Below are 270,736 nucleotides of genomic sequence, written 5' to 3' on the forward strand. Positions count from 1 at the left end.
ACCGTGACAGCATTGAGCCCCCTGTAGTCCACGCAGAACCGAGTGGTTCGGTCCTTCTTAGGGACGAGGACTACAGGCGAGGCCCAAGCGCTGTTGGATGCCTGGATCACCCCCAGGTTCAGCATCTCGTCAATCTCCTGGCGCATGTGTTGCTGCACCTCCAGGGAGACCCGATATGCTGAACGCCGGATCGGGGGATGATCCCCAGTGTCCACGTGATGGACAGCCAAGTCAGTCCTTCCGGGCTGGTTGGTAAACAACCCCCGGAAGGGGTGTAGGGTGGCCCACAGCTGGGACCGTTGGTCCTCCAAGAGCTGGTGGCCAACCTCCACATCCTCAATGGATCCGCCTGCCCTAACCTGGGCTAGCATATCCAAGAGGGTTTCCGCTTCTCCCTCCTCGGGCAGGTTGCACACAGGGAGTGCACATGCCTCCCGCTCATGATGTGCCTTCATCATGTTCACATGGAAGGGCTTCCGCCTTCCACGGGCAGGGTCCAGGGTGACCAGGTACGTCACAGGGTTGAGCTGCTGGTACACGAGGTATGGGCCTTCCCAGGCTGCCTGAAGCTTGTCCTGTGGTACGGGGACCAGTACCCACACCTTTTGACCCACTTGGTAGGTCCTCTCACAAGCGTTCTGGTCGTACCAACGCTTCTGATCGGCCTGGGCTTGAGCCATATTGTCGTGTACCAGTTGCGTCAAGGCCTGCATTTTGTCCCGGAAGCGCATGACATACTCGATAACCGACACTCCAGGGGTGGCCAAATCCCCTTCCCAAGCCTCTTTCACCAGAGCCAGGGGGCCCCGCACACGTCGCCCGTACAGGAGCTCAAACGGTGAGAATCCTGTTGAGGCCTGTGGAACCTCCCGGTAAGCAAATAACAGGTGTGGGAGATACCGCTCCCAGTCACGCCCATGGGAGTCGACCAACATCTTCAGCATCTGCTTTAAGGTGCCATTGAACCGCTCGCACAGGCCATTAGTCTGTGGATGGTACGGGCTGGCCACCAGATGTCGCACCTGGACTTGCTTACAGAGGGCCTCCATCAGCTGGGACATGAATTGGGTCCCCCGGTCAGTGAGCATTTCCTGGGGAAAACCCACTCGGGAGAAAATCTCCAGCAATGCGGTGGCCACCTTGTCAGCCCGAATGGACGACAAGGCCACTGCTTCTGGGTACCGGGTGGCATAGTCCACTACCGTCAGTATGAAGCGTTTCCCGGAGCTGCTGGGGATGGCCAGCGGGCCGACCAGATCCACAGCCACCCTCCTGAAAGGCTCATCGATGATTGGCAGAGATACCAGTGGGGCTTTGGGGTGTGGCCCCGCCTTCCCCACTCTCTGACAGGTTTCACACGAACGGCAGTAGGCAGCCACATCGGCCCCCATTTTTGGCCAGTAGAAATGCTGGTTTAACCTGGCCTTGGTCTTAGCGATCCCTAGGTGTCCGGCCATCGGAATCTCATGTGCGATCCGCAACAACTCCGTCCGGAACGGATAGGGTACCACCAACTGTCGGTCCCTGGGCCACGCCTCCGGTGAACCCTGCTGGACCGTGGCCCGGTACAGCCGTCCTTGGTCCCAGACCACTCGCTCCGGGTCCGAGTCCGAGGGAGGCTGTGCCGCCTGCTCCTTTAGAGCTTTCAGGCTGTCGTCAGCTTCTAACGCTGCCTGAAACTCCTGACTAGATGTGGCCAGAATCGACGAGACTGTCACATCTTCAGTCAGTACCCCGGGACCTGTGTCCTGGCCTCCACCTGACTCGGCTGCCACTTGGTCAGAAGGGGAAGAGCTATCGGACCTCCGGGAGGCCCCTTGGCTTCCAGCACTCCCACTGCGGGTGACAGCGGCCACAGCCGCTGCGACCGTGGGTCGTGCCTGCTCCTCCTCCGTTCCTGACCAAGTCGCCGGTTCAGGCAGACCTACCTGGCTTCCTGACACCCCGGTTGTGGGGGAACCATGCACCGAGATCTTACCTGGGAGCACTTCCGCTCCTGGACCGGCCCCAATCTCACCTGCCTGTTCCCCTCCTGCAGCAACAGAACCCCGGTGTGAAATCTCTGGGGACCCCACATTTGCTGTGGTAGCCCCCACCCCACACACTGGTCCTCCCCCTGCAGCACCCTGCTCTCTGCTTATCCCTGCAGAGGGCAACAGATCCCAGCTCACAGGCTGGTTACTTGTAGAGGCATTGTCACACCTTTCTCTGACCCCCTCCCCTGTCACAGCTGCAGCTGTGTGTGTGTCTATGGTGTCTGTGCAAGCAGAAATATCAGAGTTCACTCCCTCCTCCCTTACATCATTCATAGATAACACATTAACATTGTCAGGAGTCATGTCAGCACTGGCTGAAGGTTCAGCCTTTGGGGCGGGGCCAAACTGGGAGGTTATTTGCCCCAAATCTGTCCCAAGTAGCACGTTTGCAGGGATCCGATCAGTTACCCCCACCTCCCTCACCCCTCGCCCTGCGCCCCAGTCCACATAAATGTCAGCAACAGGCAGCGCCGGGTCAATGCCTCCAATCCCGGAGACAGCGAGGGTTTTTCCAGGGATCAAGTCTTGGGGGGACACCATCTCAGGCCGCACCAGAGTCACCTCCGAGGCGCTGTCTCGCAGTCCTATGGTCACAGACTGGCCGACGGTGACAGGTTGGAAGCTGTCCAGGGACCTACCACCACCCCCACCCACACAATACACCTTGGGCGGCCCTTGGGACGGGGACGGAGCCGGGGCCTTGGGACGCTGAGGGCACATGGCCTTGAAGTGTCCAGGTAGGTTGCACTGGTGGCACCGTCTTGGCTCTGCCACGGGCCTGGAGAGGGGAGTTGAGGGGGACACCCCCTGCAGTCTAGGGGCAGGTGGGGCAGTCGCAGAGTTCATCTTACCCCCTCTCCAGGTGCTGCTGGTGGCTGCTCTCCTGGCCTCAGGAGCCCGATTGTTGGTGTAGTCATCTGCCAGGGCAGCTGTAGCCGTGGATCCCTTTGGCTTCTGGTCTCGGATGAACTGGCGGAGATCCTCAGGGCAGTTCCACAAGAGTTGCTCCGTGATGAACAAGTCCAGGATCTCCGGTCCGGTGGAAAGCTGCAGGCCTTGGGTCCAGTGGTCGGCAGCTCGGGCAAGTGCCCGCCGGTGGTCAGCCCAGGAGTCCTTTGGTCCCTTCTGCAGCGTCCGGAACTTCTTGCGGTAGGACTCCGGGGTGAGGTTGTACTGTTGGATCAGGGCCCGCTTGATGGTGTCGTAGCCCTGATCCGCCTCAGCAGGCAAGTCCCCAAGGATATCCAGGGCCTTACCCCTTAAACGGGGGGTCAGGTATTTGGCCCACTGGTCCTTGTTCAGATGATGCTGCAAGCAAGTCCGTTCAAAAGCAGTCAAGAAAGAGTCCAAGTCTCCATCCTTCTCCAGCACTGGGAAGTCCTCAACACGGACCTTTGGAAGCTTGGTGTCTGGAAGGTCACGGGTGGCTGATGAGGGCCGGAGCTGAGCTAGCTGCAGCTGGTAGTTACGCTCTGCCTGGCGCTCTTCACGCGCTGCTTGCCGCTCACGCTCGGCCATGAGTTCCTTGTAGCCCTCCCGGTCTCCAGCCTGGCGTAGGGCCATAGCCATTTGAAGAAGGCTATCCGAGCCTCCCAGGCTCGGTGGAATGGCACGTGGTGATCTGCGGCCCGCTGCGGAGCCTGGTGCTTCACTGTCCATTGCAGAGCGGAGGGCTGGCGTCTGGCTCGTTGAGGACCCTTGGGCGAGCTGCTCCTCATCTTGTCCAGCAGTGCCCGGTTGTGCAATGTCCTCTGCAGAGCTGTTTTCTGGCGTCGAGCTCCTGGAGGACTCGTGGACAACCTCCTCATCGTCTCTGGCCTGAGCATCGGCCATTCCTTTGGCTTTGCTCCTGGTGCTCTCAGCCATTCTTGCAGACTTTTGGTCACTGACACAGAACTGACACCTGATGCCTCCACACACCTTACAGTATCTGCACTCTGACACTCTAGTGTTGAGCTAGTCTGAAGACCCCAGCAGCCACAGCTGCTGCAGGCAGTCTTTAGTGTCTGGGAGTATGGGTCTCACACTCACACACACTATTATCTCGATCCCACTGCTGCCACCAATATGTCACAAACCACCGGGGGGGTCACTCAGAAATCCCCCGCGCTGGCTACCAGTACGTCACAATCGGGGGGTAACAAGTGGGGGTCACCCCTACTTTATACCTCCCGACCGACAGACAGAGCACGTGACGCGCTCTCTAGCGCCCCTCTTATAGTCAGGCCAATTATGGAATTGCCCGACAATAAGCAAGGAGGCCGCTATACTACTTATGCCGATTATTGAAGGGCCCCCGGCGAGAGAAGGGTATATATTCCCCCGACCTCCGCGGGCGGAATATATAAACTCTCCCCGAATCTCACTGGCCTCCCCACAATAATCCTTGGCACAACTCGCTGCCACCAACCGCTTCACGGTAACTATTAGCCGAACACACAGACGTGGGATTCAAGATCGAGATAACAGAACAGCTCAAGATTAATTATATAATTTAATCGCCTAAAGCACACTAGAAACTACAATATATACAATAGGGAATCTACAGAATATACAGTTATGTCAGAGTACAGTTACAGATAAAGCATGGGTTACAAACAGGTATGCAATTACATCAGTTACCTTGTGTGTCTGGCCACAGGGGGGCGCTGTAGACCAGGTTTCTAGGATTCTTCCTCACAGGTCTTTCCCAACCAGGCCCCCGAGCAGAAGAACACTGGAAAATGGCCGAAGTAGGGTTATCAACCTGGGCAGATCCAGGTCCCCTCCTACCTTAGTGACCTCACAGGGAAGCACTGCCACTCCCCCTGCATGGATCAGAATTATCCAGCAAAGGGGATATTGGCCATAACTTTGCCTGGGAGCGTCGTAGGCGGACGCCAATGCTCTCATTGTGACAGTTATGAATTTAGCTACAGAACGAGGGGACTCATGACCTGTCTGCCAGTTCCCCATTGGCTGATATCACGCCTGGGGCATTTCCCAAGCTCCCCCTTCCATAAAAAAGGTGTGCCAGCATCGTCCGCCTGCGCAAACACCATTTTTATGGTTGCCATATTTATCGGAGATATGGCTTGCGAGATATGAACCATTTTTTACTGGAGTCGTTCTGTCTGGCTACTTCCAAGCCTTGCTAATGAGATACAACTCTTGTTACAGGGTGACGGCAGGGAGCCATCCTGTGTCCATTGTCCGCACAACATCTCATCTCCATATCAGAGGAGATGGCTGTTGGAGGTGTAAGTGGGATGTGACACCTTCACAGATGCTGGACATTTGAGAACAAGAATGGAGGGGGGGCACTGCCAGGGAGTGATGAGAGCAATTATGACTTCTAGTCATAATTCCTCTTCATATCCCAGGATTTACCTCACAGGAGGGTCTTGTGGGGTGTTTCCGGTATATGAAGGGTCTTTTGGGGTGTTTCGGTATATGGAGGGTCTTGTGGGGTGTTCCCGGTATATAGAGAGTCTTTTGGGGTGTTCCCGGTATATGGAGGGTCTTGTGGGGTGTTCCCAGTATACGGAGGGTCATGTGGGGTGTTCCCAGTATACGGAGGGTCTTGTGGGGTGTTTCCGGTATATGAAGGGTCTTTTGGGGTGTTTCGGTATATGGAGGGTCTTGTGGGGTGTTCCCGGTATATAGAGAGTCTTTTGGGGTGTTCCCGGTATATGGAGGGTCTTGTGGGGTGTTCCCAGTATACGGAGGGTCATGTGGGGTGTTCCCAGTATACAGAGGGTCTTGTGGGGTGTTTCCGGTATATGAAGGGTCTTTTGGGGTGTTTCGGTATATGGAGGGTCTTGTGGGGTGTTCCCGGTATATAGAGAGTCTTTTGGGGTGTTCCCGGTATATGGAGGGTCTTGTGGGGTGTTCCCGGTATATAGAGAGTCTTTTGGGGTGTTCCCGGTATATGGAGGGTCATGTGGGATGTTCCCGGTATACAGAGGGTCTTGTGGGGTGTTCCCGGTATACGGAGGGTCTTGTGGGGTGTTCCCGGTATACGGCGAGTCTTGTGGAATGTTCCCAGGATATGGAGGTTTCTGTGGGGCGTTCTTGGTATATAGACGGTCTTGTGGGGTGTTCCCGGTATATGGAGGGTCTTGTGGGGTGTTCCCAGTATACAGCGAGTCTTGTGGAATGTTCCCGGTATATGGAGGTTTTTGTGGGGCGTTCTTGGTATATAGACGGTCTTGTGGGGTGTTCCCGGTATGCAGCAGATCTTATTGGGTGTTGCCAGTATGCGGCGGGGCTTGTAGGATGTTCTTGGTATACGGCGGGGCTTGTGGGGTTTTCCCGGTATATGAAGGGTCTTGTGGGGTGTTCTTGGTATACGGAGGATCTTGTGGGGTATTCTTGGTATACAGCGGGTCTTGTCAGGTGTTCCCGGTATATGGAGGGTCTTGTGGGGTGTTCCCGGTATACGGAGGGTCTTGTGGGGTGTTCCCGGTATACAGCGGGTCTTGTGGGGTGTTCCCGGTATACAGCGGGTCTTGTGGGGTGTTCCCGGTATACAGAGGGTCTTGTGGGATGTTCCCAGTATATGGAGGGTCTTGTGGGGCGTTCTTGGTATACGGAGGGTCTTGTTGGTGTTCCCGGTATATGGAGGGTCTTGTGGGGTGTTTCCCATATACAGAGGGTTTTATGGGGTGTTCCTGGTATACGAAGGGTCTTATTGGGTGTTACCGGCATACGGCAGCGCTTGTGGGGTGTTCTTGGTGTACAGCAGGTCTTGTGGGGTATATGGAGGTTTTTGTGGGGTGTTTCCAGTATGCGGAGGGTCTTATTGTGTGTTGCCGATATATGGCAGCACTTGTGGCGTGTTATCGGTATATGGGGGGTCTTGTGGGGCGTTCCCGGTATGCGGAGCGTCTTTGTCACAGCCGTCTCTCTACATTTAGAGACTTGTGACAGGATCTGGCCCAGAGTCTCTCTTTGCCATCTGAGACTCCTCACATTAAACGTATTTCCCTTTTCTTTGGTGCTGAAAGGGTTAATGTCAGTTTTCCTTTCCAGCAGCTTCTGACTCCTGGCCTCACATACTTCCGATTGATGACCACTCTCTTCCCTATATATAGTCACATCTTCCAGTAGAGGGTGCTGGTTATTCTGATTCATTCTATAGCTAGGCCTGGAGGTGGAAGGAGCTGCTGGGGCCCTTGTTGCTGTGAAGCGGTGTAGGCAGCAGTCCTGGTGTCTGACGGCAGCCATGAAGTTGGGCTTTATCTTTTGTTGTTTCCCCTGTCTGTCATACCTTCCCCTTCATGTTGTATTAGTGCAGCGGTGGGACTAGTGATCCTCACCTGCCAGCTCACTAGCCAGAGTTATTACAGGGTCTCTCACAGCTTCAGGTATCCTGTTCGGCTACAGGCGCGGAACCTATATAGGGACTAGTTAGGAGAGTAGGGTACAACCGCAGCTGACTGCAGGAGGTGTCCTATCATCCCCTTCCTTAGCACCAGGACTGACTGTTGTTAAAGTGCCCTCGGTGTACCCTTTTGTTTGTTTTGGTGAAACCCCTGTTTGTTGTGTTTCTTGCACCAAGCCGGACTTTCCCCACTTCCCCATGTCTGTGCGTGACATCTTGTGGGGTGTTCCCATTATACGGAGGGTCTTGTGGAGTGTCCCACGTATACGGAGGGTCTTGTGGGGTGTCCCAGGTATACGGAGGGTCTTGCGGGGTGTCCCAGGTATACGGAGGGTCTTGCGGGGTGTCCCAGCTATACGGAGCATCTTGCGGGGTGTCCCAGGTATACTGAGGGTCTTTCGGAGTGTCCCAGGTATACGGAGGGTCTTGCGGGGTGTCCCAGCTATATGGAGGGTCTTGCGGGGTGTCCCAGCTATACGGAGCATCTTGCGGGGTGTCCCAGGTATACTGAGGGTCTTGCAGGGTGTCCCAGCTATACGGAGCGTCTTGCGGGCTGACCCAGGTATACTGAGGGTCTTGCGGAGTGTCCCTCATATACAGAGGGTCTTGCGGGGTGTTCCAGGTATACAGGTCTTGTGGGGTGTCCCAGGTATATGGAGGATCTTGCGGGGTGTCCCAGGTATACGGAGGGTCTTGTGGGGTGTTCCTGGTATACGGAGGGTCTTGTGGGGTGTTCCAGGTATACAGAGGGTCTTGTGGGGTGTTCCTGGTATACGGAGGGTCTTGCGGGGTGTCCCAGGTATACGGAGGGTCTTGCGGGGTGTTCCTGGTATACGGAGGGTCTTGTGGGGTGTTCCAGGTATACAGAGGGTCTTGTGGGGTGTTCCTGGTATACGGAGGGTCTTGCGGGGTGTCCCAGGTATACGGAGGGTCTTGCGGAGTGTCCCAGGTATACGGAGGGTCTTGCGGGGTGTCCCAGGTATACGGAGGGTCTTGCGGGGTGTCCCAGGTATACGGAGGGTCTTGCGGGGTGTCCCAGGTATACGGAGGGTCTTGCGGGGTGTCCCAGCTATACGGAGGGTCTTGTGGGGTGTCCCAGCTATACTGAGCGTCTTGTGGGGTGTCCCAGCTATACGGAGGGTCTTGTGGGGTGTCCCAGCTATACGGAGCATCTTGCGGGGTGTCCCAGGTATGCGGAGCGTCTTGCGGGGTGTCCCAGGTATGCTGAGGGTCTTGCGGGGTGTCCCAGGTATACGGAGGGTCTTGCGGGGTGTCCCAGGTATACGGAGGGTCTTGCGGGGTGTCCCAGGTATACGGAGGGTCTTGTGGGGTGTCCCAGGTATACGGAGGGTCTTGCAGGATTTTCCCCAGAAGGACAGGCAGTGAGAGGCTCATGGGCACATAAGGCCCAATACTGTGTGAGTCCAATTCCACACATGAGCGCGGTCTGATGAATCACAGTGTTTATCTTATGGACGCCCGGGTGTAGGACTTTCCTGGTGAAGAGATGGCACCAAGATATGGGAAGATGACAGGCCGCGGGGGCAGTGTGGTGGAGGAACGTTTTATTGAGACCCCCAGATCCCGGCCTCACGTGCCACCATTGTACAGACATCCATGAGACACGGTGTATGGACCTCGATGCACAGACCGGCCCTGGGGCTTCTGGCCGGAGGGTGACATATGTGAGGCCACTGAGCCTATATTGGGATTTGGAGACCCACCATCAGTCTGTACACGGATCACGTTTCCCCCATGTCGGAACGAGGCCTCTGTAATATCTCAGCAGCCTCTTGTCACCTGACAGGGGCAATCTGTGAATATCATCCACCACTTTTACAGATCCGGGGTTGTGTCACTCCGGTCCTGGCTCCAGCGCTGGGCTTTGTGTCCTCCTTACGTCTGGCTTCATCCATCCATTGAGTTTTTATAGTATCTTGGTGCGCACTTGTGATGTCATCATTTAGGGCCTTATAAGGCCGACTCAGGTGGCTACACGATGCCTGAGTATTCAGGCAGTGGCCGACACGTGGCTCGTTGCAATCTAGTTACACCTGGGAACTATCCGCACATTCAGCTCTGCTACAACTAGACGTGTGATTGTCAGCCCAGGTCTGCTATTCACACATTCGGCTCTACTACAAGAGCCCGAACACCAACACAGCTCTGCAGCACAGCACCGGGCACCTGACTACCAACTCATCTCCACTAGTCCAAGGTGCTATGTGTATAATTACATTAAGGTAATTTAACTCTATCTGTAATCTGTCATTTTAGTGCAGACAAGAAGCCGGAGCAAGATTAGATCCAGCGAACACTGACAGTGGTGACCCCTGACCCCATGGATTCGCCCTCTGTGCCTGCCAGCTGTCAGTCTGCGCTGCTTCCGGGGCTATCGGATTATGTCTGGGGGTGTGAGAGCCGGCGGCACATTGTCTCCCTGCCCCGGCTGCAGTGGGTCAGGAGGGCAGGGATCGGTCAGTGATATCCTGCCTTGTTATTAGTGACATGGGCAGATCAGCTGGGAGTACCCACTGTCCACAGGCAGGGCAGAGTCTGCGCAGAGGACGCACCTGTCAGAAGGGTCTGTAGAGATCAGGATGAACCCTGTGCAGAGAATGTGATAAGAGCTACAAGGTCTGAGCAGAGATAAAGGGCCCTGAAATCACCAGAAATCAAAGGTCGGAGCCGACGTCGCAGTGCGACAGATACGAGGCCTCAGGAGAGGAGAAAAACACTGAATCACAGACCAATGGCCGTAACCAGAGCCCGATATCCACAGGGTCCTAAAGGGCAGAGACCACCGTCCAGCCTCAGGCTACCCACCTCCATCCTGTGACAGCTGCACCTCCCAACCTTCCTGTATAAATGCATGATCAGCTCAGGTGAGCATGCATGAAGAAAAGGAGGAGTTATGTTACAATTCAATATACACAATTCTTTTTCCCCTAAGTCTCATCTACTGTGACATAGAGTCAGGAAACCCATATACACATTGGGGGGTCAGGGGGGGTCCACCAAAATCATTGTGTTCAGTCAACATTCACTTGTATAAAATAAACCATTACTGTCTCATTGAGCTTATCTGTTTCCTAACAATCTTGTTGACTGATTGAAATAGAACAAGCAGAATAGTGAGTGCAGCTCTGGAGTAGAATACAGAAGGTAACCCAGGATCAGTAATATGTATGTACAGAGTGACTGCACCAGCAGAATAGTGAGCGCAGCTCTGGAGTATAATACAAGATCAGTAATGTAATGTCTGTACACAGTGACTGCACCAGCAGAATAGTGAATGCAGCTCTGGAGTATAATACAGGAGGTAACTCAGGATCAGTAATGTATGTACACAGTGACTGCACCAGCAAAATAGTGAGTGCAGCTCTGGAGTATAATACAGGAGGTAACTCATGATCAGTAATGTAATATATGTACACAGTGACTGCACCAGCAGAATAGTGAGTGCAGCTCTGGAGTATAATACAGAAGGTAACTCATGATCAGTAATGTAATATATGTACACAGTGATGTAATATATGTACACAGTGACTGCACCAGCAAAATAGTGAGTGCAGCTCTGGAGTATAATACAGGAGGGAACTCAGGATCAGTAATTTAATGTCTGTACACAGTGACTGCACCAACAGAATAGTGAGTGCAGCTCTGGAGTATAATACAGGAGGTAACTCAGGATCAGTAATGTATGTACACAGTGACTGCACCAGCAGAATAGTGAATGCAGCTCTGGAGTATAATACAGGAGGTAACTTAGGATCAGTAATGTATGTACACAGTGACTGCACCAGCAGAATAGTGAGTGCAGCTCTGGAGTATAATACAGGAGGTAAATTAAGATCAGTAATGTATGTACACAGTGACTGCACCAGCAGAATAGTGAATGTAGCTCTGGAGTATAATACAGGGGGTAACTCAGGATCAGTAATGTAATGTATGTACACAGTGACTGCACCAGCAGAATAGTGAGTGCAGCTCTGGAGTATAATACAGGAGGTAACTCAGGATCAGTAATGTAATGTATGTACACAGTGATTACACCAGCAGAATAGTGAGTGCAGCTCTGGAGTATAATACATTACTGATCCTCAGTTACCTCCTGTATTATACTCCAGAGCTGCACTCACTATTCTGCTGGTGTAATCACTGTGTACATACATTACATTACTGATCCTGAGTTACCTCCTGTATGTACACAGTGATTACACCAGCAGAATAGTGAGTGCAGCTCTGGAGTATAATACAGGAGGTAACTCAGGATCAGTAATGTATGTACACAGTGACTGCACCAGCAGAATAGTGAGTGCAGCTCTGGAGTATAATACAGGAGATAACTCAGGATCAGTAATGTATGTACACAGTGACTGCACCAGCAGAATAGTGAGTGCAGCTCTGGAGTATAATACAGGAGGTAACTCAGGATCAGTAATGTAATGTATGTACACAGTGACTGCATCAGCAGAATAGTGAGTGCAGCTCTGAAGTATAATCCAGGAGGTAACTCAGGATCAGTAATGTATGTACATAGTGACTGCACCAGCAGAATAGTGAGTGCAGCTCTGGAGTATAATACAGGAGGTCACTCAGGATCAGTAATGTAATGTATGTACACAGTGACTGCACCAGCAGAATAGTGAGTGCAGCTCTGAAGTATAATCCAGGAGGTAACTCGGGATCAGCACAGGATAAAGAATGTGACTCTTGGAGTAGATTAAATCTTGATGTAACCTGTAATATGGCGTTCACAATAAAACATTTGCTGTTGTAAAAAATTAAAATAAAAATGACAAATCTCCGGAGCTTCCATATCTACAGTGTGAATGATGAATAAACAAAAAATGCATATAAAAGTCTGGACTGTAAGAAAACAGTGACTGATGCCACAGACTGTACAGGACGAGGGCCGGAGTCTGGACCAGGCCTCATGTTATCTCCGCGTCGTTCCCCCATTCTCCACATCTCAGCCCCTCTTGGTCTTCCCCGAGGGTCTGCTCCTGTCGGCCGTGGATTGCGATTTGCTCAGGTTGATCCACGAGTCCACAATGAGGGCGGAGGGAATGATGATCCACAGCGCGTTCATGAAGACAAAGTAGAACCAGAAGTAGATGGGGTGCCACATCTCGCTGTGCGTGAAGCCGTCCCGATACTCCGTGTAGAAGTAGAGGACGTCCCCATAGAGCTGGCCTGTGGAGACGGAGAGAAGGGTCAGGCGATGGCTGCCGGGTGCGACCACAGAAGCTGCTGAGGATGGAGGCGGCTCGGACCCGCTCATTATATATCACATATGTCTCTGGGGTTAGATGTCGGCCGCTTCTTACCAAGTGACACAATCAGCTGCAGCACAAAGCGATAGGGCTTGTTCCTCAGGAAGGCGATCACCGTCCAGACGCTCAGGGGTCCCCAGGCCACCGCGGTGATAGTTTCCATGCAGACTGTGAAGTTATCACCTCTGGAAGAACAGACAATCTGACAATCTGCTCGGAGGGCCACACATGGACATCACTTTGGGGGTCTCCTGCTCACAACACCCCTCTATTAGCTCCTCCTTACACTCCCGGCCATATTTACTCATCAGCGAGATATCGGGTCGGTGGATACTCACATCATGTAGCGACTGTCACCTTTCCCGTATTCTTTCCCTGAGGAGAAAGAAAATGGAGACAAGAAATAGACAATGGTGACGGAGCCGCAGACCGTACCGACTGTAAGGGCAGACATGTCCTAGATTCTGGGGGATTTTGCCCCACACTTTGCCCCAGCTTTCCCAGGAACAGATAGACCTCCACCCCATTCTTACACAGTTGTGACAGGAACGCCTGGTCCTTGGGGATCACTGGGTAGAAGAAGGCGAACCATCCTTCAATGACGCCATGGATGAAACCACAGACCATGAACCAGCAGACAGCCAGGCGTCGCGGAGCGCTCATTCCCGTCACCCGGCCGGTGAGGAACCAAGTCACGGCCAGCAGGACCCCCGACACCGAGAACAAGAAGGTCAAGATCTCCGACATTGGCCGGTCATTAGGACGGTAACCATCGATGTGGAGATCCCGGGGCCAGAAAGGGTGAGGGACGGGAGATCCTGCGTCTGGAGCCATATTGTGGGGTTACACCTGCGGGGGAGGAAGGAGATCGTCAGATCCCGGGACACAGCACAAAGATTTTATCTAAAAGATACAGCAAAGAAATGCTTAAAATGTCAAATAAAATAAATAAAAATGGAGAAATGGAGAAAACGAAGTGCGAAACGCGTGGAGGAAGCGGTGATGAGATAATGCCCGGTCACTACAGAGCGCGGTGACTGCATCGCAGCATCCGGAGACATCGGCCTCACACTGATTAGCACACTGTGCACAGCTCGAGATGGATCAAAATGAGCAAACACATTATATACAGCACAAATATATATATATATATATATATATATATATATTATATTATATATATATATATATATACATACAAAGCGTTATATACTGCACAATATATACAGCACATCTATATATACAGAGTGTTATATACAGCACATTATATACAGAGCGTTATATACAGCACATTATATACAGCATATCTATATATACAGAGCATTATATACAGCACAATATATACAGCACAATATATACAGCACATTATATACAGCACATCTATATATACAAAGCGTTATATACTGCACAATATATACAGCACATCTATATATACAAAGCGTTATATACTGCACAATATATACAGCACATCTATATATACAAAGCGTTATATACTGCACAATATATACAGCACATCTATATATACAGAGTGTTATATACAGCACATTATATACAGAGCGTTATATACAGCACATTATATACAGCATATCTATATATACAGAGCGTTATATACAGCACAATATATACAGCACAATATATACAAAGCGTTATATACACCACATTATATACAGCAACATATATACAGAGCATTATATACTGCACAATATATACAGCACATCTATATATACAGAGTGTTATATACAGCACATTATATACAGAGCGTTATATACAGCACATTATATACAGCATATCTATATATACAGAGCATTATATACAGCACAATATATACAGCACAATATATACAGCACATTATATACAGCACATCTATATATACAAAGCGTTATATACTGCACAATATATACAGCACATCTATATATACAAAGCGTTATATACTGCACAATATATACAGCACATCTATATATACAAAGCGTTATATACTGCACAATATATACAGCACATCTATATATACAGAGTGTTATATACAGCACATTATATACAGAGCGTTATATACAGCACATTATATACAGCATATCTATATATACAGAGCGTTATATACAGCACAATATATACAGCACAATATATACAAAGCGTTATATACACCACATTATATACAGCAACATATATACAGAGCATTATATACTGCACAATATATACAGCACATCTATATATACAGAGTGTTATATACAGCACATTATATACAGAGCGTTATATACAGCACATTATATACAGCATATCTATATATACAGAGCATTATATACAGCACAATATATACAGCACAATATATACAGCACATTATATACAGCACATCTATATATACAAAGCGTTATATACTGCACAATATATACAGCACATCTATATATACAAAGCGTTATATACTGCACAATATATACAGCACATCTATATATACAAAGCGTTATATACTGCACAATATATACAGCACATCTATATATACAGAGTGTTATATACAGCACATTATATACAGAGCGTTATATACAGCACATTATATACAGCATATCTATATATACAGAGCGTTATATACAGCACAATATATACAGCACAATATATACAAAGCGTTATATACACCACATTATATACAGCAACATATATACAGAGCATTATATACAGCACAATATATACAGCGCATCTATATATACAAAGCGTTATATACAGCACAATATATACAGCACATCTATATATACAAAGCGTTATATACTGCACAATATATACAGCACATCTATATATACAAAGCGTTATATACTGCACAATATATACAGCGCATTATATACAGAGCGTTATATACTGCACAATATATACAGCACAACTATACACACATTATATACAACACACTATATACAGTGTTATACACTGCATAATATATACAGCATATCTATATATACGCATTATATATAGAGCATTATATACACAGCTTTATATACAGGGCATTATATACTGCACAATATGTAAAGCGTATTATATACACCACACTATATACAGAGCGTTATATAATGCACAATCTATATATACAAGTTATAAACAGCGCGTTATATACTGCACAATATATACAGCGCATTATATACAGCACACTATATACAGAGCGTTATACACTGCACAATATATACAGCGCATTATATACAGCGCATTACATACAGCACACTATATACAGAGCGTTATATACTGCACAATATATACAGCGCATTATATACAGAGCGTTATACACTGCACAATATATATAGCGCGTTATATACAGCACACTATATACAGTGTTATAGACTGCACAATATATACAGCACATCTATATATACATGTTATATATAGAGCATTATATACCCAGCTTTATATACAGAGCATTATACAGCACACTATACACAGCGCATTATATACAGATCGTTACATACAGCACACTATATACAGAACCTTATATAATGCACAATATATACAGCACATCTTTATATACAAGTTATAAACAGAGCGTTATATACTGCACATTATATATAGCGCGTTATATACAGATCGTTACATACAGCACACTATATACAGAGCGTTATATACTGCACAATACATACAGCGCATTATATACAGATCGTTACATACAGCACACTATATACAGAGCGTTATATACTGCACATTGTATACAGCGCATTATATACAGATCGTTACATACAGCACAATATATACAGAGCGTTATATACTGCACAATATATACAGCGCGTTATATACAGATCGTTACATACAGCACACTATATACAGAGCGTTATATACTGCACAATATATACAGCGCATTATATACAGATCGTTACATACAGCACACTATATACAGAGCGTTATATACTGTACATTGTATACAGCGCATTATATACAGATCGTTACATACAGCACAATATATACAGAGCGTTATATACTGCACAATATATACAGCGCGTTATATACAGATCGTTACATACAGCACACTATATACAGAGCGTTATATACTGCACAATATATACAGCGCATTATATACAGATCGTTACATACAGCACACTATATACAGAGCGTTATATACTGTACATTATATATAGCGCGTTATATACAGATCGTTACATACAGCACACTATATACAGAGCGTTATATACTGTACAATATATACAGCGCGTTATATACAGATCGTTACATACAGCACACTATATACAGAGCGTTATATACTGTACAATATATACAGCACATTATATACAGATCGTTACATACAGCACACTATATACAGAGCGTTATATACTGTACAATACATACAGCGCATTATATACAGATCGTTACATACAGCACACTATATACAGAGCGTTATATACTGTACATTGTATACAGCGCATTATATACAGATCGTTACATACAGCACAATATATACAGAGCGTTATATACTGCACAATATATACAGCGCGTTATATACAGATCGTTACATACAGCACACTATATACAGAGCGTTATATACTGCACATTATATATAGCGCGTTATATACAGATCGTTACATACAGCACACTATATACAGAGCGTTATATACTGCACAATATATACAGCGCATTATATACAGATCGTTACATACAGCACACTATATACAGAGCGTTATATACTGTACATTGTATACAGCGCATTATATACAGATCGTTACATACAGCACAATATATACAGAGCGTTATATACTGCACAATATATACAGCGCGTTATATACAGATCGTTACATACAGCACACTATATACAGAGCGTTATATACTGCACAATATATACAGCGCATTATATACAGATCGTTACATACAGCACACTATATACAGAGCGTTATATACTGTACATTGTATACAGCGCGTTATATACAGATCGTTACATACAGCACACTATATACAGAGCGTTATATACTGTACATTATATATAGCGCGTTATATACAGATCGTTACATACAGCACACTATATACAGAGCGTTATATACTGTACATTGTATACAGCGCGTTATATACAGATCGTTACATACAGCACACTATATACAGAGCGTTATATACTGTACATTATATATAGCGCGTTATATACAGATCGTTACATACAGCACACTATATACAGAGCGTTATATACTGTACATTGTATACAGCGCGTTATATACAGATCGTTACATACAGCACACTATATACAGAGCGTTATATACTGCACAATATATACAGCGCATTATATACAGATCGTTACATACAGCACACTATATACAGAGCGTTATATACTGTACATTGTATACAGCGCGTTATATACAGATCGTTACATACAGCACACTATATACAGAGCGTTATATACTGTACATTATATATAGCGCGTTATATACAGATCGTTACATACAGCACACTATATACAGAGCGTTATATACTGTACAATATATACACCGCATTATATACAGAGCGTTATATACTGTACATTATATATAGCGCGTTATATACAGTACATATATGCACCAGGTGTCTATACAGATATAGAGGAATGTGCCAGGTACCTGCAGATATACACATATGTAGAGATAGAGGCGCAGATAACACCTGCACTCCCGATCCTCACCTTCGCTCTGTCCCGCACCTTCAGGTCCCACTCATCTCATACATCCAGACAACGCCAGTATGGCCCCGCCCTCTGACGCTCCCCCCCAATCATTGCGCGACATTGTCACAATTCAGCCAATCAGGATCCTATATTACAAGCACACATTGTCGGCACCGCTTCCTTATTAGAAAAGGCGAACTGTGATTGGGTAAAAAATGGAGCGGGCGGTGCCTATGTGGTCTATGAACCTCGGCAGACCCTCGTTCTATCGAAGTCTATTGGCTGACACCTATAAAAAGGAACCGCCCCCTCGTACTTGATTGGCCCCAGACTCTTACAGTTATTGCATTGATTCAGCTCCGCTACATATTTCCCTGCGCTGCATCGTAACACACGTACACTATGTGTAGTAATGATAGTTTGCCAGCAGGTGGCAGTATAGGTCTGTGTGTGTTATATGTAAAAAGGTGTTTGAAAAGAAGAATGCAATAACCCACTTTTACCACTAGGTGGCAGTAAATGACTGCAGCACTTGTAGTAATTTAGTGCTGCCACTAGGTGGTAGTAGAGATTTATATTCTGTATTACCGAAGAATCGATGAATGTAAATACCTATTTATAACACAAGGTGGCAGCAAAGTGCTCTACATGCAACAATTTAATTCTGCCACATGGTGGTAGTAGAGAGCTATATATAAGCATGGATGCCTGTAATTACATAATTTTAACACAAGGTGGCAGCAAAAATATTTGCTCAGTATGTAGTAACTTAATTTTAGCACTAGATGGTAGTAGAGAGTTATGTTGTCGTATGTAGCAATTTATTTCTGCCAGTAGATGGCAGTAAGAACATATAAAAGCTGCGTTATTATTCGTCAGATCACCTCAGATTATAATACAAAAATCACAACTATAGAAAATGTCATTTTATAATTAAATGTAAATTTCGCCCTTAATCCCGCCCCTTTCTAACTCTTATTGGCCAATAGTTCTGCCAATCAAGTCAGTGCTTCAGCAGATTGGTGGCGTGGAAAGTTTCCCGTCTTCTTGGTTTCTGATTGGCCTAGCGTTCGGATGCTTTCCTATGATTGGTTAGCTGTTGCTGCTTTGGTCTGTGACACGCATTCGTCTCTCTGCATGTGATTGGGCTGGCTTCTCATATCCTGTTGTGTCATTGGTTGGTTGTCTCTGTTGTTTGATTGGGGTGCAGGCTGCAGCTCTGAGTTGTGATTGGTGGTGTTTCCTTATGCTTAGCTCCTATTGGTTCATTTTAAGCACTAGTGATAAGAGCATCCCCTCTGAGAGGAGAGAATGGCAGCAGAGATGGCATAGAGGCGGCTGCAGCTGGTGGTGAGGTGCCTGTCCTCCCTGTGCCATGGTGTCCTGTCCTTGTCTCCATGTTCTCCTGTCCCTTGTCTCTGTCCTGTCCCTTGTCTCTGTCCTGGCCCTTGTCTCTGTCCTGTCCCTTGTCTCTGTCCTGGCCCTTGTCTCTGTCCTGGCCCTTGTCTCTGTCCTGGCCCTTGTCTCTGTCCTGGCCCTTGTCTCTGTCCTGTCCCTTGTCTCTGTCCTGTCCCTTGTCTCTGTCCTGGCCCTTGTCTCTGTCCTGGCCCTTGTCTCTATGATGTGTTGTCCTGTCCCTTGTCTCTATCCTGTCTCTTGTGTCTGTTGTCCTGGCCCTTGTCTCTATGTAGTGTTGTCATGGCCCTTGTCTCTAGCTTTTCCCTTTTCTCTGTGTTTGTCCTGTCCCTTGTCTCTATTTTGTCCTGTCTATTGTCTCTTGAGTCCGTTGTCCTGGCCTTTGTATCTATCTTGTCCCTTTTCTCTGTGTTCTCCTGGCCCTTGCCTCTATCCTGGCCCTTGTCTCTGTGTTGCCCTGGCCCTTGTCTCTATCCTGGCCCTTGTCTCTATCCTGGCCCTTGTCTCTATCCTGGCCCTTGCCTCTATCCTGGCCCTTGCCTCTATCCTGGCCCTTGCCTCTATCCTGGCCCTTGCCTCTATCCTGGCCCTTGCCTCTATCCTGGCCCTTGCCTCTATCCTGGCCCTTGCCTCTATCCTGGCCCTTGCCTCTATCCTGGCCCTTGCCTCTATCCTGGCCCTTGTCTCTATGTTCTCCTGGCCCTTGCCTCTATCCTGGCCCTTGTCTCTATGTTCTCCTGGCCCTTGCCTCTATCCTGGCCCTTGTCTCTATACATTTATCTAGGAAGCTGATGGTATTTTCCCTTTGTCTCTAGAGGTTGGGACCACTGAACCCCCAGATTCCCTGGACCAATAATGGCCGCCTTCAGCCGCAGAGAATTCTATGAGCAGCTCCTTCATGGCTGCATCCTCCCCACCGCTCTGCAGGGCCTGGAGCAGATCTGGGTGCTGCTCCTGATGTGTCTCGGCTGCCGGGTGCTGTGGAGGTTCGGTAAGATCACGTTCTGGGGCACAAACAGGACGAGGTGACATTACAGACCTGGGGGACAAGTGCACGCAGCACCGAAAACTCCCACACTGAAATGTATGGCCATGATCTACACTGCAGCCATGTATGTGGACGATCACAGCTGATCACATAGTTAAAGAGGCTGAAAAATCCTCCGCGAGCTAAACTGCCGGGACTCCAGTACATAAAGCATGCACTAATACATTGTAACAGACTGCCGGGACTCCAGTACATAAAGCATGCACTAATACATTGTAACAGACTGCCCGCACTCCAGTGCACGCTACCTGCGCTGATACATTGTAACAGACTGCCCGCACTCCAGTGCACGCTACCTGCGCTGATACATTGTAACAGACTGCCCGCACTCCAGTGCACGCTACCTGCGCTGATACATTGTAACAGACTGCCCGCACTCCAGTGCACGTTACCTGCGCTGATACATTGCAAGAGACTGCCCGGACTCCTGTGCATGGTACCTGCGCTGATACATTGTAACAGACTGCCCGGACTCCTGTGCACGGTACCTGCGCTGATACATTGTAACAGACTGCCCGGACTCCTGTGCACGGTACCTGCGCTGATACATTGTAACAGACTGCCCGGACTCCTGTGCGTGGTTCCTGCGCTGATACATTGTAACAGACTGCCCGCACTCCAGTGCATGGTACCTGTGCTGATACATTGTAACAGACTGCCCGGCCTCCTGTGCGTGGTTCCTGCGCTGATACATTGTAGCAGACTGCCCGGACTCCTGTGCATGGTTCCTGCGCTGACACACTGTAGCAGACTGCCCGGACTCTTGTGCGTGGTTCCTGCGCTGATACATTGTAACAGACTGCCCGGACTCCTGTGCATGATACCTGCATTGATACATTGTAACAGACTGCTCAGCCTCCTGTGCGTGGTTCCTGCGCTGACACATTGTAGCAGACTGCCCAGACTCCTGTGCATGGTTCCTGCGCTGATACATTGTAGCAGACTGCCCGGACTCCTGTGCATGGTTCCTGCGCTGATACATTGTAACAGACTGCCCGGACTCCTGTGTGTGGTTCCTGTGCTGATACATTGTAACAGACTGCCCGGACTCCTGTGTGTGGTTCCTGCGCTGATACATTGTAACAGACTGCCCGGACTCCTGTGTGTGGTACCTGTGCTGATACATTGTAACAGACTGCCCGGACTCCTGTGCGTGGTTCCTGCGCTGACACATTATAACAGACTGCCCTGACTCCTGTGCGTGGTTCCTGCGCTGATACATTGTAGCAGACTGCCCGGCCTCCTGTGTATGGTTCCTGCGCTGATACATTGTAACAGACTGCCCGGACTCCTGTGCGTGGTTCCTGCGCTGATACATTGTAACAGACTGCCCGGACTCCTGTGCGTGGTTCCTGCGCTGATACATTGTAGCAGACTGCCCGGCCTCCTGTGTATGGTTCCTGCGCTGATGCATTGTAACAGACTGCCCGGACTCCTGTGCATGGTTCCTGCGCTGACACATTGTAGCAGACTGCCCGGACTCCTGTGCATGGTTCCTGCGCTGATACATTGTAACAGACTGCCCGGACTCCTGTGTGTGGTTCCTGCGCTGATACATTGTAACAGACTGCCCGGACTCCTGTGCGTGGTTCCTGCACTGACACATTGTAACAGACTGCCCGCACTCCTGTGCATGGTACCTTTGCTGATACATTGTAACAGACTGCCTGGACTCCTGTGCATGATACCTGCGTTGATACATTGTAACAGACTGGCCGGACTCCTGTGCGTGGTTCCTGCGCTGATACATTGTAACAGACTGCCCGGACTCCTGTGCATGATACCTGCGCTGACACGTTATAACAGACTGCCCGGACTCCTGTGCGTGGTTCCTGCGCTGATACATTGTAGCAGACTGCCCGGCCTCCTGTGTATGGTTCCTGCGCTGATACATTGTAACAGACTGCCCAGACTCCTGTGCATGGTACCTGCGCTGACACATTGTAGCAGACTGCCCGCACTCCTGTGTATGGTACCTTTGCTGATACATTGTAACAGACTGCCTGGACTCCTGTGCATGATACCTGCGTTGATACATTGTAACAGACTGGCCGGACTCCTGTGCGTGGTTCCTGCGCTGATACATTGTAACAGACTGCCCGGACTCCTGTGCATGATACCTGCGCTGACACGTTATAACAGACTGCCCGGACTCCTGTGCGTGGTTCCTGCGCTGATACATTGTAGCAGACTGCCCGGCCTCCTGTGTATGGTTCCTGCGCTGATACATTGTAACAGACTGCCCAGACTCCTGTGCATGGTACCTGCGCTGACACATTGTAGCAGACTGCCCGGACTCCTGTGTATGGTTCCTGCGCTGATACATTGTAACAGACTGCCCAGACTCCAGTGCATGGTTCCTGCGCTGATACATTGTAGCAGACTGCCCGGACTCCTGTGCGTGGTTCCTGCGCTGATACATTGTAACAGACTGCCCAGACTCCAGTGCATGGTTCCTGCGCTGATACATTGTAACAGACTGCCCGGCCTCCTGTGTATGGTTCCTGCGCTGATACATTGTAACAGACTGCCCAGACTCCTGTGCATGGTACCTGCGCTGACACATTGTAACAGACTTCCCGGACTCCTGTGCATGGTTCCTGCGCTGATACATTGCAACAGACTGCCCGGACTCCTGTGCATGGTTCCTGCGCTGATACATTGTAGCAGACTGCCCGGTCTCCTGTGCGTGGTTCCTGCGCTGATACATTGTAGCAGACTGCCCGGACTCCTGTGCATGATACCTGCGTTGATACATTGTAACAGACTGCCCGGACTACTGTGCATGGTTCCTGCGCTGATACATTGTAGCAGACTGCCCGGCCTCCTGTGCGTGGTTCCTGCGCTGATACATTGTAACAGACTGCCCGGACTCCTGTGCGTGGTTCCTGTGCTGACACATTGTAACAGACTGCCCGGACTCCTGTGCATGGTACCTGCGCTGACACATTGTAGCAGACTGCCCGCACTCCAGTGCATGGTTCCTGTGCTGACACATTGTAACAGACTGCCCGGACTCCTGTGCATGGTTCCTGCGCTGACACATTGTAGCAGACTGCCCGCACTCCAGTGCATGGTACCTGCGCTGACACACTGTAACAGACTGCCCGGACTCCTGTGCGTGGTTCCTGTGCTGACACATTGTAACAGACTGCCCGGACTCCTGTGCATGGTTCCTGCGCTGACACACTGTAGCAGACTGCCCGGACTCCTGTGTATGGTTCCTGCGCTGACACATTGTAACAGACTGCCCGGACTCCTGTGCATGGTTCCTGCGCTGACACACTGTAGCAGACTGCCCGGACTCCTGTGTATGGTTCCTGCGCTGACACATTGTAACAGACTGCCCGGACTCCTGTGCGTGGTTCCTGCGCTGATACACTGTAACAGACTGCCCGGACTCCTGTGCATGGTTCCTGCACTGACACATTGTAGCAGACTGCCCGGACTCCTGTGCATGGTACCTGCGCTGACACACTGTAGCAGACTGCCCGGACTCCTGTGCGTGGTACCTGCGCTGACACACTGTAGCAGACTGCCCGGACTCCTGTGCGTGGTACCTGCGCTGACACATTGATACGCCTCCCCCGTTGCTCTCCGCAGGTCTCCCCTCCCATATGAAGCACCTGTTGACCATTGCGGGGGGCTTCTTCTGCCTCCACCACTTCTTCCAGCTGCAGATGATCTGGGTGGTCCTCCTGAGCCTGCTGTGTTACCTGGTCCTCTTCTTGTGCCGCCATTCTCAGCACCGCGGGGTCCTGCTGTCCGTCACCATCCTCATATATCTGCTGATGGGGTGAGCACCGCCCTCTGCCCCCCGCCCGGTGCTGCGCGCGGCTCCCGCCACTTACTGACGCCTTTGTCTCCTCCTTCCAGGGAGATGCACATGGTGGACACCGTCAGCTGGCACAAGATGCGAGGTTGGTCCTCCGCCCCGGTGCTTACCCTTGGGGTTGACCGTTGCCCCTCTGACTCCTCTTCTCTCGCCGGTAGGTGCACAGATGATCGTGGCCATGAAAGCCGTGTCTCTGGGCTTCGATGTGGATCGCGGCATCGTCCGCTCCATTCCGTCCCCGGTGGAGTTCATGGGATACGTGTACTTCGTGGGCACCGTCATCTTCGGCCCTTGGATAAGTTTTACCAGTTACTTGGATGCGGTCAATGGACGGAAAATGGTGAGAATAAAGGCGGGAGCGGGGGTCTGTCCAGGGCGAGGGGTGGGACGACGGATGATTTGGTGTCATGTAAAGGCGGCCACCTATAATCAGGCGGGATCGAGCATGCTGGATGGCAACATGTCTGATCGGTTCTCCAGTGATAAATGTGGGTCTGGTGTCTCCTCTTCCGCAGACGTTCGGCTGGTTCCGGCGGGTGTGCCGCAGTCTGCTCCTCTGCGTCTTCTGCCTCCTGGTGTCCACCTGCATCTCCCCGTACCTCTTCCCTTACTTCATCCCCATCTACGGAGACCGGCTGCTGAGGAAGTGAGTAACGCCATCGCTGACCCAATATTCCGGGGTTTATTGTCCTGTTTACACCAAAGACTCAACCCGCGTCCTCATTACTCTGCTGACGCGGATACGCGGCTGGTTACAAGACGGCACACTGACACTGTGACCAGCCGCGCCACTAGATCAGGGGGAGAGCGCCGGATACATGGCTGGTTACATGAGAGCACACTGACACTGTGACCAGCCGCGCCACTAGGTCAGCCGGTCAGAGGGAGAGCGCTGGATACGCGGCTACTTACAAGACAGCACACAGACACTGTAACGAGCCGCGCTGCTAGGTCAGGAGGAGAGCGCCGAATATACAGCTGGTTACAAGAGAGCACACTGACACTGTAACCAGCCACTGTGTTAGCCGATCAGGAGGAGAGCGCCGGATACTTGGCTGGTAACATGAGAGCACACTGACACTGTAACAAGCCGCGCTGCTAAGTCAGCCGGTCAGAGGGAGAGCGCCGGATACACGGCTGGTTACATGAGAGCACACTGACACTGTAACCAGCCGCGCCGCTGTGTCAGTCAGGGGGAGAGCGCTGCTCTGGATGTAAAGAATTTGGATTTAGAAAATTGCAGATTCCTTTTTATCAGGTTCAGAGCCGGGGGCCACAGGTGACAATGCTCTGCAGGGAGCAGCCGGATGTGACAGGTGTGCTTATTTCCTGCAACCATATGGCGGCACTGCTGAGACCCCCGACTCATACACGTCTCCAGTGACCCCGCATCAGAATGTTCTTCCAGGCAGTGGTGGTGGGGACCGGATGCAGGAGGGGGAGCCCCAGAATCCGCCTCCCTCCTGAGGGTGTGACCCGGACCCCACTTATAATGATGGCTTTAGGGGTCTCACCCCTCCTGTAATGGGGGCTATTCGCTATTCCTCCTTGGTGTATTTCTTAGCACCTCTCTTTATTCTCCTTTTTCCTTTTATGTTTTCACGGATTCTCCAGTAAGAAACGTAAAGCCAGGTACTCCCCTCCTCCCGTCCACCCCTCCTCCCCTCCTCCCGTCCACCCCTCCTCCCCTCCTCCCCTCCTCCCCTCCTCCCCTCCTCCCGTCCTCCCCTCCTCCCCTCCTCCCGTCCTCCCGTCCACCCCTCCTCCCGTCCACCCCTCCTCCCGTCCACCCCTCCTCCCCTCCTCCCCTCCTCCCCTCCTCCCCTCCTCCCGTCCTCCCGTCCTCCCGTCCTCCCCTCCTCCCGTCCTCCCCTCCTCCCGTCCTCCCGTCCTCCCTCCATGCTTCACTCATGGCACAGACTTATAGGAACTGGTGCAAAGGGAAAGTGGTGACCTCATCAATGGGGTACATGCACCAGTACTGTCCTCATCAATGGGACATGTGCACCAGTACCGTCCTCATCTATGGGACATGTGCACCAGTCCCGTCCTCATCTATGGGACATGTGCACCAGTACCGTCCTCATCTATGGGACGCGTGCACCAGTCCCGTCCTCATCAATGGGACGCGTGCACCAGTCCCGTCCTCATCAATGGGACATGTGCACCAGTCCCGTCCTCATCTATGGGACGTGTGCACCAGTCCCGTCCTCATCAATGGGACATGTGCACCAGTCCCGTCCTCATCTATTTGACATGTGCACTAGTTTCATCCTCATCTATGGGACGCGCGCACCGGTCCCGTCCTCATCTATGGGACGCGCGCACCGGTTCCGCCCTCATCTATGGGACGCGCGCACCGGTTCCGCCCTTATCTATGGGACGCGCGCACCGGTCCCGCCCTCATCTATGGGACGCGTGCACCGGTCTCGTCCTCACCTATGGGACACGTGTACCATAGAGGTCGGATAGTAGAGGAACCAAGGCCCCGGGGACATTCTGTGAGATTCGCACATCCTCATTGTACTGGTTTTGTCTTACTGGGCCATCCCCTTCATGTAGAGTCTCGGGTGGTGATTACTGTAACGTGTTCTGAGCCGCCATCTTGTGCCCCAGAATTCCCCCCCCCGCCCCTGACATCTTCTTTCACCCCCAGTCATTCTCCTTGTCTTCTTCTCTCCTCTCTGCGGCAGGGGGCTTGTTGTGCGGTGAGTAACATTTTGGGCTTGTCTTTGTCTACGCCTCCCCCGGTGCCCCCATCCCTTTGCTGTGAGCTGATGTTTTCCTCACTACTCTACAGGTGGCTTCGGGCCTACGAGAACACATCGTCCTTCCATTTCAGCAATTACTTTGTGGGCTTCTTGTCTGAGGTGACGGCCGTCCTGTCCGGCGCTGGCTTCACGGAGGAGAAGGATCACATTCACTGGTGAGCGGCCGCCTGGCCACGATCCGTCCTCCTCCTCCCCCGGCCATCATGGTGTAACCGTCTGTTTCTCTTCAGGGATCTCTCGGTTTCTCGTCCACTGAATGTAGAAGTTCCTCGCTCCATGGTGGATGTGGTCACCAGCTGGAACCTGCCCATGTCCCGATGGCTGCACACATGTAAGGACGCTCCTTCTGCTCCGCGTCTCGTCTTCCAGACGTCTTATATATGACAGCGTCCCACACCCTGATATAATAAGACCCGCGCCCCTGCACTAACCTCCCCAACTCCTCTCCCCAGATGTGTTCAAGAACGCGCTGAAGCTCGGCACATTTCACGCCATCATCGTAACCTACGCCGCCAGCGCGTTACTGCATGTGAGTGTGGTTATACCAGATTTAAAGGGATTGTCCACTTTCAAGTATAGCGTGTGTGTGTGTGTGTGTGTGTGTGTGTGTGTGTATATTTTTGTTTTTGGTCTCATTTTTCATGAGCTGAACTAATAAGCCTTTTTTCTCTCAAATATTGGTCAAACATTTGTCTATCTCTGTGTTAGTGACACTTCTCCTTTATGGAGATAATCCCCCCCACCTCACAGGTGTGTTATATCAAGCTGCTGATTAGACAGCAGAATTATTACACAGGTGCGCCTTAGGCTGACATCTCAAATCAGTTATGAGGATGAACTGCCGTCAGGTGGAGACCCCGATGAGGACAACAAGCAGCAGGTGAGCTTCCCTGAGATAATTTCTGACAGTTTGTGCAGAAATTCTTTGGTTTTGCACCGATTGTTGCAGCAGGTGGCCGGTCTCAGACGATCTTGGAGGTGAGGATGCTGGATGTGGAGGTCTTGGGCTGCTGTGGTTACACGTGCAATAATCATGCTGGCCAGCCTAAGGTGCACCCGTGTGATAATCATGCTGGCCAGCCTAAGGTGCACCCGTGTGATACTCATGCTGGCCAGCCTAAGGCGCACCTGTGTGATACTCATGCTGGCCAGCCTAAGGCGCACCTGTGTGATACTCATGCTGGCCAGCCTAAGGCGCACCTGTGTGATACTCATGCTGGCCAGCCTAAGGCGCACCTGTGTGATACTCATGCTGGCCAGCCTAAGGTGCACCTGTGTGATACTCATGCTGGCCAGCCTAAGGTGCACCTGTGTGATACTCATGCTGGCCAGCCTAAGGCGCACCTGTGTGATACTCATGCTGGCCAGCCTAAGGCGCACCTGTGTGATACTCATGCTGGCCAGCCTAAGATGCACCTGTGCAAAAATCATGCTGGCTAGCCTAAGGCGCACCTGTGCAATAATAATGCTGGTCAGCCTAAGGTGCACCTGTGCAATAATAATGCTGGCCAGCCTAAGGCGCACCTGTGCAATAACCATGCTCACCAGCCTAAGGCGCACCTGTGCAAAAATCATGCTGTCTAATCAGCATCTTGATATGCCGCACCTGTGAAGTGGATGGATTATCTCCACAAAGGAGAAGCGATCACTAATACAGATTTAGAGACATTTGTGAAGAATATTTGAGAGAAAAAGGCCTTTTAGTTCAGCTCATGAAAAATAGGGGAAAAAACAAGTGTTGCTTTTATATTTTTGTTTAGTGTGTGTGTGTGTGTGTGTGTAATAGAATTTTTTTTTTCCCCTTAAGTGCATGGATTTGAGGCCTAATCATGTTTTGCAATTGGACGTCATTGAAAGTATTGCACCGTTCGGCTCATACGCAGTCTTTGTTTCCTTCTACATTCATACTTTAAGAGCAGTTAAGAAAACACAGATACAAATGACAAACTAAATTGCGCTCGCTGACAGACCCTCCGTTAACTCATTCTACAGACATTCTACAGCAAATGTTTATAGAAGGCAAACGGTGCAAAATGTTTAATGAAACCCAATTACCAAAATTATTTTTTTAGCCACAAAGTCTGGCATTTCAATAAAAAAAAAAGGTGGTTAACCCTTTTAATCCCGTGCTTCTTTGTGTCCTCCCAGGGTCTCAGCTTCCACCTGGCGGCCGTGCTTCTATCTCTGGGTTTCATCACTTACGTTGAACACGGTGGGTCTTCCGGCCATATATAAGACGCGGCATTGTCACCTTCTGTGGTTCTCAGTAATGTGGTGTCTACTTCTGGCTCGTCTTAAGACGTGGCCCAGCTCTTAGTATGGGAGGATATGCATTGATTGCTGCTCCGGAGGATGTCTCCTTGTCATCCGTCCAGTTATTTTGTTCCTTTTATACCCCCCCTAACTTGCCTCTGCCCCTCTCTTGTATATCAGTGCTCCGGAGGAGACTTGCAGACGTCTTCAGCGCCTGTATACTGTCCAAGAAATGCTCCTCATCCTGCAGCCACCGGAACAAAAAGGTAAGCGGCTCCGGATCCGAGCACCAATGGATCCCAACGCGCTTTTCACTGCGCTCCCTTCCTTTGTATGTGATCACATTGTCACCCCTTCTCGTGTCCCCCTTCCCACCAGGGCCTCCGTGTGTTCCTGATTAACGCGCTATTCGGGATCATGGCTATATTTCAGCTGACGTACCTGGGCTCCTTATTTGATACCGACTCCGAGGAGACCAGCGAAGAAGAGGTAACATAAACCATTAAAAATAAAAATCTTCCTGATAACTTGTCCTCTAAGTGTCACTGTTTCTTTTTAAATTCTGTGAAATTACGGACAATTCTCATTTGTTTCTTGGCCACGTCAGCCCTGGGCAAACGACGTGGCCAACACTATAACCCTGCTCTGTGTACATTGTATGCCGCCTTTTGTTTATTTGCATGTATTTGAGGATTTTATATAAATTTTTTTCCAATTTGGTTTAATTGAAGATTTTACATCTTTAATGTGGTCATGAATCAGTTGAGAGCGCAAAACGAGACAGAGTGTTACGAATTTGCGGTTAGATTATTGGCGAGCTCGCTGAGGGTTTCTCAGTTACCTCATTCTGCAGATGCCTAAAAAAAAAAGGCAAACGGTGCAAAATTTGTAATTAAATTAAATGTTCTTAGACTAATTAGACTGATGTAACTTGCTGACGATCCTCTTATTGTCTAGGGCTACGGGATGGCTCATACTGTGAACAAGTGGTCGGAGCTGAGCTGGGCCGGCCACTGGCTGACGTTTGGCTGCTGGGTTATGTATCGTTTGATTGGCTGACGTCAGACATCTGGAGGACTCGGTGCCATCTGCCGCCACCGGCCACGGTGACCAAACTGTGCCCGACGGTGTTTTCTGCGCAGACGAAACCAGAAGCGTTTACAGCTGGTACATGATGGATGTCTATGGGCATCCTGCCCGCAGTCGCGGTACGGCTGAGATGCTACCAGATGGAGGACATTGTTCGGAGTAGCCGCCTCTGCCACTTACCCTTTATATATCCTCTAGGGGGCGTCTTGGAAGGTCGAGGCCCGGACTCTAATAAAGTTGTTTTGTAAGGATTGTGTTTTATGTATGATCCATAAAGTTTAGTGACACGGACACCATTCCAGCACGTTTATTATTCCAGAAGCCACACACCATCACGAATGGACAAAAAACCTCCACTACATGTACGTGCCCTCCCCGCTGCCTCCGGGCTGGAGGGGTCATAGGCCCACGATCCTGCGCTCACTGCCAGGTACTCATTCACACACTGTAGGGTCCGGCAGGTGGACGTCACGGCCGCACATCCGTTACCGCTCTCACACTCGGACCCCGCGGTCGGCTCGCACCAGAAGAAAGGGTCTGACGGGAAGACTGTGGCGGTGCCAGGACATTAGCGTTTTGCTGGTCTGCGCGTGCTCGGTGGAGGTGTGGTGGATCCCGCGTTTTCTGCGACAGGAACCCAGCAGCGTCTCCAGTGCCATTCGCACAAAGGACTGGAAATTACCGCTTCGCTCTCGGCGGCTGTCCTTGGGGGGAGATAAGGGGGCAGGAAGAAGGTCAGATGTTACTAAAGGGGGCACAAGAAGATGGATAGCAAAATCCAGAACCGCGCAAGATCTGAGGAACAGCGCCACGAGCTATGCTGTCAGCAGTAGTGCAGCCTCGCGCATTAGATGGTCATAATGGTAATGACGTAATATCCATTACCAGCATCTCTGTCCTTTAAAGAGAATAACTACAAGTAAATTTTGGTCTAGAAATGTACATTCATCTGATGGGAGAGAGTTGTGAGCATGCTCAGTGACCTGTGCAGACATCATGGCGCAGGGAGGGGAGGAGGCATTGCTTATTGGGAATGGTGGAAATAATCATTGTTCTGAAGTTAAAATCATCCCCCTGTTTATAATACAGGCAGAAGTGAAACACTGCTGTGCGCTGGGTATTATATACAGAGAGAAAACATGGCAGAATCCACCTGTACGGCAGCAGCAGCAGAACCACTGGGATGTGGGGCCACCGTCTGCGCCTCCTATTGTTTCTGAACCGCTTTTTAAATCTGACTTTATAAGTACATTGACTACAGCTCCTCCACTTGTTACCCCTCCAGTATAATGATTACAACTCCTCCTCTTGTTATCCCTCCCGTATAATATCTATGACTTATCTCTCCAGTATATTGATTACAGCTCCTCCACTAGTTGCCCCTCCAGTATAATGATTACAGCTCCTCCACTTGTTACCCCTCCAGTAGAATAACTACAGCTCCTTCACTTGTTACCCCTCCAATATAATGATTATAGCTCCTCCACTTGTCGTCCCTCCAGTATAATTACTACAGCTCCTCCACTTGTCCACTTGTTACCCCTCCAGTATAATTACTACAGCTCCTCCACTTGTTACCCCTCCAGTATAATGATTAAAGCCCCTGCCACACTTGTGGCCCCTCCAGTATATTGATTATAGCTCCTCCACTTGTGGCCCCTCCAGTATAATTACTACAGCTCCTCCACTTGTTACCCCTCCAGTATGATTACACCTCCACCTAAACTTGTGGACACTCTAGTATATTGATTACAGGTCCTCCACTTGTTACTCCTCCAGTATAATCCAGTATAATGAGTACAGCTCCTCCCACACTTGTGGCCCCTCCAGTATAACTATAGCTCCTCCCACAATCCCTGCCCCTCCAGTATAACTACAGCTCCTCCCACACTTTTTGCCCCTCCAGTATTATTAAAGCTCCTCCCACACTTGTGGCTCCTCCTGTATAATGCTTACAGCTCCTCCTACAATTCTTGCCCCTCCAGTATAATGACTATAGCGCTTCCACTTGTTACCCCTGCACTATAACTATTACAGCTCCTCCCACACTTGTGGTCCCTCCGGTATAATGACTACAGCTCCTCCACTTGTTGTCCCTCCAGTATAATGATTACAGCTCCTCCACTTGTTACCCCTCCAGTATAATAACTACAGCTCCTCCACTTGTTGCCCCTCCAGTATAATGATTACAGCTCATCCACTAGTTGCTCCTCCAGTATAATGATTACAGCTCCTCCCAGACTTGTTGCCCCTCCAGTATAATGATTACAGCTCCTCCACTTGTTGCCCCTCCAGTATAATGACTACAGCGCCTTCACTTGTTGCCTCTCCAGTATAATGACTACAGCTCCTCCTCTTGTTACCCTTCCAGTATAATGACTACAGCTCCTCCAATTGTTGCCCCTCCAGTATGACTACAGCTCCTCCACTTGTTACCCCTCCAGTATAATGATTACAGCTCCTCCCACACTTGTGGCCCCTCCAGTATAATGATTACAGCTCTTCCTCTTGTTACCCTTCCAGTATAATGACTACAGCTCCTCCAGTTGTTGCCCTTCCAGTATAATGATTACAACTCATCTACTAGTTGCTCCTCCAGTATAATTACTACAGCTCCTCCACTTGTTGCCCCTCCAGTATAATGATTACAGCTCCTCCACTTGTTGCCCCTCCAGTATAATGATTACAGCTCCTCCCACACTTGTTGCCCCTCCAGTATAATGATTACAGCTCTTCTACTTGTTGCCCCTGCAGTATAATGATTACAGCTCCTTCACTTGTTGCCCCTCCAGTATAATGATCACAGCTCTTCCCACACTTGTGACTCCTCCAATATAATGATTACAGCTCCTCCCACACTTGTGGCCCCTCCAGTATAATGATTACAGCTCTTCCACTTTCTGCCCCTCCACTATAATGACTACAGCTCCTCCACTTGTTGCCCCTCCAGTATAATGATTACAGCTCTTCCACTTGTTGCCCCTCCAGTATAATGACTACAGCTCCTCCACTTGTTACCCCTCCACTATAATGACTACAGCTTCTCCACTTGTTACCCCTCCAGTATAATGACTACAGCTCCTCCACTTGTAGCCCCTCCAGTATAATGACTACAACTCCTCCACTTGTTGCCCTTCCAGTATAATGACTACAGCTCCTCCACTTGTTACCCCATCCAGTATAATGACTAAAGCTCCTCCACTTGTTACCCCATCCAGTATAATGACTACAGCTCCTCCACTTGTTACCCCATCCAGTATAATGACTACAGCTCCTCCACTTGTTACCCCATCCAGTATAATGTTTATGACTTGTTGCCCCTCCAGTATAATGATTACAGCTCCTCCACTTGTTACCCCTCCAGTATAATGATTACAGCTCTTCCACTTGTTACCCTTCCAGTATCCCCACCTCCTGTATATTGATGACAATTCACGTTTCTTCCACATTTTCACTATTTGTGAAATTTTTTTACTTTGTTACCTCTTTGCTTCTTAACATGTGTTTTTTTCTCCTGCACCCGGTGCCGATGTTCTGGGAGATTCTGAGGAGGGAATAAAGATCGAGACCGTCAGAAGAAAAGACTGGAGGACAAGATGCATGATAAGATCCTCACTGCTCACATCTTATTTTTTTTCCGCTCTCCTTGTGAAGCCGGGAATATAATCTATCATGAACCTTTTATATTAAATGAGTTCCAGCCGGATTCATAGAGAGCGCGTATTAATATCAGGATTATACTGTACGGCCATCCTGACGTGTATTATCACAGTAAGTACACCAGCCTCCTCAGGGCTACAGAATTTGCATCGTGAAATCTGGTTTCAGGCTCCATTATCAAGTCAATGGGTGAAGTTTATATAGAAAATATCGATATATGGGAAAGGCACAAGAGGGAGAAATCTGGATTCGGCGTTACAGGCAATATATTTTCCCATCTGCCCCGTTTTCAGATTTGTTTATAGCCCCCTCCCTTCAGAAGGACCCCCGGGAACATTGCTGTGAATAGAACTGACAAATTACCTTGTACAGAGTTCTATCGGTCTTGTCTCCTGCGGGTGAAAACAGAAGAATTAATCCGAATTACAGAAGTGGATGCAAACGTGTGACCCCCAATTCACCACCAGAAAGTCTACACACCCCTGAAATCCCCATGACTTATTCCTTAAGGAGGCGCCCACTACTGACGTTATCCACATAGGGACCAACACCCGGGGTGATAATACTGATTCGGCCTCATCCCACTCCACCCTTTCTCTATGCATTGCTGTAACAGTATAGGGGTCCTAACAGTGTAGGGGTCCTAACAGTGCAGGGGTCCTATCAGTAGACGGGTCATATAAGTCTAGGAATCCTAACAGTCCAGGAGTCCTATCAGTATAGGGGTCCTAACAGTAAAGGGGTCCTATCAACGCAGGGGTCCCAACAGTACAGGGATGCCAACAGCCCAGGGGTCCCAATAGCCCAGGGGTCCTAACAGTACAGGGGTCCTAACAGTGCAGGGGTCCTAACAATCCAGGGGACGTAACAGTACAGGGGTCTTATCAGTGGACGGGTCCTATCAGTCTAGGAATCCTAACAGTACAGGAGTCCAATCAGTGCAGGGGTCCTAACAGTACAGGGTCCTATCAGTGCAGGGGTCCGAACATCCCATGGGTCCTAACAATGATGGTGTCCTAACGGTGCAGGGGTCCTAACAGTGGATGGGTCCTATCAGTCCAGGAGTCCTAACAGTCCAGGAGTCCTAATAGTACATGGGGTCCTAACAGTACAGGGGTCCTATCACTGCAGGGATCCCAACAGCCCAGGGGTCCTAACAGTACACGGGTCCTATCAGTGGATGAGTCCTATCAATCTAGGAATCACAGGAGTCCTAATAGTACAGAGGTCCTAAAAGTTGAGGAGTCCTATCAGTGCAGGGGTCCTAACAGTACAGGGGTCCTAACAGCCCAGGGGTCCTAACAGTGCAGGGGTCCTAACAGTGCAGGGGTCCTAGCAATGCAGGTGTCCTAAAAATCCAGGGGTCCTATCAGTGGATGGGTCCTAATAGTACAGGGGTCCTATCAGTGCAAGGGACCTAATAGTCCAGGGGTCCTAACAGTACAGGGGTCCTAGCAGTACAGGGGACCTATCAGTGGATGGGTCCTATCAGTCCACAAGTCCTATAAGTGCAGGGGTCTTAGTAGTACAGGGGTCCTAGCAGTACAGATGTCCTAACAATCCAGGAGTCCTATCAGTGCAGGGGTCCTAATAGTACAAGGGTCCTATCAGTACAAGAGTCTTAACAGTACAAGGGACCTAATAGTCCAGGGGTCCTAAGAGTGAAGGGGTCCTATTAATGCAGGGGAGCTATCAGTGCAGGGGTCCCCTGTGTGGACGCGTCTCTCTATACCAGGGTCCCCTATATTGGGTGATCCGGATTCGCTCCCCTTAGGAGCCCGTGCTCAGCTATAGCGCACCACGTACCTTTTCCCTCTGGCATCTTGCCCCAGTGGCCGGGCTTGTACGATGGAGTGTGAGGGTCTCTGTGCACTGAACACGCAGGTCCTGGCACCACCCACATTTATTCCCTGAATACCCCACAGTGCCCGAGAGAAGGGGCAGATTCCAGAACTGGGCAGAGATTCTGCATATTCAGGGAGAGATGTGCTGACCCAGGCACAGGGGGACCGGCCCCCGCACCCACCGGCACCCTCTCCCTTAACCCCTGCGGTGCCAAATACAGCACTCACCGCTGGTAGGGATCATTTCTATAACAAATCATGGCACCGATCTGCTCCAATATTACAGATTTTTTGGCCATTTTTAATAACATCTTTTCAATGATTAATACAAAAAAAGAGGAATTAAATAAAAAAAAATTCAAACAAATCTTTTCAATGATTAAAACAAAAAGAGGCCGATATCCCCCCCCCCCAAGGGATTATTGCTGCAGCTTCCACCGAACCCTACAGACTCGGATCCTGTTTTGGGAAAAAATAAAAATAAAAAATGTCTGCACTTTAAAGCATCCAATATACAGCCATAGACACAGAGATCTCCCCGGCTTCTGCTTTTCACCAGTGTCTTTAGTTATTTCTGCTCATGTGTCCTTATGACAACACTTCCCATTCTGCGCTCCAATACTTTTGTGTTATCAGAGGGACGCGCTTGATAATTGATAATTCTATCACTGAACCACCAGAGTCCAGTAGTGGCGGCTTTACACCGCTCCAACCGATACTCGGTGACGTACGGCTCGACATTGTGATTGGTGATGTACGGCTCAGTATTGTGCTTGGTGATGTACGGCTCGGCATTGTGCTTGGTGATGTACGGCTCGGCATTGTGCTTGGTGATGTACGGCTCAGCATTGTGCTTGGTGATGTACGGCTCGGCATTGTGCTTGGTGATGTATGGCTCAGCATTGTGCTTGGTGATGTACGGCTCAGCATTGTGCTTGGTGATGTACGGCTCGGCATTGTGCTTGGTGATGTATGGCTCGGCATTGTGTTTGGTGATGTACGGCTCGGCATTGTGCTTGGTGATGTACGGCTCGGCATTGTGCTTGGTGATGTACGGCTCAGCATTGTGCTTGGTGATGTGCGGCTCGGCATTGTGCTTGGTGATGTACGGCTCGGCATTGTGCTTGGTGATGTACGGCTCAGCATTGTGCTTGGTGATGTACGGCTCAGCATTGTGCTTGGTGATGTACGGCTCGGCATTGTGCTTGGTGATGTACGGCTCAGCATTGTGCTTGGTGATGTACGGCTCGGCATTGTGCTTGGTGATGTATGGCTCAGCATTGTGCTTGGTAATGTATGGCTCGGCATTGTGCTTGGTGATATATGGTTCGGCATTGTGCTTGGTGATGTACGGCTCGGCATTGTGCTTGGTGATGTACGGCTCTGCATTGTGCTTGGTGATGTACGGCTCAGCATTGTGCTTGGTGATGTACGGCTCAGCATTGTGCTTGGTGATGTACGGCTCAGCATTGTGCTTGGTGATGTATGGCTCGGCATTGTGCTTGGTGATGTACGGCCCGGCATTGTGCTTGGTGATGTACGGCTCGGCATTGTGCTTTGTGATGTACGGCTCAGCATTGTGCTTGGTGATGTACGGCTCAGCATTGTGCTTGGTGATGTACGGCTCAGCATTGTGCTTGGCAATGTATGGCTGGGCATTGCGCTTGGTGATGTACGGCTCGGCATTGTGCTTGGTGATGTACGGCTCGGCATTGTGCTTTGTGATGTACGGCTCAGCATTGTGCTTGGTGATGTACGGCTCGGCATTGTGCTTGGTGATGTACGGCTCGGCATTGTGCTTGGTGATGTACGGCTCAGCATTGTGCTTGGTTATGTACGGCTCGGCATTGTGCTTGGTGATGTATGGCTCGGCATTGTGCTTGGTGATGTATGGCTCGGCATTGTGCTTGGTGATGTATGGCTCGGCATTGTGCTTGGTGATGTATGGCTCGGCATTGTGCTTGGTGATGTACGGCTCGGCATTGTGCTTGGTGATGTACGGCTCAGCATTGTGCTTGGTGATGTATGGCTCGGCATTGTGCTTGGTGATGTACGGCTCAGCATTGTGATTGGTGATGTATGGCTCAGCATTGTGCTTGGTGATGTATGGCTCGGCATTGTGCTTGGTGATGTACGGCTCGGCATTGTGCTTGGTGATGTACGGCTCAGCATTGTGCTTGGTGATGTATGGCTCGGCATTGTGCTTGGTGATGTATGGCTCGGCATTGTGCTTGGTGATGTACGGCTCAGCATTGTGCTTTGGTGATGTACGGCTCGGCATTGTGCTTGGTGATGTACGGCTCGGCATTGTGCTTGGTGATGTACGGCTCGGCATTGTGCTTGGTGATGTATGGCTCGGCATTGTGCTTGGTGATGTATGGCTCGGCATTGTGCTTGGTGATGTACGGCTCGGCATTGTGCTTGGTGGTGTATGGCTCAGCATTGTGCTTCGTGACGCATGGCTCGTCGTTGTGCTTGGTGGTGTACCGCTGCAGCTGCTCGGTCATGAAGCTCCCGGTGGGAGAAATGATTGTGCTGATGACACCAGAGGAGGTCTGGACTCTGCAGTTATGGGGTCAGCAGAGCGGTTGGTGATTTTCTGCCACCTGCTCTGTAATGTTACGGGGTCTCCACTTTGTGGCTGAGTTGCTGCGGTTCCTTCCACTCCTCTATAATATCACTCACAGGCGATGGGGAAGATTTAGGAGGACGAAACGTCATAAACGGACTTGTTACCCTGGTGTCTCCTATTACAGGACACGCTGGTATCACTGAGAGCTGCACCACCAGACGTTCTGTCACTTTAGTAAAGACAGATGGCATGGGGGGGGGGGGGGCGCTGAGGTTATACCTCGGGGAGCGATGGGCTGGAGATTATACACTGGAGGCATGGGGCCTAATGGTATAAACTGGGGCAATGGGGCTGGATGTTATGCACCAGGGGGCGATAGGGCTGACATAGAAGCCCAATTTCAGTGATTTGGACAAGGGTCTCAATACCTTCGTCCCACCAGTATGTATGTATATATATATATATATATATATATATATATATATATATTCAGTACAGACCAAAAGTTTGGACACACCTCATTCAATGAGTTTTCATGACTCTGAAAATTGTAGATTCACATTGAAGGGATCAAAACTATGAATTACCACATGTGGAATGAAATACTTAAAAAAGTGTGAAACAACTGAAAATCTGTCTTATATTCTAGGTTCTTCACAGTAGCCACCTTTTGCTTTGATTACTGCTTTGCACACTCTTGGCATTCTCTTGATGAGTTTCAAGAAGTAGTCACCGGAAATGGTTTTCCAACAGTCTTGAAGGAGTTCCCAGAGATGCTTAGCACTTGTTGGCCCTTTTGCCTTCACTCTGCGTCCAGCTCACCCCAAACCATCTCGATTGGGTTCAGGTCTGGTGACTGTGGAGGTCGGGTCATCTGGCGTAGCATCCCATCACTCTCCTTCTTAGTCACATAGCCCTTACACAGCCTGGAGGTGTTTGGGGTCATTGTCCTGTTGAAAAATAAATGATGGTCCAACTAAACGCAAACCGGATGGAATAGCACGCCGCTGCAGATGCTGTGGTAGCCATGCTGGTTCAGTATGCCTTCAATTTTGAATAAATCCCCAACAGTGTCACCAGCAAAGCACCCCCACACCATCACACCTCCTCCACCATGCTTCACGGTGGGAACCAGCCATGTAGATGCCATCCGTTCACCTTTTCTACAAAGACACGGTGGTTGGATCCAAAGATCTCAAATTTGGACTCATCACAGCAAAGCACAGATCTCCACTGGTCTAATGTCCATTCCTTGTGTTCTCTTCTGCTTGTTGCTTGTCCTTAGCAGTGGTTTCATAGCAGCTATTTTACCATGAAGGCTGCTGCACAAAGTCTCCTCTTAACAGTTGTTCTAGAGATGAGAAGGTGTGTCCAAACTTTTGGTCTGTACAGTATGTATATGTATATATATATATATATATATATATATATATATATATATATATATATATATATATATATATACACACTCATCTCAGTGTTGGTGCCAGGGCTCCAGATTTCCTCGAATGATCCAATCTACTTGTAGACACCAATAAACATAAAACACACCTTCCTTTACTCTACAGTAATAACCCGGCGGCCATAAATCCCAGCAGTGATGGCTGTGGTAAATGGGGTCAGGCAGATGTCAGGCCATTCCAGGAGCCGGCGATGACCGTGCATGTTTCGGGGTCACTTATTGACTCGTGATATATAAATCCCAATAATATACAGGTGGGAGGCTCTTGCCAATCGATAGTTGATATTTTCTATTGCCTTATATTTGGGGGGCTCTGTACCCAGGGGCCGGGGTGTGACTTAATAAGCTTTATTTACTCCAGAGCCCATGGACCATTGTAGGAATCGTGGGACCGGCCACATTCACGGTGACGTGCCCCGGTGTAGGACGTCTGGATTTCAGGGTCACCTCACAATCTCCGTCTCCAGGTAGTGCGGCACCATAGTGATGATCAATGGGGGCGGGTGTGAACGGCACCTTCTCCAGGTAGATGTCACCCGTGGACTTCAGTCAGTTACCTGGACGCCTGCTCAGCCCCTATTAATGATTAATCCCACAGGTTGGGAGCATCCTCAGGATCCAAGAAGGAGGCGGATGACCCGGGAAATGGGGAGAGGCCGCCCAGAAAAGATGGAGGGCCCAGAAGAATAACAGGAAGGACGGGAGCTCACCATGGGGAAGGGGACCAACTGCTCCATGGATGGGGGGAGCTTCCCCCTATCATCCGAGTTCTTCCAAGGTAGGACGGCTCTTATACATCAGCCTATAGGGTGCACAGCCCCGCAGATGGCGCTCTATGGAGCCACACCGCTCCTGTACTGGGGCCACACATCGGGGACACAATGGTCGTAGTCGGACACTTCTTTGGTAGCATGAGGTCATTCCTGAGCCGGTGGGCTTTCCGTATTGTACCACCACGTTCTCAGGAGGGCGCCCCCTGCTGATTGCCCCCAGGTCTGCGCTTCTGTCCTATTCGCCTCTTCTATCTGTGTCCTTAGTGATCAAGAAGGACCTGTGGATATTCCTCATTCCCGTCCTGGTCGGCTGCGTTCAGTTGGCTTTATTCTTGGAAGAGATGGGATTTTTCCTGCGGAATATTCGGAGCACGCGGAGAACCTGTCTGTACCTGTGGATCCTCGGAGTATATCCGGTGAGGATCAAGAACGGCGCAAAGAGTTAAAAGATGTATAGATAAGGGAGAAGAAGGGTTAATATAGTCTCATGATCCCGGGACATAATCAGTACAACATTCAATATGAAAAATGAGCGCCATTTGGCAGATTATGGGTTAACAGATCCTTTTTTTCTCATTGGCCAGGTAATCTGTATCACCTCCATTATCGGCATGTACATCCCCCGCTCCTCCTCCATCTGTAACTTTGTGGCTTCCATGTAAGTACGAATAGCGAATAGTCGAAGCGAAACCCCCTAATTCCAGTTACCCCTAGTGGAGCAGCGCCCCCCAGTGGTGGTTCTGCAGAATTCCTGATCTCATATTGTTAGGGGCACATCCGATGACATCGCACCCGGTACCGATCACCCCCGGCTCCGCCATCCTCCCGCGAGCTGCGGGTCTGAGCTCGCGGACGTGGCGTCTTCACCACCGTCTTGTCTCTTTGCAGATATCACTCCATTACTCTCTGGAAATTCTTGGACCTGATAACAGATTTCTTTGGTGGTAAAGCGAGAATGTTAGAAGAGCTGGGGGGTCAGACGGTGGCCCCCAACCCGCCCCCCTGCTGCTGCTGCTGCTGTTTCCCCAACATCGTAGTGAACAGGTGGGCACAGGATAAGGACGCCATGTTTGTAGTGTGGGCATTGGGAGATAACGGATGTTCGGTGTGCGGCGCGTTCGATGTGTGAATTCGGCCCAACCCTTCCCCTGAGCAGGATGAGACCTCGCTGCCGTGCTACCCCACCCTCCAGCCTGTCCTCTTCTGTCTCAGGAGTAACCTGCGCTGGATGAACATTGCCGTGTACCAGCTGTCAGTGGTGCGGACCCTCCTGTTCTTCATGGGCCTCATCCTCTGGACTGATGAGAAGTATGACTATGGGGATGTGAGTATGAAAACATGGAGGACATTCATTCTTATCACTAACGCAGCGCCTCTAGTGGCCACATGACTAACTGAAGGGCCGAGTCATGCTCCGTCCCCACGATGGACGTAATATTACCTACCTAGTTTACCTCTGCTCCCTATACAGACACATCTGCAGGTTTTTCCCTCCGCTCTATACAGACACATCTGCAGGTTTTCCCCTCCGCTCTCTATACAGACACATCTGCAGGTTTTTCCCTCCGCTCTCTATACAGACACATCTGCAGGTTTTTCCCTCTGCTCTCTATACAGACACATCTGCAGGTTTTTCCCTCCGCTCTATACAGACACATCTGCAGGTTTTTCCCTCCGCTCTCTATACAGACACATCTGCAGGTTTTCCCCTCCGCTCTCTATACAGACACATCTGCAGGTTTTTCCCTCTGCTCTCTATACAGACACATCTGCAGGTTTTCCCTTCCACTCTCTATACAGACACATCTGCAGGTTTTTCCCTCCGCTCTCTATATAGACACATCTGCAGGTTTTTCCCTCCGCTCTCTATACAGACACATCTGAAGGTTTTCCCCTCCGCTCTCTATACAGACACATCTGCAGCTTCTTCCTTCCGCTCTCTATACAGACACATCTGCAGGTTTTCCCTCCGTTCTCTATACAGACACATCTGCAGGTTTTTCCTTCCGCTCTCTATACAGACACATCTGAAGGTTTTCCCCTTCGCTCTCTATACAGACACATCTGCAGGTTTTTCCCTCCACTCTCTATACAGACACATCTGCAGGTTTTTCCCTCCGCTCTATACAGACACATCTGCAGGTTTTTCCCTCCGCTCTCTATATAGACACATCTGAAGGTTTTCCCCTCCGCTTTCTATACAGACACATCTGCAGGTTCTTTCCTCCACTCTCTATACAGACACATCTGTAGGTTTTTCCCTCCGCTCTATACAGACACATCTGCAGGTTTTTCCCTCCGCTCTCTATATAGACACATCTGCAGGTTTTTCCCTCCGCTCTCTATACAGACACATCTGCAGGTTTTTCCCTCTTCTCCCTATAAAGACACATCTTCAGGTTTTTCCCTCCACTCTCTATATAGACACATCTGCAGGTTTTCCCATCCGCTCTCTATACAGACACATTTGCAGGTTTTTCCCTCCACTCTCTATACAGACAAATCTGCAGGATTTTCCCTCCGTTCTTTATACAGACACATCTGCAGGTTTTTCCCTCCGCTCTTTACAGACACATCTGCAGGTTTTTCCCTCTGCTCCCTATAAAGACACATTTGCAGGTTTTCCCTCCGCTCTCTATACAGACACATCTGCAGCTTCTTCCTTCCGTTCTCTATACAGACACATCTGCAGGTTTTTCCCTCCGCTCTATACAGACACATCTGCAGGTTTTTCCCTCCGCTCTCTATACAGACACATCTGCAGGTTTTCCCCTCCGCTCTCTATACAGACACATCTGCAGGTTTTTCCCTCTGCTCTCTATACAGACACATCTGCAGGTTTTCCCCTCCGCTCTCTATACAGACACATCTGCAGGTTTTTCCCTCCGCTCTCTATACAGACACATCTGCAGGTTTTTCCCTCCGCTCTCTATACAGACACATCTGAAGGTTTTCCCCTCCGCTCTCTATACAGACACATCTGCAGCTTCTTCCTTCCGCTCTCTATACAGACACATCTGCAGGTTTTCCCTCCGTTCTCTATACAGACACATCTGCAGGTTTTTCCCTCCGCTCTCTATACAGACACATCTGAAGGTTTTCCCCTTCGCTCTCTATACAGACACATCTGCAGGTTTTTCCCTCCACTCTCTATACAGACACATCTGCAGGTTTTTCCCTCCGCTCTATACAGACACATCTGCAGGTTTTTCCCTCCGCTCTCTATATAGACACATCTGAAGGTTTTCCCCTCCGCTTTCTATACAGACACATCTGCAGGTTCTTTCCTCCACTCTCTATACAGACACATCTGTAGGTTTTTCCCTCCGCTCTATACAGACACATCTGCAGGTTTTTCCCTCCGCTCTCTATATAGACACATCTTCAGGTTTTTCCCTCCGCTCTCTATACAGACACATCTGCAGGTTTTTCCCTCTTCTCCCTATAAAGACACATCTTCAGCTTTTTCCCTCCATTCTCTATATAGACACATCTGCAGGTTTTCCCATCCGCTCTCTATACAGACACATTTGCAGGTTTTTCCCTCCACTCTCTATACAGACAAATCTGCAGGATTTTCCCTCCGTTCTTTATACAGACACATCTGCAGGTTTTTCCCTCAGCTCTTTACAGACACATCTGCAGGTTTTTCCCTCTGCTCCCTATAAAGACACATCTGCAGGTTTTCCCTCCGATCTCTATACAGACACATCTGCAGCTTCTTCCTTCCTTTCTCTATACAGACACATCTGCAGGTTTTTCCCTCCGCTCTCTATACAGACACATCTGCAGGTTTTCCCCTCCGCTCTCTATACAGACACATCTGCAGGTTTTTCCCTCTGCTCTCTATACAGACACATCTGCAGGTTTTCCCCTCCGCTCTCTATACAGACACATCTGCAGGTTTTCCCCTCCGCTCTCTATACAGACACATCTGCAGGTTTTTCCCTCCGCTCTCTATACAGACAAATCTGAAGGTTTTCCTCTCCGCTCTCTATACAGACACATCTGCAGCTTCTTCCTTCCGCTCTCTATACAGACACATCTGCAGGTTTTTCCCTCCGCTCTCTATACAGACACATCTGAAGGTTTTCCCCTTCGCTCTCTATACAGACACATCTGCAGGTTTTCCCCTCCACTCTCTATACAGACACATCTGCAGGTTTTTCCCTCCGCTCTATACAGACACATCTGCAGGTTTTTCCCTCCGCTCTCTATATAGACACATCTGAAGGGTTTTCCCTCCGCTTTCTATACAGACACATCTGCAGGTTCTTTCCTCCACTCTCTATACAGACACATCTGTAGGTTTTTCCCTCCGCTCTATACAGACACATCTGCAGATTTTTCCCTCCGCTCTCTATATAGACACATCTGCAGGTTTTTCCCTTCGCTCTCTATACAGACACATCTGCAGGTTTTTCCCTCTTCTCCCTATAAAGACACATCTTCAGGTTTTTCCCTCCACTCTCTATATAGATACATCTGCAGGTTTTCCCATCCGCTCTCTATACAGACACATTTGCAGGTTTTTCCCTCCACTCTCTATACAGACAAATCTGCAGGATTTTCCCTTCGTTCTTTATACAGACACATCTGCAGGTTTTTCTCTCCGCTCTTTACAGACACATCTGCAGGTTTTCCCCTCTGCTCCCTATAAAGACACATCTGCAGGTTTTCCCTCCGCTCTCTATACAGACACATCTGCAGCTTCTTCCTTCCGTTCTCTATACAGACACATCTGCAGGTTTTCCCTCCGTTCTCTATACAGACACATCTGCAGGTTTTCCCCTCCGTTCTCTATACAGACACATCTGCAGGTTTTTCCCTCCGCTCTCTATATAGACACATCTGCAGGTTTTTCCCTCCGCTCTCTATACAGACACATCTGCAGGTTTTTCACTTCGCTCTCTATACAGACACATCTGAAGGTTTTCCCCTCCGCTCTCTATACAGACACATCTGCAGGTTTTTCCCTCCACTCTCTATATAGACACATCTGCAGGTTTTTCCCTCCGCTTTCTATACAGACACATCTGCAGGTTTTTACCTCCGCTCTCTATACAGACACATCTGCAGGTTTTTCCCTCCGCTCTATACAGACACATCTGCAGGTTTTTCCCTCCGCTCTCTATACAGACACATCTGCAGGTTTTTCCCTCCGCTCTCTATATAGACACATCTGAAGGTTTTCCCTCCGCTCTCTATACAGACACATCTGCAGGTTTTTCCCTCTGCTCTCTATACAGACACATCTGCAGGTTATTCCCTCCGCTCTCTATACAGACACATCTGCAGGTTTTTCCCTCCGCTTTCTATACAGACACATCTGCAGGTTTTTCCCTCCGCTCTCTATACAGACACATCTGAAGGTTTTCCCCTCCGCTCTCTATACAGACACATCTGCAGCTTCTTACTTCCGCTCTCTATACAGACACATCTGCAGGTTTTTCCCTCCGCTCTCTATACAGACACATCTGAAGGTTTTCCCCTTCGCTCTCTATACAGACACATCTGCAGGTTTTCCCCTCCACTCTCTATACAGACACATCTGCAGGTTTTTCCCTCCGCTCTATACAGACACATCTGCAGGTTTTTCCCTCCGCTCTCTATATAGACACATCTGAAGGGTTTTCCCTCCGCTTTCTATACAGACACATCTGCAGGTTCTTTCCTCCACTCTCTATACAGACACATCTGTAGGTTTTTCCCTCCGCTCTATACAGACACATCTGCAGATTTTTCCCTCCGCTCTCTATATAGACACATCTGCAGGTTTTTCCCTTCGCTCTCTATACAGACACATCTGCAGGTTTTTCCCTCTTCTCCCTATAAAGACACATCTTCAGGTTTTTCCCTCCACTCTCTATATAGATACATCTGCAGGTTTTCCCATCCGCTCTCTATACAGACACATTTGCAGGTTTTTCCCTCCACTCTCTATACAGACAAATCTGCAGGATTTTCCCTTCGTTCTTTATACAGACACATCTGCAGGTTTTTCCCTCCGCTCTTTACAGACACATCTGCAGGTTTTTCCCTCTGCTCCCTATAAAGACACATCTGCAGGTTTTCCCTCCGCTCTCTATACAGACACATCTGCAGCTTCTTCCTTCCGTTCTCTATACAGACACATCTGCAGGTTTTCCCTCCGTTCTCTATACAGACACATCTGCAGGTTTTCCCCTCCGTTCTCTATACAGACACATCTGTAGGTTTTTCCCTCCGCTCTCTATATAGACACATCTGCAGGTTTTTCCCTCCGCTCTCTATACAGACACATCTGCAGGTTTTTCACTTCGCTCTCTATACAGACACATCTGAAGGTTTTCCCCTCTGCTCTCTATACAGACACATCTGCAGGTTTTTCCCTCCACTCTCTATATAGACACATCTGCAGGTTTTTCCCTCTGCTCTCTATACAGACACATCTGCAGGTTTTTCCCTCCGCTCTCTATACAGACACATCTGCAGGTTTTTACCTCCGCTCTCTATACAGACACATCTGCAGGTTTTTCCCTCCGCTCTATACAGACACATCTGCAGGTTTTTCCCTCTGCTCCCTATAAAGACACATCTGCAGGTTTTCCCTCCGCTCTCTATACAGACACATCTGCAGCTTCTTCCTTCCGTTCTCTATACAGACACATCTGCAGGTTTTCCCTCCGTTCTCTATACAGACACATCTGCAGGTTTTCCCCTCCGTTCTCTATACAGACACATCTGCAGGTTTTTACCTCCGCTCTCTATACAGACACATCTGCAGGTTTTTCCCTCCGCTCTATACAGACACATCTGCAGGTTTTTCCCTCCGCTCTCTATACAGACACATCTGCAGGTTTTTCCCTCCGCTCTCTATATAGACACATCTGAAGGTTTTCCCTCTGTTCTCTATACAGACACATCTGCAGGTTTTTCCCTCTGCTCTCTATACAGACACATCTGCAGGTTTTTCCCTCCGCTCTCTATACAGACACATCTGCAGGTTTTTACCTCCGCTCTCTATACAGACACATCTGCAGGTTTTTCCCTCCGCTCTATACAGACACATCTGCAGGTTTTTCCCTCCGCTCTCTATACAGACACATCTGCAGGTTTTTCCCTCCGCTCTCTATATAGACACATCTGAAGGTTTTCCCTCCGTTCTCTATACAGACACATCTGCAGGTTTTTCCCTCTGCTCTCTATACAGACACATCTGCAGGTTTTTCCCTCCGCTCTCTATACAGACACATCTGCAGGTTTTCCCCTCCACTCTATATAGACACATCTGCAGGTTTTTCCCTCCGCTCTCTATACAGACACATCTGCAGGTTTTTCATTTCGCTCTCTATACAGACACATCTGAAGGTTTTCCCCTCCGCTCTCTATACAGACACATCTGCAGGTTTTCCCCTCCACTCCCTATATAGACACATCTGCAGGTTTTCCCCTCCGCTTTCTATACAGACACATCTGCAGGTTTTTCCCTCCGCTCTCTATACAGACACATCTGCAGATTTTTCCCTCCGCTCTATACAGACACATATGTAGGTTTTTCCCTCCGTTCTCTATACAGACACATCTGCAGGTTTTTCCCTCCGCTATCTATACAGACACATCTGCAGGTTTTTCCCTCCGCTCTCTATATAGACACATCTGCAGGTTTTCCCTCCGCTCTCTATACAGACACATCTGCAGCTTCTTCCTTCCGTTCTCTATACAGACACATCTGCAGGTTTTCCCTCCGTTCTCTATACAGACACATCTGCAGGTTTTTCCCTCCGCTCTCTATATAGACACATCTGCAGGTTTTTCCCTCCGCTCTCTATACAGACACATCTGCAGGTTTTTCACTTCGCTCTCTATACAGACACATCTGAAGGTTTTCCCCTCCGCTCTCTATACAGACACATCTGCAGGTTTTTCCCTCCACTCTCTATATAGACACATCTGCAGGTTTTTCCCTCCGCTTTCTATACAGACACATCTGCAGGTTTTTACCTCCGCTCTCTATACAGACACATCTGCAGGTTTTTCCCTCCGCTCTATACAGACACATCTGCAGGTTTTTCCCTCCGCTCTCTATACAGACACATCTGCAGGTTTTTCCCTCCGCTCTCTATATAGACACATCTGAAGGTTTTCCCTCCGTTCTCTATACAGACACATCTGCAGGTTTTTCCCTCTGCTCTCTATACAGACACATCTGCAGGTTTTTCCCTCCGCTCTCTATACAGACACATCTGCAGGTTTTTACCTCCGCTCTCTATACAGACACATCTGCAGGTTTTTCCCTCCGCTCTATACAGACACATCTGCAGGTTTTTCCCTCCGCTCTCTATACAGACACATCTGCAGGTTTTTCCCTCCGCTCTCTATATAGACACATCTGAAGGTTTTCCCTCCGTTCTCTATACAGACACATCTGCAGGTTTTTCCCTCTGCTCTCTATACAGACACATCTGCAGGTTTTTCCCTCCGCTCTCTATACAGACACATCTGCAGGTTTTCCCCTCCACTCTATATAGACACATCTGCAGGTTTTTCCCTCCGCTCTCTATACAGACACATCTGCAGGTTTTTCATTTCGCTCTCTATACAGACACATCTGAAGGTTTTCCCCTCCGCTCTCTATACAGACACATCTGCAGGTTTTCCCCTCCACTCCCTATATAGACACATCTGCAGGTTTTCCCCTCCGCTTTCTATACAGACACATCTGCAGGTTTTTCCCTCCGCTCTCTATACAGACACATCTGCAGATTTTTCCCTCCGCTCTATACAGACACATATGTAGGTTTTTCCCTCCGTTCTCTATACAGACACATCTGCAGGTTTTTCCCTCCGCTATCTATACAGACACATCTGCAGGTTTTTCCCTCCGCTCTCTATATAGACACATCTGAAGGTTTTCCCTCCGGTCTCTATACAGACACATCTGCAGGTTTTTCCCTTCGCTCTCTATACAGACACATCTGCAGGTTTTTCCCTCCGCTCTCTATACAGACACATCTGCAGGTTTTCCCCTCCACTCTATACAGACACATCTGCAGGTTTTTCCCTCCGCTCTCTATACAGACACATCTGCAGGTTTTTCCCTCCGCTCTCTATACAGACACATCTGCAGGTTTTTCCCTCCGCTCTCTATACAGACACATCTGCAGATTTTCCCCTCCGCTCTCTATACAGACACATCTGCAGGTTTTTCCCGCCGCTCTATATAGACACATCTGCAGGTTTTTCCCTCTGCTCTCTATACAGACACATCTGCAGGTGTTTCCCTCTGCTCTCTATATAGACACATCTGCAGGTTTTTCCCTCCGCTCTCTATACAGACACATCTGCAGGTTTTTCCCTCCGCTTTCTATACAGACACATCTGCAGGTTTTTCCCTCCGCTCTCTATACAGACACATCTGCAGGTTTTTCCCTCCGCTCTATACAGACACATCTGCAGGTTTTTTCCTCCGCTATCTATACAGACACATCTGCAGGTTTTTCCCTCCGCTCTCTATACAGACACATCTGAAGGTTTTCCCTCCGGTCTCTATACAGACACATCTGCAGGTTTTTCCCTTCGCTCTCTATACAGACACATCTGCAGGTTTTTCCCTCCGCTCTCTATACAGACACATCTGCAGGTTTTTCCCTCTGCTCTCTATACAGACACATCTGCAGGTTATTCCCTCCACTCTCTATACAGATACATCTGCAGGTTTTTCCCTCCGCTCTCTATACAGACACATCTGCAGGTTTTCCCCTCCACTCTATATAGACACATCTGCAGGTTTTTCCCTCCGCTCTCTATACAGACACATCTGCAGTTTTTTCATTTCGCTCTCTATACAGACACATCTGAAGGTTTTCCTCTCCGCTCTCTATACAGACACATTTGCAGGTTTTTCCCTCCACTCTCTATATAGACACATCTGCAGGTTTTTCCCTCCGCTTTCTATACAGACACATCCTAAGGTTTTTCCCTCCGCTCTCTATACAGACACATCTGCAGGATTTTCCCTCCGCTCTCTATATAGACACATCTGAAGGTTTTCCCTCTGGTCTCTATACAGACACATCTGCAGGTTTTTCCCTTCGCTCTCTATACAGACACATCTGCAGGTTTTTCCCTCCGCTCTCTATACAGACACATCTGCAGGTTTTCCCCTCCACTTTAGACACATCTGCAGGTTTTTCCCTCCGCTCTCTATACAGACACATCTGCAGGTTTTTCCCTCCGCTCTCTATACAGACACATCTGCAGATTTTTCCCTCCGCTCTCTATACAGACACATCTGCAGGTTTTTCCCGCCGCTCTATACAGACACATCTGCAGGTGTTTCCCTCTGCTCTCTATATAGACACATCTGCAGGTTTTTCCCTCCGCTCTCTATACAGACACATCTGCAGGTTTTTCCCGCCGCTCTATATAGACACATCTGCAGGTGTTTCCCTCCGCTATCTATACAGATACATCTGCAGGTTTTTCCCTTCGCTCTCTATACAGACACATCTGCAGGTTTTTCCCTCCGCTCTATACAGACACATCTGCAGGTTTTTCCCTCCGCTCTCTATACAGACACATCTGCAGGTTTTTCCCGCCGCTCTATATAGACACATCTGCAGGTGTTTCCCTCCGCTATCTATACAGATACATCTGCAGGTTTTTCCCTCCGCTCTCTATACAGACACATCTGCAGGTTTTTCCCTCCGCTCTCTATACAGACACATCTGCAGGTTTTTCCCTCCGCTCTCTATACAGACACATCTGCAGGTTTTTCCCGCCGCTCTATATAGACACATCTGCAGGTGTTTCCCTCTGCTCTGTTGACTTCCAGGTGGACTACACCAACCCCAACTCCTACATCAACATCATCATCAGCCTGTCCACGTTCCTCTCTTTCTACGGGTATCTGCTGTTCTACAAAGCCACAAAGAAAGCCCTGGAGGGTTACAGCCCGCGGTCCAAGTTCATCTGCATCACGCTGGTGCTGGTCCTGTGCGGACTGCAGAACGGGATCCTGGAGACCATGTCGGCGCTGGGAGCCATCCCTTGTGTCCCCCCCTTCACGGTGGAGACGCGCTCGCAGAGTAAGTGGCTTGCCTGTGTAGAAGGAGATTAGGCGTTATCGCTGCACATTAGGCCATCATTAGAGGCTACACAGCGCCATGATGAGGACATACGGGGGCATCGTAGCTTTGGGAACCTTCCTGAATATACTGGCCAAAATCTGTCATCAGATTTCACAATACATAGAACACATGTAATATCTTAGACCTGATAAGGCTGGTGTACTTACTATGAAAATCTGCAATATAATCCCGATAGTAAAATGTATCCAGAGTGAAAACGTTATCCCAGTGAATACAGGTTTTGCCCACCCAGAATGATAGCTGCAGCTTGTACTGAGCAGTGTGAGATCTCAGCCACAGCCGGGAGGAGGGACACTGAGGAGCTGTCACTCAAACTAGGTGGAAGGAGATAAATCTGAAAATAAGGAGCGCTGATAGTGTAATACCAAACAGATCGGTGAGGTTTAACTAAGTGTACACTCACCTGAAAAGGGTTGAGATAGTCACAACTACTAGTGCGCATAAGATAATGGTGTCTGCTGCAGCCCCACGTGGATGAGCATACAAAATGGAGTAGAGAAGGGGTTAAAGCCGCACATCAGCCAAAAGGAAGAAGTAGAATGTTGATGAAGATAAATTTTCTTTTATTCCATAGGTCTACACGTTTCGAGGTGAAAACCTCTTCCTCAGGACCAGCAAAAACCTTTTATGTTGATGTACTGGTCCTGAGGAAGAGGTTTTTACATCGAAACGCGCAGACCTATGAAATAAAACAGTTTATCTTCATCAGCATTCTACTTCTTCCTTTTGGCTGATGCACGGCTTTAACCCCTTCTCTACTCCATTTTGTACGTGGAAGGAGATTGAGCTTAGCTTTAACTTTTCCTCTGATTATTCCACTCCTGGATTTGGCTACAAAAATGACCAAATACTGAATGAGTGAACGTGGCCTAAAGGGGAGTTCCATGTTCATCCTTTATCTAACGCCCTCTGGTGGTGAGGGGGCCTCCCCAATTTGACAAATGTCTACTTGTAAGTGTAAATTAAAGATGATGTTGAAAACACCATTCATAGCATCGGTATCATGTTATAGAGAAGGATCTGAGCGCATTGATATATACATTTGTGGAAAAAATTACCTTTCATTTTTTTCATTGAACTATCTGCTGTGTCTGTGCTCAGGAGTCCAGTGGGCGGTTAGGAGTCCAGTGGGCGGTCAGGGGTCCGGTGGGCGGTCAGGAGTCCGGTGGGCGGTTAGGAGTCCAGTGGGCGGTCAGGGGTCTGGTGGGCTTTCAGGAGTCCGGTGGGTGGTCAGGAGTCCGGTGAGCGGTCAGGGGTCCGGTGGGTGGTTAGGAATCCGGTGGGTGGTCAGGAGTCCAGTGGGCGGTCAGGAGTCCGGTGGGCGGTCAGGAGTCTGGTGGGCGGTCAGGGGTCCGGTGGGCGGTTAGGAGTCCTGTGGGCGGTCAGGAGTCCGGTGGGCGGTCAGGAGTCCAGTGGGCGGTTAGGAGTCCAGTGGGCGGTTAGGAGTCCAGTGGGCGGTCAGGAGTCCAGTGGGCGGTCAGGGGTCCGGTGGGTGGTCAGGAGTCCAGTGGGCGGTCAGGGATCTGGTGGGCTTTCAGGAGTCCGGTGAGCGGTCAGGGGTCCGGTGGGTGGTTAGGAATCTGGTGGGTGGTCAGGAGTCCGGTGGGCGGTCAGGAGTCCGGTGAGCAGTCAGGAGTCCGGTGAGCGGTCAGGAGTCCGGTGGGCGGTCAGGAGTCCGGTGGGCGGTCAGGAGTCCGGTGGGCGGTCAGGGGTCCGGTGGGCGGTCAGGAGTCCGGTGGGTGGTCAGGAGTCCGGTGGGAATTCAGGAGTCCAGTGGGCGGTCAGTGGTCCGGTGGGCGGTCAGGAGTCCGGTGGGCGGTCAGGAGTCCGGTGGGGGGTCAGGAGTCCTGTGGGCTGTCAGGGGGGCATTCAGGGGTCCGGTGGGCGGTCAGGAGTCCGGTGGGCAGTGAGGAGTCCGGTGGGCGGTCAGGAGTCCGGTGGGAATTCAGGAGTCCAGTGGGCGGTCAGTGGTCCGGTGGGCGGTCAGGAGTCCGGTGGGCGGTCAGGGGTCCGGTGGGCGGTCAGGAGTCCGGTGGGCTGTCAGGAGTCCGGTGAGCAGTCAGGAGTCCGGTGAGCAGTCAGGAGTCCGGTGAGCAGTCAGGAGTCCGGTGAGCAGTCAGGAGTCCGGTGAGCAGTCAGGAGTCTGGTGAGCAGTCAGGAGTCCGGTGGGCGGTCAGGAGTCCGATGAGCGGTCAGGAGTCCGATGAGCGGTCAGGAGTCCGGGTATAAACCCTTTATAGTGAACATCGTCCCTCCATATCTTTGCCCCCTCCATGAATGTGGTGCAGGACATGTAACATTGTGTTCTCACAATTGACATCAGAATTTCTCAGTAAATCTCCATTTTTCTCCTCCGCAGCCATCTACAATTACTCCGTGACGATGGAGATGTTCTTCATCAGTCTCTTCGCCCGTTATTGTTTCCGGAGGGTTGAGCCGTGTTCAGACAATGTCTCTATCAGCCGGGAGGAGATGCATAACAAGTCCTCTCAGACCACCCTGCCGGACCTGTACAGCCTCTCCGATGAGGACATGGTGGGCACCAACGCTGATTACATGAGTGAGGGAGACGAGACCCTCTGCCACATCGAGCACGCGCCACTTGACAAGTACGACTTCCTGCAGAACAACGTGGACCTGCCCAGACCAAGTATGGCCAAACCTCAGACCCGAGGCATAGAAATGAGAACCATGACAACCCCTGCAGACACCTACGAAGGAGCAAAACCACCAGCATCGGCCAAGGGGGGACTACAAGTACAAGCACAGATAAACTATATTGGCATCAATGATGCAACAGTAGTCTGAAAGCTGAGGCCACCGAAACAGACGTAACCCTGAGACACAAGATGGCTGGTGGCCAAAGCTTTAAATCCATGTGAGATGATCTCTGACCGTCATGTGCTGCACTCCCTTCTCCGCCATTTATACCCACGCTCCATACAATCATACAATGGATAGAACCTTGTTTATTTTTTGCAATAATATTGTAATAAATAAAGTTTTTATTTAAAAAAAATAGAACAAATCGTCATTTTAAAACATAAAATGTTTGTTTTATCCAGTATGGTTTCACAGTGTTAACCCAGAGGCCAGATCTAAAGGAGTATCGATAGCACTTCATAAACACTTAGTGCACACCATAGTCGACTCCTCTATAGACGAGCAGGGTCGCTATATATTTCTTAAACTGAAGGTCGCAAATTCGATGTTTACAATCGCAAACTGGTACCTACCTAACACTAATCAGATTTCTACCTGTAGGGCCCTTCTGACGCAGCTATCTGATTTTGCAGAGGGGACATTGGTGGTTGGCGGTGACTTCAATTTTACTCTAGACCCAGCCATGGACTCCTCCTCTGGACGCAGCAGTGTCCGCACCAGGGCTGTGGAGTCGGAGTCGGAGTCGTGGAGTCGGAGTCGGAGCTCATTTTGGTGGAGTCGGAGTCGGAGTCGGAGTCGGTATAAAATGCACCGACTCCGACTCCTAAAATATATAATAAATTGGGGACAGGAGTGCAATGCAGAATGTGCTGAATATTTTACTAAATAATAACATTTAGTATAATGCTTATATTTAAGTGAAAAATTTATTGTAGTACAATGTGAACATCAGACATTTAATTGTTTTTATGATACAATAATCAAGATATTTGGATAGAACATAAAATATTTATTGGATACAACTTTAGAACACAAAAAACTAATAAATTGTAAATATGTAATATATATATATATATATATATATATATATATATATATATATTATATACACACAGTGTATATACACACACAAGATATATATGTAATCTACTGTATATTACATAGTGTATTACATATTTACAATTTATTACAGTTTTTTGTGTTCTAAAGTTGTATTCCAATAAATATATTTTATGTTCTATCCAAATATCTTGATTATCGTATCATAAAAATTATTAAATGTCTGATGTTCACATACACATATTCATGTACTACAATAAATTTTTCACCTAACTAAGCAATATATGTAGGAGTCGGAGTCGGAGCCGGAGTCGGAGTCGGAGCCGGAGTCGGTGCAAGAGAATTTGAGGAGTCGGAGTCGGAGTCGGAGTCGAAGGTTTGGCTTACCGACTCCACAGCCCTGGTCCGCACTAAGGAACTTAGTGCCCTAAAGCGGACTTTTCACGCCCTCCGACTGATTGATGTATGGAGAATCCTTAACCCCCAAGGTAAGGACTACACATATTATTCCCCACCACACAACTCATACAGCAGGATAGACCTTTTTCTGGTAAGCCACGGAGCGTTGGCTTGGCATCCCATTACAGAGATAGGGGAAATCTTTTGGTCCGACCATGCCCCAGTCTACCTTTCCCTTCAGGTACCCTCCCTCCCCCAGCGCTCATGGACCTGGAGGTTAAACAACAATTTACTCAAAGACAATCTCTGCCTAACGGAGTTGAGAGATTCAATTGACTCCTTCACGCAAGTCCATAGTTCTGACCCAACTTCTCAGCCTACCCAATGGGAGACCTTGAAGTGTGTCTTACGTGGAATACTGATTAAGCACGGCTCTAGGATCAAGAGGGAAAGAGCTGAAGAGATTGATAACTTGTTAACACAGATACATGAGCTGGAAAATACACATAAACTGACACGTACCCCCACAGTTCTGGCTGACCTTGTCCTTAAACGAACTAACCTAAAAACCCTATTGGACCAGAAATTTCTCTACCATAGAGAGAGAGTCAAAAGAAGGGAATTTTGTACTTACCGTAAATTCCTTTTCTTCTAGCTCTTATTGGGAGACCCAGACAATTGGGTGTATAGCTACTGCCTCCGGAGGTCACACAAAGTATTACACTAAAAAGTGTAAGGCCCCTCCCCTTCTGGCTATACACCCCCCGTGGGATCACGGGCTTACTCAGTTTTAGTGCCAAAGCAAGAAGGAGGAAAGCCAATAACTGGTTTAAACAAATTCACTCCGAATAACATCGGAGAACTGCAAACCGTTCAACATGAATAACATGTGTACCCGCAACAAACCAAGAATCCCGAAGGACAACAGGGCGGGTGCTGGGTCTCCCAATAAGAGCTAGAAGAAAAGGAATTTACGGTAAGTACAAAATTCCCTTCTTCTTCAGCGCTCTATTGGGAGACCCAGACAATTGGGACGTTCAAAAGCTGTCCCTGGGTGGGTAAATAAATACCTCTTGATAGGGCTGCAAGACAGCGCTCCCCTACGGGGAGGCCCCTGCCGCCTGCAGTACTCTTCTACCTAGGCCGGCATCCGCCGAAGCATAGGTATGCACCTGATAATGTTTGGTGAAAATGTGCAGACTCGACCAGGTAGCTGCCTGGCACACCTGTTGAGCCGTAGCCTGGTGGCGTAATGCCCAGGACACACCCACGGCTCTGGTTGAATGGGCCTTCAGCCCTGATGGAACCGGAAGCTCAGCAGAACGGTAGGCTTCAAGAATTGGTTCTTTGAGCCATCGAGCCATGTTGGCTTTAGAAGCCTGCAATCCCTTGCGCGTACCAGCGACAAGGACAAACAGTGCATCAGATCGGCGCATAGGCGCCGTGCGGGAAAAGTAGATTCTGAGTCCTCTGACCAGATCTAACAAATGTAAACCCGTTTCAAACCGGTGAGTCGGATGAGGACAAAATGAAGGTAATGATATATCCTGATTAAGCTGAAACGCGGATACTACCTTAGGGAGAAACTCCTGAATGGAGCGCAACACTACCTAGTCCTGGTGAAACACCAGGAAGGGAGCCTGATATGACAGAGCTGCCAGCTCATACACTCGCCGAAGAAACGTGATCGCCCTAGAAAAGCCACTTTCTGTGACAGGCGAGAAAGGGGAAACTCCCATCAGAGGCTCGAAAGGCGGCTTCTGGAGAGCAACGAGTACCTCGTTCAGATCCCATGGATCTAACGGCCGCTCGTACGGGGGCACAATATGACACTCCCTGTAGCAACGTGCGCACCTTAGGAAGACGTGCTAGACGCTTCTGAAACAACACGGATAGTGCCGAGACTTGCCCTTAAAGGGAGCCGAGCGACCAACCGTTTTCCCGACCAGAGTGCAGGAGGGCAGGCAAAGTAGGCAAAGCCGATGGCCAGGGATACACTCCCTGAGCAAAACACCAAGATAAGAATATCTTCCACGAGTTGTGGAATATCTTGGCAAACCGCGGCTGGCGAGCCCGTCTCATTGTGACCCTGACGTAATGCTCACAGTCGACTGACGGTGAGATGCCACAGATCTCGGTACCACAACCTCCTCGGCCAGTCTGGGGCGACGAGAATAGTGCGGCAGCAATCGGAAGCTGGAACTGCGACCAATCTTGAGCCAAGGCGCCTGTCGCCAGAGCTCCCGCCATGAAAATCGAGACCTTGTAGTTGCCGAGACGCCATGATGTCGACGTCCGTCCTCATCCCGCGGCTACCGATTTCTTGAAGCCAAACGGGAGCAGGTCCCATTCCCCTGCGTCCACGTCCTCGCGACTGAGGAAGACTTGCTTCCTAGTGTTGTACGTCCGGAATGTGTACGCCCCCGCTGTGGATAGTCCGACTGAATTCGGTTCTGATTGCATTCCAGCCACTGCAGGAAAGCTTGCAGTGCAAGATACACTGCCCAGAGCTCTAGACCACTGAGTTGAAGAGTGGACTCCTCTGAAGACGGTCTTTGACCGTCTGTGAAAGGGGAACGTTACTGTGTAGGAACATCGACTTCCTTCCCCTTAGCGAAGAATCTTCTAATGATGCGGACGCAGATGAAACTGCGTGAAAAGGCTCGCCTCTGGATGAGGCGCCTCCTTGAAAGAGAGACTGCACCCTCGTCTGTAGTGAACGCTGTTTGTCCAGCGGAATTCACTATCACTGAGAGAGTGTGAAAACTCTATGCCAAGATATGCCAGCGATTGGGTTCAACTTAGAAGAAGTCAAAGACCTCCCCGAAACTCTGGGAAGGGTCCAGCGCCATGTTCAGGTTGTGTTGGCATGCTTCTAAAAGAGAGTGCCTTGACAAGTAGATTGTCCAAGAAAGGGATCACAGAGTGACCGTAAGAGCGCGGGACTGCTCCCACTGCTGCCATGAACTTGGTGAAAAACCCGTGGGGCTGTCGCCAGCCGAAGGGTAGGGCTACAAAACGAAATATGCCCGTAGCCAACGCCGGTGCCTTGGAGCAATCGGCACGTGGAGATAAGCATCCTAATGTCTATGGATGTTAGGAAAAACTCTTTGAGACAGTGAGGCAATGACGGAGCGGAGTGATTCCCTCCGGAACCGCCTGGTTGTCACGTGCTTGTTAAGCAGTTTAAATTCCAGAACGGGACGGAAGGAGCCGTCCTATCTTGGCACCACGACCAGGTCGAAGCAAAAGGCGTAACTGGTTCCTGAAGAGGAACAGGGATTACCACTCGTCCTGCCTGCAGAAGAGCCTCGGCTCGGTCGGAGAGGTAGTTTGAGACAAACTGACTCTCTCTCACCGGCCTTTGACCTGTGGTAGGTAAATGTCGCTAAAGCGGGGGAGTCTGCTCCCCGCGGTAGCGGAGTGAGAAGGCTGAAAATTATGAGAAAAAAACGCTTTGGTAGCGATTCCTCCGGCTGCCTTCCCCGGGCGTACTTGAGCCTGCTAGGAATCTATGCCCTTCTGGGCCTTTTGAGTCGTTTTGGACAGTTGAATGAATTCATTCAACCCTTACCAACAGACTATCACTAGATAAAGGCAACCTGGTTAAGCACTTTGTTGGAAGAAGCATCTGATCCAATCTGTTAACCACTAGGCTCTGCGTAAAAAATACGGAGATGGCCGATGCCACCGACGTCCGGCTCGTAGAGTCTCGGACAGCCTTAACAGCATGGTTCGCCATGCGGCGATTGCGAGATTACAGACGCTGCTGAGACCGAGATGTACCGGTGACAGCGTCCCTCTGCGCAACACTATCTGAAATAGCTTGGAGTGCCTTCACGGCTGCGACTGCCGGAGCAACCGACCTGCCGATAGCTTCATAGACAGATTGCGGCCAGAACCTATCTATCTGTCAATGGCATTTTGACGTGAAGCCCCATCCACCACTACAACTATAGATCCAGCTGCAAGCCTGGAGATCGGGAGATCCACATTTGGACCTGGGCTAGCGCTTGTCCAATCAGGGAGGAGAGTGTCTCATTAATACGGTCGGAGAACGCTTATCGTGAAAAGCGTTGCGTTTCTGGACTGCATCTCTAGGATCAGAGGGCCAGACGAGTACGCAATTGCTTGCGATATTAGAAAAGAGATCTCCCCTGCTGTGAAGCTGACTCTTTCACTGATGGAGTCGAGGGCTATTCCCAGCGAGCCTGCTTAGGCCCTCTTGAACTGACGTCCGTGTCGGAGCCTGCCCCCTGGGACGCGTGAAAACCACCCTGGAGCCTTGAGCTGCTCCTCAAATCATGGTGGCCAGGGGCATTGCAACTATATTGCCCAAGGACTGCGTGGGCTGCCAGACTGTAAGATGTCAGCCATAGTCACAGCCAATATAACAGCGGAAAGAAACTGCAATTTCGTCCCTGTCTCTGGACAGGAAGCACAGGTGGTTCTTTTAACCACATATAGCCGAAAACCCCGGTCAAGCAATTGCCCGCACTGGGGTCCTAGACTCGTATTACATGCAGTACAAGCAACAGATAAAGTCCTCATTGGCCTTTTCTTTTTCTGCTGTTGTTGTCTAGCTATCTAAGTGCATAGCCTAGGATAGCGACCGTACAGTAAATAATCATACAAGCATGAAGTACAAATAAACACTTCAGCTCATGTAGTACACGCAGCATTGAAAACTTGTGGCTTGGCACATTAGCTCTTCTGCTGCTGTTGTCTATTTATCCAGGAGCTTGAGACAAGGATAGCGACCTACAGTGAATGTATAGCATTCAAGCACGAAGTACAAGTAAACACTTCAGCACCTGTAGTACCCGCAGCATTGAAAACTTGTGGCTTGGCACATTAGCTCTTCTGCTGCTATTGTCTATATATCTAGGAGTATGAGACAAGGATAGCGACATACAGTGAATGTATCGCATACAAACATGACAGTAAACACTGCCAGCACATGCAAATGCAGCAGCCTTGCAAGCTGGTGCCTTGGCACCACTGCTCTACTGCTGCTGTTGTCTAGTTAACTAGGAGCATGAGGCAAGGATAGCGACATACAGGAAATGTATAGCAGACAAGCATGACAGAAAAACACTGCAGTACAAGCAAATCAAGCAGCATTGAGAGCCTGTGCCTTGGCAGCCTTGCCTTACTGCTGCTATTGTCTGTTTAACTAGGTGCATTAGCCAAGAAAAACGACATATAGTGCATGTATAGCATGACAATAAACCCAATTGCAGCACCTGCAAACGAAGCGGCAATGAAAGCTTGTGCCTTGGCACTTTGCTGTTGCCAAATCTGCCAACAAACACTGCAGACTAATCATTGAACACTTGTCTAGCCATCTAGGAGAGTATGCCCAGAATAGCGACAGTACAGTGCTGCATCGCATATCCGCACACAGTTCAAAAGCCCACTTCAGTATTAGTGGGACCAGTACTGCCTATCGCCCGCCCAGCGCGAGTATGAGGTCGCTCAAAAACCTGTGCCTGGTTCCGTTCTCCCAGAGTGGAAACCATAATGGCTGCCGGCTTCTCTTCCACGTCCTGTGCAGAGGGGCGGGCCGTGGGCGAGCCCCAGCCAAGAGCGGGAACCCGGCATCTCCTGTGTTCAGTGAGAGGGGGCTGGAGAATGCAAAGCAGACTCCAGCTCCCTGCGCTGAGATCTGTACAGCGTCCCGCCCCTCCTCTGACTGGCAGGGCTGGGGGCGGGAACGAAGCGGTGCCAGGCCTCAGAAGCCGGGGACTAAAGTTACAGGCGCCCCCGCCGTAAAAGCGCGGTCGGCGCCAAGTCCCCGGCGCACTACAAGTCACATCAGCGCCGCCGCCGTATGAGCGGTCGGCGCAAGTTCCTAAACATGACCCGTCGCTCAGCCATGGCTGCAGCAACATAAGCCCATCACTAATGTCCCCGGCGCACTATAACGCCCAGCAAGCCCGGAGCGTGCTGTGCTTGCCGGAGACACCGAGTACCTGACCGATGCAGGGCCTTGTCCCTGATAGTACTCGTGCTCCACATCCATCAGGTTCTTCTGGGTCTGTGGATGGAGCCCGGCCTCAGGGCTTGGAGGCCGACAGATCCCACTTCCACAGGGCCCTCCAAGGGGATGTGGAAGGAAAACAGCATGTGGGGCTCCGGCCTCTGTACCAGCAATAGGTACCTCAACCTTGCAACACCATCTGGTGAGAAGGGAGCATGCTGGGGACACTATATGTGTCCTCTTTTCTTCCATCCGAGATAGTCAGCAGCTACTGCTGACTATACAATGTGGAGCTATGCGTGGATGTATGACCTCCTTCGCACACAAAGCTAAAACTGAGTAAGCCCGTGATCCCACGGGGGGTGTATAGCCAGAAGGGGAGGGGCCTTACACTTTTTAGTGTAATACTTTGTGTGACCTCCGGAGGCAGTAGCTATACACCCAATTGTCTGGGTCTCCCAATAGAGCGCTGAAGAAATTTTTATTATAATTCATCTGACAAATGTGGTCGTCCTTTGGCACGACTGCTGCACCCCCGGGCCAACACCTCATACATTCCATGTATCAACACCAAAGGAGACAAAACATATGATCCAACAGAGATCCTGGAGGTCTTTCGGTCCTACTACGAAGACCTATATAATATTAAAGGGCAATATGCGGAGCTCCCACCCACTGACCTGGCAGATAGAATCGGGAGATATATACAGGAGACAGCCTTGCCTTCCCTAGATAGCAATGTTATAGAGATCCTAGAGGAGGATATATCAGAATCCGAAATCTGTAACGCAATTCAAATTACTCCATCAGGTAAATCCCCTGGCCCCGATGGGTTCACCCCGGCTTTTTACAAATTGCTTAAGGATCAATTAGCCCCGATAATGGCCAAAACATTTAATTCTATTGATGAAGACACAAGGCTAACCCCTCAGTCTCTGGAAGCACACATTAGCGTGATCCCCAAACCGGGGAAAGACCCATTATTAGCTGCAAGCTATCGCCCTATCTCATTATTAAACGTGGACCTAAAACTCTACTCTAAGATTTTGGCTGATAGATTGTCCCCTTTCCTGCCCTCCGTTATTAACACAGACCAGGTGGGGTTTGTCAAAGGCCGTGAAGCAAGAGACAATACAATTAAAACCTTGTCTCTTATTGCTAAAGCTAAAAACAATTCGGTCCCGCTGGGTCTCCTAGCCATCGATGCTGAGAAAGCCTTTGACAGAGTCCATTGGGGATTTCTGAGGGCAGCATTGGGTCAGTTGGGACTGGGACCCCGATTTATACAGAAAATTGGCGCTTTATACGACAACCCAACCGCTAAGGTCAGGGTTAATGGGGCTTTATCCTCCTCCTTCGCTGTACGAAACGGGACCAGACAAGGCTGCCCCTTATCCCCGCTTTTGTATGTAGTCATCATGGAACACTTAGCTAACGCTCTCAGGGGGAATAGTAATATCAAAGGACTCAAGATCGGGGATACCAATCATAAAATTGCATTATATGCAGATGATCTCCTGTTATACATCTCTCAACCTCATATATCGATCCCGTCTATAATGATGGAATTCGAACGATTCGGCCTCCTTAGTAACTTTAAAGTTAATCTATCAAAATCAGAAGCCTTAAATATCTCTTTGACCCAAACTGAAGTTTCCCGGGCAATGTCTAACTTCCCATTCAAATGGAGACCTTCGGCCATTAAATATTTGGGTATTTCAATCCCAGCGGACCTCTCCAAACTATATACACTTAATCACTTACCACTACTAGAAGGTACAATCAAGAACTTAAAGTCTTACGGGGGACTGAAATTATCTTGGATGGGCAGGATGAATGTCATTAAAATGGATATCCTGCCACGCTTTTTGTACTACTTTCAAACCATCCCCATTTCTCCTCCCAGTAGTTTTTTTTCGTACCCTTCAATCTGCTATTACCAGATTCATATGGGGTAAAATTAAACCAAGAATCAACTTACGCACTCTTACCCTTCCAAGGGAGTGTGGAGGAGCAGGCCTTCCTAATTTCAGAGTCTACATGCAGGCTGCAGCCTTGACCCGTATATTAGACTGGCATTTCAACAGTGACTCTAAGCAATGGATACGGGTAGAGCAAGAAGGAATGGAGATTCCTCTCAAACACCTCCCTTGGATACCTCCTTCAGATCTTCCTAGCGTGGGGATGCTTTCAAATTTTATCAAAGAAACGCTCAAAGTTAGTCACATAGTATCCAAAAAAATGTCGCCTCCACAGTCAGTTAGTCCCCTCGCTTCCTTATTCTATACTCCATCATTTCACCCTGGATATAAACAGAGAAGCTACTTCGGCTGGAGGGCGGAGGAAGACATCCGCTTGGGGCACATACTGATTGATGGTAAATTACCCTCATTCCAAACCTTTCGGACACAGCTTCCGTCTAGAGGTTCACAATGGTTGGAGTTTCTCCAACTACGGGCATTTGTCTCTCCAGAGAGAACAGTTGATCGAGTCCGAGGCACTTGTAGTGCCTTTGAGGAACTGTTTACTAAAAATATCCCGCCTGAACACACAATCTCCCTTCTGTACGGTATTCTTATCAGAGTTGGGGTCTCAGGCAAACGAGGCTACCAATTAGCTTGGGAAAAGGAGCTGAAGCAACACTTCTCCCCCGATGAGTGGAAGAAATGTTTCTTATTTACTCATAAATTGTCAGTCACGTGCTCTGCAGAGGAGAAAAATTTTAAGATTTTGACACGTTGGTACCAGTTTCCGTCTAAACTACATATTATATTCCCTTCAGTGTCTGCGATGTGCTGGAGATGTGGGCAAGATGTCGGTACCATGACGCATATCTGGTGGGAGTGTGATGGAATAAAACAGTTTTGGGGAAAGGTTCTTGCTAATTATCAGCTTATAACTGGGAAAGCAGTGGATAACTGCCCCAAGATAGCCCTCCTCTCTATATTACCACACTCAATCGCTTATCATAAGAGAGACATACTCCGCTTCTGCCTGGCGGCGGCGCGCTCCGTCATACCTAGGTACTGGAAGTCCTCCACGATACCTCCCATCTCGGAGTGGTACTCTGAAATGGCAAACATATGTAGGATGGAGGAGCTCTCTGCCGACATTGCGGGCACTAGAGACAAATTTTGCAGGACCTGGGGAGAATGGATCCTATTTAAAGATTCTCCAGATTTTGTTAAACTGTTTTGACGGAGCCATAACATCTTATTAGATTGGTGGAGTAAAGCATGGTCAGGGTGAACCGGACAAGAATGTAGGATCACCTGATTCTCATACGATAGAGAGTGCCCCTCCCCCACCCTAATAAAATCAAACTACCCACCATTTCCCTTGTGTGTCTGCCTTCGTCTTCCCAGCTTACTCACGCTGCTACCTACCTCCCCCACACTTCCCCTTCTAATTCCCTCCCTTCTCCCCCCTTTCTTTCCTTTTTTCTTCTCTCTCTCTTCTCTTCTCCTTCCCTTTTCCTGGGTTCTCGTTGGAATCCAAGTTGAAGAGGTCTATTGAGGACTATAGTTGTAAAGTGTTCACTATTCAGTCAAATTGAGATAGAGACAGATGGAGAAAACATGATTTCTTTACTATGCAATTTATAAAAGTTTGACATGTCAGTCATTCAGTTTTACATGCTGTATATGTATAATATGATATGTTTACAATAAAAATAGATTGAACATAAAACATAAAATGTTTAAATCTTAAAGGGCTCAATTCCGCGTCGAAAGTGGAGTGACGCTGACAAACGGCGACTGCATGACGTGTGCGCCAGTCTCGTCCATTCAATACGGCACTGCAGACCCCGTCAGTAGGGCGTCCTGCCAGGAACCGGTGGATGGGGCGGGGGGGGGGGGGGTCATCAGAGCACCCACCCCCCGATACAAAAGGCAGCAACTGCTAAGTACCGCTTCTGTCAAGACGAAATGGACAGTGTCTGGACAGCAGCACTCGCCGCTTCATCTTCACCGACGGTGGTGGTTGAAGGGGTGGTCACCGGGGAAGGGGGTCTTTCTTTGGCAAGGAGATTGTTCTTCTTTAAGAAGCAGGCCTCCTGATAGGGCGGACGGATCGGGGGCTGATTCGGGGGCATGTAGCTGTACTCCTTTCCACTTTCCAACTGCAGGGAAAGAGACCAGAAGCCTTCTAGTGCTGATGTCTTTATATACAGCGAGGCCTGGGGTGGGGTCCTCTTACCTGTAGAGGGTATGTTTTGTCCGAGTCGTAGGCACTCAAGTCTCCGCAGGCCAGAAAGGGAACGATCACGCGGTTCGGACCCTCGAGCTGGTTAAAATCCACATCTAAGAAGATGAAGCAACATGAATTATTTGATCTCATATCTCTGCATCAAGGATCCAAAATCCAGAAACCCGGGAATCCAGCACTCACTGTAGCAGTGGTCCAGCAGGGGGTTAGACATGTTGGGTGCGTACCCCTCCGGGGGGCTGTATCCCTGGCAGACGACGAACGCCTCTGTACAGGAGAAATAATGAATTACTAACAGGCAGGGATGGAGAAATAACCGCACTGTCTACTGGGCTATAGGAGAATAATGGGGGGCACGAGACCCCCCGATACTAGCGGCAGATTGCATCTTCTCTACGATGGGATCATCTGTATTTACCGCTGCAATCTGCATTGTACCAGACATAAGTGATATAGGGCAGCCGCTCTGAAGCTATGGGCTCCCGTCTGCCGGTCTGTCAGGAAATGCTGGGATTTGTAGTTTTCAGATTTAGGGAATGATAATTTATTGTATTTTTCAGATTATAAGACGTACTTTTCCTCCCAAAAGTTTGGGAGGAAAGTGAGGGGTGTGTCTTAAATTCCGAATGTAGCTTACCGGGAAGGGGGGGGTGTGGGGTGGTAGAGAGGGGTAAGAGAGGGCAGGGGCAATGCTGCAGCGGCTGTGCAGGGTCTGCGGCAGTGACTGCGGGCGGTGAGGGCTTTAAATAATGGCAATAATGGCGTCTGGAGCCGGCGCGTGCGCAGATGGAGCTCTCTGCTCAAGATCTCCCAGCAGCGGACTTAAGGAAAATGGTGCCCGGAGGTGGCGCGTGCGCAGATGAGATCTCAGCTTATCATTGAGCCGAGAGCTAAATCTGCGCATGAGCCGGATTTGGGCGCCATTATTTGAAGCTCTCACCACCCACAGCCCAACTTCCCCAGCACACCAGCACAGTCGCCGCAGCCTCAGCCCAGCTTCCCCAGCCCCAGAACAGACGCCCCAGCACCAGCACAGCCGCTGCAGCCCCAGCGCACAAGCACAGCCGCCGCAGCTCAGCCCAGCTTCCCCAGCCCCAGAACAGACGCCCCAGCACAGCCGCTGCAGCCCCAGCACACAAGCACAGCCGCCGCAGCCCCAGCCCAGCTTCCCCAGCCCCAGAACAGGCGCCCCAGCACCAGCACAGCCGCCGCAGCCTCAGCCCAGCTTCCCCAGCCCCAGAACAGACGCCCCAGCACCAGCACAGCCGCTGCAGCCCCAGCGCACAAGCACAGCCGCCGCAGCCCCAGCCCAGCTTCCCCAGCCCCAGAACAGGCGCACCAGCACAGCCGCTGCAGCCCCAGCGCACAAGCACAGCCGCCGCAGCCCCAGCCCAGCTTCCCCAGCCCCAGAACAGGCGCACCAGCACAGCCGCTGCAGCCCCAGCGCACCAGCACAGCCGCTGCAGCCCCAGCGCACCAGCACAGCCGCCGCAGCCTCAGCCCAGCTTCCCCAGCCCCAGAACAGACGCCCCAGCACCAGCACACCTGCCCCAGCACACCTGCCCCAGCACACCAGCCCCAGCACACCAGCCCCAGCACACCCACCAACAGTTTCTGAGACAGCATCTGCGACACCCGCCGGCTGCACTGCCCGCAGTATTGCCCTGCTCCACCACCACCCCTGCCTCCTGTGACCTCCCACTCCACCACCGCTTCCGCCCCACCTCCCTCCAGTAAGACATCACCGGATTATAAGACGGACCCCATTTTATTTTTTTCACCCTTTTTTGTCTAAATTTGGGGTGCGTCTTATAAACTGAAAAATACGGTATATCAGCGCTGAGCTTCCCTGTACCGATATACTCAGAAGGAGGAATTATTACATTTGGGGGTGATCTCCGTGAAGCCCAATCTGAGACCCCATGATTTCTGCCCAGTACGTGTGCGGTTACCTATACTGGAATTGCGGCTGCTCCGAGGTTTGGCGCATGTGACTTCCCGGAAAAAGATCTTGAGCTGCGAATACAGGAGGGTGACGTCTTTTCCACGAAAAATCTAAAAATGGAGGATTTAAAAATGAGAAGTGTCCCCGTCTTCAGGACACGTGGCCAGGAAAGGAGGGGCGCAGCAGTCCGTGGATCACCCACCTTGGCCACAAACGTGCCCCCCGCTCTCAGCACGTGAGTCGTGATGTTTAACGCCTGCAAGGAAATCAGATATAGCGGTGAACAGACATCACAGCCACCCGTATTCTGTATACTAGGCAGACACGGCATGCAGGGTTCTGGAAAAGCTGGGTGACAATACTTGTGGAAATAGTAATGGACAGATTTACAATAGATGAAGGTTTGGTCTAATTTTCTTAAATCCTACGGTACAGGAGTGGAAATGTGACCGCACGGACCCCCCTTCTCTGGCGATGTTTGGGGTCCGGCGTCTGGTGATATACTCACCGCCAGTAGGAGCTGAGCCTGAATATACTCATCAATGTCGTGCAGTCCGGTCACTACAGGAAAAAGGACATTACATAAAATAACAACATCCTAACAAAAGCAGGGAACGTAGGGAGCAAATCTGAGATCGGAGAGACGCCCGCCATTACCGTCAGGGGCCCCGTCACACACCACAAGGTCCGCCGGCCGCCCCTCAAAGTGTCGGATGATCTCATGAGCTGTGGAGACCTGAAAATAAGAAACCAGAACAATAAACAATTCCCGCCCAAACTGACAGAGGATTGGGACGGATCATTCCCAGCAGACACCACCTTTGTAATGTCTCCCTGAATCTGGATGACTCCGGGTAAAGGAGCCATGGCCTGAAGGTCCACTGCCACAATCTTCACCTCTGTGGCCTCACTGCCGGACCTGAGGAGACAGGAGAGAAGACGCTGATTACTGGCGGCAGGATGGACACCCCTAGATTTGCCACAGAGACCCCCATTCACCTGAGCTTCCTGCTGAGAACCTGGCTCCAGCTCCCGGGGGCCGCGCACAGGTCCACCGCTCGCTGCACTCCTGGGGGGGGAACACAGGACCCCGCTCAGCTAAACTCAACACAGGTTATTTATTATATGTTGTTGTCCCTTTAATTCTGTGAATATCCGTGAGGGGCCGGGTCCTTAGAGGGGGACACCTATTGCCTACAATGGGTTTAGCAGACTGTGGCTTCCTATTCAGTCCAGTCTCCGCTCCTGCACTTCTAAAAGGTCTTTTGATTAGAAAGGAGAGAGAATTTGCAGGGCCTGATTGGTTTTCATGGGTGATGAATGGGAGCCCTGAGAACGGCCGACAACCCCGACTCGGGGCGGTCCGACCACAGGACGGAGGGGACGGAGCGGCCCGACCAGAGGACGGAGGGGGCGGGGCGGCCCGACCACAGGACGGAGGGGTCGGGGCGGCCCGACCACAGGAGGGAGGGGACGGAGCGGCCCGACCACAGGACGGAGGGGACGGAGCGGCCCGACCAGAGGACGGAGGGGGCGGGGCGGCCCGACCACAGGACGGAGGGGTCGGGGCGGCCCGACCACAGGAGGGAGGGGGCGGGGCGGTCCGACCACAGGACGGAGGGGGCGGGGCGGCCCGACCACAGGACGGAGGGGGCGGGGCGGCCCGACCACAGGACGGAGGGGTCGGGGCGGCCCGACCACAGGACGGAGGGGGCGGGGCGGTCCGACCACAGGACGGAGGGGGCGGGGCGGCCCGACCACAGGACGGAGGAGGCGGGGCGGCCCGACCACAGGGCGGAGGGGGCGGGGCGGCCCGACCACAGGGCGGAGGGGGCGGATGATACCTGAGAGCAGCCCGTACTCCTCGTCCAGCTGCAGCAGCTTGAAGGCACTGCGCGCTCTCCAGCCCTCCTCCTTGGCCAGGCGGTAGTAGATGTCCCTCTTGTCCTTGGAGGAGCGCCCCATGATGATCCTTCCAGAAGAGAAAAATAAAGAATAACCTCCAGCACCCAGAGCCTCCAGTGTACAGTGTATGAGGGGCCTCTGCAGGACTCGGGGCTACAAAGCTGAGGGCTCGGCTCATCCCACTGATAGAATAGGTCTGCAGATCGGGGGCTCTGGTCTATGGAGGAGCATGGTCAGATCATGGACGTTCTGCCGCCTCCTAACAGTCTGCAGCACTCCATGTCCCGGGCAGGGCCCGTGCACACTGCTGGGGAGGCTCCGGTCCGGTTCTGCGGTACCGCGCACTCACTCACCGTGTGCAGCGCCGCTCAGAACAGTCAGTGGGCGGAGCTTATCAGACTCCATAAAAATGGCCGCTCAATAGTACGGTGACGTCAGAGGGGAAAAAAAAACCACAAAACCCTTCTACAAAGCTTTATTGAATTGACACTGATCAGAGAGTAAAGCTTTATTTACACTGAGACGGAAATTCCACAGAGCGGAGCTGTCTCTAGTACACCGAGTTGACGAAGGCGGAAGTGCAGTTGCCATGGAGACGTTCGCGCAGCTTTATTGACACTGACACAGGCGGACGGCGGTACCATGGCGGACCTGGGCCGGCAGTTACAGGAGTACGTGGCGCAGAATAAGGCCGGGAGCAGCGGCGTGTCTGCGGCCTCCTCCCCCGCGGAGCGGCAGAGCTCGGAGCCGGGGTGGCGGGCCTGGTTCTCTCCTCCCAGCGGCGGCCTGTCCTGGTCATGGAGCGCCCTGGATCCGGATCCTTTCCTGCCGGGGATGTCCGGGACGCAGAGGCTGATGGCGGCCGCGGTGTGTGCGGGCATGGCCGCTCTGTGCTTCGGCCTGGCCGGACTGTATGTGCCGCTGCTGCTGCTCCGGGCTCGGAAGTTCGCCATGCTCTGGTCTATGGGCTCCGTGCTGGGCCTGTGCTCCGCCGGCCTCCTGCGCGGGCCCAGCCGCCTGCTCCGGGAGCCCGACCCCTGGGCCTTCTTCTACCTGGCCGCGCTGGGGGCCACGCTGTACGCGGCGCTGGGCTTCCGGAGCACCCCGCTCACCCTGCTGGGGGCCGCCGCACAGGTCATCACCGGAGCCGCGCTGCTGCTGGGCCTGCTACCGGGCGGCGCCGCGGGGAGGCGCTACATCAGCGGCCTGTGCGGGGGTCTGCTGAAGAGGGGGGTCTCCAAAGCGCTGCCCGTGTAGAGGCCCTGACAAGAGGAGGGGCGGCCCCGGGACTGCGACCAGCAAGACGACTGACATCCGGGGCATGCTGGGAGTTGTAGTTATGGAACAACTGTGCAGCCACTGGATGGAAGCGCTGCTCTCAGGACACAGCCTTTACTGATAGGAATCTGGACTGTGGCCCCGGTGAAGATGAGGCCTGTATGGGCGCCCCTGGACTGAATCCTGTGAAGATGGGACCTCTATATGGGCCCCTGTGACTCTGAGGGCCCCTGGACTGTGGCCGCTGTTACTTTGAGGACTCTTCTCTAGGCCCCTGTGACTCTGAGGGCTCCTGAACTGTGGCCCCTGTGAAGATGGGGCCTCTATCTGGGCCGCTGGACTTTGGCTGCCAGCTTCTCTCATTATTGGACCCTTCGTGCCTGTATTTTGCTGGTGCGGTGACTCTCCTGCTTATATTAAGCACACTGTACACTATAGGGGGCTCCTCTCCCAGAGACAAAGGATCACACCTGATGAAATTCAACATGTCTGACCTTTCTTTCTCCATCAGCTGCTGGTGGGACCCCCACACACCATAGAGCAGGACTCCAACCCCCGCCAAACACCATAGAGCAGGACCCCTACACACACACACCATAGAGCAGGACCCCTACACACGCCATAGAGCAGGACCCCTACACACGCCATAGAGCAGGACCCCCACACGCACGCCATAGAGCAGGACCCCCACACGCACGCCATAGAGCAGGACCCCCACACGCACGCCATAGAGCAGGACCCCCACACGCACGCCATAGAGCAGGACCCCCACACGCACGCCATAGAGCAGGACCCCCCCCACACAGCAGATGCTATGCAGATTCTGTTGTTTACCTAACGTCTGTTTACAGTGTTAAGCTGGTGTCACACACAGCGACAACGACGTCGCTGCTACGTCACCATTTTCTGTGACGTTGCAGCGACGTCCCGTTGCTGTGTGTGACATCCAGCAACGACCTGGCCCCTCCTGTGAGGTCGCCGGTCGTTGCTGAATGTCCAGCTTCATTTTTTGGTCGTCACTCTCCCGCTGTGAAGCACACATCGCTGTGTGTGACAGCGAGAGAGCGACGAAATGAAGAGAGCAGGGAGCAGGAGCCGGCATCTGGCAGCTGCGGTAAACTGTAACCAGCGTAAACATCGGGTAACCAAGGGAAGACCTTTCCCTGGTTACCCGATATTTACCTTCGTTACCAGCCTCAGCTCTTGCTGCCAGCGCCGGCTCCTGCTCTGTGCACATGTGGCTGCAGTACACATCGGGTAATTAACCCGATGTATACTGTAGCAAGGAGAGCAAGGAGCCAGCGCTAAGCAGTGTGCGCGGCTCCCTGCTCTCTGCACTGTGACATGTAGCTGCAGTACACATCGGGTTAATTAACCCGATGTGTACTGTACCTAGGAGAGCAAGGAGCCAGCGCTAAGCGCGGCTCCCTGCTCTCTGCACATGTAGCACAGCGACGTTATGATCGCTGCTGCGTCGCTGTGTTTGACAGCTAAGCAGCGATCATAACAGCGACTTACAAGGTCGCTGTTACGTCACAGAAAATGGTGACGTAACAGCGACGTCGCTGTCGCTTAGTGTGAACCCAGCTTTAGTCCCTGTTGACCAATCACAGCTCTGTAATGTGGCCATTATGCATGGAGAGGGGCAGGTGACCTCCTGTCTCCTGGTTCCTGCTGGGACGTGTGATGGTCGCCATGTCCCATACAGGTGTACAGAAGATGTGATGTCACCGGGGACCTCAGGATGCAGAAGTGACTGAACCGCACTAACCCTTTATTGGCCGTACTGGGGGCTTTAAGTATTCTGCCTGTATGTCAGGTGCCTATCTTGTCAATGGACATGAACAAGACCCTCACCTGAAAACCCAGACACATTCCCTTTAGTGCAGCTGCATTAACCTAGTCTAGCCCCATGTTCAGCAACTCCTGAATACACTGTTTTTGGACATTCACGTCCCCCTTAACTGGGATCTAAATATTGCACAGCTGCGACCTCTGAATGTGAAGGGAACCTGCAGAGATGTGTAGACGTGTGCGCTCCCTGAAGAAAGGGGACGGGCACCAGAAAATGTGCTGGGCATCCGCCCCAACGTCTCTCCTTTGTATCTATAGGGAGAAGCTCGAGGAGCGCTGCTCAGGAGGACCGCTCTCTAGGCCCAGATACAGCACACTCTGTAATAAGGAGTATACATGATCTCAGGTTGAGTAGAATGAAGCTAATGGGGTCACATTATTCCTGGGGGATCGGCAGCTGTTGATGATTGTCTGCAGCAGTGTTAATGAATACAAAAAGCCGTGCTGCTCCGCGATTGGTAAAACATGGCGGAGAGATCTGGGTGGATTACCATGTGTCACTACCGATGTGACTCCGAGCCGTACTAATATCGAATGCTGATGGCGGAGCTCGTTGTTCACACACGACCGGCAGCGCTAATGCTTCTTATGAGGCATCTCTGTCCAGCTCGGCGCCATGTTGACCCCCCCCCCCAATCTTTATCCCATGTACCCCAGATTCCTCTCTATTGCTCTCACCATTATCGGGGGGGAATGATCTAATACCGAGGGGATCGGTTTTCTCACAGGGCACGCTGCAGCGTCTGCTCAGGAAGGAGGCTCTTACACATTGCCGTTTTTATATAGATTCTGAATCTATTTTTTGGGTCTTTACCAGATTTACTGATTTATTATTTTTTCTAATGACCTGTTGTTTTATAATTCCAGAATGTTGAGATTTTCTTTTCTACAAAATGTAATAAATGTTGCACCCGGTATTGGCTGCTGCTTTATCTTATAATGACATCGCCCCCCCAAAAATTTATTTAGGAAAGAAATCCTGAAGAAATCGAGGAGATGTTATTGGGTCTGCGGCTGAAAAATGGAGTCAGGTGCCGCAGAGGAGGATTTCCACAAGACGATGTGCTGTGGTGGCACGGTGGTCTACATGGACGGATGCATTGTGCCCCCTTACTTAACTAAATCAGTCGGGGGGCCGCGTATGGAGCAGGCTCGTACTGCCGGCAACTGCCTGCACCAATGTCAGCCAGGGCTCGCTCCGATCCCTACTGTTAAACCATTAACATGCCACTGTCAATCTATTAAACAGCTAGATTGCTGTGGTGCGCGTACACTGACTAAACTATGGAGTTCTGACAGAGAACCATGGGAGCCGGGGGTGCTGGATTGCATTGGGCGTGCTGGAGAGGTCCTGGGGGTGCTGGAGAGACCCCAGGGATGCTGCAGAGGCACTGGGTTGCTGCTGGGCCACAGAGGTGCTGGAGAGGCTCTGGGGGTGCTGGAGAGGCTCTGGGGGTGCTGGAGAGACCCCAGGGGTGCTGCAGAGGCACTGGGTTGCTGCTGGGCCACAGAGGTGCTGGAGAGGTCATGGGGGAGCTGGAGGGCCCCGAGAGTGCTGGAGAGCTCACAGGGGTGCTGGAGAGGTTCCGAGGGTGTTGGAGGCCACGAGGGTGTTGGAGGCCACGAGGGTGTTGGAGAGGTCCTGGGGGTGTTGGAGAGGTTCAGGGGGTGGTGGAGGGCCATGGGGGTGCTGGAGAGGCCCTGGGGGTGTTGGAGGCCCACGGGGGTGTTGGAGAGGTCCTGGGGGTGTTGGAGGCCCACGGGGGTGCTGGAGAGGTCCTGGGGGTGCTGGAGGCCCACGGGGGTGTTGGAGAGGTTCAGGGGGTGTTGGAGAGGTCCGGGGGGTGTTGGAGGGCCACAGGGGTGCTGAAGAGGTTCCGAGGGTATTGGAGGCGACAGGGGTGCTGGAGAGGCCCCGGGGGTGCTGGAGAGCCCCGTCTCTGCCGTTTTGGTCCTGATAAAAGTCCTTCCTCAGAAGAACATGCATTACTAAGATAACTAAAAAAAAATGCTTTAATCGAAAAAAACCAGGTTAAAATCACCCCCTTCCCAGTTCAGAAATGAAAGCCCACCTATACTCTCTGGTACAAGAAAGTCCGGGTTGTCAAAGTCTAAGAAACCGCCCATTACACAGCCCTAAATTTGCCTTTTAGGTCATTGCACCCCCCCCCCGCCCCCCCAACCAAGAAAAAAAGTTATTAAAATGGCGTCCCTTCCCCACAATAAAATGTCCTCGCCCAGCTCCATCCACCTGTAAATAAAACTGACGGATCCGGTCATGCAGGGAGGAGGGGGATTTATCAAAACTGGGGGGCAGTTACCATAGCAACCCAATTATATTTGAGCTCCCAATTTTTAACCTAAAGCAATGACCGGATGGGTTGCTATAGTAACAGCTCCGCTTTTCCACCATTTTAGATATGACTCTTATGCCGTCTGTGGCCTGACATGGCGGTTTCCTGCCCGCAGCAGCGCCACCTCTGACTATAGGCTGTCTCCAGTATTACAGCTCAGTAATGAGGGAGCAGCAGTACCGGACACAGCCCATAATCAGGGCCAGCGCTGTGGCTGTAAGCAAGCCGCCATGTTTTTCTTATCCTGAGCCTTATAACATATCCCGCTGACTTGTGCTGGGGTCTGTCAGGTTTAGTTTGGGTGCAGATGGAACTATGGGGGCGATGGACCATGCTGTGGGGGGCAGCGACAGTCTCTGGGGTCTCTGAGCTGACATGAGACTGCGGATAAATACCTCATGAGGTGATTGCTGAGGTAAATCTGTGACAGCCAATCACGTGCCTGCTTTCATTTCTGCCCTGTGCTGTATGGATAAGAGGCAGTTGCTGATTGGTTGGAGTGTCCTGGTCTCTGTGTGTCAGCAGCAGTTACTGGAGATCACAGTGCAGGTAACGTCACCGGATACTGAGGCCTAAAGCACAGCGGTAAGCAGGGGCCGAGCAGACAGTACCACAGGATTAGATACACTGCTCAGCACACGGTACCACAGGATTAGATACACTGCTCAGCACACGGTACCACACAGGATAGGATTAGATACACAGCTCAGCAGACAGTATCACACAGGAGAGGATTAGATACACTGCTCAGCAGACAGTATCACACAGGAGAGGATTAGATACACAGCTCAGCAGACAGTATCACACAGGAGAGGATTAGATACACTGCTCAGCAGACAGTATCACACAGGATAGGATTAGATACACAGCTCAGCAGACAGTATCACACAGGAGAGGATTAGATACACTGCTCAGCACACGGTACCACACAGGATAGGATTAGATATACAGCTCAGCAGACAGTATCACACAGGAGAGGATTAGATACACAGCTCAGCAGACAGTATCACACAGGAGAGGATTAGATACACAGCTCAGCACACAGTATCACACAGGATAGGATTAGATACACAGCTCAGCAGACAGTATCACACAGGAGAGGATTAGATACACGGCTCAGCAGACAGTATCACACAGGAGAGGATTAGATACACTGCTCAGCAGACAGTATCACACAGGATAGGATTAGATACACAGCTCAGCAGACAGTATCACACAGGAGAGGATTAGATACACAGCTCAGCAGACAGTATCACACAGGATAGGATTAGATACACAGCTCAGACAGTATCACACAGGAGAGGATTAGATACACAGCTCAGCAGACAGTATCACACAGGAGAGGATTAGATACACAGCTCAGCAGACAGTATATCACACAGGAGAGGATTAGATACACAGCTCAGCAGACAGCATCACACAGGATAGGATTAGATACACGGCTCAGCAGTGGTTGTATTTCTAAGCTGTTCTGTGTTTCTCAGGAGGTGACATGGATACATTGTTGGCCCAGGCTGCAGACATGTCAGGGGGAGGTATGTACAGTATACAATGGATATATAGGAGGAGGCGGGAGGTATGTACACTATACAGTCAAATGAAAAAGTTTGTGCACCCCTATTAATGTTAACCTTTTTTCTTTATAACAATTTGGGTTTTTGCTATTTCAGTGTCATATATCTAATAACTGATGGACTGAGTAATATTTCTGGATTGAAATTAGGTTTATTGTACTAACAGAAAATGTGCAATCCACATTTAAACAAAATTTGACCGGTGCAAAAGTATGGGCACCTCAACATAAAAGTGACATTAATATTTTGTAGATCCTCCTTTTGCAGAAATCACAGCCTCTAGTCGCTTCCTGTAGCTGTTAATGAGTTCCTGGATCCTGGATGAAGGTTTATTTGACCATTCCTGTTTACAAAACAATTCCTGTTCAGTTAAGTTTGATGGTCGCCGAGCATGGACAGCCGCTTCACATCATCCCACAGATGTTCAATGATATTCAGGTCTGGGGACTGGGATGGCCATTCCAGAACATTGTAATTGTTCCTCTGCATGAATGCCTGAGTAGATTTGGAGCGGTGTTTTGGATCATTGTCTTGCTGAAATATCCATCCCCTGCGTAACTTCAACTTCGTCACTGATTGTTGCACATTATTGTCAAGAATCTGCTGATGCTGAGTTGAATCCATGCGACCCTCAACTTTAACAAGATTCCCGGTGCCGGCATTGGCCACACAGCCCCAAAGCATGATGGAACCTCCACCACATTTTACTGTGGGTAGTAAGTGCTTTTCTTGGAATGCCGTGTTTTTTGCCTCCATGCATAACGCCTTTTTGTATGACCAAACAACTCAATCTTTGTTTCATCAGTCCACAGGACCTTCTTCCAAAATGTAACTGGCTTGTCCAAATGTGCTTTTGCATCCCTCAGGCGACTCTGTTTGTGGTGTGCTTGCAGAAACGGCTTCTTTCGCATCACTCTCCCATACAGCTTCTCCTTGTGCAACGTGCGCTGTATTGTTGACCGATGCACAGTGACATCATCTGCAGCAAGATGATGCTGCAGGTCTTTGGAGGGGGTCTGTGGATTGTCCTTGACTGTTCTCACCATTCTTCTTCTCTGCCTTTCTGATATTTTTCTTGGCCTGCCACTTCTGGGCTTAACAAGAACTGTACCTGTGTTCTTCCATTTCCTTACTATGTTCCTCACAGTGGAAACTGACAGTATAAATCTCTGAGACAACTTTTTGTACCTTCCCCTGAACAACTATGTTGAATAATCTTTGTTTTCAGATCATTTGAGAGTTGTTTTGAGGAGCCCATGATGCCCCTCTTCATAGGAGATTCAAATAGAACAACTTGCAAGTGGCCACCTTAAATACCTTTTCTCATGATTGGATACACCGGCCTATGAAGTGCAAAGCTCAATGAGGTTACAAAACCAATTCAGTGCTTCAGTAAGTCAGTAAAAAGTAGTTAGGAGTGTTCAAATCAAGAAATTGATAAGGGTGCCCATACTTTTGCATCGGTCAAATTTTGTTTAAATGCGGATTGCACATTTTCTGTTAGTACAATAAACCTCATTTCAATCCAGAAATATTACTCAGTCCATCAGTTATTAGATATATGAAACTGAAATAGCAAAAACCCAAATTGTTATAAAGAAAAAAGGTTAACATTAATAGGGGTGCCCAAACTTTTTCATATGACTGTATACTGGATATATAGGAGGTGGCAGGGGGTATGTACAGTATATACTGGGTATATAGGAGGTGGAGGGGGAGGTATGTACAGTATATACTGGGTATATAGGAGGTGGAGGGGGAGGTATGTACAGTATATACTGGGTATATAGGAGGTGGCGGAGGGTATGTACAGTATATACTGGGTATATAGGAGGTGGCGGGGGGAGGTATGTACAGTATATACTGGGTATATAGGAGGTGGCGGGGGTATGTACAGTATATACTGGGTATATAGGAGGTGGCGGGGGGAGGTATGTACAGTATATACTGGGTATATAGGAGGTGGCGGGGGAGGTATGTACAGTATATACTGGATATATAGGAGGTGGCGGGGGGAGGTATATACAGTATATACTGGGTATAGAGGAGGTGGCGGGGGGAGGTATGTACAGTATATACTGGATATATAGGAGGTGGCGGGGGAGGTATGTACAGTATATACTGGATATATAGGAGGTGGCGGGGGGAGGTATGTACAGTATATACTGGGTATATAGGAGGTGGCGGGGGGTATGTACAGTATATACTGGATATATAGGAGGTGGCAGGAGGAGGTATGTACAGTATATACTGGATATATAGGAGGTGGCGGGGGGAGGTATGTACAGTATATACTGGATATATAGGAGGTGGCGGGGGGAGGTATGTACAGTATGTACTGGATATATAGGAGGTGGCAGGGGGAGGTATGTACAGTATATACTGGATATATAGGAGGTGGCGGGGGAGGTATGTACAGTATATACTGGATATATAGGAGGTGGCGGGGAGGTATTTACAGTATATACTGGATATATAGGAGGTGGCAGGAGGAGGTATGTACAGTATATACTGGATATATAGGAGGTGGCGGGGGGAGGTATGTACAGTATATACTGGATATATAGGAGGTGGCGGGGGGAGGTATGTACAGTATATACTGGATATATAGGAGGTGGTGGGGGGGTATGTACAGTATATACTGGATATATAGGAGGTGGCGGGGAGGTATTTACAGTATATACTGGATATATAGGAGGTGGCGGGGGGGTATGTACAGTATATACTGGATATATAGGAGGTGGCGGGGGGGATATGTACAGTATATACTGGGTATATAGGAGGTGGCGGATGGCAGTGCAGCCCCTGAGTATCACATTCTCATTACAGCAGGATGTATGGACCCAAAGATGGATGAAGTCCTGAAGAAGATCAGCTCTGTCCAGAAAGGTGACAGTGATGTGCGCCCTCTGCAGGGGAAACCTGGTATTGCAGGACCTCACTCCATAGTCACTGATATCAGCATGTCCATCTAATGTATGTGACTCTCATATCTGTATAGCGCCACTATAGCATTAATTACATTACTCCAGCACCCGCTGATTATGAGGCGGGGGCTTCTATTCCTTCCTTGATTCCCTTTCTTATTATTCGGCTTGGTCTTGTGAGAACATTTCCCCTCACCTGAATAATTCATTATGTGTCACCTCCTGAAGTGTAACCTCGGCTAATGTCGTCTCTCCACCGTCTCCCTGTGCAGATCGGGAGCAGAACGAGGCCGAGAAGCAGAAACTAGACAAGGAGATAGAGGCAGAAGAGCGGGAGCTGCAGAAACGTGAGCCCAAATACCGCACCCATACCGCACAGTGTGTATGGCGACGTGTAACATAGTGTGTTGCGTTTATATTTCAGTGTATGCAGAAAAAACAGCGCTGAAAGAAATACTCGTGAAAAAGGAAGGTGAGCCGGAGGCGACCGGACGGGAGAAACAGCTGGGAAACCAAAAATATATGCCTATCATTAGAAATGCAGTATAGTTCTCCTGATTAGCTATGTCTCTGACCTCATGTGCAGGGCATTGTAGCTTAGGTATCCATGGTTACGACCATGGGACATTAACTAACTCTCACTATAAGTGGACATACCTAAGCTGCAATGCCCTGCACATGAGGTAAGAGACACAGCTAATCAGGAGAACTATACTGCATTTCTAATTGGAGGTATTTGCTAATATTATTATTATTATTACACCTACTACATATTGGGATAGGATCTTAGAGATGGGAATACCCCTTTAAAAAATTGTCTGCCCTGTTAGATGTATTTTATTTTGGCACAGTATGGTGGTATAATTGACCATTCTATAGGATGATATTTTTGGGCTACATTGTGGTAGTATAATTACGGACGCTGTAGGTTGGTTTTATTTAGACACTTTTTGGTAGTATCATTGGGCACACTATCAGCTGATATTATTGGGCACTGTATGGGAGTATAATTCGGCACTCACTTACTTGGGCACACTATAGTTAAAATTGTTTGGGCACTGTATGTGGGTATAGTTGGGTTCACTATAAGTTGATATAATTCGGACACACCATATGTCGGTATTATTTGGGCACTGTATGGTGATAGGAAGGGCACCAAGTCATATGTCAGTATTATTTAGGCACTCTATGGTGATAGGGAGGGCACTACGCCATATGTCGGTATTATTTGGACACTGTATGGTGATAAGGAGGGCACCATGCCATATGTCGGCATTATTTGGGCACTTTATGGTGATAGGGAGGGCACCTCGCCATATGTCGGTATTATTTGGGCACTGTATAGTGATAGAGAGGGCACCACGTCGTATGACAGTATTATTTGGGCACTTTATGGTGATAGGGAGGGCACTACGCCATATGTCGGTATTATTTGGACACTGTATGGTGATAAGGAAGGCACCTCGCCATATGTCGGTATTATTTGGGCACTGTATGGTGATAGGGAAGGCACCACACCATATGTCGGTATTACTTGGGCACTGTATGGTGATAGAAAGGGCACCATGCCATATGTCAGTATTATATAGGCACTCTGTGGTGATAGGGAGGGCACCACGCCATATGTCGGTATTATTTGGGCACTGTATGGTGATATGGAGGGTACCACACCATATGTCGGTATTCTATAGGCACTCTATGGTGATAGGGAGGGCACCATGCCATATGTCAGTATTATTTGGGCACTGTATGGTGATAGGGAGGGCACCACTCCATATATTGGTATTATTTGGGCACTGTATGGTGATAGGGAGGATATCACACCATATGTCAGTATTATTTGGGCACTCATGGTGGTTTACTTGGGGCTTCCACAAATAGGAATCAGTCCTATGCTAAATTATTATCCTTTACATCATTTCATAGGATATAACAAACCAAACCCTCTGTATTTTTCTTTTAGAAACCGTCCATCTCCTGAAGCTGAAACGTGACAATCAGCTCAAGAAAGAGAAGAAGTGAGTGGCCGGGGCGGCGAGAGCGCTGATTATGGGATGTGGTCGCATACGTCTTTATTATACACAGATCCTGTGATACTTACATAGGAATGGACAGGTTCTTTTATCCTTATGGAGTTTTCTAACTCTTTTTCTGCAAAGTTGCACCTAAATTCTAAAAATGTAAATCGCAATCCCCCCCTTCTTTCATGCGCACTCACAGGGGCCCAGGAAGCTGAAATGTGAGGGGCTGATTGTCAGGACCCCCATATTTGTGACACGGAGGTAGCCTTGTGATCACCGGGGACGTCCCTGACACAAAATATCAGACCTACAGGATAATCCATGCTCAAACCACAGCAGCAAAGCTGACATACATCACATTACCAACATGGGAGGCTCATAATACTGTACCGGTCCATGTGTGCCGCCCCGTGCTCAGCGGCAGCTCGGGTCCGGACCTTCAGTGGGTGGCTTGAGGGTCTCCGGACCCGGGGGTCCTGCGGTCACTCCGACCAAAAAGGGGGTTGGTGTTTTGGGGACGTAGGTGTACAGCCGGAGACGTGTTTAAGATCGTGACGCCACCCACAGGATGTGGCGAAGGTGGACACCACCGCTGCGGTTACGGGGCACCCGGGGGAGATGTTGCGCAGCAAGTTGTTAACCCATCCGTGGGTAGGGATGGTGGCCCCGGGACCCGTTGGGGAGAGCTGGGCGGTGTAGGGAGATGGGCGGTGCAGGGAGATGGGCGGCCGGAGGGCACTGATGTACTCACGATTAGTAACACACAAGTCTCTGGTAAACCAAGGTGATGGTGGTCGGTGCCCGCAGCCGGCTGCAGTCTGGTCCCCCACCCGGTTGGTGGTCTCTGCCTTTCTCCTGCACCGTTTGTGTAATGGTGGACTACCTGTGCTTGCAACGTCAGGAGTCCGCTCCCCGGCTTGTGGTTGCCTAAGGAGCCCTTTGCCCACCAACGCTGGCCCGTGGTATCTCTCTGCCTGTGCAGTCGCGTTCTATCCCCCTCGTCGGGCTGTTGTCTTCAGTTGGGACAGGACCTCTAGTCCTGGCCGCAATCAGTGAATTAGCTAGCCCCCTGTAGCTTCTGGACCTAGCTTCAGGGTCTGAGTACCACTCTTTGTGCTTCGGTTTCTGAGTCAGTTCCCCGGGTCGGTACCGGCGGGCCACTACCCTGTCCCGGTCCACCACGGTTCCACCGAGCCGTCTTCCCGGCTCCTGCAGACAGAGGCCTCCGTATGCCTCCTAGCCAAAGGTGCCCGGGCTCCAAGTTAGTTGCAGACCTGACACACATCCCTGCCTCTAGACTTGAACTTCAGGACTAGACTGACTACTTTTCTCGCCCCAGGCCATCCGAACTCCTCGGTGGGCGTGTCCAACTGCCTGGCTCCGCCCCCTGGTGTGTCCATCAAGCACTGAGGGGGGTGACTAAGGTTTTAAATGTTTGGCTGTCACCTTGTTAGGGGACTAGTGTAATGCGGGGCCCTATCTGTGACTACCTGGCCCGGCCAGAGCGTCACACATGGACATGGAGAGAAGACGTGGGGGGGGGGGTCACAGAAACGATACACCATAGTCTAAACCTGGGCTAACATATAGCGTCAGTAGTGACACATAATTACACTAAATGATCCACTGCTCAGTAGAGAATACGGCTGATTTTCCGGCCACCGTCATCTCCTCATCTCACTTCATGCTTTATATTGGTGCAGAATACAAGAGCAAGTGGAGGAGAGCAAAAAGAGGATTGATGACCTGACCGCAAAAATTAAAGAGGAGAAGCTAAAGCAGAGGAAGCAGAGGTGAGGGAAGAAAACGCTGGATTTAGCCAATGCTTACCCCATAGTGCCCAAATTCATACAAGTGTATTTTCGGTCTGTGTGAATGGACCGCACACAGACCAAAGATTATACTATTTTCCATATGGACCTCAGGTCCGTATATAAAAAAAATCCCAGCATGCACTAGTGTGACCCAATTTATAGACCAGACTAGTGCACGTAAATAGTAGGCAGCTCCTGCACCCATCCACTACGGGAGCTGCACCCATCCGCAAAGTTCGGAACGCAGCGTTATAATGATTTTTTTCTTCTATACTAATATAGGATTGAATTTCTGGAACAGATGGAAGATCTGATGAAACAGCACAAGGCCCTGGCAAAGTTTTATGTAAGTAGATGAAGAGCAAAGGAATCATCCGCGTACTAATGTTATATAACAGACCCGATCATTTCCACAATCATCTGAACCAAGCCCAATATAATAATAATAATAATAATAATAATAATAATAATAATTGTATTCATTTATATAGCGCTTTTAATTCCACAGCGCTTTACATACATCAGCATCACTGTCCCCATTGGGGCTCACAATCTAGAGTTCCTATTTGTATATCTTTGTAGTGTGGGAGGAAACTGGAGAACCCGGAGGAAACCCAAGCAAACACAGGGAGGACATACAAACTCCTTGCAGATAGTGTCCTTGGTGGGATTTGAACCCAGGACCCCAGAGCTGCAAGACTGCAGCGCTAACCACTGAGCCACCACAAGACTGTAGTGCTAACCACTGAGCCACCGTGCCGCCCAATATATATACATTTGTGAAGTGAAATTCCGCAGCGCTATACAGTAGGAAATGCCATGAAAAGTCGTTATGTCTCCACACATTGGTATTGTGGACTCAGAAGCCTCATCCAAGAGGGAATCCCTCCTAACCGTTGCCCCCCTACACATCACCCATGATATAAACCACTTTGTCCATTTACTGAATTATATACGTCGTTTGCAGAATGCAAAAAGACTGGGCGCAGAAACCAATGAAATGAAAGTGCGGATAAAGGAGCTTTTACTAGAAGGTAAGAGATGGCTGACGTACCAGGGAAGAATAAAGCCCTTATATCATCAGGTCTCAGTTATGTATTGCTGGATATACATGAACTTTCATTTCTTATCATAGAAAAGGAGAAGTCGGCCAAACTCAGGGAACTTGAAGAAACTGAGGCCAAACTGAGAGAGGAAGGAGTCCTGACTTCAGAAAATCTCTTCCTGCGCAGCAAGCAAGCGACATGTGCAATGTGAGACATGCTTTAAATGACAGTATACAATTTACAGTGTGTCCACCCATCTCCTATCCACCGCCATTAACTTGAGAACGGCGGCAGCTATAGGCATAGAAGTGGTGTCTAGGTATAGTAAAGTAGCCATGTGCTACGCAATGAAACCACCTATAGCGCCACCTGGTGGAAAACAATGGAGTTAGCATTTTTATCTCGAAAACGGAACGAAATAGAGAAAAAAAGTGAATGACAAAGTTGTAGGCATCATCAATTCAATAGGAATCCACACCTTCCATACAGAAATGCTATGATTAGAAGGTGTAAACCTCACAAGGCTGCGGACGTGAAGCGATACCTCATGGAGACCGTCCTACAAGTCATTGGGTATGGAGGCTGTGTGGAGTGGCCTCCGCTCACCTGACCTGACCCCATTGGACTTCTTTCTGTGAGGTCACATCACACAGCAGGTGTATGCGACCCCTCCCCCAACATTGCAGGACCTACCACCACGTATCACAGATGCTTGTGCAAACGTGTCACCTGCCATATTGCACAGCGTACAGCAAGATACAGTATGCTGTGCAGAGCCCAGATGTGCATTGCAGCAAGATACAGTATGCTGTGCAGAGTCCAGATGTGCATTGCAGCCAGATACAGTATGCTGTGCAGAGGCCAGATGTGCATTGCAGCAAGATACAGTATGCTGTGCAGAGGCCAGATGTGCATTGCAGCCAGATACAGTATGCTGTGCAGAGGCCAGATGTGCATTGCAGCAAGATACAGTATGCTGTGCAGAGGCCAGATGTGCATTGCAGCAAGATACAGTATGCTGTGCAGAGGCCAGATGTGCATTGCAGCTGACGGGGGACACTGTGACCATCAGTTACATGAGCGTAATATGCGTGACCAGCATTCAATGTTTTGGGGGGGTCATGGGTTTCATATCATAGCATTTCTGTATGCAAGGTGTGGATTCGTATTGAATGCCCTACAACTTTGTAATTCACTTTTTTCTCCATCTCGTTCCGTTTTCGAGATAAAGATGCTAACTCCGTTGTTTTCCAGCAGGTGGCGCTATAGGTGGTTTCATTGTGTAGCGCATTGCTACTTTACTATACCTAGACACCACTTCTATGCCTATAGCTGCCGCCGTTCTCAAGATAATGACGGTGGACAGGATATGGGTGGACACACTGTATATAGGTGCGGTGTATACAGGATATGGGTGGACACACTGTATATAGGTGCGGTGTATACAGGATATGGGTGGACACACTGTATATAGGTGCGGTGTATACAGGATATGGGTGGACACACTGTATATAGGTGCGGTGTATACAGGATATGGGTGGACACACTGTATATAGGTGAGGTGTATACAGGATATGGGTGGACACACTGTATATAGGTGCGGTGTATACAGGATATGGGTGGGCACACTGTATATAGGTGCGGTGTATACAGGATATGGGTGGACACACTGTATATAGGTGAGGTGTATACAGGATATGGGTGGACACACTGTATATAGGTGCGGTGTATACAGGATATGGGTGGACACACTGTATATAGGTGAGGTGTATACAGGATATGGGTGGACACACTGTATATAGGTGCGGTGTATACAGGATATGGGTGGACACACTGTATATAGGTGCGGTGTATACAGGATATGGGTGGACACACTGTATATAGGTGCAGTGTATACAGGATATGGGTGGACACACTGTATATAGGTGCGGTGTATACAGGATATGGGTGGACACACTGTATATAGGTGCGGTGTATACAGGATATGGGTGGACACACTGTATATAGGTGCGGTGTATACAGGATATGGGTGGACACACTGTATATAGGTGCGGTGTATACAGGATATGGGTGGACACACTGTATATAGGTGTGCACTAGAGTTAGAGATGACTCGGGGGAATCAAAATCACCATTTAATTGTCTAAGAATGCAGTGTTTTGCTAGGATCTGATGGCGGAGGTGGAGACCACAGTGACATTGCCCGTCTCAATGGGGGATGTTTCACTTCAGCTGCACATTTTTGTTTGCTACAACTCTAAGAGCTTAAAAGAAAAATGTCGTACTATAATATCCAGCTCTGCCTCGTCATACACGCCTCTCTGCTGGCTTTACAGAAAACTATTTGAGGAGGAAAACAGCCGTGCCAAGGTCATGATGGAAGAGGAAACTGTGCGACAGACAGAAGTCCTGAACAAATATAACAGGTCGGTATGAAACCCACAGAACGAGGAGGTAACACATTATGACGTGAAAACAAATCTGTCAATGTCTCTTTTTATGTCATACGGTATTCACATATAGCCCACATGATGCAAACTTGGGGAATACAGTCATGGCCAAAAGTTTTGAGAATGCTACAAATATTAATTTTTACTAAGTCTACTGCTTAAGTTTTTCTAATGGCAATTTGCATATACTCCATAATGTCATAAAGAGTGATCAGCTTAACAGCAATTACTTGCAAAGTCAATATTGGCTAAGAAAAGGAACTTTAACCCCCAAAACACATTTCAACAGCATTGCATTCCTGCCTTAAAAAGAGCAGCTAACATTGTTTTAGTGATTGTTCCAGTAACACAGGTGTGGGTGTTGATGAGGACAGGGCTGGCAATCAATCAGTCATGATTAAGTAAGAGTGACACCACTGGACACTTTAAAAGGAGGCTGGTGCTTGGTATCATTGTTTCTCTTCAGTTAACCATGGTTATCTCTAAAGAAACACGTGCAGCCATCATTGCCCTGCACAAAAATGGCCTAACAGGGAAGAGTATCGCAGCTACAAAGATTGCACCTCAGTCATCAATCTATCGCATCATCAAGAACTTCAAGGAGAGAGCTTCCATTGTTGCCAAAAAGGCTCCAGGGCGCCAAGAAGGACCAGCAAACGCCAGGACCGTATCTTAAAACTGTTTCAGCTGCGGGATGGGACTACCAGCAGTGCCGGGCTAGCTCAGCAATGGCAGCAGGCGGGTGTGAGTACTTCTGCACGCACTGTGAGGCGGAGACTGCTTGAGCAAGGCCTGGTTTCAAGGAGGGCAGCAAAGAAGCCACTTTTCTCCAGAAAAAACATCAGGGACCGACTGATATTCTGCAAAAGGTGCAGGGAGTGGACTGCTGAGGACTGGGGTAAAGCCATTTTCTCAGATGAATCCCCTTTTCGATTGTTTGGGACATCTGGAAAACAGCTTATTAGGAGAAGAAGAGGTGACGCTAGCACCAGTCTTGTCTCATGCCAACTGTTAAGCATCCGGAAACCATTCATGTGTGGGGTTGCTTCTCAGCCAAGGGAATCGCACCACTCACAGTCTGGCCTAAAAACACAGCCATGAATAAAGAATGGCACCAGAATGTCGTCCAAGAGCAACTTCTCCAACCGTCCAAGAGCAGTTTGGCGCCCAACAATGCCTTTTCCAGCATGATGGAGCACCTTGCCATAAAGCAAAGGGGATCACTAAATGGCTCATGGAACAAAACAGAGATTTTGGGTCCATGGCCTGGAAACTCCCCAGATCTTAATCCCATTGAGAACTTGTGGGCAATCATCAAGAGAGGGGTGGACAAACAAAAACCAACAAATTCTGGCAAAATGCAAGCATTGCTTATGCAAGAATGGACAGCGATCAGTCAGGATTTGCTCCAGAAGATGATTGAGAGCTGCCAGGGAGAATTGCAGAGGTCCTGAAGAAGAAGGGGCAACACTGCAAATATTCACTTGCTGCATTAACTCATTCTAATGTCAATGGAACCTTCTGGTCTCATAATATGATTGCAATTATATTTCTGTATGTGACGTAATCATCAGACAAACACAATTAACAACCAGAGGGAACAGATCATGTGAAAATAGCATTGTGGTGTCATTCTCAAAACTTTTGGCCATGACTGTACATCTGTATTGCTGCTTGACAGTCTTATTGTGTAAAATGTAAATGGAGCAACAAAAAGTAGGATAAGAGACCTTGATTCTAGCGATGTGTCACTTAAGCTGGTGTCACACTAAACGACAGCGACAACGACGTCGCTGTTACGTCACCATTTTCGGTGACGTAACAGCGACCTTGTAAGTCGCTGTTATGATCGCTGCTTAGCTGTCAAACACAGCAGAAGCAGCGATCATAAGGTCGCTGTGCTACATGTTCAGAGAGCAGGGAGCCGCGCTTAGCGCTGGCTCCTTGCTCTCCTGCAGCACACATCGGGTTAATTAACCCGATGTGTGCTGCAGCTACATGTCACAGTTCAGAGAGCAGGGAGCCGCGCTTAGCGCTGGCTCCTTGCTCTCCTGCAGCACACATCGGGTTAATTAACCCGATGTGTGCTGCAGCTACATGTCACAGTGCAGAGAGCAGGGAGCCGCGCGCACTGCTTAGCGCTGGCTCCTTGCTCTCCTTGCTACAGTATACATCGGGTTAATTACCCGATGCGTACTGCAGCCACATGTCACAGTGCAGGAGCCGGCGCTGGCAGCAAGAGCGGAGGCTGGTAACCAGCGTAAACATCGGGTAACCAGGGAAAGGTCTTCCCTTGGTTACCCGATGTTTACGCTGGTTACAGCTTACCGCAGCTGCCAGTGCCGGCTCCTGATCGCTTCATTTCGTCGCTCTCTCGCTGTCACACACAGCGATGTGTGTGTCACAGCGGGAGAGTGACGACCAAAAAATGAAGCTGGACATTCAGCAACGACCGGCGACCTCACAGCAGGGGCCGGGTCGTTGCTGGATGTCACACACAGCGACAGCGACGGGACGTCGCTGCAACGTCACAGAAAATGGTGACGTAGCAGCGACGTCGTTGTCGTCGTCGTTATGTGTGACACCAGCTGGGCTGTTTGTTTGTTTTATCAGGAGATTATCACTAGATGACTATTAGACCTTCTGCCATGTAGTCCAGTCACGCCCTCAGCTTTCTGCCTATGCACAGTGTACCAGCAAGCTGCCAATCATTAATGTGGGGGCGGAGTTATACAGGGATCAGCATTCATAGAAGTGCTAGATCTGCAGTAAACAGCTATTAAGGAAGACTGAAGCAGCCAATAAGTCACTGGAATCAGGGTCTCTGCCCCTACATTTTGCTGCTCTCAGATTACATAGCAAAAAAAACTGTTGACAGATTCCTTTTAACACCAAATACATCGTTTGTTACTCCTGTCACATCCACAGCTGCAGTCACAAATTACTGGAAGCTGCTGCAGTCACTCCACCTGATGTGCTCATGTGCACACTGCATATTTTGTCGCGTTTTTGCTGCTTTTTGGGTGCAGTTTTGGTACCATAACCGCATGCATTTCCTTCCCCAGCAAAGTTTATGAGATTTCAGATTTTTTTGGCTGCATCTTTGTGGTGACCGCTGCAGCATGTCAATTCTTTCTGCATTTTTGCCAGTGTTTTTAAGCCCTTCCAGTCAACAGATTTGACTTAGGCCTGAAACACACGTCCGCAAAAAACACATGCGTGTCTTGCGGTCCGTTTTTCGGGTCTGTGTTCCGTTTTGGATGTCCGTTTCTCAGGTACGTGTGACATCAGTGTGATGGCGTATGCTTGCCGTGCGTGCGTGTTGAATGTCCGTGTATGTGTGAGATACGTACGTGTCATGTCCGTATGTCTTGAGCCGTTTCACCATTTTTACTAAAAAAAAAAAATACACGGACCATACGGAAAACACACGTCCGTGTCACGTATGTGCAGACACGGACCCATTGACTTTAGCGGGTCCGTGTCTGCGTGATGCCGGCGAAACGCGGACATGTCATCCGTGTTAAAAAAAAGCACACACGTACAAACCACACATTCCGTGTGGCTATACGTGTGTGTGCCTGTTACCATAGGGTAACATTGGTGCACGTGTGTTCGTGCCGCTGGTACATATCAAAAAGTCCTAAACAGGTACCAGCGGCACGGATGTGTGTTGCAGGCCTTAAAAACGCATTGGGCGAAAACGCATCAAAAACACGTAAAAAATGCTTGAGTTTTTTGGATGCGTTTTTGCCGCAGATGTGTTTTTTGGGGCCAAAAACGTACATCATTACGGTCATCATAAAGATGTAGCCAAAAAAAAGGTGCAACGTGCAGACAGAAAAACTGGAATGTCATAGACTATGCTGGGGAAGGAAATGCACGAAGTTTTGGTACCAAAACTGCAACCAAAAAAACGCAACAAAAAATGCAGCGTGGTAAATGATAAAAAAAAAATGACGTTTCTCTGTGCTTTTCTGTTTTGGGGTATACAGGTTGAAATCGACGCTGGAAGACGCTGAAAAGAAGCTGTCACAGGCCTTGGCAAATAAGCCCCCACCGCAGCCCAGCAAGGGGGCCGCCCCGCCCAGCACCATCCTATTCTCATTCACCAGATAGGAGCCACGGTGCAGCCTGCAGGTCACCCCTTCATCCCACGGGCTATTTTTGTGCATAGTAACACCTTTGTAATATGTCCAAAGTATTAGTAAATAAAGTTTCCTCTGTCATAATATTTAATTGCCTGTGATTATTACCGTGTTTTATCAAAAATAAGACACTGTCTTATATTTTTTTTGCCCCCCCCCCAAAAAAAGCACTATGGCTTATTTTTGGAGGAGGTCTTATTCTTGGAGAAACACAATTGGGGGGTAAGTTTACCCCCCAAAAAAGCAGACCCCCCCACTTCTCAGGAGACTCATACTTACCAGACCCGGACGTCTGCGTGGCTCCCAGGTCCTCCTGTGATCTCCGGTGGGTGCTGCATGCCGTCCTCCCCTGCTGCTGGCTGACTGACACACACACACACACACACACACACACCAGATTGCAGACACACACAGCAGGTTTCACACACACGCAGCAGATCGCACACGCGCACACATCATATCCAGCGCAACCGGCCGCAGGGAATGATGGGAGGAAGTCACGTGTCTGGCCGCAGGTCCTGTTCTGCAGGTCCTTGCACTCCACTGCACTGCCTCTCAGGATTCTGACAGTAAGAAGAGATTGGTGACGCTGGATGTGGTGAGTATGTATGCGATCCGATGTGTGTGCGATCCGATGTGTGTGATCTGATTGTGTGTGCGATCTGATTGTGTGTGCGATCCGATGTGTGTGCGATCCGATGTGTGTGCGATCTGATTATGTGTGCAATCCAAGGTTTGTGTGTGAGATCTGATTGTGTGTGCGATCTGATTTTGTGTGCAATCTGATTGTGTGTGCAATCCAAGGTTTGTGTGTGAGATCTGATTGTGTGTGCGATCTGATTGTGTGTGCGATCTGATTGTGTGTGCGATCCGATGTGTGTGCGATCCGATGTGTGCGATCTGATTATGTGTGCAATCTGATTGTGTGTGCGATCTGATTTTGTGTGCAATCTGATTGTGTGTGCAATCCAATGTTTGTGTGTGAGATCTGATTGTGTGTGCGATCTGATTGTGTGTGCGATCTGATTGTGTGTGAGATCTGATTGTGTGTGCGATCTGATTGTGTGTGCGATCTGATTGTGTGTGCAATCCAAGGTTTGTGTGTGAGATCTGATTGTGTGTGCGATCTGATTGTGTGTGCGATCTGATTGTGTGTGCGATCTGATTGTGTGTGCGATCCAAGGTTTGTGTGTGAGATCTGATTGTGTGTGTGAGATCTGATTGTGTGTGTGTGATCTAAGAGATTGGTGACGCTGGATGTGGTGAGTATGTATGCGATCCGATGTGTGTGCGATCCGATGTGTGTGATCTGATGTGTGCGGGTGTGCGATCACTGCAGGTCTTCTGCTCGGCGTCTGGGTGTCCGCAGTCTATAATGAAGTGTCCTGCAGTATCTGTATCTTTTTTAGCTGCACGGACACTTCATTATTGATCCGGGACTAGGGCTTATTTTTGGGGGAGGTCTTATTTTTGGAAAAACACGGTACCGTCAGAGCAGCGAAACGCGTCCGTTTCCGGCAGAGATACTCGGATGTCCCCGGTTGGATCTGAGTTTTTCACACAATATTGGGGCTTAGCCAAAGTCTCCATCTGATGTTGAGAGAAGAGCGGGCGTGAAGGGGTTAAGCGGACACAATGGCGGTGATCTCACATCTATGGAAATTTTGCTTAGTTGTTAGGTTTACAGGAAGGTGTGTCAAGTGACCCCATGAATAGCCGAAAATGAAAAAAATAGGAAAAATCGGACTGTACGGGGGACGGGATTTCCTGCCTCAGATTGGGATTTTGGGATCATCAGGAGACAAGTGACCCAATAGAGTGTGATCGTCCATAGGGGGTGGACTCAGTGACAGGGTCCCTTTAAATTCCTGCTGAAGGCGAAGCGAAAGAGCGAGTGCGAGGGATCTATGAGGACACACGCCCACCATCAGCTCGGAAGAGGAACACGGACAAAGCATTTCCTTTCAGTTTTGCTGCCAAGTTGGTTTCACTTTTATACAAAGAAGAAAAGATTTCCAGGAGACGAGACGGACATGGATTACCGCAATCCAGGTAACACGGATTACCGCAATCCAGGTAACACGGATTACCGCAATCCAGGTAACACGGATTACCGCAATCCAGGTAACACGGATTACCGCAATCCAGGTAACACGGATTACCGCAATCCAGGTAACACGGATTACCGCAATCCAGGTAACACGGATTACCGCAATCCAGGTAACACGGATTACTGGGTAGAGCAGGCATAGGCAAAGTCCACACCATAACTCCAGGTATATATGTGTAAACAGATAAAAGACTGACCGTGCCAGGCAGTGTTGTCATAGGGAAGCAATTATACATGTGGGCTCCATGGACCATGTTATTATTTTTTTTCATTATATCCTCCCTCTCACAGCGAGATGCGGCCCGGTGGAGGATGACGAGATGGAGGATCACGGAGCAGCCAGGAATGTCGCCGAGGAACACGACGACCCCTCCATCGGTCCATTGCTTTCTTGTGAACCGTTTTCCAGTACAAGTTTGCAGATCTCTGGAGCTACAAGTCTGCAGATTTCTTGCTCCGTCCCTCCCACGGCGGCAGCAGGTAAGAATAACCCTGTCCAAAAAGGGGAAATTTAAAGGGAGGGTCCACCCTGATATAAAAATGGAGGGTGAGGTGTTAAAGTTTTTTGATTGTCTTTTTTTTTAATACCTGATACCTTTGCTTTAAGCTGGGGTCACACATAGCGACACAGCAGCGATCACGCAGGTCAGGATCGCTGCTGCGTCGTTACATGGTCGCTGGTGAGCTGTCAAACAGACAGATCTCACCAGCGACCAGCCCCCAGCCAGCAGCGATGCGTGGAAGCGATGCTGAGCTTAGTAACTAAGGTAAATATCGGGTAACCAAGCAAAATGCTTCGCTGGTTACCCGATATTTACCTTGGTTACCAACGCACACCGCTTAGCGCTGGCTCCCTGCACTTGTAGCCAGAGTACACATCGGGTGGGTTAATAAGCAAACCTTTGCTTATTTACCCGATGTGTACTCTGGCTACACGTGCAGGGAGCCGGCACTGGCAGCCTGAGAGCGGCAGACGCTAGTAACCAAGGTAAATATCGGGTAACCAAGCAAAGCACTTTGCTTGGTTACCTGATGTTTACCTTGGTTACAGCTTACCGCAGGCTGCCAGAAGCCATATCCCTGCTCCCTGCACATTCAGATCGTTGCTCTCTCGCTGTCACACACAGCGATGTGCGCTTCACAGCAGGAGAGCGACGACCAAAAAATGGTCCAGGACATTCAGCAACGAGCGGCGACCTCACGGCAGGGGCCAGGTCGTTGCTGGATGTCACACACAGCGACAGCGACGGGACGACGCGGCTACGTCACAGAAAATGGTGACTTAGAAGCGACGTCGTTGTCGTTGCTGTCGTTGTGTGTGACATGACCATTAGGTTTGAATGCAATCTGTCGCTCCCTGTTATCAGCCATTTCAGATTGGGACCCTTTTGGCTTGGTCGGAACCCTATAGATACATTCACAGGTTTATTTTCTTCTCAGATTGCCGCTGGTCTCCGGACGTAATTTCTGCCTTTCACAAACTTCCCTCCTTTAATGAAGAAGAAGTTGACGCTCTTAACTCTTTCCTCGGCTTATCCATGGTAAGAGCCGCTTTGTATCCTCTCGTCAGTAGCTTTGGTGCAATGCATTTCTAGATGTGGCATTTCACACCATGGCCCCCATCCTTTAATAATGGCCCCATCCTGGTGCTCTCATATATTACGTGTCTGCGCTCCTGTGGCGCGCAGTGTCCTCCTCCTCCTCCGTAGCTGGCAGCTCGTGGCAATGACATTATGCCACCCTATGACGGGTACATGACGTCATCTGTTGGCCACTATTGAGACCCTTGGAGCTGGTGGATCTCTGCGCCGTAATATATTTCAGCTGAGTCTGTGTCTGGGGACGCACATTCAGCTGAAGATGGGGCTGACGTCGGCGCCCCCCTCCGGCACAGACACGGTCACACGCTCTATGACCGATCGCAGACTTTACGCCCCCAGTGGTAAGCATTGCTTTCCTTTTTTTCATCCCTGACCAGGTGAACATCTGCATATTGCAAGTCATTTATGTATTCTTCCTTTGCTTGCACGGCCTCCTTCACACGTCCATGTTTCCGGTATTTCTTTTTCGCTCCTAATTGGGAGACCCAGACAGTGGGTGTATAGCTACTGCCTCTGGAGGCCGCACAAAGAACTACACTTAAAAGTGTAAGGCCCCTCCCCTTCTGGCTATACACCCTCCCGTAGGAGTACGGATTCCTCAGTTTTAGCTTTGTGCGAAGGAGGTCACACACGCACGCATAGCTCCATTGTTTTTAGTCAGCAGCAGCTGCTGACTATGTCGGATGGAAGAAAAGAGGGCCCATACAGGGCTCCCAGCATGCTCCCTTCTCACCCCACTGTATGTCGGAGGTGTTTGTAAGGTTGAGGTACCCATTGCGGGTACGGCGGCAGGAGCCCACATGCTGATTCCTTCCCCATCCCTTTTTACAGGGCTCTGGGTGAAGTGGGATTTACTGGTCTCCAGGCACTGAGACCGTGCTCCATCTACAGCCCCTGGAGAAGATGCTGGATGGAGCGGAGTACATCAGGGACATGGCCCTGCTTCCTCAAGGTACTCTGTGTCCCCGTGCATTTGGCGCTCACACCGCAGCATGCTGGGTGTTGTAGTGCGCCGGGGACATCAGCGCTGCGGCGCTTGTGCCATGGCCTCATTCAGCTTCGCTGAAGCAGGCACACTTTTGGGAATCGGTCGCGCCGGCCGCTGGGACTGCGGCGCGGCTGGCACTTATGGTGCGCCGGGGACTTCAGCGCGGGCCGCGCTTTTACGGCGGCCGCGCTGATAACTCGAGTCCCCGGCTTTTGCGGCCTGCTTCCGTTCGTTCCCGCCCCCAGACCTGCCAGTCAGGAGAGGGGCGGGACGCTGGTCAGTGCATCAGCGCCGAGGGCTGGAGTCGTTTTTACATACTCCAGCCCTCACAATAGGCACAGAGGGGACACTGTTTCCCGCACTTTTGTTTAGGAACTCCCACGGACCGCCCCTCTCCACAGACGCCGGCAGCCATTCCTGCTGACACGCTGAGCTGCAGAGGGGAGCCGGGGAGACCCAGACAAGGAATTCTGCGCCTCTTACCCGCTATTCAGCGGGCGGTAAGCAGCCCTCAGGGCTCACCCCCTCTTGTGCCAGTAGTATTCTTAGTATTTTGTTTCTACAAATACTTTGTATTGCATAGCGCTGGTCGCCCTTTGGCTATAGACTCTCTCACATTGCAGAGAGCCAGCAGCATGTCGTCCGTAAAACGCAAGGGTGCCAAGGCACAGACATTATATGCTTCCTGCACCGCATGTGGGACTTTTCTACCGGCAGGCTCCACGGACCCCCATTGTGTGCAGTGCTCGGCCCCTGCGGCGCTTGCACAGTCGGGACCTCTGCTGGACGTGACCCAGGGTGTACCACCTGTGAATGCTGTCCAGGTGACAGGAACTGAGTTTGCAGCTTTTGCTGACAGAATGTCTCTCACTATGTCACAAATTCTTGACACATTGCGAGCTAGGCCTGTACTTCAGGCCACGGACACTGTGCAATCATTGCCCCCTGGTCCCCCTCAGCTCCAAGCTCCGGGACGGGCATATACACCTCAGGGTGAAGACTCTGACTCGGACGATGGCCCCGGGCAGCCTAAGCGGGCTCGCTATGACGGGCCTTCACATTCATCTCAATGGTCAGGATCCCAGCGAGATGAATCTATGGGTGATGAGGCGGACGTAACTGATCAGGATTCTGATCCTGGGACCGCTCTCAATCTAGATACACCAGATGGTGACGCCATAGTTAATGATCTTATATTTAACATCAATAAGATGTTAAATATTTCCCCACCAGCTCCTCCTGTAGAGGAGTCAGCTTCGCAGCACGAGAGAATCCATTTCAGATACCCTAAGCGTACATTAAGCACTTTTCTGGACCACGCTGACTTTAGAGACGCAATCCAGAAACCCCACGCTTATCCGGAAAGGCGTTTTTCTAAACGGCTTAAAGATACACGCTATCCTTTTCCCCCTGAGGTGGTCAAGGGTTGGACCCAGTGTCCAAAAGTGGATCCTCCAATTTCCAGGCTTGCAGCTAGATCCTTGGTTGCAGTTGAAGATGGAGCGGCACTTAAAGATGCCACTGACAGGCAGATGGAGCTCTGGCTGAAATCCATCTATGAAGCGATTGGAGCGTCGTTAGCGCCATCTTTTGCGGCCGTATGGGCACTCCAAGCTATCTCAGCCGGGCTTGCGCAAGTCGACTCAGTCACACGTGCATTTGCCCCGCAGGTAGCACCATTGACCTCGCAAATGGCGGCATTCGCGTCGTACGCGATTAATGCTGTTCTTGACGCTACAAGCCGCACGGCAGTGGCGTCAGCCAACTCCGTTGTTTTGCGGAGGGCCCTGTGGTTGAGACATTGGAAAGCAGATTCTCATTCCAAGAAGTGCTTAACCAATTTGCCTTTTTCTCGTGACCGATTGTTTGGAGAGCGTTTGGATGAAATCATCAAACACTCCAAGGGTAAGGACTCATCCTTACCGCAACACAGACAAAACAAACCCCAACAGAGAAGGGGTCAGTCTGGTTATCGGTCCTTTCGAGGACCGGGCAGGTCCCAATTCGCCTCGTCAAAAAAGACTCAAAAAGACCAGAGACGCTCAGATTCTTGGAGGTCTCAGTCACGCCCAAAAGGGACAGCCGGAGGAACCGTTGCCAAGACGGCGTCCTCCTGACTTGCAGTCTCCAATTCCCACACCCGCGGTCGGTGGGAGGCTTTCCCACTTTGGCGACATTTGGCTGTCACGCGTCAAAGACCGTTGGGTGAGGGATATTCTGTCTCACGGGTACAGGATAGAGTTCAGTTCTCGTCCGCCAACTCGTTTCTTCAGAACTTCTCCACCACCAGACCGAGCCGATGCTCTGTTGCAGGCGGTGGCCGCTCTAAAGGCGGAAGGAGTGGTGACCTCCGTCCCTCTTCAGGAACAAGGTCACGGTTTTTACTCCAATCTGTTTGTGGTCCCAAAAAAGGACGGATCGTATCGACCCGTCCTGGATCTAAAGTTGCTCAACAGACACGTAAAAGTCAGGAGGTTCCGGATGGAATCCCTACGCTCCGTCATAGCCTCAATGTCTCAAGGAGATTTTCTAGCATCAATAGATATCAAAGATGCGTATCTCCACGTGCCGATTGCACCAGAGCATCAGCGTTTCCTACGCTTCGTCATACACGACGAACACCTGCAGTTCGTAGCGTTACCTTTCGGTCTGGCAACAGCCCCCCGGGTCTTCACCAAAGTCATGGCAGCAGTAGTAGCTGTTCTGCACTCGCAGGGTCACTCGGTCATCCCGTATCTAGACGACCTGCTTATAAAGGCACCCTCTCAAGAGGCATGCCAGCACAGTCTGAAGGTGGCACTAGACACTCTCCAGAGTTTCGGGTGGATTATCAACTTTCCAAAGTCTCATCTAACCCCGACCCAATCTCTGACTTATCTTGGCATGGAGTTTCATACTCTCTCAGCGATAGTGAAGCTTCCACTGGACAAGCAGTGTTCGCTACGGACTGGAGTGCAATCTCTCCTTCAGAGCCAGTCGCACTCACTGAGGCGCCTCATGCATTTCCTAGGAAAGATGGTAGCAGCAATGGAGGCAGTCCCGTTCGCGCAGTTTCATCTGCGCCCTCTACAATGGGACATTCTACGCCAATGGGATGGGAAATCGACGTCCCTCGACAGGACTGTCTCCCTCTCTCAGACTGCCAAGGACTCTCTGCGTTGGTGGCTTCTCCCCACCTCATTGTCACAGGGAAAGTCGTTCCTTCCCCCGTCCTGGGCAGTGGTCACGACGGATGCGAGCCTATCAGGGTGGGGAGCGGTGTTTCTCCACCACAGGGCTCAGGGGACGTGGACTCAGGAAGAGTCCACCCTGCAGATCAATGTTCTGGAAATCAGAGCAATCTATCTTGCCCTGCGAGCCTTCCAACAATGGCTGGAAGGCAAGCAGATTCGGATTCAGTCGGACAATTCCACGGCGGTGGCGTACATCAACCACCAAGGGGGAACACGCAGTCGCCAAGCTTTTCAAGAAGTCCAGCGGATTTTGACGTGGGTGGAAAGCAGAGCGTCCACCATATCCGCAGTTCACATCCCAGGCGTGGAAAACTGGGAAGCAGACTTTCTCAGTCGCCAGGGCATGGACGCAGGAGAATGGTCCCTTCACCCGGACGTGTTTCAGCAGATCTGTTGCCGCTGGGGGACGCCGGACGTCGATCTGATGGCGTCACGGCACAACAACAAGGTCCCAGTTTTCATGGCACGGTCTCACGATCACCGAGCACTGGCGGCAGACGCCTTGGTTCAGGATTGGTCGCAATTCCGACTCCCCTATGTGTTCCCACCTCTAGCATTGTTACCCAGAGTTCTCCGGAAAATCAGGTCCGACTGCCATCGAGCCATACTCGTCGCTCCAGACTGGCCAAGAAGGTCGTGGTACCCGGATCTGTGGCATCTCACGGTAGGCCAACCGTGGACACTACCAGACCGTCCAGATTTGCTGTCTCAAGGGCCGTTTTTCCATCTGAATTCTGCGGCCCTGAATCTGACTGTGTGGCCATTGAGTCCTGGATCCTAGCGGCCTCAGGTTTATCTCATGAAGTTGTTGCCACAATGAGACAGGCTAGAAAACCATCCTCAGCTAAGATCTATCACAGGACGTGGAAGATATTCTTAGCGTGGTGCTTGGCTCAAGGGTTTTCTCCCTGGCCATTTGCATTGCCAATTTTTCTTTCCTTCCTGCAGTCTGGATTGGAAAAAGGTTTGTCGCTTAGCTCTCTTAAGGGTCAAGTCTCCGCGCTATCCGTATTCTTTCAGAAGCGCTTGGCACGGCTTTCTAAAGTACGCACGTTTCTCCAAGGAGTTTGTCATATCGTTCCTCCTTACAGACGGCCATTGGAACCCTGGGATCTGAACAAGGTTCTCATTGCTCTCCAGAAGCCGCCTTTCGAGCCTTTGAAAGAGGTTTCCCTTTCTCGGCTTTCACAAAAAGTAGTTTTTCTTGTGGCGGTCACGTCTCTTCGAAGAGTGTCCGAGCTAGCGGCGTTATCTTGCAAATCTCCCTTCCTGGTGTTTCACCAAGACAAGGTAGTACTGCGTCCAATTCCAGAGTTTTCTCCCAAGGTGGTTTCTTCCTTTCATCTCAATCAGGATATCACTTTGCCATCTTTGTGTCCGCATCCAGTTCACCAATTTGAAAAGGGTTTACATCTGTTGGACCTGGTGAGAGCACTCAGGATTTACATTTCTCGCACGGCGTCTCTACGCCGTTCTGATGCGCTCTTTGTCCTAGTCGCTGGTCAGCATAAGGGATCGCAAGCTTCCAAATCCACCCTTGCGCGGTGGATCAAGGAACCAATTCTTCACACATACCGTTCTGCTGGGCTTCCGATTCCATCTGGACTGAAGGCCCATTCTACCAGAGCCGTGGGTGCGTCCTGGGCATTGCGGCATCAGGCTACGGCTCAGCAAGTGTGCCAGGCGGCTACCTGGTCGAGTCTGCACACGTTTACCAAACACTATCAAGTGCATACCTACGCTTCGGCAGATGCCAGCCTAGGTAGACAGGTCCTTCAGGCGGCGGTGGCCCACCTGTAGGAAGAGGCTGTCTGACAGCCCGTTCATGTGGTATCTTTTTACCCACCCAGGGACTGCTTTTGGACGTCCCACTGTCTGGGTCTCCCAATTAGGAGCGAAAAAGAAGAAGGGAATTTTGTTTACTTACCGTAAATTCCTTTTCTTCTAGCTCCAATTGGGAGACCCAGCACCCGCCCTATTTGTTCTTAGGGTTTCGTTTTTTCGGGTGCACATGTTGTTCATGTTGTTTCTTAAGTTCTCCGATCTTGTTATCGGATTGAATTTGTTTTTGAAACTGTTATTGGCTTTCCTCCTTCTTGCTTTGGTACTAAAACTGAGGAATCCGTACTCCTACGGGAGGGTGTATAGCCAGAAGGGGAGGGGCCTTACACTTTTAAGTGTAGTTCTTTGTGCGGCCTCCAGAGGCAGTAGCTATACACCCCACTGTCTGGGTCTCCCAATTGGAGCTAGAAGAAAAGGAATTTACGGTAAGTAAACAAAATTCCCTTCTTGTGGTGTCCATTTGTACTTGTACCAGAGACACGGACACCCATTAAAATCAATGGGTTTCCGCCACAAGGCGGCATGTCACACGGACCGCACACTGATGTGATCTATGTGACACAAACCGGAGGACACCCATTCACTGAAATTAAATGGATTTTTATACTTTATAGTGCTGCTGTTGCTTCCGCGTCCCGCTCATTACGACTCATGAATATTCACTGCACTGACTGCGGACCCGGAAGCAAGTCTGATAGCAGCGCTGGAGACAGGAAATTAAATGGATTTTTATACTTTATAGTGCTGCTGTCGCTTCCTGCTCATTATGACTCATGAATATTCACTGCCTGACTGCGGACCCGGAAGCAAGTCTGATAGCAGCGCTGGAGACGGAAATTAAATGGATTTTTATACTTTATACTGCTGCTGTCGCTTCCGGGTCCTGCTCATTACGACTCATGAATATTCACTGCACTGACTGCAGACCCGGAAGCAAGTCTGATAGCAGCGCTGGAGACAGGAAATTAAATGGATTTTTATACTTTATACTGCTGCTGTTGCTTCCGGGTCCTGCTCATTATAACTCATGAATATTCACTGCACTGACTGCAGACCCGGAAGCAAGTCTGATAGCAGCGCTGGAGACAGGAAATTAAATAGATTTTTATACTTTATACTGCTGCTGTTGCTTCCGGGTCCTGCTCATTATGACTCATGAATATTCACTGCACTGACTGCGAACCCGGAAGCAAGTCTGATAGCAGCGCTGGAGACAGGAAATTAAATGGATTTTTATACTTAATAGTGCTGCTGTCGCTTCCGGGTCCCGCTCATTATGACTCATGAATATTCACTGCACTGACTGCGGACCTGGAAGCAAGTCTGATAGCAAAAGAAGAGACATACAAAAGAAGTTTGTGAGCCACCATACAGGCCCTGTGCAGAGGCGTATAACAGTGACTCGGAGGACGCAGTTCACATTACAGAACATATCGCTGCGGTATTCATGGTACATATGGTTAATATCTGAGTGTTTCACATTCGTCTCCGCAGACCAGACAACCTCTAGGCGTGAAGGATTTCTTACTGGACTTTCAGGATCATCCAGACCATTACAAACAACTGCGGCGACTGGCACAAAAGCTGAAGTCCCTGGGACGGGAGGACGTGGTCAGCGCCATGCACAGAGAGGGAGCCGTTCTGCGCTGGCTGGGTGAGACCTGCCGCAAACATCCCACTAACTCTTTATTAGGGCCCATATAGCAAGGCCCCATCCACCGACATCTAGCAATATGGCCGGCAGTTCTAATGGCTGCATAATTAGGATATCCAGCCTCCTTATTGTAAAGGCTGCATTACACGCTGCGACATCGCTAGAAATCTCGTATGTGACACGCCAGATCGCAGATAAGAGTTGCCGAGATTGCTCATAAGTAATTTTTGTAGCGCCGGTCACAAGTGCGATCTGGCGTGTTACATCGCTAACGAGAGGTCGCAACGTGTAAAGCAGCCTTTAGTCCAAGATACAAGAGGCAGGAAGCCGAGATCTGAGGAGGGGTTTGCAGGGTTCTCACATTGTAGCTGTCCTTTACACAAGAGACCATTGTGCAATAAAACCAGTCCTGCCTGAAAGGTGAGATCGGAGCAGACATTAGCAACAAATCATCTGGATAATTGGCAGGTTTGTACATACAGTGTGTCCACCCATATATACAGTGTATACAGTATATATATATACAGTGTGTCCACCCATATCCTGTATACACCGCACCTATATACAGTGTGTCCACCCATATCCTGTATACACCGCACCTATATACAGTGTGTCCACCCATATCCTGTATACACCGCACCTATATACAGTGTGTCCACCCATCTCCTGTATACACCGCACCTATATACAGTGTGTCCACCCATCTCCTGTATACACCGCACCTATATACAGTGTGTCCACCCATCTCCTGTATACACCGCACCTATATACAGTGTGTCCACCCATATCTACAGTGTATACACCGCACCTATATACAGTGTGTCCACCCATATATACAGTGTATACAGTATATATATATATATATATATATATATATATATATATATATATATATATATATATATATATATATATATATACACAGTGTGTCCACCCATATCTACAGTGTATACACCGCACCTATATACAGTGTGTCCACCCATCTCCTGTATACACCGCACCTATATACAGTGTGTCCACCCATGTCCTGTATACACCGCACCTATATACAGTGTCTCCACCCATGTCCTGTATACACCGCACCTGTATACAGTGTGTCCACCCATCTCCTGTATACACCGCACCTATATACAGTGTGTCCACCCATATCCTGTATACACCGCACCTATATACAGTGTGTCCACCCATATCCTGTATACACCGCACCTATATACAGTGTGTCCACCCATATCCTGTATACACCGCACCTATATACAGTGTGTCCACCCATATCCTGTATACACCGCACCTATATACAGTGCGTCCACCCATATCCTGTATACACCGCACCTATATACAGTGCGTCCACCCATATCCTGTATACACTGCACCTATATACAGTGTGTCCACCCATATCCTGAATACACCGCACCTATATACAGTGTGTCCACCCATATCCTGTATACACCGCACCTATATACAGTGTGTCCACCCATATCCTGTATACACCGCACCTATATACAGTGTGTCCACCCATATCCTGTCCACCGTCATTAACGAGAATGGAGAGGCAGCTATAGGCATAGAAGTGGTGTCTAGGTATAGTAAAGTAGCCATGCGCTACGCAATGAAACCACCTATAGCGCCACCTGGTGGAAAACAACGGAGTTAGCATTTTTATCTCGAAAACGGAACAAGATAGAGAAAAAAAGTGAATTACAAAGTTGTAGGCATCATCAATTCAATACGAATCCACACCTTGCATACAGAAATGCTATGATTAGAAGGTGTAAACCTCACAAGGCTGCGGACGTGAAGCGATACCTCATGGAGACCTTCCTACAAGTCATTGGGTATGGTGGCTGTGTGGAGTGGCCTCCGCTCACCTGACCTGACCCCATTGGACTTCTTTCTGTGAGGTCACATCAAACAGCCGGTGTATGCGACCCCTCCCCCAACATTGCAGGACCTACCACCACGTATCACAGATGCTTGTGCAAACGTGTCACCTACCATATTGCACAGCGTGCAGCCATATACAGTATGCTGTGCAGAGGCCAGATGTGCATTGCAGCAAGATACAGTATGCTGTGCAGAGTGCAGATGTGCATTGCAGCAAGATACAGTATGCTGTGCAGAGGCCAGATGTGCATTGCAGCAAGATACAGTATGCTGTGCAGAGGCCAGATGTGCATTGCAGCTGACGGGGGCCACTAATGAGCGTAATATGCGTGACCAGCATTCAATGTTTGGGGGGGGGTCATGGGTTTTATATCATAGCATTTCTGTATGCAAGGTGTGGATTCGTATTGAATTGATGATGTCCTTCAACTTTGTAAAACTTTTTTTCTCTATCTCGTTCCGTTTTCGAGATAAAAATGCTAACTCCGTTGTTTTCCACCAGGTGGCGCTATAGGTGGTTTCATTGCGTAGCGCATGGCTACTTTACTATACCTAGACACCACTTCTATTCCTATAGCTGCCGCCGTTCTCAAGAATAATGGCGGTGTATACAGGAGATGGGTGGACACACTGTATATAGGTGCGGTGTATACAGGAGATGGGTGGACACACTGTATATAGGTGCGGTGTATACAGGATATGGGTGTACACACTGTATATAGGTGCGGTGTATACAGGATCTGGGTGGACACTGTATATAGGTGCGGTGTATACAGGATCTGGGTGGACACACTGTATATAGGTGCGGTGTATACAGGATCTGGGTGGACACACTGTATATAGGTGCGGTGTATACAGGATATGGGTGCACACACTGTATATAGGTGCGGTGTATACAGGATATGGGTGGACACACTGTATATAGGTGCGGTGTATACAGGATATGGGTGGACACACTGTATATAGGTGCGGTGTATACAGGAGATGGGTGGACACACTGTATATAGGTGCGGTGTATACAGGATATGGGTGCACACACTGTATATAGGTGCGGTGTATACAGGATCTGGGTGGACACACTGTATATAGGTGCGGTGTATACAGGATCTGGGTGGACACACTGTATATAGGTGCGGTGTATACAGGAGATGGGTGGACACACTGTATATAGGTGCGGTGTATACAGGAGATGGGTGGACACACTGTATATAGGTGCGGTGTATACAGGAGATGGGTGGACACACTGTATATAGGTGCGGTGTATACAGGAGATGGGTGGACACACTGTATATAGGTGCGGTGTATACAGGATATGGGTGGACGCACTGTATATAGGTGCGGTGTATACAGGATATGGGTGGACACACTGTATATAGGTGCGGTGTATACAGGATATGGATGGACACACTGTATATAGGTGCGGTGTATACAGGACATGGGTGCACACACTGTATATATACTGTATATACTGTATATATGGGTGGACACACTGTACACTGCCGGCCGGTCAGAGGCCATACGTCCGGACGGTACTTGTGCGTCGGTGAATAGCTCATGTGTTGTCAGTCTGCAGGTCCAGTGTTACCAGAAGAGCATCTTATAAGAGACTTTGTCCCTTCCTTGTGGATGTCACTTACAGTAAAGCTCAGCCTTTCTCATCATAAAGGTAAGTCACATCGTGGATCAGACCCTAGCATCTATTAAGCTATCCTCACACTTCACATATCTGGAGGAAACCAACGCTGAGATCCTATAACCTGTAAAGCAGGTTTTTCGTAGATAAGCAGCACTAGGGGGCAGCACCGAGACATCTACTTCCTTATAGTTGGAGACGTGTTTTCATGCCCGTTGTAACCTGGAAATATAACACTTAGGTCAGTGGTGTGCCGGTCTTTCTAGAATATAAGAGATGTAGATGGCTGGTAGAGGTGACAAAAACAACTGTATATACTGCAATACGTCACTGAAGCCCCAGCCACAAACTCCGGCCCCTTCCGGTCTCCAACCTTCAGAATCTGCACATTAAAGGAGTTGTCCGACATAAACTCAAAAATTTTTGTTAAGCTAATCTGTGCTGTATTGTCATATAAATCACACCTACATTGTTATTTTTTGTTTTCTAACTTTTGTTCCTCTTGAATTATCCCTTTATTCTCTGCAGCTTCTTGTTTACATTCAGATCCAGCAAACATGACCACTTCCTGTGCAAAACCTCAGTCAGAGCTGTCACCACCCACCCCAGTGTCCAGCCCCACCCCAGTGTCCAGCCCCGCCCCCTGCCCGCCCCCCGCACACACATTCCCTGTCAGTATATTCTGCCCCAGCACCTGACCTGGTATCACTACAGCATTGCAAATAACAGCCCCACATCAGGCTCTGCACCGCACACGCACACATATGGCTCTGCACCGCACACACACACATATGGCTCTGCACCGCACACACACACATATGGCTCTGCACCGCACACGCACACACATGGCTCTGCACCGCACACGCACACACATGGCTCTGCACCACACACGCACACATATGGCTCTGTACCGCACACGCACACATATGGCTCTGCACCGCACACATATGGCTCTGCACCGCACACATATGGCTCTGCACCGCACACATATGGCTCTGCACCGCACACATATGGCTCTGCACCGCACACATATGGCTCTGCACACGCACACATATGGCTCTGCACCGCACACGCACACATATGGCTCTGTACCGCACACGCACACATATGGCTCTGCACCGCACACGCACACATATGGCTCTGCACCGCACACATATGGCTCTGTACTGCACACGCACACATATGGCTCTGCACTGCACACGCACACATATGGCTCTGTACCGCACACGCACACATATGGCTCTGCACCGCACACGCACACATATGGCTCTGTACCGCACACGCACACATATGGCTCTGCACCGCACACGCACACATATGGCTCTGTACTGCACACGCACACATATGGCTCTGCACTGCACACGCACACATATGGCTCTGTACCGCACATGCACACATATGGCTCTGCACACGCACACATATGGCTCTGCACACGCACACATAGGGAACACATGTAGGGAATACATACTCACCCGTCCTCGGTCCCCGCCGCTCCTGCACGTTCGCCAGCTGAAGAGAGCACAGACAGCGGGAGGGACAGTGATGAGAAGCAGCGCTGCGCTGCTTCTCATCAGCACTTTCAAATGTACCGGCATCGGTGATCTGTGATGCCGGTACATTTGAATGTGTGATCCTGAGCAGAGAACCCGGTGCTGGAGCTGACACCACGGCAGCCGCCGCCAGGCCCCTCCCCCAGGTCACGGACCCCACAGCAGTGCAGGGGGAGGTTACTGGAGAGTAAAAGAGGTGCGGGGGAATGTGTGGGAGGGTGCAGGGAAGGGGGCGGGGACTCACACACTGTACAGCCCAGCAGGGAGGCGACATGCTGTTTCCACATTTGCATGTCAACATGGCCCTGCCCATGTTGACATGAAATGACCGGAAGCAGCAAAATCGCAGCAGGAGCGGTCACATGACCGCTCTGAGCCGGGGGAGAGGGGCTGACAGCAGGGCTGGTAAGTGGTCTCTATCTACTTGCCTGCCCCAATGGAGCCCAATAGGGAAAAAAAAAAAAAAAAAAGTCAAAGAAGCCGGATAACCCCTTTAAGGGCTAACACCAAGCAATCGTGTGTTTCCACCACAGGCTATGATTGGAAATGGCTCGCACATCGACTGGCCATCCCTTCTCATTTTATAGACCTATGGGAGGAACAAGGCGGGGTGCCAGCCGAAAACGTCCTGAAGACCTGGCAGGTACATGATGTAAATACGGTGAATATTTCTTACTGCCCCTCCTCGAGCTGAATACTGACACTTGCTGTCCGATCACCACATCCGAGGGGTGACAAGACGTGACCACAATCAATGACAGGCCGGTATTCAGATGGTTTCACATGCACAGGTTTTTCATTAGTTTTTTTTGCAATTTTTTTTTTTTTTAAAGTGCACCAATCACCAGGATTTTGCTATACAACTTAGCACCAGTATAGCACTGGCTTTATCAGGCTGATCTTATACATTCCTTTAGTTGTCAGCTAGAATGTATAGGTTTTGAAACACAAGCAAGTAAAGTTTGCAAAATGAGCAGCTTTTTGAATGGCTGGGGTGGGTAATCATAGTGATCGCCGCCCCTATGCCTGTCCCTCCTCCCTGTTAGTAAAATGATTCTATAATAGAACTAGCATAAATAAGTGACTAGAAGGACCTGTGATGATGTCATACCCATGTGACCAGAAGGGGCGGGGCCTCAGCCAACAGAAAAATAATGTTACTTCTTGATAACACTATGTTGGTTGAGGCCCCGCCCCTTCTGGTCACATGGGTATGACATCAGCACAGGTCCTTCTAGCCACTTAGTAAAACAATTCTATAATAGAATTAGCATAAATAACAGATAGTGATTCTTGCCTGTCCGTGCTCCCCCTATGAATCCCCCCCAGCTATCAGCTGCTGCCAAACAGCTGCTCATTTTACAAACTTTACTTGCTTATGTTTCAAAACCTATACATCCTAGCTGACAACTAAAGGTATATATAGAATCAGCCTGATTGTGCCAGTATAGCACTGTATGTACAGAATCAGCCTGAAAATGCCAGTATAGCACTGTATGTATAGAATCAGCCTGATAGTGCCAGTATAGCACTGTATGTATAGAATCAGCCTGATAGTGCCAAAATAGCACTGTATGTATAGAATCAGCCTGATAGTGCCAGTATAGCACTGTATGTATAGAATCAGCCTGATAGTGCCAGTATAGCACTGTATGTATAGAATCAGCCTGATAGTGCCAGTATAGCACTGTATGTATAGAATCAGCCTGATAGCGCCAGTATAGCACTGTATGTATAGAATCAGCCTGATAGTGCCAGTATAGCACTGCATATATAGAATCAGCCTGATAGCGCCAGTATAGCACTGTATGTATAGACTCAGCCTGATAGTGCCAGTATAGCACTGTATGTATAGACTCAGCCTGATAGTGCCAGTATAGCACTGTATGTATAGAATCAGCCTGATAGTGTCAGTATAGCACTGTATGTATAGAATCAGCCTGATAGTGTCAGAAAAGCACTGTATGTATAGAATCAGCCTGATAGTGCCAGTATAGCACTGTATGTATAGAATCAGCCTGATAGTGCCAGTATAGCACTGCATGTATAGAATCAGCCTGATAGTTCCAGTATAGCACTGTATGTATAGAATCAGCCTGATAGCGCCAGTATAGCACTGTATGTATAGAATCAGCCTGATAGTGCCAGTATAGCACTGTATGTATAGAATCAGCCTGATAGTGCCAGTATAGCACTGTATGTATAGAATCAGCCTGATAGTGCCAGTATAGCACTGCATGTATAGAATCAGCCTGATAGTGCCAGTATAGCACTGTATGTATAGAATCAGCCTGATAGCGCCAGTATAGCACTGTATGTATAGAATCAGCCTGATAGCGCCAGTATAGCACTGTATGTATAGAATCAGCCTGATAGTGCCAGTATAGCACTGCATGTATAGAATCAGCCTGATAGTTCCAGTATAGCACTGTATGTATAGAATCAGCCTGATAGTGCCAGTATAGCACTGTATGTATAGAATCAGCCTGATAGTGCCAGTATAGCACTGTATGTATAGAATCAGCCTGATAGTGCCAGTATAGCACTGTATGTATAGAATCAGCCTGATAGTGCCAGTATAGCACTGTATGTATAGAATCAGCCTGATAGTACCAGTATAGCACTGTATGTATAGAATCAGCCTGATAGCGCCAGTATAGCACTGTATGTATAGAATCAGCCTGATAGTACCAGTATAGCACTGTATGTATAGAATCAGCCTGATAGTGCCAGTATAGCACTGCTATAGGTTATATGGGAAAATCCTGGTGATTGGTGCGCTTTAACCAAAAGTGGATTCAGCAGGAATAAGGTTTCCGTCCTTCCTTTATATTTTACATTACATTTCTATTGAATCCATTTATATCTTTGCCACAAAAACGGCACTATTCCCTCCACCCACTTAAAAAAAAAAGTAACCCTGGCTACTTGCAGTGCTGCAATATAGGATAGGAGACCTGACATATGCATGTAATAGCAGCCGATGATCCCCCGCTGCCCCCTGGACCTCCATCATGTCCTGCGGGATTCATCTCCTTTATAGCCCTCATATTGGGAGCTGTAGTTTTGCAGATGGCTGTGAGTAATGGCAGCCTTTCTTCCGCAGGTGAAGGTGAGTGAAGCCACGGTGGGACGACTCTTCGATCTACTGATTGAGCACCGGGAGGACCTGGCAGCGATGCTGTGATGTGAAGGGCGTTGCCCATTGTGCAGCACAATGTCCACTAATTATAATAAAAGAAATAATGTGAAAGATATGGAGGAGCAGCTTTATTGGGGATCACACTGATGAGAGAAGTAACAGGACGCGGCAGGCCCAGGGGTCCCCCGACGCGGCAGGCCCAGGGGTCCCCCGACGCGGCAGGCCCAGGGGTCCCCCGACGCGGCAGGCCCAGGGGTCCCCCGACGCGGGCAGACCCAGGGGTCCCCCGACGCGGGCAGACCCAGGGGTCCCCCGACGCGGGCAGACCCAGGGGTCCCCCGACGCGGCAGGCCCAGGGGTCCCCCGACGCGTTTCTGTGCTTTGTTAGATTGTATAGTCCATAGTGGAGTGGGGTCTTCTGAATGCGGTGGATAGACGGCAGGTCCAGTGTGTACAGATTACACACAGATCCTCATCTGCTCTACAGTCCAGTGAAGAAGCCGTTCTGAGAAGGGTCAGTCCTATCTGTCCGACTTGATTTAACCCCCTTCCCAGGGACAGGGGTTGTGGAATATTTTGGAGGGTAACGTATAAATAGACGATCTTCCTCCCTCTTGATCCAGCGGAGCAGCTTGGTTATGACATTTATTGCACCCACCTTAGTCACTAAAGAGCTGAAGGCCGTGTACAGCTCAAACTTACTGGTGACCTGCGGAGGGAAAGGAAAGAACCCAATTATGTCCAGCATTACACCGAGAAAACACACATCACTCCTCAGTACAGATACCTAGTAAGACACCAGCAAAGTCAATGGCTAAAACATTTTTTTTTAAAAAAAGACCACAGGGCACTGCAATACTGCACGACACTGTGATGCTACCTAACAAGAGAGCCACCGCCAGATGTCTCTGCCAGGTAGCGCCACGGCCGGACTGCTCTGCCATATTGGATCCTTCTCTCCCATAACATCATCTTTTGGGAGAAGAGTCAGGAGGCTCCCCATACACGTTATACTGTTGCCTGATCCAGCTGATATTAATGGGATACTGTGATGCTATGTAACAAGAGAGCCACAGCCAGAAGTCTCTGACAGGTCACGACATGGCCAGAACTGCCCTGCCATGTCGCACCACGGCCAGAACTGCCTTGCCAGGCCGCGACACAGCCAGAACTGCTCTGCCAGGTCATGACACGGCCAGAACTGCTCTGCCAGGTCGCGCCACGGCCAGAACTGCTCTGCCAGGTCATGACACGGCCAGAACTGCTCTGCCAGGTCATGACACGGCCAGAACTGCTCTGCCAGGTCATGACACGGCCAGAACTGCTCTGCCAGGTCATGACACGGCCAGAACTGCTCTGCCAGGTCATGACACGGCCAGAACTGCTCTGTCAGGTCATGACACGGCCAGAACTGCTCTGCTAGGTCATGACACGGCCAGAACTGCTCTGCTAGGTCATGACACGGCCAGAACTGCTCTGCTAGGTCATGACACGGCCAGAACTGCTCTGCTAGGTCATGACACGGCCAGAACTGCTCTGCCAGGTCATGACACGGCCAGAACTGCTCTGCTAGGTCATGACATGGCCAGAACTGCTCTGCTAGGTCATGACACGGCCAGAACTGCCCTGCCAGGTCGCGACACGGCCAGAACTGCTCTGTCAGGTCATGACACGGCCAGAACTGCTCTGTCAGGTCATGACACGGCCAAAACTGCTCTGTCAGGTCATGACACGGCCAAAACTGCTCTGTCAGGTCGCGCCACGGCCAGAACTGCTCTGCCAGGTCATGACACGGCCAAAACTGCTCTGTCAGGTCGCGCCACGGCCAGAACTGCTCTGCCAGGTCATGACACGGCCAGAACTGCTCTGCCAGGTCGCGACACGGCCAGAACTGCCCTGCCAGGTCGCGACACGGCCAGAACTGCTCTGCCAGGTCATGACACGGCCAGAACTGCTCTGCCAGGTCATGACACGGCCAGAACTGCCCTGCCAGGTCGCGACACGGCCAGAACTGCTCTGCCAGGTCATGACACGGCCAGAACTGCTCTGCCAGGTCATGACACGGCCAGAACTGCCCTGCCAGGTCGCGACACGGCCAGAACTGCTCTGTCAGGTCATGACACGGCCAGAACTGCTCTGCCAGGTTGCGCCACGGCCAGGCCAGAATTTTTTGCCAAATTGAATCCTTCTGTCCCACAACATCATTTTTCAGGGGAAGAGTCAGGAGGCTCCCCATACACATGAGACTGTCAGGTTCAGATGTGCATGGTGCACCATCCAACAGTCCAGTCTGTATTGGGGTGTCCTGACTCTCCCCTAGAAGATAATCTCAGAGGACAGAAGGGCGGATTGAATTTCAATGTCCAATCCATTTGTTCCCAGGAAAAATAATCCGCTCCCAAATCTTTGGCCCTGAGCTACGGCCGGCGATAGTGAGCTGTTCTCCTACATCAGTATGATTTACAGGAGATAAGTGGAGAAATAACAAAACGCCACTTTACACATCCTGAGGCTCGGGACATGTTATACTGCGACATCTCCCGGACGTCTCGGTATACGGCATCTCCAGTACAAGATTCTAATCCTATAAATATAGGATTACCCAGGCCAGCAGCGTCTCCTTCTCCGCCACGTGGTATATGAGCCGCAGGGGTCTGGCTGAGCTGTGGATGCGGCAGTGCAGATACCGGTACAGGTCAAACAGCCGCTGCCTTTCCTCCTCGCTGGAGTAGGGGCCGTCAGGTTCAGGGCTGCAGAGCAACAGGGGAGAAGACAAGGCAGTGATAAGGACTGAAAATTAATGCAAAACCTCAACTAAACATGGGCACACGGCTGTATATGTGGAATTTCATGGCCTGCAGCGCAATATTACGCATCTTAGTGCCACTCTCTCCGATTGTCAAAAAGCTGCAGACCAGTGAAAGTTCCACATTTTGGGTGGTCACCTTTGGAAAATCTGGATGTTGCACCTCATGTTACAAATTTACAGTGCTTTGCGGAAGTATTCGCCCCCTTGAATTTTTCAACCTTTTCCCACATTTCAGGCTTCAAAGATGAAAAATTTAAATTAAAGGGTGAAGAATCAACAAGTGACACAATTGTGAAGCTGAACGATATTTATTGTTTATTTTAAACTTTTATAAAAAAAATAATAAACTGAAAATTGTGTTGTGCAATATTATTCATCCCCTTTACTTTCAGTGCAGCAAACTCACTCCAGAAGTTGATTGAGGATCTCTGAATGATCCAATGTTGTCCTAAATGACTGATGATGATAAATATAAGCCCCTGTGTGTGATCAAGTCTCCGTATAATGCCCCTGCTCTGTGATAGTCTCAGTGTTCTGTGTAAAGCGCAGAGAGCATCATGAAGACCAAGGAACACAACAGGCAGGTCCGTGATACTGTTGTGGAGAAGTTTCAAGCCGGAATTGGTTACAAAAAGATTTCCAAAACTTTAAACATCCCAAGAAGCACTGTGCAAGTGATCATATTGAAATGGAAGGAGGATCATACCACTGCAAATCTACCAAGACCCGGCCGTCCATCCAAACTATCATCTCACACAAGGAGAAGACTGATCAGAGATGCAGCCAAGAGGCCCATGATCCCTCTGGATGATCTGCAGAGATCTACAGCTGAGGAGGGAGAGTCTGTCCATAGGACAACAATCAGTCGTACACTGCACAAATCTGGCTTTTATGGAAGAGTGGCAAGAAGAAAGCCATTTCTCAAAGATATCCATAAAAAGTGTTGTTTAAAGTTTGCCACAAGCCGCCTGGAGACACCAAACATGTGGAAGAAGGTGCTCTGGTCAGATGAAACCAAAATCTAACTATTTGGGCACAATGCCAAACAATATGTGCCCAACACAGCTCATCACCCTGAACACACCATCCCCACTGGCAAACATGGTGGTGGCAGCATCATGGTTTGGGCCTGCTTTTCTTCAGCAGGGACAGGGAAGATGGGTAAAATTGATGGGAAGATGGATGGAGCCAAATACAGGACCATTCTTGAAGAAAACCTGTTGAAAGTCTGGGACGGAGATTTGTCTTCCAATACGACAATGACCCAAACATAAAGCAAAATCTACAATGGAATGGTTCATAAATAACCGTATCCAGGTGTTAGAATGGCCAAGTCACAGTCCAGACCTGAACCCAATCGAGAATCTGTGGAAAGAGCTGAAAACTGCTGTTCACAAACGCCTCCATCCAACCTCACTCAGCTCCAGCTGTTTACAAAGGAAGAACGGGCGAGAATTTCACCTCTCCATGTGCAAAACTGATAGACACATACCCCAAGAGACTGCCGCTGTAATCGCAGCAAAAGGGGGCGCTACAAAGTATCAACTTACAGGGGATGAATAATATTGCACGCCACAATTTTCAGGTATCTATTTTTTAAAGAAGTTTATAATAAGCAATAAATTTGCTTCCACTTCACAATTGTGTCACTTGTTGTTGATTCTTCACCAGAACATTCACATTTTACCTTTATGTTTGAAGCCTGAAATGTGGGAAAAGGTTGAAAAATTCAAGGGGGATGAATATTTTCGCAAGTCACTATATATATATATATATATATATATATATATATATATATATATATATATCCTTACAATAAAGTACCTGGTAAATTGTGGAAGCTGTTGGTAGGTTTCAGGGATGTCGAGGGGCTTGTACACAAAATGTAAGAGTTCAGGGACCCCCACAAGAGAGGCACTGTACGAGCAGCAGCGGAGGGCCCCGGCCAACGCCTGCATAGAGTTCTGTGCCTCCATGGCCTCCTGGATCCTTCCCTTACAGCCAGACACGGCGTAGAAAGACTCTTTATCGGTGGATAGCAGCACCAAGCACACCGTGCAGTTGGGGTCCAAGTACGAGATATAAGCATAAAAGTAGCCATCGGGGTTAAATCGTGGAAGGCAGATAGGAGTCCAGATCTCACCCGCCTGAAAGGCAGAGGAGGCTCCAATGAGGTTCAGCAGAAGATGGAGGTCTGCAGGGTCCAGGCGGCAATCCTCAATCACTGCCCGCTCCTGCACCACGGTCACAAGCTGCTGCTCTGCCACCAAGATGGAGAACACTAAATTGGGGGTGATGGCTTTGGTCAGGATGGAGCTGAGCGAGTCCCGCAGTGGGCTGGGCAGGGCCACGCATCGCACCGCCCCAAGGAGGAAGCCAGGGTCCGTATCCAGCAGGTCCAGTAGGCTGTCCAGGATCTTTTCAGAGCCGGTGAGAAGACGCCGCAAATCGTAATTCTTCTTGCGCTCAAATATCCGGGCCACGCTGGCCTGGGTGAGCATGCTGATGATCTGGTAGTACACGTACTGCAGCTCCTTCCTCAGCTGCTCCTCCGACTGAGGGGCCCGGGACACGGACACTAAAACCAGGGGGCCCTGCTGCAGGAAGACCACCTTCTGCTGGTCTGTGAAAGAAAACAGCATCAATCAGCATCGCAGCTTCACAAATGACCCCCGTCATATAAAACCAGACGGGACTTTACGTCACCTACCAGAATGGATGGAGCGGATGGAGTTATTCCCACTCTGGACAAAGCTGACCAGCGCCATCATCACTCCCATGGTGGAGGACAGGGCCTCTTCATTACCATAGCGGGAGTAAATAGGCTTTCCCGCCTCGCTCAGGACAAACACGTGCTTCCGTTTTGTGCGCCAGCTTTCTGCCGTCACGTCCTCCTCTCGCTGGACAGGGGTGGTCAGTGGGGACGCATCCGACGTCACTCCTCCCACCACTGACGAGACCCCAGGAAAATCCCCAGAGTCCTCTGATGTATTATCGGTCAGTTCCTTGTGCTCTTCATCATGGTCGCCAGCAACTACAGATTGGCCAGGGTCGGTGGTCTCATCCGCAGGAGTCGCTGTGTTCCCATCCTCGGGGGTCTTCTCATGTATCTGCCCAGTGTCAGTGCTGTCTGTTAAGTCCTTGCATGATAGCGTTTCGCCACTAGTTTGCTGGGCCTCTGGTGGCTGGCTGCCATCATACACCAGGCCACCAGTCCCACTATCTACATCTTCTGTAGCCGACATACAGCCTTGCTGTACACATTCACGTATGTCTGATCCCCCCTCCTCAGTTACAGAATCATGCTCCACCACACCCGAGGTTTCTGGTACTTCCGATATTCCTCCAGAAACCTGTTCTGTCTCTTCTGCCATCCCCCCGGTACTGTCCTCCAGAGATCCATCTGACCCTTGTGCATCGGTGACATCCGTGCCCTCCTGTAAGGGACCGCGGTGGGGATCGTCTCCGGGATCATATGACAGACGAGCTGCACCGTGATGGCATCCCCCATCGGAGCTCTCTGGCCCTAAGTCTAAGGGCTGGATATCAAGCGGTGACGGTAACGTCTGAAGGTCATCGGTTTCTGTGTGTTCCTCAAGATCTGGGGGAGAAAAACAAAAATGGTCAAGATTACTACAAGTACCCCACCCAGATTAAATGACATGAAACCAGAAATGTGTGTGTAGTGCCCCTGACTACATCAGGGTGCTACAGGGAACTGCATCCTGTCCCCCAGGGTGCAGGGCCAACCCACCATGGTTCCAGGTTCCCATCAACAGTGTCACTAACACCCGCACTACAAATCCCAACCACACCTCATACCAGACCTGTACAGAGTACACCGGTGGCTTCGTCAGGTTGGAACAGGGCCGCCCACCAAGGGGTCAGGCAGATTGATGGGAGCGGAGACAGGGTTGTTGAGAGTTAGCCCTCAGAGTGAGGAGCTGGGGAGTTGGAGCTCCCAGAGAGGTGACAAGTTGGGTCGCAGACAGTGGTCCGGGACCACAGGAGTCGGAAACCCTGTTGCAGGGTATTTTAGAGGGTGTAATAGACTTAGTTCTGGAGAACAGTTGGCACCAGAAGTCCAGTAACAGGACCGGTACCGAGCATGGCGGGGTACTGGACCCTAGATCAGGGAGTAGCTTCACACAACCTGATAATTCACCTGTGGAGGATAGTTTCTTTATGAACTTTCCCCAAGAGCTCAGAGATTGGAGGTATCAGCACAACACGGGGGGATAGGGTTCTCCAAACTACACAACCCACTGAAATCCCAAGTGCCAGCCATCAAGAGCACAGCTGCCATACACACGGGTAGCGGGGCCCCGAAAGTTTCAAGCCAAGGGGCCACAACGGTCAATTTGTGCACGGAGGCAGGGCTCCGGACTTACCAAGTGACACTGGTGGGAGCGGGACCTGGACGGGCTCCCCCCGTAGAGACTGCGGTGCCTAGAGACTTTGGTTTAAAATCTGTGTGAGTGTCTGCTTATTCAGTTTAATCCAGGACCAAGACCACCGCAGTGAGTAACCTGACCCCTGCACCCGGCTTCCCAAGGCCGAGCCACCTGATCACCAAATCCCCACTATCCGGGGCCTTCCCTACCTGCGGAGGGACTGACACCTGGCTGCCCCACACCATCTGCCCCGGTACTCCCATCGGCAGCGGCGGTACTCCCCTTTACCGCAACCCGCAGGTGGCGTCACGAACATTCATCCCCTGTAAATACCCCCTTTACATTTGAGTGGCCGCAAGCCCTTGGGTCCGAAGACCCTCGAGTCACAGCAACCCCGGATCCGAGCAGTTCGACTGCTGCAGGGGCGGCACATGTGGCCCCTTTGTATTAGAGAGCAACCATCTATGGAGAAGACACAGGACATACACATCTGCGTGTCCCATCCAGAGAGGTACAGATCAGCATATGGTCACCAACGTGGGTTTGGAATGGGTCTGCTCCATAGAATCTTTCTATTCATTTCTACCTATGATTTCTGACGCGGCTTCTGCTTGCAGTCATTGGTTTCGCCCACCTGAAAAAATGTCATGTGAACACAGCCCTAGAAAGCTCAGCTGTGGACTCTAATGCGCTCTATGGAGAAGAAAGGTATCACTGCATGCAGCAGTATATTCATGACTAACAATGGACACCTCGTGGAAACCCAATAAATATAATGAGTCAATAAAGTCCTCCGTACACCACCGGGCCATGATTGATCGGTCAGAGGATTTTGGCTTCAGGAAAAGACGATGCAGAAATGAACAGCGCATAAGAGAAAGTGATAGAAAAGGACAGCCGGTCCCTGCCTATGGTCAGCACCAACGTCTAAACCCTCTGAAACGTCTTTCTTCTACTGAGGAAATATTGGGAAATATTCAGTTTTAGAGAAGTTCCTCCACATCAGCACAAATCAGCTTGGACCTGGGATCCTGCCTCTGCACCGAGGGGAGCGCGAGGTCTGAAGAGCCCCGGGCACCGAGGGGAGCGCGAGGTCTGAAGAGCCCCGGGCACCGAGGGGAGCGCGAGATCTGAAGAGCCCCGGGCACCGAGGGGAGCGCGAGGTCTGAAGAGCCCCGGGCACCGAGGGGAGCGCGAGGTCTGAAGAGCCCCGGGCACCGAGGGGAGCGCGAGGTCTGAAGAGCCCCGGGCACCGAGGGGAGCGCGAGGTCTGATGAGCCCCGGGCACCGAGGGGAGCGCGAGGTCTGAAGAGCCCCGGGCACCGAGGGGAGCTCGAGGTCTGAAGAGCTCCGGGCACCGAGGGGAGCGCGAGGTCTGAAGAGCCCCGGGCACCGAGGGGAGCGCGAGGTCTGAAGAGTCCCGGGCACCGAGGGGAGCGCGAGGTCTGAAGAGCCCCGGGCACCGAGGGGAGCGCGAGGTCTGAAGAGCCCCGGGCACCGAGGAGAGCGCGAGGTCTGAAGAGCCCCGGGCACCGAGGGGAGCGCGAGGTCTGAAGAGCCCCGGGCACCGAGGGGAGCGCGAGGTCTGAAGAGCCCCGGGCACCGAGGGGAGCGCGAGGTCTGAAGAGCCCCGGGCACCGAGGGGAGCGCGAGGTCTGAAGAGCCCCGGGCACCGAGGAGAGCGCGAGGTCTGATGAGCCCCGGGCACCGAGGGGAGCGCGAGGTCTGAAGAGCCCCGGGCACCGAGGGGAGCGCGAGGTCTGAAGAGCCCCGGGCACCGAGGGGAGCGCGAGGTCTGAAGAGCCCCGGGCACCGAGGGGAGCGCGAGGTCTGAAGAGCCCCGGGCACCGAGGAGAGCGCGAGGTCTGATGAGCCCCGGGCACCGAGGGGAGCGCGAGGTCTGAAGAGCCCCGGGCACCGAGGGGAGCTCGAGGTCTGAAGAGCTCCGGGCACCGAGGGGAGCGCGAGGTCTGAAGAGCCCCGAGCACCGAGGGGAGCGCGAGGTCTGAAGAGTCCCGGGCACCGAGGGGAGCGCGAGGTCTGAAGAGCCCCGGGCACCGAGGGGAGCGCGAGGTCTGAAGAGCCCCGGGCACCGAGGGGAGCGCGAGGTCTGAAGAGCCCCGGGCACCGAGGGGAGTGCGAGGTCTGAAGAGCCCCGGGCACCGAGGAGAGCGCGAGAGGTCTGATGAGCCCTTGTCATATGGACGCAGCGAATGAATGGAAGCTGAGACCCCATTATATGTAGGAGATGACCCCAATTCCAAGTCTCCAAAGCACCAAGGTAATGAAAAAGGCCGATATCAGAGAGAAGACCATGTGCTGGGGGTGATGAGACCTGCTGCAGGAAGGCAATGGTGTGTCCTGCAGGGTTTACCGTATGTTATGTTAATACTGTACAGAATGCACCACATTGAGATGGAGATCTCCTCTCCGGCCTCTTGTGAGGTGCAGGACACAACCCCCATCATTATTAGGATGGACCTCTTTATACAGCTCAAATGGAGTGTGAACCTGTCCTCAGAAACAAAGACTTCTCCTAAATGCAAGGACTCCATCCGTAGAAAGATGAAGACCACTGGAAACCCCTGACCCTCTACCCATACTGGACCTAAGACCTGTCATTGTCAATAATCCCCCCTTAATGCTCCAGTAGCTCTTGTTAATTGGGAATGGCCAAAACTCAGCAGATTCTTCAATATGGTAGCTGCCGAAAAAAAAAAACAAAGTGTAGAAACGCAAGAACGGATTTTATTTGGTCCCTGCACTCCCCACAAAAAGTGCTTTAAAAAGAGATCAAAACGGCACAAATACTGCAAAATGGTGTCAATAAAAATGTAGACATAGCTTGTAAAAACCCTCACACAGCTCTACCGGCAGAAAAATAAGACATGGCGGGTCTCTGATCCCTGTTCTGGTTGGAGATTCTCTGTAAAGTCGCTCCACTAATGTTCTACCATCCTCCCCATAATATGGACACATCTGATGGAAATCTTCAGAAGACGACTTGCTGGAGAGTGCTATGGCTGGAACCTTGCTGGCAGCTCTGCTGAGAACATGGATCATTTTTGCTGAATTTTACCCCGTTCCTCACTGTGAGCCCAATGATGTGATTCTCCCATTACTCACCAGCTTCCAGCTCCCCCTTTTCTCCGTTGGCTGGATTGGGTGCTTCTTCGGCCATTATCCCCACATCTCCGCCAGCACCTAACAATAGAGACAAACAGACACAGGCTCAGTCACTGGAGAGGCGCAATGCACGAGATTTACCACTGTCTATTGTATTCCCGTCTGCACGATTGTTTGTAACACAAGCAGCCGTCTCCATGTTCTGTGCAAACTGGATGGACTTCTATTCTTTATACAGTGTGTCCACCCATATATACAATATATATACAGTGTGTCCACCCATCTCCTGTATACACCGCACCTATATACAGTGTGTCCACCCATATCCTGTATACACCGCACCTATATACAGTGTGTCCACCCATCTCCTGTATACACCGCACCTATATACAGTGTGTCCACCCATCTCCTGTATACACCGCACCTATATACAGTGCGTCCACCCATCTCCTGTATACACCGCACCTATATACAGTGCGTCCACCCATCTCCTGTATACACCGCACCTATATACAGTGCGTCCACCCATCTCCTGTATACACCGCACCTATATACAGTGCGTCCACCCATCTCCTGTATACACCGCACCTATATACAGTGCGTCCACCCATCTCCTGTATACACCGCACCTATATACAGTGCGTCCACCCATATCCTGTATACACCGCACCTATATACAGTGTGTCCACCCATCTCCTGTATACACCGCACCTATATACAGTGTGTCCACCCATCTCCTGTATACACCGCACCTATATACAGTGTGTCCACCCATCTCCTGTATACACCGCACCTATATACAGTGTGTCCACCCATCTCCTGTATACACCGCACCAATATACAGTGTGTCCACCCATCTCCTGTATACACCGCACCAATATACAGTGTGTCCACCCATATCCTGTATACACTGCACCTATATACAGCGTGTCCACCCATATCCTGTATACACCGCACCTATATACAGTGTGTCCACCCATATACTGTATACACCGCACCTATATACAGTGTGTCCACCCATCTCCTGTATACACCACACCTATATACAGTGTGTCCACCCATATCCTGTATACACCGCACCTATATACAGTGTGTCCACCCATATCCTGTATACACCGCACCTATATACAGTGTGTACACCCATATCCTGTATACACCGCACCTACAGTGCCTACAAGTAGTCTTCAACCCCCTGCAGATTTAGCAGGTTTACACATTCGGAATAACTTGGCATTGTGACATTTGGACTGTAGATCAGCCTGGAAGTGTGAAATGCAGCAAAAAAGAATGTTCTTTCTTTGTTTTTTGTTTTTTTTAAATTGTGAAAAGTTTATTCAGAGGTCATTTATTATTCAACCCCTCAAACCACCAGAATTCTGTTTGGTTCCCCTAAAGTATTAAGAAGTATTTCAGGCACAAAGAACAATGAGCTTCACATGTTTGGATTAATTGTCTCTTTTTCCAGCCTTTTCTGACTAATTAAGACCCTCCCCAAACTTGTGAACAGCACTCATACTTGGTCAACATGGGAAAGACAAAGGAGCATTCCAAGGCCATCAGAGACAAGATCGTGGAGGGTCACAAGGCTGGCAAGGGGTACAAAACCCTTTCCAAGGAGTTGGGCCTACCTGTCTCCACTGTTGGGAGCATCATCCGGAAGTGGAAGGCTTATGGAACTACTGTTAGCCTTCCACGGCCTGGACAGCCTTTGAAAGTTTCCTCCCGTGCCGAGGCCAGGCTTGTCCGAAGAGTCAAGGCTAACCCAAGGACAACAAGGAAGGAGCTCCGAGAAGATCTCATGGCAGTGGGGACATTGGTTTCAGTCAATACCATAAGTAACGTACTCCACCGCAATGGTCTCCGTTCCAGACGAGCCCGTAAGGTACCTTTACTTTCAAAGCGTCATGTCAAGGCTCGTCTACAGTTTGCTCATGATCACTTGGAGGACTCTGAGACAGACTGGTTCAAGGTTCTCTGGTCTGATGAGACCAAGATCGAGATCTTTGGTGCCAACCACACACGTGACATTTGGAGACTGGATGGCACTGCATACGACCCCAAGAATACCATCCCTACAGTCAAGCATGGTGGTGGCCGCATCATGCTGTGGGGCTGTTTCTCAGCCAAGGGGCCTGGCCATCTGGTCCGCATCCATGGGAAGATGGATAGCACGGCCTACCTGGAGATTTTGGCCAAGAACCTCCGCTCCTCCATCAAGGATCTTAAGATGGGTCGTCATTTCATCTTCCAACAAGACAACGACCCAAAGCACACAGCCAAGAAAACCAAGGCCTGGTTCAAGAGGGAAAAAATCAAGGTGTTGCAGTGGCCTAGTCAGTCTCCTGACCTTAACCCAATTGAAAACTTGTGGAAGGAGCTCAAGATTAAAGTCCACATGAGACACCCAAAGAACCTAGATAACTTGGAGAAGATCTGCATGGAGGAGTGGGCCAAGATACCTCCAGAGACCTGTGCCGGCCTGATCAGGTCTTATAAAAGACGATTATTAGCTGTAATTGCAAACAAGGGTTATTCCACAAAATATTAAACCTAGGGGTTGAATAATAATTGACCCACACTTTTATGTTGAAAATGTATTAAAATTTAACTGAGCAACATAACTTGTTGGTTTGTAAGATTTATGCATCTGTTAATAAATCCTGCTCTTGTTTGAAGTTTGCAGCCTCTAACTTATTTGCATCTTATCAAACCTGCTAAATCTGCAGGGGGTTGAAGACTACTTGTAGGCACTGTATATACAGCGTGTCCACCCATATCCTGTATACACCGCACCTATATACAGTGTGTGCACCCATATCCTGTATACATCACACCTATATACAGTGTGTCCACCCATATCCTGTATACACCGCACCTATATACAGTGTGTCCACCCATATCCTGTATACACCGCACCTATAAACAGTGTGTCCACCCATATCCTGTATACATCACACCTATATATAGTGTGTGCACCCATATCCTGTATACACCGCACCTATATACAGTGTGTGCACCCATATCCAGTATACACTGCACCTATATACAGTGTGTCCACCCATATCCTGTATACACCGCACCTATATACAGTGTGTCCACCCATATCCTGTATACATCGCACCTATATACAGTGTGTCCACCCATATCCTGTATACACCGCACCTATATACAGTGTGTCCACCCATATCCTGTATACACCGCACCTATATACAGTGTGTCCACCCATATCCTGTATACATCGCACCTATATACAGTGTGTCCACCCATATCCTGTATACATCACACCTATATATAGTGTGTGCACCCATATCCTGTATACACCGCACCTATATACAGTGTGTGCACCCATATCCAGTATACACTGCACCTATATACAGTGTGTCCACCCATATCCTGTATACACCGCACCTATATACAGTGTGTGCACCCATATCCAGTATACACTGCACCTATATACAGTGTGTCCACCCATATCCTGTATACACCGCACCTATATACAGTGTGTCCACCCATATCCTGTATACATCGCACCTATATACAGTGTGTCCACCCATATCCTGTATACACCGCACCTATATACAGTGTGTCCACCCATATCCTGTATACACCGCACCTATATACAGTGTGTCCACCCATATCCTGTATACATCGCACCTATATACAGTGTGTCCACCCATATCCTGTATACACCGCACCTATATACAGTGTGTCCACCCATATCCTGTATACACCGCACCTATATACAGTGTGTCCACCCATATCCTGTATACATCGCACCTATATACAGTGTGTCCACCCATATCCTGTATACATCACACCTATATATAGTGTGTGCACCCATATCCTGTATACACCGCACCTATATACAGTGTGTGCACCCATATCCAGTATACACTGCACCTATATACAGTGTATCCACCCATATCCTGTATACACTGCACCTATATACAGTGTGCACCCATATCCTGTCCACCGCCATTAACTTGAGAACGGCGGCAGCTATAGGAATAGAAGTGGTGTCTAGGTATAGTAAAGTAGCCATGCGCTACGCAATGACACCACCTATAGCGCCACCTGGTGGAAAACAACGGAGTTAGCATTTTTATCTCAAAAACGGAACGAGATAGAGAAAAAAAGTGAATTACAAAGTTGTAGGGCATCATCAATTCAATAGGAATCCACACCTTGCATACAGAAATGCTATGATATGAAACCCATGACCCCCCCCAATACATTGAATGCTGGTCCCGCATATGGCGCTCATTAGTGGCCCCCGTCAGCTGCAATGCACATCTGGACTCTGCACAGCATACTGTATCTTGCTGCAATGCACATCTGGCCTCTGCACAGCATACTGTATCTTGCTGCAATGCACATCTGGCCTCTGCACAGCATACTGTATCCTGCTGCAATGCACATCTGGCCTCTGCACAGCATACTGTATCCTGCTGCAATGCACATCTGGACTCTGCACAGCATACTGTATCTTGCTGCAATGCACATCTGGCCTCTGCACAGCATACTGTATCTTGCTGCAATGCACATCTGGCCTCTGCACAGCATACTGTATCTTCCTCCAATGCACATCTGGCCTCTGCACAGCATACTGTATCTTGCTGCAATGCACATCTGGCCTCTGCACAGCATACTGTATCTTGCTGCAATGCACATCTGGCCTCTGCACAGCATACTGTATCCTGCTGCAATGCACATCTGGCCTCTGCACAGCATACTGTATCTTGCTGCAATGCACATCTGGCCTCTGCACAGCATACTGTATCTGGCTGCAATGCACATCTGGCCTCTGCACAGCATACTGTATCTGGCTGCAATGCACATCTGGCCTCTGCACAGCATACTGTATCTTGCTGCAATGCACATCTGGCCTCTGCACAGCATACTGTATCCTGCTGCAATGCACATCTGGCCTCTGCACAGCATACTGTATCCTGCTGCAATGCACATCTGGCCTCTGCACAGCATACTGTATCTTGCTGCAATGCACATCTGGCCTCTGCACAGCATACTGTATCTTGCTGCAATGCACATCTGGCCTCTGCACAGCATACTGTATCTGGCTGCAATGCACATCTGGCCTCTGCACAGCATACTGTATCTGGCTGCAATGCACATCTGGCCTCTGCACAGCATACTGTATCTTGCTGCAATGCACATCTGGCCTCTGCACAGCATACTGTATCTTGCTGCAATGCACATCTGGCCTCTGCACAGCATACTGTATCCTGCTGCAATGCACATCTGGCCTCTGCACAGCATACTGTATCCTGCTGCAATGCACATCTGGCCTCTGCACAGCATACTGTATCCTGCTGCAATGCACATCTGGCCTCTGCACAGCATACTGTATCTTGCTGCAATGCACATCTGGCCTCTGCACAGCATACTGTATCTTGCTGCAATGCACATCTGGCCTCTGCACAGCATACTGTATCTTGCTGCAATGCACATCTGGTCTGTGCACAGCATACTGTATCTTGCTGCAATGCACATCTGGCCTCTGCACAGCATACTGTATCTTGCTGCAATGCACATCTGGCCTCTGCACAGCATACTGTATCTTGCTGCAATGCACATCTGGCCTCTGCACAGCATACTGTATCTTGCTGCAATGCACATCTGGCCTCTGCACAGCATACTGTATCTGGCTGCAATGCACATCTGGCCTCTGCACAGCATACTGTATCTGGCTGCAATGCACATCTGGACTCTGCACAGCATACTGTATCTTGCTGCAATGCACATCTGGACTCTGCACAGCATACTGTATCTGGCTGCAATGCACATCTGGCCTCTGCACAGCATACTGTATCTGGCTGCAATGCACATCTGGACTCTGCACAGCATACTGTATCTGGCTGCAATGCACATCTGGCCTCTGCACAGCATACTGTATCTTGCTGCAATGCACAGCATACTGTATCTTGCTGCACGCTGTGCAATATGGCAGGTGACACGTCTGCACAATCATCTGTGATACGTGGTGGTAGGTCCTGCAATGTTGGGGGAGGGGTCGCATACACCGGCTGTGTGATGTGACCTCACAGAAAGAAGTCCAATGGGGACAGGTCAGGTGAGCGGAGGCCACTCCACACAGCCACCATACCCAATGACTTGTAGGAAGGTCTCCATGAGGTGTCGCTTCACGTCCGCAGCCTTGTGAGGTTTACACCTTCTAATCATAGCATTTCTGTATGCAAGGTGTGGATTCCTATTGAATTGATGATGCCCAAAACTTTGTAACTCACTTTTTTTCTCTATTTCGTTCCGTTTTCGAGATAAAAATGCTAACTCCGTTGTTTTCCACCAGGTGGCGCTATAGGTGGTTTCATTGCGTAGCGCATGGCTACTTTACTATACCTAGACACCACTTCTATTCCTATAGCTGCCTCCGTTCTCAAGTTAATGGCAGTGGACAGGATATGGGTGGACACACTGTATATAGGTGCGGTGTATACAGGATATGGGTGGACACACTGTATATAGGTGCGGTGTATACAGGAGATGGGTGGACACACTGTATATAGGTGCGGTGTATACAGGATATGGGTGGACACACTGTATATAGGTGCGGTGTATACAGGAGATGGGTGGACACACTGTATATAGGTGCGGTGTATACAGGAGATGGGTGGACACACTGTATATAGGTGCGGTGTATACAGGATATGGGTGGACACACTGTATATAGGTGCGGTGTATACAGGAGATGGGTGGACACACTGTATATAGGTGCGGTGTATACAGGAGATGGGTGGACACACTGTATATAGGTGCAGTGTATACAGGAGATGGGTGGACACACTGTATATAGGTGCGGTGTATACAGGATATGGGTGGACACACTGTATATAGGTGCGGTGTATAGAGGATATGGGTGGACACACTGTATATAGGTGCGGTGTATAGAGGATATGGGTGGACACGCTGTATATAGGTGCGGTGTATACAGGATATGGGTGGACACACTGTATATAGGTGCGGTGTATACAGGAGATGGGTGGACACACTGTATATAGGTGCGGTGTATACAGGATATGGGTGGACACTGTATATAGGTGCGGTGTATACAGGAGATGGGTGGACACACTGTATATAGGTGCGGTGTATACAGGATATGGGTGGACACACTGTATATAGGTGCGGTGTATACAGGATATGGGTGGACACACTGTATATAGGTGCGGTGTATAGAGGATATGGGTGGACACGCTGTATATAGGTGCGGTGTATACAGGATATGGGTGGACACACTGTATATAGGTGCGGTGTATACAGGATATGGGTGGACACGCTGTATATAGGTGCGGTGTATACAGGAGATGGGTGGACACACTGTATATAGGTGCGGTGTATACAGGAGATGGGTGGACACACTGTATATAGGTGCGGTGTATACAGGAGATGGGTGGACACACTGTATATAGGTGCGGTGTATACAGGAGATGGGTGGACACACTGTATATAGGTGCGGTGTATACAGGATATGGGTGGACACTGTATATAGGTGCGGTGTATACAGGAGATGGGTGGACACACTGTATATAGGTGCGGTGTATACAGGATATGGGTGGACACACTGTATATAGGTGCGGTGTATAGAGGATATGGGTGGACACACTGTATATAGGTGCGGTGTATAGAGGATATGGGTGGACACGCTGTATATAGGTGCGGTGTATACAGGATATGGGTGGACACACTGTATATAGGTGTGGTGTATACAGGAGATGGGTGGACACACTGTATATAGATGCGGTGTATACAGGATATGGGTGGACACTGTATATAGGTGCGGTGTATACAGGAGATGGGTGGACACACTGTATATAGGTGCGGTGTATACAGGATATGGGTGGACACACTGTATATAGGTGCGGTGTATACAGGATATGGGTGGACACACTGTATATAGGTGCGGTGTATAGAGGATATGGGTGGACACGCTGTATATAGGTGCGGTGTATACAGGATATGGGTGGACACGCTGTATATAGGTGCGGTGTATACAGGAGATGGGTGGAAACACTGTATATAGGTGCGGTGTATACAGGATATGGGTGGACACACTGTATATAGGTGCGGTGTATACAGGAGATGGGTGGACACACTGTATATAGGTGCGGTGTATACAGGAGATGGGTGGACACACTGTATATAGGTGCGGTGTATACAGGAGATGGGTGGAAACACTGTATATAGGTGCGGTGTATACAGGATATGGGTGGACACTGTATATAGGTGCGGTGTATACAGGATATGGGTGGACACACTGTATATAGGTGCGGTGTATACAGGAGATGGGTGGACACACTGTATATAGGTGCGGTGTATACAGGATATGGGTGGACACACTGTATATAGGTGCAGTATATACAGGATATGGGTGGACACACTGTATATAGGTGCGGTGTATACAGGAGATGGGTGGACACAGTGTATATAGGTGCGGTGTATACAGGAGATGGGTGGACACACTGTATATAGGTGCGGTGTATACAGGAGATGGGTGGACACACTGTATATAGGTGCGGTGTATACAGGAGATGGGTGGACACACTGTATATAGGTGCGGTGTATACAGGAGATGGGTGCACACACTGTATATAGGTGCGGTGTATACAGGATATGGGTGCACACACTGTATATAGGTGCGGTGTATACAGGAGATGGGTGGACACACTGTATATAGGTGCGGTGTATACAGGAGATGGGTGGACACACTGTATATAGGTGCGGTGCATACAGGATATGGGTGGCCACACTGTATATAGGTGCGGTGTATACAGGATATGGGTGGCCACACTGTATATATAGGTGCGGTGTATACAGGATATGGGTGGACACACTGTATATAGGTGCGGTGTATACAGGATATGGGTGGACACACTGTATATAGGTGCGGTGTATACAGGATATGGGTGGACGCACTGTATATAGGTGTGGTGTATACAGGATATGGGTGGACACACTGTATATAGGTGCGGTGTATACAGGATATGGGTGGACACACTGTATATAGGTGCGGTGTATACAGGATATGGGTGGACACACTGTATATAGGTGCGGTGTATACAGGATATGGGTGGACACACTGTATATAGGTGCAGTGTATACAGGATATGGGTGGACACACTGTATATAGGTGCGGTGTATACAGGATATGGGTGGACACACTGTATATAGGTGCGGTGTATACAGGATATGGGTGGACACACTGTATATAGGTGCGGTGTATACAGGATATGGGTGGACACAGTGTATATAGGTGCGGTGTATACAGGAGATGGGTGGACACACTGTATATAGGTGCGGTGTATACAGGATATGGGTGGACACACTGTATATAGGTGCGGTGTATACAGGAGATGGGTGGACACACTGTATATAGGTGCGGTGTATACAGGATATGGGTGGACACACTGTATATAGGTGCAGTATATACAGGATATGGGTGGACACACTGTATATAGGTGCGGTGTATACAGGATATGGGTGGACACACTGTATATAGGTGCGGTGTATACAGGAGATGGGTGGACACTGTATAATAGGTGCGGTGTATACAGGATATGGGTGGACACACTGTATATAGGTGCAGTGTATACAGGATATGGGTGGACACACTGTATATAGGTGCGGTGTATACAGGATATGGGTGGACACAGTGTATATAGGTGCGGTGTATACAGGATATTGGTGGACGCACTGTATATAGGTGTGGTGTATACAGGATATGGGTGGACGCACTGTATATAGGTGCGGTGTATACAGGATATGGGTGCATACACTGTATATAGGTGCGGTGTATACAGGATATTGGTGGACGCACTGTATATAGGTGCGGTGTATACAGGAGATGGGTGGACACACTGTATATAGGTGCGGTGTATACAGGAGATGGGTGGACACAGTGTATATAGGTGCGGTGTATACAGGATATGGGTGGACACACTGTATATAGGTGCGGTGTATACAGGACATGGGTGGACACACTGTATATAGGTGCGGTGTATACAGGAGATGGGTGCACACACTGTATATAGGTGCGGTGTATACAGGATATGGGTGCACACACTGTATATAGGTGCGGTGTATACAGGAGATGGGTGGACACACTGTATATAGGTGCGGTGTATACAGGAGATGGGTGGACACACTGTATATAGGTGCGGTGCATACAGGATATGGGTGGCCACACTGTATATAGGTGTGGTGTATACAGGATATGGGTGGACGCACTGTATATAGGTGTGGTGTATACAGGATATGGGTGGACACACTGTATATAGGTGCGGTGTATACAGGATATGGGTGGACGCACTGTATATAGGTGTGGTGTATACAGGATATGGGTGGACGCACTGTATATAGGTGTGGTGTATACAGGATATGGGTGGACGCACTGTATATAGGTGCGGTGTATACAGGATATGGGTGGACACACTGTATATAGGTGCGGTGTATACAGGATATGGGTGGACACACTGTATATAGGTGCGGTGTATACAGGAGATGGGTGGACACACTGTATATAGGTGCAGTGTATACAGGATATGGGTGGACACACTGTATATAGGTGCGGTGTATACAGGAGATGGGTGGACACTATAATAGGTTCGGTGTATACAGGAGATGGGTGGACACACTGTATATAGGTGCGGTGTATACAGGATATGGGTGGACACAGTGTATATAGGTGCGGTGTATACAGGATATTGGTGGACGCACTGTATATAGGTGTGGTGTATACAGGATATGGGTGGACGCACTGTATATATGTGCGGTGTATACAGGATATGGGTGGACGCACTGTATATAGGTGCGGTGTATACAGGATATGGGTGGACACACTGTATATAGGTGTGGTGTATACAGGATATGGGTGGACGCACTGTATATAGGTGCGGTGTATACAGGATAACGGTGGACACACTGTATATAGGTGCGGTGTATACAGGATATGGGTGGACGCACTGTATATAGGTGTGGTGTATACAGGATATGGGTGGACGCACTGTATATAGGTGCGGTGTATACAGGATATGGGTGGACACACTGTATATAGGTGCGGTGTATACAGGATATGGGTGGACGCATTGTATATAGGTGCGGTGTATACAGGATATGGGTGGACGCACTGTATATAGGTGTGGTGTATACAGGAGATAGGTGGACGCACTGTATATAGGTGCGGTGTATACAGGATCTGGGTGGACACACTGTATATAGGTGCGGTGTATACAGGATAACGGTGGACACACTGTATATAGGTGCGGTGTATACAGGAGATGGGTGGACGCACTGTATATAGGTGCGGTGTATACAGGAGATAGGTGGACACACTGTATATAGGTGTGGTGTATACAGGATATGGGTGGACACACTGTATATAGGTGCGGTGTATACAGGATATGGGTGGACGCACTGTATATAGGTACGGTGTATACAGGATATGGTTGGACACACTGTATATAGGTGCGGTGTATACAGGATATGGGTGGACGCACTGTATATAGGTGCGGTGTATACAGGATATGGGTGGACGCACTGTATATAGGTGCGGTGTATACAGGATATGGGTGGACGCACTGTATATAGGTGCGGTGTATACAGGATATGGGTGGACGCACTGTATATAGGTGCGGTGTATACAGGATCTGGGTGGACACACTGTATATAGGTGCGGTGTATACAGGATAACGGTGGACACACTGTATATAGGTGCGGTGTATACAGGAGATGGGTGGACGCACTGTATATAGGTGCGGTGTATACAGGAGATAGGTGGACACACTGTATATAGGTGCGGTGTATACAGGATATGGGTGGACACACTGTATACAGGTGCGGTGTATACAGGATATGGGTGGACGCACTGTATATAGGTACGGTGTATACAGGAGATGGGTGGACACACTGTATATAGGTGCGGTGTATACAGGAGATAGGTGGACGCACTGTATATAGGTGTGATGTATACAGGATATGGGGGAACGCACTGTATACACTGCATACACAACACCTCTATAGTGCCAAACATGGAGCCCATTATGGGGGATCGGACCCCCATTATTAGATGGGACAATCCTTTTAATACAAACTGTAGCTGCTATAGTGCCAATATGTTGCGCACAGATACAGCCATAAACGCCCATCAGACGTGTTTTCGTCCTGTGACTGGGACGTGTAACACCAAACACATGACAGCAATCCTTGTTATGGCCGCAGCGCACCGGATCACATGAACCTTGGCACTGGCTCCAAGACACAAAATCCCCCCGTGTGAGTGACCGCAGACAGTTCACACAGTAAACAGATCTCTCGCTGCTAATCCCCGGGTTGTATCAGCTCATGGCGGACACTAATAATATCAGCAGCCTATGAATGTCGGCTCCACAGTCCGCGGCCACGTTCTCCGTGACAGTCTGGAGTTCCTGAGCAGCTTTCTGTCCTCAGCCGTCCCCGGATCTTGGGGCAGGAGGTCGCCATTTTCTGCCCTATTCTTCAGGGGGATTCCCACCTCTTCAATCCTAAGCTCCGGTCTCATCGTAGACTCGGCACTGTTCACACACGGCAGAATGCGTCTCATATAACTGATTTCTACAAGCCCTAATAAAAATGACTAGAAATATCACAAAAACGTGTAAGCGAAATCTGCTGCATGTGAACTTGAGGCTGCGGCTTTCTTGCATCCCCCATGATTTACACTGCAGCTCTGCTAGACTGCCCACAACCTAGGAAGCCAGTGCAGAGAGCTAATGGTCACTACATATGTATGTGCACTGACACCACTCTGTATCCATAGTGAAATGGCTGATAACAGAGAACACTCGTCTCAGGCTTGTGATATACAATCACTATAATACATTTACAGAAAGAGGACACATTAGGCTAAGGCTAGTTTCACACTTGGGTTGAACGGCATCCGCTGCATTGCATTGCGTTGTATATAGTGGCACAACGGATCGTACAAAACAACGGAATCTGCTTTTTTTTTTTCTTTACAGTTTTACCGGCGGCAGACTATTGTGAACGATCAGCTGATCACTCTCAAAAGCCGGCCGCCGGGTGATCAGCTGATCGCTTTCAAAAGCCGGCCGCCGGGCGATCAGCTGATCGCTTTCAAAAGCCGGCTGCCGGGCGATCAGCTGATCGCTTTCAAAAGCCAGCCGCCGGGTGATCAGCTGATCGCTTTCAAAAGCCAGCCGCCGGGTGATCAGCTGATCGCTTTCAAAAGCCAGCCGCCGGGTGATCAGCTGATCGCTTTCAAAAGCCAGCCGCCGGGTGATCAGCTGATCGCTTTCAAAAGCCAGCTGCCGAGTGATCAGCTGATTGATCACAATAATCTGCCGCCGGGTGATCAGCTGATCGCTCTCTCCAGCAGCCGGCCGCCGGGTGATCAGCTGATCGCTCTCTCCAGCAGCCGGCCGCCGGGTGATCAGCTGATCGCTCTCTCCAGCAGCCGGCCGCCGGGTTTTCAGCTGATCGCTCTCTCCAGCAGCCGGCCGCCGGGTGATCAGCTGATCGCTCTCTCCAGCAGCCGGCCGCCGGGTGATCAGCTGATCGCTCTCTCCAGCAGCCGGCCGCCGGGTGATCAGCTGATCGCTCTCTCCAGCAGCCGGCCGCCGGGTGATCAGCTGATCGCTCTCTCCAGCAGCCGGCCGCCGGGTGATCAGCTGATCGCTCTCTCCAGCAGCCGGCCGCCGGGTGATCAGCTGATCGCTCTCTCCAGCAGCCGGCCGCCGGGTGATCAGCTGATCGCTCTCTCCAGCAGCCGGCCGCCGGGTGATCAGCTGATCGCTCTCAGCAGCCGGCCGCCGGGTGATCAGCTGATCGCTCTCTCCAGCAGCCGGCCGCCGGGTGATCAGCTGATCGCTCTCAGCAGCCGGCCGCCGGGTGATCAGCTGATCGCTCTCATTAACCGGCCGCCGGGTGATCAGCTGATCGCTCTCAGCAGCCGGCCGCCGGGTGATCAGCTGATCGCTCTCAGCAGCCGGCCGCCGGGTGATCAGCTGATCGCTCTCATTAACCGGCCGCCGGGTGATCAGCTGATTGCTCACAGCAGCCGGTTGCTGGGTGATCAGCTGATCGTTCGGCCGCTGAGAGAGCATGCGCAGCGAAATCAAAAGGATTCCGCTGCTTAAAAAACGCTACATGCTGCGTTCCTGCCGCCCGATGGTCAGTCGTTCCATGACTGATCAGTCGGGTGGAGGATGCAACGCAGCATCATCAGTCACAATCCGCCGCTCATACAAGTCTATGGGAAACAACGGAATCTGCCAAACGGATTGCGCTGTTCATCAGAGCGGCGGATTGTGACTGATGCAAAACAACGGAAATGTGGACCTAGCCTAACACATACGTTGCGTCAGTTGACATCTAAAAAAAAAAGACGGATCCGTCGTTGCGTCACAATGATGGACCTGACGGAAGCAAAACAACGGAAGTGTGAACATAGCCTTAGGGATTTGCAGTTATGGGCCTTTTTTAGGGTCCTTAAACATTCAGCACATGGGTGGGGGTCCTGAGACTAACAACCAATGGAGAAGTGGTGTAAAGTCTGGGGGCCCGGACCCCTCTGATCTGCCGGGCGCTTATACTTTCTAACATGGTTAGTGTCCATCTGTAGCCATACTGGCTTGCTGTCAGTGAATGGAAACATTGCTGCTCACAGCGATACTTCGTTACAATGCATCAGGACAGGCTGAAAAAGATATTACTGTTCACTCAAACAGAAACAGAAAAGCAATGAGGAAGTGAATGAGGAAGGTCTGAGGCTTCACCTCCACAACACTGCGCCCCTTCACCTCCATAACATGCACCCCCTGCACATACACAGCATGCACAGACCCCATCTCTCAGCTGCGCACTCCCCTGTAGCCCCGTCCCCAGTATACACCCCCGCACTCCCCCATAGACCCCCCATATACCAGACATGGGGGCTCCGTGCTCTGCAGCTCCGGGTGTAGATCCCAGCACAGCTACAGGACCTTCGATGACGTCATCACCATGTGACCAGTGACGTGTGTGGGCGGGGTCAGCTCTGGGCTGTGCTTGGTGCAGAGCGCTCTGTACATACAGCCGTATTCACACGGTGCAGATTTGCTCAGTATTTTGCATCAGTATATCTGGATCCACAATACATTGGATCCCTTAAACAGATCACTTATCTTCCATTTGAAATAGATCCACTGAGCAAAAAGCGGATCCGTTAGAAATGCAAGAAAAACAGAAGATAAAATAGCGATCAGGTAACGGATCCGTTTTCCATAGATTCCAATGGTAAACAAACGGATCCTGCAAATATGACTTTTTTCAAAGAAGACAAAAAAAATTGTGTTTATGCAGAACTTTTTGCCAACGGATCCGTTCTAACAGATCAGTATACGGAAGAGCTGTGTGTACAGGAGGATACAGCAGAGCTGTGTGTACAGGAGGATACAGCAGAGCAGTGTGTACAGGAGGATACAGCAGAGCTGTGTGTACAGGAGGATACAGCAGAGCAGTGTGTACAGGAGGATACAGCAGAGCTGTGTGTACAGGAGGATACAGCAGAGCTGTGTGTACAGGAGGATACAGCAGAGCTGTGTGTACAGGAGGATACAGCAGAGCAGTGTGTACAGGAGGATACAGCAGAGCAGTGTGTACAGGAGGATACAGCAGAGCAGTGTGTACAGGAGGATACAGCAGAGCAGTGTGTACAGGAAGATACAGCAGAGCTGTGTGTACAGGAGGATACAGCAGAGCTGTGTGTACAGGAGGATACAGCAGAGCTGTGTGTACAGGAGGATACAGCAGAGCTGTGTGTACAGGAGGATACAGCAGAGCTGTGTGTACAGGAGGATACAGCAGAGCTGTGTGTACAGGAGGATACAGAAGAGCAGTGTGTACAGGAGGATACAGCAGAGCTGTGTGTACAGGAGGATACAGCAGAGCTGTGTGTACAGGAGGATACAGCAGAGCTGTGTGTACAGGAGGATACAGCAGAGCTGTGTGTACAGGAGGATACAGCAGAGCTGTGTGTACAGGAGGATACAGCAGAGCTGTGTGTACAGGAGGATACAGCAGAGCTGTGTGTACAGGAGGATACAGAAGAGCAGTGTGTACAGGAGGATACAGCAGAGCTGTGTGTACAGGAGGATACAGCAGAGCTGTGTGTACAGGAGGATACAGCAGAGCTGTGTGTACAGGAGGATACAGCAGAGCTGTGTGTACAGGAGGATACAGCAGAGCTGTGTGTACAGGAGGATACAGCAGAGCTGTGTGTACAGGAGGATACAGAAGAGCTGTGTGTACAGGAGGATACAGCAGAGCAGTGTGTACAGGAGGATACAGCAGAGCTGTGTGTACAGGAGGATACAGAAGAGCTGTGTGTACAGGAGGATACAGCAGAGCTGTGTGTACAGGAGGATACAGAAGAGCTGTGTGTACAGGAGGATACAGAAGAGCTGTGTGTACAGGAGGATACAGCAGAGCAGTGTGTACAGGAGGATACATCAGAGCTGTGTGTACAGGAGGATACAGCAGAGCTGTGTGTACAGGAGGATACAGCAGAGCTGTGTGTACAGGAGGATACAGAAGAGCAGTGTGTACAGGAGGATACAGCAGAGCAGTGTGTACAGGAGGATACAGCAGAGCTGTGTGTACAGGAGGATACAGAAGAGCTGTGTGTACAGGAGGATACAGCAGAGCTGTGTGTACAGGAGGATACAGCAGAGCTGTGTGTACAGGAGGATACAGCAGAGCTGTGTGTACAGGAGGATACAGCAGAGCTGTGTGTACAGGAGGATACAGCAGAGCTGTGTGTACAGGAGGATACAGCAGAGCTGTGTGTACAGGAGGATACAGCAGAGCTGTGTGTACAGGAGGATACAGAAGAGCTGTGTGTACAGGAGGATACAGCAGAGCAGTGTGTACAGGAGGATACAGCAGAGCTGTGTGTACAGGAGGATACAGAAGAGCTGTGTGTACAGGAGGATACAGCAGAGCTGTGTGTACAGGAGGATACAGAAGAGCTGTGTGTACAGGAGGATACAGAAGAGCTGTGTGTACAGGAGGATACAGCAGAGCTGTGTGTACAGGAGGATACAGCAGAGCTGTGTGTACAGGAGGATACAGCAGAGCGGTGTGTACAGGAGGATACAGCAGAGCGGTGTGTACAGGAGGATACAGCAGAGCTGTGTGTACAGGAGGATACAGCAGAGCAGTGTGTACAGGAGGATACAGAAGAGCTGTGTGTACAGGAGGATACAGCAGAGCTGTGTGTACAGGAGGATACAGCAGAGCTGTGTGTACAGGAGGATACAGCAGAGCTGTGTGTACAGGAGGATACAGCAGAGCTGTGTGTACAGGAGGATACAGCAGAGCAGTGTGTACAGGAGGATACAGCAGAGCAGTGTGTACTAGAGAGGATACAGCAGAGCAGTGTGTACAGGAGGATACAGCAGAGCAGTGTGTACTAGAGAGGATACAGCAGAGCTGTGTGTACAGGAGGATACAGCAGAGCTGTGTGTACAGGAGGATACAGCAGAGCAGTGTGTACAGGAGGATACAGCAGAGCTGTGTGTACAGGAGGATACAGCAGAGCAGTGTGTACAGGAGGATACAGCAGAGCTGTGTGTACAGGAGGATACAGCAGAGCAGTGTGTACAGGAGGATACAGCAGAGCAGTGTGTACAGGAGGATACAGCAGAGCAGTGTGTACAGGAGGATACAGCAGAGCAGTGTGTACAGGAGGATACAGCAGAGCTGTGTGTACAGGAGGATACAGCAGAGCAGTGTGTACAGGAGGATACAGCAGAGCAGTGTGTACAGGAGGATACAGCAGAGCTGTGTGTACAGGAGGATACAGCAGAGCTGTGTGTACAGGAGGATACAGCAGAGCTGTGTGTACAGGAGGATACAGCAGAGCAGTGTGTACAGGAGGATACAGCAGAGCTGTGTGTACAGGAGGATACAGCAGAGCTGTGTGTACAGGAGGATACAGCAGAGCAGTGTGTACAGGAGGATACAGCAGAGCTGTGTGTACAGGAGGATACAGCAGAGCTGTGTGTACAGGAGGATACAGCAGAGCAGTGTGTACAGGAGGATACAGAAGAGCTGTGTGTACAGGAGGATACAGCAGAGCAGTGTGTACAGGAGGATACAGCAGAGCAGTGTGTACAGGAGGATACAGCAGAGCTGTGTGTACAGGAGGATACAGCAGAGCAGTGTGTACAGGAGGATACAGCAGATCAGTGTGTACAGGAGGATACAGCAGAGCTGTGTGTACAGGAGGATACAGCAGAGATGTGTGTACAGGAGGATACAGCAGAGCAGTATGTACAGGAGGATACAGCAGAGCTGTGTGTACAGGAGGATACAGCAGAGCTGTGTGTACAGGAGGATACAGCAGAGCTGTGTGTACAGGAGGATACAGCAGAGCAGTGTGTACAGGAGGATACAGCAGAGCAGTGTGTACAGGAGGATACAGCAGAGCTGTGTGTACAGGAGGATACAGCAGAGCAGTGTGTACAGTAGGATACAGCAGAGCAGTGTGTACAGGAGGATACAGCAGAGCTGTGTGTACAGGAGGATACAGCAGAGCAGTGTGTACAGGAGGATACAGCAGAGCTGTGTGTACAGGAGGATACAGCAGAGCAGTGTGTACAGGAGGATACAGCGGAGCTGTGTGTACAGGAGGATACAGCAGAGCAGTGTGTACAGGAGGATACAGCAGAGCTGTGTGTACAGGAGGATACAGCAGAGCTGTGTGTACAGGAGGATACAGCAGAACTGTGTGTACAGGAGGATACAGCAGAGCAGTGTGTACAGGAGGATACAGCAGAGCTGTGTGTACAGGAGGACACAGCAGAGCTGTGTGTACAGGAGGATACAGCAGAGCAGTGTGTACAGGAGGATACAGCAGAGATGTGTGTACAGGAGGATACAGCAGAGATGTGTGTACAGGAGGATACAGCAGAACTGTGTGTACAGGAGGATACAGCAGAGCAGTGTGAACAGGAGGATACAGCAGAGCTGTGTGTACAGGAGGATACAGCAGAGCTGTGTGTACAGGAAGATACATCAGAGCTGTGTGTACAGGAGGATACAGCAGAGCAGTGTGTACAGGAGGATACAGCAGAGCTGTGTGTACAGGAGGATACAGCAGAGCTGTGTGTACAGGAGGATACAGCAGAGATGTGTGTACAGCAGGATACAGAAGAGCTGTGTGTACAGGAGGATACAGCAGAGCAGTGTGTACAGGAGGATACAGCAGAGCTGTGTGTACAGGAGGATACAGCAGAGCAGTGTGTACAGGAAGATACAGCAGAGCAGTGTGTACAGGAGGATACAGCAGAGCTGTGTGTACAGGAAGATACAGCAGAGCAGTGTGTACAGGAGGATACAGCAGAGCAGTGTGTACAGGAGGATACAGCAGAGCTGTGTGTACAGGAGGACACAGCAGAGCTGTGTGTACAGGAGGATACAGCAGAGCAGTGTGTACAGGAGGATACAGCAGAGATGTGTGTACAGGAGGATACAGCAGAGATGTGTGTACAGGAGGATACAGCAGAACTGTGTGTACAGGAGGATACAGCAGAGCAGTGTGAACAGGAGGATACAGCAGAGCTGTGTGTACAGGAGGATACAGCAGAGCTGTGTGTACAGGAAGATACATCAGAGCTGTGTGTACAGGAGGATACAGCAGAGCAGTGTGTACAGGAGGATACAGCAGAGCTGTGTGTACAGGAGGATACAGCAGAGCTGTGTGTACAGGAGGATACAGCAGAGATGTGTGTACAGCAGGATACAGAAGAGCTGTGTGTACAGGAGGATACAGCAGAGCAGTGTGTACAGGAGGATACAGCAGAGCTGTGTGTACAGGAGGATACAGCAGAGCAGTGTGTACAGGAAGATACAGCAGAGCAGTGTGTACAGGAGGATACAGCAGAGCTGTGTGTACAGGAAGATACAGCAGAGCAGTGTGTACAGGAGGATACAGCAGAGCTGTGTGTACAGGAGGATACAGCAGAGCTGAGTGTACAGGAGGATACAGAGCTGAGTGTACAGGAGGATACAGCAGAGCTGTGTGTACAGGAGGATACAGCAGAGATGTGTGTACAGGAAGATACAGCAGAGCTGTGTGTACAGGAGGATACAGCAGAGCTGTGTGTACAGGAGGATACAGCAGAGCTGTGTGTACAGGAGGATACAGCAGAGCTGTGTGTACAGGAGGATACAGCAGAGCTGTGTGTACAGGAGGATACAGCAGAGCAGTGTGTACAGGAGGATACAGCAGAGCGGTGTGTACAGGAGGATACAGCAGAGCGGTGTGTACAGGAGGATACAGCAGAGCAGTGTGTACAGGAGGATACAGCAGAGCTGTGTGTACAGGAGGATACAGCAGAGCTGTGTGTACAGGAGGAGACAGCAGAGCGGTGTGTACAGGAGGATACAGCAGAGCTGTGTGTACAGGAGGATACAGCAGAGCTGTGTGTACAGGAGGATACAGAAGAGCTGTGTGTACAGGAGGAGACAGCAGAGCTGTGTGTACAGGAGGAGACAGCAGAGCAGTGTGTACAGGAGGATACAGCAGAGCTGTGTGTACAGGAGGATACAGAAGAGCTGTGTGTACAGGAGGATACAGCAGAGCAGTGTGTACAGGAGGATACAGCAGACCAGTGTGTACAGGAGGATACAGCAGACCAGTGTGTACAGGAGGATACAGCAGACCAGTGTGTACAGGAGGATACAGCAGAGCTGTGTGTACAGGAGGATACAGCAGAGCTGTGTGTACAGGAGGATACAGCAGAGCAGAGTGTACAGGAGGATACAGCAGAGCTGTGTGTACAGGAGGATACAGCAGAGCTGTGTGTACAGGAGGATACAGCAGAGCTGTGTGTACAGGAGGATACAGCAGAGCTGTGTGTACAGGAGGATACAGCAGAGCAGTGTGTACAGGAGGATACAGCAGAGCTGTGTGTACAGGAGGATACAGCAGAGCTGTGTGTACAGGAGGATACAGCAGAGCAGTGTGTACAGGAGGATACAGCAGAGCTGTGTGTACAGGAGGATACAGCAGAGCTGTGTGTACAGGAGGATACAGCAGAGCTGTGTGTACAGGAGGATACAGCAGAGCTGTGTGTACAGGAGGATACAGCAGAGCAGTGTGTACAGGAGGATACAGCAGAGCAGTGTGTACAGGAGGATACAGCAGAGCTGTGTGTACAGGAGGATACAGCAGAGCTGTGTGTACAGGAGGATATAGCAGAGCTGTGTGTACAGGAGGATACAGCAGAGATGTGTGTACAGGAGAATACAGCAGAGCTGTGTGTACAGGAGGATACGGCAGAGATGTGTGTACAGGAGGATACGGCAGAGCAGTGTGTACAGGAGGATACGGCAGAGCTGTGTGTACAGGAGGATACGGCAGAGCTGTGTGTACAGGAGGATACGGCAGAGCAGTGTGTACAGGAGGATACAGGAGGATACAGCAGAGCTGTGTGTACAGGAGGATACAGCAGAGCAGTGTGTACAGGAGGATACAGCAGAGCTGTGTGTACAGGAGGATACAGCAGAGCTGTGTGTACAGGAGGATACAGCAGAGCTGTTTGTACAGGAGGATACAGCAGAACTGTGTGTACAGGAGGATACAGCAGAGCAGTGTGTACAGGAGGATACAGCAGAGCAGTGTGTACAGGAGGATACAGCAGAGCTGTGTGAACATGAGGATACAGCAGAGCAGTGTGTACAGGAGGATACAGCAGAGCATTGTGTACAGGAAGATACAGCAGAGCAGTGTGTACAGGAGGATACAGCAGAGCAGTGTGTACAGGAGGATACAGCAGAGCTGTGTGTACAGGAGGATACAGGAGAGCTGTGTGTACAGGAGGATACAGCAGAGCAGTGTGTACAGGAGGATACAGCAGAGATGTGTGTACAGGAAGATACAGCAGAGCTGTGTGTACAGGAGGATACAGCAGAGCTGTGTGTACAGGAAGATACAGCAGAGATGTGTGTACAGGAGGATACAGAAGAGCTGTGTGTACAGGAAGATGCAGCAGAGCAGTGTGTACAGGAGGATACAGCAGAGCAGTGTGTACAGGAGGATACAGCAGAGCTGTGTGTACAGGAGGATACAGCAGAGCAGTGTGTACAGGAGGATACAGCAGAGCAGTGTGTACAGGAGGATACAGCAGAGCAGTGTGTACAGGAGGATACAGCAGAGCTGTGTGTACAGGAGGATACAGCAGAGCTGTGTGTACAGGAGGATACAGCAGAGCTGTGTGTACAGGAGGATACAGCAGAGCTGTGTGTACAGGAGGATACAGCAGAGCAGTGTGTACAGGAGGATACAGCAGAGCAGTGTGTACAGGAGGATACAGCAGAGCTGTGTGTACAGGAGGATACAGCAGAGCAGTGTGTACAGGAGGATACATCAGAGCTGTGTGTACAGGAGGATACAGCAGAGCTGTGTGTACAGGAGGATACAGCAGAGCAGTGTGTACAGGAGGATACAGCAGAGCAGTATGTACAGGAGGATACAGCAGAGCTGTGTGTATAGGAGGATACAGCAGAGCTGTGTGTACAGGAGGATACAGCAGAGCTGTGTGTACAGGAGGATACAGCAGAGCAGTGTGTACAGGAGGATACAGCAGAGCTGTGTGTACAGGAGGATACAGCAGAGCAGTGTGTACAGTAGGATACAGCAGAGCAGTGTGTACAGGAGGATACAGCAGAGCTGTGTGTACAGGAGGATACAGCAGAGCAGTGTGTACAGGAGGATACAGCAGAGCTGTGTGTACAGGAGGATACAGCAGAGCAGTGTGTACAGGAGGATACAGCAGAGCTGTGTGTACAGGAGGATACAGCAGAGCAGTGTGTACAGGAGGATACAGCAGAGCTGTGTGTACAGGAGGATACAGCAGAGATGTGTGTACAGGAGGATACAGCAGAACTGTGTGTACAGGAGGATACAGCAGAGCAGTGTGTACAGGAGGATACAGCAGAGCTGTGTGTACAGGAGGATACAGCAGAGCTGTGTGTACAGGAAGATACATCAGAGCTGTGTGTACAGGAGGATACAGCAGAGCAGTGTGTACAGGAGGATACAGCAGAGCTGTGTGTACAGGAGGATACAGCAGAGCTGTGTGTGCAGGAGGATACAGCAGAGATGTGTGTACAGCAGGATACAGAAGAGCTGTGTGTACAGGAGGATACAGCAGAGCAGTGTGTACAGGAGGATACAGCAGAGCTGTGTGTACAGGAGGATACAGCAGAGCAGTGTGTACAGGAAGATACAGCAGAGCAGTGTGTACAGGAGGATACAGCAGAGCTGTGTGTACAGGAAGATACAGCAGAACAGTGTGTACAGGAGGATACAGCAGAGCTGTGTGTACAGGAGGATACAGCAGAGCTGAGTGTACAGGAGGATACAGAGCTGAGTGTACAGGAGGATACAGCAGAGCTGTGTGTACAGGAGGATACAGCAGAGATGTGTGTACAGGAAGATACAGCAGAGCTGTGTGTACAGGAGGATACAGCAGAGCTGTGTGTACAGGGGGATACAGCAGAGCTGTGTGTACAGGAGGATACAGCAGAGCTGTGTGTACAGGAGGATACAGCAGAGCAGTGTGTACAGGAGGATACAGCAGAGCTGTGTGTACAGGAGGATACAGCAGAGCTGTGTGTACAGGAGGATACAGCAGAGCTGTGTGTACAGGAGGATACAGCAGAGCAGTGTGTACAGGAGGATACAGCAAAGCAGTGTGTACAGGAGGATACAGCAGAGCTGTGTGTACAGGAGGATACAGCAGAGCAGTGTGTACAGGAGGATACAGCAGAGCTGTGTGTACAGGAGGATACAGCAGAGCAGTGTGTACAGGAGGATACAGCAGAGCTGTGTGTACAGGAGGATACAGCAGAGCAGTGTGTACAGGAGGATACAGCAGAGCTGTGTGTACAGGAGGATACAGCAGAGCTGTGTGTACAGGAGAGGATACAGCAGAGCAGTGTGTACAGGAGGATACAGCAGAGCTGTGTGTACAGGAGGATACAGCAGAGATGTGTGTACAGGAGGATACAGCAGAGCTGTGTGTACAGGAGGATACAGCAGAGCAGTGTGTACAGGAGGATACAGCAGAGCTGTGTGTACAGGAGGATACAGCAGAGCAGTGTGTACAGGAGGATACAGCAGAGCTGTGTGTACAGGAGGATACAGCAGAGATGTGTGTACAGGAGGATACAGCAGAACTGTGTGTACAGGAGGATACAGCAGAGCAGTGTGTACAGGAGGATACAGCAGAGCTGTGTGTACAGGAGGATACAGCAGAGATGTGTGTACAGGAGGATACAGCAGAGATGTGTGTACAGGAGGATACAGCAGAGATGTGTGTACAGGAGGATACAGCAGAGCAGTGTGTACAGGAGGATACAGCAGAGCTGTGTGTACAGGAGGATACAGCAGAGCTGTGTGTACAGGAGGATACAGCAGAGCAGTGTGTACAGGAGGATACAGCAGAGCTGTGTGTACAGGAGGATACAGCAGAGCAGTGTGTACAGGAGGATACAGCAGAGCTGTGTGTACAGGAGGATACAGCAGAGCAGTGTGTACAGGAGGATACAGCAGAGCAGTGTGTACAGGAGGATACAGAAGAGCTGTGTGTACAGGAGAAGATACAGCAGAGCAGTGTGTACAGGAGGATACAGCAGAGCAGTGTGTACAGGAGGATACAGCAGATCAGTGTGTACAGGAGGATACAGCAGAGCTGTGTGTACAGGAGAAGATACAGCAGAGCAGTGTGTACAGGAGGATACAGCAGAGCAGTGTGTACAGGAGGATACAGCAGAGCTGTGTGTACAGGAGGATACAGCAGAGCAGTGTGTACAGGAGGATACAGCAGAGCAGTGTGTACAGGAGGATACAGCAGAGCTGTGTGTACAGGAGGATACAGCAGAGCAGTGTGTACAGGAGGATACAGCAGAGCAGTGTGTACAGGAGGATACAGCAGAGCAGTGTGTACAGGAGGATACAGCAGAGCAGTGTGTACAGGAGGATACAGCAGAGCAGTGTGTACAGGAAGATACAGCAGAGCAGTGTGTACAGGAGGATACAGCAGAGCAGTGTGTACAGGAGGATACAGCAGAGCTGTGTGTACAGGAGGATACAGCAGAGCTGTGTGTACAGGAGGCTACAGCAGAGCTGTGTGTACAGGAGCATACAGCAGAGCTGTGTGTACAGGAGGATACAGCAGAGCAGTGTGTACAGGAGGATACAGCAGAGCAGTGTGTACAGGAGGATACAGCAGAGCAGTGTGTACAGGAAGATACAGCAGAGCAGTGTGTACAGGAGGATACAGCAGAGCAGTGTGTACAGGAGGATACAGCAGAGCTGTGTGTACAGGAGGATACAGCAGAGCAGTGTGTACAGGAGGATACAGCAGAGCAGTGTGTACAGGAGGATACAGAAGAGCTGTGTGTACAGGAGGATACAGCAGAGCAGTGTGTACAGGAGGATACAGCAGAGATGTGTGTACAGGAGAGGATACAGCAGAGCAGTGTGTACAGGAGGATACAGCAGAGCTGTGTGTACAGGAGGATACAGCAGAGCAGTGTGTACAGGAGAGGATACAGCAGAGCAGTGTGTACAGGAGGATACAGCAGAGCTGTGTGTACAGGAGGATACAGCAGAGCTGTGTGTACAGGAGGATACAGCAGAGCAGTGTGTACAGGAGGATACAGCAGAGCAGTGTGTACAGGAGGATACAGCAGAGCTGTGTGTACAGGAGGATACAGCAGAGCTATGTGTACAGGAGGATACAGCAGAGCTGTGTGTACAGGAGGATACAGCAGAGCTGTGTGTACAGGAGGATACAGCAGAGCAGTGTGTACAGGAGGATACAGCAGAGCAGTGTGTACAGGAGGATACAGGAGAGCTGTGTGTACAGGAGGATACAGCAGAGCAGTGTGTACAGGAGGATACAGCAGAGCTGTGTGTACAGGAGGATACAGCAGAGCAGTGTGTACAGGAGGATACAGCAGAGCTGTGTGTACAGGAGGATACAGCAGAGCAGTGTGTACAGGAGGATACAGCAGAGCAGTGTGTACAGGAGGATACAGCAGAGCTGTGTGTACAGGAGGATACAGCAGAGCAGTGTTTACAGGAGGATACAGCAGAGCAGTGTGTACAGGAGGATACAGCAGAGCTGTGTGTACAGGAGGATACAGCAGAGCTGTGTGTACAGAGATTTTGCCTCCAGAAAAAACCCTGAAAAAATCAATATGTGAACATAGCCCTAACAACGGTGATATGTGCAGTATACATTTTCAGGCTGGTGATTTCAAATCCGCAGCACCAGACCGGCAGGGTGTGAATGAGTTTTTGGAATAAAAGCCCTGTATGTTTTTGCTGAATTTAGCTCGATCTATGAGAACATCCATCATGGTGGGGGGAGTTTGGGTAGAAAAGTCTTTCTCGTTGGCGTCAAGTGGTTTCTATACCTATAAATACACCAGCGGTGGCCACTATAGAACCGGAGCAGGGCTGACCACGACCTGACCAGTTGGCTTTTTTTAGCAAAACTTCTATGTATCAGAAATCTATTTTTGCAATATCGAGTGACCGAAATGCGTGTGATACAGAGGTCAGAAACACACAAAACATTCGGCTTTTACCTATATAATATTTGCTCCCGCCCATCGACATTCGGATTCAGCCGGGCTGTAGTTAAAAGTTCAGTTCAGGAACTGGACTTGACCCGAACCTCTGTGTTGTAAAATGGTCGAAGTAAGGGCTAGGAGGCTGGAAACGGGAGCAAAAATGGGGCAATTGCCCTGCTAACATGTGGATATGGAATAAATTAACAAAAAGAACAGTGTGGGCTCCCGTCTATTTATGATAACCAGTGCAGGTAAAGTAGAGAACTGTGGGCTGCAATCCTCAACTGTCTGCTTTACCTTGGCTTGTTATCAAAAATAGAGGGGATACCACACCATTTTTCATAACCAGCCAAGTTAAAGCAGACAGCTGGCGGCTGGTATTATCAGGCTGGGAAGGCCCATGCTTATTTGGCCCTTCCCAGACTAAAAATAGCAGCCCGCAACCGCCCCAGAAGCAGCGAATCCATTAGATGCTCCAATTCTGATGATTTGCCCAGCTCCTCGTAATTGCCATAGTGCAGTGGAAATTGGGGTATTACTTGTGGGGTTGATATCATCTGTGAGTTGACAGCTGACATCAACTCACAGCTGATAGCAACACGACAAATATTACCCTGATTGCCACCGCACTAGGGCAATCTAATGAATGCACCACTTCTGGGGTGGCTGCGGGCTGCTATTTTTAGTCTGGAAAGGGACAAATAAGCAAATGTTTTTTTTCCAGAGTCTGTTTGTTTTTTAACTATACATGCTAGGTTAGTAATGAGGGGGGGGGGTGTGTCTGATAGATGCCTCTCCCAGGGGTTAGTAATAGAGAGGTATCTATCAGACCTCCCCCCATTACTAACCTAGTATGTATAGTTAAAAAACACACAGACTCTAGAAAAAACTGCAGGTCAGACCCGTAACTTCTCACGCTCGTGACCGGGAGTGAAATCTGGAGCCTCGTTCTGAGAACGTTCTCAGAATGAAGCTCCATAGGAATCAATGGGCATCGTGGGTCATCATGTTCGATGTCCAGTGCAAACCCCAAATTTTCCGTTCTGGTTCGCTCATGCTTAATCAGCGGCACAAATCTGCTTCCTCTTCTGCTTTTGTCACAATCTATTAGTACATAACTTGTGGCTGGTTTTGCAGCAGCGGATCCCCTGCATTATATAGCACTCTGGATAATGAGCGTGTGAGGATCTGGACTTGTGACCGCTGGTTGCTGCTTGCACATAGTGAGGCCGCAAAATTATTTATTATCCTGAATGACTTCCTAATAAATATTACTAAGCCTGACACCTTTTCCTAGATTGTGTCTAGTTTGCATAGATGGCTCTTTTCTAATTGTTGTCCCAGGAAACCCTTTTCCTTATGCCCTATTGGAGCATATGAAAGAAATGCAGGACCACCCTTAAAGGGAATCTGGTCAGCAGGTTTTTGCCAACTAATCTGAGAGCAGCATAACATAGGGGCCGAGATCCTGATTCCAGCGATGTGTCACTTACTGGGCTGCTTAGTGTAGTTTTGATAAAATCACTGTTTAATCAGCAGTAGATTATCATTACAGGACTACTTGGCTGCTGCAGGTAGTCCAGCATATTCATGAGCTCTGTATAACTGATAAATCTGCAGCAGAGAAAACATTGACAGCAAACTGATCAGTAAGTGACACATCACTGGAATCAGGGTCTCTGTCTCTACATTATGCTGCTCTCAGATGGGGGAGCAAAAACCTGCTGACAGATTCCCTTTAATATGCTATGATTCATCCTGATCGGGTACACTTGGCCCATTCTTGTATTATATGGACAACCATTCGCTTTAATGGCCACCACTAAGGACTTTCTACAATGGCGCTGCCCCATATCCTTATAGTTGGATGTTTCAACAGTCGGATCTGCATCAATCGCCTGGAGGACACTGTCCCTTTAAATCCTGTATATTTATACAATAAATATGTTTTTTCATTCTTCCAAGTATGTAAGTATGATCTTGTTATTATCCAAGTAGGTGTGGTCAACAACTCATATACGAAAGTCTTCTTTGGGGCCACGCCCACATGGCTAACAAGGACCATTTCTCAGAAATGCAGAAATGAAAGAAAAACAAAGCTATTTTCACAAAGCTAAAAAAAAGGTGACATATTTATAGTACCTGCTGTAAAGTATTGTCTCAATATACTTCTCTATCTAGTTTTTTAACCGCTTGTTGTCTTATGAAACCCGAGGAAGGTAAAAGCCGATCACAAGACTGAACATAGCAGCAGCAAATCATCTTCTTGACATAGAAATTAGCATGTTTAGGCCATGTGCGCACGTTGCGTTTTTTTCTGCGTTTTGGCTGCGTTTACAACTGCACCACAGTGCAGTCGTAAACGCAGCCAAAACGCAGACCAAAAACGCAACGTGCGCACATGGCAAAATGCATGCGTTCGGCTTCCCCAGCAAAGTCTATGAGAATCATGCAAAATCCGTGCGCATGATGCTTTTTGAAACGCAGCGTTTTGATTGTCAAAAATTTGACAAAATCTCTGCATTTAGAAAAGCAGCGTGTCACTTCTTTTGAGCGTTTTGCTGCGTTCTACACCCATTGAAATCAATGAGTTGTAGAAAATCGCTGCCAAAATGTTAAGCAGTGCGTTTGCCTTGCTTTTTTGTTACGATCCGCATGTTTTTTTTTACTTAATAAACGCAGTTCTTTCGGTCTCTCTCTCTGTCCATGTCGGTCTCTCCCTCTCCCCCCCTCTCTCATACTCACCGATCCACGATCACCGGCACGGCGCTGCACGGCATTCTCACTGCTCCGGCGCCTTCTCCTCTTTTGAAAATGCCGGCCGCTCATTAATCCATTACGTATTCCCTGCTTCCCCCGCCCACCGGCGCCTATGATTGGTTGCAGTCAGACACGCCCCCACACTGAGTGACAGCTGACTCACTGCAACCAATCACAGCTGCCAGTGGGCGTGTTTATATAAAGCAGTAAAAAACAATAATTAAATAATTTTAAAAAAACGGCGTGCGGTCCTCCCCAATTTTGATACCAGCCAGGGTAAAGCCACACGGCTGAAGGCAGGTATTGTCAGGATGGGGAGCTCCACGTTATGGGGAGCCCCCCAGCCTAACAATATCAGCCAGCAGCTGCCCAGAATTGCCGCATACATTAGATGCGACAGTCACGGGACTCTACCCGACTCATCACGAATTGCCCTGGTGCTGTGGCAAACGGGGTAATAAGGAGTTAATGGCAGCAGCCCATAGCTGCCACTAAGTCCTAGGTTAATTATGGTAGGCGTCTCCCCAAGATACCTTCCATGATTAACCTGTAAGTTAAAGTAAATAAACACACACATCCAAAAAATCATTTATTTGTAATGAAAGACAAAAAGAACACCCTCTTTCACCACTTTACTAACCACTCGAAAACACCTCCAGGTCGACGTAATCCACGCAAGGTCCCACGACGCTTCCAGCTCTGCTACATCAGAAGCTGACATGAGTGGCAGTAGAACACCGCTGCTTTTGTGAGCTCCATGCAGCAACTGAAGTGAGCCGCACGATCAGCTGTGCTGTCACTGAGGTTACTTGCGACCACCGCGCTCAGGTGGAGGACTGCAGCTGTGACCGCGAGTAACCTGAGTGACAGCAACGCTGATCGCGCCGCTCACTGCAGTCACTCAGGGGATTTGCGATCACAGGTGATTCCTTCACGTGTGACTGCAAATCAAGCCGCGGCACGCCCACAGAGCCGCGCGATCACAATGAAGTCGGGTGAAGTTCATCCGAGTTCATTCTGATCGCGCGGCTCTGTCTCGCAGCCAGCCATGCTCTTTTTGACAGTGCGGTCCCACTCGGCTCTGCTGCAAGTCTATGGGAAAGCTGCAGAGCCGAGTGGGACCTCACTGTGAAAAATGTGCGTTCTGGATGCTTTTCCCACTCTGTCTATGGCAGAGCAAGCACCAATAACGCAGGAATTCTCCAGGAATGTGCGCACTTTGCGTTCTGCCGAATGCATCTCAGTTATTTCTCGCTGTGATGCGCAGCGCCGTGCAGCACAAGGAGAAAAGTCTCCCGCTCACTTTCTTCTTATAATATACTCTTGATTTTGTATTTTCTTTGTGATTTTTTTTTTCAATGTGAATTGTGCTCAGAAAGCCGTAGGTCACGTTGCTGGTGTCTCCACCCCAGTAATACAATGGTGTCACACATGGTTCGTTGCTACATCCTGTGTAGCAACCTAATGGCTTGTGTGATAGCCGGGTGTGTAATGGCATAACCTGCCTTCTGTAATCGCTCAGATCTTGATCCTGTAGAAACATTGTAGCGCGAGTCATTTCTCTCTATAACGCTGAACTCGATGCTGAACTGCACAACAATTACAAGACTCTACCGACATCAAGGTACAGTGACCGCCGTGTATTGTGACACCTTTTTTTTTTAATTTAGAACAAGCTCCAGCGCTGGAAGGACCGGACCCACGAGACGTATTTCATAAAACTTCACATTTATTTCTCCATTAAAATCGTCAAGATGTTGGACAAAAAACGACATCAGTCCATAAGGAAAGGAAACCAACGTGTTTCGGCTTCTGCCTTAATCATGGTATAGTAGCCATCATAGACCATTGGACCATACAATTGGATGCAGCCATACAGAGTCCAACGAGGGCAAGTGATAGCCATCATAGACCATTGGCCCATAATTAATTTGTCTTTGTTGGTCTAGAGGTAGCCTTCTTGCTTGGGATGCGACCTTTGTTGGTCTAGTGGTAGGCTTCTTGCTTGGGATGCGTCCTTTGTTGGTCTAGTGGTAGGCTTCTTGCATGGGATGCGACCTTTGTTGGTCTAGTGGTAGGCTTCTTGCTTGGGATGCGAGCTTTGTTGGTCTAGTGGTAGGCTTCTTGCTTGGGATGCAAGCTTTGTTGGTCTAGCGGTAGGCTTCTTGCTTGGGATGCAACCTTTGTTGGTCTAGTGGTAGGCTTCTCCTTTGGGATGCGAGCTTTGTTGGTCTAGTGGTAGGCTTCTTGCTTGGGATGAGAGCTTTGTTGGTCTAGTGGTAGGTTTTTCGCTTGGGATGCAAGCTTTGTTGGTCTAGTGGTAGGCTTCTTGCTTGGGATGCGACCTTTGTTGATCTAGTGGTAGGCTTCTTACTTGGGATGCGACCTTTGTTGGTCTAGTGGTAGGCTTCTTGCTTGGGATGCGAGCTTTGTTGGTCTAGTGGTAGGCTTCTTGCATGGGATGCGACCTTTGTTGGTCTAGTGGTAGGCTTCTTGCATGGGATGCGACCTTTGTTGGTCTAGTAGTAGGCTTCTTGCTTGGGATGCAAGCTTTGTTGGTCTAGTGGTAGGCTTCTTGCTTGGGATGCAAGCTTTGTTGGTCTAGTGGTAGGCTTCTTGCTTGGGATGCGACCTTTGTTGGTCTAGTGGTAGGCTTCTTGCTTGGGATTCGAGCTTTGTTGGTCTAGTGGTAGGCTTCTTGATTGGGATGCGACCTTTGTTGGTCTAGTGGTAGGCTTCTTGCTTGCGATGCGACCTTTGTTGGTCTAGTGGTTGGCTTCTTGCTTGGGATGCGACCTTTGTTGGTCTAGTGGTAGGCTTCTTGCTTGGGATGCGAGCTTTGTTGGTCTAGTGGTAGGCTTCTTGCTTGAGATGCGAGCTTTGTTGGTCTAGTGGTAGGCTTCTTGCTTGGGATACGACCTTTGTTGGTTTAGTGGTAGGGTGCTTGCTTGGGATGCGAGCTTTGTTGGTCTAGTGGTAGGCTTCTTGCTTGGGATACGAGCTTTGTTGGTCTAGTGGTAGGCTTCTTACTTGGGATGAGAGCTTTGTTAGTCTAGTGGTAGGCTTCTTGCTTGGGATGCGACTTTGTTGGTCTAGTGGTAGGCTTCTTGCTTGGGATGCAACCTTTGTTGCTCTAGTGGTAGGCTTCTTGCTTGGGATGCGACCTTTGTTGGTCTAGTGGTAGGCTTCTTGCTTGGGATGCGAGCTTTGTTGGTCTAGTGGTAGGCTTCTTACTTGGGATGCGAGCTTTGTTGGTCTAGTGGTAGGCTTCTTGCTTGGGATGCGACTTTGTTGGTCTAGTGGTAGGTTTTTCACTTGGGATGCAAGCTTTGTTGGTCTAGTGGTAGGCTTCTTCCTTGGGATGCGACCTTTGTTGCTCTAGTGGTAGGCTTCTTCCTTGGGATGCGACCTTTGTTGCTCTAGTGGTAGGCTTCTTGCTTGGGATGCGACCTTTGTTGGTCTAGTGGTAGGCTTCTTGCTTGGGATGCGACCTTTGATGGTCTAGTGGTAGGCTTCTTCCTTGGGATGCGAGCTTTGTTGGTCTAGTGGTAGGCTTTTCGCTTGGGATGCGAGAAGTCATGGGTTTGAATCCCGGTGAAAGCCCATGTACTCTGTATGGCTGTGTCCAATTGTATGGTCTGCAATGTTAATCATGGTTAAGGCAGAAGCTGAAATGCGTTGGTTTCCTTTTCTTATGGACTGATGTTGTTTTTTGTCCAACGTCTTGACAATTTTAATGAAGAAATAAATGAGAAGTTTTATGAAATACGTCTAGGGGGTCCGGTCCTTCCAGCTCTGAGGTTTGTTTTTTTTCTATGTATTAGCTGCCTTGTCAAGGTGTCCATGCTGTGGTTGAGGGGAGCTGACAACTATTGTGTGTTTTGTTCTTTTATTTATTTGGGACATCTCTTTGGCGGTTCGCTAGCCTTAGGCCGCTTTCACACTTCGTTCCTGTCCCATTGGGGCTCCCGTCTGAATCCCCCGCAAAATTTGGTTCAGTCGTATGAGCCAACTGGGCCATTGACTATAATGGTGCAGACGAAGTCACCGTGTGCTCTGTTGGGCATCATTTTTGGGAGTATACACTTACTGGAGGTGGACATCCACACGCAGTATACTACATCAGGGTGTCCACCTCCAATTAGCGTATACTCCCAAAAATGGTGCACGACAGAGCCCACGGTGACTCCGTCTGCACCATTATAGTCAATGGCCCCGTTGGCGCATACGTCCGAAGCCCATTTTGCGGGGGGAGTCGGACGGGAGCCTCAATGGGACAGGAATGCAGTGTGAAAACGGGCTCACAGGTAAGTTTTATATACTGTACTGTCACGAGCTTTTAATAGTAGAGGATATCTACTCTAGTGATATCATCTCCCTGTATTTGAGTGTGTATTGCAGTGCCTGCCTATAGAATCTATACCATCCCTATGAATTGTATATAACATCTCTCCGCATAGAGTATTGGGGCCGAATTTCAAGAGGCATTTTTATGTATCAGTTTGTTATAGTCCATTTACACGGCACGGTGGCTCAGTGGTTAGCACTGGTCTTGTGGTGGCTCAGTGGTTAGCACTGGAGTCTTATGGTGGCTCAGTGGTTAGCACTGCAGTCTTATGGTGGGTCAGTGGTTAGAACTGCAGTCTTATGGTGGCTCAGTGGTTAGCTCTGCAGTCTTATAGTGGCTCAGTGGTTAGCACTTCAGTCTTGTGGTAGTGCAGTTTTTGGCACCACAGTCTTGTGGTGGCTCAGTGGTTAGCACTGCAGTCTTATGGTGGCTCAGTGGTTATCACTGCAGTCTTGTGGTGGCTTAGTGGTTATCACTGCAGTCTTATGATAGCTTAGTGGTTAGCACTGCAGTTATGGTGGTTCAGTGGTTAGCACTGCAGTCTTATGGTGGCTCAGTGGTTATCACTGCAGTCTTATGATGGCTCAGTGGTTATCACTGCAGACTTATGATGGCTCAGTAGTTAACACTGAAGTGTTATGGTGGCTCAGTGGTTAGCACTGCAGTCTTATGATGGCTCAGTGGTTAGCTCTGCAGTCTTCAGCGCTGGGGCCCTGGGTTCAAATCAAGGACAACGTCTGCAAGGAGTTTGTATGTTCTCCCTCGTTGCGTGGGTTTCCTCCCACGCTCCAAAGACTGATAGGGAATTTAGATTGTGAGCCCCAATGGGGACAGAGTTGTTGATGTATGTAAAGCGCTATATATAAATATTCTATATTATTATTACCCTTATGTCATACAGCCTAGATGATGTAATAGGGGTGGGCTGAATATTCTGGCACATGAACAGTACCTAAGGGTCCATGGTCACAGCCCGTAAAAGCCCATTTAGCTGGCCGATAATCGGGGAATGAGGCACTCAGTAAAGTTTTGGGTGCAAGGTCTATGGACACAAGGACTACTGTTGGGTAACTGTGGATTATGGTAAATTATTCACAATGATGATAGCCCGGGGCCCAATCCATGTTCGGCCCAAGCCCTTGTGTAAACAGCGCCCGGCTGTACCTGTACTGTATTGATCTAGTGGGAGTCGTGTATAAAGATCGCCATTGATTCCCAAATTTAGAACACGACAGGCCGTGCCCCTTGGGTGTGCCTTAACGACATTAAAATAGACACAAATAATTCTCTAAGCAGGGCGCACCCCCTGCTGAAGCTACTGTACATGCCTGTGGCTGCAGCCTCCTTCCTGCTTGCTGACTGTCTCCTCTGTCTGGCTGCAGCGCTGCAGCCTAGGTGCTCCTCCGGTTGTGCAGGACTGACAGGTAGGAGTGGCCGCCTCTGCTCTCAGGACACTTCCTCATTCTGCAGCAGCTTTTCCCCTGACTCTGGAGACACAGGTTGGCTGTGTGCAGTGGACGGGAAGACATCATGAGTCAGATGGCCGAAAACCTGAGGGGCTTCTTGGCAAGAGTGGAGTCTGCAAAGCACAAAGCGAGTGAGGACCCCCTGGGCAAGGAGTTTCAGGTGAGGCGGCGCTCTCCGATATCACTTCTTCATACGTGGCTCGTTCAGATCTGAAAATGATACAATAATTATTTCGATATTAAAACTGATCGGATCTTAACAATTTGCTCTTCCTTCTTCTGATTGGATAGTAACACACATAGGTAACATTACAACCAATCAGACGACGGCATCCCAAAACTCCAGGTCATATATAACACGACACCTGATTGGTCAGTGCCACTCCAAACCTCCCGGTCTAATCTAACACCGAAAAGTGGAAAGTCCCACGCCCAAGCTTGTATGTAATACTATATATATATACTGGAGATCAAAATTAGAGAACAATGGATGATAAATCGCTTTTTACAGAAATAATGTAATCTCTATTGATGAACATGTGAAGGATTTTCGTACGGGGTGCACCCGATCCAGAGTTTATCAACATAAAACCTTTATTTTGCCCAAAACGTGATGATAGTTAGAGGCCAGCAGTGACTGTAGCACAGAGAAAGATTATCAGTAAATCACCAATCAGTAGGACGTGTACCGGCCGTCGCTGTGACTGACTGCAGCACATCTGCGGCCACAGGACATCACTAGTCCCTCACACTGCTCTGGGGGGATTTTGGTCCACTCTTCTTCCAGTCTCTTCCACAGGACATCACTAGTCCCTCACACTGCTCTGGGGGGATTTTGGTCCACTCTTCTTCCAGTCTCTTCCACAGGACATCACTAGTCCCTCACACTGCTCTGGGGGGATTTTGGTCCACTCTTCTTCCAGTCTCTTCCACAGGACATCACTAGTCTCTCACACTGCTCTGGGGGGATTTTGGTCCACTCTTCTTCCAGTCTCTTCCACAGGACATCACTAGTCTCTCACACTGCTCTGGGGGGATTTCTGCCCACTCTTCTTCCAGTGTCTTCCACAGGACATCACTAGTCTCTCACACTGCTCTGGGGGGATTTTGGCCCACTCTTCTTCCAGTCTCTTCCACAGGACATCACTAGTCTCTCACACTGCTCTGGGGGGATTTTGGCCCACTCTTCTTCCAGTCTCTTCCACAGGACATCACTAGTCTCTCACACTGCTCTGGGGGGATTTTGGCCCACTCTTCTTCCAGTCTCTTCCACAGGACATCACTAGCCTCTCACACTGCTCTGGGGGGATTTTGGTCCACTCTTCTTCCAGTCTCTTCCACAGGACATCACTAGTCCCTCACACTGCTCTGGGGGGATTTTGGTCCACTCTTCTTCCAGTCTCTTCCACAGGACATCACTAGTCTCTCACACTGCTCTGGGGGGATTTTGGTCCACTCTTCTTCCAGTCTCTTCCACAGGACATCACTAGTCCCTCACACTGCTCTGGTGGGATTTTGGCCCACTCTTCTTCCAGTCTCTTCCACAGGACATCACTAGTCTCTCACACTGCTCTGGGGTGATTTTGGTCCACTCTTCTTCCAGTCTCTTCCACAGGACATCACTAGTCCCTCACACTGCTCTGGGGGGATTTTGGTCCACTCTTCTTCCAGTCTCTTCCACAGGACATCACTAGTCTCTCACACTGCTCTGGGGGGATTTTGGTCCACTCTTCTTCCAGTCTCTTCCACAGGACATCACTAGTCCCTCACACTGCTCTGGTGGGATTTTGGCCCACTCTTCTTCCAGTCTCTTCCACAGGACATCACTAGTCTCTCACACTGCTCTGGGGGGATTTTGGTCCACTCTTCTTCCAGTCTCTTCCACAGGACATCACTAGTCTCTCACACTGCTCTGGGGGGATTTTGGTCCACTCTTCTTCCAGTCTCTTCCACAGGACATCACTAGTCTCTCACGCTGCTCTGGGGGGATTTTGCTCCACTCTTCTTCCAGTCTCTTCCACAGGACATCACTAGTCTCTCACGCTGCTCTGGGGGGATTTTGGTCCACTCTTCTTCCAGTCTCTTCCACAGGACATCACTAGTCTCTCACACTGCTCTGGGGGGATTTCTGCCCACTCTTCTTCCAGTGTCTTCCACAGGACATCACTAGTCTCTCACACTGCTCTGGGGGGATTTTGGCCCACTCTTCTTCCAGTCTCTTCCACAGGACATCACTAGTCTCTCACACTGCTCTGGGGGGAGTTTGGCCCACTCTTCTTCCAGTCTCTTCCACAGGACATCACTAGTCTCTCACACTGCTCTGGGGTGATTTTGGTCCACTCTTCTTCCAGTCTCTTCCACAGGACATCACTAGTCCCTCACACTGCTCTGGGGGGATTTTGGTCCACTCTTCTTCCAGTCTCTTCCACAGGACATCACTAGTCTCTCACACTGCTCTGGGGGGATTTTGGTCCACTCTTCTTCCAGTCTCTTCCACAGGACATCACTAGTCCCTCACACTGCTCTGGTGGGATTTTGGCCCACTCTTCTTCCAGTCTCTTCCACAGGACATCACTAGTCTCTCACACTGCTCTGGGGGGATTTTGGTCCACTCTTCTTCCAGTCTCTTCCACAGGACATCACTAGTCTCTCACACTGCTCTGGGGGGATTTTGGTCCACTCTTCTTCCAGTCTCTTCCACAGGACATCACTAGTCTCTCACGCTGCTCTGGGGGGATTTTGCTCCACTCTTCTTCCAGTCTCTTCCACAGGACATCACTAGTCTCTCACGCTGCTCTGGGGGGATTTTGGTCCACTCTTCTTCCAGTCTCTTCCACAGGACATCACTAGTCTCTCACACTGCTCTGGGGGGATTTTGGTCCACTCTTCTTCCAGTCTCTTCCACAGGACAGCACTAGTCCCTCACACTGCTCTGGGGGGATTTTGCTCCACTCTTCTTCCAGTCTCTTCCACAGGACATCACTAGTCTCTCACACTGCTCTGGGGGGATTTTGGCCCACTCTTGCAGTCTCTTCCACAGGACAGCACTAGTCCCTCACACTGCTCTGGGGGGATTTTGGCCCACTCTTCTTCCAGTCTCTTCCACAGGACATCACTAGTCCCTCACACTGCTCTGGGGGGATTTTGCTCCACTCTTCTTCCAGTCTCTTCCACAGGACATCACTAGTCCCTCACACTGCTCTGGGGGGATTTTGGCCCACTCTTCCTCCAGTCTCTTCCACAGGACATCACTAGTCCCTCACACTGCTCTGGGGGGATTTTGGCCCACTCTTCCTCCAGTCTCTTCCACAGGACATCACTAGTCTCTCACACTGCTCTGGGGGGATTTTGCTCCACTCTTCTTCCAGTCTCTTCAACAGGACATCACTAGTCTCTCACACTGCTCTGGGGGGATTTTGGCCCACTCTTCTTCCAGTCTCTTCCACAGGACATCTCTAGTCTCTCACACTGCTCTGGGGGGATTTTGGCCCACTCTTCTTCCAGTCTCTTCCACAGGACATCACTAGTCTCTCACACTGCTCTGGGGGGATTTTGGCCCACTCTTCTTCCAGTCTCTTCCACAGGACAGCACTAGTCTCTCACACTGCTCTGGGGGGATTTTGGCCCACTCTTCTTCCAGTCTCTTCACAGGACATCACTAGTCTCTCACACTGCTCTGGGGGGATTTTGGCCCACTCTTCTTCCAGTCTCTTCCACAGGACATCACTAGTCTCTCACACTGCTCTGGGGGGATTTTGGCCCACTCTTCTTCCAGTCTCTTCCACAGGACATCACTAGTCTCTCACACTGCTCTGGGGGGATTTTGGCCCACTCTTGCAGTCTCTTCCACAGGACAGCACTAGTCCCTCACACTGCTCTGGGGGGATTTTGGCCCACTCTTCTTCCAGTCTCTTCCACAGGACATCACTAGTCCCTCACACTGCTCTGGGGGAATTTTGCTCCACTCTTCTTCCAGTTTCTTCCACAGGACATCACTAGTCCCTCACACTGCTCTGGGGGGATTTTGGCCCACTCTTCCTCCAGTCTCTTCCACAGGACATCACTAGTCTCTCACACTGCTCTGGTGAGATTTTGGCCCACTCTTCTTCCAGTCTCTTCCACAGGACATCACTAGTCCCTCACACTGCTCTGGGGGGATTTTGGCCCACTCTTCCTCCAGTCTCTTCCACAGGACATCACTAGTCTCTCACACTGCTCTGGGGGGATTTTGCTCCACTCTTCTTCCAGTCTCTTCAACAGGACATCACTAGTCTCTCACACTGCTCTGGGGGGATTTTGGCCCACTCTTCTTCCAGTCTCTTCCACAGGACATCTCTAGTCTCTCACACTGCTCTGGGGGGATTTTGGCCCACTCTTCTTCCAGTCTCTTCCACAGGACATCACTAGTCTCTCACACTGCTCTGGGGGGATTTTGGCCCACTCTTCTTCCAGTCTCTTCCACAGGACAGCACTAGTCTCTCACACTGCTCTGGGGGGATTTTGGCCCACTCTTCTTCCAGTCTCTTCACAGGACATCACTAGTCTCTCACACTGCTCTGGGGGGATTTTGGCCCACTCTTCTTCCAGTCTCTTCCACAAGACATCACTAGTCTCTCACACTGCTCTGGGGGGATTTTGTCCCACTCTTCTTCCAGTCTCTTCCACAGGACATCACTAGTCTCTCACACTGCTCTGGGGGGATTTTGGCCCACTCTTCTTCCAGTCTCTTCCACAGGACATCACTAGTCTCTCACACTGCTCTGGTGGGATTTTGCTCCACTCTTCTTCCAGTCTCTTCCACAGGACATCACTAGTCTCTCACACTGCTCTGGGGGGATTTTGCTCCACTCTTCTTCCAGTCTCTTCCACAGGACATCACTAGTCTCTCACACTGCTCTGGGGGGATTTTGGCCCACTCTTCTTCCAGTCTCTTCCACAGGACATCACTAGTCTCTCACACTGCTCTGGGGGGATTTTGGCCCACTCTTCTTCCAGTCTCTTCCACAGGACATCACTAGTCTCTCACACTGCTCTGGGGAGATTTTGGCCCACTCTTCTTCCAGTCTCTTCCACAGGACATCACTAGTCTTTCACACTGCTCTGGGGGGATTTTGGCCCACTCTTCTTCCAGTCTCTTCCACAGGACATCACTAGTCTCTCACACTGCTCTGGGGGGATTTTGTCCCACTCTTCTTCCAGTCTCTTCCACAGGACATCACTAGTCTCTCACACTGCTCTGGGGGGATTTTGGTCCACTCTTCTTCCAGTCTCTTCCACAGGACATCACTAGTCTCTCACACTGCTCTGAGGGGATTTTGCTCCACTCTTGCAGTCTCTTCCACAGGACATCACTAGTCCCTCACACTGCTCTGGGGGGATTTTGCTCCACTCTTCTTCCAGTCTCTTCCACAGGACATCACTAGTCTCTCATACTGCTCTGGGGGGATTTTGGTCCACTCTTCTTCCAGTCTCTTCCACAGGACAGCACTAGTCCCTCACACTGCTCTGGGGGGATTTTGCTCCACTCTTCTTCCAGTCTCTTCCACAGGACATCACTAGTCTCTCACACTGCTCTGGGGGGATTTTGGCCCACTCTTGCAGTCTCTTCCACAGGACATCACTAGTCCCTCACACTGCTCTGGGGGGATTTTGCTCCACTCTTCTTCCAGTCTCTTCCACAGGACATCACTAGTCTCTCATACTGCTCTGGGGGGATTTTGGTCCACTCTTCTTCCAGTCTCTTCCACAGGACAGCACTAGTCCCTCACACTGCTCTGGGGGGATTTTGCTCCACTCTTCTTCCAGTCTCTTCCACAGGACATCACTAGTCTCTCACACTGCTCTGGGGGGATTTTGGCCCACTCTTGCAGTCTCTTCCACAGGACATCACTAGTCCCTCACACTGCTCTGGGGGGATTTTGCTCCACTCTTCTTCCAGTCTCTTCCACAGGACATCACTAGTCTCTCACACTGCTCTGGGGGGATTTTGGTCCACTCTTCTTCCAGTCTCTTCCACAGGACAGCACTAGTCCCTCACACTGCTCTGGGGGGATTTTGCTCCACTCTTCTTCCAGTCTCTTCCACAGGACATCACTAGTCTCTCACACTGCTCTGGGGGGATTTTGGCCCACTCTTGCAGTCTCTTCCACAGGACAGCACTAGTCCCTCACACTGCTCTGGGGGGATTTTGGCCCACTCTTCTTCCAGTCTCTTCCACAGGACATCACTAGTCCCTCACACTGCTCTGGGGGGATTTTGCTCCACTCTTCTTCCAGTTTCTTCCACAGGACATCACTAGTCCCTCACACTGCTCTGGGGGGATTTTGGCCCACTCTTCCTCCAGTCTCTTCCACAGGACATCACTAGTCCCTCACACTGCTCTGGGGGGATTTTGGCCCACTCTTCCTCCAGTCTCTTCCACAGGACATCACTAGTCTCTCACACTGCTCTGGGGGGATTTTGCTCCACTCTTCTTCCAGTCTCTTCCACAGGACATCACTAGTCTCTCACACTGCTCTGGGGGGATTTTGGCCCACTCTTCTTCCAGTCTCTTCCACAGGACATCACTAGTCTCTCACACTGCTCTGGGGGGATTTTGCTCCACTCTTCTTCCAGTCTCTTCCACAGGACATCTCTAGTCTCTCACACTGCTCTGGGGGGATTTTGGCCCACTCTTCTTCCAGTCTCTTCCACAGGACATCACTAGTCTCTCACACTGCTCTGGGGGGATTTTGGCCCACTCTTCTTCCAGTCTCTTCCACAGGACAGCACTAGTCTCTCACACTGCTCTGGGGGGATTTTGGCCCACTCTTCTTCCAGTCTCTTCACAGGACATCACTAGTCTCTCACACTGCTCTGGGGGGATTTTGGCCCACTCTTCTTCCAGTCTCTTCCACAAGACATCACTAGTCTCTCACACTGCTCTGGGGGGATTTTGTCCCACTCTTCTTCCAGTCTCTTCCACAGGACATCACTAGTCTCTCACACTGCTCTGGGGGGATTTTGGCCCACTCTTCTTCCAGTCTCTTCCACAGGACATCACTAGTCTCTCACACTGCTCTGGTGGGATTTTGCTCCACTCTTCTTCCAGTCTCTTCCACAGGACATCACTAGTCTCTCACACTGCTCTGGGGGGATTTTGCTCCACTCTTCTTCCAGTCTCTTCCACAGGACATCACTAGTCTCTCACACTGCTCTGGGGGGATTTTGGCCCACTCTTCTTCCAGTCTCTTCCACAGGACATCACTAGTCTCTCACACTGCTCTGGGGGGATTTTGGCCCACTCTTCTTCCAGTCTCTTCCACAGGACATCACTAGTCTCTCACACTGCTCTGGGGGGATTTTGGCCCACTCTTCTTCCAGTCTCTTCCACAGGACATCACTAGTCTTTCACACTGCTCTGGGGGGATTTTGGCCCACTCTTCTTCCAGTCTCTTCCACAGGACATCACTAGTCTCTCACACTGCTCTGGGGGGATTTTGTCCCACTCTTCTTCCAGTCTCTTCCACAGGACATCACTAGTCTCTCACACTGCTCTGGGGGGATTTTGGTCCACTCTTCTTCCAGTCTCTTCCACAGGACATCACTAGTCTCTCACACTGCTCTGGGGGGATTTTGCTCCACTCTTCTTCCAGTCTCTTCCACAGGACATCACTAGTCTCTCACACTGCTCTGGGGGGATTTTGGCCCACTCTTGCAGTCTCTTTCACAGGACATCACTAGTCCCTCACACTGCTCTGGGGGGATTTTGCTCCACTCTTCTTCCAGTCTCTTCCACAGGACATCACTAGTCTCTCATACTGCTCTGGGGGGATTTTGGTCCACTCTTCTTCCAGTCTCTTCCACAGGACAGCACTAGTTCCTCACACTGCTCTGGGGGGATTTTGCTCCACTCTTCTTCCAGTCTCTTCCACAGGACATCACTAGTCTCTCACACTGCTCTGGGGGGATTTTGGCCCACTCTTGCAGTCTCTTCCACAGGACATCACTAGTCCCTCACACTGCTCTGGGGGGATTTTGCTCCACTCTTCTTCCAGTCTCTTCCACAGGACATCACTAGTCCCTCACACTGCTCTGGGGGGATTTTGGCCCACTCTTCCTCCAGTCTCTTCCACAGGACATCACTAGTCTCTCACACTGCTCTGGGGGGATTTTGGCCCACTCTTCTTCCAGTCTCTTCCACAGGACAGCACTAGTCTCTCACACTGCTCTGGGGGGATTTTGGCCCACTCTTCTTCCAGTCTCTTCACAGGACATCACTAGTCTCTCACACTGCTCTGGGGGGATTTTGGCCCACTCTTCTTCCAGTCTCTTCCACAGGACATCACTAGTCTCTCACACTGCTCTGGGGGGATTTTGGCCCACTCTTCTTCCAGTCTCTTCCACAGGACATCACTAGTCTCTCACACTGCTCTGGGGGGATTTTGGCCCACTCTTCTTCCAGTCTCTTCCACAGGACATCACTAGTCTCTCACACTGCTCTGGTGGGATTTTGCTCCACTCTTCTTCCAGTCTCTTCCACAGGACATCACTAGTCTCTCACACTGCTCTGGGGGGATTTTGCTCCACTCTTCTTCCAGTCTCTTCCACAGGACATCACTAGTCTCTCACACTGCTCTGGGGGGATTTTGGCCCACTCTTCTTCCAGTCTCTTCCACAGGACATCACTAGTCTCTCACACTGCTCTGGGGGGATTTTGGCCCACTCTTCTTCCAGTCTCTTCCACAGGACATCACTAGTCTCTCACACTGCTCTGGGGGGATTTTGGCCCACTCTTCTTCCAGTCTCTTCCACAGGACATCACTAGTCTTTCACACTGCTCTGGGGGGATTTTGGCCCACTCTTCTTCCAGTCTCTTCCACAGGACATCACTAGTCTCTCACACTGCTCTGGGGGGATTTTGTCCCACTCTTCTTCCAGTCTCTTCCACAGGACATCACTAGTCTCTCACACTGCTCTGGGGGGATTTTGGCCCACTCTTCTTCCAGTCTCTTCCACAGGACATCACTAGTCTCTCACACTGCTCTGGGGGGATTTTGGCCCACTCTTCTTCCAGTCTCTTCCACAGGACAGCACTAGTCTCTCACACTGCTCTGGGGGGATTTTGGCCCACTCTTCTTCCAGTCTCTTCACAGGACATCACTAGTCTCTCACACTGCTCTGGGGGGATTTTGGCCCACTCTTCTTCCAGTCTCTTCCACAGGACATCACTAGTCTCTCACACTGCTCTGGGGGGATTTTGGCCCACTCTTCTTCCAGTCTCTTCCACAGGACATCACTAGTCTCTCACACTGCTCTGGGGGGATTTTGGCCCACTCTTCTTCCAGTCTCTTCCACAGGACATCACTAGTCTCTCACACTGCTCTGGTGGGATTTTGCTCCACTCTTCTTCCAGTCTCTTCCACAGGACATCACTAGTCTCTCACACTGCTCTGGGGGGATTTTGCTCCACTCTTCTTCCAGTCTCTTCCACAGGACATCACTAGTCTCTCACACTGCTCTGGGGGGATTTTGGCCCACTCTTCTTCCAGTCTCTTCCACAGGACATCACTAGTCTCTCACACTGCTCTGGGGGGATTTTGGCCACTCTTCTTCCAGTCTCTTCCACAGGACATCACTAGTCTCTCACACTGCTCTGGGGGGATTTTGGCCCACTCTTCTTCCAGTCTCTTCCACAGGACATCACTAGTCTCTCACACTGCTCTGGGGGGATTTTGGCCCACTCTCCTTCTAGTCTCTTCCACAGGACATCACTAGTCTCTCACACTGCTCTGGGGGGATTTTGGCCCACTCTTCTTCCAGTCTCTTCCACAGGACATCACTAGTCTCTCACACTGCTCTGGGGGGATTTTGGCCCACTCTTCTTCCAGTCTCTTCCACAGGACATCACTAGTCTTTCACACTGCTCTGGGGGGATTTTGGCCCACTCTTCTTCCAGTCTCTTCCACAGGACATCACTAGTCTCTCACACTGCTCTGGGGGAATTTTGTCCCACTCTTCTTCCAGTCTCTTCCACAGGACATCACTAGTCTCTCACACTGCTCTGGGGGGATTTTGGTCCACTCTTCTTCCAGTCTCTTCCACAGGACATCACTAGTCTCTCACACTGCTCTGGGGGAATTTTGTCCCACTCTTCTTCCAGTCTCTTCCACAGGACATCACTAGTCTCTCACACTGCTCTGGGGGGATTTTGGTCCACTCTTCTTCCAGTCTCTTCCACAGTTCTTTGACTGTTGGCGGTTTCTTGGCTATAACTTTGTCACCAAGGATTTTCCAGAGGTTTTCTATTGAGTTTAGACTCTGGGCTGTGGCCACTTTATTGCTTCAGTGTTTTCTGTTTCAAGGAACTGTTTTACCCGTTTTGCTGCATGAAAATTGCTGGCTGATTGAGTGATGAACACAAGTAAGGAGCCACGTGTTGTTGAAGAAGGTTCTGATCCACATATGCATTCTCTCTGCCATGTAGCTATATGAGAGGTCCAACTCCTGCTACAGAAAACACTCCCCAAACCATGACCCTTCCTCCATCACTTCTCACTGACTTCTTAACACACTTTGGGTTCAGTCTTTCCCCAGTTTGTGGATGAACATAATGTTTCCCATCAGACCCAAATAAATTAAATTTGCTTTCATCACTAAAATAAACTTTGGACACTTCCCCTCTATCCACACAACATGCTCCTCACCAAAGGTGAGTCTAGCCTTGTGACTCTTTCTGCTAATGAGAGGTTTGATCACTGCAGAGTGGGCTTTCAGTCCAAATGCTCTTACACGTCGTGACACCGTATGACGAGACAGATCCTTACACTGTTCAGTGCTGAACTGCCGAGCAATTCTAGCTGCAGTGATAAAACGATTACCCATGGAAATTCTCCGCATTATCCTGTAGTCTCTTTCGAGGATGACCAGCCTTCTTGGGGGACTTGAAAGAGTTTGTGATTTTGTAAAGATACAATATTCTTAAAATCACAACTTGGAACGACGAACTTCTCTTGCTATTACTGATGGGGTCACTGCTTTGGCCTTCATCTGGACAACCTGCTGCTAGAGGGTTTCAGTCACTTTGGAGCAGCACACCATTTTTGCAAAGTCAGTGGAAACTGGAAAGTTAGGCTGCCAGTTACATAGTGTTTGTCAGATAATTAAGGAAATTAGCACCAGGGGCAGATCAACACCAATACCTTGCAGGGATTTGAAAGTGTTCTCTAATTTTGATCCGTGTTCTTTTTCATTTATCTCATTTACATTTTTATTATATGCTTTACAATAAATTCAGTTTATGAAATAAGCGCAAAATTCTGAGAGTTTCCTCATGTTAGGATATAATCACATAGGACGACACAATGACCGCAACATTTAGGAAATTGTGTGTTGTTCTCTAATTTTGATCTCCAGTGTATACACATCATTATTAAACCAGTCTAGTGTGTACGCTTGTTGGCAAAAGTTTGGAGACTGAAATTTGTTTTGTTTTTTTGTTTCTTTCACAAAATGTGCTGCTTTAGTTTTAATACTGGCAATTTGCATCAAGTTTAGATTGTTATGATGAAAGATCAGATGAAATGCAAAAAATTGCAAAGTCGTGAATATTAACTAAATCACAAACACTCAATTTGCAAAGAATTTCAGCCCTGCAGCAACAAGACCTCCTTATATCATTTTAGTGATTATCTTGATAACTCAGGAGAAAGTGTTAACAAGGACAAGGCAGCTGATATGATTCTGTCTTGCTAATTGGCAGCTTTAAAAGGGGCCTGGTGCTGGAAATCATTGTCTTCTTCCGTTAACCCTGGTTACCCGCAAGGAAACACATGCAGTCACCATTGCTTTGCATCTAAAGGGCTTTACAGGCAAGGACATTGCTGTTTGTACAATTGCTCCTAAATCAACTATTTTTTTTAAATCATCAAAAACATCAAAGAGAGATGTTTAATTGCTGTGAATAAGGATTAATGATGCCTAATAAAGTCAAGCAAGCACTGTTTGCTAAATCAGACTTAGCTATGCAATGGGTTCAACACCAGTGCAGAGCTTGCTCAGGAATTGCAGCAGGCAGGTATTAAAATCTGCCTGAATGTCAAGAAGGTCAGCAAAAAAAAAGACACTTTTCTTGTAGAAAAATATTAAGGATAGACTGACATTCTGTAGTAAGTACAGGGAATGGACTGCAGAGGACGGGGGAAAGTCACCTTAAGACTGATTGGGACATCTGGAAGAATGATTCTCCCAAAATAAAAAAGGTGAGCACCACCATGAGTTCTGTGTCTGCCCACAGTAAAGCCTCCTGAGACAGTAACTTTGTGGAGTCTCTCATCCATCGAGAGGACTCACTCTCACTTTTACCTAAAAAACCCCTTCACAACCTGTGACGTAAGTGTACATCATGGCCAGATGGGGTCCATGACCTATGATGTAGACTTACGTCATGGCAATCGGCTTGGCACAGGGGCTGGGCCTGTACGATCACTGCCGGAAGCTCAGCGTAACTTATAGCCAAGCACTGGCTGTCACAGCCAGGGAATGCTCAACAAACCACGTATTGCTGTTTAACCCCCTAAATGTTGTGATCAATAGCGATTGCAGCATTTAGGAGGCTGGAAGAAGGAATACGCTCCTCCTCCCATCCAATCTGGACCCCCTGCAATGTGATCATGGGGGCCCAATCATTGCCATTGTAACCCAAGGTCAAATGATGACCTGAGGGTTAGCTGGCTACGGTGGCCTGTTAGGTTATGCCGGGAGCATGGTCTAACAGGCATTCTGTCAGTGTAGCACTGACAGGAATAATGTATTGCTATGCTTGTCTATGGCAATGCATTATACCAGCGATCATCGTAATAAAAGCTAATATCCTATATAGGGACTAAGTAAAAAGGTGTAAAAAAAAAAAAAGTGTAAAAAAAATCATAAAATAAAGAACAAACAAAAAAATATATTATACCAATAAATATGTATATTTATGTAAAAACAAACATAAGCAAAAAACCCCCACATATTTGGTATTGCCACACCCGGAACAACCCAGTCTATAAAACTGTCACACTAGTTAACCTCTTCAATGAACATCATAAAAAAAAATAATAAATAAATTAAATAAATAAAATGTAGCAAAAACTGTCTTTTCATCAGACAGCTACAGCGCTAAACCTTTTTTTCTATAAAATTGTTTTTGTGTAAAAGTGGCAAAATGTATGTATATATATATATATATATATACACATGTACAAAATACATATATGCTGTATGTATATATATATATATGTATATATATATATATATATGTGTATATATATATATATATATATATATATATATATATATATATATATATATTATAGATATATATATGTATACATATACATATATATATATATATATCTATATATAGATATATATATATATATATATATATATATATATATATATATATATAGATATATATATATATATATTTTACGGCAGATATGTATTTTGTACATTATATATATATATGGTATTGTTGTATCCGCACTGACCTGAAGAATAAAGCTGTCTTATAATTTTTATAGCAAAGTGAACGGCGTTAGAAAAACAACACCAAAAAATCCTTCTTGTTTGTGCCTCACAAAAAGCAGAATAGAAAGCAATCAAAAATATTATGTGGACCTAAATGGTACCAATAAAAACTCCAATTCATCCCATACAAATAAGACCTCACATGACTGTCTGCAGAAAAATTAAACAACTATTGTCTTCACAATTTGGACATGGAAAAAAAGCTTTATTTTGTAAAGGATTTTTTAGTATGATAGTCGCCAAACCTAAAGAAAACTATATAAATCTGGTATTGCTGTAATTGTAGTGACCTGAGGAGTAACGCCGCCTTATTCCTTATACCACAAGGTGAAGGGCATAACAATTAAAGACAATTCTTCAACTGCTGTTGATGTGTTTATTCTGTCTTCCAACGATCGCAGTATCATGCGGCTCACATTTATCCTGCGCTCTACACTGAGCGCTTACACCCGGGATTACATGTAAATCTCTGAAAAACGTGATTCAGACAAAATTCCCAAAGGAAAATTCACTGTAGTGAGGCAGGGGGAGTCACTTTCCACTCCTGTCTTTCCTGTGGTCAGGTGGTGTACATCTTTCTACGGGTCTTTTTAGATGTGTGGTCAGCAACAGTTTTGTGCACCTTTAAAAAGATGGACACTGTTGAACAGAGGCCAAAAGAAGTCTGGAGTAACTCTGCTGCCTCATTATGGTGAACGGATTCATCTATGGTTTCACCTAAATCACGTATTTCGGAGATGTAGAAGGAAACTGTAATCTAAGTGCTCAACATAGAGCACAGGATAAATGTGAACAGATCCAAAATGCTCTGCATCCAAATTGCCACCAATAGCATTCAACTCAACCAACAAAAACACAAGTCTCCACTCAATTCCATCATCTGTTAAAGGAACTATAGGGAGTTTCCATGCTATTGGCAGCACAAAGGCTCTTGAAAAGTGCTATGGCTCCCACCAAAAACAAATCCAACAAAATATGCACTCCCAAATCAATGGCCCTCTCCCTTCTGAATCCCACAATGTGTCTAAACCACTGTTAGGATCCATATGTTTTCCATTGTTGTAGTGAGGAGAGCCCACTTAATTTTACGGGGTGTAGGTCTCCAGAAACACAAGCTGGGCACAATGAATGGACACTACAATGTACTGGACACTACAGGGGCTTTTTGCTTTTTAATTCTACAATATTCACTACGTTTGACTCCATGGGTGTTTTCCAGAGACAAAATTGTCACTACCCCTGTAGATAAATTCCCAGAGGGGAGTAATTTCCAAAATGTGGTCACTCGAGAAGTTTTCTGCCTCTTTCCTCCTGAGCCCTGTAGTGTGGCCAAACAGTCCTGTACAGTCACATGTGGGGTATTGCCACATTCAGGAGAAATTGTGTAACACATTACGGGGCCTTTTTAACCTATTTTCCTTGTAAAAATTGGAGGTATTGGGCAAAAACAACATTTTAGTGGTAAAAATGTAATTATTTTTTCTTCACTGCCCAATAGTATGAAATTCTGTGGCACATCTGAAGTGGCAATATGCTCACTGCACTCCTAGATGAATTGATTGAAGGCTCCCTTCTGAGCCCTGCCATGCGCTCAAACAGTAGTTTTCCACCACATATGTGGTAAAAGCAGTTCTAAAATTCTCTGAAGCACCTGTGGGATTAAGGTGCTCACCACTCCTCTAGGTAAATTCCTTGAGGGCTGTAGCTTCCAAAATGGGGTCACTTGTGGGGGATTTGCACTGTTGAGGTACAGTAGGGGTTCTGCAAACGCAACATTATATCAGCTATCTATTCCAGCCAATTTTGCGCTCCAAAATCCAAATGGTGCTCCTTCCCTTCTGAGTCCAACCGTGCACCCAAACAGTAGTAGACGTTATTTATTAACTATTGTGTGGTGTGACTATCTGGATTAACCCCTTTAAAACCCAGACTGACCTTCTTGACCAGGCAAAATTTTACAATTCTGCTCCGTGTCCCTTTTATAAAGTAATAACTCAATATTTCCCAGTGATTCTGAGACTGTTTTTTCAAGACACATTGTACTTCATGTTAGTGGTCAATTTTGGTCGACATGGTTTGCATTTATTTATGAAAATATCAAAAATTTGACAACAAAAGTGAAAAATTTGCAATTTTTGCCACCTAATTGTCGCTGACATTTAAACAGGTCACTATAGCCGGCAGAGTCTAAAGGCCCCGTTACACGCAACGACATCGCTAACGAGTCATCGCTGGGGTCACAGAATTCGTGACGCACATCCGGCGTCGTTAGCTACGTCGTTGCGTGTGACACCTACGAGCGACCGCAAACGATCCAAAAAGCGGCAAAAATCTTTGATTGTTGACACGTCGTTCCTTTCCCAAATATCGTTGCTCGTTCTGGACGCAGGTTGTTCATCGTTCCTGAGGCAGCACACATCGCTACGTGTGACACCCCGGGAACGACGAACAACAGCGTACCTGCGTCCTTCGGCAACGAGGTGGGAGTGACGTTAATGCGGCTGCTCTCCGCACCTCCGCTTCTATTGGTGGCCCGCTGTGTAACGTCGCTGTGACGCCGCACGAACCTCCCCCTTAAATAAGAGTTTGTTCGCTGGCCACAGCGACGTCGTTAGGAAGGTATGTGCGTGTGACGCGTACCAGCGATATTGTTCGCCACAGGCAGCGATTTGCCCGTGACCCTTGCACGACGGGGGCGGGGGCGGTCGCTAACAACATTGCTAGCGTGTAAAGCGGCCTTTAGGCCATTATTTGGTCGTGAATTGACATTGCAACTGTGACAACAGTCCAGGAGGGGACAACAGGGCCGTACACCGGACTCCTCCGGCGGAGCTAACCATGAGCTAACCCCGATACAGGGACTGTCGGGCGCAACCCCAGAGGGGCTAAATGCACGGCAGCCGGGACCAGCGTAGTAGACTCAGGCGGACTGGATAGCGTCCCGTTCAGGTCTCCAGGTGAGGTGGTAGTAGGTCCAGGACAGGAACAGGCTGGCAGCATCAGGTGGTAGCTGGTTGGCAGAGGAGACTCGCAGGAGGGACGGGAAGATGGACGCTCTCAGACTGGCACACGGGATATGCAGACAGAGACAGAGTTGACACAGTAGGGGGCACAGGGGGACCTCAACAACTAGCACGAGAGACAAGCTGCAGGAACACATTGAACAAGCACCACACAATGGGGAAAGATTTCTTAAGTACCTAGTACCTGTCAGAGGTCACCAGAGGAAGATCTGGGTCAAGAGATGCTAGGCGTTTAAGAAGAGGAAAAAGCGGCCTAGTGTGCATGCGCGAGCCCCAAGACCTGGACACTAGAGAAGGATGCATGGGACAGGAGGCTGAAGCCGGGACCCACTAGAATGCCGGCAGAAGTGTGGAGGGGAACCGAGTGGAAATCGACGCTGGAACCCATGGGCAAGGAGTGCTGGCGGCACCGGTGGGGAGACCTGAGGGCAGGGGTCTGGAGCAGGGGGCATGGAGGCCGGGGCAGTGAGTGATGAGCGCCTCTGATGTACCTGGGCTGGTGGCGTGACAGCAACCATCAGGACCACACAATTATGATCTCAGAATACCGATGGGGTTAAAGAGGGACACTCCACACTCTAGATGCCATAACCATTATTGACAGCAGCATCTAAGGGGTTTAATGTCCATGGTCCGTTCCAACATTGATGCAGCAGGGTGTGCAGCTGACAGCCGCTGCATTTACACCCACGGGAGGACGCTATTCTCTTATATCTGAGGTCACTATGGGGGCGCTATTCTCACCATGCCGGGATGATATTGTACACCAAATCCAATCATTTTTGCACATTTTCCTGCTACACCTCGTACGGCAGGTTTTGTTCGTTCTTATTTATTCTTGTATTTTAAGTTCCTGTAAAGACTATTTCCATATTTTTGTGTGGCTATAAAAAACCCCAGAGATTTAGAGTGCCGGCAAATTGGATACGATTTATGTAAACGTCGTAGTCACCGTGCTGTTTTTTAACGCTGCAGAAATTGACCCGCGGTGCATATTTTAATTCTGCAGCATGGCAGTGTGTTTTGTGCTGAACATAGGAGTAATCAGACGATCAGAAATACACTAAAAAGTTAAAAAAAAAGTTCTAAAAAATAAAAGAGATAAAAATTTTACTAACCCCTTTTTCTTCCATTAAAAACAAAGATTTTCAAAATTAAAAAATACACATACAGTACAGACCAAAAGTTTGGACACACCTTCTCATCTCTAGAACAACTGTTAAGAGGAGACTTTGTGCAGCAGACTTCATGGTAAAATAGCTGCTAGGAAACCACTGCTAAGGACAGGCAACAAGCAGAAGAGAACACAAGGAATGGACATTAGACCAGTGGAAATCTGTGCTTTGCTCTGATGAGTCCAAATTTGAGATCTTTGGATCCAACCACCGTGTCTTTGTAGAAAAGGTGAACGGATGAACTCTACATGGCTGGTTCCTACCGTGAAGCATGGTGGAGGAGGTGTGATGGGGTGGGGGGTGCTTTGCTGGTGACACTGTTGGGGATTTATTCAAAATTGAAGGCATACAGAACCAGCATGGCCACCACAGCATCTTGCAGCGGCGTGCTATTCCATCCGGTTTGAGTTTAGTTGGGCCATCATTTATTTTTCAACAGGACAATGACCCCAAACACTCCTCCAGGCTGTGTAAGGGCTATGTGACTAAGAAGCAGAGTGATGGGGGGCTACGCCAGATGACCTGGCCTCCACAGTCACCAGACCTTCACCCAATCGAGATGGTTTGGGGTGAGCTGGACCGCAGAGTGAAGGCAAAAGGGCCAACAAGTGCTAAGCATCTCTGGGAACTCCTTCAAGACTGTTGGAAAACCATTTCCGGTGACTACCTCTTGAAGCTCATCAAGAGAATGCCAATAGTGTGCAAAGCAGTAATCAAAGCAAAAGGCGGCGACTGTGAAGAACCTAGAATATAAGACAGATTTTCAGTTGTTTCACACTTTAAGTATTTCATTCCACATGTGATAATTCATAGTTTTGATGTCTTCAATGTGAATCTACAATTTTTAGAGTCATGAAAATAAAGAAAACTCTTTGAATGAGGAGGTGTGTCCAAACATTTGGTCTGTACTGTATGTGTTATCATTACGTCCACAAAAATGTAATCAATTAAACTATAAAATTAATCAATCTGATCGCTAAACCCTGTAAAAAGAAAAAACTTAAAAACACACAAATTGCGTTGTTTTGGTCATTGCAAATCTGCCAAAAGATGCAATAAGAAGCAATCAAAATGGCATGTGATAAAATTGTCACGGGTGACAGACAGTCATGTGGTTTCTGGCCATAGTAGGTCATAGCATTGGCTATGCAAAATGCTCCCTGACTTTTTATTGTTCCTGCTGTTAGCATTCATTTGTATAGGTAGCTTTGCTGATGGATTTTCATTTCTTCCCCTTTAGGACCCAGTTGAGCTCTCCTTCCACCCAGCTGCTGATTATCAGCATTCTCTTGGTGCTTATATACTCTTTTCTTCCCTGGACTGGTGCTGATATTATTCAGTGCATTCTAGCTCTGGTTCCAAGCACGTGGCTTGCTCTCCTCTGTGGTAATTTGGCTGAACTTCTGCCTGTGTTATCTGTGGATAAGACGTTCGTGCACTTTCCCCCTGTGTATCCTCCTTGTGTTTTCCTTTAGTGTTATTGGGGTTGACAAAGAGCTCATCCCACCCATTCCCTATTGAGGGCCCAGAACTATTGATATCTAGGGTCAGGTATCAGGGTTGGCGCATAGGTGTGGAGCCTATCTAAGGTGGTGAGGGAACCCAGGGCCCAGCAGTAGGGATACCTAGGGTCAGGTATCTTGCTCGTAGCATAGGTATGGAGCCTATCTAGGGCGGTGAGGTACCCCAGAGACCAGCACAAGGGATACCTAGGGTCAGGTATCCGGCTCGTGGCATAGGTATGGAGCCTATCTAGGGCGGTGAGGGAAGCCAGGGACCAGCACTAGGGATACCAAGGGTCAGGTATCCGGCTCGGTGCATAGGTGCAGAACCTATCTAGGGTGGTGAGGAACCCCAGGGCCCAGCACTAGGGATATCTAGGGTCAGGTATCCGGCTCGGTGCATAGGTGTGGAGCCTATCTAGGGTGGTGAGGAACCCCAGGGCCCAGCACTAGGGATATCTAGGGTCAGGTATCCGGCTCGGTGCATAGGTGTGGAGCCTATCTAGGGTGGTGAGGAACCCCAGGGCCCAGCACTAGGGAGACCTAGGGTCAGGTATCCGGCTCGGTGCATAGGTATAAAGCCTATCTAGGGCGGTGAGGAACCCCAGGGCCCAGCAGTAGGGATACCTAGGGTCAGGTATCCAGCTCGGCGCATAGGTATAGAGCCTATCTAGGGCGGTGAGGGACCTCAGAGACCAGCAGTAGGTTTGGTTAGGGGTCACCATTTCCCCTTTCCCCAGACGCAGGGGTCCCCTTCCTTTACCTTTCGCCGCTCGTTTGGTACTTCCTCGTACCTGGCATGACAAAAATCAATTGTTCCATTCAAAAGTACAGCTCGATCTGCAAAAAAATAAGACCTCATACTGATACGTGGATGGAAAATTATAAAAGCTATGACTCATGGAAAAAGAAAAAACGAAAAAAAAATGGAAAGTGGCTGCAATGGAAAGGGTTAAATCTGCTGCAAAAATGCATTAATGATGCAATGATCAGGGCAGATTACTATTGTGTATTTTGGGCAGACCCCGCGGCAGGAATTTGGTGAAATAATAGCAGCATTTTTTGTACGTGGACACTCATACAGCTGTAGGGTCTCCATCTGCAGAATGCAGACTACTGTCCCAATGCGGAGGGGAAACGTCGGCCTGGCCTTATCTCCCACAATGTACACGTAATACAAGAAATGACCGATAAGAGAAGCAAAATGTTTCACATAGAGAAGTCGTCTGCAAAACTTCCCCCAGCTCTGTATAATAGGCAAAAAACCCCATAGGAATCAACGGAAAAAGGGGAACAAGTGTCACACGGTGAGAAGAGGGGGTGCAGAAAAGGCATTAATATGTGGAGACGTCACATTCATCAGTTACTTACACATACAGGGGCTTTTTTTCTCTAACAACATTTTTTAACAATTTATGATATTTTTTCTGCTGCAGTTTTATCTGTTTTGTGAAGTTAAAGGTTAGTGTCATTATTACCTGTGACGAAACTAGAGATCGATGGGCCCTGGTGCAAAATGTGGACCTGGGCCTCCCCGCATGTTGGTTAGATGTATGTTTATGTATGTATACATATAGCCAGGGGCGTAACGATCGCGGTCGCAGAGGTCGCCACTGCGACCGGGCCCGCAGGGTTATAGGGGCCCGGCAGCCGCTCTGCAGAGCCGGCTGCCGGGCCCCTATGTGTAGTGCCACTATGTAGTGGCCGACTGCGCGACCGTTAGGGGGCCGGCCTGTGAGTCAGGGGGGCCCCCCCAGTGTCTGCAGGGGGGCAGAGGGGCCCCTGACCTGGAGAGGCCACCAGGCGTTCCTGACCTGCTGCAGAGGAGATGTGCTCCTGCACGGCAGACGGAAACCATCCCTACCAGGACCTGCGATGACGTCACGCCCATGTGACTGTGTGGGCGGAGACACAGGATGCCGGGGAGAAAGCAGGAGAAGATACTTCGAACACATGAGTGGTAATGAGAAAAGAGGGGACATGAGGGGAGGGGCTGCAGGGTGAGTGGGATATGAGGGCTGCAGACTGTGACAGAAGCATGTGAAGGGTGCAGAGTGTTTGAGAGGGGTAAGTTGGGGTACGGGCAGGGTGAGATATGTGGGTCAGGGTGTGTGTGTGATATGGGGGTGCAGGCTGTATAGGGAGCAGGGTGTGTGACATATGGGGGCAGGGGCATAACTACCGCAGTCGCAGGGGTCAGAAGGAGCTGAGAGGTACTTGTTTTTTTATTTTGCTGGCTGCATGACACATATAGGCCCGGGGAAGCTGCCTGCATGATACATGGAGGCCCTGGTGGGGCTGGCTGGCAGGCTGCATTACACATAGAAGCCCTGGGGGCTGGCTGCATGACACATGGAGGCCCTGGGGGGGCTGGCTGCATAACACATGGAGGCCCTGGGGGGGCTGGCTGCATGACACATGGAGGCCCTGGGGGGGCTGGCTGCATGACACATGGAGGCCCTGGGGGTGCTGGCTGCATGACACATGGAGACCCTGGGGGGGCTGGCTGCATGACACATGGAGGCCCTGGGGGGGCTGGCTGCATGACACATGGAGGCCCTGGGGGGGCTGGCTGCATGACACCTGGGGGGGGCTGGCTGCATGACACATGGAGGCCCTGGGGGGGCTGGCTGCATGACACATGGAGGCCCTGGGGGGGCTGGCTGCATGACACATGGAGGCCCTGGGGGGGCTGGCTGCATGACACATGGAGGCCCTGGGGGGGCTGGCTGCATGACACATGGAGGCCCTGGGGGGGCTGGCTGCATGACACATGGAGGCCCTGGGGGGGCTGGCTGCATGACACATGGAGGCCCTGGGGGGGCTGGCTGCATGACACCTGGGGGGGCTGGCTGCATGACACATGGAGGCCCTGGGGGGGCTGGCTGCATGACACATGGAGGCCCTGGGGGGGCTGGCTGCATGACACCTGGGGGGGCTGACTGCATGACACATGGAGGCCCTGGGGGGGCTGGCTGCATGACACATGGAGGCCCTGGGGGCTGGCTGCATGACACAGAGAGGCCCTGGGGGCTGGCTGCATGACACATGGAGGCCCTGGGGGGGGCTGGCTGCATGACACATGGAGGCCCTGGGGGGGATGGCTGCATGACACCTGGAGGCCCTGGGGGGGCTGGCTGCATGACACCTGGGGGGGCTGACTGCATGACACATGGAGGCCCTGGGGGGGCTGGCTGCATGACACATGGAGGCCCTGGGGGGGCCGGCTGCATGACACATGGAGGTCCTGGGGAAGCTGGCTGCATGACACATGGAGGCCCTGGGGGGGCTGGCTGCATGACACATGGAGACCCTGGGGGGGCTGGCTGCATGACACATAGAGGCCCTGGGGGGGGCTGGCTGCATGACGCATAGAGGCCCTGGGGGGGCTGGCTGCATGACGCATAGAGGCCCTGGGGGGGCTGGCTGCATGACACATATAGGCCCGGGGGAAGCTGGCTGCATTACACATGGAGGCCCTGGTGGGGCTGGCTGCATGACACCTGGTGGGGATGGCTGCATGACACATGGAGGCCCTGGTGGGACTGGCTGCATAATACATGGAGGCCTGGGGGTGCTGGCTGCATGATACATGGAGGTCTATGGGACTGCATAATAAACGTGAAGGACACCTTATACATAGACTATAGCAGCGCATTATACATAGAGGTCTATGGGGCTGCATTATAATACATATAGGACTATGGGGGCTACATTATAATATATGGAGGACTATGGAGGCTACCTTACACATGGTCTGTGGGGGTGCATTATAAAGCATGGGGGACTGTGGTGCAGTATAAAATATGGAGAACTATGGGAAATGCATTATAATACATGGAGGACTATGGGGGTGCATTCTAATATATAAAGGGTTATGTGGGACCCTTTATACTATATGGAAGGCTATGTGGGGGCCATTATAGTATTTGGAGAACTATATATGAGGGAGGAAAAAGATACAAGTATGGGATGGGAATGTTTTGTGCTGAGGGAAAAGGGCTCTTTCCCATGCTCTGCTATACATCTCTCAGCACCCAGCTTTCCCATGCTCTGCTATACATCTCTCAGCACCCAGCTTTCCCATGCTCTGCTATACATCTCTCAGCACCCAGCTTTCCCATGCTCTGCTATACATCTCTCAGCACCCAGCTTTCCCATGCTCTGCTATACATCTCTCAGCACCCAGCTTTCCCATGCTCTGCTATACATCTCTCAGCACCCAGCTTTCCCATGCTCTGCTATACATCTCTCAGCACCCAGCTTTCCCATGCTCTGCTATACATCTCTCAGCACCCAGCTTTCCCATGCTCTGCTATACATCTCTCAGCACCCAGCTTTCCCATGCTCTGCTATACATCTCTCAGCACCCAGCTTTCCCATGCTCTGCTATACATCTCTCAGCACCCAGCTTTCCCATGCTCTGCTATACATCTCTCAGCACCCAGCTTTCCCATGCTCTGCTATACATCTCTCAGCACCCAGCTTTCCCATGCTCTGCTATACATCTCTCAGCACCCAGCTTTCCCATGATCTGCTATACATCTCTCAGCACCCAGCTTTCCCATGCTCTGATATGGGAAAGCTGGGTGCTGAGGGAAAGATGTATGACAGAGCATGGGAAAGCAGGGTGCAGATAGAGGGATTTTAGATCATGGGAAACCTGGGTGCTGTGGGTAAAAGCCAAGTGTCAGCATCATTATCCCGTACCCTAAGTGTTGTGTACATGGAGGGGGGCCCCGGTCCAAAGTTTGCACCAGGGCCCATCAAACTCTAGTTACGCCACTGCATATAGCATTCTAAATCCTATAATGACGTACGTGTTGCCCCCCATTATGTAGTAATGTCCCCCACCCTGAGCTCCTTCCTCGTAAATATGTCCCCTATCCTGGTATATATACCCCCCATCCTGATAAGTATGCCCCCCATTCTGTCATATATGTCCCCAATCCTAGTATATATGTTCCCCATTCTAGCCCACATCCTGATGTATATGTAACTCATCCTGGTAAAAATGTCCCCATCCTGGTCCTCTCCTGGTATATACTGTCCCCCCTAATGTATACTGTCCCCCTCCTAGTGTATACTGTCACCCTTCTGGTATATACTCTCCCCCTCCTGGTATCTACCGTCCCCCTCTTCGGGCCCTCCTGGTAAATACTGTCCCCCTCCTGGTATATACTGCCCCTCTCCTGGTATATACTGTCCCCCATTCTGGCATATATGTCCCGAATCCTAGTATACACAGTATGTTCCCCATTCTAGCCCACATCCTGGTGTATATATAACCTCATCCTGGTAAAAATGTCCCCATCCTGGTCCTCTCCTGGTATATACTGTCCCCCCTAATGTATACTGTCTCCCTCCTAGTGTATACTGTCACCCTTCTGGTATATACTCTCCCCCTCCTGGTATCTACCGTCCCCCTCTTTGGGCCCTCCTGGTATATACTGCCCCTCTCCTGGTATATACTGTCCCCCATTCGGGCATATATGTCCCGAATCCTAGTATACACAGTATGTTCCCCATTCTAGCCCACATCCTGGTGTATATATAACCTCATCCTGGTAAAAATGTGCCCATCCTGTAATATATGTTACCATCCTGGTATATATGTCCCCATCCTGGTCCCCTCCTGGTATATACTGTCCCCCCTAATGTATACTGTCCCCCTCCTAGTGTATACTGTCACCCTTCTGGTATATACTCTTCCCCTCCTGGTATCTACCGTCGCCCTCTTGGGGCCCTCCTGGTATATACTGCCCCTCTCCTGGTATATGTTGTCCCCCTCCTGGTATATACTGTCCCCCTTTCTGGCAAAAATGTCCCGAATCCTAGTATACACAGTATGTTCCCTGATCTAGCCCACATCCTGATGTATATATAACCTCATCCTGGTAAAAATGTCCCCATCCTGGTATATATGTCACCATCCTGGTATATATGTCTCCATCCTCCATCCTTGTCCTCTCCTGGTATATACTGTCCCCCCTAATGTATACTGTCCCCCTCCTAGTGTATACTGTCACCCTTCTGGTATATACTCTCCCCCTCCTGGTATCTACCGTCGCCCTCTTGTGGCCCTCCTGGTATATACTGCCCCTCTCCTGGTATATACTGTCCCCTTCCTGGTATCTATTGTCCCCCTTCTGGTATATACTCTCCCCCTCCTGGTATTTACTGTCCCATTCCTGAGGCCCTCCTGGTATATACTGTCCCCCTCCTGGTATACTGTCCCCCTTCTGGTATATATGTCCCCATTCTGTCTAATGCAAAAAACAACAACTTGTCTTCACCCTCCCTGGCTCCCACGTCACGCAGCATCCGGTAGCTTTCATAGGTGTCACTGCTATTGCAATGCATGACATCTTTGCCACACGCCGCCCTCAGTCACTGGGACACAGATGAAGGCTGCCGGCTTCTTTTTGTCCGGCAGCGTGTATTGCAGTGCAGGGACCCAACGGGTCTATGTACCGCCATGCATTTCAGCTGGATGTCTAGCCTCGGACGCACATGCAGCTGAAGCAGGGGCTGGGGCCGGCGAGCCCCCTACAGTCCCCAGCCCGGTCTCGGCTGCCATCCCTGCGACCGCGATCATTCCCTTTTTTGCTCTAGCTCTGCCTATTTTTCATTTCCATCAAATTTTTTCAAGTCTATTTTATGTGTTCGCTTGTGTATTTTTTTATGTTCACCATTGTTAATATGGACTTATTTTCAAGATTTTTGGGTTGATTCATCAAATGGGACTTAAAAAAATAAATAAAAATACATTTTTGTACGACTTAAATGATTGCACAAAAATATGAGACATTGACCCTTTTGTTTAAGCAAAAAGTGGCTCCGCTAAAAAAAAAAAAAGACGTGTGGCATTTTGAAGACTTTGGAGCAACAGGAGATCCTTTGATGCTCTCCATATACCTGAGCCTCTACTATATATTGCTTGTTTGTATATTATGCATAGATGAAAAATTGCTAAAAATATAGAGACGTATTACACAGACCGTACATGAATTAACTATGTGACCGATGTCAATAAAGGAACTTCAGAGTCTGAGAACAGCATTCTGCTTCCTATTCACTGTTTTGTTCGCACTCCCACTACCCTTTCTGCACCTTTTCAGTTTATTCTGAGCCTTCTTCAGGGAAGTCTTCCCTTTGGGGTCAGAAGAACAACAACTCTGTTTCTGCTTCCTTTCTCGTACATTAAGCTCCAGCCTGGTTGAGCCATCTGTTCAAAATGTGCGTTCTCTGATTGCATGGCGTTGGAGGAGCTAAGGTGGCTGTGTTTACAAGCTCTATTGGAAAGAGCTTGTAAGCGCTACACTTCTTGCCTAAGAGACCAGTCTCTGATGAGGTGGCCAGTAACCTAGACAATAAACTAGAAAAATAAAACTTTTGATAAGGCCCCCTTTACACGTCAGTGTTTAACGTCTGTGTTTTTCACTGACGTGATAAAGGTGCGTATGTCCATCCGTGTGCCGTGATTATGGCACATGTGTGATCTTCATGTGCTATCCGTGATAATACACAGAGATCAGGCACTTAAGGGTACTTTACATGCTGCGACATCGCTAGCGATCTCGTTAGCGATGTGATATTCTAGATCGCAAGTGCGATCTTTCGAGATCGCACATGCGTAGAATGACCTATGTGTGATCTCAAAAGATCGCACTTGCGATCTAGAATTTCACATCGCTAACGAGATCGCTAGCGATGTCGCAGCATGTAAAGTACCCTTTATACTCACCTGTGAACTCTCCCGGATGCTGTTTCCGGACGCCTTCCTCATCCGCTGTGCAGTGCATATGCATGAGCATAATTAGCCGGCTTGGAAGTAGCAAACAGCAGCAGCCGGAGACAGCGTCGCTAGAGACGGGTGAGTTTAAAAAGCTTTTTATTTTAAATATACATGATTTTTCTGGTACGTGTTTCACGGATCACATCATAGTGATGCCAGAAAGAAACGGACACATGTGTACGCTGCACGGAAACACGTCGGTGAAAAATCACTGATGGGTGCGCAGACCCATTGATTATAATGGGTCAGCGTAAGTCTGTGATTTTGGTACGTATAAAACCTGTCACTTACCACAATCACTGACGTGTGAAGGGGGCCTAGCAGAGAGAATTTTTAATAAAAGGTAAATTAAAAAGTTGCTTGTTTTTACAAGTACTTTGGAAATTTACTTATGTAAGAGGCTACTCCTTTAAGCGCCTTTAAGAGCCTAAAGGCCGCTTTACACGCTGCGATATCGTGACCGATATCGCTAGCGAGCGTACCCGCCCCCATCAGTTGTGCGACAAGGGCAAATCGCTGCCAGTGGCGCAAAACATCGCGCGGATCACACGTACTTACCTGCCTAGCGACGTCGCTGTGACCGGCGAACCGCCTCCTTTCTAAGGGGGCGGTTCATTCAGCGTCAAAGCGACGTCACAGCAGCGGCACCGAACCGTCGCACAATAGAAGCGGAGGGGCGGAGATGAGCAGGACGTAACATCCCGCCCACCTCCTTCCTTCCGCATTGCGGGCGGCCGCAGGTAAGGAGAGGTTCCTCGTTCCTGCAGTGTCACATATAGCGATGTGTGCTGCCGCAGGAGCGACGAACAACTTCGTACACCGAGCAGCAGCAGTGATATTCGAGAATTGGGGGGATGTCACCGATGATCGTTTTTAAACGTTTTTGCGACGATTCAAAATCGCTCATAGGTGTCACACGCAACGACCGCGCTAAAGCGACCGGATGTGCGTCACAAATTCTATGACCCCAACAACATCTCTTGAGCGATGTCGTAGCGTGTAAAGCGGCCTTAAGAAGTTGTCTTTTCTCATGTCAGTATTTGAGAAAGCTGGGAACTAACCTCAAAGTCTCTTATTAGATTTTTTTTGTAATAATGTCATTATGTTTTTGGCTAACTTACTTGTTTTTTGGGCGTTTTTGCAGGAAATCAAGAATCGTGCTGCCGCCTTTCGACAAGATAGCAACTACTCCAGCGAAGCGGGGGGATGTCCGGAAAACCTGAAAAAGAACAGATACAAGGACATTCTGCCCTGTGAGTATTATACAGCCGTATCTAGAAGGAGAGGAACGCGGGCAATGTGTCTGATAATCGTGAGAACTGATTCATATTCATGAGAACTTGTAGAATAATTAGTTCTAATTGCATTTAGATCTATCAGCATCTAATAGGTGGAAGTTTATATATATATATATATATATATATATATATACACAGTGTGTCCACCCATCTCCTGTCCACCGCCATTATCTTGAGAACGGCGGCAGCTATAGGCATAGAAGTGGTGTCTAGGTATAGTAAAGTAGCCATGCGCTACACAATGAAACCACCTATAGCGCCACCTGGTGGAAAACAACGGAGTTAGCATTTTTATCTCGAAAACGGAACGAGAAAGAGAAAAAAAAGTGAATGACAAAGTTGTAGGCATCATCAATTCAATACGAATCCACACCTTGCATACAGAAATGCTATGATATGAAACCCATGACCCCCCCCAAAACATTGAATGCTGGTCACGCATATGGCGCTCATGTGACTTTGATGGTCACAGTGTCCCCCGTCGGCTGCAATGCACATCTGGCCTCTGCACAGCATACTGTATCTTGCTGCAATGCACATCTGGCCTCTGCACAGTATACTGTATCTGGCTGCAATGCACATCTGGCCTCTGCACAGCATACTGTATCTTGCTGCAATGCACATCTGGCCTCTGCACAGCATACTGTATCTTGCTGCAATGCACATCTGACCTCTGCACAGCATACTGTATCTTGCTGCAATGCACATCTGGCCTCTGCACAGCATACTGTATCTTGCTACAATGCACATCTGGCCTCTGCACAGCATACTGTATCTTGCTGCAATGCACATCTGCACTCTGCACAGCATACTGTATCTTGCTGCAATGCACATCTGGCCTCTGCACAGCATACTGTATCTTGCTGCAATGCACATCTGGCCTCTGCACAGTATACTGTATCTTGCTGCAATGCACATCTGGCCTCTGCACAGCATACTGTATCTTGCTGCAATGCACATCTGGCCTCTGCACAGCATACTGTATCTTGCTGCAATGCACATCTGGCCTCTGCACAGTATACTGTATCTTGCTGCAATGCACATCTGGCCTCTGCACAGCATACTGTATCTTGCTGCAATGCACATCTGGCCTCTGCACAGTATACTGTATCTTGCTGCAATGCACATCTGGCCTCTGCACAGCATACTGTATCTTGCTGCAATGCACATCTGGCCTCTGCACAGTATACTGTATCTTGCTGCAATGTACATCTGGCCTCTGCACAGCATACTGTATCTGGCTGCAATGCACATCTGGCCTCTGCACAGCATACTGTATCTGACTGCAATGCACATCTGGCCTCTGCACAGTATACTGTATCTTGCTGCAATGTACATCTGGCCTCTGCACAGCATACTGTATCCTGCTGCAATGCACATCTGGCCTCTGCACAGCATACTGTATCTGGCTGCAATGCACATCTGGCCTCTGCACAGCATACTGTATCTGACTGCAATGCACATCTGGCCTCTGCACAGTATACTGTATCTTGCTGCAATGTACATCTGGCCTCTGCACAGCATACTGTATCTTGCTGCAATGCACATCTGGCCTCTGCACAGCATACTGTATCTGGCTGCAATGCACATCTGGCCTCTGCACAGCATACTGTATCTGACTGCAATGCACATCTGGCCTCTGCACAGTATACTGTATCTGGCTGCAATGCACATCTGGCCTCTGCACAGCATACTGTATCTGGCTGCAATGCACATCTGGCCTCTGCACAGTATACTGTATCTGGCTGCAATGCACATCTGGCCTCTGCACAGCATACTGTATCTGGCTGCAATGCACATCTGGCCTCTGCACAGCATACTGTATCTGGCTGCAATGCACATCTGGCCTCTGCACAGCATACTGTATCTGGCTGCAATGCACATCTGGCCTCTGCACAGCATACTGTATCTGGCTGCAATGCACATCTGGCCTCTGCACAGTATACTGTATCTTGCTGCAATGCACATCTGGCCTCTGCACAGCATACTGTATCTGGCTGCAATGCACATCTGGCCTCTGCACAGCATACTGTATCTTGCTGCACGCTGTGCAATATGGTAGGTGACACGTTTGCACAAGCATCTGTGATACGTGGTGGTAGGTCCTGCAATGTTGGTGGAGGGGTCGCATACACCGGCTGTGTGATGTGACCTCACAGAAAGAAGTCCAATGGGGTCAGGTCAGGTGAGCGGAGGCCACTCCACACAGGCACCATACCCAATGACTTGTAGGAAGGTCTCCATGAGGTATCGCTTCACGTCCGCAGCCTTGTGAGGTTTACACCTTCTAATCACAGCATTTCTGTATGCAAGGTGTGGATTCGTATTGAATTGATGATGCCCAACAACTTTGTAATTCACTTTTTTTCTCTATCATGTTCCGTTTTCGAGATAAAAATGCTAACTCCGTTGTTTTCCACCAGGTGGCGCTATAGGTGGTTTCATTGTGTAGCGCATGGATACTTTACTATACCTAGACACCACTTCTATGCCTATAGCTGCTGCCGTTCTCAAGTTAATGGCAGTGGACAGGATATGGGTGGACACACTGTATATAGGTGCGGTGTATACATGAGATGGGTGGACGCACTGTATATAGGTGCTGTGTATACAGGATATGGGTGGACACACTGTATATAGGTGCGGTGTATACAGGATATGGGTGGCCACACTGTATATAGGTGCGGTGTATACAGGAGATGGGTGGACACACTGTATATAGGTGCGGTGTATACAGGAGATGGGTGGACGCACTGTATATAGGTGCGGTGTATACAGGATATGGGTGGACACACTGTATATAGGTGAGGTGTATACAGGAGATGGGTGGACACACTGTATATAGGTGCGGTGTATACAGGATATGGGTGGACACACTGTATATAGGTGCGGTGTATACAGGATATGGGTGGACACACTGTATATAGGTGCGGTGTATACAGGATATGGGTGGACACACTGTATATAGGTGCGGTGTATACAGGATATGGGTGGACACACTGTATATAGGTGCGGTGTATACAGGATATGGGTGGACACACTGTATATAGGTGCGGTGTATACAGGACATGGGTGGACACACTGTATATAGGTGCGGTGTATACAGGATATGGGTGGACACACTGTATATAGGTGCGGTGTATACAGGATATGGGTGGACACACTGTATATAGGTGCGGTGCATACAGGATATGGGTGGACACACTGTATATAGGTGCGGTGTATACAGGATATGGGTGGACACACTGTATATAGGTGCGGTGTATACAGGATATGGGTGGACACACTGTATATAGGTGCGGTGTATACAGGATATGGGAGTGGACACACTGTATATAGGTGCGGTGCATACAGGATATGGGTGGACACACTGTATATAGGTGCGGTGTATACAGGAGATGGGTGGACACACTGTATATAGGTGCGGTGTATACAGGGTATGGGTGGACACACTGTATATAGGTGCGGTGAATACAGGATATGGGTGGACACACTATATATAGGTGCGGTGAATACAGGATATGGGTGGACACACTATATATAGGTGCGGTGTATACAGGAGATGGGTGGACACACTGTATATAGGTGCGGTGTATACAGCATATGGGTGGACACACTGTTTATAGGTGCGGTGTATACAGGACATGGGTGAACACACTGTATATAGGTGCGGTGTATACAGGAGATGGGCGGAGACACTGTATATAGGTGCGGTGTATACAGGATATGGGTGGACACACTGTATATAGGTGCGGTGTATACAGGAGATGGGTGGACACACTGTATATAGGTGCGGTGTATACAGGATATGGGTGGACACACTGTATATAGCTGCGGTGTATACAGGATATGGGTGGACACACTGTATATAGGTGCGGTGTATACAGGATATGGGTGGACACACTGTATATAGGTGCGGTGTATACAGGACATGGGTGGACACACTGTATATAGGTGCGGTGTATACAGGATATGGGTGGACACACTGTATATAGGTGCGGTGCATACAGGATATGGGTGGACACACTGTATATAGGTGCGGTGTATACAGGACATGGGTGGACACACTGTATATAGGTGTGGTGTATACAGGAGATGGGTGGACACACTGTATATAGGTGTGGTGTATACAGGATATGGGTGGACACACTGTATATAGGTGCGGTGTATACAGGAGATGGGTGGACACACTGTATATAGGTGCGGTGTATACAGGACATGGGTGGACACACTGTATATAGGTGCGGTGTATACAGGAGATGGGTGGACACACTGTATATAGGTGTGGTGTATACAGGAGATGGAGGGACACACTGTATATAGGTGCGGTGTATACAGGAGATGGGTGGACACACTGTATATAGGTGCGGTGTATACAGGAGATGGGTGGACACACTGTATATAGGTGCGGTGTATACAGGAGATGGGTGGACACTCTGTATATAGGTGCGGTGGACAGGAGATGGGTGGCCACACTGTATAGAGGTGCGGTGTATACAGGATATGGGTGGACACACTGTGTAGAGGTGCAGTGTATACAGGATATGGGTGGACACACTGTATATAGGTGAGGTGTATACAGCATATGGGTGGACACACTGTATATAGGTGCGGTGTATACAGGACATGGGTGAACACACTGTATATAGGTGCGGTGTATACAGGAGATGGGTGGAGACACTGTATATAGGTGCGGTGTATACAGGATATGGGTGGACACACTGTATATAGGTGCGGCGTATACAGGATATTGGTGGACACACTGTATATAGGTGCGGTGTATACAGGAGATGGGTGGACACACTGTATATAGGTGCGGTGTATACAGGATATGGGTGGACACACTGTATATAGGTGCGGTGTATACAGGATATGGGTGGACACACTGTATATAGGTGCGGTGTATACAGGAGATGGGTGGACACACTGTATATAGGTGCGGTGTATACAGGAGATGGGTGGACACACTGTATATAGGTGCGGTGTATACAGGAGATAGGTGGACACACTGTATATAGGTGCGGTGTATACAGGAGATGGGTGGACACGCTGTATATAGGTGCGGTGTATACAGGAGATGGGTGGACACACTGTATATAGGTGCGGTGTATACAGGATATGGGTGGACACACTGTATATAGGTGCGGTGTATACAGGAGATGGGTGGACACGCTGTATATAGGTGCGGTGTATACAGGATATGGGTGGACACACTGTATATAGGTGCGGTGTATACAGGAGATGGGTAGACACACTGTATATAGGTGCGGTGTATACAGGAGATGGGTGGACACACTGTATATAGGTGCGGTGTATACAGGAGATGGGTGGACACACTGTATATAGGTGCGGTGTATACAGGAGATGGGTGGACACACTGTATATAGGTGCGGTGTATACAGGACATGGGTGGACACACTGTATATAGGTGCGGTGTATACAGGATATGGGTGGACACACTGTATATAGGTGCGGTGTATACAGGATATGGGTGGACGCACTGTATATAGGTGCGGTGTATACAGGAGATGGGTGGACACGCTGTATATAGGTGCGGTGTATACAGGATATGGGTGGACGCACTGTATATAGGTGTGGTGTATACAGGAGATGGAGGGACACACTGTATATAGGTGCGGTGTATACAGGAGATGGGTGGACACACTGTATATAGGTGCAGTGTATACAGGATATGGGTGGACACACTGTATATAGGTGCGGTGTATACAGGACATGGGTGGACACACTGTATATAGGTGCGGTGTATACAGGAGATGGAGGGACACACTGTATACAGGTGCGGTGTATACAGGAGATGGGTGGACACACTGTATATAGGTGCGGTGTATACAGGACATGGGTGGACACACTGTATATAGGTGCGGTGTATACAGGAGATGGAGGGACACACTGTATATAGGTGCGGTGTATACAGGAGATGGGTGGACACACTGTATATAGGTGCGGTGTATACAGGATATGGGTGGACACACTGTATATAGGTGCGGTGTATACAGGACATGGGTGGACACACTGTATATAGGTGCGGTGTATACAGGAGATGGAGGGACACACTGTATAAAGGTGCGGTGTATACAGGAGATGGGTGGACACACTGTATATAGGTGCGGTGTATACAGGACATGGGTGGACACACTGTATATAGGTGTGGTGTATACAGGAGATGGGTGGACACACTGTATATAGGTGTGGTGTATACAGGATATGGGTGGACACACTGTATATAGGTGCGGTGTATACAGGACATGGGTGGACACACTGTATATAGGTGTGGTGTATACAGGAGATGGAGGGACACACTGTATATAGGTGCGGTGTATACAGGAGATGGGTGGACACGCTGTATATAGGTACGGTGTATACAGGAGATGGGGGGACACACTGTATATAGGTGCGGTGTATACAGGATATGGGTGGACACACTGTATATAGGTGTGGTGTATACAGGAGATGGAGGGACACACTGTATATAGGTGCGGTGTATACAGGAGATGGGTGGACACACTGTATATAGGTGCGGTGTATACAGGAGATGGGTGGACACACTGTATATAGGTGTGGTGTATACAGGAGATGGAGGGACACACTGTATATAGATGCGGTGTATACAGGAGATGGGTGGACACGCTGTATATAGGTACGGTGTATGCAGGAGATGGGGGGACACACTGTACATAGGTGCGGTGTATACAGGAGATGGGTGGACACACTGTATATAGGTGCGGTGTATACAGGAGATGGGTGGACACACTGTATATAGGTGCGGTGTATACAGGATATGGGTGGACACACTGTATATAGGTGCGGTGTATGCAGGAGATGGGGGGACACACTGTATATAGGTGCGGTGTATACAGGACATGGGTGGACACACTGTATATAGGTGTGGTGTATACAGGAGATGGAGGGACACACTGTATATAGGTGCGGTGTATACAGGAGATGGGTGGACACACTGTATATAGGTGCGGTGTATACAAGACATGGGTGGACACACTGTATATAGGTGCGGTGTATACAGGAGATGGAGGGACACACTGTATGTAGGTGCGGTGTATACAGGATATGGGTGGACACACTGTATATAGGTGCGGTGTATACAGGACATGGGTGGACACACTGTATATAGGTGCGGTGTATACAGGAGATGGGTGGACACACTGTATATAGGTGTGGTGTATACAGGATATGGGTGGACACACTGTATATAGGTGCGGTGTATACAGGATATGGGTGGACACACTGTATATAGGTGCAGTGTATACAGGAGATGGGTGGACACGCTGTATATAGGTGCGGTGTATACAGGACATGGGTGGACACGCTGTATATAGGTGCGGTGTATACAGGAGATGGGTGGACACACTGTGTATAGGTGCGGTGTATACAGGAGATGGGTGGACACACTGTATATAGGTGCGGTGTATACAGGAGATGGGTGGACACGCTGTATATAGGTGCGGTGTATACAGGATATGGGTGGACACGCTGTATATAGGTGCGGTGTATACAGGAGATGGGTGGACACACTGTATATAGGTGCGGTGTATACAGGATATGGGTGGACACGCTGTATATAGGTGCGGTGTATACAGGAGATGGGTGGACACACTGTATATAGGTGCGGTGTATACAGGAGATGGGTGGACACGCTGTATATAGGTGCGGTGTATACAGGAGATGGGTGGACACACTGTATATAGGTGCAGTGTATACAGGATATGGGTGGACACACTGTATATAGGTGCAGTGTATACAGGATATGGGTGGACACACTGTATATAGGTGCGGTGTATACAGGATATGGGTGGACACGCTGTATATAGGTGCGGTGTATACAGGATACGGGTGGACACACTGTATATAGGTGCGGTGTATACAGGAGATGGGTGGACACACTGTATATAGGTGCGGTGTATACAGGATATGGGTGGACACACTGTATATAGGTGCGGTGTATACAGGAGATGGGTGGACACACTGTATATAGGTGCGGTGTATACAGGAGATGGGTGGACACACTGTATATAGGTGCGGTGTATACAGGAGATGGGGGGACACGCTGTATATAGGTACGGTGTATACAGGAGATGGGGGGACACACTGTATATATAGGACAGCGTAGTGCCAGCACTTTCCTGAGCACAATACTCAGAAGTAGGGATGAGTGAACCCGAATGATAAAGTTCTACAGAAAACATTTTAGGAACAAAGTAAAGTTTTTTTTAAAGGGTTTCCAAATGCAAAACAACATTGAGGGTAAACTGTAGACAGAGAATGCGATGCGTCTCCTGATGACATTTGCATACAGATATCATTATGCAAAGCCAAATATTGCAGTTACTCGTCATAGACTCTGGTGCTGTGTTCTGGAGCCCGGGGATTTCAAGCTGTTGGAACACTACAACTCCCAGCATTTCTATCCTCTGTGATGTCTGCTTTGTAGTGTGCCCGCCCTGCTCTGCGTAACAGCACAGTAGATGAGATGACATATACATTGGCTACTGCGCTCTGCATAGGCAGTGACCGAGATGACAAAGCTCTCAGTAGTATAGTCAACAAAATAGGAAAGAAAACAATGCGCTGCAGGAGCCACATCCACGAGGATAATGCTGGGTGTCACATTAGAGAACCCGTGCACAGTGCATCCGCCGCACTGAGAGGTCAAGGTTTTATGGATTGGGACTGGTGACGGGGTGCACGCTCCCTGCCAGGAGTGAAACAAGGGGCAAAAATAGGAAAGAAAAAAAATGTGTGATAACTGCAGGAACCACATCCATGTTCCTTTGTTTCTATTTTTGCAGTTGTATAATGTAGTTACCCTTGTAATTTCTAGTTTCTGCCTATGCAGAGCGCAGAAACTGATAACAATCAATAGCTGCCATCTGCATAGGCATAGACTGAACAGCCAATGAATACAGTACCGATTCATGTGCACTGCACAATACTAAGATGATTTTATGTTTTTACACTTTCTTTTAACCCTTACTTGAGTTAGGACGAGGGTGAAGGGCATATTCCCATCTCCAAGATCCTATATGTTGTAGGTGTAATAATAATATTAGCAAATACCTCCAATTAGAAATGTAGTATATATATTAATAATAATAATAATAATAATAATAATAAAAAAGTTTTATTAGTATAGTTCTCCTGATTAGCTATGTCTCTTACCTCATGTGCAGGGCATTGCAGCTCAGGTATCCATGGTTACATCCACTCAAATAGTGACAGTTAGGCCAGAGTCACACATGTAACTCGCGCGAGTCTCGCATCACATCACCCGGCACGGCCTGACACTCTCCGGACAGGAGTGTCTCAGCTGCATAGAGATATATGCAACCAACCCGCTCCTGTCAGTAGAATGTGCGGCCATGCCGGGTGATACTGATGCGAGACTCGCACCAGATATGTACGAGGCACTCGCAAGTGTGACTCCGGCCTTAGTCAGTCCCTAGTGGTCGTAACCATGGATACCTAAGTTGCTGCAATGCCCTGCACATGAGGTAAGTAATGTCATTAATCAGGAGAACTATACTACATTTCTAATTGGAGGTATTTGCTAATATTATTATTATTACACTTACTACATATTGAGATAGGATCTTTGAGATCCAGGTCAATTAAGAGTCAGAATCAGGATCAAGCACAAAGGAGAGCCAGGAAAGAAATCTTAAAGGGGTATTCCAGCTCCAAGATCCTAGCCCGATATATAGTAGGTAAATAATAATAACATTAGCCAATACCTCCAATTATGTACCATAGTATGGATCTCCTGATTAGCTATGTCTCTTACCTCATGTGCAGGGTATTGCAGCTTAGGTATCTATGGTTACAACCACTCATATAGTGACAGTTAGTCAGTTCCTAGTGGCCGTAATCATGGATACCAAAGCTGCTGCAATGCCCTGCACATGAGGTAAGTGATGTCGCTAATCAGGAGAACTATACTACATTTCTAATTGGAGGTATTTGCTAATATTATTACTATTACACCTACTACATATTGGGATAGGATCTTGGAGATGGGAATACCCCTTTATGCTTAGGGCTGGGGTAATAAAACTTTAACATAAAAAAAAATTGAAAAAAATAAGTTTTTAGAAAAAAAAAATCAGAGGCAAAGTGAAAACTATAATGAAATACAATAAATGTACTCGGAGTTTAATACCGTACTGGTGGACGTTACTCAGGGAGTGCTAATGGGTCACAGATCGGGGGGCACAATATATTACCTAGACGGTGCCACTGCCTGACCCCCAATCTCCGCAGCTGTTTGGAGGCCATAGTCTGGGGACCTCGGGTTGAGTGCACCATTTCTGTTTTTTTTTCCAGATGATCAGACGCGTGTCCCCGTCACATTACTGGCAGACGAAGCTGGATCTGACTACATTAATGCGAGCTTCATCCAGGTATATTTCTGTGATCCTCATGTGACGCCCCCTGGACTATCAGGTGGTCACAGGGTATTGTGCAATCTGCCCTTCTGTGCAGTATCCACCTCCTTCTTGGTTACGGGTCCCTCACCATATGGTGTTGCCTACATCAGTCAATGAAATCTTGGGACCACTCTGCACCACACCCACCAGACACACCAGTGGACGGCCTGAGTGGAATAGGGTCGCCCACTTAGGGGGTTGGTAAGGGGAGGTCAGGAGTGTCAGGAGTAGACCATGTAGTGTTGGAGGTGAAGGAGAGAGGAGGTCAGGAGCTGGGCTCCTTGGAAGCAACTAGGTGGCAGACGGTGGTCTGGGCCTAGTAGGAGCTGGACCCCCGGTCGCAGGGGATCGTGACATGGGGCATGGTATCGTCGTGAAGGACAGCCGGCGGCCTTGTACCATCACCGGGCTGGGACCAAAGCACGACGGGGTACGTGGACCCTAGGTCAGGGAGTAGCTTTAGGCAACCTGATAATTTACCCGACGAGAACGGAGCCTTCAAGATACGCTCTCCACCCGCTCCAAAATCAGGGTACTAGCGCAACGAGGGGGATAGGACTTTCCACTAAAACAGTCCAGGAAATCTCAAGCATGAACCTTGAGAGCAAGCTCACCCAGTTAGCCACACTGGGGAGCGGGACCCGACTAGTTTTATGCTACCGGGGCCAACTAAGAAGAGAACAAAGTGCCAGGAGGAAGGTCACGGATCACCAGGCAGCACCATCGGGGACGGGACCCAAACTAGCTCCCCTCAGTGGCAGCGGTGTCCAGAACTTTGGTTTATCCAGTTGTCAGTGTCATCGTTATTGGACTGAGTGAGTACGAAAGTGTCCCTCTTCGCTCCCCACGGCACTTCCCCCAATCACCATCACCGAGCCCCGGGGCATCCCCCTACCCGTGGAGGGTTCCAACATCCTGGAATCTGTTTGTACCAAGGACTATGACAAGAACAAGGGGGCATTCTCTTCGATTGGAGGAAAGAAAATTCCTACATCAGCATAGAAGAGGGTTCTTCACGGTAAGAGCAGTGAGGCTCTGGAACTCTCTTCCTGAGGAAGTGGTGATGGCCACTCACTGAATGAATGTAAGAGAGGAATGGAGGCATTTCTTGTTAGCAAAAGTATAGAAGGTTATAAATCGCATAATCTTACAGGTAGATAGAAGAGCGACCTAGATTATTAGAGGAATGGGGGGGCTGCAATACCAAGACAGGTTATTACACTTGGGGTTATTTAGTTTGGAAAAACAAAGGCTTAGGGGGATCTAATCACAATGTATAAATATATGAGGGGACAGAACAGAGACCTTTCCAAAGATCTTTTTACACCTAGGCCTGCGACTGGAACACGGGGGCATCCGCTACGTCTTGAGGAAAGAAGGTTTAATCATAATCACAGACGAGGATTCTTTACTGTACGAGCAGTGAGACTATGGAACTCTCTGCCGCATGGTGTTGTAATGAGTGATTCACTACTAACATTTAAGCAGAGCCTGGACGCCTTTCTTGAAAAATATAATATTACCAGTTATGTATATTAGATTTTATGACAGGGTATTGATCCAGGGAACTAGTCTGATTGCCGGATGTGGACGAAGGAAGGAATTTTTTCCCCATTGGAACTTGTTTGCCACATTGGGGTTTTTTTTGCTTTCCTCTGGATCAACATGTTAGGCTACGGGTTGAACTAGATGGACTTAGAGTCTCCCTTCAACCTTAAAAACTATGATACTATGAAACTATGAAACATCTGGCTGCCCCACTCCATTGCCCAACTGCAGCGGTGGTATTCCACATTACTACACACCACGGGTGGCGTCACGAACTCTAAATATACAACCCCCTGTAAATACCCCCATCATTTAACTGGCTGCACGACCCCCGGGTCTGGACGCCCCTCGAGCCACCACGGATCCGGATCCAAGCAGCCCGGCGGCTGACACGGGGTAGCGGCACACTTATATGTAGTCCTGCATGGTGGCATCCTTACATGTAGTCCTGCATGGTGGCATAGTTACATGTAGTCCTGCATGGTGGCGTTCCTGCATGGTGGCATCCTTACATGTAGTCCTGCATGGTGGTGTCCTGTATGGTGGCGTCCTGCATGGTGACTTCCTGAATGGTGGCATACTGCATGGTGGCATCCTTACATGTAGTCCTGCATGGTGGCGTCATGTATGGTGGCGTCCTGCATGGTGACGTCCTGAATGGTGGCATACTGCATGGTGGCGTCCTGTATGGTGGCGTCCTGCATGGTGGCGTCCTGCATGGTGACATCCTGAATGGTGGCGTCCTGCATGGTGGCATCCTTACATGTAGTCCTGCATGGTGGCGTCCTGTATGGTGGCATCCTTACATGTAGTCCTGCATGGTGGCATCCTTACATATAGTCCTGCATGGTGGCATCCTTACATGTAGTCCTGCATGGTGGCATCCTTACATGTAGTCCTGCATGGTGGCATCCTTACATGTAGTCCTGTATGGTGGAGTCCTGCATGGTGGCGTCCTGCATGAAAGCGTCCTGCATGGTGACGTCCTGAATGGTGGCGTCCTGCATGGTGGCATCCTTACATATAGTCCTGCATGGTGGCATCCTTACATATAGTCCTGCATGGTGGCATCCTTACATATAGTCCTGCATGGTGGCATCCTTACATATAGTCCTGCATGGTGGCATCCTTACATGTAGTCCTGCATGGTGGCATCCTTACATGTAGTCCTGCATGGTGGCATCCTTACATGTAGTCCTGTATGGTGGAGTCCTGCATGGTGGCGTCCTGCATGAAAGCGTCCTGCATGGTGACATCCTGAATGGTGGCGTCCTGCATGGTGGCATCCTTACATATAGTCCTGCATGGTGGCATCCTTACATATAGTCCTGCATGGTGGCATCCTTGCATATAGTCCTGCATGGTGGCATCCTTACATATAGTCCTGCATGGTGGCATCCTTACATATAGTCCTGCATGGTGGCATCCATACATGTAGTCCTGCATGGTGACGTCCTAAATGGTGGCGTCCTGCATGGTGGCATCCTTACATATAGTCCTGCATGGTGGCATCCTTACATGTAGTCCTGCATGGTGGCATCCTTACATGTAGTCCTGCATGGTGGCATCCTGAATGGTGGAGTCCTGCATGGTGGCGTCCTGCATGAAAGCGTCCTGCATGGTGACGTCCTGAATGGTGGCGTCCTGCATGGTGGCATCCTTACATATAGTCCTGCATGGTGGCATCCTTACATGTAGTCCTGCATGGTGGCATCCTGAATGGTGGCATACTGCATGGTGGCATCCTTACATATAGTTCTGCATGGTGGCATCCTTACGTGTAGTCCTGCATGGTGGCATCCTTACATATAGTCCTGCATGGTGGCATCCTGAATGGTTGCATACTGCATGGTGGCGTCCTGCTGTGAGTGTGAATGGGCTCATACATGGTTAGTTAATGAAGAAATTCCCTTTTTATAGATATCATCCATATACATTCCCATCCCTTATATATTCTGTATTATGCCACACCTCACCATGCATGCTTTAGCCTTTTTCCGAATTCTACCAGGTTTCCACCATACTGTTCCATATATTGATGCTGTCCATGCCGGATAGGTAGCATTGTAGTAACTGACATGATTGGATTCTGCAGGGTGTAGATAAGCAGCCGCGGTACATCGCCACGCAGGGACCCCTGAGCCACACCGTGGTGGACTTCTGGAGGATGATATGGCAGTATAATGTGAAGGTAAGCATGGCCGCCGGCATCTCTCCGCTCCATAACCATTCACTATAATAGTAGCCGATTTGTATTGGCCCTTGTCAGCCGTGCGTCCGTAAAAAAAAACCGGACAGGTGACGATCGCCATAGGCTATAAAGGGTATGTGTGAAAAAAAATGGATGCACATGTACCGGAAACAAAATGGACAAATTGAAAAAAATATTCCAGGGATGGAGACCTTCTGAGGCACCTTCATGGGTGTAGTTTTGGGCTAAAAATCATTATTGCAATTGAGCCTCATTAAACATTTTGCACCATTTGGTTTTTACCGGCCGTTTATTTCCTTGTGGATTAGTGTCTGCAGAATGAGTTTACTGAGAATCCATCAGTGAGCTTGATCTGAACAGGAGTTAGTAACTCTTTGAGGTTGACTTCACATGTCCTGTAACCATCCGTTAGAACGGATCCTGTGCAGAGATCTGTTGGGAAAAAGTTCTGAAAACACACCTTTTTGTCCATTTTTAAAGAACTGATCCAAAAATGTGCATCTCTGAACTCCTCTGTGCTGATTTATGACCTGTCACCGGGTCCTTCTCCGATATCACACAATCAACAGAGCGAGAGAGGAGTGAGCAATCCAGAGATCCTTTATTCCATGCAAATCAGAAGGTCCATAAAATAATCCACCACACAGAGGGTAAAGTAGTCCAGGAACACGGATACATTTTTAAAGAACTGATCCATTTTTTTAACATTGGAGTCTATGGAGAACTGATCCGTTACCAGATTGCTATTTAGTCATCCGGTACTCTTACATTTGTAACAGATCCGGGGTTTTTTTTTTTTCAAATGGGAGAAAAATAGCAATCCATTAACGGATCCCTTCTCCATAGTCTGCAGTGTTAAGAAAACGGATCCGGCAGACATCATTTGGCCAATGGATCTCTGCAGGATCCGTTTTAGCGGATGGTTACGGGACATGTGAACTCAGCCTAAAATGTGCATCTCTGAACTCCTCTGTGCTGATTTATGACCTGTCATTGGTCCTTCTCCGATATCACACAATCAACAGAGCGAGAGAGGAGTGAGCAATCCAGAGATCCTTTATTCCATGCAAATCAGAAGGTCCATAAAATAATCCACCACACAGAGGGTAAAGTAGTCCAGGAACACGGATACAGTCCAGTCAGATAAGTGATAAATGTCCAGGTCTCTCTGGGGAGCCTCAGCTTCTCCCACAGAGGATTTTTTTTATGCTTTTCTAAGGTTAAATATTGATTTTATGTAAAATGTTCTATTTGTTTAAAACTTTGTATTTTTGCATTTATACGTTGTGAGCCGCTCCGAATCTTTGGAGTGGTGCCGCATACAATTTTGACAAATAAATAAATAAATAAATAAATCAGTCACAATCCTCCAGCAGTCCTTTTCCAGGAAAATCGGGGTTTCTCACAGTCTCTCTGGGGTGTCAGCTTCTCCCTCAGAGGATCAATCTTACTCCTTCTCTCATGTCTTTCTCAGCCAGAATGAATAATCCCCCAGGGAAGCAGAGAGCTTGGTGGATTACAGGCCCCCCTCCCCCAGACTTAAGGGGGCTTTACACGCAGCGATATCACTAGCGAGCGTACCCGCCCCCGTCGTTTGTGCGTCACGGGCAAATCGCTGCCCGTGGCGCACAATATCATTAGGACCCGTCACACGGACTTACCTGCCTAGCGATGTCGCTGCGGCCAGCGATCCGCCTCCTTTCTAAGGTGGCGGTTCGTGCGGCGTCACTAAGCGGCCGCCCAATAGAAGCGGAGGGGTGGAGATGAGCGGCAGTAACATCCCGCCCACCTCCTTCCTTCCGCATTGCGGGCGGCCGCAGGTAAGCTGTAGTTCGTCGTTCCCGTGGTGTCACACATAGCGATATGTGCTGCCTCGGGAACGACGAACAACCTGCGTCTTCAACGATTTTTTGAAAAGGAACGACGTGTCAACGATGGATGATTTGGTGAGTATTTTCCATCGTTAACGGTCGCTCGTTGGTGTCACACGCAACGACGTCGCTAAAGATGCCGGATGTGCGTCACGCAATCTGTGACCCCGGCGATGTATCGTTGCGTGTAACGGGGCCTTTAGGGACAAAAGCCCGGCAGGGGGTGATTAACCTGCAAACAGGACAATGTACACAGAATGGACAGAGCACCACTCCTAAAATACGAACCTACACAAAAATATACAAAACCCCCCCATATTCCACCATCACATGACCACATCAAAGTTGAGCTGAACTTTGATGTGGTCATAAATCGGAAGAGAGGAGCTCAGAAAAAGACAAACTCTCCTGAATGAGCTCACTAATGGATTCCCAGTTGGATCCCGCAATGTGCAGGGAAACAAAGAGCCGGTAAAAGCCAAATGGCGCAAAGTGTTTAATGTAATGGACCCATTATATCATATCATATATCCGAATTCTACTGTAATGTGCATATAAGAGAATGACCTGGTAAATGTTGGAATACGATGTAGGGAATGATCTTTATTATGTCTATAGTCCCTTGTTCTTTACTATGGCTGTTGTCACCAAAGCAAAAACAGAATATGCATATGGAGGTGGATCTCCAAACTCTCAACCCATTCATGACTATTGGAGTAGTGAAGAAAAAATCATCAGGCACTCACCAGAGCTTGCTTGGCAGGAATCCGATTTATTCAATCGTATAGGTTACATGTGCATAAGGGTTGGTGGGGAGGGAGAAGACGCTAGACACGTCCAAAGACGACGGCCGTTTCGCACCTGTCTGGTGCTTCAGCTGGTCTCAGACAGCTGAAGCACCAGACAGGTGCGAAACGGCCGTCGTCTTTGGACGTGTCTAGCGTCTTCTACCTCCCCACCAACCCTTATGCACATGTAACCTATACGACTGAATAAATCGGAAACCTGCACAAGCAAGCTCTGGTGAGTGCCTGATGATTTTTTCTTCACTACTCCAATGTTACAATCCCTGTTACATCAGTTGCACCGCAGAGCATGATTTTTTCAGCCTGATCTTCATAGGACTGCTACTTAAATATATGGTGTGGAGCAGTGCCCTGGTTATCCTCTTTATACACAAGTTTACCATTCATGACTATGGTCACATCTCTTACAGGTGATAGTGATGGCGTGCCGAGAGGTGGAACAAGGAAAGGTGAGTCCGCTTTACAAATCCGAACGTAAACCTATGAAAAATCATAATCGGGATTATGATTAGATATCCGCACTCCCTATACAGCTGATGGGGAACAGGCCATCAATTTGTAAGAACCTGACAACCCCTTTAATCAAATGCTGAACTGACCGTAAATTATCACAAACACAAAACTTACAAAAAGGGAAGTTCACCGTTGAAAATCATCATTCTCGAGTTCCTCTTACCGAAAGTCGAGAGCAGACATTAATGATGTGAAATTAGCCGGCGACATTATCACGAGTAATAGAGAGGTTATACTAAAACCCCTCAAATGTCAACTTTCTGGCTTTAAGAAACACTAAAAAAAAACATGAAAACATAATGTGCAGCCAGTAACGGTTACTTTTCAAGACCAAATAGGGGGAAAAAATATGAAATCACTCAATTATCAGGAAAATATTATGGAACCACCCTGTAAATTTTCATTCCCAAAACTAACACCTGCATCAAATAAGATCTGCTCGTTCGTCTGCATCTAAAAAGGAGTGATCACACCTCGGAGATCTGCTGCACCAAGTGGACTGACATGAATTATGGCTCCAACACGAGAGATGTCAATTGAAACAAAGGAGAGGATAATCAAACTCTTAAAAGAGGGTAGAGCATCACGCAATGTTGCATAAGATGTTGGTTGTTCACAGTCAGCTGTGTGTAAAATTTGGACCAAATACAAACAACATGGGAAGGTTGTTAAAGGCAAACATACTGGTAGACCAAGGAAGACATCAAAGCGTCAAGACAGGAAACTTAAAGCAATATGTCTCCAAAACAAATGAGGAACGGATACTTTTCAAGACCAAAGAGGGGAAAAAATTATGGAATCACACTGTAAATTTTCATTCCCAAAACTAACACCTGCATTAAATAAGATCTGCTCGTTAGTCTGCATCTAAAAAGGAGTGATCACACCTTGGAGAGCTGAGGACTGACATGAATCATGGCTCCAACACGAGAGATGTCAATTGAAACAAAGGAGAGGATTATCAAACTCTTAAAAGAGGCAGACCCCCCCCCCAAAAAAAAAATAAACAGTCAGCTGTGTCTAAAATTTAGACCAAATACAAACAACATGGGAAGGTTGTTAAGGGCAAACATACTGGTAGACCAAGGAAGACATCACAGCGTCAAGGCAGGAAACTTAAAGCAATATGTCTCCAAAAAGGGAAATGCACAACAAAACAAATGAGGAACAAATGGGAGGAAACTGGAGTCAATGTCTGTAAACGAACTGTAAGAAACCACCTAAAGGAAATGGGATTTACATACAGAAAAGCTAAACAATAAAAAGATGACTGCCTGAAGAGAACATGTAAATTTCTACAGTCATTGATGATATGGGGCTGCATGTCAGGTAAAGGCACTGGGGAGATGGCTGTCATTACATCTTCAGTAAATGCCCAAGTTTACATTACAAGTAAAATATATCTTTGTACCGTGTTAGCCAGTAGAGATAAAAAAATTGTTTAAAAGAACAGAGAGTCCTCAGTGGTTGATACCTTTTAATGGCTAACTGAAAAGATGGTAATAATTGCAAGCTTTCGAGACTACTCAGGTCTCTTCATCAGGCATGGTATAACACAAAATCTGAAGAGTCACGTATTTATACACAACAGGACTTAGAATAGTACCGCATCTTTATGGAACCTGCACTATTCTAAGTCCTGTTGTGTATAAATACGTGACTCTTCAGATTTTGTGTTATACCATGCCTGATGAAGAGACCTGAGTAGTCTCGAAAGCTTGCAATTATTACCATCTTTTCAGTTAGCCATTAAAAGGTATCAACCACTGAGGACTCTCTGTTCTTTTAAACAATTTTTTTATCTCTACTGGCTAACACGGTACAAAGATATATTTTACTTGTATCAAAATGGAGGATACCAGAATGTACCGCATCTTTATGGAACTAAAGACACTTCTGAACATCATGGACATGAAATTGCTGGTATTGAAAGGAAACTTCAAGTCCCAGAGAGACAGGAGACTATGGGAGTACAAACTTATGATGACCTTTGACACATTCAGCGAAGGAATGAATGTGTCTCATGGATTCATGTCTTTTTACATCAGTTAAAAGATGTGCTCCTCTGACCATCCGAGCGTGTCACAGCCCGGACCAGACCCTTATCAAAGGACAATAAAACTTTCACACTGAACTGCAGCAGTATTTATGGCTAGAACAGCTTGTCCCCTGCCATAGAGATAGTTCTGTTTCATATAACTTGTTCTTTTTTTTTTTTTTTTTTTTTTTTACTGCACTATTCTAAGTCCTGTTGTGTATAAATACGTGACTCTTCAGATTTTGTGTTATACCATGCCTGATGAAGAGACCTGAGTAGTCTCGAAAGCTTGCAATTATTACCATCTTTTCAGTTAGCCATTAAAAGGTATCAACCACTGAGGACTCTCTGTTCTTTTAAACAATTTTTTTATCAAGTTTACATTGAAATTTTTGACACTTTTCTTATCCCATCAATTAAAAGGATGTTTAGGGATGATGAAATCATTTATCAAGATGATAATGCATCCTGCCATAGAGCAAAAACTGTGAAAACATTCCTTGAAAGAAGACACATAAGGTCAATGGCATGGCCTGCAAATAGTCCGGATCTCAATACTACAGAAAATCTTTGGTGGAAGTTGAAGAAAATGGTCCATGACAAGGCTCCAACCTGCAAAGCTGATCTGCAACAGCAATCAGAGAAAGTTGGAGCCAGATTGATGAAGATACTATGTGCCACTCATTAAGTCCATGCCTCAGAGACTGCGAGCTGTTATAAAAGCCAGAGGTGGTGCAACAACATACTAGTGATGTATTGGAGGGTTCTTCTGTTTGTTTTTCATGATTCCATAATTTTTTCCTCATAATTGAGTGATTCCATAATTTTTCCCCTGTTTGGTCTTGAAAAGTAACAGTTACTGACTGCACATTGTTTTCATGATTTTTTTTAGTGTTTCTTAAAGCCAGAAAGTTGCCATTTGCAATGACTTTAGTTCTGTGCCATGTCTGTGATGAACATCCTCAGAGACCGGTGAGGCCATCATTTTTGCCAGGGGTTGTAAATCAGGCTGGTAATATAAGGGCTGGACTAGTGCTCGACCCTGACGGCCACCAGGTAACATGCAGAGGTTCAGCTCTCGCTATGATGTTTTATAGAAAAAATGTGAGCGGTACTGGCCTCTGGACCAAGAGACGTTGCAGTACGGAGCGTTCACCGTCAGTACGGTCAGTATGGCCCCCGCCCGCCGTCAGCTTTACTTCACTGCTCCTGCTCATGGCTGATCTATCGTCTGCTTTTCAGGTGTCTAAAGACATAGTGAATGCAGAGGTCGTGTTTCGTAATCTGAGAGTGATGTATCAGGAGGTGAGTGACCTGTAGGACTGCGACAAGTCATGGCCGCCATGGCTGGTACTCCACCCACCATGGTAATATGCTCAGAGTACAAACTGAATGATGTGTGTTGAGGAGGCCGCATATATCTCCTATAGCTTCATATAGGACAAAGCACGTCCTGGTATAAAGCTCTTTGTATCGCCCGCAGGAGGTGCGCGATCTGGTCCACTTCCAGTACATCGCATGGCCTGACCGAGGAATCCCGGACTCCTACTCCTGCTTCCTAGAAATGATCCAGATGGTCCGTCAGCAACAAGATGAACTCAAGGCCCCGATGTGCGTCCACTGCAGGTAAAGGAACATCATAACACCTCGAGTACTCATCATATCTGCAGGTAAAGGAACATCATAACACATCATGTTCTCATCATATCTGCAGGTAAAGGAACATCATAACACATCATGTGCTCATCATATGTGCAGATTTGCCCGTGACATCCCATAGAGACACCAGTGATAGTTCGAGCTTGTGTTATTATGTCATTACTTATTGTTGTGCCTCTCGTGCAGCGCAGGTTGTGGCCGCACCGGTGTTATCTGTACCGTGGAATATATCCAGTGTCTTCTACACAAGCAGGTAATGTACAGACACAGTGTGCCAGCAGGGGGCAGCACTGCACCACTATCCGTAACAGAAAGGGATATAATGACCATAAGCTTTATAAATGCAGCATTGGGACAAGTGAAATTGTCTTTACACTCAATCCTGCATAAAGGTCTACAGCATGTGATATATTTTCTTTCATTTTTCACTATTTTAAAGACAACGGTTTGCTGTCAGTGAATGGGAACACTCAATCATGGGACCCCGTAGCAAAACTTCTAATTGAGCACATACCCCCCACAAATAAAAATAATATTCAGCAGGGTCACAAAAGAGCATACCCCAAAACTTTGCAGCCCTTAAAAAATGTTCCTCCTCTTGAAGCCCCTAGATTCCCCCTTCATTGCACCCATACAGTGGGATGCCAATAAGAGTGGCCCACAAGTACTCTACGATGCCCCCACAGCCCCCTGCACAGTATGATACCCTCACAGTGAATTCCTCCATATGCAGAGTATGATCACCTTACTGTACCCTCCTCAACTCCCTCAGCAAAGTATGGTGACCCCCAACACATTGTGACCCCCGCCAACTGTGACCCCAGAAAGCCCTCTTTGCATGATAATATTGGGCCTACATACAGTAAAATGGTTCCCATACCTGTTCATGCCCATCGCAAGCCCCCCAAACAATTTAATGGCCCCACACAGCCCCCTAAACAGTATAATGGACCCAACACACACCTTCACACTGTATAATTGCTTGCATACAGTATAATGGCCCCATTTATCCCTCCATAAAGTATGATGTTCCCCCATAGTCCTCCATATAATATAATGTACCCCATAGTCCTTCATATATTATAATGTACCCCCCATAATCCTCCATATAATAAAATGCACCCCATAGTCCTCCATATAGTATAATGTGCCCCCGCAGTCCTCCATATAGTAGAATGTGCCCCCCATGGTCCTCCATATAGTATAATGGGCCCCAATAGTCTTTTATACAATATAATATACTCCTCATAGTCCTCCATATAGTATAATGTACCCCCACAGTCCTCAATATAGTATAATAATAATAATAATAATGTACCCCCCCATGGTCTTCCATATAGTATAATGGGCCCCAATAGTCTTTTATACAATATAATATACTCCTCAGAGTCCTCCATATAGTATAATGTACCCCCCATGGTCCACCATATAGTACAATGGGCCACGATAGTCCTTCATACACTTCATATAGGATAATGTACTGCCCATGGTTTTTCATATAGTATAATGCACGCCCCCATAGTCCTCTATATAGTATAATGCACCCCCCCATAGTCCTCTATATAGTATAATGCACGCCCCTATAGTCCTCTATATAGTATAATGCACCCCCCATAGTCCTCTATACAGTATAATGCACCCCACATAGTCCTCTATATAGTATAATGTACCCTCCATAGTCCTCCATATAGTATAATGCACGCCCCCATAGGCCTACATGTAGTAGAATGTGCCCCCCATGGTCCTCCATATGGTATCATGGGCCCCAATAGTCTTTCATACAATATAATATACTTCTCATAGTCCTCCATATAGTACAATGTACCCCACAGTCCTCAATACAGTATAATAATACTATAATAATAAAAAATAATAATAATAATAATGTACCCCCCATGGTCCTCCATATAGTATAATGGGCACTGATAGTCCTCCATACTGTAAAATGTCCTCCTCAGAGTCCTTGATATAGTATAATGTACCCCCGCAGTCCTCCATATAGTATAATGTTCCCCCCATGGTCCTCCATATAGTATAATGCACCCCATAATCCTCCATATAATAAAATGCACCCATAGTCCTCCATATAGTAGAATGTGCCCCCCATGGTTCTCCATATTGTGTAATGGGCCCCAATAGTCTTTCATACATTATAATATACTCCTCATAGTCCTCCATATAGTATAATGTACCCCCACAGTCCTCAATATAGTATAATAATACTATAATAATAATAAATAATAATAATAATAATGTACCCCCCATAGTCCTCCATATAGTATAATGTACCCCCACAGTCCTCAATATAGTATAATAATACTATAATAATAATAAATAATAATAATAATAATGTACACCCCATAGTCCTCCATATAGTATAATGAGCACTGATAGTCCTCCATACTGTAAAATGTACTCCTCAGAGTCCTCCATATAGTATAATGTACCCCCACAGTCCTCAATATAGTATAATAATACTATAATAATAATAATAATGTACCCCCCATAGTCCTCCATATAGTATAATGAGCACTGATAGTCCTCCATACTGTAAAATGTACTCCTCAGAGTCCTCCATATAGTATAATGTACCCCCACAGTCCTCCATATAGTATACTGTACCCCCCATGGTCCTCCATATAGTACAATGGGCCCCGATAGTCCTTCATACACTTCATATAGGATAATGTACTGCCCATGGTTCTTCATATAGCATAATGCACCCCCCATAGTCCTCTATATAATATAATGCACTCCCCATAGTCCTCTATATAGTATAATGCACCCCCCATAGTCCTCCATATAGTATAATGCACCCCCCATAGTCCTCTATATAGTATAATGCACCCCCCATAGTCCTTTATATAGTATAATGCACCCCACATAGTCCTCCATATAGTATAATGCACCCCCCATAGTCATCTATATAGTATAATGCACCCCCCATAGTCCTCAATATAGTATAATGTACCCCCCATGGTCTTCCATATAGTATAATGGGCCCCGATAATCCTTCATACAGTATAATGCACCCCCCATAGTCCTCCATATAGTATAATGCACGCCACCATAGTCCTCTATATAGTATAATGCACCCTCCATAGTCCTCCATATAGTATAATGCACCCCCCATAGTCCTCCATATAGTATAATGCACCCCCCATAGTCCTCTATATAGTATAATGCACCCCCCATAGTCCTCTATATAGTATAATGCACCCCCCATAGTCCTCTATATAGTATAATGCACCCCCCATAGTCCTCCATATAGTATAATGTACCCTCCATAGTCCTCTATATAGTATAATGCACCCCCCATAGTCCTCTATATAGTATAATGCACCCCCCCATAGTCCTCTATATAGTATAATGCACGCCCCTATAGTCCTCTATATAGTATAATGCACGCCACCATAGTCCTCTATATAGTATAATGCACCCTCCATAGTCCTCCATATAGTATAATGCACCCCCCATAGTCCTCCATATAGTATAATGCACCCCCCATAGTCCTCTATATAGTATAATGCACCCCCCATAGTCCTCTATATAGTATAATGCACCCCCCATAGTCCTCTATATAGTATAATGCACCCCCCATAGTCCTCCATATAGTATAATGTACCCTCCATAGTCCTCTATATAGTATAATGCACCCCCCATAGTCCTCTATATAGTATAATGCACCCCCCCATAGTCCTCCATATAGTATAATGTACACTCCATAGTCCTCCATATAGTATAATGTACCCTCCATAGTCCTCTATATAGTATAATGCACCCCCCATAGTCCTCTATATAGTATAATGCACCCCCCCATAGTCCTCCATATAGTATAATGTACCCTCCATAGTCCTCCATATAGTATAATGTACCCTCCATAGTCCTCTATATAGTATAATGCACCCTCCATAGTCCTCCATATAGTATAATGCACCCCACATAGTCCTCTCTATAGTATAATGCACCCTCCATAGTCCTCCATATAGTATAATGTACCCCCCATAGTCCTCCATATAGTATAATGTACCCTCCATAGTCCTCCATATAGTATAATGTACCCTCCATAGTCCTCTATATAGTATAATGCACCCCCCATAGTCCTCTATATAGTATAATGCACCCCCCATAGTCCTCTATATAGTATAATGCACCCCCCATAGTCCTCCATATAGTATAATGTACCCTCCATAGTCCTCTATATAGTATAATGCACCCCCCATAGTCCTCTATACAGTATAATGCACCCTCCATAGTCCTCTATATAGTATAATGCACCCTCCATAGTCCTCTATATAGTATTTATGTTTTATATATATATTTTTATATATATATATATATATATATATATATATATATATATATATATATATATTAGTATTTATAGTATATAGCTCTATCTTCACGGTTCAACCTAGTGGACGCAATGAACTGACGTCATCGCACCCGTGGCACTGAGACGTGTGAAGGTTTTTTGCCGTTGAATGGAAACAGCAGTCACCTCATTCACTGACAGCAAACAAGTATCTTCAAATTGAGGAATTGAAACAGATAAGATATTGGAAACGACTCATTTACTGAACACCGGTTATGCAGATAATAGCATTTTTAGGCTATGTGCGCACTGAGCGTTTTTGCGCATTTTTCGGGTGCGTTTTTGGCCTCAAAACTGCATGACTTTGCTTCCCCAGCAAAGTCTATGAGTTTTCATTTTTGCTGTCCGCACACAACTTTTTTTTTTACGCTGCGTTTTTGGAGCTTAAAAAAAAATGGACATGTCAATTCTTTCCTGCGTTTTTCTGCGTTTTCCCCCCATGCAATGCATTGGAAAAACGCAGAAAAACGCGGAGATAAAAAACGCAGCAAAACGCGGTAAAAATGCATGCGTTTTTTGCCGCGGGTGCGTTTTTAGCGGCCAAAAACGCACAAAAATGCAGCGTCATAAAAACGCAGCGTGTGCACATAGCCTTAAAAGGATGAGACCTGTAATTCTTTACTGACTGTTACTGCTCCTTATTCCTGAGTGTTACCTTTTTGGCTTTTCTTATATTTTAGAGGGTTCCCAGTAATTTCAGTATCTTTGAAGTGGTGATGGAGATGAGACGCCAGAGACCGTCCGCTGTGCAGACCAGGGTACGTGAGAGGAGGACGGCGTCTGTGCGACAGAGACTAATCAGTGCAGTATATTATCGGTATAACATAATAGTGTACGGTAAAATTACTGAGGGGCGGTAATAGAGGATAGACTAGAGGTTCTGCTCCTACGTGACCTCTCCCCGGGGCGACTCCTAATCTCTATGGATGTAGAATGGTTGTGTTAAATCCCCTTGTAGGTGTAATGTGTAGGGGGGGGGGGCGCACACTTTTCTCCCCCCTCTGTATATATCTGCAGTTAGTAATTGGCGCGTGCTCCCTGTCTCCCCGCAGGAGCAGTACGACTTCCTCTATCACGCCATTACTGAAATGTTCGAGAAACAATTGAAGGAACATTACTATGAAAACCTAAAAGAGGTGAGGAGTGAAACTGAGACAGCAGAGTGCGGCACAATGCTGGATAACGGTGGCGGTATTTATCATGTGCAACATTTTTACACTTATTTTGCTTTAGGTAGTGATGAGCGAGTAGTGAAATACTCGCTATACTCGTTACGAGTCCAATGCAAGTCAATGGGAGATGCGAGTAATTGTCTGCTGGACCCTACAAAGTGGTCCGAGGGCTGAGTAAAAGGCTGAAATGGATGCATGATTGTTTAAAAACAGAGTGGTAAAAAGCCGCCAGCTTTTTTAAGCAATCAGCTGATGCACGCTCCCCGCCCGGGTCCTTCGCTCTCTGGTGCTGCGCTCCCCGCTGCCCTGTGCTTCACTCCCCGCTCCCTGGTGCTGCGCTCCCCGCTGCCCTGTGCTTCACTCCCCGCTCCCTGGTGCTGCGCTCCCCGCTCCCTGTGCTTCACTCCCCGCTCCCTGATGCTGCGTTCCCCGCTGCCCTGTGCTTCACTCCCCGCTCCCTGGTGCTACGCTCCCCGCTGCCCTGTGCTTCACTCCCCGCTCCCTGGTGCTGCGCTCCCCGCCCGGGTCCTTCGCTCCCTGGTGCTGCGCTCCCCGCTGCCCTGTGCTTCACTCCCCGCTCCCTGATGCTGCGTTCCCCGCTGCCCTGTGCTTCACTCCCCGCTCCCTGGTGCTGCGCTCCCCACTGCCCTGTGCTTCACTCCCCGCTACCTGGTGCTGCGCTCCCCACTGCCCTGTGCTTCACTCCCCGCTCCCTGGTGCTGCGCTCCCCGCTGCCCTGTGCTTCACTCCCCGCTCCCTGGTGCTGCGCTCCCCGCTGCCCTGTGCTTCACTCCCCGCTCCCTGGTGCTGCGCTCCCCGCTGCCCCGTGCTTCACTCCCCGCTCCCTGGTGCTGCGCTCCCCGCTGCCCTGTGCTTCACTCCCCGCTCCCTGGTGCTGCGCTCCCCGCTGCCCTGTGCTTCACTCCCCGCTACCTGGTGCTGCGCTCCCCACTGCCCTGTACTTCACTCCCCGCTCCCTGGTGCTGCGCTCCCCGCTGCCCTGTGCTTCTCTCCCCGCTCCCTGGTGCTTCGCTCCCCACTGCCCTGTGCTTCACTCCCCGCTCCCTGGTGCTGCGCTCCCCACTGCCCTGTGCTTCACTTCCCGCTCCCTAGTGCTGCGCTCCCCGCTTCCCTGTGCTTCACTCCCCGCTCCCTGGTGCTGCGCTCCCCGCTGCCCTGTGCTTCACTCCCCGCTCCCTGGTGCTGCGCTCCCCGCTGCCCTGTGCTTCACTCCCCGCTCCCTGGTGCTGCGCTCCCCGCTGCCCTGTGCTTCACTCCCCGCTCCCTGGTGCTGCGCTCCCCACTGCCCTGTGCTTCACTCCCGGCTCCCTGGTGCTGCGCTCCCCGCTGCCCTGTGCTTCACCCCCGCTCCCTGGTGCTGCGCTCCCCGCTGCCCTGTGCTTCACCCCCGCTCCCTGGTGCTGCGCTCCCCGCTGCCCTGTGCTTCACTCCCCGCTCCCTGGTGCTGCGCTCCCCGCTGCCCTGTGCTTCACTCCCCGCTCCCTGGTGCTGCGCTCCCCGCTGCCCTGTGCTTCACTCCCCACTCCCTGGTGCTGCGCTCCCCGCTGCCCTGGGCTTCACCCCCGCTCCCTGGTGCTGCGCTCCCCGCTGCCCTGTGCTTCACTCCCCGCTCCCTGGTGCTGCGCTCCCCGCTGCCCCGTGCTTCACTCCCCGCTCCCTGGTGCTGCGCTCCCCGCTGCCCTGTGCTTCACTCCCCGCTCCCTGGTGCTGCGCTCCCCGCTGCCCTGTGCTTCACTCCCCGCTACCTGGTGCTGCGCTCCCCACTGCCCTGTACTTCACTCCCCGCTCCCTGGTGCTGCGCTCCCCGCTGCCCTGTGCTTCTCTCCCCGCTCCCTGGTGCTTCGCTCCCCACTGCCCTGTGCTTCACTCCCCGCTCCCTGGTGCTGCGCTCCCCACTGCCCTGTGCTTCACTTCCCGCTCCCTAGTGCTGCGCTCCCCGCTTCCCTGTGCTTCACTCCCCGCTCCCTGGTGCTGCGCTCCCCGCTGCCCTGTGCTTCACTCCCCGCTCCCTGGTGCTGCGCTCCCCGCTGCCCTGTGCTTCACTCCCCGCTCCCTGGTGCTGCGCTCCCCGCTGCCCTGTGCTTCACTCCCCGCTCCCTGGTGCTGCGCTCCCCACTGCCCTGTGCTTCACTCCCGGCTCCCTGGTGCTGCGCTCCCCGCTGCCCTGTGCTTCACCCCCGCTCCCTGGTGCTGCGCTCCCCGCTGCCCTGTGCTTCACTCCCCGCTCCCTGGTGCTGCGCTCCCCGCTGCCCTGTGCTTCACTCCCCGCTCCCTGGTGCTGCGCTCCCCGCTGCCCTGTGCTTCACTCCCCACTCCCTGGTGCTGCGCTCCCCGCTGCCCTGTGCTTCACTCACCACTCCCTGGTACTGCGCTCCCTGCTGCCCTGGGCTTCACCCCCGCTCCCTGGTGCTGCGCTCCCCGCTGCCCTGTGCTTCACTCCCCGCTCCCTGGTGCTGCGCTCCCCGCTGCCCTGTGCTTCACTCCCCGCTCCCTGGTGCTGCACTCCCCGCTGCCCTGTGCTTTGCTCCCCGCTCCCTGGTGCTGCGCTCCCCGCTGCCCTGTGCTTCACTCCCCGCTCCCTGATGCTGCGTTCCCCGCTGCCCTGTGCTTCACTCCCCGCTCCCTGGTTCTGCGCTCCCCGCTGCCCTGTGCTTCACTCCCCGCTCCCTGGTGCTGCGCTCCCCGCTGCCCGGTGCTTCGCTCCCCCGCCACCTCCCCGCCCGATCCTAAGTTAGGACCGAGCAGGGAGCGAAGCACCAGGGAGTGGGAGCAAAGCATCGGGCAGCGGGGAGTGCAGCACCAGGGAGTGAAGGACCTGGGCGGGGAGCGTGCATCAGCTGATTGCTTAAAAAACCCGGCAGCTTTTTACCGCCTGGCTTTTAAACAATCATGCATTCATTTCAGCCCTCTACTCAGCCCCCAGACCGCTTTGTAGGGTCCAGCAGACAATTACTCGCATCTCCCATTGACTTACATTGGACTCAGTACTCTTAATGAGTAATTGCAAAGATTCTCGCGGAGTAACGAGTAGCCCGAATACCGTACTACTCGGCGAGTACCGAGTAGTAACGAGTGTCCTCGCTCATCCCTAGTAATGACGTTATATACAAAAAAATAATCAAAAAACCATTGCAAGGGTTTTGATAAATTTGGTGCACTGTTAGTGTTCAGTTGTGGCCTAAAGTGTTGGCACCCTTGAAATTGCTCCCTAAAATGAAGTTTTTCTCCCAGAAAATTATTGCAATTACATGTTTTGTTATACACATTCATTTCCTCTGTGTGTATTGGAACAACCCAAAAAAACAACAGAAAAAAAGGCAAAATGGACATAATTTCACGCAAAACCTGCAAAATGGGTTGGAAAAAATTTCACCTTTCCAAAACTGTGGGTAAACAACTTTGTTTCCAGCATGTGATGCTCATTCTAACTCATTTTTGGTAAGTAACAGATGTGGGCAATATGAATATCACACCTGAAACCAGCTAAAAAGGGGAGAAGTTGACTCAATCTTTGCATTGTGTGTGTGTGTGTGTGTGCTACATTAAGCATGGAGAACAGAAAGAGGAGAAGAGAACGGTCTGAGGGAGAACCAAAATTGTTGAAAAATATGAACAATTTCAAGGTTACAAGTCCATCTCCAGAGATCTTGATGTTCCTTTGTCCACGGTGCGCAGCATAATCAAGAAGTTTACAACCCATGATGCTGTAGCTAATCTCCCTGATTGTGGATGGCAGAGAAAAACTGATGAAAGGTTATAGCGCGGGATAGTCTGGAAGGTGGATAAGCCGCACCAATCAAGGTCCAAAGAAATAATAATAACATTCATTGATTTATATAGCGCTATTAATGCCATAGTGCTGTAACTTTACATACATTGGCAACACTGTCCCCATTGTGGCTCACAATCTAAATTCCCTATCTGTATGTTTTTGAGGTGTGGGAGGAAACTGGAGAACCCGGAGGAAATCCACGCAAACACGGGGAGAACATACAAACTCCTTGCAGATGGCAGATGTTGTCCTTGGTTAGATTTGAACCCAGGACCCAAGAGCTGCAAGACTCCAGTGCTAATCACTGAGCCACCACAAGACTGCAGTGCTAATCACTGAGCCACTGTGCCATGGAAATGAAGGATAACAAACTGATACATCAAAATGTCTCTTAAATTAAATTTAAGCCATCCTGCAGCTCGCCCCTGTCAACGCGAACTATCCGGCCGCATCTGAAAGAAAAGAAACGCTATGGAGGAGACCCAGGAGGTCCCCACTGCTGACACAAAGATAGAAAAAACTAGACCACAGTTTGACAATATGTGCGTGAGTAACCAAAATCCTTCTGGGAAAGCGTCATGTGGACAGATGAGATCAAGATGGAGCTTTTTGGTAAAGCACATCATTCTACTGTTTACCGAAAATGAAATGAGGCCTACAAAGAAAAGAGCACAGTACCTACAGTCACACATGGCGGAAGCCAGAGATGTTTTGGGGTTGTTTTGCGGCCTCTGTCACTAGGGGCATTGACTGTGTGCAAGATACCAAATATAACAAATCATGTATAATTACAATAATGTTCTGGGAGAAATGCTTAATTTTCTGGAACAATTTCAAGGGTACCAACACTTTTGGCCATGACTGTATAGGTCTTCCATTTTTCTACCACCACTGAACTTTAGGAATAATTATAAAGTATCTATCACATCCTGACTACTGTGCAGAGTCCTCCGAGCGTCTCAGGACCCGACAGAGAAAAAAGGAGAGAATATGAAGTTTATAAAATAAGAGAAAACAGGAAGGGGAACTTCCTGATTCTGACTGAGCCGACCACAGTCGTCTTGTTTGCCACATTCTGAGTTTGTCCTTCTATCCGCGCAGAATAAAGCTCCGTTCTACGATGATGCGCTGGCCCTGACGCACCCGAACCGGAGCCATACCCCCACCAGGCGGAAGGACATACGCTTACGGTAAGTGACCTGCGGTAATGTAGATTTAGCGCTGGCTGACCGAATGAGGAGCAGTCGATGTAAAGACCCCCATAGATATTAAACCAATCACTAATATACATGGGGGGCTCCCGACTGTCCCCCGTGAGATGGTATGGGGGTGAGACTGATCTGGATTTCCATTGGCCGATCTCTCCCACCAGAGCAGTTGGTCAGTGGCTCTCATAGAGAACGCAGGAGCGTTAAGACAAACGTTCCTGTGTGTGGAGGAGTCGGGGGAACGAGATGTCAGACGCACGGTAGCTACGTGTATGGAGGGCTGGAGTTCCTGGTTACTTGTGACATACCATTGTGATAAAAAGTACAGGTTCCACCCTACTATCAAATGGCTGATAACTGAGAACAATAGTCTACTTGTAAACAGAAATGCTTCTCTCTCCCTTTAATGTTGCAAACATGAAACCCACCGTAGATAAATGCCATCTGTCAGGGCTTTAATAGTTAAACTCAGACCTCCCATATTTCTAGGGAAGTAGTTATAGCATTAGATAACTGCTGATGCAAATAAATGTGTCACCATGGTCCAGCGGGCAGGAGGCGGGCAGGCAGACTCGTGATGTGCGCTGCCTGCCTGCCCACTGCAGCCATCGTCACAAAGGAGACTTTGTTACACTAATGCAATATTCTGGGGGCGACTGAAGGATAATTAGCCAGAAATATACAAATATCTTCTCCTTGAGGATAGTTTCAATACACGGTTGGCACAGGACAGCAGTATGGCTCCCAGGCCATGGTTGGCACAGGACAGCAGTATGGCTCCCAGGCCATGGTTGGCACAGGACAGCAGTATGGCTCCCAGGCCATGGTTGGCACAGGACAGCAGTATGGCTCCCAGGCCATGGTTGGCACAGGACGGCAGTATGGCTCCCAGGCCATGGTTGGCACAGGACGGCAGTATGGCTCCCAGGCCATGGTTGGCACAGGACGGCAGTATGGCTCCCAGGCCATGGTTGGCACAGGACAGCAGTATGCCTCCCAGATCATGGTTGGCACAGGACAGCAGTATGGCTCCCAGGCCATGGTTGGCACAGGACAGCAGTATGGCTCCCAGGCCATGGTTGGCACAGGACGGCAGTATGGCTCCCAGGCCATGGTTGGCACAGGACAGCAGTATGGCTCCCAGGCCATGGTTGGCACAGGACGGCAGTATAGCTCCCAGGCCATGGTTGGCACAGGACAGCAGTATGGCTCCCAGACCATGGTTGGCACAGGACAGCAGTATGGCTCCCAGGTCATGGTTAGCACAGGACAGCAGTATAGCTTCCAGGCCATGGTTGGCACAGGACAGCAGTATGGTTCCCAGGCCATGGTTGGCACAGGACAGTAGTATGGCTTCCAGGCCATGGTTGGCACAGGACAGCAGTATGGCTCCCAGGCCATGGTTGGCACAGGACAGTAGTATGGCTCCTAGGCCATGGTTGGCACAGGACAGCAGTATGGTTCCCAGGCCATGGTTGGCACAGGACAGTAGTATGGCTCCCAGGCCATGGTTGGCACAGGACAGCAGTATGGCTCCCAGGCCATGGTTGGCACAGGACAGTAGTATGGCTCCTAGGCCATGGTTGGCACAGGACAGCAGTATGGCTCCCAGACCATGGTTGGCACAGGACAGCAGTATGGCTCCCAGGTCATGGTTAGCACAGGACAGCAGTATAGCTTCCAGGCCATGGTTGGCACAGGACAGCAGTATGGTTCCCAGGCCATGGTTGGCACAGGACAGTAGTATGGCTTCCAGGCCATGGTTGGCACAGGACAGCAGTATGGCTCCCAGGCCATGGTTGGCACAGGACAGTAGTATGGCTCCTAGGCCATGGTTGGCACAGGACAGCAGTATGGTTCCCAGGCCATGGTTGGCACAGGACAGTAGTATGGCTCCCAGGCCATGGTTGGCACAGGACAGCAGTATGGCTCCCAGGCCATGGTTGGCACAGGACAGTAGTATGGCTCCTAGGCCATGGTTGGCACAGGACAGCAGTATGGCTCCCAGACCATGGTTGGCACAGGACAGCAGTATGGCTCCCAGGTCATGGTTAGCACAGGACAGCAGTATAGCTTCCAGGCCATGGTTGGCACAGGACAGCAGTATGGCTCCCAGGCCATGGTTGGCACAGGACAACAGTATGCCTCCCAGGTCATGGTTGGCACAGGACAGCAGTATGCCTCCCAGGTCATGGTTGGTACAAGACAGCAGTATGGCTCCCAGGCCATGGTTGGCACAGGACAGCAGTATGGCTCCCAGGCCATGGTTGGCACAGGACAGCAGTATGGCTCCCAGTCCATGGTTGGCACAGGACAGCAGTATGGCTCCCAGGCCATGGTTGGCACAGGACAGCAGTATGGCTCCCAGGCCATGGTTGGCACAGGACAGCAGTATGGCTCCCAGGCCATGGTTGGCACAGGACAGCAGTATGGCTCTCAGGCCATGGTTGGCACAGGACAGCAGTATGGCTCCCAGGCCATGGTTGGCACAGAACAGCAGTATGGCTCCCAGGCCATGGTTGGCACAGGACAGCAGTATGGCTCCCAGGCCATGGTTGGCACAGGACAGCAGTATGGCACCCAGACCATGGTTGGCACAGGAAAGCAGTATGGCTCCCAGGCCATGGTTGGCACAGGACAGCAGTATAGCTCTCAGGTCATGGTTGGCACAGGACAGTAGTATGGCTTCCAGGCCATGGTTGGCACAGGACAGCAGTATGGCTCCCAGGCCATGGTTGGCACAGGACGGCAGTATGGCTCCCAGGCCATGGTTGGCACAGGACAGCAGTATGGCTCCCAGGCCATGGTTGGCACAGGACAGCAGTTTGGCTCCCAGGCCATGGTTGGCACAGGACAGCAGTATGGCTCCCAGGCCATGGTTGGCACAGGACAGCAGTATAGCTCTCAGGTCATGGTTGGCACAGGACAGTAGTATGGCTTCCAGGCCATGGTTGGCACAGGACAGCAGTATGGCTCCCAGGCCATGGTTGGCACAGGACGGCAGTATAGCTCCCAGGCCATGGTTGGCACAGGACAGCAGTATGGCTCCCAGGCCATGGTTGGCACAGGACAGCAGTATGGCTCTCAGGCCATGGTTGGCACAGGACAGCAGTATGGCTCCCAGGCCATGGTTGGCACAGAACAGCAGTATGGATCCCAGGCCATGGTTGGCACAGGACAGCAGTATGGCTCCCAGGCCATGGTTGGCACAGAACAGCAGTATGGCTCCCAGACCATGGTTGGCACAGGACAGCAGTATAGCTCCCAGGTCATGGTTGGCACAGGACAGCAGTATAGCTTCCAGGCCATGGTTGGCACAGGACAGCAGTATAGCTCCCAGGTCATGGTTGGCACAGGACAGCAGTATAGCTCCCAGGTCATGGTTGGCACAGGACAGCAGTATAGCTCCCAGGTCATGGTTGGCACAGGACAGCAGTGTGGCTCCCAGGCCATGGTTGGCACAGGACAGCAGTATAGCTTCCAGGCCATGGTTGGCACAGGACAGCAGTATGGCTCCCAGGCCATGGTTGGCACAGGACAGCAGTATGGTTCCCAGGCCATGGTTGGCACAGGACAGTAGTATGGCTCCCAGGTCATGGTTGGCACAGGACAGTAGTATGGCTCCCAGGTCATGGTTGGCACAGGACAGCAGTATGGTTCCCAGGCCATGGTTGGCACAGGACAGCAGTATGGTTCCCAGGCCATGGTTGGCACAGGACAGCAGTATGGTTCCCAGGCCATGGTCGGCACAGGACAGCAGTATGGCTCCCAGGCCATGGTTGCACAGGACAGCAGTATGGCTCCCAGGCCATGGTTGGCACAGGACAGCAGTATGGCTCCCAGGCCATGGTTGGCACAGGACAGCAGTATAGCTCCCAGGCCATGGTTGGCACAGGACAGCAGTATGGCTCCCAGGCCATGGTTGGCACAGGACGGCAGTATGGCTCCCAGGCCATGTTTGGCACAGGACAGCAGTATGGCACCCAGGCCATGGTTGGCACAGGACAGCAGTATGGTTCCCAGGCCATGGTTGGCACAGGACAGTAGTATGGCTCCCAGGTCATGGTTGGCACAGGACAGCAGTATGGCACCCAGGCCATGGTTGGCACAGGACGGCAGTATGGCTCCCAGGCCATGGTTGGCACAGGAAAGCAGTATGGTTCCCAGGCCATGGTTGGCACAGGACGGCAGTATGGCTCCCAGGCCATGGTTGGCACAGGACAGCAGTATGGCTCCCAGGCTATGGTTGGCACAGGACAGCAGTATGGCTCCCAGGCTATGGTTGGCACAGGACAGCAGTATGGCTCCCAGGCCATGGTTGGCACAGGACAGCAGTATAGCTCTCAGGTCATGGTTGGCACAGGACAGCAGTATAGCTCTCAGGTCATGGTTGGCACAGGACAGTAGTATGGCTTCCAGGCCATGGTTGGCACAGGACAGCAGTATGGCTCCCAGGCCATGGTTGGCACAGGACAGCAGTATAGCTCCCAGGTCATGGTTGGCACAGGACAGTAGTATGGCTCCCAGGCCATGGTTGGCACAGGACAGCAGTATGGTTCCCAGGCCATGGTTGGCACAGGACAGCAGTATGGCTTCCAGGCCATGGTTGGTACAAGACAGCAGTATAGCTCCCAGGCCATGGTTGACACAGGACAGCAGTATGGTTCCCAGGCCATGGTTGGCAAAGGACAGCAGTATGGTTCCCAGGCCATGGTTGGCACAGGACAGCAGTATGGTTCCCAGGCCATGGTTGGCACAGGACAGCAGTATGGTTCCCAGGCCATGGTCGGCACAGGACAGCAGTATGGCTCCCAGGCCATGGTTGCACAGGACAGCAGTATGGCTCCCAGGCCATGGTTGGCACAGGACAGCAGTATAGCTCCCAGGCCATGGTTGGCACAGGACAGCAGTATGGCTCCCAGGCCATGGTTGGCACAGGACGGCAGTATGGCTCCCAGGCCATGTTTGGCACAGGACAGCAGTATGGCACCCAGGCCATGGTTGGCACAGGACAGCAGTATGGTTCCCAGGCCATGTTTGGCACAGGACAGCAGTATGGTTCCCAGGCCATGGTTGGCACAGGACAGCAGTATGGCACCCAGGCCATAGTTGGCACAGGACGGCAGTATGGCTCCCAGGCCATGGTTGGCACAGGAAAGCAGTATGGTTCCCAGGCCATGGTTGGCACAGGACGGCAGTATGGCTCCCAGGACATGGTTGGCACAGGACAGCAGTATGGCTCCCAGGCCATGGTTGGCACAGGACAGCAGTATGGCTCCCAGGCCATGATTGGCACAGGACAGCAGTATGGTTCCCAGGCCATGGTTGGCACAGGACAGCAGTATGGTTCCCAGGCCATGGTCGGCACAGGACAGCAGTATGGCTCCCAGGCCATGTTTGGCACAGGACAGCAGTATGGCTCCCAGGCCATGGTTGGCACAGGACAGCAGTATGGCACCCAGGCCATGGTTGGCACAGGACGGCAGTATGGCTCCCAGGCCATGGTTGGCACAGGAAAGCAGTATGGTTCCCAGGCCATGGTTGGCACAGGACGGCAGTATGGCTCCCAGGACATGGTTGGCACAGGACAGCAGTATGGCTCCCAGGCCATGGTTGGCACAGGACAGCAGTATGGCTCCCAGGCCATGATTGGCACAGGACAGCAGTATGGCTCCCAGGCCATGATTGGCACAGTACAGAGGTATGGCTCCCAGGACCTGGACTTAATTAATTATAAGTAATGCAGCTTTCTGAATACTGCATGTAGTATATTTCATATAATGGATCGTTCTCCCGCCATATTGTGCACAGTATAGACATATGTCCCTTCTTCTCTCCGTACAGGGTATCTCTGCCTCCACCACAGTCAGACATGAGCAACACCTATGCTGTGGTGAATAAAAAGTCCGCTACTCAGGGGCTGCCTCCCGGGAGCAAGACACTGGAAACCCGGGGACCAGCCTCTTCTCATGTCCAGTATGACAATGTCAGGCCCCGCTCGTCACCTGCCACACCAGTGGATCAGCTGTACAGCACTGTGGTGCCCAAATCCACCAGGACGTCCACCTGTCTAACAACGCCTTCCAACCCTGCTCCTATTTCTTCTTCCTATTCTTTGGCTGGAAACCCAACTCCTCCCGAAACCGCTTCCGTTGCGTACAGTCAGGTCAACGCACCCAGCGCAGGTAAACTCACAGGTCAGCTCAGGTTCCCCACCTTCTGGTCTATACCAGGTATCGGCTCCATGTGCTGCTTTCTCCCTGGAGAATTAGAGTAAGACCCCCTGGCACATACAGTGTGTCCACCCAAATCCTGTCCACCGCCATTAACTTGAGAACGGCGGCAGCTATAGGCATAGAAGTGGTGTCTAGGTATAGTAAAGTAGCCATGCGTTACGCAATGAAAGCACCTATAGCGCCACCTGGTGGAAAACAACGGAGTTATCATTTTTATCTCGAAAACGGAACGAGATAGAGAAAAAAAGTGAATTACAAAGTTGTAGGACATCATCAATTCAATAGGAATCCACACCTTGCATACAGAAATGCTATGATATGAAACCCATGACCCCCCAAAACATTGAATGCTGGTCACGCATATGGCGCTCATGTACCTTTGATGGTCACAGTGTCCCCCGTAAGCTGCAATGCACATCTGGCCTCTGCACAGCATACTGTATCTTGCTGCACGTTGTGCAATATGGTAGGTGACACGTCTGCACAAGCATCTGTGATACGTCATCGTAGGTCCTGCAATGTTGGTGTTTGATGTGACCTCACAGAAAGAAGTCCAATGGGGTCAGGTCAGGTGAGCGGAGGCCACTCCACACAGCTCCATACCCAATGACTTGTAGGAAGGTCTCCATGAGGTGTCGCTTCACGTCCGCAGCCTTGTGAGGTTTACACCTTCTAATCATAGCATTTCTGTATGCAAGGTGTGGATTCCTATTGAATTGATGATGCCTACAACTTTGTAATTCACTTTTTTTCTCTCTCGTTCCGTTTTCGAGATAAAAATGCTAACTCCGTTGTTTTCCACCAGGTGGCGCTATAGGTGGTTTCATTGCATAGCACATGGCTACTTTACTATACCTAGACACCACTTCTATGCCTATAGCTGCCGCCGTTCTCAAGTTAATGGCGGTGGACAGGATATGGGTGCACACACTGTATATAGGTGCAGTGTATACAGGATATGGGTGCACACACTGTATATAGGTGCGGTGTATACAGGATATGGGTGGACACACTGTGTATAAGAGTAAGACCCCCAGATACATATATTTAAGAATGTAATAATGTCTCCAAAAACCGAGCGCCTGACAAAAGGAGCCGGCAGGGGGGACACATGTAATGGTTCTGTATGAATACAGGATCTGAGCCCCCACCTGTAACCAGGAGTGTTAACCTAAGGATTCTCTATTACGTGCCCTATAGTGTATAAGTATGTGGTACACGGAGCGAGATCCCACCGGCCAGTCATCGGCTTCAATACTTGCAAGATACTAAAGAAGCATCTTCCTTACTGTACTGCACGCTGGGTATATGAGCACTTTATTACACAGCGGATAGTCACGTTACTGCCCGCTGGGTAAATGGACGCTTAATTGCATACAGAAATGGGCACTGCAAGGTATACTGGGTACATGGGCATTGCAATGCATCTTGCTAGGTACGGGCTGCAAAGCTTTCTGGCTAAATGAGCAGTGACTTGTATACTGGGGCACGGCACGGTGTACTGGCACATGTGAGGCGGTAGCGTACGCTGGGTGCGGTGTTACATGGCACTGACTGCGTGAATGCTGCTTTGCACGCTGGCAAAACTTTCCTGTTGCTTGGGATGGCGTGGCTGGGAGTGCATTGGTGGCTGTTGCATTTCGTGTCCACGTGGCATCTGTATAACTATATTAAGCAAGGTGTGTGGACAGAGCAGACACTAACGCTTTATACCCCCGACCTTTCAGCCACCATTTCACGTATAGTCATCCTACGGACAGACGCAACGTGCGGAGATCGGTGCACGTGGCAGGGACGCCGCATCGTTATCATGTCATGTCTTGTGTCTTTTGTGCAGGTGTAATGTCCGTCTGTATTTTGTGTAATGTCCGTCCGTATTTTTGTATTTATTTGTTAATAAAATCCTGTTTTCTCAGTATGTGTCTGTGTCGTAGGTTAGGTCACGGTACCAAAACCTTTTCACTTGTAGGTTAGGTCAGCACGGAGGCTCGGGATATAAGGTTATGTATATAGACAATATAGGACTGGACATCCCAGTGTTTCGTCCATAAACATCCGTATGTAACGCACCTCCGGTATGAGCACCTATGTCTCGGCCCTGTATATCACACCTAGCACATTTTCGTATAGGCCCTAATGACGGACTGTCAGCCATTACCTATAGAGTGACTTCAATCCATACGTAGCACTGGGACAAAATGAACCGCCTAATGTTGTGACACTCTGTGCCGCCCTCGTTTAGTTTTAAAGGGTTAATTTTCCTTCATCTGACCATAGAGGATGGTGTACTATCACCGTGCCTTGAGATGAGATGTGTGCCTCACCGTGCCACCGCTGTGAGCCCAGCCCGATATAGGTGTATAGGTGGCGCAACCAGATCAAATAACCCACAAAATGAATAAATTATATCAAAATATTTATTGGGATACATTAAAAGATACATAACAAACATTACATATAACAGAGGTCACAAGGAGTACACAGGTATACCCCAAAAGCGGGGGAACGACCAGGTGACAATGGTGATTTCAATTATATATAGTGCAGGCCAGAGAAAAAAATGGACGAGTAACTAATTGCATATAATGCACGGCTCACCCATATGGAGGTCCCCACACGCAGCCCGACGCACGTTTCGCGATATGCTTTTTCAAAGAAGGAGCACTCTGTATTAACTGATAAATGTATGGACACTGAATATTTGTACTGATATATGTAATTAGTTACTTGTCCATTTTTTCTCTGGCCTGCACTATACATAATAATAATAATAATGATAATAATAATAAAAAAAAATAATAATAATAAAAATAATAATATAATAATAATAATGGATCCCAATAAATATTTTGATATATTTTATTCATTTCTTGGGTTGATTGATCTGGTCGCTTCGGCCATATAATTGTGCTTCAAGCATTCTTTCGAGTGTTATACCAGATAGTATGGGGGGGGGGGGGTCCATCCAATTTTGAGCTGGTCTCTGACACCATTGATGTGATATGTGTCTTATGCATCTTGAATTGATTGATATAGGTGTACACCTGAGACCGGGCTATGGAGGCTCCAGCTTTGGGCTCAGGTATCACAAGTGCCTGCATGAGTGTGTGGCTGTTGTGACTGTTCATGTGGCCTGTGACGTGCCAGTTGCCCGTTCTGCGTGCCCGCTTCCGGCTGGTGTTGGCAGGTCAGGACGGAGAGATGTGAGACTGTATAACTCTCTCTGACTTTCTTCCTGCCGCAGTCCCATCTTTTAACCATCTGAAAGGAGACAACAAGAGGGTCCAGACCAATGTGAGTGTTCATCCCACCTATATTCACACGCATATGACGCCCCACCACATGTCTCCTCGCAATGTGACAATATTCCTGTTTTATTGTAGGCTTATGCAGTGGTGTCAGATAGCCATGGTAAGTGTACAGAAATCTAGACCCTCCTTAAAAGTATGGGGAGATCCATGTTTTGCTGGGGGTCTCCAATATGTAAAAAAATGCACATGTCACGCTAGGTAAGGGAAGTACCAAGCGTATGGCGAAAGTCAAGGAGACCCCTAAGTCTAGGAAAGGGGGAGATGGTGACGTTTAACTACAGCTGGTCCCTAGGATTCCTCACCATCCTAGATAGGCTCTGCACCTATGCGCCGAGCTGGATACCTGACCTTTGGTATTCCTAGTGCTGGGCCCTAAATAGGGAGCGGGTGGGATGAGCTCTTCGTCAACTCCAATAAACGCTAAAGGAAGACACAAGGAGGGACACACGGGGGTTAAAGCATTAACTACTTATCATTAGATGACTCACAAAAGTTCAGTAAAGCGTCAGCAACGTTACTACAGATGAGAGCAAGCCACCTGCTTGCAACCAGAGCTACAATGAACTGAATAATATCACCAGCTCCAGTCCAGGGAATATGGGAGTATTTAAGCACCAAGAGAATGCTGATGATCAGTAGCTGGGTGGAAGGCGAGATTCTACTGGGTCCAAAAGTGGGAGAGATGAAAATCCAGCAAGAAATCTAATAGCAGGAACAATAGAAAGTCAGGGTGCTTTCTGTGCAGCCAAATGATGTGACCTTCTATTACCAGAAACCACATGACTGTCACTCATGACAGCACATTAACACCAATGATCAGGACAGGCGTACCGGGTGACCCGCCCTGATGTGTGTGCCCAAAATCCGACACCAGGAGTCCAGGGTATGACTGAGCAGCACAGGCAGGAAAGCTTAGGACTCATAACGCTCCAGCACTGCCATATTGGACTGTAATAAGTTTGGGATGGCACATGTGGCATCCATTCTGCCCTCTCCTCCTCCTAAAATCATAACCTGGTATGTGCCTGGTGGTGGTATACACACCATTACACTGACTTTATAGTCTATATCTATATTAGCACTTTCTTGTAACATCAATATTTTTCGTCTACTTTTTATAAGTAATTTTCTTCTGGACGTCGCATGTAATAAACACGTCTCATCTTTGCAGATGATTCTTTCGACTATGAATTTGTGGCAGATGCTTCCAAAGGACGAATGCCGACGAATATTTCGGGCATAGGTAAGCTCTGGATATAGACCCCATATGAGCTTTTTCGGTGACTTACTTGGTTTTAGAAGGCAATTTAGTAAAATTCCTTCCTGACAGCCCCCATTACTAGGTCTGATGGTCAGCCCAGTTCAGGCGGGAGGCCGGTGGTCAGACCAGTTCAGGCGGGAGGCCGGTGGTCAGACCAGTTCAGGCGGGAGGCTGGTGGTCCTGCCTTTTTTTTAGCAGTCAATCACTAACTAATCATAACAATCTACCGGGACCAGGCTACATGGGGAAGGTATAACACACCGGGCTCACTACGGCTCTGTACATATAAGTCGGGTATGATATGTTGGGTCAAACCCAACAATAACCTGAATCCAATGAGGGGACAACACTGTGTCCGGACAGTCCCATATACCCGGCAGCGAGTCTATAGTGACCGGACCTTCAGGCTCGATGTTCGGGTTTGCCCGCTGTTGTGGACGTCATATTCTCCCACTAAAGCATTATTTCTATATTTACAGGATTTAACTGTCGCATCGGAAAACCGAAAGGCCCCCGCGACCCCCCAGCTGAATGGAGCCGATAATAGGACTAATCATAAAAAAACCCATAAAATACATTTCATCCTCTTCCCAAGCATTATATGGATTATATAGGGACTGGTCTCAGGATATACGTCATTGGCAAAATTATTGACCCCAATGGACAGATTTCATGGGACGTCAGAAGTTTCCACGTTGATCTGAAGTTGTGACTGACAATCTACAAGCGACGGATGTGTCTGTGTTGTTTGCTCTGTATGCGGCACATTATAGGTGCTGACCGCCAGGTATGAGGCATTAAATTAATGTGAGCGGATGAAGCGTATATGTCAAGTGCTGTGTATACTGTGAGCTGAGGGCCGGAGACCTATCGAAGCAGGATGATCTCCACCATGATAATCTGTAGGACTGTACCACCTCAATCAGCCCAATGTACAGTACCCTGGAGTATAGCGGTGACCCCATGATGTAGGTTGGAAAAACCCAGAATCGGTGGTTCAGATTCGCCAGTAAACACCTTCGAAAAAATAAAAGTTATATTAAAAATAATATGTATTTCAAAAGTCTATGTGTAAGTACCAAAAAAGTGCTGCACCGAAAACAAGCCCTTATACTATGATATCGATGGAAAAATCAAAAAGGTATAAGAAAAAAATGAAAAAATAAAAATGTGTGGCCCAAAGGAAAAGGAAGCGAAGAGGAGGTTCAGTGACTAAAAGCCGAACTGCAGATCTGCGGTAAAAAGCCATCGACCAGCTTTATTCTCATTAGTGATCGGGCTTGCAAGAGTTAATCTCTTGCTGGTTACCTCTGGGATCATATATTGTGGGAGACCTATCACAGTCACTCCCCACATTTTTAAGATGGTGGAGCCTATTGTCCCATGCCGACTATAGCTTTTGCTATACCGATTTGTGTGCTGTTGTATCCCATTGTATTACTTTGTGCATGGATTTGTTGTGTAGTTCTCCCATTGTCTTGTTGTTTCCTCCCTGCTTTTATTTTCCTACTGTGTAAATGCTCCCCATCTTTGGTGGTTGTTTCATGGTTCGCGCAGTGTAAATGCTCCCCGTCTTAGGTGGTCGTTTCATAGTTCGCGCAGTGTAAATGCTCCCCATCTTTGGTGGTCGTTTCATGGTTCGCGCAGTGTAAATGCTCCCCATCTTTGGTGGTCGTTTCATGGTTCGCGCAGTGTAAATGCTCCCCATCTTAGGTCGTCATTTCATGGTTCGCGCAATGTAAATGCTCCCCATCTTTGGTGGTCGTTTCATGGTTCGTGCAGTGTAAATGCTCCCCATCTTTGGTGGTCGTTTCATGGTTCGCGCAGTGTAAATACTCCTCGTCTTAGGTGGTCGTTTCATAGTTCGCGCAGTGTAAATGCTCCCCATCTTTGGTGGTCGTTTCATGGTTCGCGCAGTGTAAATGCTCCCCATCTTTGGTGGTCGTTTCATGGTTCGCGCAGTGTAAATGCTCCCCGTCTTAGGTGGTCATTTCATGGTTCGCGCAGTGTAAATGCTCCCCATCTATAACATAAGCAGCCGGCATGTCAGTCGGGTGACATTAACACTGTAAAGACACAAAACCAGACAGGAAACCTGTGGATAAAGCTTCACGCTCACACCCTGTGCTGATAAATAGAGATGAGCGAACCGGTCCCGGTTCGGCTCGAGGTCGGTTCGCCGACGGAGGTCCAGTTCGAGTTCGGTTCGTCGAACGTTTGACGAACCGAACTCGAACCGCATAGGAAACAATGGCAGGCATTCACAAACACATAAAAACATCTAGAAAACACCCTCAAAGGTGTCCAAAAGGTGACAAACAACTCACAACACAAACACATGGGAAAGTGACAAGGACATATACTCATGCGAAAACAAAAGAGCAGGACAAGGAAAAAGAAGAGGACACACAGATATATGAGTATATGCAAGGAAACATCGATGCCATTATTGTGCAACTTGAGCCCTGCTCATTTTAGGCTTCCAATCTTGATAAATTGCCTGAGCTCGCCACGTACGCCTTGGGGATCTTGTCGTGTCCTGCAGCCAGCGTTCTCTCGGAACCTGTCTTCAGTGCTGCTGGGGGTCTGCTGGCAGATAAGCACACGTGTCTGTCCACTGACAATGTGGACATGGCTCTCAGAGGACTTTTCTTCCCCTGGGTCAGCCAGGGGACGGGAAAGGCACGCGTATTTTTGAGAGTGCTTCATGCAAAGCATCTTTTTCTTTTTCAAAAGGGGGGGTCAACTGATGCCAGTCAAGTGGGGTGTGTGTGGCCCAATTAGTGGCAACGAGGGAGACTGTGGTTGGAGTCCCCTCGCTGTGTTTCTAAAAGAACCAAGATGAACAAGTCATGGCTCTCAGAGGACTTTTCTTCCCCGGGGTCAGCCAGGGGACGGGAAAGGCACGCGTATTTTTGAGAGTGCTTCATGCAAAGCATCTTTTTCTTTTTCAAAAGGGGGGTCAACTGATGCCAGTCAAGTGGGGGGTGTGTGGCCCAGTTAGTGGCAACGAGGGAGACTGTGGTTGGAGTCCCCTCGCTGTGTTTCTAAAAGAACCAAGATGAACAAGTCATGGCTCTCAGAGGACTTTTCTTCCCCTGGGTCAGCCAGGGGACGGGAAAGGCACGCGTATTTTTGAGAGTGCTTCATGCAAAGCATCTTTTTCTTTTTCAAAAGGGGGGTCAACTGATGCCAGTCAAGTGGGGTGTGTGTGGCCCAATTAGTGGCAACGGGGGAGACTGTGGTTGGAGTCCCCTCGCTATGTTTTACATGATTTTCGAAGGGCATGACATACCTAAGAGGTTGAGTTTCATCATCTGCAACTTGTTGGCAACAGAAAGGCTGCCTTTACACCCTTTTGAGACCGAGGATTTTCGAGACCTTATGCCCATTGCAGTGCCCCAAGAGCCGATGGCCAGTCGTCACTCCTTCTCCAAGAAAGGCGTGCCCGCGCTACCACAGTAGGTCGCACACAACCTCACCGATTCCTTGAGAAACTCTGTGTGTGACAGGGTGCATTTCAACACAGATACTTGGACCAGTAAGCATGGACAGGGGAGTTACATGTTGCTGACTGGGCACTGGGTAACTATGGTGAGAGATGGAGAAGGGTTTGCTGTACAAGTCTTGCCGTCCCCACGACTTGTGTGTCAATCCTTCCTCTGTATGTACAAGTTCCTCCACTGCTTCTGCCTCCTCAACCTCGTGTGGGTCCTCCACCTCGGCCCAAACCCTGTGTGGTCAGGCCACCCTTCCTTGTAACTGCGCCCAAGAATCCCACACACCTCCTTACTATGCTGGCAGCAGAGCTCAAGGCCATCAGGCGGTCAAATGTTTACTTTGAAATGTAGGGGAAATGTGAGACACCGCTGAGGAATTGTGGACGGTTAGCTCTGGAGAGTGAGACCGAGTTTCATCAATGGTTGTCTACAGTCAACCAGCAGTCAGGGAAGGTCGGGTGCGACAATGATGCAAACCAGTCTGCGACCCTTCTTCAGGGCAATGTGACACACGTGCCTTGTATGGCTCACGTGTTGAACCTGGTTGTCCAGCAATTTTTAAAACACTATCCCTGCCTACATGGCCTTCTGCAGAGGGCACGGTGTAACGCCTGCCTGGATCGACACACTCAGATGGGCTGTAAAGGATAGGCTAGAGGCAAGCCACTCACCAAGCTGGACACCCAGAACCCTGAAACCCTTTAACCCCTATACAGGGATTAGGAATTGCACAGGGCCCAAGGTGATTAATACCTGTGGAAGGCTGCAGTTCCAGAGAATAGTAGTCAGGCAGGGTCAAAACATTAATTGAGGAAGAGGAACAGAATGGGATGGCCAGGACTTAATCAGAAAACAAGCAGAGGTGAAATGCGGATCGGCCAACGAGGTACATAAACAGCAAGCAGGAAAAGTAGTCAGGTAACAAGCACACAAACTCATAAAACTGAACTGGGGTAACAGTAACCAGAGGTTCATAGCTTTGTCTGGCAGTGGTCTGCAGACAGGAGGGGGGGCCTAAAAAAGGGTGTGGTGTCTTCCCATTGGGACCAGAGTACAAATTGATTGAGTGGACTACGTTGGTGACTTAACAGCCGTGTGCGGCAATGATGCAAACCTGTCTGCGGCCCTTCGTCAGGGCAATGTGACACACGTGCCTTGTATGGCTCACGTGTTGAATCTGATTCTCCAGCAATTTTTAAAATACCATTCCGGCCTACATGGCCTTGTGCAGCGGGCACGCTGCTATGTGCTCACTTTCATCCTTCGCACCCAGCAGCTCAACAACTTTCATCGCTCCTGAAGTCTTAGGGTCTGGCAGTTAAACGCCTGAAATGCGATGTTCCGACACGCAGGAATTGGAATCTGCACATGTTGGAGCGTGTGTGGCAGCACCGCAGAGCCCTGCTGAAATACGGTATGACGTATACCCTGGGCTAACTTGATCCAGAGGTGGTGCAGATCACGCTGCTGGAGTGGTGTCAGATCAAGGACCTATGCACCCTTCTACACAGTTTCCAAATGTCGACGAAGATGTTTAGCACTGGCAATGCCATTCTCAGCGTGACAATTCTGGTCATCTACATGATGGAGCACACTGTAAGCATTATTCGGAGTCAGGTGTTGGGACAAGAGGAAGGTGAGGAAGTACAGGAGGAGTCATATGCGGAAGGGATAACAAGATCTACAAGGTCCATACGGTGAGCGGCACCTAGGCAGCAGTTATGGTGGGGGATAGGGATTAACAAGGGCGCATAGTATCAGCAAAAATTGTTGAGGAAGGTGCAGGAGCCATGAAGAAATGGAGGACGAACTTGCGATGGGCATGGAAGACTCAGCAGATGAGTAAGAGCTTGCTCACATTTCGGTTGTGCGAGGTTGGGGGGAGAGGGCAGAGGAAGGAGGCACGATTCTCACCTCTCTGCCACCAACACACCAAGGACTTGGTCCTCCTGGATGCACAAGACACATGAGCGTCTTCTTGCTGCACTACCTACATGACCCTCGGATTGTACGAATTCGAAGTAATGCTAACTACTGGGTTGCCACACTGTTAGATCCCCGGTACAAGACAAAATTTGGCGAAATAATTCCTGCCATAGAAAGGGACGCACGTATACAGGAGTATCTTCAGAAGGTGGTACGCAATCTTAGATCTGCTTTTCCACTAAACACCAGTGCTGCACAGAGTGAATCTCAACGCTTTGTCATAAATAGGAGGAAATGGTCTTTTACTTGTCCACATCTGAGGGACCGAGGGCTGGCTGCTGTGCTGAGAAATTCTCGATTTGGATTCAGGTCTGGACCTTGACTTGGCCATTCTAACACCTGGATACGTTTATTTGTGAACCATTCCATTGTAGATTTTGCTTTATGTTTGGGATCATTGTCTTGTTGGAAGACAAATCTCCATCCCAGTCTCAGGTATTTTGCAGACGCCAACAGGTTTTCTTCAAGAATGGTCCTGTATTAGGCTCCATCCATCTTCCCATCAATTTTAACCACCTTCCCTGTCCTTGCTGAAGAAAAGCAGGCCCAAACGATGATGCTGCCACCACCATGTTTGACAGTGGAGATGTTGTGTTCAGGGTGATGAGCTGTGTTGCTTTTACGCCAAACATATCGTTTGGCATTGTGCCTAAATAGTTCGATTTTGGTTTCATCTGAGCAGAGCACCTTCTTCCACATGTTTGGTGTGTCTCCCAGGTGGCTTGAGGAAAACTTTAAACAACACTTTTTATGGATATCTTTGAGAAATGGCTTCTTCTTGCCACTCTTCCATAAAGGCCAGATTTGTGCAGTGTACGACTGATTGTTGTCCTATGGACAGACTCTCCAACCTCAGCTGTAGATCTCTGCAGTTCGTCCTGAGTGATCATAGGCCTCTTGGCTGCATCCCTGATCAGTGTTTGAGATGCAAGTTTGGAGGAACGGCCGTGTCTTGGTAGATTTGCAGTGGTATGATACTAATTCCATTTCAATATGATTGTGTTACGTCACCATCGGAGTCCGCTCCAGCGACTTCTGCTCCGATCGCCAGGCGACGCCGTGTTCCTGCCGTGGATGGTGCTGGTGATGGGAGAGGAGTCGATGCCAGCAGCACCGGTGGGCGCAGGCTCCGATCATCCACTGGTCTGGGTTATCTTGGGATCTGCAGTATCTTGGGATCTGCACTGGCTGACTGTGGGTGGCGTGTGTCTTCCAGCTGAAGTTGCCAGCATTCAGCTACAGCCAATGGGAAGACACCACACCCTTCTTAGCTCCCCTCCTGTCTGCTGACCTCTGCCAGAGATAGTTCTGATTTCCTGGCTCCTGATCCGCCCTATTCTGTTTTGTGATTCCTGTGTACTGACTTCTGCGTGTTTTCTGACTACCCTTCTGCCTGCTGTTTTTGTACCTCGCTGCCCGATCCGGATTTGACCTCTGCTATTTTTTCTGATTACGCCCTTGTCTGCCGATTCTGTCCCTGTTCTGCTATTCCTGGTTTGACCCTGCCCGACGACTACTTTCATCGGACTGCAGCCTTCCACAGGTAGTGATCTCCAGGGCCCTGTGTAATTCCAAGTCCCTGTATAGGGGTTAAAGGGTTTCAGGGTTCTGGGGGTCCTGCTTGGTGAGTGGCTTCCCTCTAGCCTTTCCATTACATCCCATCTGAGTCTGTTGATCCAGGCAGGCATTGCAGATTGCTTGCACAGTGCTCCGTGGGATGTTTAAGGTTTTGGAAATCTTTTTGTAACCAATTACGGCTTTAATCTTCACCACAACAGTATCAAGGACCTGCCTGTTGTGTTCCTTGTCTTCATGACGCTATCTACACTTTAAACAGTACACTGAGACTATCACAGAGCAAGTGCATTTATCGGAGACTTGATTACACAAAGGTGGCTTATATTTATCATCATTAGTCATTTAGGACGACATTGGATCATTCAGGGATCCTCAATGAACTTCTGGAGTGAGTTTGCTGCACTAAAAGTAAAGGGGACGAATAATATTGCACGCCCCAATTTTCAGTTATTTATTTTTTAAAAAAGTTTAAAATCAGCAATAAATTTCGTTCAACTTCACAATTGTGTCCCATTTGTTGTTGATTCTTCACCATAACATTACAATTTTTATCTTTATGTTTGAAGGCTAAAATGTGGGAAAAGGTTGAAAATTCAAGGGAGCCGAATACTTTCGCAAGGCACTGTATATGTAAGAACTCGGGATCAAGGGGTTTTCACCTGACACGTCGCCGGGCTGGGGGTGCAGATCCTCTGCGTCGTCACGGGCTGGCCTGGTCCGGTTTCGTGACCCCAAGACAGACAGAAGGGAGGGAAGGCAGTAGACAGGAGAAAGGATGGAGGATGGGGGTTGTAGTGACGGTTAGGAAAGTCTTTTTAGATCGTGACGCCACCTGTGATCTGTGGCCAGAGATGGGTCGCCACTGTGGGTGCTGCTCTCCGGGGCTGATGGTGAAGGTCAAAGCCGGGATGGTGTCGCTCCCCAAAGGCGGAGCGGGGTTACCCCGGGGAGGATGATGGAGGACGGACAGGGGTGGTGGTAGTCCCAGTTGGCACCGCAGCGCTGGGCGACGGCGCCAGTAAAGGAGAGGCAGAGACAGGGGCTGCGGTTCCAGGCCTTTTACTCACAGGTAGTTCAGGCGCTGTCCCAGAGTACCAGTCTCTGCCATGATGGGCTCCAGCCTATCCCGAATCCGTGGAAGGTCAGATCCAGGGTGTCCATACCTATATGCTATTTGGCTGCAAACTCAGTGGGACAGGTCCGGTGACTTTTATAGCCGTTCCCACGACCCTTGCAGAGTTGGTAGACGTGAAGTATATCTTCCCTTGGGTTCTGTATCCCGACAGCGCCGGTCCTGTGGAAGCAGCTGCCTGCTACTCCACAGCAACCGTGTTGAACGCCTTGGCCCATAGATCTGCTCGCAGCACGTTCGCTCTGCTCTTTGACTGAAGCTGTTTTGTCCCAGTTTGTTGTAGTTGTGTTGTGTGTTCCAAGCTGTTGCCCCCAGTCGCTGCCACCGGCTGTTTCACTACTGTCACCAGGTAAACCTGCTCTTCCCACTGTGTGTTCCTGACTCCCCTGGTGGTTGCTTCTCCCTGACCCTGAGTCCTCAGTTCCAGTGGATCGGGGAGCCCCTGGTGCAGTGGCGTCTTGTAAACCCAACCGCTGTAGTCAGTGGCGTAACTAGAGTTTGATGGGCCCTGGTGCAAACTTTGGACCGGGCCCCCCTCCATGTACACAACACTTAGGGTACGGGATAATGATGCTGACACTTGGCTTTTACCCACAGCACCCAGGTTTCCCATGATCTAAAATCCCTCTGTCATACATCTTTCCCTCAGCACCCAGCTTTCCCATATCAGAGCATGGGAAAGCTGGGTGCTGAGAGATGTATATCAGAGCATGGGAAAGCTGGGTGCTGAGAGATGTATAGCAGAGCATGGGAAAGCTGGGTGCTGAGAGATGTATAGCAGAGCATGGGGAAACTGGGTGCTGAGGGAAAGATGTATAGCAGAGTATGGGAAAGCTGGGTGCTGAGAGATGTATATCAGAGCATGGGAAAGCTGGGTGCTGAGAGATGTATAGCAGAGCATGGGAAAGCTGGGTGCTGAGAGATGTATAGCAGAGCATGGGAAAGCTGGGTGCTGAGAGATGTATAGCAGAGCATGGGAAAGCTGGGTGCTGAGAGATGTATAGCAGAGCATGGGAAAGCTGGGTGCTGAGAGATGTATAGCAGAGCATGGGAAAGCTGGGTGCTGAGAGATGTATAGCAGAGCATGGGGAAACTGGGTGCTGAGGGAAAGATGTATAGCAGAGTATGGGAAAGCTGGGTGCTGAGAGATGTATATCAGAGCATGGGAAAGCTGGGTGCTGAGAGATGTATAGCAGAGCATGGGAAAGCTGGGTGCTGAGAGATGTATAGCAGAGCATGGGAAAGCTGGGTGCTGAGAGATGTATAGCAGAGCATGGGAAAGCTGGGTGCTGAGAGATGTATAGCAGAGCATGGGAAAGCTGGGTGCTGAGAGATGTATAGCAGAGCATGGGAAAGAGCCCTTTTCCCTCAGCACAAAACATTCCCATCCCATACTTGTATCTTTTTCCTCCCTCGTGTATAGTTCTCCAAATACTATAATGGCCCCCACATAGCCTTCCATATAGTATAAAGGGTCCCACATAACCCTTCATATATTAGAATGCACCCCATAGTCCTCCATGTATTATAATGCATTTCCCATAGTTCTCTATATTTTATACTGCACCACAGTTCCCCATGCTTTATAATGCACCCCCACAGACCATGTGTAAGGTAGCCTCCATAGTCCTCCATATATTATAATGTAGCCCCCATAGTCCTATATGTATTATAATGCAGCCCCATAGACCTCCATGTATAATGCGCTGCTATAGTCTATGTATAAGGTGTCCTTCATGTTTATTATGCAGTCCCATAGACCTCCATGTATCATGCAGCCAGCACCCCCAGGCCTCCATGTATTATGCAGCTAGTCCCACCAGGGCCTCCATGTGTCATGCAGCCAGCCCCACCAGGTGTCATGCAGCCAGCCCCACCAGGGCCTCCATGTGTAATGCAGCCAGCTTCCCCCGGGCCTCTATGCGTCATGCAGCCAGCCCCCCCAGGGCCTCTATGCGTCATGCAGCCAGTTCCCCCCAGGGCCTCCATGTGTAATGCAGCCAGCTTCCCCCGGGCCTCTATGCGTCATGCAGCCAGCCCCCCCAGGGTCTCTATGCGTCATGCAGCCAGTTCCCCCCAGGGCCTCCATGTGTCATGCAGCCAGCCCCCCCAGGGTCTCCATGTGTCATGCAGCCAGCCCCCCCCAGGTGTCATGCAGCCAGCCCCCCCAGGGCCTCCATGTGTCATGCAGCCAGCTTCCCCAGGACCTCCATGTGTCATGCAGCCGGCCCCCCCAGGGCCTCCATGTGTCATGCAGCCAGCCCCCCCAGGGCCTCCATGTGTCATGCAGCCATCCCCCCCCCCAGGTGTCATGCAGCCAGCCCCCCCAGGGCCTCCATGTGTCATGCAGCCAGCCCCCCCCCAGGTGTCATGCAGCCAGCCCCCCCAGGGCCTCCATGTGTCATGCAGCCACCCCCCCCCCAGGTGTCATGCAGCCAGCCCCCCCAGGGCCTCCATGTGTCATGCAGCCAGCCCCCCCAGGGACTCCATGTGTCATGCAGCCAGCCCCCCCAGGGCCTCCATGTGTCATGCAGCCAGCCCCCCCAGGGCCTCCATGTGTCATGCAGCCAGCCCCCCCAGAGCCTCCATGTGTCATGCAGCCAGCCCCCCCAGGGCCTCCATGTGTCATGCACCCAGCCCCCCCAGGGCCTCCATGTGTCATACAGCCAGCCCCCAGGGCTTCTATGTGTAATGCAGCCAGCCCCCAGGGCTTCTATGTGTAATGCAGCCAGCCCCCAGGGCTTCTATGTGTAATGCAGCCTGCCAGCCAGCCCCACCAGGGCCTCCATGTATGATGCAGGCAGCTTCCCCGGGCCTATATGTGTCATGCAGCCAGCAAAATAAAAAAACAAGTACCTCTCTGCTCCTTCTGACCCCTGCGACTGCGGTAGTTACGCCCCTGCCCCCATATGTCACACACCCTGCTCCCTATACAGCCTGCACCCCCATATCACACACACCCTGACCCACATATCTCACCCTGCCTGTACCCCAACTTACCCCTCTCAAACACTCTGCACCCTTCACATGCTTCTGTCACAGTCTGCAGCTCATCTGCCCCTCACCCTGCAGCCCCTCCCCTCATGTCCCCTCTTTTCTCATTACCACTCATGTGTTCGAAGTATCTTCTCCTGCTTTGTCCCCGGCCTCCTGTGTCTCCTCCCACACAGTCACATGGGCGTGACGTCATCGCAGGTCCTGGTAGGGATGGTTTCCGTCTGCCGTGCAGGAGCACATCTCCTCTGCAGCAGGTCAGGAACGCCTGGTGGCCTCTCCAGGTCAGGGGCCCCTCTGCCCCCTGCAGACACTGGGCCCCCCTGACTCACAGGCCGGCCCCCTAACGGTCGCGCAGTCGGCCACTACATAGCGGCACTACACATAGGGGCCCGGCAGCCAGCTCTGCAGAGCGGCTGCCGGGCCCCTATAACCCTGCGGGCCCGGTCGCAGTGGCGACCTCTGCGACCGCGATCGTTACGCCCCTGGCTGTAGTGACACCCTACTGTGACCCGACCCTGGCCCGGTCCCCATTGGGGAGGGCAACCAACAGTTACTGTGTGTATGTGTGAGTGAAAACCGGTACCGACCTTTCTTGGAGCCAGGATAAGTACTACACCCTAATGGAGGTGCAGTACCCTGTAGCGCCGGATCCTTAGGGGCGCCACATTTACATATGCCTTTTTATTAAATAACTTTATATAGTGGGTGAAATATGTATTGAACATGTCACCAATTTTCCAAGTAAATATGTCATACTCACCGCCGCAGCTCCTTTGCTCCTTCTGTGGTCCGTACACTTCAGTGCCTGCACATGATGCGCAGGTATCCTGACAAAATTCTTAGGGTGCGCGCTGAATATCTCTTGAAGAGGCAGCACACGCATTCAAAAACTGTTCCCCAGCCTATGGCTGGGAGGCACTGGCTACTTAATGGGAAGGTGTCATAAAATAAAAAAACTCAATAACTGAAAAATTGTAAAGTATTAATGTTTTAATGTTTTATTTAAATATTATTATTTATTTTTAATTGAGCAAAATCTAAAAAAAAAATAAAAGTTTGATATTTTCCACTCTTAAACACTATGGGGAGCAGCTGCTGAAATCCTACAGAAATCCTACTGTAGAACTAGCTCACATTACAACTGCAGTAAAAGGGGGTGGAATCTGCTCTCCTGTGTGTGATGTCACGCCTCCCCCTCCCAATCTGGGTGTTTCCAAAAAGATAAGGGAAGATGAAGTTTAGGATCATAGTGCGGAGTCATATTGTTGGTGACTGCAAAGTGATCCTAATGTCTAAAGTGTCACGAAAGACAGCTGCATAGTGCTCCCCACATAGTGCTCTGTACTCCCCGTTCCAGCAATGCTCTGCCGCACGCAAACTGGCCTGCAATGTCCTGCTGGATGCCAGCACATGATGCTCTGCCGCACGCACACACCCCTGTTGTGAATGTTAGTTATTTTTGGCTGCTGGGAGGCTCCCTCTGGTGGCCAGGAATGGTTTGGACTTGGACCAGGTGTGTTGTGCAATGGGTGTTTCCTTTGCTAACTCTCTGCTTATTTAAATCCTGGTCTTATTGCAGGCTGTGCCGGATGTCAGTTGTTCTTTGTATCACCAGCCTGCTTCATTCTGCTCCACACCACATCTACCCCAGATAAGTGCTTGCTCTTTATTTATTGTCTGGTTCTTTTGCTCTTATCTGGGTTTGTCATTTGCTGTGGTTGTTTTCAGGTTATTTGCATGCAGGGATTTTTCCCCTCAGTTATTTGGGCTGGGGAACTCCCTGCAGTTCTGTTTGGAGTATAGCTCCTTTGGGTCCATGTGTTTGTGGCTTGTTGAATTTGTTATGATTCTTGTTTTCTGTTCATTGGTATGACAAAAGCACCTGGTATAGGACGGAGTTCAGATCGTGCGATCTGAGGGCCTTTTTGTACTATCAGGAATTTGGTATTTTGCAGGGTTTTTCTCTGGCCACCATCAGTCCCTTTCCTGTCCTTTCCTATTGTAGTCAGTGGGGGCCTCACCTTTTGCTAATCCTGTCATCTATCTGTGTATTGTGTTTTTCCTATATCACCGCAGTCTTTGAATGTGGGGGGCTTGCTATTCTTGTCTATTTTCTGAGGCAGAGAGTTATTCATCGTTCTTTCCTTTAGGATAGCTAGTTCTCTGGCTGGGTTCGCGGTGCACAGGATGTTAGTTCACCCCTCGGCTACTTCTAGTTGTGATGGTTAGTAAGGGGATGGCAGCCAGATTAGTTGCCAATGCTCTTGTCACCTTCTACCAATGATTTGTGGTGGTCTTCCATGGTTCCGGATCATAACACACCCCCAATGCTCTGCCGCACACACGCCGGCAATGCTCTGTCGCACGCATGCAATGCTCTGCCGCACGCCCGCCCGCTATGCTCTGCTGCATGCCCACCTGCAATGCTCTGCTGCATGCCCACCTGCAATCTTCTGCCACAATTGTCTGTTGCACGCACGCCTACAATGCTCTGCTGCATGCACACCCACAATGCTCTGCCGCACGCATGCCCCCCAATGCTCTGCCGCACATATGGCCCCAATGCTCTGCCGCACGCACGCCCCCCAGTGCTCTGCAGCATGCATGCCCCCCAATGCTCTGCAGCACGCACGCCCCCAATGCTCTGCAGCACAGATGGCCCCCAATGCTCTGCCACACGCACACCCTCCAATGCTCTGCCGTAGAACTACTGTAGAACTAGCTCACATTACAACTGCAGTAAAAGTGGGTGGAATCTGCTCTCCTGTGTGTGATGTCACGCCTTCCCTCCCAATCTGGGTGTTTCCAAAAAGATGAGGGAAGATGAAGTTTAGGATAACAGTGCGAAGCCATATTGTTGTTAACCGCAAATTGATCCTAATGTCTAAAGTATCACGCGCGTCCCCCAATGCTTTGCAGCACACACGCCACCCCAATGCTCTGCAGTACGCACGCCCCCAATGCTCTGAAGCAGGCATGCTCTGCTGCACGCACACCGATGTATACCACTCCTCAGTATACCGCGCTCCGCTGAGCTAAGGAGCATACGACAGCGGGGGAGCGGCGGCAGGGAGGGTAGGGGCGGGGGGGACAGAGGATAGCAGCAGGGGGGAGGAGGGAGGGTAGCGGCGGCGGCCCGGCACTCACACATCCCAGTGGGTGACAGGGGGAAAGTGCAGCACACAGCATAGGCTGTGAGCTCCACAAAGATGGTGGTGATCTCCTCCCTCTGCTGTGATCTGGACAGCCCAGTGGGCTTGTCCAGGTCACAGCAGGAAGCAGAAACAGTGCAGGAGATAGGGTTGGAGATCAACAATTGTCTTCTATGCACAGGGGCTACCATATTTGAGGTGAGTAACTGTCGTTACACACAGCAAATCCAAGATGTCAGCCCCCAGTATTTAAGTAAAACTAGAATTAAATAAAAACTAAATAAACAGTGAATTTAATTTTGTATTAAAAATACTTGATTTCATAATCACTACTATTAATACAAAAATAAAAAAACGCAACACCTTGCCTGAGCAATTAGGTTCCTAGGGTTCCTGTCAGTGCTCTAGTCTGTATCCCACCTTTTATGATTTCAGTTCTGTCTCCTGTCTGATTGCTCTTGTCCTATCCTGCAAGTTCCGTCTGCATCCTGTACCTGACCCCCCTGCCTCCTGAACTTGTACCCGTCTTGCTTCTCCATGTACCCTGACCTGTTCTGCCTGTCTCCATTTCCTGTCCATTCTGTCCATTCTGTCTATGTACCTGCCCACGACCTGTCCGTCCAGCCTGTATCCTGAACATACTCCGTCCTGTCATATTCAACTACGTGCTCCGTCTTCCATGCCTTCCGTACTGGTGTTTCTGACGCTTGGGTCAGCTGCTGCAGTACCAGGGACTATCCTGTAATGGTACCTGGTGTCTACCGGCTGTCTAGTCCATCCTTACCATCAGAGGTTCTAGTGAAAACCCAGTAGGCACTTATTCACACCCCTCCAGATTAAGCCCAGCCTGTGACACAGTAGGTCCACATCCACTAATGTGACATCATAGATGTCACTAAATGTATTAATGTGTAATAATGAGAAATGACACAGGGAAAATGTAGTGAATACGCTTACTGAAATGTAATTAATACTTCGTACAACGTCAAGACACGTCCTGTATGGAGAAAAACTAGTGGCATGAATTGCTCAGGTGGGATTTTGGTCCATTTTTCCACAGACACTTCAAATCCTGCAGGTTCCATGGGCTCCTTCTATGAACTCTAAGCTTTAGTTTCTTCCATAAATGTTCTATTGTATTCAGCTCAGGTGATTGGCTCGGCCATTCCAGCAGCTTTATTTTTTTCCTTTGACACCAATTGGGAGTTTCCTTGGTTGTGTGTTTGGGATCATTGTCTTACTGAAATGTCCACCCTTGTTTCATCTTGACAACACACCATAATGCTCCCACCTCCAAACTTCATGGTTGGTATGGTGTTTTGGGGGTGATATGTAGTGCTTTTTGGCTTCCAAACGTGTGTATTATGGCATCCAAAGAGTTCAGTTTTGACTTCTTCTGGCCAGACTGTATTCTCCCAGTATTTCACAGGCTTGTTTAAATGTTGTTGAATAAACTGAGTATGCTTGAACATGAATTTAGTTCAGCAATGGAGTCTTGTGTGGTTAGCGTGCTTACAGATCATGGAGGTTGAGTGCGTTACATATTGTTTTCTTTGAAACAATTGTCCCTGCTGATTCCAGGTCTCTCTGTAGCTCTCCACAGGTGGTCGTTGGCTCTTGGACAACTGTTCTGATAATACATTTCTCTGCTCTCTCTGAAATCTTGCGGGGAACACCTGGTTGTTACCTTTTTATGTTGAAATGATGTTATTTCCACTTTCAAATTATAGCCTCAACAGTGCTCACTGGAACCATCAGTAGTTTAGAAATCCTGTAACCATGTCATTAGTATGTTTTGCAACAATAAGGTTGAGGAGGTCTTGAGAACTTCGGATACCTAGTGTCTGTGCACGAACCTCAAACAAGGACTTCTCAGGGAAATCCGTGTATCTGTTTGGGTTCAGTCACCCGCACAATTAAAAAAAATAAAGGAAAAAGAAAGAAAATAAGGAATAAAACAAGAGCGTTATACTTACTGAGTCTCCCGCGCCACTGTAACACTACTTCCTGGTCCGCACATTAACCCTTATACCTATTCACTGCTTTCCCCGCCCACCATCAGTCCTGACTTCTGTGATTGGTTGCAGTCAGATCACGACTCCAGCCTGTATAGCATATGGCTACAGCTTGAAGCCCCCAGCTGTGCGCTTATATTGGTTGTGTATCAAAATAAGAAGGACCTCTTAAGGCTTTTTTAAATTATTTAAATAAATAATTTAAAAAAAGGCATGCAGTATCCCCCAATTTGGATACCCGGCCATGATAAAGCCAACAGCTAGGGAATAGATTTCTCAGGCTGGGGAGGCTCATGGTTATTGCACGCCCCAGCCTAAAAATAACAGCCTGCAGCTGTCCAGAATTGTCGCACCCATTACATGTGTCAATCCCAGCATTTTACCAGGCTCGTCCCGTTTGCCCGTTGCAATCGGGGTAATATAAGGGGTTAATGACAGATCACAGCTGCCACTAAGCGCTACACTAGTAATGGGTAGGGTCTATGAGACCCCCCATTACTAATCCGGTAAATGATAAGAAATAAACACAAACACTGAAAAAATCCTTTATTTGAAACAAAATACAACCCCACACCTTCTTTCGACAATTTATTAGCCCCCAAACACCCAGGTCCGATGTAATCCACATGAGGTCCCACGACAATCCTGGCTCTGTTGCATACTGAAGTTATAGTGGGCGGGCACATTTGAGAAACATGACCGCAAGCTGTGGCTTCAGGCAGAGATTGACTGAGCTGCAGCAGTGATGTCACTGAGTTTAACTGCAGTCACAGGTGGAGGTTTCCGACCTGTGACTGCAGATATTTTCACCTCAGGTCAACTGATTGAACTCAGTGACCTCACCTCAGATGAATTCATTCAGTTCAATGAGACCTTCATCTCCTGGCAGAAAAACATGTTTTTTTTTGCTAACAGATCCAGATTTGGTGCTGAAATTTATACACCAAATTCCTGCCCCAGTACTGCGTCTCCTGACAAAAAAAAGCATCAAAACGCAATGCGGTTTTAATGCAATATCGATGCATTTTTTTTTCCCAGGAGATGCAGATTTGGTGCACACAGCTGGGGGCTGCAGCTTGTAGCTATATGCTTTATCTTTTTTGGGTATCATAATATGGGGGGACCCTATGCCAATATTTATATTTACAAATAATGGAGGAAGTAAAGGGTTAATCTCCTGCGCCGCCAAACCAGTCCAAAAGATGTAGATAAAATATCATTTATTGGTCAATGAGTTTCAAATTCCTCAGTGGCTTCTTCATCAGGAACCCTTTTCTTCCTTCCATTGTTTGTATCTCCAATTGGGTTCTGCAGCGACCTTCAGGTGTTTTATGGTGGTTGTGACTTGTACCACCGCACAAGGTGAGCCTCTCTGAGTTGTTTCTCTTTTAATTTTAATTGGATAGAACCCTATTTTGCGCGATTTCTCTTTCCAGCTCCTATTTACTAATATTTTTATTTATTTTTACATCAATATAGACACACACACAGCGTCTGTGATTCCAAGCAGTCAGGTACGCTGTCACACAGGCTGGGGGCACGGTCTGTCTGCAACCAATCAGAGACGTTATGACTGCTGGTGGGAGGGGAAAGCAGTGCATATGCATGAGGATAAAGAGCGGTCCAGAAGCAGCGGACAGCTGCGTGAGAGACTCAGTAAGTAAAACGCGCCTGCTTTTCCCTTTTTTTCCTTTATTTTTTCTTTATTTTCTTAATTACCCCAGTTGCCAGACCCATATCGTTACCAGAGTTCCCTGAGAACTCCGGGCCTGGGGTCAGTACTTGGATACTTTTGAACCTTCGTGGATCCAGATTTTTACAGTTCGTGTTCGCCCATCACTAAATAAGACACCTTTTCATAGGCCATCAGTTGAACCAGCTATTTGTTTTTTGTTGTTTTTTTTAAAGTGGCAGGATTGCTTTCTAATTAGTGATAGATTTCAGCTGGTGTCATGACTTTTCATGGCTTTTTGCACATCTCTTCTTGTGTTCAGTACTTTTATCCTCTGTCATTTTTCATTATTACACATAACTTAATTTATGGACATCTGTGGTTTGATTTCTTTGCCTGTGGAGATTGGATGGGATGTTACCGACATCTGGGGAGAAATTCATGTAAATTGCACCTTTAGAAATATATTTACTTAGAAAGTTAGTGACTTGTTCAACATTTATCTCACCGGCTGTAAGCACAGGTTATATATACCTTATGAAGTCTATGTGCCTTGTGTATTAGGCCATGTGCCCATGTTGCGTTCTATTACGCAGCGTGTAAATCACTGCATGTGCGTCTCAGAACGCAGCCGAAAAGCTGTGTTCTGAGACGCATGCAGAATTCCTGCAGAATTTGTGCGCTCTGGATGCTTGCTCTGCCATGGGAAAAGCATCCAGAACGCACATTTCTGTTCCACTCGGCTCTGCTGCATCCCTATAGACTTGCAGCAGAGCCGAGTGGACCCACACTGTCAAAAAGAGCATGGCTGGCTGTGAGACAGTGCCACGCGATCAGAATGAACTCGGATGAACTTCACCCGACTTCATTGTGATCGTGCGACTCTGTCTGTGTGCCGCGGCTTGATTTGCGGTCACAGATGAAGGACTCATCGGAGACCGCAAATCTCCTGAGTGACTGAAGTGAGCCGCGCCCGGTGCCGTCACTCAGGTTAGCCGCGGCCAGCTCGAGTCCTCCACCTGAGAGCTGTGGCCACGGGTAACCTGAGTGATGTCTCCGCTGACAGTGCAACTCAATTCAGTTTCTGCGTGGAGCTGACAGGTGCGGCGGTGCTCTACGGCCGCTCCTGTCAGCTTCATGTAGCAGAGCTGGATGCGTCGCGGGACCTCACGTTTATTATGCCGGACCTGGAGGTGTTTTTGGGAATTTTAATAAAGTGGTGAAAGAGGGTGTTTTTTTGTCTTTTATTTCAAATAAAGGATTTTTTTGGGTGTATGTGTTTATTTACTTTCACTTACAGGTTAATCATTGGGGGGTGTCTCATAGACGCCTGCAATGATTAACCTAGGACTTAGTGACAGCTATGGGCTGCCATTAACTCCTTATTACCCAGATTGCCACCGCACCAGGGCAATTCTGGATGAGCCGGGTAGAGTCCCGGGACTGTCGCATCTAATCGATGCGGCAATTCCGGGCGGCTGCTGGCTGATATTTTTAGGCTGGGGAGATCCCCATAACGTGGGGCTCCCCATCCTGAGAATACCAGCCTTCAGCCGTGTGGCTTTATCTTGGCTGGTATTGTCGCGGGCGGAGGGGACGCGCTCGCCACACTCGGGTCCGGGGCTTCTGCTGCTGCTGCTCGGTGGCTCGAGCGGTGGACTGGATGCGGGGACTCGAGCAGCGCTCCTCACCCGTGAGTGAAAAGGGGTGGTTTGTTTAGCAGATTGTTCGCGACGCCACCCACGGGACGTGGTGATGATGGCACCACCGCTGCTGGTAACGGGGATCCCGGGAGAGATGGTAGGGTGCAGCTGAGATGTTGTCCCCTCCGTGGGTAGGGGGTTTGGTGATCCCGGGGCCCGGTGGTGTAACGGGGAGGCTGGATGGCTGGGGTGCAGCGCGGTGCAGGATGGCTCTGCTGTACTCACTCAGATAGACAATGACAGAGTCTCTGGTAAACCAAACGGCTGGATGGACGGGTCCTGCAGCCGGCTGCAGTGTTGTTGTGCTCTCCCCGGACAGCTGATGGTGGCTGTCTTTCCCTGCATCTTTTAGAAAGTTCTTGACTCCTGTGGTTGCCCACCGGTAGTCCGCTCCCCGGCGTATAGGTGCCGTAGGAGCCCGTGTTGCCCGCAGGCGCTGGCCCTTGGATCTCTAGCCTGTGGCGGTGGCTGTATATCCTCTCTGGGTGGACGGTTGCCTTCAATCGGGACTTGGTTGTTAGGGAACCCCGGGGCTTCCTGTCACATTCGGATTTGACTATTGATGGCAGCTCCAAGCCTGGTTGGGGTCCGATGGCCCTGCCTGTGTGCTTAGCTTCACTCCGTTCACTGGTCCGGTATCGGCGGGCCATCGCCCGACCCCGGTCCTTACGGCTCAGCGGAGTTCCACTAACTCCTGCAGACGGCCACCACCGTCTGCCAACCTTGCTGTCAGTGTCTGGGCTCCAACCCAGACACCTCAAGTGTTCACTCCTCTCACTTTCACCTCCAAGACTGAACTGTCACTTTTCCTGCCTCCAGGCCTGTGAACTCCTCGGTGGGTGGGGCCAACCACCTGACTCCGCCCCACCTGGTGTCGACATCAGACCCTGGAGGGAGGCAAGAAGGGTTTTTGGTTTGGCTGGTGTATCTGCCTAGGGTGGGGGTGTGTATGTTGGTATGTATGTGACTACCTGGCTAGTCCAGGGCGTCACAGTATCAAAATTATTTATTTTACTGCACTACATAGACCCGCCCACCGGCGGCTGATTGGTTGTAGTGAGACAGCTGTCACTCAGCGTGGGGGCGTGTCTGACTGCAACCAATCATAGGCGCCGGTGGGTGGGGAAAGCAGTGAATACGAGCTGGATTAATGAATGGTCGTTATTTTCAAACGCTGTAGAAGCCGCCGCAGTGTGAACGCCGTGCAGCGCCGCGCCGGTGTTCGGTCAGTGATTGGTGAGTATGAGAGAGGGGGGAGAGGGATAGACCGACAGAGAGAGAGATAGAGACATAGAGAGAGAGAGAGACCGACCAACAGGGAGACAGAGAGACCGACAGAGAGAGAGACCGACATTGCAACCAAAACGCAGAAAAGAAGTGACATGTTGCTTTTTAGAATGCAGCGTCTTGGCAGCAGCCGAAATGCTGTGTTCTAAAACGCAACGTGGGGATGGAATTTTCACAATCTTCATAGATTGTGCTGGGGACGCAGGACGCATGCAGTTATGCTGCAGTGCAATACGCAGCGTAACTGCATGCAAATACGCAACGTGGGCACATGTGCACATGGGCACATTACACACACATCTTTCTCTGTACAGATGAATTCCTTATGTGCGTCCCCCCCAATGCAGGGCCCTCTAGTGACCCCACCAAGCAGGGCCCTCTGTCGGCCCCACACTCCCCCATGCAGGGAACTCTGGTGGCCAGACACTCTCCCATACAGGGCCCTCTGGTGGCCAGACACTCCCCCATGCAGGGCCCTCTGGTGGCTTGACAATCCCTCATTCAGGGCCCTCTAGTGACCCCACCAAGCAAAGGTCCTCTGTCGGCCCCACACTCCCCCATGCAGGGCCCTCTGGTGGACAGACACTCCCCCATGCAGGGCCCTCTGGTGGCCCCACACTCCCCCAATGCAGGGCCCTCTGGTGGCCCCACACTCCCCCATGCAGGGCCCTCTGGTGGCCCCACACTCCCCCATGCAGGGCCCTCTGGTGGCCAGACACTCCCCCATGCAGGGCCCTCTGGTGGCCAGACACTCCCCCATGCAGGGCCCTCTGGTGGCCAGACACTCCCCATGCAGGGCCCTCTGTCGGCCAGACACTCCCCCATGCAGGGCCCTCTGTTGGCCCCACACTCCCCCATGCAGGGCCCTCTGGTGGCCAGACACTCCCCCATACAGGGCCCTCTGGTGGCCAGACACTCCCCCATATAGGGCCCTCTGGTGGCCAGACACTCCCCCATATAGGGCCCTCTGATGGCCAGACACTCCCCCATGCAGGGCCCTCTGTCGGCCCCACAATCCCCCATACAGGGCCCTCTGGTGGCCAGACACTCTCCCATACAGGGCCCTCTGGTGGCTTGACAATCCCTCATTCAGGGCCCTCTAGTGACCCCACCAAGCAAGGCCCTCTGTCGGCCCCACAATCCCCCATGCAGGGCCCTCTGGTGGCCATACATTCTCCCATGCAGGGCCCTCTGGTGGCCAGACACTCCCCCATACAGGGCCCTCTGTCGGCCCCACACTACCCCATACAGGGCCCTCTGGTGGCCAGACACTCCCCCATACAGGGCCATCTGGTGGCCAGACACTCTCCCATGCAGGGCCCTCTGGTGGCCAGACACTCTCCCATGCAGGGCCCTCTGGTGGCCAGACACTCCCCCATACAGGGCCCTCTGTCGGCCCCACACTACCCCATACAGGGCCCTCTGGTGGCCAGACACTCCCCCATACAGGGCCATCTGGTGGCCAGACACTCTCCCATGCAGGGCCCTCTGGTGGCCAGACACTCTCCCATGCAGGGCCCTCTGGTGGCCAGACACTCCCCCATGCAGGGCCCTCTGGTGGCCAGACACTCCCCCATGCAGGGCCCTCTGGTGGCCAGACACTCTCCACCATGCAGGGCCCTCTGGTGGCCAGACACTCTCCCATGCAGGGCCCTCTGGTGGCCAGACACTCTCCCATGCAGGGCCCTCTGGTGGCCAGACACTCCCCCATGCAGGGCCCTCTGGTGGCCAGACACTCCCCCATGCAGGGCCCTCTGGTGGCCAGACACTCCCCCATACAGGGCCCTCTGGTGGCCAGACACTCTCCACCATTCAGGGCCCTCTGGTGGCCAAACACTCTCCCATACAGGGCCCTCTGGTGGCTTGACAATCCCTCATTCAGGGCCCTCTAGTGACCCCACAAAGCAAGGCCCTCTGTCGGCCCCACACTCCCCCATACAGGGCCCTCTGTCGGCCCCACACTCCCCCATGCAGGGCCCTCTGGTGGCCAGACACTCCCCCATGCAGGGCCCTCTGGTGGCCAGACACTCCCCCATGCAGGGCCCTCTGGTGGCCAGACACTCCCCCATGCAGGGCCCTCTGGTGGCCAGACACTCCCCCATGCAGGGCCCTCTGTCGGCCCCACACTCCCCCATGCAGGGCCCTCTGGTGGCCAGACACTCACCCATGCAGGGCCCTCTGGTGGCCAGACACTCCCCCATGCAGGGCCCTCTGGTGGCCAGACACTCCCCCATGCAGGGCCCTCTGTCGGCCCCACAATCCCCCATACAGGGCCCTCTGGTGGCCAGACACTCTCCCATACAGGGCCCTCTGGTGGCTTGACAATCCCTCATTCAGGGCCCTCTAGTGACCCCACCAAGCAAGGCCCTCTGTCGGCCCCACAATCCCCCATGCAGGGCCCTCTGGTGGCCAGACACTCTCCCATGCAGGGCCCTCTGGTGGCCATACATTCTCCCATGCAGGGCCCTCTGGTGGCCAGACACTCCCCTATACAGGGCCCTCTGTCGGCCCCACACTACCCCATACAGGGCCCTCTGGTGGCCAGACACTCCCCCATACAGGGCCCTCTGTCGGCCCCACACTCACCCATGCAGGGCCCTCTGGTGGCCAGACACTCTCCCATGCAGGGCCCTCTGGTGGCCAGACACTCCCCCATGCAGGGCCCTCTGGTGGCCAGACACTCCCCCATGCAGGGCCCTCTGGTGGCCAGACACTCCCCCATGCAGGGCCCTCTGGTGGCTTGACAATCCCTCATTCAGGGCCCTCTAGTGACCCCACAAAGCAAGGCCCTCTGTCGGCCCCACACTCCCCCATGCAGGGCCCTCTGGTGGCCAGACACTCTCCCATGCAGGGCCCTCTGGTGGCCAGACACTCCCCCATGCAGGGCCCTCTGGTGGCCAGACACTCTCCCATACAGGGCCCTCTGGTGGCCATACATTCTCCCATGCAGGGCCCTCTGGTGGCCAGACACTCCCCCATACAGAGCCCTCTGTCGGCCCCACACTCCCCCATGCAGGGCCCTCTGGTGGCCAGACACTCTCCCATACAGGGCCCTCTGTCGGCCCCACACTCCCCGATGCAGGGCCCTCTGGTGGCCAGACACTCTCCCATGCAGGGCCCTCTGGTGGCCAGACACTCTCCCATACAGGGCCCTCTGGTGGCCAGACACTCTCCCATGCAGGGCCCTCTGGTGGCCAGACACTCTCCCATACAGGGCCCTCTGGTGGCCAGACACTCTCCCATGCAGGGCCCTCTGGTGGCCAGACACTCCCCCATACAGAGCCCTCTGTCGGCCCCACACTCCCCCATGCAGGGCCCTCTGGTGGCCAGACACTCTCCCATGCAGGGCCCTCTGGTGGCCAGACACTCCCCCATACAGGGCCCTCTGTCGGCCCCACACTCCCCGATGCAGGGCCCTCTGGTGGCCAGACACTCTCCCATGCAGGGCCCTCTGGTGGCCATACATTCTCCCATGCAGGGCCCTCTGGTGGCCAGACACTCCCCTATACAGGGCCCTCTGTCGGCCCCACACTACCCCATACAGGGCCCTCTGGTGGCCAGACACTCCCCCATACAGGGCCCTCTGTCGGCCCCACACTCACCCATGCAGGGCCCTCTGGTGGCCAGACACTCTCCCATGCAGGGCCCTCTGGTGGCCAGACACTCCCCCATGCAGGGCCCTCTGGTGGCCAGACACTCCCCCATGCAGGGCCCTCTGGTGGCCAGACACTCCCCCATGCAGGGCCCTCTGGTGGCTTGACAATCCCTCATTCAGGGCCCTCTAGTGACCCCACAAAGCAAGGCCCTCTGTCGGCCCCACACTCCCCCATGCAGGGCCCTCTGGTGGCCAGACACTCTCCCATGCAGGGCCCTCTGGTGGCCAGACACTCCCCCATGCAGGGCCCTCTGGTGGCCAGACACTCTCCCATACAGGGCCCTCTGGTGGCCATACATTCTCCCATGCAGGGCCCTCTGGTGGCCAGACACTCCCCCATACAGAGCCCTCTGTCGGCCCCACACTCCCCCATGCAGGGCCCTCTGGTGGCCAGACACTCTCCCATACAGGGCCCTCTGTCGGCCCCACACTCCCCGATGCAGGGCCCTCTGGTGGCCAGACACTCTCCCATGCAGGGCCCTCTGGTGGCCAGACACTCTCCCATACAGGGCCCTCTGGTGGCCAGACACTCTCCCATGCAGGGCCCTCTGGTGGCCAGACACTCTCCCATACAGGGCCCTCTGGTGGCCAGACACTCTCCCATGCAGGGCCCTCTGGTGGCCAGACACTCCCCCATACAGAGCCCTCTGTCGGCCCCACACTCCCCCATGCAGGGCCCTCTGGTGGCCAGACACTCTCCCATACAGGGCCCTCTGGTGGCCAGACACTCTCCCATGCAGGGCCCTCTGGTGGCCAGACACTCCCCCATACAGGGCCCTCTGTCGGCCCCACACTCCCCGATGCAGGGCCCTCTGGTGGCCAGACACTCTCCCATGCAGGGCCCTCTGGTGGCCAGACACTCTCCCATACAGGGCCCTCTGGTGGCCAGACACTCTCCCATGCAGGGCCCTCTGGTGGCCAGACACTCTCCCATACAGGGCCCTCTGGTGGCCAGACACTCTCCCATGCAGGGCCCTCTGGTGGCCAGACACTCCCCCATACAGAGCCCTCTGTCGGCCCCACACTCCCCCATGCAGGGCCCTCTGGTGGCCAGACACTCTCCCATGCAGGGCCCTCTGGTGGCCAGACACTCTCCCATACAGGGCCCTCTGTCGGCCCCACACTCCCCCATGCAGGGAACTCTGGTGGACAGACACTCCCCCATGCAGAGTCCTCTATCACAGCAGCGCACAGAGCCCCCTTTGGTCACGTACAGCTGACACCGCCCCCTGCACAGGAGACGCTGGATTCCCGTGACGTCACGGGTCTTTCTTTCGCGCTACAAGAACGTTATGGTGTTGTTGCCATGACTCCGCTCAGCTCCTTGGGAGAATACCTGACGTCAGGCAACTTCCGCTTTGTGAAAGTTCACGGCGAGTCGCCGACTTGTGAGCGTTGCAGTGTTATTAACATCTGTGTGGGCTGTGACCTCACGGGCGGTGAGGAGATAGGCGGAGAAGGTAAGGCCGGTGACTGGGGGCGGGGTGCGCAGCCCGCTGTGTCCCCACTGTCCTCTCTCGGTGCAGGACCCGTCCGGTTGGTGCCCGTGTCTGCGCTGATAAGGGTGGGGCGATAGTGGTTATGGATAGGTCATACTATGTGAATGAGATCTACGGACAGCTAAATGACATAACCACCTATACCCCCATTCCACATGATCCTACACCAAGGATTAGGGAGACTATTAGGCACCTGGTGGATGAATACACAGGATTAGGTACTATTGATGGGAAGTTGGCAGACTTCTTAATCAAGGACCATCCAATTACACCGGTTTTTTACACTTTACCGAAAGTGCATAAAAATCTAACTCAACCACCAGGGCGTCCTATAGTAGCGTCGACAGAGTCCATTCTTTCTCCACTGGCCATAACACTTGAAAAAATTCTGAATCCAATAGTACCCCTTACCCGGTCTTACGTCAAAGATACCTCGGACTTCCTTCGGCTCCTCGGGACAGTACAGAACTGTTCCCCAGATGACATTTTAGTGACTCTTGACGTGAATAGTCTCTATACGAGCATTGGTCATCAACAGGGCATAGAGGCTGTCACCACATTTCTTGACAAGCAAACCATACTTTCACCCCATCAAAGAAAATTCTGTTTGGATCTTCTTGAGATTGTACTGCACAATAACTTTTTCCTCTTCGAGGATCAGTTTTTTATGCAGAGGAAAGGGACCGCAATGGGCTCTAATATGGCGCCGCCGTATGCGAATCTATTTATGGCACATTTTGAGGACAACTTTGTCTATAATCATCATCTATATGCTTCCCATGTCACCATTTGGTGCAGATATATAGATGACATATTCTTGATCTGGCATGGCGATCTGAGCTCATTGCTTTCCTTTCACATGGATCTTAATAGCTGCTTGGAGGGTCTACAATTCACGCTGCACCATGACCTACAGAATATTAGCTTTTTAGACACTATGGTAGTGAAGTGCCCGGGTGGTAAATTAATCACCGATTTATATATGAAACCAACTGATAAAAATAGCCTTTTACATTTCACAAGTGCACATCCGAAACACGTGAAAAAGGCTCTGCCAATGTCACAGATCAAAAGGGTGCAACGCATAGTGTCTGATCCGGTTACTCAAACAGAACGTTGTGCAGAAATCAGCCAAAAATTTAAAAACAGGGGTTACCCACAAAGTATTGCAGTCCCTTGCCCCACTGTTAGAGAGAAACCCGTGATTAAGGGACCTAGGGTTGCGTATGTTTCTACATACCACCCCTTTCAATCGCAGATAAAAAAGGCCATTCTTGGCCATTGGTCCTTGTTGGGTAAGTCTTATCCCGAAGTGCCAGCCTTCCAGAATCCACCTTTGTTTTGTGACAAACGACCGAGAAATTTGCGGGATTCATTGATTAGAGCAGATGTAGGTTCCCAGAAAAAGGAGCCCCGTCTAACATTTCTCCATACTGCACGAAAGGGCAATTTCCCATGCTTACATTGTACGCAATGTTCAAATATGACGAAAGGTAGCTCTTTCTCCCATCCACGTACAGGTAGAATTTTCCATCTGCAGGACTTTTATACATGTGATTCATCATACGTGATTTATCTCATAAAGTGTCCTTGCGGTCTCGGGTATGTTGGGGAGACCACCCAACATATCCGAGACCGGATAAGTAAACACAAGTCTACTATTCGATGCAAATACGAACTTCTACCAATCCCAGCGCATTTCATGAAGGCGGGCCACTCGGTCTCACAATTGCGCTATCAAGTAATTGAGCATATCCCGGTTAGTAGGAGGGGGGGCAATAGGGTCTTAAAACTAAAAGAAAGGGAATCCTTCTGGATTTATACCCTACAGACACTCGAGCCCAATGGCCTCAATCGTGAATATGAGGTGTCTTATTAGAATTTAGTAGAATTTTGTATTTAATAGGGGACTTTGAGAATTTAGATTGAATTGGGGTATAGGGGATATTTATTATTGGATCATATAGGCATACTTGTTTCTTACTCTGAGGGGCATTTAGACAGTTTATATTATTAGCCCATTAAAACTATGGACGTGTTGCTGTAATCCTTCACAAGACTAATCATTTTTTCCTTTATTTCCTAGGCACCTTAATATGCCAGCACGGATGTCACGTCATCACCACATCACGCCTACCTATGGATCACTACGATTTCACCTAATGTACTGTTTCACCTAATGTACTGTACACACTTATCCTGAGTATGTACGCATGCGTGCGCGGCCGCGGGGATCCATACCCGTGCCCGCGCCTGTGTCAGTCATACGAGGGTATCACGCCCCATTCACCTTCACATGCCGTGTGTGGGGCATGGGCGCGCGTCCGTCCTGGCGCGCGCTCCTGTTCCACGACCGGCATTACGCCGCCTGTGGTCCGCTTGTGCGCATGCGCGGGGGGCGTCCCTGATCGGGGTGCCCCCTGCGCCTGCGCGCTGGTGCGTTCCACGGACGGCACAGCGTGTCACTCACAGGATTTCCTGTGCACATGATTCGGCTTTAAATGGCGGCCGCCATACACCCGCCGGCACCTCCGGTCATCACGCAGCTTTCTTCCCCACGGAATCACCACTGCAATTGCGTACTCAGGTAATGGACAGGGGGTCTGTCCCTCTTTCTTGGAATGATTACTGTGACTTGGTTATTGATTTTGTTAATTCTACAGATCCTCACAGGGGGGCTGTAGACACGGGGCTTACAGGAACACTGACCGTGTATTTCCACTGAACCACCACTGCATCTGGCCTACCCAGGTAACTAACAGGGATTTACTAATACTCCTTGCAGAAAGGTTAATGACTCTTTAATAATTCTACAAAAACTTATAGATACTCAAGGAGATATTTCCTAAAGAACCTTTAACAGCACACCAAGGACTAAATTTGTATACACAGTGGTGAGTGATGAAAATCCCATCCTGTATATATATATGTCTCATCTTTTCCATGTTACTCAGTCTGTCTTTTATTCTTCATATTCGAAGGAACTTGGTCCCATAGTACAGCAGCAACATGAGCATGAGTCCCTTTGAGAGGTTAAATGACGTTAATTAAGGTAACATTGCATTACGTTTTGTGCCCAACATGGTGACTGAATCTGTACTAAGCCCTGGCCCCCCCTACCCCTCCCCCTTTTCCTTTGAAAAAACCCCACCCCCCTCCTTCACCGGATGGTGGTTGCAATCTAATTCTTATCATTCTCTTAGTATCTCAAGCGGTTTAGCGGACCATATACCACAGCCTGTTAGTGAACATTTGGGTCTCCAAGAGACATGTCACATAGATAATAGCAAAGGTAAATTTTATTATCGATTTTGTATAATTTACATAAATCTTCACGGTCCCCTGCATACACTTATACATGAAACACCTATAATATTCTCAAGATGGGTTTGTTTTCTACTTCAGGTTGATCACTAAGGTACCACTGGTCAACATATGTGAACTTAATTTCACCAGTCTAGCCTCATATACGTTTCTTGTGGTACGTATCCCTTTTCATAATGCCTTTATACATATGTGTTATGTATACTAGGGTCTCCTAATTGAACAATCATGAATTGATAATTCATACAAGTGTGCATCAGGTTTTTTGTTTGTCGTACATATTGTTCTAAACGCCAAAAACATTGGCCGAATTTTTGTTGCATGCATTACGTGTAGAATTGACTGTATGTGTAAAATTGACTGTACATGTCTATGAGATTTGATATTGTATCTTTTTCTTTTTTGTTTCAGTACATTTATTTGATAAAGGCCAAAATTGTATGGCCGAAACGTCATAATAATAACACAGACCTTTGCATGAATAAAAATTGGCATTAATAAGCATCAATATTTTCGTTTTTTCAATTCTTTGAGTGCCCGAGCTGACTTTCTGCGCTGTGTGCCGGGCGTGCTCCTCCCTGGTCTTGCTGTGTGGATTGTATCCAGACTCCGGCCGCAGTCGCACTGATGGCCTAACCCGTCCGATATAAGCAGATGACTGCCACCTACCATCCCTATGTAATGTCCCCATATGGATAGTGACAGCTCTACAGTGTGCCTACTCTCCTCACAGACAGCACATTCTGCCCCTGGACTCATCACTTCTTCTCAAAAAATGTCATCAACCTGCAGGTTGTTAAAAGCCCTTTAATATATTGTCCAATTTAAAGGGAGCCTGTAACCTCAGATTAGGATATTAAACCACAGACAGTACTGTCCGGGTGTGAGGCAAATCCCGGGATATGAAGATGAATTATGACTTCCAGTCATAATCGCTCATCACTCCCTGGCAGTGCCCCCCTCCCTTCTTGTTCTCAATGTCCAGCATCTGTGAAGGTGTTACACCTCCATGGCCATCTCCTGTGATATGGAGATGAGATGATGTGGGAACAATGGACACAGGAGGACTCCCTGCCGTGACCCTGTGGTAGGAGCTGCTATCTAATTAGCAAGCTTGGAAGTATCCAGACAGAACGACTCCAGTAAAAAATGGTTCATATCTCGCAAGCCATATTTCCGATAAATATGGCAACCATAAAAATGGTGTCTCCGCATGCGGACGATGCTGGCACACCCTTTTTATGGGAGCGGGAGCTTGGGAAATACCCCAGGCGTGATATCAGCCAATGTGGAACTAGTAGACGAGTCATGAGTCCTCTCATTCTGTAGCTAAATTCATAACTGTCACAATGAGAGCATTGGCGTCCGCCTACGACGCTCCCAGGCAAAGTTATGGCCCATATTCCATGTTGTGGATTGTCCATAACTCCAGCCAGGGGTGGAGCAGTGCTCCCTCTGAGGTCACTAAGGTAGGAGGGGACCTGGATTTGCCCAGGTTGATAACCCTACTTCGGCCATTTTCCAGGGTTCTTTCGCTGGGGGTCACGTGTAGGAAACATCTGTGGGAGTTCCTGGAAACCTGGCCTACAGCGCCCCCCTGTGGCCAGACGCACAAGGTAACTGATTGAATTGCATACCTGTTTGTAAACCATGCTTTATCTGTAACTGTACTCTGACCTATGTATATTCCGTAGATTCCCTATTGTATATATTGTAGTTTCTAGTGTGCTTTAGGCTGATTAAATTATATAATTAATCTTGGGCTGTTCTGTTATCTCGATCTTGAATCCCACGTCCGTGTGTTCGGCTAATAGTTACCGTGAAGCGGTTGGTGGCAGCGAGTTGTGCCAAGGATTATTGTGGGGAGGCCAGTGAGATTCGGGGAGGTTTTATATATTCCGCCCGCGGAGGTCGGGGGAATATATACCCTACTCTCACCGGGGACCCTTCAATAATCGGCATAAGTAGCATAGCGGCCTCCTTGCTTATTGTCGGGCAATTCCATAATTGGCCTGACTATAAGAGGGGCGCTAGAGAGCGCGTCACGTGCTCTGTCTGTCAGTCGGGAGGTATAAAGGAGGGGTGACCCCCCACTTGTTACCCCCCGATTGTGACGTACTGGTAGCCAGCGCGGGGGATTTCTGAGTGACCCCCCCGGTGGTTTGTGACATATTGGTGGTAGCGGTGGGATCGAGATAATAGTGTGTGTGAGTGTGAGACCCATACTCCCAGACACTAAAGACTGCCTGCAGCAGCTGTGGCTGCTGGGGTCTTCAGACTAGCTCAACACTAGAGTGTCAGAGTGCAGATACTGTAAGGTGTGTGGAGGCATCAGGTGTCAGTTCTGTGTCAGTGACCAAAGTCTGCAAGAATGGCTGAGAGCACCAGGAGCAAAGCCAAAGGAATGGCCGATGCTCAGGCCAGAGACGATGAGGAGGTTGTCCACGAGCCCTCCAAGAGCCCGACGCCAGAGAACAGCTCTGCAGAGGACATCGCACAACCTGGCACTGCTGGACAAAATGAGGAGGAGCTCGCCCAAGGGTCCTCAACGAGCCAGATGCCAGCCCTCCGCTCTGCAATGGACAGTGAATCACCAGGCTCCGCAGCGGGCCGCAGATCACCACGTGCCATTCCACCGAGCCTGGGAGGCTCGGATAGCCTTCTTCAAATGGCTATGGCCCTTCTCCAGGCTGGAGACCAGGAGGGCTACAAGGAACTCCTGGCAGAGCGCAGGGCAGAGCGGCAGGCGGCGCGTGACGCTGAGGCTGCGGAGCGGCAAGCAGCGCGTGAGGCTGCGGAGCGGCAAGCAGCACGTGAAGAGCGACGGCAACAGGCAGACCGTGACCACCAGCTGCAGCTAGCTCAGCTCCGGCCCTCATCAGCCACACGTGACCTTCAAGACACCAAACTTCCAAAGGTCCGTGTTGAGGACTTCCCAGTGCTGGAGAAGGATGGAGACTTGGACTCTTTCCTGACTGCTTTTGAACGGACTTGCTTGCAGCACCATCTGGACAAGGATCAGTGGGCCAAATACCTGACCCCCCGTCTAAGGGGTAAGGCCCTGGATATCCTTGGGGACTTGCCTGCTGAGGCAGATCAGGGCTACGACACCATCAAGCGGGCCCTGATCCAACAGTACAACCTCACTCCAGAGTCCTACCGCAAGAAGTTCCGGAGCCTACAGAAGGGACCAAAGGACTCCTGGGCTGACCACAGGCGGGCACTTGCCCGAGCTGCCGACCACTGGACCCAAGGCCTGCAGCTTTCCACCGGACCGGAGATCCTGGACTTGTTCATCACGGAGCAACTCTTGTGGAACTGCCCTGAGGATCTCCGCCAGTTCATCCGAGACCAGAAGCCAAAGGGGTCCACGGCTACAGCTGCCCTGGCCGATGACTACACCAACAATCGGGCTCCTGACGCCAGGAGAGCAGCCACCAGCAGCACCTGGAGAGGGGGTAAGATGAACTCTGCGACTGCCCCACCTGCCCCTAGACTGCAGGGGGTGTCCCCCTCAACTCCCCTCTCCAGGCCCGTGGCAGAACCAAGACGGTGCCACCAGTGCAACCTACCTGGACACTTCAAGGCCATGTGCCCTCGGCGTCCCAAGGCCCCGGCTCCGTCCCAAGGGCCGCCCAAGGTGTATTGTGTGGGTGGGGGTGGTGGTAGGTCCCTGGACAGCTTCCAACCTGTCACCGTCGGCCGGTCTGTGACCATAGGACTGCGAGACAGCGCCTCGGAGGTGACTCTGGTGCGGCCTGAGATGGTGTCCCCCCAAGACTTGATCCCGGGAAAAACCCTCGCTGTCTCCGGGATTGGAGGCATTGACCCGGCGCTGCCTGTTGCTGACATTTATGTGGACTGGGGCGCAGGGCGAGGGGTGAGGGAGGTGGGGGTAACTGATCGGATCCCCGCAAACGTGCTACTTGGGACAGATTTGGGGCAGATAACCTCCCAGTTTGGGCCCCCACCAAGGGCTGAACCTTCAGCCAGTACGGACATGACTCCTGACAATGTTAATGTGTTATCTATGAATGATGTGAGAGAGGGGGGAGTGAACTCTGATATTTCTGCTTGCACAGACACCATAGACACACACACAGCTGCAGCTGTGACAGGGGAGGGGGTCAGAGAAAGGTGTGACAATGCCTCTACAAGTAATCAGCCTGTGAGCTGGGATCTGCTGCCCTCTGCAGGGATAAGCAGAGAGCAGGGTGCTGCAGGGGGAGGACCAGTGTGTGGGGTGGGGGCTACCACAGCAAATGTGGGGTCCCCAGAGATTTCACAGCGGGGTTCTGTTGCTGCAGGAGGGGAACAGGCAGGTGAGATTGGGGCCGGTCCAGGAGCGGAAGTGCTCCCAGGTAAGATCTCGGTGCATGGTTCCCCCACAACCGGGGTGTCAGGAAGCCAGGTAGGTCTGCCTGAACCGGCGACTTGGTCAGGAACGGAGGAGGAGCAGGCACGACCCACGGTCGCAGCAGCTGTGGCCGCTGTCACCCGCAGTGGGAGTGCTGGAAGCCAAGGGGCCTCCCGGAGGTCCGATAGCTCTTCCCCTTCTGACCAAGTGGCAGCCGAGTCAGGTGGAGGCCAGGACACAGGTCCCGGGGTACTGACCGAAGATGTGACAGTCTCGTCGATTCTGGCCACATCTAGTCCGGGGTTTCAGGCAGCGTTAGAAGCTGACGACAGCCTGAAAGCTCTTAAGGAGCAGGCGGCACAGCCTCCCTCGGACTCGGACCCGGAGCGAGTGGTCTGGGACCAAGGACGGCTGTACCGGGCCACGGTCCAGCAGGGTTCACCGGAGGCGTGGCCCAGGGACCGACAGTTGGTGGTACCCTATCCGTTCCGGACGGAGTTGTTGCGGATCGCACATGAGATTCCGATGGCCGGACACCTAGGGATCGCTAAGACCAAGGCCAGGTTAAACCAGCATTTCTACTGGCCAAAAATGGGGGCCGATGTGGCTGCCTACTGCCGTTCGTGTGAAACCTGTCAGAGAGTGGGGAAGGCGGGGCCACACCCCAAAGCCCCACTAGTATCTCTGCCAATCATCGATGAGCCTTTCAGGAGGGTGGCTGTGGATCTGGTCGGCCCGCTGGCCATCCCCAGCAGCTCCGGGAAACGCTTCCTACTGACGGTAGTGGACTATGCCACCCGGTACCCAGAAGCAGTGGCCTTGTCGTCCATTCGGGCTGACAAGGTGGCCACCGCATTGCTGGAGATTTTCTCCCGAGTGGGTTTTCCCCAGGAAATGCTCACTGACCGGGGGACCCAATTCATGTCCCAGCTGATGGAGGCCCTCTGTAAGCAAGTCCAGGTGCGACATCTGGTGGCCAGCCCGTACCATCCACAGACTAATGGCCTGTGCGAGCGGTTTAATGGCACCTTAAAGCAGATGCTTAAGATGTTGGTCGACTCCCATGGGCGTGACTGGGAGCGGTATCTCCCACACCTGTTATTTGCTTACCGGGAGGTTCCACAGGCCTCAACAGGATTCTCACCGTTTGAGCTCCTGTACGGGCGACGTGTGCGGGGCCCCCTGGCTCTGGTGAAAGAGGCTTGGGAAGGGGATTTGGCCACCCCTGGAGTGTCGGTTATCGAGTATGTCATGCGCTTCCGGGACAAAATGCAGGCCTTGACGCAACTGGTACACGACAATATGGCTCAAGCCCAGGCCGATCAGAAGCGTTGGTACGACCAGAACGCTTGTGAGAGGACCTACCAAGTGGGTCAAAAGGTGTGGGTACTGGTCCCCGTACCACAGGACAAGCTTCAGGCAGCCTGGGAAGGCCCATACCTCGTGTACCAGCAGCTCAACCCTGTGACGTACCTGGTCACCCTGGACCCTGCCCGTGGAAGGCGGAAGCCCTTCCATGTGAACATGATGAAGGCACATCATGAGCGGGAGGCATGTGCGCTCCCCGTGTGCAACCTGCCCGAGGAGGGAGAAGCGGAAACCCTCTTGGATATGCTAGCCCAGGTTAGGGCCGGCGGATCCATTGAGGATGTGGAGGTTGGCCACCAGCTCTTGGAGGACCAACGGTCCCAGCTGTGGGCCACCCTCCTCCCCTTCCGGGGGTTGTTTACCAACCAGCCCGGAAGGACTGACTTGGCTGTCCATCACGTGGACACTGGGGATCATCCCCCGATCCGGCGTTCAGCATATCGGGTTTCCCTGGAGGTGCAGCAACACATGCGCCAGGAGATTGACGAGATGCTGAAGCTGGGGGTGATCCAGGCATCCAACAGCGCTTGGGCCTCGCCTGTAGTCCTCGTCCCTAAGAAGGACCGAACCACTCGGTTCTGCGTGGACTACAGGGGGCTCAATGCTGTCACGGTCGCCGATGCGTACCCAATGCCACGCATCGATGACCTGCTCGATCAGTTGGCCGGGGCTCAGTACCTGACCATCATGGATCTGAGCCGGGGATATTGGCAGATCCCCCTGACTCGCAAGGCCAGGGAACGCTCTGCCTTTATTACCCCATTTGGACTGTACGAGTCCACGGTGATGCCATTCGGGATGAGGAATGCCCCTGCCACTTTCCAGCGGATGGTCAACACCCTGCTCAAGGGACTTGAAGGGTACGCGGCCGCGTACCTGGATGACATTGCCGTCTTCAGTCCCACCTGGGAGGACCACCTAGAGCATCTAGCACAGGTGCTCAGGCGGATCCACCAGGCAGGTTTGACCATCAAGCCGGGAAAGTGTCAGCTGGCCATGAGCGAGGTCCAGTACCTCGGTCACCGGGTAGGCGGGAGACCACTGAAGCCCGAGCCTGAGAAAGTGGAAGCCATCGCATCCTGGCCCACCCCCAGGACCAAGAAGCAGGTGATGTCCTTCTTGGGGACCGCTGGGTACTATAGGAGGTTTGTTCCATGCTATAGTAGCCTGGCAAAGCCCTTGACGGACCTCACCAAGAAGAAGCTGCCCTCTGCAGTCGATTGGACAGTGGACTGCGAGACAGCCTTCCGGGCCCTAAAGGACGCCCTGTCCAGCCCGCCCGTGCTACAGGCAGCCGACTTCACGCGGCCGTTTGTAGTACAGACCGACGCCAGTGACTTCGGCCTCGGTGCGGTACTCAGCCAGGTGGACTCTGCGAGCCAAGAGCACCCAGTCTTGTACCTGAGCAGGAAGCTGTTACCAAGGGAAGTGGCCTATTCCACGATGGAGAAGGAGTGCCTGGCCATAGTGTGGGCCCTGCAGCGTCTGCAACCCTATCTATACGGGCGCCACTTCATCGTGGAGACGGACCACAATCCCCTCAGCTGGTTGCACACCGTCTCTGGGACGAATGGGCGATTGTTGCGATGGAGCCTTGCGCTCCAGCAATACAACTTCACCATTCGCCACAAAAGGGGCCGTGACCACGGTAACGCAGACGGGCTGTCCCGACAAGGAGAGGTCGCGGACGGGCGCCCGGGGGAACACCGGAGTGTGCTGCCCCCTAGCGCCCTCAAAAGGGGGGAGGTGTGAGGCAAATCCCGGGATATGAAGATGAATTATGACTTCCAGTCATAATCGCTCATCACTCCCTGGCAGTGCCCCCCTCCCTTCTTGTTCTCAATGTCCAGCATCTGTGAAGGTGTTACACCTCCATGGCCATCTCCTGTGATATGGAGATGAGATGATGTGGGAACAATGGACACAGGATGACTCCCTGCCGTGACCCTGTGGTAGGAGCTGCTATCTAATTAGCAAGCTTGGAAGTATCCAGACAGAACGACTCCAGTAAAAAATGGTTCATATCTCGCAAGCCATATTTCCGATAAATATGGCAACCATAAAAATGGTGTCTCCGCATGCGGACGATGCTGGCACACCCTTTTTATGGGAGCGGGAGCTTGGGAAATACCCCAGGCGTGATATCAGCCAATGTGGAACTAGTAGACGAGTCATGAGTCCTCTCATTCTGTAGCTAAATTCATAACTGTCACAATGAGAGCATTGGCGTCCGCCTACGACGCTCCCAGGCAAAGTTATGGCCCATATTCCATGTTGTGGATTGTCCATAACTCCAGCCAGGGGTGGAGCAGTGCTCCCTCTGAGGTCACTAAGGTAGGAGGGGACCTGGATTTGCCCAGGTTGATAACCCTACTTCGGCCATTTTCCAGGGTTCTTTCGCTGGGGGTCACGTGTAGGAAACATCTGTGGGAGTTCCTGGAAACCTGGCCTACAGCGCCCCCCTGTGGCCAGACGCACAAGGTAACTGATTGAATTGCATACCTGTTTGTAAACCATGCTTTATCTGTAACTGTACTCTGACCTATGTATATTCCGTAGATTCCCTATTGTATATATTGTAGTTTCTAGTGTGCTTTAGGCTGATTAAATTATATAATTAATCTTGGGCTGTTCTGTTATCTCGATCTTGAATCCCACGTCCGTGTGTTCGGCTAATAGTTACCGTGAAGCGGTTGGTGGCAGCGAGTTGTGCCAAGGATTATTGTGGGGAGGCCAGTGAGATTCGGGGAGGTTTTATATATTCCGCCCGCGGAGGTCGGGGGAATATATACCCTACTCTCACCGGGGACCCTTCAATAATCGGCATAAGTAGCATAGCGGCCTCCTTGCTTATTGTCGGGCAATTCCATAATTGGCCTGACTATAAGAGGGGCGCTAGAGAGCGCGTCACGTGCTCTGTCTGTCAGTCGGGAGGTATAAAGGAGGGGTGACCCCCCACTTGTTACCCCCCGATTGTGACGTACTGGTAGCCAGCGCGGGGGATTTCTGAGTGACCCCCCCGGTGGTTTGTGACACCGGGCATGCTGGGAATAGTGGTTTTACCGCAGCGCAACAGCTGACGGGTATGTCCAGACTGAGTGCCGCCTTCAGATCAGCAGCTGCTGATTGGCTGCCGGGAGACATACACATACATTTTATGTGTAGTTGTTAAAGGGAATGTGTCAGCAGGTTTTTGCTATGTAATCTGAAGGAAGCATGATATAAGGTTTAAATACATTTATCAGGCTGTATGCTGTTACTTATGATGAAGGTTTTATCATCAGGACATTATCACTGCCTGGACTACCTGGTGAGACCTAACCTTCTCCAGTGATTAGCATCTCACTGTCTATAGATATTGTACATAGAGAACCTGGTTTTGCTACATCTGCACCCAGTAATCTAAGTGATACATCGTTGGATTCCGTCTCTTTGCGCACATCATACTGCTCTCAGATGACGTAGCAAAAACCTGCTTCTTCCTCTTCTATCAAAAGCCATCATTTTTGCATTTTATGTTTCTATCAGTATAGCCGTGCGGGGATTGTTTTTTTGCTGGATGAGTTGTATTTTTGAGTGACACCATTCATTTTATCATATGATGTAATGAAAAGCGGCAAAAAGAATTCCAATTCTGCAACTGTTTTGGGGGGCTTTTTATATTTACTGTTAATTTTACAGTAAAATTGACCAGGCATTATGATTTTCCAGGTCAGTGCAATTAGACACATACCAAAACTGTATAGTTTTTGATTTATTTAAATGATAAAACAAAATTCAGAAATTTGTAAAAAAAAAAAATAAAAATTATAATTTTTCTTGCGACACATCTTACTGAGAGTCATAACGTTTTCAATCTTACATATCTGGGAAAGGGGTGGGATTCAGCCGATTCTGTCCGGTTCGGGTGAACCGGTTGTTAAAATAACAGCCGGTTCGACGAACCTGCAAGAATCTGCGTTGCGACCCGGTTCCCTGTATTCATTTGTATCGGCGTCTTAAAGACGCCGATACATATGAATCCCTTTACCTCCGTGCACACTGTACTTCTGGGTACAGTGGCGCCAGTTTGCTCTCTCACCCGGCGGCGTGATGACGCTGCAGAGGTCACGGCAGCGTGGTGAGATTACCTCACCATGCTGCCGCCTGTCAGCATCAGTATGCAGAGTACCGCGGAGGAGGACGGAGAAGAGGCCGCTGGCACTTAGTGCAGGTAACCGCTCTGTGAGGCAAAGATGGCTGCGACTCTGCAAGGGAGGAGGCCACATGGGACGGGAGACCGCATGGGAGAGGAGGCCGCATGGGACGGGAGACCGCATGGGAGAGGAGGCCGCATGGGACGGGAGACCGCATGGGAGAGGAGGCCGCATGGGACGGGAGCCTGCATGGGAGAGGAGGCCGCATGGGACGGGAGCCTGCATGGGAGAGGCCACATGGGGCGGGAGCCTGCGTGGGTGCGGAGGTCACATGGGGCGGGAGCCTGCGTGGGTGCGGAGGCCACATGGGGCGGGAGCCTGCGTGGGTGCGGAGGCCACATGGGGCGGGAGCCTGCGTGGGAGCGGAGGCCGCATGGGGCTGGAGCGGAGGTCGCATGGGGCGGGAGCGGAGGCCGCATGGGGCAGGAGCGGAGGCCACATGGGGCGGGAGCCTGCGTGGGAGCGGAGGCCACATGGGGCAGGAGCCTGCGTGGGAGCGGAGGCCACATGGGGCGGGAGCCTGCGTGGGAGCGGAGGCCACATGGGGCGGGAGCCTGCGTGGGAGCGGAGGCCGCATGGGGCGGGAGCCTGCGTGGGTGCGGTGGCCACATGGGGCGGGAGCCTGCGTGGGTGCGGAGGCCACATGGGGCGGGAGCCTGCGTGGGTGCGGAGGCCACATGGGGCTGGAGCGGAGGCCGCATGGGGCTGGAGCGGAGGTCGCATGGGGCGGGAGCGGAGGCCGCATGGGGCGGGAGCGGAGGCCACATGGGGCGGGAGCGGAGACCACATGGGGCGGGAGCCTGCGTGGGAGCGGAGGCCACATGGGGCAGGAGCCTGCGTGGGAGCGGAGACCACATGGGGCGGGAGCCTGCGTGGGAGCGGAGGCCACATGGGGCGGGAGCCTGCGTGGGAGCGGAGGCTGCATGGGGCGGGAGCCTGCGTAGGAGCAGAGGCCGCATAGGGCGGGAGCCTGCGTGGGAGCAGAGGCCGCATGGGGCGGGAGCCTGCGTGGGAGCAGAGGCCGCATGGGGCGGGAGCGGAGGCCGCATGGGGCGGGAGCCTGCATGGGAGTGGAGTGGAGGCCACATGGGGTAGGAGCCTGCGTGGGAGTGGAGGCCACATGGGGTGGGAGCCTGCGTGGGAGTGGAGGCCACATGGCGTGGGAGCCTGCGTGAAAGTGAAGGCCACATGGCGTGGGAGCCTGCGTGGGAGTGGAGGCCACATGGCGTGGGAGCCTGCGTGGGAGTGGAGGCCACATGGCGTGGGAGCCTGCGTGGGAGTGGAGGCCACATGGCGTGGGAGCCTGCGTGGGAGCGGAGGCCACATGGGGCGGGAGCGGAGGCAGCATGGGGCGGGAGCCTGCGTGGGAGCGAAGGCCGCATGGGGCGGGAGCCTGCGTGGGAGCGGAGGCCACATGGGGTGGGAGCGGAGGCCACATAGAATCTGCATGGGATGGGATCTGTATAGGAAAGGTTGTCCGTTCCAATTTGAGCAGGGTTCCTTTAGTAATAATTTTCAAACATTATAGAAAAAGTTTCATACAAAATGCCAAGTAAGGCCCTGTGCGCATGCTGCGGATTTAGGCCCTGTGCGCACTGGAAAATGGAATTTTCTCAAGAAAATTCCGCAGGCACTGAAAGATTACCGCACCCGCGGTACAAAACCGCGGCAAACCGCACTCGAAAACCGCTTGCGGTTTGCTGCGGTTTTACCGCGGTATTGTTCCCGGTATTGCCGCGTGCGGGTTGGTACATGTGCTTTATTGCATTCAATGCATCCGTGAAATCGGTGACAGAAAAAAACAGATGATGTTGTAATTTAGTGTTTTATCTAGAAAATGTGTGTGAAATTAGGAATTAGTGTTTAAAGACCTGCCCAGAGGTAACATTTGTGTGTTGGTGGTGTTTTCGGTACTTGCTGCTTTGCAGATATGTCACTTTCAAATGAGGCATTGATGTGGTTGGTGTCTCGGCGAATAAGAGTTTGGCGCAATATGATTAGGGAACAACCTCAGCAGCCCAAAAGACTATGGGTTCACCCCTTAGTCTTGCAACGTGAAGCATATGGCCATTTCCACACATTGTATGGCGAACTTCGCAAATTTCCTGTGAAGTTTCATGCTTTTTGTCGCCTGTGAATTCATAGTTTTGATGAACTCCTTGATCTTTTGCGCCCTCATCTTGTCCGGCAAGATACTTGCATGCGACTAAGCATTTCTCCTGAGGAGCGTCTGCTTGTGACTCTGAGGTATGTACATTTTGAACATTGTGCCACGTTTGCACTATGTTTCGTTTTTGTGTGGGTGGGGGCTGATTTTATCCTGTTTTTGCAGGATATATTTTACTTCTAACCACACTTTTTTTTGGCTTTTTACCTTTTTCTTTTCTTCTGGGTGGGTTTTTTGATTTGTGTTTTTGGATTATAGAAAATTTGTAAAATTTTCTAACTACTGCCACCTTGAAAATGAGATGTCAGCTGAACATCAAAGCTAACAACAAAAAAATCATATTGCCTTTCAAAATGTAATAGCTACTGGGTCTGTTTGTCAATTTTAAAGGTACACATTCAACATTGAATGTCTAAGGCTAGTTTCACACTTGCGTTCAGCGGAGTCCGTCACTATGGAGAATAGCGCAGTCCGTTAACGCACTGCGCTATTCTCCATAGACTTGTATGGGTGACGCACTGTAACGCAAGTGTCAGCGTTGCATCCGCCGGACGACGCAGCGGCGTTATTTTGACGCTGCGTCGGGCGGAAGGAACGCAGCATGTAACGTTTTTTTGAGCAGCGGAATCCTTTGGATTTCACTGCGCATGCTCTCCCTGGCTCCCTCCACCCGTAACCAGGGTACACATCGGGTAACCAAGGAACCCTGGTTACGTGTGCCGGGAGCCCAACACTTCCCCGCTCGCCTCCGCCCCCTCCCGCACTCCGTATGTATACACACAATCGCACACACACTCTCACACTCACTCACCTGTCCCCCAGCAATGCAGTCCCCGCGGCACTGACGTCCTCAGCCATGGCCCCGCTCGGCTCCACCCACGTCGCACTCCGCCCCCCGCTCCCGCCCCCCGCACACATTGTCGGCGACCGAACGATCAGCTGATCACCCTGCGGCCGGCTACTGGGAGTGATCAGCTGATCACCCGGCGGCCGGCTACTGTGAGTGATCGGCTGATCACCCGGCGGCCGGCTACTGTGAGTGATCGGCTGATCACCCGGCGGCCAGCTACTGTGAGTGATCGGCTGATCATCCGGCGGCCGGCTACTGTGAGTGATCGGCTGATCACCCGGCGGCCAGCTACTGGGAGTGATCAGCTGATCACCCAGCGGCCGGCTACTGGGAGTGATCAGCTGATCACCCAGCGGCTGGCTACTGGGAGTGATCGGCCGGCTACTGGGAGTGATCAGCTGATCACCCAGCGGCCGGCTACTGGGAGTGATCAGCTGATCACCCAGCGGCCGGCTACTGGGAGTGATCGGCCGGCTACTGGGAGTGATCAGCTGATCACCCAGCGGCCGGCTACTGGGAGTGATCGGCCGGCTACTGGGAGTGATCG

The 270,736-nt window shown here is 49.9% G+C and overlaps 9 protein-coding genes across 19 annotated transcripts; 6 read left to right on the forward strand and 3 right to left on the reverse strand.

The window, feature by feature from the left end:
• Positions 1-12,127: 12,127 nt before the first annotated feature.
• On the reverse strand, positions 12,128-18,348 carry EBP (EBP cholestenol delta-isomerase). Of its 2 annotated transcripts, none has more exons than XM_075322976.1 (5): positions 18,274-18,348; positions 13,214-13,529; positions 13,019-13,055; positions 12,735-12,865; positions 12,128-12,600 (listed from the first exon to the last, which is right to left on the reverse strand). In XM_075322976.1, exons 2-5 carry the CDS (start codon positions 13,512-13,514, stop codon positions 12,377-12,379), a joined length of 693 nt encoding a protein of 230 aa, XP_075179091.1. In that variant the 5' UTR covers positions 13,515-13,529; positions 18,274-18,348; the 3' UTR covers positions 12,128-12,376. The 2 variants fall into 2 exon arrangements, with proteins under 2 accessions (XP_075179091.1, XP_075179092.1); XM_075322977.1 differs by having other exon boundaries at positions 18,212-18,299.
• A 1,160-nt stretch (positions 18,349-19,508) lies between these two features.
• On the forward strand, positions 19,509-30,919 carry PORCN (porcupine O-acyltransferase). 3 transcript variants are annotated; one of them, XM_075324570.1, is made up of 15 exons: positions 19,509-19,605; positions 20,487-20,662; positions 24,323-24,515; positions 24,596-24,639; positions 24,713-24,894; positions 25,070-25,200; positions 26,169-26,186; positions 27,248-27,262; positions 27,355-27,480; positions 27,556-27,656; positions 27,778-27,854; positions 29,474-29,537; positions 29,759-29,844; positions 29,957-30,067; positions 30,536-30,919. In XM_075324570.1, exons 2-15 carry the CDS (start codon positions 20,527-20,529, stop codon positions 30,635-30,637), a joined length of 1,386 nt encoding a protein of 461 aa, XP_075180685.1. In that variant the 5' UTR covers positions 19,509-19,605; positions 20,487-20,526; the 3' UTR covers positions 30,638-30,919. The 3 variants fall into 3 exon arrangements, with proteins under 3 accessions (XP_075180685.1, XP_075180686.1, XP_075180687.1); XM_075324571.1 differs by lacking the exon at positions 26,169-26,186; XM_075324572.1 differs by lacking the exons at positions 26,169-26,186; positions 27,248-27,262.
• A 9,928-nt stretch (positions 30,920-40,847) lies between these two features.
• On the forward strand, positions 40,848-55,084 carry LOC142250761 (organic solute transporter subunit alpha-like). The gene is made up of 7 exons (XM_075322978.1): positions 40,848-40,983; positions 41,243-41,394; positions 41,563-41,636; positions 41,867-42,022; positions 42,191-42,302; positions 51,795-52,047; positions 54,470-55,084. The coding sequence occupies exons 1-7, from the start codon at positions 40,917-40,919 to the stop codon at positions 54,916-54,918; spliced, it is 1,263 nt and encodes a 420-aa protein (XP_075179093.1). The 5' UTR covers positions 40,848-40,916; the 3' UTR covers positions 54,919-55,084.
• Positions 55,085-65,783: 10,699 nt separating this feature from the next.
• On the reverse strand, positions 65,784-70,705 carry FTSJ1 (FtsJ RNA 2'-O-methyltransferase 1). Of its 2 annotated transcripts, XM_075322980.1 has the most exons (11): positions 70,628-70,705; positions 70,214-70,341; positions 69,369-69,438; positions 69,189-69,288; positions 69,027-69,105; positions 68,878-68,930; positions 68,572-68,625; positions 68,377-68,479; positions 66,608-66,691; positions 66,416-66,519; positions 65,784-66,338 (listed from the first exon to the last, which is right to left on the reverse strand). In XM_075322980.1, exons 2-11 carry the CDS (start codon positions 70,332-70,334, stop codon positions 66,135-66,137), a joined length of 972 nt encoding a protein of 323 aa, XP_075179095.1. In that variant the 5' UTR covers positions 70,335-70,341; positions 70,628-70,705; the 3' UTR covers positions 65,784-66,134. The 2 variants fall into 2 exon arrangements, with proteins under 2 accessions (XP_075179095.1, XP_075179094.1); XM_075322979.1 differs by lacking the exon at positions 70,628-70,705 and having other exon boundaries at positions 70,214-70,621.
• Positions 70,706-70,756: 51 nt separating this feature from the next.
• On the forward strand, positions 70,757-74,323 carry SFT2D3 (SFT2 domain containing 3). The gene has a single exon (XM_075324573.1). The coding sequence runs from the start codon at positions 70,917-70,919 to the stop codon at positions 71,529-71,531; it is 615 nt and encodes a 204-aa protein (XP_075180688.1). The 5' UTR covers positions 70,757-70,916; the 3' UTR covers positions 71,532-74,323.
• A 1,943-nt stretch (positions 74,324-76,266) lies between these two features.
• On the forward strand, positions 76,267-91,809 carry LOC142250763 (synaptonemal complex central element protein 1-like). 2 transcript variants are annotated; one of them, XM_075322982.1, is made up of 12 exons: positions 76,267-76,309; positions 77,245-77,295; positions 80,164-80,223; positions 80,534-80,608; positions 80,686-80,733; positions 82,225-82,279; positions 83,986-84,075; positions 84,379-84,442; positions 85,064-85,130; positions 85,232-85,349; positions 87,479-87,568; positions 91,588-91,809. In XM_075322982.1, the coding sequence occupies exons 2-12, from the start codon at positions 77,253-77,255 to the stop codon at positions 91,709-91,711; spliced, it is 834 nt and encodes a 277-aa protein (XP_075179097.1). In that variant the 5' UTR covers positions 76,267-76,309; positions 77,245-77,252; the 3' UTR covers positions 91,712-91,809. The 2 variants fall into 2 exon arrangements, with proteins under 2 accessions (XP_075179097.1, XP_075179096.1); XM_075322981.1 differs by having other exon boundaries at positions 76,302-76,345.
• A 1,848-nt stretch (positions 91,810-93,657) lies between these two features.
• On the forward strand, positions 93,658-111,480 carry LOC142251613 (uncharacterized). Its single transcript, XM_075324582.1, has 7 exons — positions 93,658-93,792; positions 94,142-94,330; positions 95,291-95,391; positions 103,009-103,168; positions 106,623-106,715; positions 108,766-108,875; positions 111,339-111,480. Exons 1-7 carry the CDS (start codon positions 93,774-93,776, stop codon positions 111,417-111,419), a joined length of 753 nt encoding a protein of 250 aa, XP_075180697.1. The 5' UTR covers positions 93,658-93,773; the 3' UTR covers positions 111,420-111,480.
• A 7-nt stretch (positions 111,481-111,487) lies between these two features.
• Positions 111,488-177,695, reverse strand: LOC142251610 (vacuolar fusion protein MON1 homolog B-like). Of its 2 annotated transcripts, none has more exons than XM_075324575.1 (6): positions 177,671-177,695; positions 121,704-121,781; positions 116,894-117,784; positions 116,008-116,806; positions 113,977-114,124; positions 111,488-112,083 (listed from the first exon to the last, which is right to left on the reverse strand). In XM_075324575.1, the coding sequence occupies exons 2-6, from the start codon at positions 121,756-121,758 to the stop codon at positions 111,856-111,858; spliced, it is 2,121 nt and encodes a 706-aa protein (XP_075180690.1). In that variant the 5' UTR covers positions 121,759-121,781; positions 177,671-177,695; the 3' UTR covers positions 111,488-111,855. The 2 variants fall into 2 exon arrangements, with proteins under 2 accessions (XP_075180690.1, XP_075180689.1); XM_075324574.1 differs by lacking the exon at positions 177,671-177,695 and adding an exon at positions 136,655-136,729.
• PTPN18 (protein tyrosine phosphatase non-receptor type 18) lies at positions 156,876-228,800 on the forward strand. Of its 5 annotated transcripts, none has more exons than XM_075324576.1 (17): positions 156,876-157,098; positions 185,135-185,243; positions 195,645-195,721; positions 199,392-199,487; positions 202,596-202,634; positions 205,834-205,902; positions 205,979-206,041; positions 206,220-206,362; positions 206,582-206,648; positions 211,451-211,528; positions 211,823-211,906; positions 216,837-216,925; positions 222,788-223,140; positions 226,424-226,473; positions 226,563-226,590; positions 227,662-227,733; positions 228,231-228,799. In XM_075324576.1, exons 1-17 carry the CDS (start codon positions 157,003-157,005, stop codon positions 228,293-228,295), a joined length of 1,578 nt encoding a protein of 525 aa, XP_075180691.1. In that variant the 5' UTR covers positions 156,876-157,002; the 3' UTR covers positions 228,296-228,799. The 5 variants fall into 5 exon arrangements, with proteins under 5 accessions (XP_075180691.1, XP_075180695.1, XP_075180692.1 ...); XM_075324577.1 differs by having other exon boundaries at positions 156,877-157,098; positions 222,788-223,128; XM_075324580.1 differs by lacking the exon at positions 226,563-226,590 and having other exon boundaries at positions 228,231-228,800.
• The last annotated feature ends 41,936 nt before the right edge of the window (positions 228,801-270,736 follow it).

This window comes from Anomaloglossus baeobatrachus, chromosome 9 (assembly GCF_048569485.1).
Source record: "Anomaloglossus baeobatrachus isolate aAnoBae1 chromosome 9, aAnoBae1.hap1, whole genome shotgun sequence".
Taxonomy (NCBI): domain Eukaryota; kingdom Metazoa; phylum Chordata; class Amphibia; order Anura; family Aromobatidae; genus Anomaloglossus; species Anomaloglossus baeobatrachus.

What these genes read in the sequence shown, in the direction of transcription:
- EBP (XM_075322976.1), bottom strand. Translation starts at nt 13,514, where the DNA reads ATGGCTCCAGACGCAGGATCTCCCGTCCCTCACCCTTTCTGGCCCCGG. An exon ending in GGTGACAGTCGCTACATGAT is followed by an intron (nt 12,866 to 13,018) that starts GTGAGTATCCAC and finishes CTGTTCTTCCAG; the next exon opens with AGGTGATAACTTCACAGTCT. An exon ending in GCAGCTGATTGTGTCACTTG is followed by an intron (nt 12,601 to 12,734) that starts GTAAGAAGCGGC and finishes CCGTCTCCACAG; the next exon opens with GCCAGCTCTATGGGGACGTC.
- LOC142250763 (XM_075322982.1), top strand. Translation starts at nt 77,253, where the DNA reads ATGGATACATTGTTGGCCCAGGCTGCAGACATGTCAGGGGGAG. An exon ending in GATCAGCTCTGTCCAGAAAG is followed by an intron (nt 80,224 to 80,533) that starts GTGACAGTGATG and finishes CTCCCTGTGCAG; the next exon opens with ATCGGGAGCAGAACGAGGCC. An exon ending in AATACTCGTGAAAAAGGAAG is followed by an intron (nt 80,734 to 82,224) that starts GTGAGCCGGAGG and finishes TTTTTCTTTTAG; the next exon opens with AAACCGTCCATCTCCTGAAG.
- LOC142251610 (XM_075324574.1), bottom strand. An exon ending in CATCCGCTCCATCCATTCTG is followed by an intron (nt 116,807 to 116,893) that starts GTAGGTGACGTA and finishes TTTCTTTCACAG; the next exon opens with ACCAGCAGAAGGTGGTCTTC. An exon ending in AGGAGACGCTGCTGGCCTGG is followed by an intron (nt 112,084 to 113,976) that starts GTAATCCTATAT and finishes TTCCCTCCGCAG; the next exon opens with GTCACCAGTAAGTTTGAGCT.
- PTPN18 (XM_075324576.1), top strand. Translation starts at nt 157,003, where the DNA reads ATGAGTCAGATGGCCGAAAACCTGAGGGGCTTCTTGGCAAGAGTGGAG. An exon ending in CCCTGGGCAAGGAGTTTCAG is followed by an intron (nt 157,099 to 185,134) that starts GTGAGGCGGCGC and finishes GCGTTTTTGCAG; the next exon opens with GAAATCAAGAATCGTGCTGC. An exon ending in AGTGGTGTCAGATAGCCATG is followed by an intron (nt 226,591 to 227,661) that starts GTAAGTGTACAG and finishes TCATCTTTGCAG; the next exon opens with ATGATTCTTTCGACTATGAA.
- FTSJ1 (XM_075322980.1), bottom strand. Translation starts at nt 70,334, where the DNA reads ATGGGGCGCTCCTCCAAGGACAAGAGGGACATCTACTACCGCCTGGCC. An exon ending in AGGCTCAGCTCCTACTGGCG is followed by an intron (nt 68,626 to 68,877) that starts GTGAGTATATCA and finishes ATTTCCTTGCAG; the next exon opens with GCGTTAAACATCACGACTCA. An exon ending in GGGGCACGTTTGTGGCCAAG is followed by an intron (nt 68,480 to 68,571) that starts GTGGGTGATCCA and finishes CTCCATTTTTAG; the next exon opens with ATTTTTCGTGGAAAAGACGT.
- PORCN (XM_075324570.1), top strand. Translation starts at nt 20,527, where the DNA reads ATGGCCGCCTTCAGCCGCAGAGAATTCTATGAGCAGCTCCTTCATGGC. An exon ending in CCGCCAGCGCGTTACTGCAT is followed by an intron (nt 27,855 to 29,473) that starts GTGAGTGTGGTT and finishes GTGTCCTCCCAG; the next exon opens with GGTCTCAGCTTCCACCTGGC. An exon ending in GCAGCCACCGGAACAAAAAG is followed by an intron (nt 29,845 to 29,956) that starts GTAAGCGGCTCC and finishes CCTTCCCACCAG; the next exon opens with GGCCTCCGTGTGTTCCTGAT.
- LOC142251613 (XM_075324582.1), top strand. An exon ending in AGCCGTTCTGCGCTGGCTGG is followed by an intron (nt 103,169 to 106,622) that starts GTGAGACCTGCC and finishes GTCAGTCTGCAG; the next exon opens with GTCCAGTGTTACCAGAAGAG. An exon ending in CAGCCTTTCTCATCATAAAG is followed by an intron (nt 106,716 to 108,765) that starts GTAAGTCACATC and finishes TTTCCACCACAG; the next exon opens with GCTATGATTGGAAATGGCTC.
- SFT2D3 (XM_075324573.1), top strand. Translation starts at nt 70,917, where the DNA reads ATGGCGGACCTGGGCCGGCAGTTACAGGAGTACGTGGCGCAGAATAAG.
- LOC142250761 (XM_075322978.1), top strand. Translation starts at nt 40,917, where the DNA reads ATGGGGAAGGGGACCAACTGCTCCATGGATGGGGGGAGCTTCCCCCTA. An exon ending in CCCAACATCGTAGTGAACAG is followed by an intron (nt 42,023 to 42,190) that starts GTGGGCACAGGA and finishes CTTCTGTCTCAG; the next exon opens with GAGTAACCTGCGCTGGATGA. An exon ending in GGTGGAGACGCGCTCGCAGA is followed by an intron (nt 52,048 to 54,469) that starts GTAAGTGGCTTG and finishes TCTCCTCCGCAG; the next exon opens with CCATCTACAATTACTCCGTG.